The 288,358-nt window shown below is 38.2% G+C and overlaps 1 protein-coding gene and 1 non-coding gene across 6 annotated transcripts; one reads left to right on the forward strand and one right to left on the reverse strand.

Annotated features, from left to right (window-relative positions):
- Positions 1 to 15,964: 15,964 nt before the first annotated feature.
- On the reverse strand, positions 15,965 to 220,397 carry PRDM5 (PR/SET domain 5). Of its 5 annotated transcripts, none has more exons than XM_059924241.1 (16): positions 220,078 to 220,397; positions 201,913 to 201,996; positions 151,598 to 151,720; positions 127,135 to 127,309; positions 124,529 to 124,703; positions 123,281 to 123,373; positions 122,877 to 122,998; positions 118,915 to 118,994; positions 114,501 to 114,585; positions 113,116 to 113,273; positions 99,467 to 99,560; positions 95,887 to 96,047; positions 92,638 to 92,731; positions 63,043 to 63,128; positions 31,191 to 31,295; positions 15,965 to 17,577 (listed from the first exon to the last, which is right to left on the reverse strand). In XM_059924241.1, the coding sequence occupies exons 1-16, from the start codon at positions 220,168 to 220,170 to the stop codon at positions 17,413 to 17,415; spliced, it is 1,893 nt and encodes a 630-aa protein (XP_059780224.1). In that variant the 5' UTR covers positions 220,171 to 220,397; the 3' UTR covers positions 15,965 to 17,412. The 5 variants fall into 5 exon arrangements, with proteins under 5 accessions (XP_059780224.1, XP_059780226.1, XP_059780225.1 ...); XM_059924243.1 differs by lacking the exon at positions 220,078 to 220,397 and adding an exon at positions 202,287 to 202,480; XM_059924242.1 differs by lacking the exon at positions 123,281 to 123,373.
- On the forward strand, positions 117,317 to 117,423 carry LOC132366832 (U6 spliceosomal RNA). The gene has a single exon (XR_009503554.1). It is a non-coding gene; the product is annotated as a U6 spliceosomal RNA (small nuclear RNA).
- Positions 220,398 to 288,358: the final 67,961 nt, after the last annotated feature.

A 288,358-nucleotide genomic window follows, 5' to 3' on the forward strand; every position in this document is an offset into this window, starting at 1 on the left:
ACTGCATACCTATATGATAATAACATTATACTCATTCACACTTATATCTAAATAGATATATTCAAGTCACACTTGAGGAATTAAGGTTCATCAGAGTAAAATGGAACTAGTTTAACTTCCATTTTGGTCACAACCAGGTGTTTGGCACATAAACGAAAGTAGAGAAAGAGAAATATAAGCACTTATGAGTATGATCCATTTCAGAATTAAATGCCAAGTCCAGATGGGACACAACTGGAGCACTACACACTATAGCTCTGCAGTAGGCAGAACCTCCAGACCATTTGGGATTTCTTGACTTCTTCAAACTGCAGGTTATCCCCCAAACTGCCAATCATATTTGCAAATATCTCTTAGTCACTAATTAAATAGTTATTGTTTAAAAACTATAAAACTTACGAATGGAATATCACAGAAGTTGGTAATTTGTGTATATTCAGGTTGATAGGTCAGCAGGAAGTCTTGGACAAGTCTGTGCTGAAGATTGTCCTCTGGACATGGGGATAAAGCAATTGCTCAACTCATGGGCAAGGTGAGCTGCGTAGTGCTAGTTGCTCTAGAACTTAGTATGTTTTCTATGGAACCTCCATATTAGAAGTCAATGATTCCCTGAAGATCTCTTTCTCTTTACTAATTAATTGGTAAATTAAGTAAAAAATTTTGACTTTAGCATTTGGAATTTTCTTAGTGAGAAACAGTTAAGGGCTTCCTCTTTTAAACATTGCAAGGTAAATTTTCCTTACCCAAATTCTCACAAGCTGTAAAATCTGCTGTCATATAGCACATGGAAAGGATATTAAAAATAGTTTGAGCCAACCTCTTTAGGCTGGGTCTCATCAGTTGTTTTAAAAGATACTTTTAAACCTTCAGTTCTCTGAAATAACAGTAAGTGAAATTCATTTTGAGAATATTATCATTTTTCCAGAGATAAGAACCTAAGAAAATGGTTATACTTATTTAAAACTCTCTTAGGACATGTCTGTATAAAACTTTCCAAGTGCACACACACACACAGTCACACACATGCACAGCTAGAGGACATACCTCCAGACTGCAGTCCAGCTGTGGTGTCACCTTTGTAAATTTTAAATAAAATAATAAAGACTTAAACACTCACTGGAGGATAAAAATTTTGGAAAACCCATAATACGTTTGTTCTTACTTTATATTTGTGGTTCTTCTCAATGTTGTCAAGGGGACAGTGTTGGTCATCTATTGCTGCATAACACACCACCCAAAACAGAATATCTTAAAAAAAAGAAACTACTGTTTATTATTTCTGACAATTTTTTGGTTAGTCTGAGGTGTTTCTGCCGCTGGACTTGTGTAGGCTCAACCATGTGACCACCATTAGCTGACAGGTTGCCTAGGAGTTGGATTCATTTGAGACAGTTGGGTCTCTCTACATGTTTTCAGTTTTTAATTTTTATTTTATATTAGAGTATAGTTGATTTACAATTTTGTGTTAATTTCAGTTGTACAGCAAAGTGATTTAGTTATACATATACACATATCCATTCTTTTTCAGATTCTTTTCCCATAGATTATAACAGAATATTGAGTAGAGTTCCCTGTGCTACACAGTAGTTCCTGGTTGATTATCTATTTTATATAAAGTAGTGTGTACATGTTAATACCAAGCTCCTAATTTATCCCTCCCTATCACGTTTCCCTTTGGTAACCATAAGTTTGTTTTCAATGTCTGTGAGTCTGTTTCTGTTTTGTAAATAAGTTCATTTGTATCATTTTTTTTCCTTGGCCATGCCACGTGGCCTGTGGGATCTAAGTTCCCCAACCAGAGATTGAACCCAGGCCCTCGGCACTGGAAGCACGGAGTCCTAACCACTGGACAGCCAGGGAATTCCCATTTGTATCAATTTTTTAGATTCCACGTATAAGAGGTATCATGTGAAATTTTCTTTCTCTGTCTAACTTACTTCCACTTAGTATGGTAATCTCTAGGTCCATCCATGTTGCTGCAAATGGCATTATTTCATTCTTTTTTATGGCTGAGTAATATTCCATTGAATATATGTACCATATCTTCTTTATCCATTCATCTGTTGATGGCCATTTAGGTTGCATCCATGTTTTCGCTATTGTAAATCGTGCTGCAATGAACATTGGGGTGCATGTATTTTTCCGAATTATGGTTTTCTCCACATATATGCCCAGGAGTGGGATTGCTGAATCATATGGTAGTTCTGTTTTTAGTTTCTTGAGAAACCTCCATACTGTTTTCCAAAATGGTTGTACCAATTTACATTCCCACCAACAATGTAGTAGGGTTCCCTATTCTACACACCCTCTCCAGCATTTATTGTTTGTAGACTTTTTCATGATGGCCATTCTGACCAGTGTGAGGTGATACCTCATTGTGGTTTTGGTTTGCATTTCTCTAATAATTAGCGATCTTGAGCATCTTTTCATGGGCTTTTTGGCCATCTGTATGTCTTCTTTGTAGAAATGTCTATTTAGAACTTCTGCCCATTTTTTGATTGAGTTGTTTGTTTTGTTGATATTAAGCTGCATGAACTGGTAGTATATTTTGGAGATTAATCCCTTGGTTGCTTCATCTGCAAATATTTTCTCCCATTCAGTGGGCTGTCTTTTCATTTCTTTTATGGTTTCCTTTGCTGTGCAAAAGCTTTTAAGTATAATTAGGTCCCATTTGTTTATTTTTGTTTTTATTTCCATTAATCTAGGAGGCTGATCAAAAAAGATAATGCTGGGATTTATGTCAAAGAGTGTTCTGCCTATGTTTTCCTCTAAGAGTTTTACAGTACCTCGTCTTAGATTTAGGTCTTTAATCTATTTTGAGTTTATTTTTGTGTATGGTGTTAGGGAGTGTTCTAATGTCATTCTTTTACATGTAGCTGTCCAGTTTTCCTAGCACCACTTATTGAAGAGACTGTCTTCTCCATTGTGTATTCTTGCCTCCTTTGTCATAGATTAATTGACCATAGGTGCTTGCTTGGGTTATTTCTGGGCTTTCTATCCTGTTCTATTAATTTATACTTGTTTTTGTGCCACTACCATACTATTTTGATGACTGTAGTTTGTAGTACAGTCTGAAGTCAGGGAGCCTAATTCCTCCAGCTCCATTTTTCATCCTCAGGATTGCTTTGGCTATTCAGGGTCTTTTGTGCTTCCATACAAATATTACAATTTTTTGTTCTAGTCCTGTGAAAAATGCCCTTGGTGATTTAATAGGGATTGCACTGAATCTGTAGATTGCCTTGGGTAGTATAGTCATTTTGACAATATTGATTCTTCCAATACAAAAACATGGTATATCTTTCCATCTTTTTGTGTCATCTTTGATTTCTTTCATCAGCATCTTATAGTTTTCAGAGTACAGGTCTTTTGCCTCCTTAGGTAGGTTTATACCTAGGTATTTTATTCTCTTTGATGTGATGGTAAATGAGATTGTTTCCTAAATTTCTTTCTGACCTTTCATTGTTAGTGTATAGAAATGCAAGAGATTTCTATGTATTTATTTTGTATCCTGCACCACTACTGAGTTTATTGATGAGCTCTAGTAGTTTTCTGGTGGCATCTTTAGGATTCTCTATGTATAGGATCATGCCATTTGCAAACAGTGACCGTTTTACTTCTTTTCCAATTTGGATTCCTTTTCTTTCTTTTCCTTCTCTGATTGCTGTGGCTAGGACTTCCAAAACTATGTTGAATAATAGTGGCGAGAGTGGACATCCTTGTCTTGTTCCTGATCTTGGAGGAAATGCTTTCAGGCTTTCACCATTGAGTATGATGTTAGCTGTGGGTCTGTCATATATGGCCTTTATTATGTTGATGTATGTTCCCTCTATGCCAATTCTCTGGAGAGTTTTTATCATAATGGTGTTGAATTTTGTCAAAAGCTTTTTCTGTATCGAGATGATCATATGGTTTTAATTCTTCAATTTGTTAATGTGGTGTATCACACTGATGGATTTGCAGATATTGAAAAATCCTTGCATTTCTAGGATAAATCCCACTTGATCATGTTGTATGAGCATTTTAGTATATTGTTGGATTCCGTTTGCTAGTATTTTGTTCAGGATTTTTGCAATTATGTTCATCAGTGATACTGGCCTGTAATTTTCTTTTTTTGTGTGGTATTTTGTCTAGTTTTGGTATCAGGGTGATGGTGGCCTCATAGAATGAGTTTGGGAGTTTTATTTCCTCTGCAATCTTTTAGAACTGTTTCAGAAGGATAGGCGTTAGCTATTCTCTAAATATTTGATAAAAATTCACCTGTGAAGCCATCTGGTCCTGGACTTTTGTTTGTTGGGAGTTTTAAAATCACAGTTTCAATCTCATACTTGTGATTGGTTTGTTCATATTTTATGTTTCTTTCTGATTCAGTCTTGGGAGATTGTACCTTTCTAAGAATTTGTCCGTTTCTTCTAGGTTGTCCATTTTATTGGCATATAGTTGCTTGTAGTAATCTCTTATGATCCTTTCTATTTCTGTGTTGTCAATTGTAAGTTTTTTCATTTCTAATTTTATTGATTTGAGTCCTCTCCCGTTTTTTCTTGTTGAGTCTGCCTGAAGGTTTATCATCAATTTTGCTTATCTTCTCAAAGAACCAGCTTTAGTTGCATTGATCTTTTCTATTGTTTTCTTTCTATTTCATTTATTTCTGCTCTGATCTTTATGATTTCTTTCCTTCTGCTAAGTTTGGGTTTTGCTTGTACTTCTTTCTCTAGGTGCTTTAGATGTAGTAAGGTTGTTTGAGAGAGATTTTTCTTTCCTGAGGTAAGACTGTATTGCTGTAAACTTCCCTCTTAGAACTGCTTTTGCTGCATCCCATAGGTTTAGGATCATTGTGTTTTCGTTTTCATTTGTCTCTAGGTATTTTTTGATTTCCTCTTTGATTTCTTTCTTTGGGGATCCATTGGTTGTTTAGTAACATATTGTTTAGCCTCCACGTGTTTGTGTTTTTTACAGTTTTTTTTTTTTCCTTGTAGTTGATTTCCAACCTCATAGGGTTGTGGTCAGAAAAGATGTTTGATATGATTTGTTTTCTTAAATTTACTGAGGCTTGATTTGTGGCCCAGCATGTGAGCAATCCTGGAGAATGTTCCATGTGCACTTGAAAAGAATGTGTACTCTGCTGCTTTTGGTCTATAAATATCAGTGAAGTCCATCTGGTCTAAGGTGTCATTTAAGGCCTGTGTTTCCTTACTGATTTTTCTGTCTGGATGATCTGTCCATTGATGATAGTGGGATGTTAAATTCCCCAACAATTACTGTGTTACTGTCGATTTTTCCTTTTGATTTCCATCTGCATGGAATAGCTTTTTCCATCCCCTCACTTTCAGTCTGTATGTGTCCCTAGATCTGAAGTGGGTCTCTTGTAGACAGCATATATGTGTGGAAATCAAAAGAAAGCTGGAGTAACAATACTCATATCAGACAAAATAGAGTTTAAAATAAAGACTGTTACAACAAAGAAGGACACTACATAATGATCAAGGGATCAATCCGAAAAGAAGGTACAACTGTAAATACATATGGGCCCAACACAGAAGCACCTCAATATATAAGGCAAACACTATAACAGGCTAACAAGGAGAAATTGACAGTAACACAGTAATAGTTGGAGAATTTAACACCCCACTATCATCAATGGACAGATCATCCAGACAGAAAAATCGATAAGGAAACACAGGCCATAAATGACACATTAGACTAGATGGACTTCACTGATATTTATAGAGCATTCCATCCAAAAGCAGCAGAGTACACATTCTTCTCAAGTGCACATGGAACATTCTCCAGAATTTCTCACATGCTGGGCCACAAATCAAACCTTGGTAATTTAAGAAAACTGAAATCATATGAAGCATCTTTTACGACCACAACCCTATGAGGTTAGAAATCAACTACAAGAAAAAAACTGTAAAAAACACAAACACATGGAGGGTAAACAATATGTTACTAAACAACCAATGGATCACCAAAGAAATCAAAGAGGAAATCAAAAAATACCTAGAGACAAATGAAAACGAAAACACGAAGATCCTAAACCTATAGGATGCAGCAAAAGCAGTTCTAAGAGGGAAGTATTTAACAATACATTCTTTCTTACCTCAGGAAACAAGAATAATCTCAAATAATCAACCTAACCTTACTGCTAAAGCAACTAGAGAAAGAAGAACAAACAAAACCCAAAGTTAGTAGAAGGAAAGAAATCATAAGATCAGAGCAGAAATAAATGAAATAGAAAGAAAACAATAGAAAAGATCAATGAAACTAAAAGCTGGTTCGTTGAAAAGATAAACAAAATTGATAAACCTTTAGCCAGACTCAAAACCTTTTGCACAGCAAAGCAAACCACAAATAAAATGAAAAGACAACCCACAGAATGGGAGAAAATATTTGCAAACAATGTAACCAACAAGGGATTAATCTCCAAAATTTAAAAACAAACAGACAAACAGCTCATGTGGCTCAATATAAAAAAAAGAAAAAACCCAATCAGAAAATGGGCAGAAGACCTGTATAGCCATTTATCCAAAGAAGACGACATACAGATGGCCAACAGGCACATGAAAAGATGCTCAACATCACTAACTATTAGAGAAATGCAAATCAAAACTACACACCAGTCAGATGGCTATCATCAAAAAGTCTACAAACAATAAATGCTAGAGAGGGTGTGGAGAAAAGGGAACCCTCCTACACTGTTGGTGGCAATGTAAATTGGTACAGTCACTAACTAACTATGGAGTGCAGTTTGGAGGTTCCTTAAGAAACTAAAAATAAAGCTACCATATGATCCAGCAATCCCACTACTGGGCATGTATACAGAGAAAAAGATAGTTGGAAAGGATACATGCACCCTAATATTCATTGCAGCACTGTTTACAGTAGCCAAGACATGGAAGCAACCTAAATGTCCATCGATGGATGAATGGATAAAGAAGATGTGGTACATATATACAATAGAATATTACTCAGCCATTTTTTAAAAAAATGAAATAATGCCATTTGTAGAAACATGGATGGACCTGGAGATTATCATACTAAGTGAAGTAAGTCTGACAGAGAAAGATAAATATCATATATTATTTATATGCAGAATCTAAAAAAAAAAAATGATACAAATGAACTTATTTACAAAACAGAAAGAGACTAAACAGACACAGAGGATGAACTTTTTGTTACCTGGGGGGAAGGGTGGGGGGAGGGACAGATTTGTAGTTTGGGATTGACATGTACACACTGCTATATTTAAAACAGATAACCAACAGGGAACTACTGTATAGCACAAGGAACTTTGCTCAATACTCTGTTATAACTTAAATGGGAAAGAATTTGAAAAAGAATAGATACATGTATATGTATAACTGAATCTCTTTACTGTACACCTGAAAGTTACACATTGTTAATCAACTATACTCCATTATAACATAAAAATAAAAAATACACAGAGTGGCAGATTGTATTAAAAAACAAGACCATACGATATGCTGCCTACAAGAGGCCCACTTTAGGGTGAAGGACACAAACAGATTGAAAGTGACAGGATGGAAAAAGACATTTCATGCAAATGGGAATGAGAAGAAAGCAGGGCACAATACTCATATCAGACAAAACAGACTTTGAAACAAAGGCCATAAAGAAGGATACTACATAATGATAAAAGGATCAATGCAAGAAGAGGATTTTACAATCATCAGCATATATGCACCTAATATTGGAGCACCCAAATACATAAAACAAATACTAACAGACATAAAGGGAGAAATTGACAGGAATACAATAATAGTAGGAGGCTTTAACACCATACTCACATCAATGGACAGATCTTGCAGACAGAAAATCAACAAGGCAACAGAGATCCTAAATGATAGAACAGACTTAATTCATACTTTCAGGACATTACATCCCCAAAAGAACAACAAGAACAACAAAAAACCCAGAATACACATTCTTTTCAAGTGCACATGGAACGTTCTCTAGGACTGACCACATACCAGGTAACAAAACAGGACTCAACAAATTTAAGAGTACAGAAATTATCTCAAGCATCTTTTCTGAACACAATGGCATGAAACTAGGTATCAACTGCAGAACAAGAAATGAGAAAAAAAACAATTACATGGAGACTAAAAATGCTACTGAAAAACCAATGGGTCAACAATGAAATCAAAGAAGAAATTAAAGGATACCTTGAGACAAATGACAATGAAAACACAACCATACAAAATCTATGGGAGGCAGCGCAAGCAATTCTTAGAGGGAAGTTCATAGCAATAGAGGCCTTCCTCAAAAAACAAAAGTCTCAAGTAAACAACCTAACCTACCACTTAAAAGAATTAGAAAAAGAAGAACAAACAAAACCTAAAATCAGAAAAAAGGAAATAATAAAAATCAGAGGTGAAATAAATAAAATAATTTTAAAAAATAGAAAAAAATCAATAAAGCCAAGAGCTGGTTCCTTGAAAGAGTAAAGAAGATTGACAAACTCTGGCCATGCTCACCAAGAAAAGAGAGAGAATCCAAATAAACAAAATAAGAAATGAAAAAGGAACACAATAACTGATACCGAGAAATAGAAAAAAATCATAAGGGACTACTATGAACATTATATGCCAACAAATTTGACAACCTGGAAGAAATGGACAGGTTTCTAGAAACATAGAGCCCACCAAAATTGAATCAGGAAGAAATAGATATTTTGAACAGACCAATCACTAGAAGTGAAATAGAATCTGTAATTTTAAAATTCTCTACAAACAAAACTCCAGGACCAGATGGCTTCACAGATGAATTCTACCAAACATAGAAAGAACTTATACCAATCCTTCTCAAACTCTTCCAAAAAATTGAAGAGGAGGGAACACTCCCAAAGACATTCTATGAAGCCACCATCACCCTGATACCAAAACCAAAGACACCACCAAAAAAATTAGAGGCCAATATCCTTGATGAATGTAGATGCAAAAATTCTCAACAAAATATTAGGAAACCGAATCCAACAACACATAAAAAAGATCATACACCATGATCAAGTGGGATTCATCCCACATTCACAAGGATGGTTCAACATCTGCAAATCAGTCAGTGTGATACACCACATAAACAAAAGACAAAAATCACATGTTCATCTCAATAGGTGCAGAAAAAGCATTCGATAAAACTCAACATCTATTCATGATAAAAACTCTTACCAAAGGAGGTATAGAGGGACCATATCTCAACATAATAAAAGCTATTTATGACAAACCTACAGCTAACATCAGAGTCAATGGTGAAAAGCTGACAGCCTTCTTACTAAAATCTGGAACAAGGATGCCCAGTCTCATCACTTCTATTCAACATAGTATTGGAAGTCCTAGCCACAGCAATCAGACAAGAAAAAGAAATAAATGGTATTCAAATTGGAAGGGAAGAGATAAAATTGTCATTTTATACAGATGACATGATACTATATAGAGAAAACCCTAAAAACGCCACACAAAAACTACTAGAACTGATAAATTCAGCAGGGTAGCAGGACACAAGATTAACATACAGAAATCAGTTGATTTTCTTTACACTAAAAATGAGATATCAGAAAGGGAATGTAAAAAACAATACCTTTTAAAATCCCACCCCTGTAAGTAAAATACTTAGGAATAAACCTGACTAAGGAGGTGAAAGATTTATACACTGACAACTATAAAACATTAAAAAAGGAAATTGAAGATGATTCAAAGAAATGGAAAGATATCCCATGCTCTTGGATTGGAAGAATATTGTTAAAATGGCCATACTACCCAAAGCAATCTACAGATTTAATGTGATTCTTATCAAATTACTCATGGTATTTTTCACAGAACTAGAATAAATAATTCTAAAATTTATATGGAATCACCGTTTTTGTTACTTGATATTATAGCAGAGTTTCATTTTGATGTGAGCTATGGCATTTAAAATATGAACAATATAATAGGGTTGTTCCCCTTTGAAGACTTGGGTACTACTACTTTGTTAGTGGAGAGGTAGGTAGCTCAAGTATAAAGTCAAAATTATTGATTAGATTGTGCTTTAATAGTAAAATGTAGTTTAAGCAGAACAAAAAAATACCTGATAATCTAGGACTTAACAAAAATCTTATTTTCATGCTTAAGTTAAAAGAACAGGTCATTTCTAAAAGTATGATAATTCTAAACTGACATAGTATTTAAGAATTTTCAAAAACATTCCTAAATGAAATGCTTCTGTCACCATAATTATGTCAGGGATACACAATTTAAAACTTGTCTAATTTGGCTTGTGACAAGTTCGCTTCAAGGTATGAGCTGGAATGTTGGGGAGTAGTGGAAGTTTCTGAATAGCATATATATAAGGGATTTACCTGGAGGAAAACTAGGGTAATATTATTTGAACTCCAGTTATGTGCCAGGCATCCTTTGCAGAAATATATGCATTTTCTGACTTATTTCTCACAACAAAACCAACAAGCAGATACTAATAAATCCATTTTACTGTTAAGGAAATTGACATAATTCAGCTGATAAATGTTACAATTTATCATTTTTCCAAATTTATGATCCTTCAACCCTTTTTCTTATGTCCATCCTTCCCTTTCAAATGGGAAAACAGTTATTTTCACCTCTTGATTTTTTTCCATGTTTAAAATAGGTTTAATCCCTTTCTTTCTATCCTTTCTCCCTTCCCTTCTCCTTTCCTCTTTCCTTCCCTCTTTTTAAGTATGAGAGAATTGTGGATTTATATAACTTCGAATTTCAGGTAAAATATATTTTGTAACTAAATTCTCAGTGGTTTGTTACACTATACCTTTGTTAAAGTACTTCCTCACTCAAAGCAGGGGTGTATAGGATATTTTGTGGCTATAACTTATCTTATTGTCTGATTAAAACATGAAATTTGGTTATGTACTGTTCAATTTTGTGTGTGTATTTTAAATTCCCATGATATGTGTGTGCATTTGCAATAGACCATCCAGGAAACAAGCTAAAAATATTATTTATAAAGAAGGTGAAATATACAAGAAATGTGGAAATATGCTATTAAATACTTAAATAAGCTGTTGAAAATTTGTCTCTAATTATGAACTATATGTAACACTTATCTCAAATTCAATGACTTTCGTCCCCCTCCCCAAAATATATTTTCCTTATTTTTCTGACTCAGCTAATTTTGGTCTAACTTAACATTGGTTTTAACTTACTCATTGAATATCAATATAAATATGCACCATCATATGTATGTACTTAAGTTATAAATAACTCCTTTAAAGGAATACTTAATGTGTCAGACATTTAGAAGATCCCATCCTTTTCTACATATGTGTAAAACTCAGACTCAGAGTGGTGTTGTATAAGTGTGATGTGATTGATCTCCAGTAAAAGAAAGAGAAGGCATGAGATGGAGGGTTGATCTCAACTCTATCATATATAAGCCTTAGGAAAGACATTTGAGTTCTTACATTGCAATACTCTTACCTGAAATTTTAATTCCAACCTACCCATTTTTAGAAGGGTATTGTTGTACTCCCGTCTGTAGGACATACCTGTGGAATTCTTCTTTTATCCTCATGACTCTCTCTCAGGATGTGTAGTCGAAACAAGACGCATGCCCTTTACAGAGCCAGCACAATTAGGGGTAAGATCTGCAACTTAGAAAACTATGGAATAGTGTTTCTCAGTATAAAGCCAATTGGCTCAACTCACATACTTAGTCTAATACCCTAATCAACTAAACTTGTCTGCCCCAATTTCATATTTCATAGTCAGGACAGAAAGGATACAACTTAATATCCTAAATATCATAATTTGAGTCTGGGAACAATACCAACTTGTCACTCTCAGGACCCAGCTGACGGTGAAACTGGAGACTACACGAAGTTATGCAGCAGCTGAAACTGCATAAGAAATGGATTCCACGTGAGAAGAGCAGGAAAGGCTGAAAGTGACACTGAAGGGTGTTGCACTCGACACTGCTTTACTTAATGTTACATTCTGGAGACAGTGGTGTTTGCCAGGTAGAAGGTGACCTGTGAACAGTTATTATGTGCTAAACCTGACTACCAGAAAGTAACGTCAGAAGATTTCCTACATTTCAATAATAAAACGATTTAAGACAGTCAAAAGTAGTGATTGATTTCCGCAAAATTTAATTTTTCAGAATTTCTAATTACTATATGTAATATTCCATAAAAGACTCATCAATTTGCCAATTTAGATAAAAGTTTTAGACTCAATTGTTATTTTGTTCCCCATGCTTTTATGTTCCTACTTAGTATAGGAAACTGTACGGTTTGCTTCAATTTCATAAAAATTAGTTTCAGACTTTATTTTGTTCATCAAAGACAGTTTCAGCTCTCCAGGTGCTAATACTTACTTTAGAAAGGAAAAACAAATATCGAGTTGGAGGTCAACGTACTTCCCTTTTGATGGGTTGCTTTATCAAATATTAAAAAATGAACAAAGGACATTATTGTTTCAACAACTAAATCCCAATAATGGTGGTGTATTCATTCAGATTTCAGCAGTTACACTTGCGTCCATGGTATCAAAGCCCCAGGAATACTTAAGGAATCTCTTTTGTTTCAAGTTGTGCATCAGCAGCTACCATAGGTCAGCAAGAACCATACAAAGGACGGTCTTGAATTATGTCTACAATGTCAGGCTTTTATCAGATTTACACATTGGTGATGATGAATTTCATATGTTAGGTGTAAAGAACAAACTGCTCCCTAAGTACAGACTCCAATACAAGCCCAGTGTACCATATGAAGGCTAGATGAGACTAGAAAAGGCAGGACAGATTCATCATCACAAAATGAAAAGCACACAGCAATTTCAGAGGATAAAAATGTGAAATCTTACCGTAAGTCCTTTATTAGAAACATCCAAAATGTACATATACTCTAAGAATAGTCTGTAGTAGAAGAATGGGGGGAAAAGGTATGCCAGTCAAAACATTATGTAAAAGATATCACATGAAATTAACTTTAAGGAATAGAGCATTATTTGATGTTCTCCAAGAAGACAAAATTTTAAAATGAGGTGTCCACTACAAGCTGGAATTCTCTTCATTTTTATATTATTTTGCAGAGGCAAATGCGTTTTGTGTGTGTGTGCTTGCTTACTACGTAATTAATTCCTAGTAAGTCTACAGTGTTTGTCAGAAACAGTGATATTCTTTATAAACTCCTTTACATTAATTTAGATCATCAAGTTTCAGTGGTCCCATGTCCCTTCTCAATTTTCAGCACAAGAATGGTCAATATTACCTAAAATCTTAGTTTCCTTCTGCTATGGAATATACCAAGGTGGCATCAAAACTTACTCCAAGTGCCTAAATGTTTGCAGGGTTAGGAAGTTAAGTATACCAAAAGTATTTAGGAAGCCTATTTTGTAACAAATATAAACATTTTTATATATGCTGTTTTACAGTATTGTGTTAAGCATTTTTTTAAAAAAACGTAGAAAGTAAACTTTGACACTGCATCAGCAGCACCATTCTGGTATAAGATCCCCTTTGCATTCTGTACTAGTCCATGGGCCTAGGAAATCTAGAATATTCTGACATGGCCCAGACTGAAGTCTCCAGAGTTCGTTTTTTATCCTGTCATACAACAAATTAACAACCAGCAGTGATAACACAGTTTTGAGCCCAAGATAGTTAAGGCTATGAAAATTCCAAAGAACTAGTGCGTCAGCTAGTTAAATGAATTCTGACAGATCAAAGTTAAATGAATGTATCATTTCTAAATCTGCTACTTGGAGAATCACGATGATGATGATGATGATTTTTTTGTATCAGGGAAACCTCACAAGATTGAGACAACACCAAAATGATGAAATGCCCCTTTAAAAAAAGGAACACCTAAATCATTAGCCATAACTTTAATCATCCTTAAATTATATTTGTGAATATCAGAAATAATATTATAAGTCACGTTTCTTTTATTAGTAGTAATGTTGCTTTTCACACGGTGCTTATGTTTGACCAAGAATGAGATGAGAATTAAAGACAGTGTTCTCTCTTGTGGCCCTGAAATCAACTCGGCTTAGCTGTAGAGATACTTTCCAGATCTAGAAATGCTTAGAAGTAAATTATAAAACAGGAGGTCTGGGAGTAATGGCAATTACGTTTTCTTCTTTCATCAAAAACAACTTTAAAATGTTCATTTGGATTTTACGATAGAACTGTGCTAGTGACAGTCCTGTAGTAAAATACAGTGCTAACCCCAACTGTGGTAGTGATTATATAGATTATAGATTGATAATAAAATAAAATGCTATTCAAGTTCTGCTATATTCACAAATACTGCATTTATATATGTACATGCAAATAAACCTCATTATTAATGATAAAATCTTAGGGTTTTAAATAGACACATTTCCTCCTACCTACCCATCTCCATATATTCACAACCCCAAGATGAGTTTTCACAAGCAATATTTAGATTTGTGAAGGAAAAAAATGAATATTTCCAGTACCTATCCTCTTTTCCTCCCTCCCTTTCAGCTTTGGGAGAGGCAGCAGCACATAAAATTGAATCCAAAAACTAAGGTTATAAGACCTTCTGTGATCCATATTCACACTTATCCAGTGAGTCGGCTGCCAAATAGGTCAGAAGAGTTTTGAACAAAGTAATATATTTGCATATAAGCGTTTCATAAAAGTGATCCTCTGCATACACACACACACACACAACGGATATAGAAAATGTTTCTTAGAAGTAGCATTTTAACTATCCTGTGTAAACCCAAGAATGAATCACCAATGAATACGTTTATGCTGCAACTGTTAATCATGATTAATCAACAAAGTGTTCGGTATAGCCAACAACTACCTCCCCCCACCAAAAAAAAAAAAAAAAAAGGAATGGAAAAAAAAATAATAGAAGCCAGTGATTGTAAAGCAAAAAGAAATTCTAGATATACAAATATCTTGAATGTTAATATACAAAGATATAAAAACATATCTGAACCTACCCGTATTATTGAATACCTTTCAAAATTATTTAGCCCTGACTTCAGGGTAAGAATTTGGCCTTTTCCCAAGATAGTACAGGAGCCATAACCTTCTACAGCAGAAAAGAAGAGAAAGATACTTCAAAGTGAGTACCTGCACTCCAGCTTGCCTCTAAGTCTTTCCCTCTATGATTGTCTTATTTATGCTCTTAATTTCTCAATCAAACCAAATCACTTATCTTTTTGTTATTGCTAAGTGATTTAAAAGTTCCAGGATACAAATACTAATATATCTGTAATGCTTATAAATAATCAGTCATCTTTTGGATAAAAGGTGACAGCACGCAAATAGTCTTTTAAGGACCTGTTTTGGTTTCAGTGCTTTGAAAAGAAAGGATGGTGTACCAGTAGGTCTCTCCACACCATTTTCTCAAGTTTTGCTTGACCACAAACCTTCAGCCTGATCAGGTCCAGCACCTCGTCCTCATCAGCTCACTCCGCAGCATGGACATAACATGGTTTTGAGGGTAATTTCCTCAGCAGCCCTGTAAATTGTGAGTCACTGAGATTATACAAAATTGGTATTTGGCTTCCTTTCAAGTTTCACATTCATCACATAATCGGGCTATGAAGCATTCCATACAGAGAAGGCAGCATCCAAAGGAATGAGCAGAACGTGTTTAAATAATACACACTACTAAATTTTACAGCTGTCCTTTTATATTCAAATGATATTAAGCACACTGTCATGTTAAACGGAAAACACTTTAGATCTAAAAATATACTACTGAAACAAATGACACAGTGAGAAGAAACAAGACCAAAATCTATTTGTATAAAATACAGTCTATAATTTCAGAACAAATGCTACCTATAGCCATACTTAGATATCTTCTAAGTTATAATCTGGGCATTTATATTTTTTAAAATTGTCTCTGGTGAGTCTCAAATTTAGTATTTTCACAGAGTTTAAACATCTATAATGAATCTTTATGTTTCTTTTTAAAATTGCAACTGAGCATAAATATAATTCTAAAACAAGATTCCTGACTTCAAAGAACGGTCTTCAGATAACCTTTCTCCAGAAATCATTAGAACTAAGAAACTTCCTTAAAATTACACTTCCTCTCTCTTTTGAATGGTCTCCAAATAGGAAAGTTCAGGAATTGGGCTTCATTTTAATTATTTTCTGGTTTTTGGATTCTTCTACACTGCTTTGACAACACTATTACATTTTATCATATCTTCTCCCAAAACCAAGCTGTTCATTGTATGTTGCTCTCAAGCATTGAATTGAAATATAACCTAAAGGAAGAAATTATGCTTCTTGCTTCAATTCCCCTTAAGCATCAGTGATAATTTCAATCATAACAATTGCCAGGTTTATGTTTTTTATTCTGGATTCCTAATTATATAGGATTGAGAGTAATTCAAAAGTGTTTCAGAATCATCTACTGCCAAGATTCTGAAAAATGTCTTTTGTGAAACAGAATGTAAATGCTCTGAGGACTCTGCTATGTCTGTACTAACATGTTCTGTGCACATTTATGAAATGAGAGGGTAAAGGGCCAGGTGTATCATGACTAATACTGTTAATACACCTACCGTCCTGTTACCCTGTCAGTCAGCAGATAATGAGAACCTATTTTGTTTCCATTTTTAGTTATATATATTTATATATTGTTAATTTCTAAAGCTCGCTAGTACAAACTCAGGAGGATCAGCCTGATAAATATTTAAGTGTTATGGTCATTTTTGTGTTGATCTTATCTAGACCATGAATGTCAGCGTATGAATGATGAGAGGAAATAATGTTTCCTGAGAATTGTCTAAAATGAGCAACATTTCAATTGATGTTTTAGTTCTTAAATACCTCTTTATTTTAAACTGATCTGTTATAAGGAGCTATTTATTAAATAAGATCAACTTTTGGCCTGTTTTAGCAAGTTTTATCCTGTTATCATGCTTGAGACTTTGAAAACTCTTGCCCCTTATCCTTATCTGCAGTGAAATATCTTGGAAACCTTAATCTCTTTCTGGCTAAACTAGTAATAACCAGTTGCAATAACCAGCATCACAAGTGCACACACACACAGACACACAGACACACACAAGGATAACAATAAAATAAAAAAGCCTAATAACGGAGTATGTTAATAAACTTCACTATAGAGAGATGGCCAAGAAGAAGAGCCATGGCTCCTTTTTCCATTTTTATAAGACATAACACAAGTAGTATTTTGGAAGGCTACAAAGTTTTTTTCCATTTGTACCATTTCTTGACAAAAGTAGGATTTTTTTTTTTTATTTTGCATATGTATCTACAGACTCTAAAGGTAGGCAAATAAGAACTCTGAGACCAGTGAATTACTTTTGGCTACTTCTGCTACGCTAATCAGCTGAGAGAAATCTGGGTTTCGTATTAGGAGCCCTTCTGAATGGCTTAATTCCTTTACAGCTACCATTAGCTGTCAGCCTCTCCATGGATATTGTCCATGTGCACTTTGAGGTAGTCATTCCTTGTAAACTTCTTATGGCAAAACTGGCATTCTGCCAGTGGACGATTGGGATTATGAGTCATCTTGTGTCGGATCAGCATTTTCTTCAGGCTAAAAGCCAAGTCACAAACCTAGAAAAGACCCAAAGATACCAATCATATTATATTGAAAAATCTGAAGATACACCAAGTTATCACTTATACAAAATACAATATGCAAATTCCTATTATCAAGTATATACTGACAGGCATAAGAACAAAAGTGCTCTTGAAATAAATGGAACTTAACATCCAAGGTAAAAGGTAAAGAAAATTAATTATAGTTCCAAGAGTCGTTTGCATTTAACGTGTGTCCTCTGCATCCCAACCACTCTCCCTTCCCCCAGCTACTATATTTTTAAACATCTCTAAAGACACAACTCCCTGGAAACAGTATCTTTCTCCCCATAATTCAGTGTATTGACAATTTCATGTTAAACCTCTTAAACAAAATGCCTGGATCTAGAGGGCACCTTTCTAGTATATGGCATAAATAGCACAAGACATGTCTCACCAGTGATCCCTTCAATTTGGACCCATTTGTGAAGTAAAAGGTTAACACTGCTTTAAGCATCCTAAGCAGAAGTTCGTTATCCACTATTCCAGTTCTTTATTTCCAATTAAAAATACTTCACATTTTCTTCATGTAAGCTCTGCGACATTGCCACCTGACTCAACAGACATTAAACAGCCCAATCATTTAAAATATTAAATTAACCAAGAAGATGTGAGGCATAGTTATTCAAAAATAAAAATGAAATGGAATTCTTTTATAATACCAAATTTTCATTCAAAGTTTGGTGTTATTCACAAAAATTCCATTTACATGAAATTCTTCAAAAGCACATGCACTGTAAAATAAAATACTTAAATAATGTGAAAATTCCCTGAAAAACATAGTGAATATAATGGGAGAGGTAAAGCCTTGTAAAAAATACTGGAAAGAAAGCTGAAGTTCTCAATGAGGTGAAGCATGTGAAAATACAAAAGCAAATAAAAAATTCACTCTCTCTTTATGGGAGAAGGGGGATTTTACATTCTCAGCAACAAGAAACACAGAAGGGCAAGCCCCCAGTTTGGTGAGGAGAGGGAGTAATCCAATAATAATGGTATTTTGAATTACACATTAGTAGCATAGTATAACATAAAGAAAATAAGTTTTAGAGTTTGCTATGGACTGAATGTTTGTGTCCTTTGCTATGGACTGAACGTTTGTGTTCCCTCAAAATTCATAAGTTAAAGCCCTAATCCTTAATGTGATGGTGTTTGAGGTGCAGCCACTGTGAGATAATTAGGGTTAGATGAGCTCATGAGGGTGGAGTGATGGGATTAATGCCCTTATAAAAACGGGAAGCAACAGATTCTCCCTCTCTCTCTCTCTCTCTGCATGCACACACCAAGGAAGGCCATGTGAGGTATAACCAGGAAGAAGGCCCTCACTAAAAACCCAACTACTCTGGCACCCTGACCTCAGATCCATGAAGGCAGGGAATCTTCATATATTTTATTCACTCATATATCCTAAGGGATAAGACAGTGCCTACAGAGTAGCACTAAATAAGTATTTCTTGAATTAACTAACCAAGTTTCAGCCTGATTCTATCACTTCCTAAGGAAGTTTAAATGAACAAACTATGCCTTTTAACTTCAGTTCCCTCACCTATAAAATGATCACAATGATCATTATCTCACAGAATTAATACTAAGATTAAATGAGGTAATCTACACAAATGGATGTTGTATTGAAGACACCCAATAAATGTTAGTGCCTAGTTTTTCTCTTTCATCTTCTCTGGCAAAAAGAATCATCAGCAGGTTGGAAAGAAGAGACTACAACAGCTACCACATGTGGGGTCCGAGAGAGAACACAGCTACTATAAAGAGTAGCAGTCCCTGCAATATACAAATGATTTTAAAGGAAACAGAATAATTTTCCATGACAAACATAATGCTTCCAATCAATCTGAGGAAAGGACATTTTTCTTGTGAAATAACTTTGTAAACATAAGTTTTACAATCATAATTTAAAACAGACTATAAACCTTTAAAGTCACTGAAAAACAAAGCCAGGTAAGTTCACATCATGCAGTAAAAATCAGGGGATAAAAAGGAAAGACCCAGGAACATGAAAGAGCATAAAATACAATGACAGACTATATAATACATGAGTTATGATAAGTGATATAAAATACTGAGTACCCTTAAAGGCTCTGAAATTAGGGTAAAATGGAAAATGCAAACACAGGCTATTTTCAAGAAATGTACTTAAAACAACATACACACCCAAACATAATTTTACAAGGGGGATTGGAATGTGCCTAAGTGTAGAAAATGGTGCTGATGAGAGTGCAATGGTACTGAGTAGCCCTTCCTCAAAAGCACCTTGGACGGACAGAGATTATTACTATTAGTATTTTCACAAGCCTTAAAAGAACCAGGAGTACTACCAGTATGATAGCTCCTAGTCAAAGATGTATATACAAGATGTTCATCCCAGAATTATTTATAAAAGTGGAGTATTACAAATAACGTATTTGCCCGAAGTTAATGAGTATATTCATTTTGATATAACAAGATGAAGAGATACTACTCAGCTGTTAAAAAAAGATCATACTTCAAAAAATATGTAAAGGCAAGGGAAAATGTAAAGGGAAGAAAACAGAATAAGATTAATGCACAATTTACAATACTGAAATAAAGACGGTAACTGTATCTGTATAAATAAGTATTGGAGGAAAATATCAAGAGATTAATGTTCATATTAGTTGACATCAGTTGAGAAATTTGGAATCATTTTATTTCTGTCTTTACTCCCTTCTGTATTTCCTAATTTTTCTGGAACAAAAAAGGAAACAAACTTCCAAATATTACTTTGGAATGAAAAAAATACCGTTGGCTGAGTGAAGGTTCTCCATCCTCACCTTCCACGCATGCCTCAAGCCCACTGCCATCACACTTATGCGTCAAGTGCTTGAACTCCCTAAACAGCTTTGAGAGGTCACCAACTCCCTCCACATGGCTAAATGGAACGGGGACTCCTGCATCCTCATTTAACATGAAGTTTCAGTATCATCTGACATACCTGGTCACTCCCCTCCTGCCTTTCATTTAGTGTCCGTAAGGACCTATTCTCCTTGTTTTCCTTCTATTTCTCTGGCCATTTCCCCCTCCACTTTCCTGTACAGGCTCCTCCTCCATCCTAACCTTGAAGTTTGGATCTCAGGGCCTGTTCCTCAGCCCACTTCTTCGTTCATTAGGTGTTTCCTCCCCTGGTGATCTTCATCATCTTCGTGCTCTGTGTTACTGTTTATGTGGAGATCACTCGCCAGTATCTTATCTCTGAAGCCAGTCCTCTCTCCTGATCTGCACAGGGGAGGATCTAACTGCCTGCTGGACAGCTCACCGGGGCTGCAAACTTAGTAAGTCGAAAGTTGAACTGGAGTCGAAAAAATACAACAAACTAGTGAATATGACAGAAAAGAAGCAGACTCACAGATACAGAGAACAAACTAGTGGTTACCAGTGGGGAGAGGGAAGGAGAGAGGGGCAATATAGTGGTAAGGGATTAAGAGGTACAAACTATAGGGTTATAAATTAAGCTACAAAGATATACTGTACAACACAGGAAATATTGCAAATATTTTATAATAACTACAAATGGAATATAACCTTTAAAAATTGTGAATCACTATATTGTACACCTGTAACTTATATAACATTGTTTATCAACTATACTTCAATTAAGAAAAAGACTCTTTGTCTCCCAAATCTAATTCTCAAAACAAAAATGTGCCATCCATCTGACACTTGCTGGAAATCTGGCAGTCAGCCTTGATCCAATGTCTCCCTCATCCCCACCTCATTTAGTCAATTACCACTTCTTCCCTGTACACATTTCTAGAAGACATTTAATTGTCTCCATCTGTGCTGCCACAGCCTGAGTGAAAACCATTACCTGCCTAGACCAGTGCTTCTCTAGCAATAAGAAAATGTTTCAGTATGCACCTATTATCTGTATTTTTAAATAAAATATACCAAGTGTACTAAGGTATTTATAAGTTATATTATTAGAGACAAACTTTTAAGAGAATGTGAAAAAGATGAAATAAACGTTTTTGTATTAATAATTATGACTTCATATTTTCATTAGGCAACATCTAAGATATGATATTTAGGGTCAAAGTCATTTTTAACAAAAATGTAGACAAATACATATTTCAAATGTCTTCTGGATAATTTCAGTTTTTTGGTTTACTTTTTTCCAGATATGACGGTGGCATTTTTTTAATCTAAATTTGCTGCTGACTAGTAACATTAACTCTGTTGTTTTCTTTTTGTTACCTTGTGTCTGTATTATTAATATTATTTTCAATCTGTAGTTTCTGTAAAGGACTCTTTTGTACAAGATTATTTTATTTAAAAACAGATAACAGAATCCATATCTCCACTTAACTGGGAACACATAAATCGCAATCCTAGCAAGCACGGAAAACAAACAAGTGACAACCTGCATCACCATGGAATTGCCACTCTTCCCTCAGATCACATTTAGTACTGTACATCACAAGAAACCAGCTGTTAACAAGGGTACCAAAGTAACAGAGGGCACCGAAGTCAAGCCTGTTATTCAATGATAATAAAGTTTAATTTTGTTCTTAGTTTTAAAATACACAGTAAGCAGGGATCAAAACTGTAATCTTTCCTTCCCATTTCTCAATGGATGTCTCCTAGGTCTCCTGGGATATGCAGCTCCTCACTCTGAAAACCAAAGCCTAGATTATTGCAATAGCCAGTGTCAGTGGTTCTCAAATGGGTGGTACAGTTTCCCCTCCCCTCAGGAAATGTTTGGAACTAGGGGAGGTGTGTAACTGTCCTGAAGAATGGGGGTTGCTGCACGCATTTTATATAGGAGAGGAGATGCAAATTCCCTGTAATGTATGGACAATTTTACACTGTCAAAAGGTGATAAATACTATCTGAATCTCTCGGCATCCATCCTTATCCCCTTCTGTCCATGCTCCACCCAGCAGGTGGAGGGATTTTTAGAAGTATAAATGTCATTTTACTACATAAAATTGTTCCATGGGTCCTTACTGGATCCTTACTTACTTTAAGGGAAGCTCCTAAACTCTAGCCCAACTAATCAGCTTTAGTGTAGGCTGTTGAAGACACCACAGCCTTCCTGCCTCAGGACTTTCTCACTTCTCTTTTGCTAGCTGCCTCCTATGCATTCCTCGGGGAGGCCTGTATGATCTTTCTGACAGAAGTTTTCTGTTAAATGCTCTCCTAGTAGCCTTTACTTTTCCTTTATAACACTTACCTCGAGTGTAATTAATTATTTGTGTGCTTTTTAATGTCTCTCCTTACTAGTCCTAAGGAACAGGAAGGCAAGAGTAGTCATTCCATTAATATCTGTTGAACTAAAGAAAGAAAGAAAGAAAGGGAAAGGTAGATAATTGATAGATACAATCCCTGTGAGCAATATAAATAACCCAAAGGCTGTGGAATAATTCTGGAGAAACCAAAGAAGGTGTCTTTAGAGATTATTTTCAAGTAAAAGAAACTCTAAATTGTTTTTATAAGTATAAATGAAAATTTGTGATCATGCGTAAGATAGAATTAAAATGTATTCCCTATTTTCTATTTCCCTGGCTCCTTCTCTAAACCTCATGTCAAAAGAACAATAGATACCTTCAATGGCTTCCTGTTGAAATTAGATTCAAAATAAATTCCTTAATGTGGCTGAAAGGCTACCAGTTTGCTCTCCAACTTTACCTTGCATCCCTCTCTTCCTCTCTCCCTAGGCTCCAGCTCCACCTGCCTTTTTACTTCCCCTAACACTGCATGCTCTTTCCCACTTACAGGCCTTGATTTATTCTGTTCCCTGAGCCTAGAATGTTCTTTCCCCCATGGCTCCTCTTCATCTTCTAGGTTACTTAGAGTCACTTTCTCAGAGAATTCTTCCCTACCTACTCTTTCATAGCCCACTCCATTTTTTCCTTTCCCAATCTTTATCATAAAATGCAATGAGACATCTATTCAGGTTTATTTGCTTAAGTCTGTACTCCACAAGAATGTGAGTTCTATGAGGGTAGGGGACATGGCGTCTTGTTCACTGTTTTATTAGTTATTTATTTCTGGCACTGGGACTAGGTTTAAGGGCTGGCATCAACTTTCACCGTGTGCCAGGAATGACCCTTAGCAATTTCTAAACATTAGCTTGTTCAATGCTCACAACCACCCTTTTAGGTATTATCCCCATTTCACAGAAGGAAATTGACACACACACTTCTGTCTCAAGCAGGTTGCCCAAGGTCACAGGATGAGGAAGTGGTCTCCAGGATTTAAACCCAGACAGTCTGGGTTCAGAGTCTATACCACCCCACAAGGGCCAACTATTAAAAAAGTCTCTCACTTCAAACAGAGATATGTGAGCCCACTATACTTTCTTCCATTTGCCTGGCGGACACCATTTTTAAGAGATAAAAATCTCTTTGAACAAACAAAGGAGGTTCTCAGCTCAGCTCACCAGTGTGTTGTGAGGGATACGAAGTGCAAGTCCATTTACATGGTCACCATGGGAAAATTACGGCAGCGGCAAGCTGGAGAAATAGAAAGGAAGTTGAGCAGGATGCTGAAGTCATTGATGACGGCTCAGAATTAAGGAGTTCGAGAAGCTCCAATAGGACGTGGGATTGGAACAATCCAACAGATTGTTGAACGAGGGCCAAGGCAGAGGATTAAATGTCAGCAGAGAGTAGCTGATGTCACGGTTGTGAAACTGACTACCTAGACATTAAAAGCTATGTTTTCATGAACTTAAATGCAGTCATTAAGAGACTTCAAACTGATGCTCTGTATAAATCAGCCATATGTAAGGTCTTTTATAGTCATTTTAAAAATAGGGAAGAGCAAGGAGTTCCAATAGTGCCACAGAGATGCTTTCTTTTCTTTCTTTCCACATGTGATTCTTATACAGCCCTTCAGCCTACTCCAACTTAGTATTAATTCACATTCCCAAAAAATGGGGAAATTTTTTTTTAAATTATTAATTTATTTATTTATGGCCTTCGTTTGGGTCATTGGGTCTTCATTTCTGTGCGAGGGCTTTCTCTAGTTGCGGCAAGTGGGGACCACTCTTCATCGCGGTGCGCGGGACTCTCACTATTGCGGCCTCTCTTGTTGCGGAGCACAGGCTCCAGATGCGCAGGCTCAGTAATTGTGGCTCACGGGCCCAGTTGCTCTGTGGCATGTGGGATCTTCCCAGACCAGGGCTCGAACCCATGTCCCCTGCATTGGCAGGCAGATTTTCAACCACTGCGCCACCAGGGAAGCCCTGGGGAAATATTTTATTCCTTCTCTAGGCTAGAGGTAAACTGATTTTGTCTTAAGGTAAAGGGAAACAGCATGCTTAATAGAAAGTCCTTGGAGATAATGTTAGAATCTTATAGACATCTTCAGTTAACAAATATTTATCACATACAGTGTGTCCACCACTTCAGTAAGAACAATGACAAAGAGCACTCTGCCCTGCCTCAGTGGAGTCCACAGTGTTAAGGAGAAATACTCGTAATGCCATGAACACAATACCAAGAACGGCACACAGGAGGGCACGATGACTCTTCCCGGATGCACAGGGGTTATCACGTCCTAAGGTGGGGAGTGACATTCCAGGGAGAAGGAAGAAGATGTACAAAGGTACAGAGGGGTGAAGAGCAAGGCTCAGGTGGGGAATGAAAACTGTTCACTAAGGCTGAAGATGAGACATTGTTAGGGGAATAACTTGAAAAGGAAGTTAGAAGGCTGGAGCCAAATCCTAGAGACCCTGATAATCATAATTAGAAACTGGAAGGATGTATATTCTGCAAGCGGTGGGACTTGAAGAAGAGACTGAAACCGAAGTATAATTTAGTCAGCAAGCTAGAGAGTACACAACTGGAATCAAGGAGGCCAAACAATGTTCCACACCAAGCCAGAAATGATTTGGACATAAACTCAGACAGTGGTCATTGATTCATTTATTCATTCCTTTAAAATATTCTTTGAATGTTTCTTATACGCCAGGTATTGTTCTAGGGCTGGGAATACAGCAATAAACAATAACGAAAAACTCTCTGGTCATGGAGCTTATAATAAATGATAAATAATTAAACAAACAAATACGTAATATTTCAGGCAGATGTAAGTACAGTGAAGGAGAAGACGACTATGGGGTGAGGGTTAAGAAAGTAATGGAAGTAAGAGAGAAAGAAATTTGAGCCGAGAACTGACAGAAGCACAGGAACAGGTCATAAAGATACCTGAGAAGGGCGTTCCAGGCTGGGGAAACGGCAAATACAAAGACCTATTCACAGGAGTGTGCTCAGTGCGTCTGGAAGAACAGCAAGGAAGCCATGTGGCCGGAGTGAGGCGGAGGGGGCGGTGAAGCCAGAGAGGCTGGGGCAGAAGGGCGGGGGGTGCGGGTCACGTGGCCACTTCCAGACGCTGGTACAACTCTGGTTTTCACTCAATGAGATGGACGGTCGTTGAGGGTTTGAGCCAATGAGACTAATGTAATGCATACGTAATCTACACACACATACGTAAAATCTGACTCGGGTTTTAGAAAGATCACTGTGGGTGGCAAGTTGAGGACAGACTAAGGAGCAAAGATGGAAGGAGAGAGATCAATTAAAAAGCTATTGTGTTGTTCCAGGAGACTAGGTTGGTAGTTGTGGAGGTGTAAGAAGCGTTCACATTCTCAACTTACATACAAAGCCAATCAGATTTGCTACTGCACTGGACGTAGGGGGTGACAGAAAGAGAGAAGTGAAGGTGGCAATGGAAATTTAGAGAAGGTGACAGGTTTGAGAAATATAGACAAGCAAAGAGGGTCAGGAATTACTGGGGCTGAGAGGAAGCTGCATGGGTTTGATCCCTGGAATCCTGATTTGGCCAGTTACAAGCAGTGAATGATAGGCAAGTCATTCAACCCCAGGGAGCCTCAATTGCTTCCTATAGGTGGAAATAACACCTACATATTTCTGGACTGTAGTGAAATCAGAGACTGTATACAAACTATGGACCACTGTGTCTTTCTAACTACAGAAGCTCAACTAGATGATGCTATTGGTCATGGCTCAGGGAAAAAGAGGTGTCTGGCATGAGGCTCAGACCTTTGGCTTGGGCTATTTGGAGACAGTGGAGTTCTCAGAGAGATGGGTAGTTGAAGGAAACATGTTGAGAGATTGAGAAGGCTGGGAGATCATGATTTCAGTCCGGAATACAGGAGAGATGTCTCATAGGCACCTCACAATATCTGTCTAGAGTTCAAAGAGAAATCTAGGCAGGGAAAGGAAGATTTGGAAGTCATCTACCATATGTGTAGTAGCTAAAGATAATTAAAGTTGAATAGGTATGGCACGCTGGGGGAGCTGCATGGCATGGAACCACTGGGCCTAAGGTGTTAAGAGTAGTGTTGATGAGTGAGGTGGCATTTGAGCAAAATTGTAAAGAACTGAAATGGATATGTATCAGTTTCTTCTTTACAATTTTGCTCAAATGCCACTCAAATGTCATATATATATGGTATGTCTACTATATATATATATATATATATATATATATATATATATATACACACACACATACACACACACACACACACACACACACACATATATATATATATGGTAGACAGTGGGAACAGGAGCAGAAAAAAGACTTTCTAGGCAGAGGGAACAGTGTATGCAAGGTACCTGGAACAAGAGACAGAGATATGAAACAGTATCACTACTTCCGGAAACTCTAAGTGTTAGTGCAAATAAACTGCAGGGTACTGACAGATAAGATTATTAAGACATAAAATAATAAGAATTGAGAAAGACCATAATAATTTTTCAGTCAAGTAGGAAGGCGGATTTTACCTTATAGGTTGTGAGAAGCCATCATAGAGAAGCACATGATTGAGTTTACATTAAAACAGTCACATTGTGATATTACTACCAAACCCAAAGAAATAAAAACGATTATAAGAGAACACTATGAACTGTATGCCAACAAATTAGATAACCTAGTTGTCATGGACAAATTCCTAGAAATACACAAATTACCAAAACAGACTCAAGAAGAAACAGAAAAATTCAGAAGACCTATAACAAGTACAGAAATTGAATCAAAAAACCTCCCAACAAAGAAAAGTCCAGAACTCAATGGTTTCACTGATGAATTCTAACAAACATTTAAAGAAGAATTAACACCAATCCTCTCAAACTCTTCCCAAAAATAAAAAAGGAGGGAATACTTCCTAACTAATTCTGTGACGCCAGTACGACCTTGACACCAAAGCCAGACAAAGATATTACAATGAAAGAAAACTACAGACTAATACCCCTATGAATATATATGAAAAAATCTTCAAATGAACAAACAAAAAAAACAAGACAAAACAAAACAAAAAACTCTAACAAGCTGAATCCAAGATCATGTTAAGAGGATTATAAGCCATGAACAAGTGGTACTTATCCCAGGACTGTAACGGTAGTTCAACATAAAAGGAAATCAAACAATGTACCACACCACATTAACAGGACAAAAGGAAAGAAAATGATAATTTCAAGTGATTCAGAAAAGCATTTGACAAGATTCAAAACCCTGTCTTGATAAAAATATTCAGAGAACTAGAAGAGAACCTCCTCAACACAATAAAGGACATTTATAAAAAACTCACATCTACCATCATATTTAATGGTAAAAGACTGAAAAAATGCAAAAGAATGAACCTCTAACTCACATCATATACAAAAAATTAACTCAAAAAGGATCAAAGGCCTAAATGTAAGAGCTAAAACTATAAAGCTCTTAGAAAAAAATATAAGGGTAAATTTTTATGACCTCGAATTTGGCAATAGATTCTTAGATATGACACCAAATGCATGATGAGAAGGAGAAAATGGGTAAATTAAACTTCATCAAGACTGAAAAGTTTTGTGCATCAAAGGATATTATCAAGAAAGCAAAAAGAGAACATATAGAATGAAAGAAAATATTTGCAATCATATCTGTAAGGGTCTAGTATCCAGTATCTCACACTCAACAACAGAGACAAGCAACACAATTTTAAAATGGGCAAAGGACTTGAATAGACATTTCTCCAAAGAAGATACACAAATGGCTGACAAACAAGTACATGGAGAGATGTTCAACATCATTAATCCTCTGGGAAATGTAAATCAAAACGACAATGATATACCACTTCACATCCACTAAGATGACTATAATTTTAAAAAACAGAAAATAATAAGTGTTTACAAGGATGAGGAGAAATTGGAATCCTCGTGCATTCCTGGTGGGAATATAAAATGGTACAGCTACTGTGAAAAGCAGTATGGCAGTTCCTCAAAAAGTCAAACACAGAATCACTAAATGGACACAGCAATTCCACTCCTAGGTATATACCCAAAAGAACTGAAAACAGGTACTTAAAACTTGTATACGCACGTTTGTCTCAGCACTGTTCACAAGAGCCACGAGGTAGGAACAACCCAAATGTTCATCAGCTGATGAACAGATAAACTGTGTTGTATACATAAAATGGAGTATCATTCAGCCATAAGAAGTAATGGTGTACTGATACCAGCTGCAATGTAGATTATCCTTGAAAACATTGTGCTAAGTGAAAGAAGCCAGTCACAGAAGGTCACATATTGTATGATTCATTTATATTAAATATCCAGAAGAGGTAAATCTATGGAAATGAAAGCAGACTGGTGCCTGCCAGGGTCTGGGGAGAGTGAGGAATAACTGTTTAACGGGTATGGAACTTTATGTGCGGACGATAAAAATGTTTTGGAATCAGAGGTGACGGCTGCACATCACCGTCAATGTACTAAATGCCACTGAAGTGTTTCCTTTAAAATGGTTAATTTTATGTTATGTGAATTTTATTTCTATTTTTAAAAAATCACCTTGGTGGGGTGGAGAACACATACACTGGAGATTGGATGTAATAAGAAATAGTGAGGTGAGGGTCCAGGCTATGCACTGCTAGTGGGAATGGAAACTGAGAGGAAGTAATGGATTTGAGCTATTTAGGAAGGAGATAGACTGGAAGTGGGGTGAGAAAGGATGACTTCTATCTGGAATGGGTAGGTTAAGAGAATAAGATTTTGGAACAGACAGCCAGTTCCCTGACCAGGCTGCATTTCAGGGAAGTTTTGGAGGCATTAAACTTGGATCTCTTCTCAACAGACCAGTCCGGACTGCAGGTAAGGCTCAGAGAGATTTGAACATCTGACAGAAGTAAATGGGATAGAAGTAGATAGAAAAAATCATGCTTGTAACATAATTTTTAAAAAATAACATCATGGTCCAGTCTATGTAAGGAAGCAGTCCACAAAAATATTCAGCATAAATAAAAGTCAGGTAGAGCATGATGGAAGGAAGATGTCCATACACAGTTAATATTTAATTTCTATCTCCCATCACTTATTTGTGTAGTTGTGCAATTAAATAACCCAAAAAAAGTTTTGCTTTTATGAAAATGCTTCCAATAAAAGCACCAGTGGACTGAACGTTCAGTCCATTAAATTATGAAACTCGCTGTACCTCCAGTTCAGGATAGAGCTCTCCATGTGTACATTTCTTTCTCTACAAGTAGTTCTCCTTAAAGAAGTTCACTGTTGATAAAGGTATTTTTATGAGTAGGCCCACTGGGAGTACGTTGTTGCCTTAACCTTACCACCAGAGTTTCATGGAAAGACAAGGAAAACATCTTATGTTTGTGAGTTTCCTTTCATATGGACTGCTTACTCCATCCTTTATCCTTTGGGATATGCCAAGGGGACTGAGTACTCAGGTTTCCCTCAACATTTAAAGAGAACTATGTACTGTGCAATTTCACAGATTACAACTTTAATGTTTCTTCTTACATTGAGCTACATTAATACTTTTTTTTTTTTTTTTGCTATTTTTGTGTTAGAAATAAGAACAAGAAGTGTTTTCCCTAACACCTGTGTCAAGTTTCTGTCAACTGTCAATCTTACACAGAATGGTGATGCTGTTCATCGAGGAACCATTTTTCTCTAAATTAATCAATAATCCAATTAATTTTCCTGACAATGGTAGTATTTCTGTCCTTTCATTAATAATGTGAACTACGTTGATAATTTCATTTCACTTCAAATGTCATAAGCAGAAAATCTAAACAATTAGCAGTGGCGTTTTTTAAACAAAGGAGTTTATGCATATTTTAGAAATTCATTGTTTGGCTTTAACAAAATAAATAATATCTATAACCAGTTAAATCTCTGGTTTAACTATCATTAACCTGTCAACGACTTGGACAGACACATGAAAGCTGTCTTGAATCATCACGTATTTATACCTTGGAAGAACAACTCAATTGCATTAAAACAGGGTACAAGCTTGTCTTAAAGAAAATCAGAGTTCATCTGCTGCCAGTAAACTAGGATAAAAAACATTGCTACAACGTGGTTACATGGATTATGCAATCAAAAGGTATAAAGAGCACAAGACATTAATAGACACAGATCAGCACTGTAAAGCGCGCGCGCACACACACACACACACACACACACACACACTCTCTCTCTCTCTCTCATACATGCACAAATAGATGCATGGATACATCCACACACACATACGTATCTCCTGTTACCGGAGGTTACCGGAGGACACTAGGGAAAGAAAAGGGAAGCCAAACTCACGTCACACTGAAAAGGCTTTTCTCCGGTGTGCGTCCTCTTGTGCTCATCCAGGCCTCGCTTCTGGCTGAAGGCCTTGCTGCACTCTGAGCACTTGTATGGCTTCTCCTGCAGTCAGTGAAAAGAGACCATGAATTCGAGTGAATGCACAGCCCGCCTTATGAAGGCGTACGTGGGAGGGTGTCTTATCTAGTTCTGCAAGGTGCTGCAGCACATTCACAGTGGTGTCATGAATTATTTTAAATTTTCAGGGGAAAACAGGAGTACTCAAAATCTCTTGGGCAGTCTTAAAACTACCAGGTGGTTCACAGTTCCAACACTAGACTGCACAACATTTTTTTCGACGCAGTCCTATCTGTGCAAAGGGAGATTTCTGCATGATTGCTGTGATCTAACTCCTTACTGAACTGAACTTATGTTTTCTTTTGGTTTCGGAGTGCCTGCCATAAGGGCTTCGTGGAGCAAGACAGTTTGGGACCCCTGGCTTAGATGGTGCAAACTGTTTGCTGTCTCAAAGGGATTCCTGGGAATGAAAGCTCAGAACCAAATGTTCAACAGATTTTGGGGGTAAATTTAAGAAGTTAGAGCTCAACTGTGCTTTAAGTATTTTCATTTCTTTTCTTTTTTTTAACATCTTTATTGGAGTATAAGTGCTTTACAATGGTGTGTTAGTTTCTGCTTTATAACAAAGTGAATCAGCTATACGTATACATATATCCCCATATCTCCTCCCTCTTGCGTCTCCCACCCACCCTCCCTATCCCACCCCTCTAGGTGGTCACAAAGCACCGAGCTGATCTCCCTGTGCTATGCGGCTGCTTCCCACTAGCTATCTATTTTACATTTGGTAGTATATATAACTCCATGCCACTCTCTCACTTCGTCCCAGCTTACCCTTCCCCCTCCCCATGTGCTCAAGTCCCTTCTCTACCTCTGTGTCTTTATTCCTGTCCTGCCCCTAGGTTCTTCAGAAGCTTTTGGGTTTTTTTTAGATTCCATATATATGTGTTAGCATTTCTATTGTCCAATCTTTTTTCCTAGGTAGGATGTTCTTTTATAAAATCTAAATTACTTTTTTAAATGAGGCATTTTTTTACAGCTGGTCATAGACTCTTAAGGAAAAGAAATATATCCATAGGCAAAGGAAAAAATTATCCAAATTCCTTAGCCATCTTTGATACCAGGAACTTACATCACCATCTTTTTAGCTTGGAATAAACTGCAAAATAAATTAATTAACATTGTTTCATCAAAACAGCAGGCCACTAATTACTAAATAGTGCATTGATAAACAGATTTGTTTAAAGTAAAATTGCAGTGTTTTTTCAAATATAGCTTCAAAAATATTGTTATAGACACTTTTTGAATTGAGGTAGTGTGTATATATGTTTTATATTTCATGTTAAAGTAGACAAGTTCTACTTATATTTTCTCCTTGGTATTTAAAAGACTATTATGAAAATTTTCAGACCTACAAAACGGTACGTAAACAATCAAACACACATACGTGTACCCATCGGCTAGCTTAAGAAATGGCACATTCTTGTGAACGTGAGCTCCGGTTCATTCATTCTTAGTGAGTACAGTATTACATTCAATGGCTACATTCTCCAGTGATGGATAGTTAAGTTTTTCCCAAGTTTTCACTCTTACAAATAAAGTTGTTGTGAATATTCTTGTAAATGTATACTTGAACACAGGTGAGCATAATTCCCTATGGCATGTATATCTAGAAGTGGAACTGCACCTTCAACTTTTCTAGGAATGGCCAAGTAGCTCTACAAAGTGAGTAAACCATTTTACACTCCAATATCCAGTATATCCTTATAATTTTATCATTGTAGTTTACAAATTTTGAAACTCTCATTAGGTACACGGTGAGTATATGTAAGTTTAAAACTATTCTACTCCTGGAAAATAGGACCTTTTATCATTTTGAAGTGACCTTCTTCTTCTGTAATCATCCTTTTTACCTTAAAATTAATTTGGTATTAATATAGCTATAAAAGCTTTTTAAAATTAGTATCTGCTGGGGTTTGGGAGACTTGTTGAGATGTTGGTCAAAAGGTACAAATTTGCAGTTAGAAGATGAATAAGTTCTGGAGATCTAATGCACAGCATTGTGAATATAGTCAACTGCACTGTAGTATGCAGTTGCTAAAAGTTGCTAAAAGACTAGATCCTAAATGTTCTCACTGCAAAAAAGAAATGATAATTACATGACATGATGAAGGTGTTAGCTAACACTATGATGTAATCAAACTATAATATACAAATGTATCAAATCAACAGGTTGCATGCCTTAAACTTATACAATGTTATATGTCAACTATATCTGTTTAAAAAGAGAGGCAAAAAATAAAATTAGGATTTGCCTGGTATATTCATCTTTTTACTTTCAAACAGTCTATATATCCTTAGGTATGATAAGCGTCTGTTGTAAACAGCATACGACTCAATTTTTTTAACCCAAACCGATGGCACTTTTCTTAAGATAGTGAACTTCGCTTTTTAATATTTATTATCATTTAAAAATTATAGTTATAATAGAATTTAATTACCATTATAATAAATAAAATACAATAGTATCATATTTATCATTATTAATATATTTAAATAAATTTCTAACATTTAATTTTGTGTACATAAATTTCTAACATTTTATTTTGTGTACTGCTTTTACCTTGCTTGTTTTCTAAGGTTTTTTCCCCTATATTTTCTTTCATGTTTTGGATTTCCTTTCCCCCCTGATTATAGAACTTACAAACTCTGTTTCTATCCTTTTACTGGTTATCCTTAAAATTCTTTTTACCATGTACATTTAACACAATTAAAGTTTATTTTACCTCGTATTAATTAACATGCCCTTTAGAATGCTGTCTTACATGTTATGTGTAGCAGTATTTCATTTGTATCTTGATTTTTAATGCCCGGTATGGAATCATTATTATTTTATACAATCAGTGTGGTTTAGCCCTACACACTTTAACAATTTCTTTACTTTTCATGCTTTCTTACATACTTGAATTTCCAAGGATCTGTTGATAGTAAATTCTGATTTTGATTGAAAGTGGCTTTGCTTCTCATTTGTCATTGAATGGAAGCCTACAACCCCAATTAGATCTTTCTATTTTTCATGTCTCTTAACCTGCCTTTGCCATTTCCATCTCTTTGTATTGCATTCTATGTAATTTCTTTAGGATCAGTTGATCAATTCAATTCAGGTATGAATAACTTGCTACCTAATAGGATCACTTGAGTTTTTAATTTCCTGCACTGTATTTTTAATTTCTAGAACTTTTTATTTGGTTCTTTTCAATTACGCTTAAATTTTTGATACAATCTTACTTTCTATTCATGCTGCTTATGCCTATTTAAAAATATTCTAGGCGTTTATACAACTTTCTTCATCTGATAAATCATTATCTTATGCGCTCTGTGGAAGTCTAGTTCTGCTATTTGTGGTTTCTCCTGTCTCCTGTTCATGGCTCTTGTTTCCTTGGGTGTTTCTGGAATTTGAAATCATGAACCCATGTTTGGTGGTCTTCAGCTGTTAAACTCCTGTGACCCCCAGGCTGAGGCTAAGTCCCTCCAGACAGCATTTGTGTTTGCTTCTGCCAGGCACTCCAGGATGCTATCAATCAAAGACCATTTTAGGTTTACTTCTTGCCCGAGGGTTTTCTGGTCAGGCAAGCATTTTAAGGCTGAAAACTCCAAACACACTTGAGGGAAGGACTGTGGTTACAAACTCTAAGGAGAACTCTTTCTCTAGCCAGCAATTACTTCAAGACAGTTAAACATCCCAAGCATTTCTGTTTGCCAAAAGTAGATTATTTCTAGCCTCTGATTTCATTTTGAGCATAGTCTTTCTGAGGTCCCAGAATTATGGGGGGATGTGGTTCCATCTTGCCCTTTAACCTGAACCCAGAGCTTGTCTCCTTTTCCATCACCATTAAAAACCAAGTCTTGAGTTTACCGAAACTGTAAACACCCTGCAAGGTGCTGCATCCTCAACTTGACCTCACCACTCTGGAGCTGGGTTTCAGTTTTGTTTGTTGGGTCCTGGAGATCACTGTTACTTTTTTTTTTACACATTCAGATATTTGCTGTTTGCTTTATTTTATCCAGCATTGATAGCATTGTACGGAGTATCTTTTCCAGGAAATGGAGTCTACCATATTGCCAGAAACGGAAGTAACTGTATGTATAATTTTCAGGACATGAAAAATGTGCTTTAATTGACTGTTCACAATCAACAGGAAAAAAGTAATTGCGTTTTACTGGCAGTCTATGAAATACGATGTTTATGGCCTTTCCCTCTAGTCTGAATAAATACAATCTCTTTTCACATGTTGCATTATTCTTAGCATCTATTATTTCTTCAAATACTGCCTAGTTTAAAAAAAAAAACTTTAAAAGGAAAATGTAGTTCTAAGTATTTAGATCAGAAAATTTCTGGGAATTCCTGTGACTGTTTATTAAGCTTTTATTATATCCAAATGTTTCATGTAACTTAATTTTTTAAAGCATATAAAACATATCAATACAATGTATATGAGAAGAAAAAAAAAGGAAAGCTTTTCTCCCTGCAATTCATCTGTAAAATGAGATCTTGTAAAGAAGTGAGAGGCACATCACTGTGGCAGCTGCCAATGACAGGTAAATGTCTGGCAGAGAACAACCTAAGACAGGACCAACTAGCTGAATGACATCCTGAGAGAAGTTTCAGGGAAGAGAAGGCAGTGAAAAGCAAGTTCTGAGCATCACTGATTAAGACCATCCCTCTCACTCATTCCTAAATTTCCTCATAGGAGATACTGTCTAGGTAAGCATCCTAGAGATGGCCCTATGGATACTGAGAGGTTCCCAGCCAGTATATGGAGATTCTGGTGGATCACAGGGGCTTTGCAGTTATCACCAGAGGTTTGAAGTCTCAAAATATGTTATGCATTGGCTTGGATTGAATAAATAATGTCTTATACACACACACATACACTCACCCACATAGTGATACTTTCAAATGTTTACAGATCCTATTGGTGATTAACTCAACATATTCATTTACGAATGGCACTGAATTATATCACTTTCACTTAATTATTTTCTCCTATAAGACACTAAAAGTGCAACAGCCATCATGTGTTTCTATGTGTATGTTGGCAGGAAAGTGGGGGGGGGGGGGTGGAAATTTATAATGTTAGAAAGGTCCCTCCACTTCAGAAAGTTTGAGAATCACCGTTGGAAGAGGGACCTGTTCGATTAAGTAGCTCTGTATTTGCCTGGACTCTCTCTTCTTTACCAAGAACCATTTGTAGCCAGGAATTCCCTGGGGTTTTTGCTCTCAGATAAGCTCACAAAGGACCCCAAAATCACATTTCCCTGTCAGTCTAGAAAGAAGGGTTCTCCGAGTGCTTAGGCCATAGCAAAGTATCGTAAGAAGAAGCCATGTTTATCCCTCAAAGGTCTGTCTGTCTCCTTCACCCCTAGTTCTTACTCAAAGAGTCCATACTTTTCCTGAAGGTCCTGCAAGGAGGGATATAACTCGTGACACATATTGGTCAGACTGCCTTACAGTACTCCTTGGAAGGACCTTTAATGCCCACCCTGGAAGGGATTCCAATTTATAGTGAATGTTGCCAAAGCAAGTATTAGAGAATTCCTGCTCCAGAAAGAGCTTTTATGCCAGAGGAAGAGCCAGGAGGTCATGGGTCACTCATCTCAAATTTAAGAATATCAAATGAACTGAAATAGGAGGAAATACATGCATTTTCTTTCTCAGAAAGGAAACTCTCATCCCCCCTTCCTTACTAATTTCTTCCATTACTCCTGATCAGCCATGTTAAAGAAATAGCACCCTTCACATGGTAAACACAGTTGGGCACAGAGAGTAAGCTGAGTGGTACAGAGCATGTTATCACAAAGACACCTGCACCTGTTCCTGTTCCCTTCTCTGAAAATTGTGAAAAAATCTTTGCTGCCTCTAGAACATTCCTGAGTATACTCAGCCCTAACTTAGCAATCCAGAAGAATCCACGCTTGTGCACAAGGGTTCACGAGAACTTCCGTTCTGATCTTCACTCACTGCCTATCCTTGCGTTAAGGTTCACTGAAGATGATGGTGGTTAGGTAATTAGTGATTGACACGGCAAGGGACCACGGGACAGAGGAAGCTCAGGAGGCCATCACAGGCTTCTTACTGTGGCTGAGCTGTCTACTCCCTTCCCAAGGACACACCGGAAAACAGCCTGCAGGCCGCTGCAGCTGGACGGCAAGCGTGTCTGGATACTGCTGGGCTTCCAAAGCCTCAGCACCCCTCCCCCACGAAGAACACGACAACATCGTCACCTTAACGTGAATCGCGTCCTAACTTCATTACTTCTCTTCCGCTATCTTTCCCTCCATTATGAAATCTTTAAACTGGGCACAAAATCTGATTCAGTGAAGTATTATGGAAATTGTCTGAACTGTTTCAGAATGGAATGCATAGTATAAATTACACATTTTAACTCATTAGCTGGATTTACCTAGAGACAAAATGATTAGGTTCTTGGTGAATTCTGTCTCTGAATGATTACACAGTTTAACTGACAAATAGCTTGTCCTTTGTCATCATAACTTGGGGAGCCATTACGAAATGGAGGCAATCTATTTGTCAGTTAAACTGTGTAATCTACCAAAGGCAGAATTCATCAGCAGTCTAATCAGCCTAGCTTTAATCAAACAGCGTTTGGCAGAATTCATTCAGAAGGTAGGATTTATAGAGCTCTTATGCCCTGCACCTTGTGATGTAGCTAATAAAAAGTCATATTTTTGTGCCAGTGCCCATCTATTAAAGGAACAGAAACTTCAGATGTTATATTTCTTGCCAACATAAACTGAATGACTAAATTTCAAAATCATTTCAGAGGGCTCTGTAGAAAAAAATCACATTGTTTATAAATCTTGGAGGGGTCTAAATGTTAAAATTCTTTGAAATAGAAATTTATTGGAGGCTTTCTCATAGTTAAGAATTGCTTGCCAGGAGGTAAAGAAGCACGTCCCCCGTTACACAGACCACCAAAGACAAGGATGGATCATGGGCAGATTATCCACATGCCGCAGACACATAATCCAAAGATTCCCTATGAGTGTTTTTGTGCTAGGCCACAATCAAATAGAAAAAGAAAATATCACAAATGAGCATTTTCCCATGTAGTCAGAGGTCAGTGTAAATGGTGTCAGGAAGTCATGGAATGATGGTTAATAAATGTTCTTTCACGGCAGTGGTAGCCTGACCTCAATACAATTAAGAAAGGAAAATTAGTAAAGCAATTAAAAGAACACAGGCAGGCTAGTGAGTATGGTAAAGACTGTCAGAGCCTGTGGTATTCTGAATATATATACACACAGTTTGCTTATGAGTGGGTTCAACTTGTGAGTGAAACACTTGGTTATTATACCTTAAATGAAAGTTTGTTCACTTGATGGACAAACCTTTTCTCTATTTGTCTTGCTCAAAGCTGTAACGAGACCAAGAGTGTCTGTGCTGTTAATGAAATAATTTCCATGTGAGCAACCTGGGTATCGAGTACAATTTGAGAGAAGAAACTCACTAAAGAGGAAACAGATGTAGAAACAAGTATCTCTGACACTCCCTCTCTCACACACACACAAGTGTGTTAGAATTAAAAGTTATCTTTTGGTACAAATTAATTTCACTTGATTACGTTTTCTACATTAAGGTTATTTTATAGCTATTAATATTTACCCTATTAGAGTTCAGAAAAACAAAGTCTTTTACTAGATGATCACTTCCTATTTCTAAGTTTAAAAGAAAATCCAAAACACCTCATGAAGCAGAGGTTCATGTATTTCTTAAATACGAATTGTGAGTTTCTTAAATGCATGAATTTCATTTTGTTAAGTTATACATTTCTTAAATATGAAATTTCTAAATAAACAAAAATTTTTAAGGTTTTAGTTTCCCATTTTCTCAGCTGCTGCAGTAGTGGTTGACTTTCTCCTGTTGGATATGCTACAAACTTTGGCAGAGATGAAATGGGCAACTTGTAACTAAAAGGGCTACATTATATTTTTAAAGGATTTGGGGCAATGTCCTTTAACCCTCAGACTTTTCCATCTGCAGAGTGTCTCACTAATTTCCAAAGTGGAATATGGCACCTCAAGTGTAAGGCAAGATCATATACAGACAGTCTTAGCCTCTTTCTAGTCTGCACCTTGGCAAGACCCATTTGCCTCACGTTCCTGAGACAAGGCACAGAGCTCCGCTGTGACCCGGAGCAGGGTTCCTCAGCCTCAGTACTATGATATCTAGGGCCAGATCATTCTTTGTTTGGTTGGGAGGGGGCTATCCCATGCACCCAGTAGGTATCAATAGCACCTCCACTCAAGTTGTGACTACTCAAAATATCTCCGCATGCTACCAAATGTATCCTGAGTGGCAAAATGGCAAAAGCACTGTACAGAAGAGTGCTTCTGGAACCATCTGTAGTGAAAGACTGTGTTTTTCTCAATGTGCTGCTGACTGATGCTTTTCTAAAATATAGTTAAAATGAATTACTAAAAAAAAAAATGGTCGTGCATTTAGATGTGCAGCAACGTCAGAATGCTATAAAAGTTCTAAACACCTCCTCACAATTTTCGTACTTATTTCATCACAGACCAGAAACAAAGAGTTTTTGGGCTGGTACTGTTTTTTCAGCCATACTTTGAATAGCACTGGTCTAGAATAAAAATGTCTGATCACAGGATGTCCATGATTCAGTTTCATCATCATCCAGGTGAACAAATTCTAAAATATAATTACACCTAAACCTTGAATTAAATATCATTTTAATATTACATATAAAAGTTCCAAGTTTTATGGCTGGAGGTGGTAGGGAGGTTATAAATGGAGGAAGAATGAATACTTGTTTGAACCTGGGTGAGGGTACATGGAGATTCATTATCCTATTCTCTCTGCTTCTGTAGGTTTGAAATTTTTTTTATAAAAAGTTAAAGGACTGTTTAAAAATTGCTTTCATGTTTTATTATTATTTTTTGGTTTCATGTTATTTTAAAACTTAAAACATCACCATTCTGCTCGAAAGATCCTGTCTTTTTTTAGAGGGACCCTTTTTGCTATCAGGAAGATGGACTGGGTAAAAATGAAGCCACCTCAGACGTCAGAAACACTGTCTCAGAAATGGCTTCTCAGAGATGACCCGGCGCTCCCGTGACCGGCCCGGCTGTAAGCCACGAGACGCGGCCTGGCCAGCAGCAGAGGCCCGAAACCCAGCTCCTCTCTCCCAGCCCAGCACGCCCAGCTTGCTCGCTCAAACGTGCCTCCAGAGAAGAGGGCGTCTTGTGTAACTGGGTCAGCGTCTGGACCTCACGTGGGACTCCACATGACAGATGCTCTGAGAGTAAAAGAAAGCTCCAGGCAGCGTCGTGCAGTGGCCCTGACCACTGACCAGGGGTCAGCCTTGACGTGTGCTCCTCAGCGTGGCAGAGACTGTGAAGCCCATGCTGAAATATCCAGATTTTTCCTAGGAGCCAACTAAATCTCTTGGTGACGCTGGCTTTGTGACCAAAAGATGACAACCTGTTTCTATAAAACATCCACTTGGCAACAGCATTACGGGTGGCATTTAGAGGAGGGTTTGTGAGGGTGGTCCCAGGGGCTGCTATTACACACAGCCCAGCGGACAGATCTACGGCCCACAGGACGGCAGGCCATATATCTGACAGTCCCTCCTAATGGCCCCATTTCTGAAAGTGCACGTGCCACCAGCTGCACACCATCAAAAGGCACTGAGTTCCCCTCTAACGAGCAGCCTCACCTAGAAAACTTCTTTTACAGATGTTTATAGCTTTTGTGGCTTTTTATTCACCGTCTTATTTTTATAGCTGGTGTGATCTTTCAACGTATGACAAAACATACCCAAGGCCTAGTAAACAACGCACCTAAAAATTCTAACTCTTAGGGAAGCCTACGGAAAGCTAGGAGAATATTTAGAGCAGGTTTCTACACAAGACATCCATAATTGGTCTTGCATTGTAGCTAATGGAAAACACACTTTGTGTAAACTGGGAAAATGTACTGCACAGTTCACATACAGAAAACTAAAAATAAGCCCAGTAAACAGAATATAATTTTTATATTTAAGGGAGGCATACAGACTTTAAATAGAAACAAGGAAGCACTCAGTCACTTTTTAGTTAATCCACTCTTGAAGCCCATAGAATAATGTGTGTAAGTGACATGGCTGGAAGAAAGTCCTATCACTGAGAGCACAGAGGTGATAGAAGAGCTCGTCTGGCATAAACCAAGCAAAGAATTGCCCAAACTAGCTCAAAAACCTTGTTTTCTTACGGCCACAGGGGTGACACAAACTGGTCCATTTGGAACAGTCAGATAAACCAACCTAACTAAAACTTCCCTCATACTTTCACTCTCCTAAGCTCTAGCCCAGTGGATTTCATACGTGCCTGCACATTCAAATCACCTGGGAATCTTTTTAAAAATATTGATGATGGGTCCCACCCCACAGAGACTGATTTATCTGGTCTAGGTGTGGCCAGGCATTGGTGTTTCTTAAAAGCTCTCAAGGTGCTTCTTCTAATGTGCAACCACAACAGAACAGTAAGAACTTATGATCTGGTCCACCACCCTCTCAAGTAATAACTGTAATAGCAATAATTACGACAACAGCAGCAATAACTTCTATCTCCCCTTCTCTTACTACTACTTATGCTTTACCACCAGGGCACTCTGGTGCATGTTAATAGACTGCCTACTTCATGGCTGGCAAAGTGCTAGGAACTTTTAAGGATTTTTTTCCCCATTTAATTGTTAAGCAATGCTGCAAATTGGTATGGTTATTCTCACTTAGCAGATTAAGAAACATTAATCTAAAAATATTTCCAAGGTTTATACAATCAGGTAGAGAGGGCAGAACTCAAAATAAGGCACTCTTACTCCAGGGCTGGGGTCTGTGGTGACCTGTGGCTTCCTCCCCATGCACACCCCTCCCTTGGTCAAGCACTCTGGAACAGGTGACTCCAGAGCCCAGCCAAGAGACGGAACCTTGATCAGGCTCAGCCTTGGCCCCCAAACCTGCCTGCCCATGGAATCACCTGGGGAGCTTCAAAAACTGCTCATGCCGGTGACCCATCCCCCAGAGAGCGTGACTGCACTGCTCTGGGGTGTGGCCTGGGATTCTCCAGGTGATTCTAATGTGCAGACCCGTTTAGAAACTGCTAGGCTGAGCCAATGATGGAAACTCCATTTCTTTTGCAGTGATGGGTTTAGACTGGAGCATATGACATGTCTGTGGTTACTGAAGAGAAAGTAAGTCCACAGGGCATTCGGGAAAAGGCCTCCTCTGCCTGATGAGGCCGACCACGTACAGAGGTGATGCCCGAGCGGCTGCCGAGGAACTGACTGAGGACGGCAGGAGGGATGAAAGGACCTGGGCCACGGAAGACCCTGCTGAGCCACTGCATAAACCAACCCCAGGCTGGCCCTACCTCTGACAGTCTTGTTATGGGACTTAATAAATACCACAGTTTAAGCCCTTTTAAGTTAGGCTTTCGGTTATGTAGCTATGAAAGCATTCTGCCTTCTACATCTTCCCGACCATCACGTCCTATTCCGGCAGCTCTATTCTAGAGACAGAGAGTACGTCTAGCTCAGACTGAAGCATAACACTATCTAACTATATGATAATGAACAAGAAACTCGAAGTCAGTGGCTGGCTATTAAAAATGATAAGAATTCTGAGAACAATATGAGATCTGTGCATTGTAAGAATCTTTAGAAGAAAAGGAATGCTGGTTAAGTGAAAGAGTGTTACTGTTTAAATTATCTAAAGGGAAACTCTTTCTCTGCATACTAACTGTTTAGCTGGGGCTTCCCTGGTGGCGCAGTGGTTGAGAGTCTGCCTGCTAATGCAGGGGACACGGGTTCGAGCCCTGGTCTGGGATGATCCCACATGCCGCGGAGCAACTAGGCCCGTGAGCCACAACTACTGAGCCTGCGCGTCTGGAGCCTGTGCTCCGCAACAAGAGAGCCTGCGATAGTGAGAGGCCCGCGCACCGCGATGAAGAGTGGCCCCTGCTTGCCGCAACTAGAGAAAGCCCTCGCACAGAAACGAGGACCCAACGCAGCCAAAAAGTAAATTAAAAAAAAAAAAAAAAAAAGCCTACCTGCTTTATTAAAAAAAAAAAACTGTTTAGCTTTTTTCTCCTCAAAAATCATGTAAAAGAAGACTAATCATATGAACAGGAAAATTTTATAATAAGGAAAAACTTATGCTCACCATCTTAAAAATTATAAAGTAAACTTTAAGATTATATGCAAATTATAATGCAAAAATAAAGGAAAGAAATAGAAGGGAAGTAAATATGATAAAAAATATAGAGGATATATATACATACACACACACACAGACACACAGACAAGACATAAATACAGTGTCCAAGGCAAAAATGCTGCATTTCAAATAACAATCCAAATGGAAGCCAATTATGAGAAACAAATTGTCAGAGTTATGAGAGCACAGGCTGGTAATGCAACTGCCTGACTCGTTTGTCACATATTATCTTCAACATTTTTGTTTGTTTGTATCCCCAAAATTTGCTACTGAAAATCAAAGTAAGTCTTACAAGTCTAAGACAGCCTAATTCTGTTCTTGCATGTTCCAGGGATCTCTATTTACCAATGTTCCTAAGAAATGTAGAGTCTCAGACACAGTAATCCACCACCAAAGGCAAATTTAGGAAGAAAGATATTTACCACTTCCTCTAAAAAGGTCCTTTCCTACATTTGAACTAGTATTTTAAGCTTACAAACCAATTAATTTAAATGTTTCAAGCTCTATTTACAAGTGAGCTGACAGCAATCAAGACAATTCCCATGATTAGATGATGATGTAATTGAGGGTGAATTTATCAGCAAAAGTCCCCATGCATATTGAGCAAGACATTGTGTTAGGAACTGTGGGAAACACAACAAGGTTTAAAATGTGGTCTTTATCCTCAAGAAGATTCCAACAGGTCTGCCAAGCAAAGACAGGGCAGATGGAGTAGACGGAGTTGAGGTGTACTTGTCCTACTTGTGTGGCTTTTGTGGCTACACAACTTGAAATATGGTATTCAGCACATACCAAATATTCCTGTCGATTTAGGGGGCATAACATAGGGGTACAGAGAATGATGTGAATGAGAACTCAATACAGTCACAGACTACATTTAAGAGGCAGATGCAATCAGTCCACAGAGAATTGAGTTAATTCAACTTGCCTACTTCCAAAAATAACAAGCATGCTTTCTGATATATGTGATGGTGGCAAGTGTAATCCATCTTGAATAAAACCATAAAGTTTATTCAGAGGTCTCTAGAAGAAAGGAATTACATAAATGCAGATCCCTAGAAAAAGGGTATCTAATTCTAAAGGAATAACATATTTATCCCATTACACAATTTTGAAAATAATAAGAACACAGCAGAAAGGTGCTATCACACACGCAACTAATTCACCCATTTCAATAGCCAACAGAGCAGTCATTTCAGCCAAGTTCATGTCAACAGGTGAAACAATCCCATCAAGGAGTGGGCAGAAGTCAGAGGAAATCATATCATCAATATAAATTACATCTCTGAATCAACACACTGCACAGATGGCAAGGAGCTAGTCGCATAAACCTGCCCCTTTCAAACCTCAAAGATGCTGAAAAAAACAGCCTGTCTATTTGCACAGGTGAGAATTCCAGTTGTCCTGGCAGAGATCTTGCTATATCTGAATGTGCTCAAGTCATAAAATGTTTTGACCAAAAGTAGGTCAGACTAAAATGTTTAAAAAGGAAGAAATTCATAAAATTAGCATCTCCACTCTTTACCCTTTTCATCTGACATAGTTTTGTTCAGTGAGTAAATCGAGCTCAATCTTCTTTTACAAATAGGTGAGTTTTTTTGTGTGAAAACTTTTTGTCATCTCTGGTGCTACTACACAGACTCCAGCAGGCTGATGTATACTTCATAGCTTCTGCAAAATACCATTCCTACCCCTAAAAATAATAACCTACAGTCATCAACAGCAGCCAGTAACAAATCAGATTCTGCTTTTTTTGGTAGTAGTGGTGACTTTTTACCTAATAGTAGCTTCTGATTGTTTTAGGTTCAATATGTTCCTTGTGAAGGGACTTCTCAGTAACTGATCTCAAGAACCATGACTAGTATGACCAACTGTCCCCATTTACCCCCGATTAGCCTGGTTTTAGCCCTAAAAGTCCCACATTCCAGGAAACCCCTCACTGTGGGGCAAAGAGCAAGATAATGCCAAGTTGGTTTCTCTATTAACCAGCACCACCTGAATTTAGGAATGACAGCCCATTGTAATGTCCCATTTAGATACCATCTAGGCAACTATATGCACCGTCCCTGTAAATTTGCTTAGCCATCACTTGAGAGAGCAACATACTAAATAGGAAAGAGACTGCTAACACAAGCCCTGCCTAAACTCCCCCTCATCCTCTCTCCTGTTCTCTCATCCCATGTATAAAGAGCCACAGTCTACACTCTCATTGGCAGGATGAACTCAGCTACCAGGAAAAGTACTGATGATCCCCACCAAGAAGAGTGGCTTCCATCCCAGCGGGCATAAGTTAAGGGTACGGGAGTGGGGACACAAGGACGAAGAAAAGCAGTACTTCAGGGTGAAGTGCCAAGTTTTTGCTCTGGCCAAACAAAATGCTCTTCCCTCAAGAAGGTGGTTTTTGTTTTATTGTTTTGTTAAAGGAAGAACATTTTGACAGAAATGAACTGTTACTCAGAAATTGTCCAAATCATTCTCTCAGAATATATTAGGTAAAAGAAAAGACTTAATTGAGGCCATTTCCTTGTTTTTACTAAATTCCAAGACACAAGGAACCTGATGGAATCACAGATCTCAATTCTGAGCCATTCTTTGGCATATTGATCTTGTTTTACCAATTTAATTCTTTACATTTACCTCTTGATTTAAGAGATACCAGTCCCTTCAGAATATACTGACATGTAAGAAAAGAATTGCCAGTACAATTTCTTAGAAATTTGTTCTCTCCCTTTTAGTGCGGTGGCAATGGTTTTTCTATAGTAGCCAGATATTGTCTAAGTCAAATCAACATAAATAATACACTTGGCAGAAGAGTCAGTTAACATAATTCTTAGTTTGCACAGAAAGGACCTAGGCCACAATGAGGTCCACATGCTCAGGGAGAGTTCAGTGAGTGCATGTGTTTCTTTCCTATCTAATAAAGTACACAACCAATCTCCAAAGACCTCTTTTTAGAAAGGGATGAAAACATACACTGGTCATCCCAAGACACAAAAATGAGGCTGGGGATGGGGAGTAGAGTAGATCCCTGGGGCTCTAAGCCCAGTATTGCATAAGAAGGAACAGAAATCTCAGCTCTTAAAAGGACAGATGTTGGAGAACTCACTTATGTCCTGCCAATGGGGAAATATAAACAGAATTTAATATTTAAAAAATTCAAAATTCAGGCATTCAGTCATATATTACTTGGTGATAAACTGTCCCGCATGTTGAAAACTGTAGTGTAGCTGGAATGTCATCTTTTTGGCAATGACTTGGTACACTGCTTGCATGTCTAAAAACACACGTTAATTTTAGTTCCTTCACTTCTGTTGCCTCTACAAAGCCAAATATACACATATAAAATCCAAAGCAGTCAGGCACATCCATTCTAGCAAAATGTTCATTTTAACTTATACTGGCACAGTGAACCAAATATGTCCATTCACTGAATACAAGGAGTAGCTGCAACAGCAAACTACGTGCATAAGAAAGGTATATGTATATGTGTATATATACATGATATGTATACATATAGATATGATGTATATGGTAATAACAAAAGTTTGAGGTAAGTGGAATTCAAATTAATACACTGTAATGCTTATTGAGACTAATCCTCGGAAAACGTCTAGAATTTCCCCCACTGATGTGCTGAGTTTTGGGGCTGGGATCCAGCCTGCCTCTGGTATGAATACTCCGGGATATTTGAGACCTGGGTCAAGTCCAGTACCATCGGCTTTAGTGCTCAGCGGCCAGGCACTCAGAGAGCCTCAAGGGTAGTGCTAAAGCTTAAGAAGGTTCTCAAATGTCTTCACTTTTTGCTGAGGCAGAAAGTACTTTATACTCCGAAAGTACCACTGAGGAACCTCAGACCATCGGTTTTCCATCATTCTAAGGATCAGTCCTCGGACGAGTGGTTTATGTCACTCACAACTTGCCCTAGCTCAGCCACTGACCCTGGAGTCAAAGGTTTCAGATCTGATTACTAGTCCCCAAAGCCTCTTGCCCATTCCTCCTGCTTCATGATTTCCAGAACACCAAATCTCAAATCAGTAATCTACCCTATGTATCTGTTACAATCCAGCATAAAGACCACAGGCAATCAGCACCACCATTATCACTATAAATCAGAGTTCTACAAAAGAAAACTTAGGAACACAATCCATTTGTCTGATATGTCTTTAAAATCTTATACTATAAACATTAACATATAAATAACATTTAGTGACAAAACTGTACTTGAGAAACTTCTCGCAATTCTGGTTCCTGCTATTTCTATTTACAATCTTGAGCATATAATTATAGAGGAATCTAAATTGAAAAAATATGATATATTTTTATACTTTTATAGATCTTATAGATTTCTAAAATTATAAATACCCTATGTTTATTTTTATGTATTTATAAAATTATAAAAATTATGTATAATTTATATTTTTATGTATAAATTATATATTATACAATTATGTAATTATATATTTATATCACATGTAATGTTAAATATAAATATATATATTCTTTCTGATTCTGTTTCCATACAATAATGATTTCAGAGAACAGAGTTACATTTAATAATGTCCAAATATTCATAAAAATGAAAAAGACCAATTGGTTTTTTTTCTTTGAGTTAATGCCTGCTTTCATTTTGCAAGGACATGACATCATAGAACTTGGTAGAGTCACTTCTTTTGTACAAATTCCTCTTTCACTTTCTCACCAAGCAAGATCCACCACCCCATACATACTCTGCTCAGTGTTGCATTACAGACATGGCATTAACCTTTTAATATTTGTACTTAAATACTTCCTAGAAGAACTGAGGTCACAAGAAAGGGAAGCACCCACATTAGACAGATTTCCCATAACAAGGAGATCAACTAAATAGAAGACAGACACAAGAAATAAGATTTGACTGGAAAATAGCCAAATCTGTGACAAAAAATAATAATTTACAATTGAGAACAGAAATAAAAATGAGATGAGAATTGAAGGTAAAGAATGGAATTTTACATGTTAAAATTAATGTTAAAATGTTCAATAAAAAAATGTTAAAGTAGCACATCTAAATAGTTCTCAAAAGCAGTGGGGCAAAAGCCCACCTAGAAGCTATGCATCTAGGACCCCACAAGGAGGTGATTTTCTCTCTAATGAACCATGATTTATACAGAACATAAGGACTTAGTCTTGGGAAAGTGAAAAAGGAGATAGCCAGAGCCTCAATGTTTCTCAGGATAAGCAGATTTTTACTTTAACATAAATATGGTCTGGGTTAGTCAAATTGTAAATGATATTCATGTTCTTAGAACCACTAACTGCCTCTTTTAGAGTGAAAAAAATCAAAGAATAAAGCTTCTTTTAGGGAGAAAAAGGGAACATCCACATGATAATTTAAATTGAATCAAAAACAATAGACTTCTATCCTAAATACTGAAATCAAAGCATTTAAAAAATATTCATAACCTCCTGGAGATGAAGGCAGCACGACTGACCGGCCTGACGGGTCCCTCAAAGCCATAGTTCACATGTCCTGACCGCTGATCTTGTTATCAACTTGCTATGTGACCTTGTGAGTCGTTCTTGGCTGAGATGTATCTTCCTGGAAAAATATTATACCTAAAATAGCCATCTTCAAAGATCTGAAAGGTTCTGACATTGAAAATGCTGTTTTAATTTCCAATGATGCAGAGAAACTGCAACATGAGGGATTTACATAAGACGTGAGGAGTAAATCTCCCTACACTGAAATTTCACTTATTTAAATGGATTACGAGGCACATGAAATATCTCTCCCTGGTGGCTTTCAAAATATTAACAATATTTTCTTGAAAATAGTTTAAAATGCAAGTGAAGGGAAAATGCCTATAGAGGTCATACTGGTACTGTTGAATAATTTTCTATGAGGGGTGCCTTTGTGACAGTCATCGTGGAGCATTCTCCAGCAAGACACTATAGCATGAATCCTGGGGACCTTGCAAGGGGGGTTGGGAGGGGAGGAGTCCAGTGGACTTAGGAGCAACCATGAGTTTTTTCCGAACTGGAGAAGTCAACACCACTATTCTTAGAATTTTTGTAAGAGACGGGTTCATGGAATATGGAACATAATCCTTTAGAACATCTTGGTAGCTATATACATAGTAATAAAGAATAAGGTCTTTAGCAATAAAGAGATCTGATTTCCAATCTTCGTGCTGCCCACTATTGGTCATATGACTCTGGACGAGCTACCTAATCTCTCAAGCCTCACTTCCCACATTTGTAACATGAGATACTATACCTATTTCACAGGATTTTGCTTATCATAATGCTTAGCCCATAACAGGAATTCAATAAGGGTATTTTATATATTATATCAACCTGCTTTCTTCTATGTATTATCAAAATATGCTTATGAATAATGTAATTCAAAATTGAAAAAGGCACACAAATCATGACAATATAAATGAGGTGATTTTATAAAGAAAGGAAATTATGTATGAGCCTCAATATGGCATTGTTCTTGAACTCCATTAATGGGACCTTCATATAAATAGACAGTCCTTTATTTCAAGATTCTCATGATACTTTAGTAATTAAAACTCCCTGAATAGAGTGCAAGATGAATATAAAATTCTCTTTCAGAGAGAAAATAGTATAGAAATATATTACTTTTCTAAAACTAATGGCCTCATTTCTTTTAAAAATTAATTGTATATTGTCTATCCTAAAAACAGAGAAAAATTCTCTTTACACATTTCTGACAGTATGTACTTTCCTTTAACTCCTGAAGTATGTTATTAAAGTCTAAAGATAATATAGTGGTGACAAAGCAGCCATCAGCTTAAATGCTAAATATTTATAGAGTTTTATTTTAGCTAAATCTGCAAACTGCTCTACATACACCCCTTGTTGATATACCGAGTTCATGAAGGAGTTCAGCAGACATCCCTGAAACAACTGCCTTATTATTACAGAGATGACGTTCTCTGACAGCACTCTGCCCCAGCCCAGCCCTCCCAGGCACGGCTCAGGCAGATCCAGGAGCCCTCAGCCAACGTGTCGGGTTTCCACCGTGGGTGCCAGGGGAGAGGAAGAGACAGTTGGACTAAAAGGCCACTGACTTAAAGCCCCATGACTTATGATTAGCTGACACGTAATGATCAGTTCAACAAGTATCTAATGAGTTCCTACTATTTAGAAAGTTTCCCTTTTTACAGAAAAGATATATAAACACCAATAAGGATAAGTAGAAAATTAAAAGACATACAGTTACATTGCTGAACTCCTGAATGAATAAATGAACCGAGCGCTAAGGGAAAAAGAAGAAAAGGAAAACTATGACATGAAAGTGAAAAAAACTGATTTAGTAGAGTATAATTAATGTATCAATGAAGTATGTCCATGGCAGGGGTGGTAGGGAAGGCTGTGGAGAAACTGATGCCTGATCAGGAGTTTTAAGGAGAGCTAAGATCTCCACAGGAAGGAGGGAGAGGCCAGAGAACAGGATTCTTTTATTTGTACCCTCAAGAAATATTGAAGCAGATGCAGGAAAACATGGTGAGCTGTGGGAGAAGGACATGCTCTCAATACTGTGTGTCTGTGTACTCAAGGAAAGAGGGGCTGGACAAGGGGCGGGGGGGCGGCATGGCCAGGAGGGCACAGGGCACCTCAGGCCAGTCTGGGTGCCAGTCTATAGGCAATGAGGAGCCACTGTGGGTTTGTTTTCATTTTTGTTTTCTTTAGTAACTGAGACACGTCAAAGTTGACCTTTGTAAGTATTACTGTGGCAGCCAATCATGGGATGAATTAGACCAAGATTTCCTAAATAGTGTTTTGTAGAACACAACCCTCTGTGAGATGTAACACACACACACACACACACACACACACACACACACACTCACTGACTCTGCTCAAATTATCTTGGTAAATGCTAGGTTAAACAAACAATACATGAAATATCCTTATTGCTGGACTTTCCAACCTGTAGTATGCTTATAGGTCATGGAACTCCAAGGGGAAGATAGCACGTGTGATTTTTCCTTGAAATGCTAAATCTCTTCCTCTCCTGGAGCTCTGGCGTCACCTCTTTTCCCCTGGTTCTCCTTCAGCCTCTTTGGCTGCTCCTTCTTGGTTTCCTTTTGGAGAATCTTCTGTTGCTCTGCCTTTTCTTTTCATTCCATGGAGTCTTCGTGAGTGAGCTTTCTACTCCTGCAGACTAAACTCTCATCGATGTTTCTCCTGACACCTTTCCTTGCCCGTACCCTTCTCCCCTGGTGAAGCAGGTACTCCTCCTCTGTGTGTTTATAACACCCTTGGAATACTTCTCTCACAGGGCTTCTTATGCTCTAGCTGATCATCTTTTCCCCCAGAATACTTAAGAGCTAACCCTTTTTCTTAACCCTTCCTTGAATATACAGCACATAACTTAAAAGGGCAACTGAGACTAAATGTATGCTCTTCTAAATCTTAAGAGTTACAATATGAAACATACCACATCTGTCAAAAATTTCTTCTTTAATTAGAAGTTCTCTATGCAACAACTGTTTGAAGTCATTGTTAAGAAAAGTTAAATAGAAACCGTCACTGAGTGCTCTAAGATAAATTCTTTTGTTTTCAATTTTTAAGACATTATGTGAGATAATCAAGAAAGGCCATATGTCATCGTAAGTCTTTGCAACTTAAAATGCAAGGATCTGATTTTATTCCTACTGTTCAGGATAACAGCATTATAAATCAGTCAACCAAATATTCCATAAATAATCCCTTCAGGGCTTCCCTGGTGCCTCAGTGGTTAAGAACCCGCCTGCCAATGCAGGGGACACAGGTTCGAGCCCTGACCCGGGAAGATCCCACATGCCACGGAGCAACTAAGCCCGTGTGCCACAACTACTGAGCCCACGTGCCACAACTACTGAAGCCCGTGTGCCTAGAGCCCATGCTCCGCAACAAGAGAAGCCACTGCAATGAGAAGCCCGCGCACTGCAACGAAGAGTAGCCCCCGCTTGCCGCAACTAGAGAAAGCCCGTGCGCAGCAACAAAGACCCAACACAGCTAAAGATAAAAATAAATAAATTTATATAATAATCCCTTCAAATGAAACTGTGCCTGAATTTTACATTACCCATGAGCTCAAATGATAACGAACTCAAAGCCTCACCAATGCCTCAGTTAAAACATCATGCGGATCCTAGCTGTGTTAAGAGTCGCTCAGGGTTATGTGACAGATGAGGGGAAAAGGCACTCGTGTGATCTATGTATTTGTGTTACTTTACCCTACTGGAGCAGAAAAGAGTGGATCACTTACAATGCTGAAAACAGCTCTCCTGCCAGGTTTGGAGGGGGGATGGGTGGCAGAGTCATTTGATTTTAGGCGGATGTTTTACTCCTTACTCGAAAGCAGTGGGAAAAAAGGAAGACCGAACGTAGACTAGAAAAAGGTCACTGGAAAAGGCTTTTACTGTTTCTCCAGGGACGGTTTGCCTGGAAGCACTCCCTTGTCCCTGCCCAAAACTCCCTGGGCAAAGTAGTCAAAAGGCATCAGCAGGCTAAGGAGAGTCCCAGGGATCTCTGAGTGCTGAGGACACCTGGAGCAGAGAGACCTCGAACATTTAAGAACAAGGGCACTTGACAGTCAGAGCAGGGCTGGTACTGGCCAGCAGTAATCAGCTATAAACAAAGTACTTAGAAGGGCCTAAAAAGCCAAGACACTGAGGCCCTGACCTTTCAGGACTTCTCAACAGCCCTGAGGGTAAATTCTAAATACTTTCATCCAGCATCCAGAGAACCTTCATCATCTGTCCTCTGCCCATGCTGGAAGCCTCTTTTTTTATTACACCCTCTCTATATACCACGATCCGTCACACGAAAGGACCTGAAACTCCTAGGCACCTTGTACTAGACAGTCAACCACGTTATCCCAGGGACCTAGTACAGTCCTGGTACACAGTAGGCTTAATAAAGAGTTGCAGAATAAATGAATTATCCTGTATCCTCGGCTCTAAAAGGGACAATCTTTAGATCAACTGGCACAACCTCAAAGCCTTGGCACAGTGATATACTATAAATAGTGGTAAAGTGATTTCTCATTAATAATAAAGTACTACAGTTTGCAAATGATCTACTTCCTTTTCTACAAGCGAGATGAGTTTCCATGCTATCCCCGAATAATGTGATCATTCGTGTCCATACCAGATGCTGTCTTCAGTGAGCAAACAAGCAGCAGGGGCTCAGGCTGGAGCCTGAAGCACTGTGCGTAGCCCACACTACGGCCTGAGGGGCACAGCCCACCCGAGCTTCCTCTGCCAGGTGTGTCAGGGCAGGTAAAAAGGGTGGGAGTGGCTCCATCACAGGACCACAGACCTCCAGCTTCCCTCTTCGGCAAACACACCTCTCAGAACTAAGTCTTTAAAGCCAGATGACAAGAACAGTCCAAGAAGGCAGGCAGGGGAAAGTGGGCCCAGTACACCCAAACAAGGTACATCAAGCACAGAGCAAAAGGTATACAGGGGCCCATTCCTGCCTAGACAGAGAGAACTGGCTTTTACTCACTGTAACGTGAGCAAATGTGGAGATGCACATGTAACAGAAGAAAACCAACACAACGAAGGAGGACTGCCGTGAGGCAGGAAAGCGCCACACCAAAGATGCCAGGATCTCAGGACCAGGCTTAGTGCCTGCTTACACACTTGGGACCCAGTCCCAAGTATTTCCCTCTCCACCACTTTGCACACTTAATTTATTACTTAAAATAACGTTTTTAGCGTTCATCTTTCCTGATGGACACAGACAGGGCCTGTGACACAGCAGTTTCTGGCACATGATGGACACATCACAAATATCTGCTGAAGACACTCTTGTCTTCTCAGACCTTCTGAGTATGAGAAGGCATTGCAGATTAAGTAAGAATTACTCTTATTACGATAAACAAACTTCCAGCTCCACTGAGGGTAGGGACAATGCCTAATTTGTTTATTGCTATAGTCTCAGTTTACAGCATGCTGTAGTCATTTAATAAATATTTGTCGAGTAAATGAATGAATGAATTCATATATATTATTTACCTATATATTTGCTGAGTTAATTTGGTAAACTTAATATAGTTTACTATTGATATAATTTAACTGCATTCATTCAAAAAATGCGATAACCCAGTAGGTGTCAGGCACACACAGATGCTGAGGAAAAAGAGGTGTAAAATTCCTGTCCACATGAAAGTGAAGGTCTAGAAAGGAGAAGCATATAAACAAATTATAACAGTCAATTTGTTAAATTCAAAAACAGAGGTTTGTGTATTTTAAACAGCTGCAATCAGAAAGTATCCAAATCAAATAGAAAGTCCTAAACAGGAAATGACGCAAGTAACCGTCTACTCATGATCATTACCTCTGAACTGAGACCACCCCTAATTGAGTCTGCCAGACCCCAGCCCCAAAGGCAAGAATTACACACCAGAGGCCCCCAAACAGGGATCATTCCTGCTTGTCATACTGATAGATAACCTCGTTTTAAACTCTTTGGTTGTCCATTTACCTTTCTAAAAAGTAGGAAGAGAAAATGTTATAAAGGCAATGGGTCTCATCACTTCAGCCATCCCATTGCCACACCAATTATAAGGCCTATTACTGAAAAGAAACCTCTTAATTTAGCTCACTTATGCATATTTCAGGGTTACATAAGCAAACTTGCCACCAGACGTTGGATCTATGAATTAAATAGCACGTGAGTATCATGAGAGCCTTATAGTTCATGTTTCTAGGTCTCTCAAATCCTTTTTCAGAACAGTGTATGCCTTTCTGAACAACTGTATCATTTTTTAAACTGAATTTTAAGAATTATATTTTTCCAATTACGAAATATGGCTCCCATTGCTAAATGATGATATTGTGATACAACAGCTAACCTCTGCAAGTGCTCATTTTAACACTTTGTCCAGAAATGTCAATGACCTTAAAATATAGAAGCATATTTCACAATTAAAATTGTACTTCTTCAGCATTATGTAATATTTAGCCCTTGTCCAGTTATCTACTGCTGCATAATAAGCCACCTCAAAACCTAAGTGACCTAAAACAAGCTATTATTTCTTACGGTTTTCTGGACTGACTGGGGGGTATTTTTTTTGTGGGAGTGACTGGGTTTGTGGATTGACTGTGGATTGACTGTTACACAGGCAAAGTTCTCTCTTAGAATCTTTCTTGACGTTGCAGTCAGTTGGGAGCAGCTGAAGTCACCTAGGTATCCAAAATGGCTTACTCACATGGCTGGCAGCTCCTGTCGGCTGTTTTGTGGAGTGCCTTTCTGTGGCCTCTCCACGTGACCTCGGGTCCTCACAGCATGGTGGTTGGTTCCAAGAGATGTAGGCAAAAACTGCAAGGTTTCTTACTACCTGGTCTCAGAAGTCCTAGAATATCACCTCTGCTGCATTCTATTGGTCAAGCAAGTCATTGTGGCCAACCCAGATTCAAAGGAAGGGAACTTAGGCTCTACCTGTTGACGTAAAGGGCAGCACATGCATATGGGGAGGGAAGAAACAGAGGGCGACCATCTCAGAGGCCACCTCACCACACCATTATTCCAACTAATGCACATTATGCTTTAGATGGATAGTCCCAGCTTTTTTTTTTCCTTCTAAAAATCAAGTTAGGCACAAAAATACTCAATGAAAATATAAGTGCTATTAAAAAAAACTCTGCAGGAAAATCACACTTGATGCCTAGGTCCAGTTCAACTCCACACATCAGTGGAACTCTACTCTTATAACCCTAAATACAGTGAAACAGAATTTCATTCCACATAAGACTTTTGTCTATTTTCCTATAGGATAATGTACCTAACCCAATAAATTTGTCAGGCGTATGAGATCCAACTGATTTTAAGTTTTCACCTCTTACTCTCAAAGCCTAGGGAAATTCAGGGAACCACTCCTCAGATCCTAGAATGCCTGGACCCAAAGTCCTACTTTTAGGACCATCATGTGGCATGCCAAAACAGTATTCTTAACCAAGAAGCTGACGTTCTTTGCTGGTGATTTTAAGAGAGCTGACTAGCTCAAGAGCAGAGCTGCACAGAGAATAAGAAGGGGAGGCACTCTGCCACGGGGGTTGATGGCAACCCCCAGGAAGAATTTCCACAGAGAAAAAGGGGAAAGAAAGGGAGAAAAGGACAATGTCAGTCCCTAGAAAGAAAGTTATTTTTCAAATGGTCTGATTTTCCCTTTTACAGAGAAAAGGGAGCTTACTGTGATAGAATAAGCATGTTCCATTTCATGCAGGTATGTTTTCTGAGCCAAATAAAATAGAATGGTATCTTAAACGATTCATTTGCAGGCCATACAAAATCCCCCAAGAAATATGTGGGTTCTAGAAACAATAAAAGATTAATTCCAAAACGAAATTAAAGATGTTTTCGAATAATGGCAATGAGCCAGATCCTCTTGTCCCTACATCACAAAAGCTGATGAAGTTTAGAAAAACAAAAATTAAAAAAATTCAGTTTTCTCTAAAATTGTAATAAACTTAAAAATTATTGGATTTTTAAAAGTCTCTTCCTCTTACCTGGATATAACAACAGAAATGGATGAGCATGTTTGGCCTCACATACTCTTACACAAGTATGAGCTCGGCACCTCCTCCTTCCTCTCCCCCACTTTCTCTCTCTCTAAATCGACTACCTACTCTTCCTGTCTGTGCGACCTCCCCATCCCCCAAAGTGCCCCTTCTAGGATCTCAGGTTCAGCCCCCTCCCTACTTTCCACCACCTACGTGTACTGCACGCCCAGACTTTGTCGAGACTCTTTCAAAGGTGTCTCTCATACAAGTTCCCTACTTTCAAACCCCAAGGCTGCCTGGTGTGGGTGCTCTGTCTCGTTCAGCCGCTTCCAGCATGCCTGCCTCGGGGCCCCCGCCTCCAGTCCTGCCTCGATTCACTCTCAAGGATGACTTCAGAGCAACCTTTCCAAAAGAGGGCTGATGATGTGACCCACCCCTCAGAGTAAGACACACCACACAAAACAAGATATGTTTCCAGGATTCAGACCAACCCCTCGGTCCTAGCCCGTCTCAGCTGCAGTCAGACTTCAACGTACATCCTCGGACTTGGTCCCAGGGGACAGGCCACCCCAACTGGGTCTGTACGTACTGCTCTCACTTTGTCCGTGTGGTTACATGTGCCCAGCATACCCTCCTCCACCGTCCTCAGAGCTCAGCTCAAATACCACCCTCTCTCTCTAGCATTTCTGGAATCAACTCGCCTACCCGCTACCTGATTCAGCAGACTTGCGTCTGCATCTGTCTCCTAAGTTTTTTAGGCATGCCTCATAATGTGTTCATGAGGATTCCAAGCTGACTCTCTTCCTTAAAAGACCTCGTTCTGTTCTTAACCAAGGCTACCTTGAGAAATTCTATCCCACGCTTCTGGAGCTAGGGAGCTCCTTCTTGCCTCTTCCCCTTGACATCCACTGCTCAATCCTCCTCCAACATCTTCACCCGTAAGAAATTAACTCTTTTCTTTTTCCTTCAACATCAAGCTTACATTGCTCCCACATGATTCACCAGCCGGATGCTCTGGTCTGAATTTTTGCATAGTTTACAAGTTGCTACAACGTTGTACCACCCCAAAGCCTCCAGATAAATCCAGCAGTGCCTGATGTCCAAGACACCCACTCCAGTCTGGCCTTGGAGACCCAGGGTCTCACTACAAGGTGTCTAAAGAAAGTGCAACGTGCACACATTTGTAAACCCACCAAAAATCTGAACTGCCTAAGGATCAGGGACAGGAAGTTTCACGGAAGAAAATGAACAAAATATAAAATGACATAAGAGACTTGCCGTTACTTTTAACCACTGGCAATTAATTCCATTTTAATATTTTTATTAACTAATCTGGTTGTTCCTGCAAACAAGGCTGGAGACTCAGCTGTAATCTTAGAACCCTGAAACCTGTGTAAGCCAATTGGGTGTTTTAACTGGTGTTCCAAAGGCAAGGTTTCTGAAATAACTTTCTAATTGGTCCAGGTGTTTTCCATGTTGAACATCAAAAGTGATTAAACAAGACATGAAGCTTTCTGTGGTAAAACGTTACAAAAAACAATGTCTTTGAACTTAATGTTTACAAAATGGATACTTATGAGCACTTATGTTAACTCACTGACAGCGAGTGTTGTGGCTCAATGTGTCTTAACAATATAAACCTGAGGTCCATGATTTTCAGGTGATCTATAGTTCCTAAGTATAATGTACTAAAATGGACTTGAGATATTACACATAAAGAGTTAAGAAATGACATTTATACCTCAGATATAGTTTAGGGTGGTCAAGAAGACCTTTTAGACAAAAGACAACAGAGATGGGGTGGGGGGATGGTCCTGGAACTATGTCTGGAGCATCTCCAAGCCTAAAAGTCCCGGGAAAATTAATATTATCACTGAGGCTGTTTTATAATTCTTGGTTGAAGCCACAGTGTCCAGACTAAGACACCTGTCCAACACCACCCTAAAGAGGCCCTACTCCTTCCCAAAAGCTGTTTCCTTCATCACCCAAGCGAGAAGGTGGATGAGGAGAGAACCTACAGAGAGAGATAAGGAACTGCTCACAAGGCCAACACCCTCACTGAAGCTCACCAAGCCTAACCCCTACCCCACTCAGGTCTAGTGCTGAGTAACAAGCACCAGCCGACAGGCAAAGGCAAAGACCACTTCTGTGGCAAAGACATGCAGGGTCTGCTAAAACCTGATGATGCAGCAGAACTACTGTGGAATCCCCTGGCCCTCCAGGCCTCCCACTAAGATCATGGAAATGGCAGACCACCTGGGGAGGAGATTAAAGCCTACGGTAACTATAGCAACAACATAACCCAAAGCCAGCGTAACTACTTACTGGATTAGCTCAACCTCTCGTATTAAGGGCCTGGCAGAAGAAGAGGTGTGCCTACTTCCAGGCATAAATAGTATTTACCTCAGTCTATACTATTCTTTCATGCGCAGTAATAGGCATTCAATCAAAATTCTGTGTGACACACAAAAAGCAAACCCTCCCCCAACCCGTTACCAAGAGACAGAATAGAGGACACAACGAGACTGGAAGATGGCCCAGATGGTGGAACTACCTGAGAATTTAAATAATTGTAATTAATATTGTCAAAGAATCCAGTGATAAGGTGAACAACATGCATGAACAAATGGGCAACTGCAACAGAGACATGGAAGCTATTTTTAAAAAGCCAAATGGAAATATTAGAAATGAAAAACATGATGATATCAAAGATGAAATCCTTCAATGTGCAGACTAAGCACAGTAGAGGAAAGAATCGGTGAAACTGAAAACACTCCAAGAGAAATAAGAAATTAGAAACACAAAGATACAAAGAGACAAACAGAACAGAACTACCAAGAGCTATGCGACAATATCAAACATTCTAACATATGTAACTGGCACCTTATTAGAAAAAGAGAAATAGAAAGGGACCAAAGAAATATTTGGGGAAAAAAGCTGAGAAGTTTCCCAAATTTAGTAATAATAAACCAGAAATATAAGCAGGATGAATAAAGAAGGACATATCTAGTACATCATAGTCTAAGTGCTGGAAACCAAAAATAAAGAGAATATATTGTGGGAAATGAATAAATTACCTGCCCTCGCCTTGAGTCCTGGCCTCTCCGTGAAAGACTAATGATTGTTTAGCCTTTGAGCAAAATTTAGATTTTAGCAAAATCATCTCCCACACTTGGGGCCCTTGCTGGATCCAATAAATAATTCCCAAAGTGAAGGACTTTGTGTTCCTTCCCTAAGGCGTCTGTGCAGTTTCATAGAATGCAAATCTGGGGGGGGCTGGCGTGGCATGCAATTTTGTGTTGTCTCACCAAAACTTCTCAAAGATGCAACCTGCTGAATGATACAGTTGTTGTTGTAATGGAATTAAAAGCTTTTGATATAAGGACAAAAAAAAAATGTCTGGAGTTAGAGCTATCTAAGTACTAAATGTAAGGTGAATAAAACATTGAAACTGAAAAGTGTTACAATCCAAACGTAATGGTATCTTTTGAATTGAGTCTTACAACCCCAAATAATATTGGAAAAATCATAAGCTTTCAGAGATTGTTCCTCTACAACGCTTTTTAAAAAGTCTCTTTTGGTTCTTGATGTTAATTTGATTGCATTAGCTAATAACCTTAACTAGCTTTTGAAAAGTTGCACTGATATGCAAAGAATATCTGTAATGCTTAGGAAACAGGATTTCAAAATGATGCAGTCTGTATAAATAATGCGTGAAAAAGAAAAATTTTTAAAGGGTTTGAAGCAAAACCCAAAAGGCCTCTTTGTACCCCTTTACCGTACCTCTTCCTTTGCTCTCTACTAATTGTATGGGATTCTGTCTAAAATCCTGGGGCTTCTAGTCGAGGCCTTCTCTGGTGTTCCCTTAGTCACAGGCTGGGATTTGCTTTCTTTTTGGGAAGTCAGTGCCTGAGAGCTGCTAAAAAAGATACCACCAGCACCTGGACACCCTGAGGCATTCCGGGATCCTGGACTCAAGGCCCAAATATTCAAAGGAACATGAGACTTTTAAATAAATTTTAAATGAACTTTTGGGTTCATTACTGCAGTTTGCTTAGTTTAAAAATATACAGGAAAGTATATCAGAGTCAGTGGAATGAGAAAATATTTAATTGAATAAAATGTATGTAGTGTGTGTATAGTAGGTGAGGGGGTGGTCTCTGAAGCCAGACTACCTGGGTTCCAATCTTGACTCTGCTACTCACTTGCTTGTGCCTCAGTTTCTCATTTTTAAAGAAGAGATCATAATAATACCTACCTCGTAGAGGCTTAAGTGAATTGTTAAATGCATTAATGAATTGCTGTGAGGCTTACATGAATTAATAAATGTGAACTTCTAGAATATAGTACCTGACGTGTGATTAGTGGCCTTTGTATTTAACTATCAGTATTATTCTCATTAATAAACTTTGTATTAAAACAAAGTAAAAGCCAAAACAGGTGAATTGGAAATATTGTATCACCCTTTCTTGAGAAAACACAAAAGGTAATTTTTTCTCTGCAGTAATTTGAACAGCCTCTTCTGAGGTATAATTATAGGTATAATTATAGGTATAATTATTTGGTTAACCTCATGAGTTTTGATAAGAGAAACCAGGGCTCCTTTGCCTGTAGGTTGATATCTTTAAAACACATTATTGGCACTACTGTGACAACTGCACACACATAAAACAACCTCCTAAACTAAACTAACTTAAACCTCTTTAATAGGGCTCGCTGTGAAATAAATATTTTGAGTATCTACATTTAAGTCATGCTGTGAACAGTAACATTTGTCTAATCCTTTATGGTCTATGAAGGAATTTTATACTTAGCCATTACTCCAGTTCCTAATATCCATATACTATGAATATGATATTTTATATCATATGAGAAATGCAATGTGGACTTGCTCTAATGAGCACAGAAGCCCCCTCTCTCCTCCACCACAAAGAGGAGTATTTTCTTAACAGGACCTCAGAGGTTATCTTTTATGGCCTACAGAACTGAAGTGGAAAGCTAGCATATTATTACACTGGAAAGGTATTATTATTATGTGTTTTCTCTAAAGTTTCATTTTACAGCTCAGGTAAAAAGCGAAATCCAGGAGAAGCCTAAATTAGAATTGCTCTTAAGGGGATTAGGCATGTCTCTTAAAATTTGAAAAAATATGGCATTTACATACAGACCATAAGCACTTTTAAAGACCAAGCTGAAGAGAGCTGTGTGAAAGGTAATGCAGCGAAAAGATGGGACAGAGCAAAATCAAGAAGAGCTATTTAAAAACAACATCAAATTTTCAAGTGGAAAGTTCATGTAAAGTATCTAATTGTGTCCTAAACTGAACAGTGAGGTAAGAAATGTAGCTGCACGGAAGGTGAGCCACTCATTTATTTTTATAGCGTGTGAGGCAGATGCTTGAGTCTGAAAAAGCCATAAATAACAGAATGACAATAGTCCAGTGAGAGGTGCTGACAGCAGAGGCACAAAGGGCATCCTCGGAAAAAAGAATGAAAGACAGCACCGGGCACGCCCTGTAGAGCAAGAATCTGTCCTTCCTTGTTTGCCACCTCCCATGATAATTCAAATTATTTTCAATGTCTTTCTTGCAAATATACTTGCTCATATGCATTAATTAATGGTCACATGCTGACAGGCGCACCTCTGTTCAAGAAGTGCTGGCATTTGAATTACTGGCAAATACTCTGCCAGACAGCATGCTTATATTTTTCAGTATTAAAATGCTACATTCTTTTTACTTGGCAGTTTGTCATTTATAGCTCCTATTACTCCTAAAAACTGGTTCACAATTCAAAGAATGGGGATGCTTTGGGAGTTTCGATTTTCGTTTCTTTCATTGTTGTGTCTAAAAAAATTATCCCCAAATGTTCATCATAAATATAAACATATGATTTTGGATATACTGCCTTTATTTTCTCAGGTAAAGTTAAAACTTTTTAAAATAAGTATGGATTTTATAATAAATATTAATGAGAGAGAATATAATCTTACCCTGGTGTGAGTACGAATGTGCATCTTCAGCCCGTCATTTTTACTGAATCCTTTTTCACAGTAAGGGCATTGATAGGGACGCTCACCTACAAGATAAAGGAAAGCTTCCCGTCAGAAAAATCTAAAGCAGCAAAGCAGGCATGTACCGTCACTCCTCCCGCACCAGATCCTGGCCACCACAAACACTCCTGCATTGCCAAGAAAAGGCTCAGGCAGAGCACGGCCAGTGGACGAGGCTTTCCCTCCTGCGGAGAGGCTGTGAGCCCAGAGCAATTCCAGCACTCAGAAACAAGCAACATTCAGGCTCACTCCATTTTCCCTTTAATATTTGAGCCCAAATTAAATCTCCTAATTTTAAGAATCTGTTAAAATGATTTTGTATCAATTTCTTCTGTCACCATACTGCACATTACAGGGATCACTGTTTCACCGATACTTTGTTTTTTAAAAAAGATTTCAGAGGCTAAAGGCTCTTTGGTGGGGCTAATGGCAGACTCCGGGAGGGCTCATGCCAAGGAGTACCTCCCAGAACTTCTGCTGCCAGTGTCCTTGTCCCTGCGGTGAGCCACAGCCAACCCCCGGCTCTGCAGGAGGCCCACCAACACTAGTAGATCACCACGGAGCCCCAAGAAGAGTTCCCTGTGCTATACACCATGTGGCTGACAGGGTCTTGGTGCTCCGGCCGGGTGTCAGGCCTGAGCCTCTGAGGTGGGAGAGCTGAGTTCAGGACACTGGTCCACCAGAGACTTCCCAGATCCATGTAATATCAAACGGTGAAAGCTCTCCCAGAGATCTCCATCTCAATACTAACAGCCAGCTCCACTCAACAACCAGCAAGCTACAGTGCTGGATACCTTATGCCAAACAACTAGCAAGACAAGAACACAGCCCCATCCATTAGCAGAGAGGCTGCCTAAAATCATAATAAGGTCACAGACACCCCAAAACACATTGCCAGACGTGGTCCTGCCCACCAGAAAGACAAGATCCAGCCTCATCCTCCAGAACACAGGCACCAGTCCCCTCCCCCAAGAAGACTACACAGCCCACTGAACCAACCTTATCCACTGCGGGCAGACACCAAAAACAATAGGAACTACGAACCTGCAGCCTGCAAAAAGGAGACCCGAAACACAGTAAGTTAAGCAAAATGAGAAGACAGAGAAATACACAGCAGATGAAGGAGCAAGGTAAAAACCCACCAGACCAAACAAATGAAGAGGAAATAGGCAGTCTACCTGAAAAAGAATTCAGAGTAATGGTACTAAAGATGATCCGAAATACTGGAAATAGAATGGAGAAAATACAAGAAATGTTTAACAAGGACCTAGAAGAACTAAAGAGCAAAGAAACAAAGATGAACAACACAATAAATGAAATTAAAAATTCTCTTGAAGGAATCAATAGCAGAATGACTGAGGCAGAAGAATGGATAAGTGACCTGGAAGATAAAATAGTGAAAATAACTATCGCAGAGCAGAATAAAGAAAAAAGAATGAAAAGAACTGAGGACAGTCTCAGAGACCTCTGGGACAACATTAAACACACCAACATTCGAATTATAGGGGTCCCAGAAGAAGAAGAGGAAAAAAAAGGGTCTGAGAAAATATTTGAAGAGATTATAGTTGAAAACTTCCCTATTATGGGAAAGGGAATAGTCAATCAACTCCAGGAAGTGCAGAGAGTCCCATACAGGATAAATACAAGGAGAAACACGCCAAGACATACATTAATCAAACTATCAAAAATTAAATACAAATAAAAAATATTACAAGCAGTAAGGGAAAAGAAACAAATAATATACAAGGGAATCCCCATAAGGTTAGAGCTGATCTTTGAGGAGAAACTCTGCAAGTAAGAAGGAAGTGGCAGGACATATTTAAAGTGATGAAAGGAGAAAACCTACAACCAACATTACTCTACCCAGCAAGGATCTCATTCAGATCTGACGGAGAAATTAAAACCATTACAGACAAGCAAAAGCAATGAGAATTCAGCACCACCAAACCAGCTTTACAACAAATGCTAAAGGAACTTCTCTAAGTGGGAAACACAAGAGAAGGAAAAGACCTACAATAACAAACCCAAAACAATTAAGAAAATGGTAATAGGAACATACATATTGATAACTACCTTAAATGTAAATGGCTTAAATGTTCCAACCAAAAGACACAGACTGGCTGAATGGATACAAAAAGAAGACCTGTATATATGCTGTCTATAGGAGATCCACTTCAACTTAGGGACACATACAGACTGACAGTGAGGGGATGAAAAAAGATATTGCATGCAAATGGAAATTAAAAGAAAGCTGGAGTAGCAATTCTCACATCAGACAAAATAGACTTTAAAATAAAGACTATTACAAGAGACAAAGAAGGACACTACATAATGATCAACAGATCAATCCAAGAAGAAGATATAACAAGTGTAAATATTTATGAACCCAACATAGGAGCACCTCAATACATAAGGCAAATGCTAACAGCCAAAAAAGGGGAAATCGACAGTAACAAAATCATAGTAGGGGACTTTAACACCCCACGTTCACCAATGGACAGATCATTCAAAATGAAAATAAATAAGGAAACACAAGCTTTAAATGATACATTAAACAAGATGGACTTAATTGATAGTTATAGGATATTCCATCCAAAAACAAGAGAATACACTTGCTTCTCAAGTGCTCATGGAACATTCTCCAGGATACATCATATCCTGGGTCACAAATCAAAACTAGGTAAAATTAAGAATATTGAAATCATATCAAGTATCTTTTCTGACCACAATGACATCAATTACAGGAAAAAATCTGTAAAAAATACAAACACATGGAGGCTAAACAATACACTACTAAATAACTAAGAGATCACTGAGAAATCAAAAATGAAATCAAAAAATACCTAGAAAAACTTGACAATGAAAACACAACAACCCAAAACGTATGGGATGCTGTGAAAGCAGTTCTAAGAGGGAAGTTTATAGCAATACAATCCTACCTCAAGAAACAAGAAACATCTCAAATAAACAACCTAATCTTACACCTACAGCAATTAGAGAAAGAAGAACAAAAAACCCCCAAAGTTAGCAGAAGGAAAGAAATCATAAAGATCAGATCAGAAATAAATGAAAAATAAATGAAGGAAAAGATAGCAAAGATCAATAAAACTAAAAGCTGGGTCTTTGAGAAGATAAACAACATTGATAAACCATTAGCCAGACTCATCAAGAAAAAGGGAGAAGACTCAAAGCAATAGAATTAGAAATGAAAAAGGAGAAGTAACAACTGACACTGCAGAAATACAAAGGATCATGAGAGAGTACTATAAGCAACTCTATGCCAATAAAATGGACAACCTGGAAGCAATGGACAAATTCTTAGAAAAGCACAACCTTCCGAGACTGAACCAGGAAGAAATAGAAAATATGAACAGACCAATCACAAGCACTGAAATTGAAACTGTGATTAAAAATCTTCCAACAAACAAAAGCCCAGGACCAGGTGGCTTCACAAGCAAATTCTATCAAACATTTAGAGAAGAGCTAACACCTATCCTTCTCAAACTCTTCCAAATATAGCAGAGGGAGGAACACTCTCTAACTCATTCTATGAGGTCACCATCACCCTGATACCAAAACCAAAGAAAGATGTCACAAAGAAAGAAAACTACAGGCCAGTATCACTGATGAACATAGATGCAAAAATCCTCAACAAAATACTAGCAAACAGAATCCAACAGCACATTAAAAGGATCATACACCGTGATCAAGTGGGGTTTTTCCCAGGAATGCAAGAATTCTTCAATATATGCAAATCAATCAACGTGATACGCCATATTAAAAAACTGAAGGAGAAAAACCATATGATAATCTCAACAGATGCAGACAAACATTTCAACAAAATTCAACACCCATTTATGATAAAAACGCTCCAGAAAGTAGGCATAGAGGGAACCTACCTCAACATAATAAAGGCCATATGTGACAAGCCCACAGCCAACATCGTTCTCAATCGTGAAAAATTGAAACCATTTCCTCTAAGATCAGGAACAAGACAAGGTTGCCCACTCTCACCACTATTATTCAACATAGTTTTGGAATTTTTAGCCACAGCAATCAGAGAAGAACAAGAAATAAATGGAATCCAAATTGGAAAAGAAGAAGTAAAACTGTCACTGTTTGCAGTTTACATAGAGAATCTTAAAGACGCTACCAGAAAACTACTAGAGCTACTGACTAAATTTGGTAGAGTAGTAGGACACAAAATTAATGTACAGAAATCTCTTGCATTCCTATACACTAATGATGAAAAATCTGAAAGAGAAATTAGGGAAACACTCCCATTTATCACTGCAACAAAAAGAATAAAATACCTAGGAATAAACCTACCTACGGAGACAAAAGACCTGTATCCAGAAAACTCTAAGACACTGATGAAAGAAATTAAAGATGATACAAACAGATGGAGACATATCATGTTTTTGGATTGGAAGAATCAACACTGTGAAAATGACCAGACTTCCCAAAGCAGTCTACAGATTCAGTGCAATCCCTATCAAACTACCAATGGCATTTTTCACAGAAGTAGAACAAAAAATTTCACACTTTGTATGGAAACACAAAAGACCCCAAAGAGCCAAAGCAATCTTGATATTGAAAAACGGAGCTGGAGGAATCAGGCTCCCTGACTTTAGACTATACTACAAAGCTACAGTAATAAAGAGAGTATGGTACTGGCACAAAAACAGAAATATAGATCAATGGAACGGGATAAAAAGCTCAGAGACAAACCCACACACATATGGTCACCTTATCTTTGATAAAGGAGGCAAGAATATATAATGGAGAAAAGACAGCCTCTTCAATAAGTGGTGCTGGGAAAACTGGACAGCTACATGTAAAAGAATGAAATTAGAACACTCCCTAACACCATACACAAAAATAAACTCAAAATGGATTAAAGACCTAAATGTAAGGCCAGACACTGTAAAACTCTTAGAGGAAAACACAGGCAAAACGCTCTATGACAAAAATCACAGTAAGATCCTTTTTGACCCACCTCCTAGAGGAATGGAAATAAAAACAAAAATAAACAAATGGGACCCAATGAAACTTAAAAGCTTTTGCACAGCAAAGGAAACCATAAACAAGACGCAAAGACAACCCTCAGAATGGGAGAAAATATTTGCGAACAAAGTATTGACAAAGGATTAACCTCCAAAATTTACAAACAGCTCATGCAGCTCTATGTTAAAAAAACAAACAACCCAATCCAAAAATGGGCAGAAGACCTAAATAGACATTTCACCAAAGAAGATATACAGATTGCCAACAAATACATGAAAGGATGCTCAACATCACTAATCATTAGAGCAATGCAAATCAAAACTACAATGAGGTATCACTTCACACCGGTCAGAATGGCCATCATCAAAAAATCTACAAACAATAAATGCTGGAGAGGGTGTGGAGAAAAGGGAACCCTCTTGCACTGTTGGTGGGAGTGTAAATTGACACAGCCACTATGGAGGACAGTATGGAGGTTCCTTAATATCTAAAAATAGAACTACCATATGACCCAGCAATTCTACTGGGCATATACCCTGAGAAAACCATAATTCAAAAAGAGTCATGTACCACATTTTTCATTGCAGCTCTATTTACAATAGCCAGGACATGGAAGCAACCTAAGTGTCTATCGACAGATGAATGGATAAAGATGTGGCACATATATACAATGGAATATTACTCAGCCATAAAGAGAAACGAAATTGAGTTATTTGTATGAGGTGGATGGACCTAGAGTCTGTCACACAGAGTGAATTAAGTCAGAGAAAAACAAATACCGTATGCTAACGCATATATATGTAATCTAAAAAAAAAAAAAAAAGGGTTCTGAAGAACCTCAGGGCAGGACAGGAATAAAGACGCAGATGTATAGAATGGACTTGAGGACACTGGGAGGGGGAGGGGTAAGCTGGGACGAAGTGAGAGAGTATTATGGACATAAATACACTACCAAATGTAAAACAGATAGCTAGTAGGAAGCAGCAGCATAGCACAGGGAGATCAGCTCAGTGCTTTGTGTCCACCTAGAGGGAGATGCAAGAGGGAGGGGATATATGTATACGTACAGCTGATTCACTTTGTTATACAGTAGAAACTAACACCCCATTGTAAAGCAATTATACTACAATAAAGACGTTCAAAAAAATCATTACGCTAAGTGAAAGAAGTCAGACACAAAAGGCCACATATTATATGATTCCATTCATATGGAAGTCCAGAATAGGGACAGAAAGTAGATTAGTGGTTGTCTAGGTCTGGGGGTGGAGATGGGAAACACAGGAGTGATAGCTAACGGGTGAAGTGTTTCTTTTTAGGGAGATGAAAATGTCCTAAAATTGACTGTAGGGACAGCTGCACATATCTATGAATATACTAAAAACAACATATTGCACACTTTAGGTAGATTGTATGATATGTGAATTATACCTCAATAAAGCTGTTTAAAAAAAAAAAAAGATTTCATAGTCTATCTCAGTTAAGGAGATGAGTTTTAAAAGAACTTCATAAAATTGGTGTATGTTAAACAGAACCATGTTCTGTTATAACTGAGTAGATGTTACTTCTAGAGATTATTATTTAGAAAACAGCCAAACCATTTTTTTTAAACAAGCAAGCATACTTATACACATCACACTTTCTAAAAAATTCTACTGTAAGCTGACAAAAATATGACAAAATTTAATCTCCAGGAGGAACCTGAAGCTGCCCAGTGGTCAAAGCCTAATTATTCAGAAGGGACAGTAACTTAGAATCACTCACTTACTGTTTCTTTCATTTATTGATTCTTTCATTTACTGATTCTTTCATTTACTGATTCTTTCATTTCCTTCTCCTCAGAGACAGGCCTTTTGACAAGCGGTGTGCCGATCCTCTGCTCTCTCACATCCCATTTGATTCTCATTCTCGTTCAATCACGTGTTACCCGAGTTATGCCAGCGAACGCCCCCCTCAGGTCAACGATGAGCTCCTAGTGGCTCAATCCAATGGTCACTTTTCATCATGGCCTTCCCTGACCTCTCCCCAGTTGCTTCACAAAATGTCCAGCCACGTTCCTGGGCCTGGAGGCTGCATGGCACAGGGGGCTTTGCCCTGTTCTCTGAACCCTGTGTTGTTGGCGGTGACATCACATGGAAGCAACTGGGGCAGAGCTCCCAGCGCAGCAACTTACCCGCCTCTCCTTGAGGAGCGTTCAGGTCACTCCCTGTGAACTCTCTCTGAAGTGGGCACTGTGAGAGAATGACAACCACCCAAGATAGAAAAAACAAAAACAGAAACCTAAAAATAACAATGGCAACACTAACGAGAACAGGACTCTTTAATGAATTATCCAGACTTGCCAATTTCTTCTGTGAGACAAAAATCAACTTTTGCACTAAGTAAATCGACCTGGATTCTTTACTTTACTATGGCTGTGAACCTGGGAAGGTGTGGCTTTTCATACACACGAAAGATAAAGGCTTAGAGTCCAATTTATTTGAAAAACTATGAAAATATAATTTTATTTTAACCTTAAGTCAATAATATGTGTTTATCTTTATTCCAGATCTCTCTGTTGAACCTCTGTCTTGAGATATCCATATGCCCACCCGGTATCTTCATTTGGATATCTCACAAACAACTCAAATTCAGCATTCATGAGCTTTATCCTCTGATCCTATGTGTCCTGTATATCCTGTCCTGATTAGTTATACCACAATCATCCAGCTACCAAATAAGAAACTTAAACAGCCATTCAAGATGCCCTTTTTTTACTCACTTCTCCCTACATCTAACCTCTTAAGTCATATTAATTTCACTTCTCTGATATTTCTAGAATTTTCTTCCTTGAAGGTGACAGCAAGAATGAAAATAATATTCATAGCATCAGCAGCAGAAGTAGTAGCAGGAACGATTATTAATTGATTTCTTAATCATTAACCTTCAACCATGCACACACAGAGAAAAAGAACTGGAAGAAAACCGCAAGATGCTAATGCTCATGGGAGTAACTCCTGCATCATAGAAGTCCAGGTAATTTTTTATTTTCTTCTTCATAAAGTACAAAAAGCAAAGTAATTTTTTAGATTTTCAAAGTAAATGTTTTACATTAATGCTAAGAAGAATGCTAAAATGTTTCATTCCTATTTATCTATTAACAATCAAATCAATCTAGATAATAGATAAAGCATGATAAACAGTAAAGTGGTTGACACGAAAAGTTGTTTCACAAATTTTTAGCAATCATAAATTAATATTCACAGCTATTCTCTTTGTATCACAGAGCTTTATGTGTGGTATTACTCTCCAAATACCAATAGAATAGCCAGCAAAAAAAAAAAAAAAAAAAAAAATCAAAGATTTACAGTCATCAGGTTATATGTTAATTAAACCTAATGTAGTATATTGAATTATTATTTTCTTTCATGATAGCCAAAATTGATTAAGCAAGGAAAGAAATATAGATAATACTAAGGAATTTTAGAGAATGGAACAAAACAAATTCATTCCCCATTTTACCTGGTGTCATAATACAGAAATTTCCACTACAGACATGAGCTTTTTCTCCTCTTTCAGAATCTGATTGTTCTGAGTTTGAATACTGCTCATCCTCTCCTAGGTGTAACTCTGGGGAAGTCATGCAACCTCACTGAACCTCTGAAAAATGGGACCAAACATTCAGGTTTGTTTAAAGCAGTCTCTATGCCAGTTACCACACGACAAGTAGCACTCCCTTTCACTTACACGAGTGACCCAACTGGGACAATAAAAACGTATGGTCACCTGTTACGGATTGAACTGTGCCCCCCAAATTCACATGTTGCAGTCCTAACCCCAGTACCTCAGCATATGACCGTATCTGGAAACAAGGCTGCTGGAAATGTTACTAGAGTAGTCTGGGTCCCTAATCTTATCTGGCTGGTGTCCTTGTAAGAACATGGCCTTGTAGAGACAGAGACACACAGGGAGAATGCCAGGTGAAGAGTGGAGTTACGCTGCCACAGCAAGGAACTACCAGAAGCCGGAAGAAAAGCCTGGAACAGATCCTTCCCTGGTGCCTTCAGAGGGAGCACAGTCCTGCCAACACCTCGCCTCCAGAACAGCGGGACAACAAATTTTTGTTGTTTAAGCCACTCTCTGGTACTTTGTTACAGTCCTAGCACACTCATACAATCACCCTGCTCATAATGGAGGCGATTATTATCTTCACTGATGTCTGTCTGTCTGCCTGCTGTCTGCGAGGCCTGTGTAGACTGCTCAGGAGAGAAACTGGTACTCTAGACGGTCAGTGTTTCCACCCCATCCCCACTCCAACCCTGAGATCCAGTGATACCGAGTTGATAGGTTTGGGAAACTTGGGTAAGTCCCACTCCACTCATTCATTCCACTACCCCAGGATATAACTCCAGTTTTAAAGGATGTCACTGGTAAATGGCTTTGATAAACAGAAGTTATTTGAAAACTAGAGTATGAGGTTTGCAAATCAGCCTAGGCTACATTAAGCTGCTACCCTCTCTACCCTTTTGGCTGGAGCATGTTTAGGGCAAGCCTGCCTCTCTTAGACTCTGAGGACAAAGCTACCTGCTGTCCTACACAATCTAAAGCTGAAGGTTACGTGTATAAGTCAACATGTTGATAAATAGTAAAGTTATTTGTCTAATTTGCATATTAAAGACAAGCTGTTATTCTTAGGGGTTTTTTTTCACATTATGCATGTGATATTTTCCCTCATTACTGCAAGTTATTGTGATGAGTAAGTTTCCAGGAAATATTTTTGTCTACATATAAAATTATCCTGGTATGAACAGGAATTTTCTTGAGTTAACTCTAAGAACAGATCTTTTTTCTTGCTTGAACACTGCCAGTACATAGGTTCTGATGTACAATATGGTGCAAATCCAAGTAACGATTACTTTTAAATACCTGGTAGATTTACATACTGACCGTTTACATTTTGCCTAGGCTCATAGCAATATTCAAATTCTGACTAACATGAAAATTAGTTTATCTTAAAACTAGCTAAAAAAATTGAGCTTAAAAACCAACGTAAATGGAAATAATACAAGCAATAGCTGAAACACACAGAGCCTAATAGGAGGCTCTGTTCTACGGTTCAGAATACTTAAGGTATATTAGTAATTCTATTTCTTGGAACAACATTATGATCTAGGAATTCATATCTCTAGTTTACAAATGAGGAAAGTAGGCACAGAAAAGATAAGTGATTTGCTCAAGATGACACAACTATTAAATAGTGGAATCAGAATTTTAACCCTTAATCCTTAACTCTTATACCATAACATAAATTAATAATATGGCTAGTATTTTATATAAATTAGGTTAGACTTTCTAAAGTTACTGACAAAAACTCTGCTTCTTGCAATTACAGCTGACATTAACCAGATCTTTCTGACTGGTACACCGAGGCATTCTTTTAGTTACCAAAGCTCATCAGGAAAAAGTCAGGGGCAGGTTAGGAATGTTATGTTATATCTCAAAGCAGATCCCAAGCGGATGCAAATACTGACATAATATTAAACTATGCCTTGAGAACTACTTATAGGTAACCACCTTCAACATTTAGAAGGGAAAAACAGTACTGGCAAATATCCCATACTACACTGTGAGATTTAGCTACCAGTAGCTAGATTCAATAAGCATAGTAACATAAATAATATTGAAGTGTACTTAACAGCAAAATATTTCTCATTTAACTAAGGAAAATAGATGAGTTCTTTGCATCTGCTTCTTTCTTTAAATTATGTTCTGACACTGAATATCATTGAAGTCCACTTGTGTTTTCTTCAAAAACATCAAGGAACATACAGAAACATGATGACAACTGTAAAAGGTTGATTTTAAGCTGACTTTACAAGGTGCCACAAAGTAGGCAGTCCATGAAGCTAATTTATTCATTCATTAAATAGATACTTTTTGGGCACATACCACCTTCTACTTACTGTCCTGGGCTTTTGGGAATGCAGTTGCGAACAGATTCACAAAATCACAGCCTCTTCAATTTTACTAGTGTAATGAGAAAGACAAGTAAACATTAAGAAAAAAACATAAGATAATTCCAGATACTGACATTGTACGAAGAAAATAAAACAAGGAGATAGGTTTAAGAAAGGCCTCTGGTGGGAGTGCACAGGAAAAGGACTTAGGAAAAGGTCATTAGGAAAGGCAAAAGAATTGAATGAATGTAGTACCTAGATGCCAATTCAAGCACACTTTTTTGTGACCCTTAATCATTGAATTGGAAGCATTTTAGCTTACTGGACTTGAAATAGGTGCCTCCAAATTCTCACTGCTGGCACACCTGAGACAGAAAAAGCTTAAAAGTATTTGAAATATGCAAGAGGGGCTGTGTGGATATTCAGAAAAGAGCTCCAGAAAATTGCAGATGGCCTTCCAAAGGCAGCTGGTGGTAATGAAAGGGGACATCTGGGTGCCACATGGAAGACTTTACCAGAGTCTAGCCTGGTCCCCAAATAAGTTACCTTGAGTCTTTTACAAAGAAAATGCATTATGACCACAACCATCCACTGGCAAGTATGGGCAAAAACAATAGGAAAAAAATCTGATTCTAGTTTAATATAGGCCATTAATATTAGAATTTATTGACTTTACCATTATTTTGTGCAATATAATTAAACACATCAGAAGAATTCCAGGCCTCACTAAAGGATTAGCATACTAATATTAAAACAATACCTTAAAATGTGTGAAGGGAATTCAGGCTAGCATGAATCTTCATGATAAAAGGAAAGATCTTAAAGCCACTAAACCACTGAACATCCATCTATTGCCATGTAATCACCTCAACGTCCCTCTTGACCAAATCCTTTCTAAAGGTCTATGTTTACACAACATGAAATTAGTACAGAAAAATATTGCAAACTTTGATATACCTATGTTAGATATCTTGATATTCTTAAATTTAGACCATGGATTTAATTTTAGATATGAACTTGATCACTTTGTCAGAAGCTCAGAAATCAAATATTATTTCATACCACTAAACACACTGAATGCAAAAAACTTAGTAATATTGACCGTAATCAATTTTTTTTAAAGATTTTTTTTGATGTGGTCCATTTTTAAAGTCTTTATTGAATTTGTTACAATATTGCTTCTGTTTTATGTTTTGGTTTTTTGGCCACGAGGCATATGGGATCTTAGCTCCCTGACCAGGGATCGAACCCGCACCCCCTGCACTGGAAAGCGAAGTCTTAACCACTGGACCGCCAGGGAAGTCCCTTTACCACAATTTTTAAAAAAGCGTACGGCCAATGAGCCTTATACTTTGAGAGATTTTTAAACAAGTGGAAAAGTTTACTACACAATGTATGTTTTAAGACATTTTGATTAAAGTAAAAACAGACTATTTCCAGAAAGCATTTTAATAATTTTAACTTTTATTCTGTTAGTGTATTTTTAAAAACCTATATAGATTTCAGGGAACTCCCATAAATCTCTGAAAATATGAAAAAATGTACATACAGAGAAAATGCAATTTAAGATGGAATAAGGTCAAACTCTTATTTTCGATGAATCCAAAATAAATAATGTTTAAAGAGTTAAATTACATAATGTTTAAGGATTTTGGAGCCATAGTTTTAATTTTTACTTTGATTTTTCTAAAATTAAGTTTTGGACACGGCCACTTTCAAATGAAAAAGCAAACCTCAGAAGTGTATGTTTCATGAAAAATACTCTCAGATGGTTCCACATGGTTGAACTTCAAAATATATATATTATACGGGAATTCCTTAGAACTTTATATTTGATTTTCACAAATATCATGGGACTGGCTTATTCTGCTATTGTGGACTAAGGAAATTGTTACAAAACATCAAAGTCACTCATTCTAAATGAAAATTAAACCAAAGATATAATTGTGTAAGCACTACCCAATCATTTTTTCCAATTCCACCATTCCAAACCCCTCAACCTATGGAGCATGTAATAAATTAGCAGCACACCATAGAGAGAAGTGAAATGTTATGCTGACTAATGGGAGTAGCTCAAGTTCATTCTTGGCAATTTGCTATGAATTGAAATACTTTTCTTCTGCACCGAAAAGAGTCACGACACCCCACTGACCTCACTGAACCCCACGTAGTTAGTCCTGGAATACTATTCATCAAATCCTGTGGCATTTCACTTGCCATCTTCAAAAAAAAGACAACAAAATCTGAACTTTACAATTACAGAAATACTCTACTTTTAAAAGTTTAAAGAGTTTACTACTGTAAGGAAGTGGGCCATAAAATGTAAAAATCAAAAGGTGACTGAGGGGACCTTTGCTTTGGCCACCTGAATCAAAACAAACTGAGTCTTTTTTTAAAAAAATGCAAGTTTCTATGGAGCTCCAAAACAGTAAAACATGCATTATTTTCCTTAAGAGTCTTCAGTTACGGTATCCCATCCTCATTTCTGAAAAGATGCCAAATCAAGTGAGGTGAGGTTCACTGGGAAGAAGAAAAACAGGAGAGCCATATGCCCACTAACTTTCTAGTCTGAAATAATAAAAGAGCCAGACCTACTTATGGGTGGAGGGCAAAACAAAAACAGTTTTACTGATGCAAACAAAACAGGATATGAGATGCAGAATACGAAAGGACAACAGTTAATGAATATTTTAAAAACATAATGAACTAGGAAGAGAAAGTAAAAGGTTTCCTACTCAGGATGCCCTGGCTTGGGCCAACCAGGTATGTAAATGACCCCCATTACATGTCATTTTGTCTGAAGGGAGCAAGACGCCTTCCTCAGGTCCTCGATATGGGTGCTGACAGAAGCAAAGTGGATTGTTTAATAGGAGAAACCTCAGCACAATCCAGACACTGAGGAAGTTTTAAAGGTTCTGACCAGAAAGAAAAACTCCTACATGGAGTTCTCCACACTGCTATGTGAAGAGACACTTTACAGAAAGGTTGGTAAGTAAAATAAGGTAACCACTGATTTGGTTTTGCTGTTAGGGAGTCAGATTTTGGTGGGAAAATCATTAATCTTTTCACCCAGTAGTTTTCTGTCTTTAGGAATTTCTACCAGAAGTTTTATTTAACCCAGTATTTACGAGCATAGTTTGTGAAGAGTGGTCACGCAGTGATGCAGCAGTTAAACCTTAGGTGCCTGCACACAGAGGGGTTTTCCTGTTCACAGGGCCAGCAAGGAAGAATCAAGAGTATAAAACTGTGAGCAGCAAGGAACCCAGAAAACTATTCTCTTATCCAAAACCTAGAAAAGCTATAAAACCTCCCCCAGGCCTGAGGCACAACTCAGAACTACAGAAAAACAACACACAGAGAAGCTGTTCTTGAGGGGAAACATGGTAGCAATGGTAGGAGAAAGCACGTATCCGAGGCAATCAAATCTCCTTCGGTTTTCCTAAACTAAAAAAAAAAAAAAATGCTGTGTTCCAGATTTAACAGAGGCAGCTATTGATAATATTAGCTAATAATTTACCAATAAAGCTGCTGAAATACAGTTTCAATAATGAAAATCACTGCATAGGCCACTTCCGTTTTTGAGGATCCCAGTAGATCAAAAAAAAAAATAAAGAAATGATAAAAATAGAGTTACATAAATGATGATATATTTTAAATGATCCATCTTATCATGGTCCCTGTGACTGTACTATTAATTCATTTGATGACTGTTCATCACACTATATTCCAAGACAATGTCACTCCCTCACTCTTCCCTATGTGCCCCATAGCCCAGCCTATGACTAACCTTGACATAAGCATTATAATTTTTGCATTAAAAAACTAGGGCCTTTGGTATTTTCAAAAAAAGTAAAAAAAAAAAAAAAGATAATCACATTACCAATGAAAGTCAAAATGAATGTCTCTCCCTCTTAAGTTGTTATATATGTTTGTTACTAGCCCAAAATCAACCAGGGAAGAGATAAATACAGAAAAGAGGAAAAAATGGTTTATTCCGCTGATGTGGTTGATCAGAAATTATCTGAAGTATCAAAATCACACTGAGAAAATAAGAATCATACATAGAGTTCAAGACTCTACCTATGAGTAAGACTTCTTAGGGAAAATCTGAAGCTCTCCATCTCAATCTCTGAAGTATGATGGGGGGGTGCGTAGAGGAAATCTTTTATTTCTATGCAGATTCTATACTCAACTATTCTGTTAACTCTTAGATTACCTGTGGGTAAAAGAATATGTGATTTGACCTAACGTTAGTAATTAACCACTTAGAAAATAAAGATAGCAAAATAAATTCCCTCTCAAAATATAGGGGTTATCTAATTATAAAAATGTGAAAAGACATGTTTAAATTTTCATTTGTGTTTACAATGACTGTTAATTGTTTATTTTTGTTTATGACTAATTGTAATTGTTGCCTTATAGTTACTTATAATTATTTATAGCTACTGTTTTTATTAACTTTGGATAAATATTCTACAAAGAATGAAAAAATTCCTTTAGAAAAACTATTAGAGAAGAAGGAAAAACAGTGGCTAAAATCCAAGTATTATCAAACCATGATATACCAATTCTTTATTTCTGAGATGATCACAGGTAGTTACTAAAAAATTAAATATTTCCTAAGACAGTGATTTATTACTACATTCAAATAACAGTGTGCAAGCAAGCCTAGAACAGAAGGGCCAACACAGCCGGTATCTATTAACACGGAAAGCTGGTTGGAACTGTAGGCAAGTAATTAACCTTCTGGCCCAGAGCTTTAAAACCCCAAAAGCAGTTCCTAGAATTTCTTTCATAATTTATGAACGACGGATGGAATTCATGTCACAGTCCATGGATTCCCTCATGGAATTAACCCCAGCTCTCACTGACCCTAAGAAGCTATAAACCAACGGGAGAACATGCTCTACTATTTCAGCTGACCCGCAAAGTGCCATCTCTGTCATTCCAACATAGGAAGCTGGATGATGAATTACAGAGCTGCCTGCCAGGCACAGACCTAAACATTCACCTTCACTAACGATGATGGCAACACACAGTCCCTGCACCCTCACTCACCCCAAACCAGCCTGTTTGACGGCAAACCCTCATCAGTGTTCTAGAGATGATCTATATGCTGCTGCTAAAGGTTATAAAAAGATGATGACGACGACACTGGGACTAGAGGGTCAGACCTTATATTAAGGGAGTATGAATACCTGTGATTAAATACAAGTAGGAATAACAAAAACAAAACACACAGCACAGCTGGCAGCAAGAGCTCACATCATAGCATGCTTACACCATGCTAGGCACCGTGCAGAGTTCTCTGCCTACACTTTCAGTTGTTCCTTGAAACAAGGCTACGAAGTTGGTGCTTTTATTACACCTGTTTTTCAGGTGAGGAAACTAAGCTTTGAAGAGGTCAAGCAATTTATGATAGCTCATACAAGGAGGAAATCAATAAAATGGAACTTGAAAACCTGTAATCTGACTCTAGGATCTGACGCTGGATATAAACCAGGTATAAAATAATATGGTATCATAGACGGTTGATTCTGTGGTACAGAAGTTTCTCCATATCTAGAGTTAAAGACCTCAGTTAGACCATAATTAACAAACTACATACTCTCAAGTTTCCAAGTCGAGGTTATTATCCTCAATTGGTTGTTTATCAACATGATATCATCTAACGTTATGCATTATGGAAGGAATTTACATAATTCTAGGGTGAGTTCGAGAGTAACAGTAAAGGTTAGGAGGCATGGTAAAGAAGAAGAAATAAAAATACCAGCAATGTGATATACTGGAAAAAGTTTAAGCCTTAGTTTAGTTCTAGAAGAATCACATATAAATTATGTAACCTTAGCAAATCATTATATTTTTCTGGGCATTAGTTCAATTAAAAGGCTTGAACTAGAAAACTTCTGAAGTTCCTTTCTTTTCTAAAAGTGAAGACTGTTATATTTTAATAATCTATACAAGCAGATGTCTTGTGCACACTTGCCATGCATGTCCTTATTCTAATCACCTAATTATGAAGAATGAGTGGACTTTAGAAGGTGGATACAAGGTTTGTGACAAATAATATTTTCAATGTTAATGGAAAAACCAGAGTTTTGCCATACTTCACCTTAGCAGTACGATATGGCAGCAATGGGAACAGAAGACGGAGAGGCAGTAGACAAAGAAGAAAGAAGGTGAACCAAGGATACAACTGGTTGGTTATTTAAGGTAGTAAAGGAAAAAACTGAATCGAAACATGAAAGAATTGGAGAGATTTTTAAAGTGTAGTTTTTAAACACTATTAACAAAAAAAAGACAATAGAGACATAAATAGGAAGATCTCTCCCAGCACTCAAAGACGGGTAGTAATCCAATAGCTAAGTGATCACGCCTTACAGAATGACCACAGCCATGAGTCAATAAAATAAAGCCTGCTGTAAGAAAGTTAACACGAAGAAAACTGCATTTAACACTACACAAAGCAATACTGTCACTATACCAAATAGGACATGATGAGAGATACCAAATGGCAAACTGGAAGAAAGAAACATAAACTGAAATCACATTTCTTCTTCATAAAGCTTAGTGTTGTTTGATGTCACAAAAAAGAAAACTGACTTCCCCCGATATTGATGTACAGTTTGAATACCATAAAAACAAAGTGAAACTGACTCCTTCAACATAATGGGAAAATGATGAAAAGACTATTACCTCTATAAAAATCTCATCACATTGCAGTGTATTCAAATGTACATCCATCTCACTGAAAGGCTCAACTATCAATTAATAATCATTTCCCAGAAATAAAAGAAGTAATCTGTCCAACTATATGACATCCTGGAAAACAAAAAATTATGCAGAAAGTAAAAAGATCAGTGGTTGCCAGGGGTTGAGAATTGTGAGATGAACAGACAAAGTGAAGTGGATTTTTAAAGCAGTGAAAATACTCTGGATGATATCATAATGGTGGATACATGTCATTACACATTTGTCCAAACCCACAGAATGTGCAACACCAACATGGAACCATAAGGTAAACTACGGACTTTGGGTGATTATAATGTGTCAATGTAGGTTCATCAATTATATAGTAAACATACCAGTCTGGTTAGGAATATTGATAGTAGGGGAGATTACACATGCATAGGGGGAGGAAGTAGATGGGGAAATCTCTGCACCTTCCTCTCAATTTTGCCATGAACCTAAAACTGCCCTAAAAATAAAGTCAATTAAAAAAAAGAAAAAAGAATCTGGTGAAACTAAACTTAATCATCATTTTCTCTGTGTTACTGTCCACTATAAAAATGAGTCAGAAGTAAATGACCAAGTAAATGCTGCTTAAAAAAAAATCAAAACACCAAAACACCTTTCATTTGGCTCTAAAGCATAAAATTTTCATACTACAGAAATAATATAATACTTTCAGAATTTCACTCATCTTTTAAACTGGAAAAGTTATAAAATTTTTGTGGTACTAATAACAACTGTGTAGCAGCTATGTAACCGTGTAGCAAAAAAAAAAAAAAAAAAAAAAAAGAAGAGGTAACACAAAAATAAAACAGAATTTGAAGTAAAAATATTTGGATCTTATTACTTTGGATAGGTCATTTGCTTCTCTGAATCTCAGCTTCTTCACCTAGAAAATGAGAATGATATTGGAAACCCACCACACTGACTATGAAAGGATTAACTTAGAAAATATTTGAGAAAGGTTCTCTCCTTCAATAAACTTGATTAAAAACCTGAGCTAGGGGCTTCCCTGGTGGCGCAGTGCTTGAGGGTCTGCCTGCCAATGCAGGGGACACGGGTTCGAGCCCTGGTCTGGGAAGGTCCCACATGCCGCGGAGCAGCTGGGCCCGTGCGCCGCAATTACTGAGCCTGCGCGTCTGAAGCCTGTGCTCTGCAACAAGAGAGGCCGCGATAGTGAGAGGCCCGCGCATCACGATGAAGAGTGGCCCCCACTTGCCACAACTAGAGAAAGCCCTCGCACAGAAACGAAGACCCAACACAGCCATAAATAAATAAATAAATTTAAAAAAAAAAAAAACCTGAGCTAGATCTGCCCTGCCCTTCAGCTTAGAATCTAATGAGGGAACAGATAAAGTAAGTGTAATATCATAACTGAGAAGAGACATTCATATATACCAAACAATGGGAGCCCTCAAAACCTCTAGTAGATGAGAGGCTACATGGTGCAAGAGACTACAATACACCACACAACTGTTTGTAATCTTTCCAGTTCCTATAGAATTGATTCATCAAACAAAATGGATGGGCAATTTGTCAGGGCTAGTATTCCTCTCTGTTTTTTCTAATGACAATTTAAAACACTAGGCAATTCCAAGCTAAAAGGAGTCACAGTAAATTTGAGTGCTGGTTGGCTAAATATTGTTCTTTGTTCCTTTACTGAAGTGTCGTAATTTTATATGCATTGGTGAGCTAAGTCTTGAACCATGTTGCTGACTATTATTTGTTATACAATCTGTTTCCCACCAATTGCATGATGAAACAAAGAGGTGAAGAATGGAAAGAAAAGCAAAAGCTTACTACATTGTGAGTAGGCCCAGCTGACAGATTGAGGAGTTTAGCAATTTTATTCTTTGATGTTAACATTTCTCGAAGTGAATTCCACAATTTTTGTGGGTATTATATGAAAAAATGGTTCTATGGTCAATTAAATTTGGATTCAGATCTGGGACTTCTCACTATGAAGCCAGTATCCTTCCCACTATCCTACAGGTACTGCAATCTACTTGTAGATACTTTTACTTATTCAAGAAACATTCACTCAGTTCTTTCTCTATGCCAAGTAGTGCTCTGAATAGTAAACAAGTAAGAAATCAGATATGGGCACAGCTCTAAGGAAGTGAGAATCTAGAAACTACTGAAGAAGTGCCAGCATCTGAAGGGTGCTGTGTGGAGAGAAGTACACCATAGAGCATGCCAACCTAGTTAAGAGGGGAGTGAAGTGATGGGCAGGTAACACGTCAGGGAGAAAGTAACATTTAACTGGAGACTGGAGGGGAGTGAAAGAAGCCCAGTAAAGGAGCCTGGGATGTCAAGTGCAAGGGATGTTCATTTGCACAAGGTAAGGGGAAACCACTGAAAAGTTTTAAGTAGGATAATAGCTTGACTGGGTGAGCCTCATCAATTCTTTACACCTTCTTTTATAAAATAATACATATGCTTTCCAAAGTATTTCAAAAAAAACTTCTGAATAATCCATGAGAATTGCAAATTTCATGGAATTCCTTTTTCAAGGTGACTAAGCATGAAGTAACGATACTCTGCTTTCTTCAGAAGAATCTGAGTTCTCTCTGAACAGTATAACTGTAAGCAAAAAACAAAACAACAAAAGTCTGTTTTGTTTAAAGAATATAGTCTTCCCTGCTGAAAGAACTAGGCTCTCAGGGAGATGTACACAAGACGTGAGCTATGAAGCTGGATGTTCAGGAGACAGATTTCAGCTGCACCTAGTTGGCACCTGTGTCCATTCCATTGTTCTCATAGAAATAATACACTCCCACTTTTAATTATGAAAATTTTCAAACATGAAGAAAAATTAGAAAAATCATGCAGTGAACACTACATAGCCTCACTTGGGTTTAATATTACCATATCTGCTTTCTTATTCTCATTTCTCTCTCTTCAACATATATTTTTCTACATACTTCCTGCTGGCCCATTTGACAGTAAGATGCAAAGACATGTCACATCTAAGTAATTTAGCAGGAATGTTCTGATAGTAACAGTTACCTGCATAATCATCATATAAGATTAATATACTTTAAATATTTTTATTGTACAAGAAAATTATTATAGAAAAATTAGAAAACACAGAAAATCATGAAGAAAATTCAAACTATCCATATTCACAATACACAGAAATAACCAGTTACTAATTTAGTATTTAACCTTTAAGACCTTAATATAACAATGTTTTATCCTTACAAAAATATACTATTTTATTTTGTAACTTATCATTCTCATTTCTTTTCATGTTAATATATATTTATACAATCATTTTTATTGTCTATATAATATCCCAATTTATAGATATACCATAATTTATATAACCAATCTCCTAAATGTTGGATATGCGGGCTTGATCTCCAATTTTTTGCTATTTATAAACAGTTCTTCAAGAAACAGGACAAAATTTTTTAAACAAACCTTATTGCCTTTTTGGACTTAGTAATCAAGCATACTTAGGGTTTATGTCTAATAAAGAAGGTAGTATCGGAAAAGAAGAAGTAAAGCTGTCACTGTTTGCAGATGACATGATACTATACATAGAGAATCCTAAAGATGCTACCAGAAAACTACTAGAGCTAATCAATGAATTTGGTAAAGTAGCAGGATACAAAATTAATGCACAGAAATCTCTTGCATTCCTATATACTAATGATGAAAAATCTGAAAGTGAAATTAAGAAAACACTCCCGTTTACCATTGCAACAAAAAGAATAAAATATCTAGGAATAAACCTACCTAGGGAGACAAAAGACCTGTATGCAGAAAATTATAGGACATTGATGAAAGAAATTAAAGATGATACAAATAGATGGAGAGATATACCATGTTCTTGGATTGGAAGAATAAACATTGTGAAAATGACTCTACTACCCAAAGCAATCTACAGATTCAATGCAATCCCTATGAAACTACCACTGGCATTTTTCACAGAACTAGAACAAAAAATTTCACAATTTGTATGGAAACACAAAAGACCCCGAATAGCCAAAGCAATCTTGAGAACGAAAAATGGAGCTGGAGGAATCAGGCTCCCGGACTTCAGACTATATTACAAAGCTACAGTAATCAAGATAGTATGGTACTGGCACAAAAACAGAAATATAGATCAATGGAACAAGATAGAAAGCCCAGAGATAAACCCACGCACATATGGTCACCTTATCTTTGATAAAGGAGGCAAGCATATACAGTGGAGAAAAGACAGCCTCTTCAATAAGTGGTGCTGGGAAAATTGGACAGGTACATGTAAAAGTATGAAATTAGAACACTCCCTGACACCATACACAAAAATAAACTCAAAATGGATTAAAGACCTAAGTGTAAGGCCAGACACTATCAAACTCTTAGAGGAAAACATAGGTAGAACACTCTATGACATAAATCACAGCAAGATCCTTTTTGACCCAGCTCCTAGAGAAATGGAAATAAAAACACAAATAAACAAATGGGACCTAATGAAACTTAAAAGCTTTTGCATAGCAAAGGAAACCATAAACAAGACGAAAAGACAACCCTCAGAATGGGAGAAAATATTTGCAAATGAAGCAACTGACAAAGGATTAATCTCCAAGATTTACAAGCAGCTCATGCAGCTCAATAACAAAAAAACAAACAACCCAATCCAAAAATGGGCAGAAGACCTAAATAGACATTTCTCCAAAGAAGATATACAGATGGCCAACAGACACATGAAAGAATGCTCAACATCATTAATCATTAGAGAAATGCAAATCAAAACTACAATTAGATATCATCTCACACCGGTCAGAATGGCCATCATCAAAAAATCTAGAAACAATAAATGCTGGAGAGGGTGTGGAGAAAAGGGAACACTCTTGCACTGTTGGTGGGAATGTATATTGATACAGCCACTATGGAGAACAGTATGGAGGTTCCTTAAAAAACTAAAAATAGAACTACCATACGACCCAGCAATCCCACTACTGGGCATATACCCTGAGAAAACCATAATTCAAAAAGAGTCATGTACCAAAATGTTCATTGCAGCTCTATTTACAATAGCCAGGACATGGAAGCAACCTAAGTGTCCATCATTGGATGAATGGATAAAGAAGATGTGGCACATATATACAATGGAATATTACTCAGCCATAAAAAGAAATGAAATGGAGGTATTTGTAGTGAGGTGGATGGAGTTAGAGTCTGTCACACAGAGTGAAGTAAGTCAGAAAGAGAAAAACAAATACAGTATGCTAACACATATATATGGAATCTAAGGAAAAAAAAAAAAAGGTCATGAAGAACATAGTGGCAAGACGGGAATAAAGACACAGACCTACTAGAGAATGGACTTGAGGATATAGGGAGGGGGAGGGGTGAGATGTGACAGGGTGAGAGAGTGGCGTGGACATATATACACTACCAAATGTAAAATAGATAGCTAGTGGGAAGCAGCCGCATAGCACAGGGAGATCAGCTCGGTGTTTTGTGACCACCTAGAGGGGTGGGATAGGGAGGGTGGGAGGGAGGGAGATGCAAGAGGGAAGAGATATGAGAACATATGTATATGTATAACTGATTCACTTTGTTATAAAGCAGAAACTAACACACCATTGTAAAGCAATTATACTCCAATAAAGATGTTTAAAAAAAAAAAAAGAAGGTAGTAATAATTTTAAAAGCCAAGCCCAAGTTTTGATGTCAAATGGTCAATTAATTTGTGAAAGATTATTCTGGAGGTCATTATGGTTTAATTTCAATAAAGAAAGTAGTGAGGCATATAATAGTTCAGATTTTAAAATACCACCAAAAATAATTTTTCCAACTGAGTTCCCCTTTAAATACTTATTAAAAAGAAAGGCTTAGTTAATCAGGAACATACCCATCTAAAGTGCATTTTTCCAAAGGTAATATGTTAAGAAAATTCCATGACTATGCCAGACATCATGATGTTAACTTAGTTCCTTATCAACAGTTAATCCAGATTATGTTTATAAACTAAGTTATTAAAGTTTCAGCATATTCAACAATTTAAGATCTTGATAAAGTTGAAAGAAAGAAAAGGAAAGATATTGAACATAAAATTCTCAGTACGATGTCCTGTAAGAAAGAAAAACCAAAGAAAAGGAGGAAGAGATAATATAAGAAACTACATCATTCAATAAAGCCTTGCCACCCAATGTTAATGAATACAATTCAATGATTCATTTAATTTTGGAAAAGTAGTCTTCAGTGGGAATATTACAGAAGACTTTCAGAGATTATACTTATGACAATTAATTGACCATCTATTAATACTATGAACCAGCAGCACTAAGTATTTTACAGATACGATTCAATTTATTCTCCACAAAGGACTTATGAGGTAAAGTGGATTCAGAGAGGTTAAGTAGTTTGCTCAAAACTGCACAGCTAGTAAGTGGCAGAGGTCAGGATTTGAATTCAAATTAGTTGTTTCTAAGTGCTGCCCTTTCCATTACCCAAAGTAGACTCCCATGACAGAGGAAGGTAGAGGAGGAGACACATTGGGACTCGCTTCTACTGAGCAGAACAACTCTCTAGGTAGGAAAAGTTGTGCAATCTCACTATAACTCAGACTCCTCCAAACCCCAACGAAAGGATTTCAAATAGCAGGAAATAGCTTACTGGAAGGATAACCTTTTAGAAAGGTTCTATCTGCAGGCAAATTTGAGAGGTAAGGTCTGCAGTATATCTATAAATATGCCCAAAGTTGGAAAGCTTTAAATGGTTTTCTGTTTACAATCATAAACATAACATATCAACCCAACAGCAAACAGTACCTATAAAAGTGCACCGTTCACACACCTCCTACTCATCACCTGCCTTTTTAAAATCCAGATTCCAGCAAAGGCTATGACAATGGACATTAACATGTTTCAGTAGCAGTAGCAGTAGAAGCAGCAGCAGCAGCAGCTTAAGAATTTATCACAAAACACAGAGTAACAGTTGGAACCAAACCAGTCTGAGCAATCAAATGAGAGAAATGGTGTCAGTTAAACAGGATGGCCTCTGTCAGCTGGATCCTTACCTGCACAGGCAACACATTCTTCTCTGCACCTTCTACCTCACCTGACCCCAAAACACACACACACACACACACACACACACACACACACACTCCTATTTTCCTAGGCATTTATCATTGGCTAGGTGGTCCTTCTAGAGCATTATTTCCCAAAATAGGGTCTGTGCACTCCTGGGGATCCCCAAGATTCTTTCACGAGGTCTTCATGGTCAAAACTACTTTCACAATAATATTATTATGCTATTTTCCTTTTACACTGTGTTGCTTTTGCACTAATGGTACACAAGTAACGGTGGGTAAAACTGCTGGGCCTTGGGGCAGATCAAGACAGTGGCATCTGATGGTACCAGTCATCACTGCATCTTCACAGCCACATACTCAGAACAGAAATACATGCCGGTTTCAGGAACAGAATGGCTTTGATGAAGTAAAAATTATTAATTTCATTAAACCCTAACTCTTGAGTATGATATTTTAATATTCTTAGTTATAAAATGGGAAATAAGTACTTGTAATGCATACTGATATATTAAAGTTGTCTCAAGGAAAAGCACCTGTGTGATTGAGTCATGAGCTCACCTAACAAGCTTTTCTTCATGGAACACCATTTTTACTTGAAACAAAATGACTGACATACAAAATATGGTTATTCAGATTTGGTATTTGGTAAACATTTGTTTTTTGAAAATAAAAGAAGCCTGTCATTTCAAAAGAAAGAAGGAAGGAAGGAAAGAAGGAACAAAGGAAGGGAGGGAGGGAGGGAAGTGTTTCTTACCAGACAAAAGAATTAGAGCAGTCAAAGCCAAATTTAGAATTTTGGAAAATCTGTACATGCTACCATGTGCTTGAAGGCTTCCGAATACTTAAGACTTGCCTAATGAGATCGGTGATGACATTAACACACATGGAGGATCCATGTAACTGAGGGAGCCAATATTTTCCAAATGATCTGTGCATCACGTTACAGAATCACGCATGGGTAAAAGATCATTCAAAGTGCAAGACACACCAATGGATTTTAATGCGACAGAATAAGAGAAGTTCACGGAGATGATTTTAAGTTCCACAACACAAACCCTAAAAAAAAAACAAAAAAAAAACTACCACTTTTTGAGCTTTACTATAGTAACAAATAATATCCAGAATTATTTACGAAGGCTAGTTAAGAACTCTTCTAACTGCATACCTATGTGAGGCCAGATTTTCTTCAAATTCTGCAATCAAAAGAACATGTTGCAGCAGGATGAATGAAGAAACAGACATGAGAACCTGTCTCCTCTTGAACCAGACATTAAAGAGAGTTTCAGAAATGTAAAACAGGGACTTCCCTGGTGGCGCAGTGGTTAAGAATCTGCCTCCCGATGCAGGGGACACGGGTTTGAGCCCTGTTCCGGGAAGATTCCACATGCCGCGGAGCAACTAAGCCCGTGTGCCACAACTACTGAGCCTGCGCTCTAGAGCCTGCGAGCCACAACTACTGAGCCTGAGTGCCACAACTACTGAAGCCCACGTGTCCCAGAGCCCGTGCTCCGCAACAAGAGAAGCCACCGCAATGAGAAGCCCACGCACCGCAACAAAGAGTAGCCCCCTCTCACCGCAACTAGAGAAAGCCCGCGTGCAGCAATGAAGACCCAATGCAGCAAAAATAAATAAACAAATAAATACATTTAAAAAAACAAAAGAAATGTAAAACAATGTCTCCCGTCTCACGATATTATTTCTGATTAGAAAAATGTAGCTACTTTCTATAAAAATATGTTGTTTATGTTAACATGTAGTGGGTTTCTTATTGTTATTTTTAACAAATTAATAAATATTGTTAAATGTTCTCAGCTTTAATTTCTAATATAGTAAATAGCTACAGACACAGCCCACACAAACGACAGCTTCCCAGGGTCCTCAATTATTTTTGAGATGATATGGAGTGCTGAGGCCAAAACGTGAGCACCGATGACGCAGAGGGCCCTGCTCCTCAGGGGCTGCATAAGCTGTGTGTCCTGACCCGCCCCACCCCATCTCCACTCAGGGTCCTCGCCACTGCACTGCGTGCTCCCTGACAGTATATGACTAAATGTTTCCTGCAGAATAGGCCGTGACCCCGTACCTGTGTTACCCTGTAGCACAAACATAAATCGCTAACCCTAGTGTGGGAAAGGGCTGAATTAAATCACGTGATTTCATAAGAAAAAATAATAGAGAGAGAAAAAGTGAATTGATAGAACTCGAAATGCGAGCTTTATCATCATAGAAGCAAAATAACTACATAAACCCATTTGGTCACTGAGCCAGGTTCCAGCTTGGAAGGGAAAATGGATGCACATGATTTGGAGGACAGGACGAAGCGAATGAAAGAGAAGCAAAAGCAGCATTAGTCCATGCAGGAAAAGAAATCCACGCCAGGACTGTTACGGAAGCCCCGATACCAGCAACCCGCCAGGTCTCCGCAGTCACCTCTGCTGCTTGACACCGACCACTTCAAATACAGCCCCAGCCATGCTGCCAGGCAACTGTCACCAAAAACATAGGCTTCACATCAAAATAACTCAAAGAAGAATTGTAAAGTGTGAAAATGAAATGAGTCTGATTTTAAACAGAAAAATCCAGTTATAAGTAAATAATAATTGTAAATAAATAATTATACAACTATTTGTGTGGACATACATAAACACATAGGCCACCTTTATATTTTTACTTTACTTATTTAAACGTACATGTTGGCTGACTGTGCCCTAGCACTGTTGTCTGGATTTACGTGGCCAGTTTTCTTGATCAGAAACCAATAAACCAGAACCTGTACAACATTTAAATAACCAGATCATACAAAAAAGATTTGAATTTTTAAAAATATCTTTAGATTACAGATACTATAGAACATAACATGACAACAAAAAAACTACATATATTTATTAATACTTTTATCACAGAGAATTCTTGGAGCTCAAAAAAATCTTATTATTGCAACTTTGTAGCGGATAATAATTAAAATTTTAGAAGAAATTACTAGCTTAAGTTTATTCTTCTCCACTGCCTATCGTCTACAAGTAAAATAAAATGTAGGCACATGGAATTCTCAAGGATGGAATTATTTTGAATAATCAAGTGTTCTATGATTGGACTCATCTTTTCTATGCTGAAATGCATGTTTTAATGCATTCTGAACAATAATCACTGCCTTTTAAAAACACACTATATCAACCATAATTCAATTACATGATAATGTCTCAGGGCATTACTCTAAACTTATTACTATGATACGCAGAAATAATACACTTTCCCCATCTCCTAGTTGCCCTCCTTCCATATACAAATTATACGCACAAGCACACACATACAGATATAAAATCTGCGGAGCAAACTGTAAGTTACGTTTTCAGGGTGGCACAAAGACGTCTTCTAAGAACTACGGATCCAGAATGGAAAGCTGTTGATTTCACTCTCGCCCTTAACCATGTCTGCCACAATTCCGCATGGCCCCCAATACACAGAAGAGAGTGGTGCCCACTGACGTCAAAGATTACACTGTTAGGTTCCGGGGCTGGCCTGGGACTTCAGAGCTCTCTCTCCTCTCTCTTCATCATTTACTTGCCTCTTCTGTACAATCAGGACATGGTGCTAAGAGTCTCTGGCACTATTTTAAGTCCACCTGTCCTCAGCATGATTCTCTGCTGCCCTTTTCTTTTTGCTTCTCTCTACTTTTCTTTTTGTTGTGTTCTGTTTCTGCTACACATAGTGGACTTTGTCCTGAAAGCCTCACTTTCTCTAGATACTTCTAGTCAAGAAGATCTCCTTTCCTTCTTTAGGGCGCTCATTATTCCACAGCCATCATGTATAATGCTTGATCTGTTCTTGGTTATATGTTTCATTTGAAAGTATTTAAGAGGCTATTCTAAGATGACAACTACTAAGTTGACCTACGCTTTTCAGCTTTAGCCAGAAAATTTCCAAAATAAGAAATTATGCTGCATGGCTGCCCTTTTTTCTCCACCTTTGTATAATAATCACAGTATTATTCTTTGACCTGCTTAAACTAACATTTCTTCATTCACAACACAGTTATTGTGCTAAACACTGAGCTAGGAGCTAGGGACACAATGATAAAGAAAATCAGATACTACGGCTCTTGAATAAAAAGCTTCAGCAATTTAATCCAGTTACACAGTTTACCAAACACAGTCCAGCTACTGAGAACCACTTAAGATTCATACACAATAATCTGGCTATCAAAATTAAGAGTATTCTTTCAAGTCTTTTCAAGAACTTTTCTACATGACAGATAAAACCCAAACAAAGTTTTTTGAAGAATATTTAGCTGTTCATTCACCCTTCACTAGGGCACAGCCCTCTCTCATGGGAGAAATTACACAGGAAGTTGTAAGAAATGAACAAAACCCTTTAGGAAGCAATTCATGGCATAACAGATACTATGGTCACATCACCCTTGCATCCAATAAAATCTTATAGCATTCAAGCCACATTCCAAGGACTTTCTACATTTTAAAAGGCCACATTTGATGCGAGTTACAGGAGGGATTTTTAAGAGGAGGCCCTTAGCCTTCTATAAAACTGCTACACCCTATTCCATCTATTAGAATAGTATATAAAGTAAATCACAGTTATTTCACAACCAAACATTAATCAGTTTCTACTTCAGATATTTAACTTAGTCTGGGAAAGTGTACTTATTCAAAATTTTTCTAGAGTAAGAAACTAGATGCTATAAAACTTTACAAGAGAGAAAACAGTCAAGATTAATTCTTAATCTTGGAGTCATTTTGTAAAATTATAAACTCCTTCTCTTGGAAGAATTTGATTTCTCTATGTTGTTATCACCGATTACAATCTACATACCTGTGTGGCTACGGATATGAACTCTCAGTGTACCACTGCTGGCAAATTTCTGGCCACAATAGGGGCAGATTTTCTCCTTTTCTCCTGTATGTGTCTAAACGGAAAGGAATAATAAAGGTTGAGAACAAATATAAAGAATGAGGTTAAAATGATTAAGTGTCTCTGACAACAGTAAATCCTTTTTTTCCCAGGATTATGTTCCTTTAAAATGATTTAATATCACAATGAGATTTTAAACAATTTATCATGGTTATTCCCACTGGTTCAAAAAAACCTCTCAGAATCATGCGTTAGTGTTAATTTGAAAATAACTTTGCAGTTTACATTTTAAGCCTTTATGGAGCCCCCATCTAAAAATGATTAAGTTATACAAAACCAGTGTATGTTAACAAAACCACATAATCAAAATGGGGCTACAGCTGCCCTTGACTGCTGCCAAGAAACACTTCCTTAGAAGCATTTTTCACATTCTTTGTGTGTATTTAATGCTTGAGGACAGAATTAATCTCAGTAAAGTAATCTGTTACTTGCATTATGTTTGTCAGACTGGATTGATTTTACTGCAAAGCAAAAAGGAATATAAATCTGATTTGATCTTTAAAATCAGCAGGTGTTAACTGAACAGTCAATTTGAAAGATCACTGCTGCCTTCAATACCTTTAACCTGGGCATAAAACCACCACACAAGAAAAGGCGAATGAGTATCATCAAAGCCAGTTTCAATACAATGTTAGAGAGTTCAAAGAAAAAAAGAGTGACCTCTCCCAAAAAAGGAGGCAGGTGAAGTGTTTTCAACTTGTCTCACAATCTCATCAGGCGACCAGTGTTTCTACCAACATCAAAATAGGTCATTCCAATAAATGAGGAGGCAGAGCTACTTCTCAAGTCCCATTGGTTTTCAAACTTAGGAGAAGGGAAAAGGACGAGAAGGAGGCAATTACTTCAGATACCTGCACACTCTCTCAGACCGTTTTTAGAACTGTTAACTTCAGTGGTAACCTAAATATGAATAAAAGCATACAGTGGGTCATCTGGGCTACCACCACCGTCACAAAACAGAACTTCCAGGACCTGTAGTTTGCCTGTGTTTTTACGCAAATTGCTAGCAAGTATTGTTACTGGAATTGCCATGAGCTAATGCAGAAAGAACAGGAAAGGTTTTTTAAAAATGATGTGTCCCCAGAAAGGAAAGACAGGCCAGCTGGGATAGAGAAAAAAGGGTGGGGTAACTGTGTCAGAACCCGACAACCTCGAGGAACCACTAACTTAGCAAAACATTCTCATCTTCCATATTAAATCAATTGTTAACTTTAATATAATTGGTTTATAACCTTATTGGTTGATATTTAATTTATAAATTTTCATATTTGAATTATAATCTATATTTGGATATACACTATCATATTTGTAATTTTTAAAAGAGTTATAAATGAAATATCTTAGTCAACTTCAGTGTCCTTTAGATTTTTTTCCCTTGAAAAAGATTTATATTACATTCAAGTTTGAGGAATACAGTCTAATCAACAGCCACACTAGCCAATGATACTGTCTACAACAAACATCTCCTGGATTCTTCATTTGGCAGCACTTAACTTGCCATTTTCATTACAAGTTCTTACACAAAACAGTTATACATTCTTTACACCTCAGCAAGAGCTGTTACTCCCATGGTCCACATTATGGTTCAATTTAAAGGAAATGGTGTAACATTTTAACATATAACAGACCTGTGTTCTTCTCACTCCCTGACAGAAGGGAAAAAATATGGTAATTCTTCCCTGATTAATATAAGGTTGTTTAGGAATTGTATACATCTATTATTACAACATGGGATTATTCCAAACAGGAAACTACCAAGTTATTTGTAATATCTTTATAAAATCCACAGGATTTCTTTTGCTGCTACATAAGTATTTCATTGTTCACCTACTTATACTCAGTTACTTATAGTACTTCAGTAATGTAAGTTTCAAACTAAAGGACATTACGGCAATATTAATTAAAATAATGAAAGTGTTCTTTTTGGCTTAATTCAAAAATATATATTATTATTAGGTACAGAATTTGATTGGCTGGTATTAAAAGATATTGAAAGTATAACACTAAAAAATCTTAAATATGGTAAGAAAGCATGGAAACATCACTATGAGAATATTGGATAAATGTATGAGACAAAAGTGAACAATGCACTGCAAAATATATTCTATGATAATCTGTTATTGCAGACAAACAACTATATCTTTCTTAAAAATTCACTATACTTTCCCTCATTGATTAAAACACAACAAAAGTCTATTAAATTCATGAAAAAGTAATCCAATCAAAGAAAGTTGAAAGATTATTCTATTTAGAGCTTTGAAAGGAGAAGACAGTATCATTATTAATCAGCATTAAAGATACAAGAAAAGAAAGTTACTCAGTTCAGTCCTTTTGAAACAGCTGTACTAAGGACAGGTACCAAAATAAAAGTCATAACAACACAGGAGCCACTTCACATTCACTAGACAGGACACGCTGAGCAGCAGAGAACTACCACACTTCATAGTCATTTCTGAAGTCAGCATTAAAACTTTCAACAGCATTAGTTATAATATGAATTTTGCTATTTAAAAAATATACTTAAAATGTATTTAATCAACAAGTAAAAATAACCTGTTGATTTGCTGGAGGTAATTAGCATAACACAAATAAGATAATCTCCAAATCACCATCAGTATGAACATCATTTTATTAGAGTTGAGCAAATACTTATCAAGTCCCTGTTCTGTACCAGGAATTTCCCTAGGTCCTAGGGATGCAAGATAAAGAAGGACCACTCTAATCCTAGAAGAAGTCAGTCTAATAACTTGTCAATAGATAGCTGAACTAGCTTTGAAAAATAAAACTATTACAGCTCTACTCAATATCTTTAAAAAAGGAACCTACGTTAATCCAAAAATGTATGAAGTCGAAAAGCTCCCATTCATCGAGTACACTGTATGACCCATCTATCGGCATAGTTTAGGACTGTGTAGCGTCCATACCTAAATCTAGGTTTGCTTTCATATGACAAATATATTCTCTTCTGATAAAATGAAGAAAACAGACATTTGCTAAAGAGCTAGTATCAATCATGGGTTTCTTATTTGTCATTTTGAGTAAATATGTTGATAAATTCATATAAAATTGATTATCACATGATAATTAACATACACGCCTGTATGGTTAAAATACGCAATCCATTCAAACTCACGGAAGGCTTCTACTTACTTTCTTATGACTTCTAAGCACTGAAGGTGTAACAAATGCCTTATTACACAGCTCACATCTGTACTTCTTGTGTCTTTCATGAACCACCTGGACATGAACATTTAAGGTGTCCTTCCTTTTAAAGGTAGCATCACAGTGATGACACTTGAAAGTCCTCTCACCTTAGAAATGAAAAAGTCAAGTAAGAGAAACACAGACACAACAGCAGGGTGCTGTTAACTCCCCCTCATATGTACCAGATTTACTGCTGTTTTCTCCAAAAACTCAGGTTCACAGCTCTAACAATTTATCATAACCATAAAAGGTCATTTTTCCAACAATTGTTCAGTTCCATATTTGCTAATTCCCTGTGTGAATCAGGTGTGGGGAGGGAGAGTCCTTTAACCTTCATAGATTCTCAGTGCCTTTAACTGGAAAATGTGGGGATTGAATTAGCTAATTTTCTAAAGGTTCTATGAATTTTCTTTAAAAGTATGTATTTCTAAGACAGGGGCTTGAGTTTGACAAAAGGTCTCTGTTCTGCAGAGTGAGTTGCCTTTGGGGCCCCTCCTGAACTCCCCTCACCCCACCATTCTCCCTCTGGCCTTCAGGGGCAGAGGCAGAACTGGCTCACAGGCAGTAAACTGGAGGGAAGCCTCCAAAGGCAGACGTCAGAGCAGATCCTTCACCCCGGGACAGGAGAGGGCTACAACTCCACTATCTCAGGAACTTGGTCTGGAGGCCCCCTAATGCAGTCCTTGGTCTGCTGTGAAATGGCTAGGGAAGGGCTTCAACTTCCATGCTCTCAGACTGTTTGGGGGCTGCCTCTCAAAGAGGCAGCTGGATTGGGGCAGGGGGACCCAGAGTGGCAACTACCCTTTTCTACCCTAGAGCCCCTCAAAGGGCCCCCCAAGCCCTAGGGCTGGGGTCTAGGACTCTACCCTAGAGTCCAGCCGGGGGGGGGGGGGGGGGGGGGAGGGTGCCTCTGTCACCTGGCCCCTGGCAGTGCCCTCAGGCCCTTTTTCTTTCCCGAGCAGGGGACACGTGGTGGGACACAGCGACTTCCGAATGCATCCCAGACAGGGTACCTGGGAGGGTTTTCACCTTCCCATCAAATAGCCTAGGCTTGCAGGAAAGCAACTCCAGAAGCTATGTTTAGGGAGTTTATGGGACTTTTTAAACTTTCATACCATGCTATGACTAAAGTCCATTTTAAGTACATTTTAAGTGATCAGTGTACACAATTAGAAGAGAGTGAATCTCCCAGAAAGATATAAAACATATGTAACCTGTATAAAGACAGACTAGTATTTGCATATATTTTCCCTTTTTAGAGAACAATTATAATAGCACAGATTCAAAAATTATATTCACTATGAGACAAAATATGCAGGTAACTTTCTACATCTAAATAAGAGATTACCTCAATTTCAACCAAGCTCTTCTACCTTCCCTCCATTTAACTAACATAAATTTAGAAATGTGAAGATACTATTATTTCGTCACACCAAATTTAAGGAAGGAATGACAAGAAGAAGGAAAACAAAAAGGAAAAGGCAAATTACCCTCCCTTCGTCTTTTCAAACAGAAGTATGGCTCTTTAAATTCTCTTAAAGTCTCTAAGGAAGCTGTTGAGTTGCTGAAATTCGATACTTGAAACCAAGTCACACCAAACCATGCATGAACTGTATAGACTCTGAGAGCTGTGTTTATATGTTGCCTTTGTGCTTTTTTGTTGCAGGGTGTTATTGTTGTCACCTAGTTTGTCTTCATATATCTTTCTAGATTTATTTAAAATTTTATTGATATTTGTATAAAATGTATAACCAGTGAGAGTAAAAGGACAAGTGACACAAAATTGTAAATGTTAATAATACCAAATCTATTCAGGCACTGGAAAAAAATACTCCACGATTGCTCCTATCAAACTATTTCCATTAAATTATTAAGTGAATCAAAGTACTGGTTCATGTACAAAAATCTTATTCAAGCTATACCAAGGAAGTCCATACCTTTCTTCTTTCATATTTTAATTCCAGATTTTTTTGTTTTAAGTTTATCAGAACTTTAAAATTCTGATACGAGATTTTATCAGATTTCTTTACCTTAAATTTATCAGGATTTGTCCCTATCTTAAAACCAAGAAGCTAGCTAGTAACCTGCTTTTTGGTTTTCAGTGTATTAGGAAATAACAATAATTTCCAAAATAATTATGACAACTTATTTTTCATATTTGGAGCCACAGTGCTGATGTAAGTTTCTAAAACAATCCTCATGTTTTGAAGTTAAATGGGTTTTAACTTTCCTATTGTATAAGACAAGATCTAGTCTTTTGTCCTCTCTATTTTGGCCATTTTCTTAATCAAATGACAGTGAAATTGGATGGAAATTCCTGCTGTTACATGACATATTTTATTCCTTAAATGCATAGCTTTTCTTTATAAGGAAAATGGAAAGTGGTGCTAACAACTTCTCCAGAGCTGTAAGGTGAATACAGAATGACATGAGATCTCAGCACCGTCTTTCCTATAGGAAAAGACGCATTTCATCACAATCATTACCACTCAATAAATATAAAAACTTTAGTATCTTTATTATTTTGCATTTTAGGTACTTTGACTTGACCAGAGAAAATTTCTTCCAAGATACTATCTTATCTGTACAATCAAATGTCAAGATTGTTTTGCTTTCCTCAGAAATTAAGCATTAGAAACTACATGTTAGAGGATGTTCTACTGATTAAACAACTCAAATTAGAAGAAATGTATTACTTATGCTATACCATTTTTATTTAACTTTAGATACAATAAAGTAGTAAATCTCTGGTTACTTCAACATCTGAACACAGAACCCACTTCAAAACTCTGTTTAGCAATAACAATTTCTTCTCTGAATAAAGTGACATGGCTAAAAACTGTGGTATTCTAAAATCAGCTCTCGGTGTAACTGCTAGACAGACTTCACGGTATGTATGTGAATAACTTAATTCCCCCCTACCCCCACCAAAAATTCCCTTGCCAAAAGAAGTAAGAAATCAGAGGCAGTGGAGTAGGCAGGAAAAACACCGGACTAACAGGCTTGGATGCTACCCCAGTGCTGTGCAACCCTGAGTATGTCACTGTGCTTCTCTGAGTCTCAATTTTCTCAATCCCCCTCCAATGAAGAGGTTAAATTAGATGTTTACTCTGATCCTTTCCAATTTTAAAAGCCTGTGAGCTAATAAAATCATGCCAGATATCTGCATGTTTTAAAGAGTCAGGCATGTTTCCTTAATCATTACATTTAAAAGGGAACAAAAACGTCTGTTTCAGAACAAATTTCAAAGACACTTTACTGAACATGTTTTTATACACAGCTTTAAATAGTGGGAAAAAATGATATAAAATAAAATGTCTCATAAAATGATTGATCTTACTGTGGGAAAATAAATCAAGGATAAAGGATGAAAACGTGAAAGGCAGTTATCAGTCCTTTTTAAGTTTAAAAGCAGATTGCATAATTACTTATAGGTCCGCTTCTGTGACGCCTACATTCTCAAAGGTTATAAGAACAAAATATGATATAATTCCTTTGGTCCTCAACTGCCTGGATTGCGACTTACTGTTATGTATGAGCAGGTGTCTCTGCAAAGAAAATGGGGTCCGGAACAAAGCTTTACATTCCTCACATTGGAAAGGCCTCTCTTCAGAGTGGGTCTGCAGAGGAAAGAAACAGTGAGTCAGGACTCTCTAGAATCAACTAGTCATTACAATAATTGGAGCCTGGATTCATGATGGGGACCAGGAAGGACAGGAAGGTGGACAATATCCTGTTCCTCTGGTGACATTCTTCCCCCATAAATTTAACTGGAAACACAGATAGGCTGTGTTCATGGGAGAAAAACGACTGTATTTTTAACTTCTCACATTAATTAATTATAAACTTGATAAACAGTAAAGGAAACTGCTCCTATAATCTCAAATGCTAATCTCAATACACATTGAGATTTCTCAGAATCTACTTTGCAGAGTGAAATGATATGTAATTTCTCTAAAGACTAAACCTCCTTTATCAATGGACAGACTTTATGCCGGTACAACATCTTCAACACAGACAAAGGAAACTGTATAAGGGAGGCTGTTTCCACCCTTTTCCCTCAACTTCACTGACTAACTTCAAATAATTTTCAGTCCTAGGTGCTGCTTTTCCCCTAAATTAAACTAGAACATTTACTCGTGTTATAATTAACACCAGGTATCATTAATTAAATATTTATTTTGGATCAAATGTTATGCTAAACACTTTACATGAATTATTTCACTTAATTCTAATAGCAATTTGATAAATAAAATACCATTAGTGTCTCCATTTTATAGATGAGAAAACTAAGGCTCAAAAAGTTTCAGTAACTTGCCAAATGTCAAGCAGCATAGATGTAGGAAGCACTATCAATCACATGACAGACAAAAATATGTGTAAACAAGAAACAACAGAAATCCACCTGCTAGATCTAAAAATCAAAAACAAAAACAAAAAACAACAGTAAAAACAGCTTACTCACTTCACCTGTTTTCCATTACACATCAGTATTAACCCATTTGGCACAAATCAGTAAATAAAATTCTATTCTACCACGGATGGCGAGATAACAATGCTCATAAATGCTAATATGTAAAAAACTGAACTGTGTTCTCTTATTAAAATAAAGCAAATCATATAATTGATGGGTTATGTTATGATACCTGTGGTATAAAAATAAAGGGAATTATTTAAAGAAAAGTCACTTTATTCACAGCATACAGATTTATACATTTTCTTAGTCTAATGGACACTATAAATATTAAAGATATAAATATTACCTATTAACATAATGTTAGTGAGAAAGGGATTATCATGACTGTTTTCGACTGTGAAAAATATAGAAAAAGGATGGGAGGAACAAATATTTAAAACTCAGGATAAACTACAGATATTCAAATGTGCTATTAGAGATATTAAAATGATAGGTGGGAATAAACATATCAACAAACTAGAACAAAGAGTAGGTTTCTTTCATTACCAAAGATATATGAACATTTACTATAGGAAAATATGGCATTTCAAATTGGTGTAAGAACAGTGGACTGTTTAGTAAATGGTTGTGAGGCAACTGTATAGATATTCAGGAAAAATTAAGTTGTGTCTATTCCCCACCCATTACAAGAGATAAATCCCATTTCAATTCAGCTATATTTTTTTTAATGTGAAGAATAAGACACTAAATATACAAGAAAATATGAGTAAATATTTAAATAATTTTTGAGTAGGAAAAGGCTTTCTAAGCATGGCAGAAAACCGGGTACTCAGATGAGAGAATTAAATTTAAAAATGCAAGGCAAAAATATTCGGTGACACAGAAAATATTTGCAACATAAACCAAAAGTTTAAAACTACTAATATAAAGAGTTATAGCAAATTAATAATATAAAAATTCCCCCAAAAGGGCAAAAGAACTCTCCTCCAAATAGCACTCTTAAAATATCATTGATTATTTATTTTGTGCCAAGTCTATGATATGCACTTCAGGCCGCTACATGCCAGTCCTATTTTATATTCTGGGGATATAGTTCTGGGGAAAAAAAGGCAAATGTGTCTGCTATTGTGGAGCTCTTACACTAGCAGAGAGAGAGGAACAATCAACAAATGATAAAATATCAGATACATGCTACAGAGAAAAATAAAGCAGGGAAAGAGGACAGCAAATGTTTCAGAGAATGGGGTAGCAATTTTAAACAGGTGTTCAAGGAAATTCTGGCTGAGAAGGTGACAGTTGAGAGAAGATCTGATTGCACTGGGGGAACAGGGGCAGGTTTCCCTCTGGGTGATCTAGGCAGGAAACTCCACGGAGGCCAGTGTGATATGAACTAAGTGGAAGCGGCACAGAGATGGGAGAAGGTGGAGAAACGGGAGAAGCAAATCATGTAGGGCTTGGCTGGCCATTGCAGGAGTTTTGTCTTTTACTGAGAGAAATATAAAATCTCCCTAATGGGTTTTAAGCAGATAAGAGGCATGATTCACTTGGCATTTAACAGGAAGCTAAGGTGGCTGTGTTGAGAACAGGATGTAGGGAGACAAGGGAAAGCAGAGAAACTAGAGAAGTAATAGCAATAAACCAAGCAAGAGGTGATTAAGACCTATACCAGGGTGGTAGCCACTCATGTGAAGAAAAGTCAGAGGCTTCTGGGTCTATTATGAAAGTGAACAGGTTTTGCAGAGAGACCTGGGTATGAAGCGTAAGACACAGAAAGAAGGAAGCAAGCGTGCCTCCAAAACTGTGACCTGAGCAATGGTAGGATGGATCAGCCATTAACTAATATGTGAAAGAGCAAGCAAGCAAGAAACAAGTCTGGGTAAAAGATAAGGGATTCGATTTTGGACAAGTTCAGATGACTATTAAGAGATGTCAACAGGCAGTTGAATATTTCAAGTCTGGATTACTGGCTATAAAACTTGGGGATGTCAGATTATGTACAGTATTAATACTTCAAGCCATGAATGCAATTAAAGAATGAAAAATTTAAAACAAAATACTATCTATGGTCTATCAGACTGGCAGAAGTGAAGAAAATAGATATCATTCTGTGTTGTCTGAAGGGTAAGAACATGCAATCTCACATCTGGTAATTGGGAATGTAAATTTTCTGAGAAGCAGTGTGGCTCTATTTACCAAAATGATAACTGTACACAGACCTCTTGGCTAACCAATTCCCTTTATAGAAATATATCAGACTGATTTTTGCACCTTTTTTTTTTTTTTTTTTTCTTGGCAGCGCCGCACGGCATGTGGGATCTTAGTTCCCCGACCAGGGACTGAACCATGCCCTTGGCAGTGAGAGCATGGAGTCCTAACCATTGGACTGCCAGGGAATTCCCTTGCACAATATTTTTTAAAAAGTAAAGAATTTTTTTTTTAATTCCCATTGACAGTTATAAACCTAGTTAACTAAATTCTAGTGACTATTAAATATATTTTTTCTTTGATATGGAAAAGTCTCCGTAACATATTTTGAGTGTCAAAAGCCGAATGCAAAGCATTATATAGTAGAATACCATTTATGGCACATTCATACTCACATAGAACAGGGTCTAGGAAGATGTTCTACAAAACACTGAGGAGGGTTTTCGCAGTAAAGTGGACAGTGGTATTTGACAGAGTTTTTGCTTTGTTCTCTAGAATTTTCTTTGATGTTTTAATTTTCTACAATTAGTAGATAATATCATTATAAAAAGAAAGAAACTCTTTTATTTTTAGAGTATCCAAATTGGAACACAGGGTTGCTTTAATCTTCCAAAAATATATTCCACCCTAACCCATTCTTTCTCTTTTTCCAAATCTAGGACAAAACAACCTCTGGATATGATTTAGTTGCTTGATGATTAAAGAACTTGGGACAGCATAATGCCTTAGACCTATGTTAACCAAACCAAAGCCACAACTTCTAGATACTGACCTGAAGTCAGCAGCACGTTTCAAGCAGTAAGCTGTTAGTACATAGCCAGGTGAATAAATACTTTGTCAAAAAGATTCCAACACCCAACACCACGGAGCTGTAATTGCATGACTTGTGAAAGTCTCAGCATTCAATCTCATTTAAGTAAGGTGGCAGTGAAATACCTGCAAGTTGTGGATAGAGGACTTCTGTCTCCAAGATATATTTTACAAATACCAAATAAAATTAACCCTCTTAAAAGGTGTCTTATCCTTCAATTTTTCATCTCTACAGGGTTCCAAACTTTCCACTGACTTATTCATCACATTATCCTTGAGCTCCAGAACACCCTCCTTTTAAATGCCAAGCACTGAGACACCAATATCTGCTGATGTAACAAATGAACTAGTCCACGAACTAGCACTATGAAATATATCATTTTATGCACCATGTCTGATTATTGTTGCAGATGTAGAAAATACATAAGAAAATGTGTTGCACTACCTGTAACACCTAGTAAAATGTCTCAAGAATTCTTCAGAAAGTTTACAACATAATTTTTATACAACAGTTAACAAATTATCACACTTCTAGCCAACCAAACCAAATACTAATTTCATGAGAGCAGATTTGCATTTTCATCAGGCCAATTCACAATTAAAAATAACTTTGACTATCAGTAATATATACAGCTCCACAGTTAGCAATATTGCTTGGAATGACATTTCTTCTTTCAGTCATGTGCAAAACAAGAAAACTATGACAAAGAAATAAGGGGAAATAAGTAGAGATAAAATAAAATTGGAAAAAATATTCCAGAGATACATGTGCTAGAACTATTCTTTAAAAAAATCTCATTATTGAAGTCTGTATAAAAGTATATTACTGTCCCACAGGGTCACATAATAAACCTAAGGCTTTATAAAATGTGTGTCATCTGGCTGTTTACAAGGTCTGTGGATTAAATTTTTACTGTCAGACTTACAACTGGCTTCCTGAAAAGGACTCCTCCTCACAAAAATGAACAGAAACTGGAGAAATACCAAAGCAATCAGTTTCTTTAAGCTCAGTACAGAAAAAGGTAGCTCATTCTACACAGAGAAGTTAAGATGGAGTATAGCCTTGAGTAGCCAGCCCAACCTTTCCATTGCTTGAAAGCCACAACTCATTAGTACAAAACCATAACCTCAAGGGGCCAACTATTGAAGTCCCCGCAGCCCTAAGGACACTCCTCCTCCATATCTGTAGGAGACTGGTTTCAGGACCTCAGAGAATACCAAAATCCAAGGATGCTCAGCTAGTGGGAACATACTATAAAGCACACGAGGCTCAGTTCAGTGCTCTGTGACGACCTGGATGGGGGGATGGGGTGGAGTGGGAGGGAGGTCCAGGAGGGAGGGGATATGTGTGTACATACAGCTGATTTACTTCATTATACAACAGAAACTAATACACCACTGTAAAGCAATTATACTCCAAAAACAAAAAAATGGCATAGTATTTGCATATAACCTATGCACATCCTCTCGTATATTTTAAATCATCTCTAGATTACTTATAATACCTAATACAATGTAAATGGTTGCCAGTGCACAGCAAATTCAAGTTCTGCTGTTTGGAACTTTCTGGAATTTTTCTTCCAAATACTTTTCATTCGCGGTTGGTTGAGTGTGTGGACGTAGAACCCGCAGACACAAAGAGCCAACTGTAATACCCTGATCAAGGCAAAGGGGATTTGCTAAGAGAAGAAATAATCATAGGCTTTCAGATGAAGTCTTCCTTGGAAGGCAGCTCAGGGGGCTTTCCCCTCTACTATACTGCTGAGAGACGGTATCTCATATTTGTAACCAGGGATGCCTGTAGCAAACATTGCTTTCAACACATGACTCTTCAGGCTAGCTGATCTGACCATTCATTTAGAAGTTCTGCCTCTGCATGGCCACTACTTACTACAGCTAGTCTACAACCACACAGAACAAGTTTATTCTCACTTCCAAATGCAGCTCTCTGAATATCTGGAGACAGTAACCATGTCCCTTCACAAACTGTCCAGATAACAGACACCTGTAGCTTCACTACTGAAGATAAAGTTTTCAGATCATCACAATAATGTGAAGCAGAATTTTCTGCCTAAAAGTAGGCCTCCTAATTTTTATAAGTCATATGTAACACATCATAGCAGCTATACTAGCTCCTTTAGTGGATAATTTGTTTGCTAGGCAAGATGGCTAAATAAATTGGTAATCTTGCATTGAACTTTATGTGCCATCCAAAGAGAAACGAGTGCAGATTCCTAAACTACAAACAGACAAGCAAACAACAATGGATCAATTCCAGTCCTATCCAAAAATTACTCTAAAAATTAATACCAGTCCTTCAACAGGAAACAGTTTTCTTATAGTATAAATCCCTAGAAATTAACAGATAATAGGAAATAGGATGAGAATAGGATTCCAAATATTTGGAATAGATAGATAGAAAGTAAAATGTCTGTGTGTGTATGTGTGTGTGTATTTAAACCACCACCCAATTATCTAAGTGTCAACATGGCCAGAGGACATATTCTCAATTGAAACCCTTATAAAAACTAAACAAATCTATTTTCAACATAATACAGATGCAAACAAAGTCAAAAGATCAGAGTTTGATTCTAAACTGATTCTAGTTTCTAATTTTAAATATAAAACACCCAATATGGGATATTGGGTTCAAAGCTTATTTTTTACTGAAAATACTGCACGTCAGCATATTTTAATTATAACATACAATTCTCATTTGTACAGTTCTAGTTTTCATTGGTTCAGATTTGTGGCATTTTCTAGTTTGATACAAATTGTTATAGAAGAGAGAAGAGTGTCTCTTTTTAAAAAACGTAATAATTTTCCATTTATTTTAACTTAGCTTCCAAATTTATACTACCTATTCCCTAAGACTGTCAACATCATTTAAAATTCATTACCCTGTCTACTGAGGGTTCACATAAGTACACTTCCTGCCCTCATGCTAAATCTCCCCCATTTGCTATGCTCTATGAGTCACAGTTTATTTTTAAAGTTTTTTTGTCTTCTCTGGGTGTAACAAACCATCACCAAGTCTTCTGGCTATGGCTAACCTGAGTTTGTTTTTTTTTTTTTCCCCCAATTCTCTTTCACTTAGTCTTCTTCTAATAGATCCTTCGGGCTGAGAAACAAGTCAACCAAACTTGGTAGAATTTCAGGTAGAATAGAAATGAAAGGGACAAGGGAAGGATCTCCATGTTATACTAAATAACATGTTTTAATACATGAAAAAAATAAGAAATATACTGATAATGGAGAATTAATTTAATGATAATAGAGGAAAATGAACTGTTTTTATTTCCTGCTTTTTCTATCCTGAACATTTCTGAACCAAACCATTCAGAAGAGCAAGGGTATATTTGAAGAATTTTTGTGAAGAGCTGCTTTTTAATATATGACACTGATTTCCAGGAAGATAAAAAGGAAGCAGTGATAAGACATCTGCCTATTAACATTAATCTTCCCAAAACACCATGTAAACGAATTTTGAAAAAGGAAAACTAAAAAGGAGCCCTTGTCCAACAGATATTAAAAGACATTATAAATCGCAACTATTAAAACAGTCTGATATTGCAAGGGAATACAGATTAAATGGAACAGAATGGAGTCCAAAAATAGATTTATACGAGAGGCGTTCAACAATGTGATAGCAGTGGTATGAATCAATATTTCAATCCATACCTAAAAATAAATTATTGATGGATTAAAATACCAATTAAAAAAGAAACAGATATAACTTTTAAAAGCATTGACGAGTATTTGCATAATCTTGGAATAAGAAAGTTTTCTAAATAAGACTTAAAGCTCAGAAGCTATAAATACTCAGAAGCCATAAAACTCATAATCCATGTCATACTTGAAAACATAAAAATGTAAAACTTCTTTATTCAAAAGATGCAAGTTGATAGATGGGGACAAATATTAGAAGCAAAAACAGCAAAGTATTGATATTCATAATATCTATAGAGCTCCTAGAAATCAATAAGAAAACAGCTAAATAGGCCAGTAGAAAAAGGACAAAGAGTACCTACAAGCATTTCTCAGAAGAAAAATGGAAAAAAAAAACATAAAAAGAATAGAATTTCACCCACCATTGCTAAAATGCAATGAAACATCACTTTTCACTTCTCAGACTGAAAAAAAAAAAAAGGCTGATAACATAGATGTTTGTGATGGCACAGGTAAAGGAGTACTTTCATCACTACTAAGTGAAAATAAGAGCTTTTTCAGAAGGCAGTTGGGCAGGAGCAATCAAAATTTAAAGTAAACTTAATATCTGACCCATAAATTCCATACCTAAGATCTATTTGCATAAATACTCTTGGCAAAGTTACAGAGTTTTATGTAAAAGGATGTTCACTGAAGTATCAAAATAGTAATGGTCATAAAATATGAGTAGCTTTATATGAACCTACCTGAAATGCTCTCCAAGTCATAATGTCAAGGCAAAGAAGTCAGTTCCTGAATGGCATCTGTGTCATAAAACCATTTATGTTTAAATATACTTTTCTCCCAGATGGGGAGCTGAGACCTTGTGTTTTTCTCCAAGCTCCACCCAAAAAGAACATCCGCTCGCACAGAAACATCAGTGTGGAACGTGGAAGTTCCTGACGATTTACTAGGGTGACGAAGGAGGTGCTCTGTACTTATAGCATTTGAAAACGCCCCATCCAACCTAACACTCGGGAGTCTCTTCTCACACTCTCTTCTCCATTCCGACGGTCACCCTTCCCACCTTCTGCCCCCCACCTTCCCAGCTCTGCCACCCAACCACCTCCAGCTTGCACCTTCCCATTTCTAATCTTCCCTATTCCAACCCGTTACAGTGACTTAAAGTATGTCAACGGCATTACGCTGAGGATAAAAACTGAATTTTACTCAGACTACAAAATATCCTCCAGTTACTACGATCACCTGCCTTTGAATATGGTAGTAGATGTGGTAATAATGAACAAATAATTTGTACAACAACGTGTACAGTTTTTTAATATACTTGGGAAAGCCCAGAGGCGATTCACTGGGAAGGGGCCTGGAAACGTGGTAGGCACAAGGGAAGGTGGCTGGTGCCGGGGGTTCTAACCTAACCTGCGTCACTGACTACCCATGCATTCATGTATGATTTTAGGGATTTGTTTTCATAAGCTGTCTACTACAAAGGAAAAAAAAGGAAAACAAAATTAACTAAAAAATAAAGAACCTTTCCCTTTGCGGTTTTAAGAAGGCTACTGGTGTGCACTTGATCAGGCGGGTCAAGTAAAGGGAGCTCAACCCCTGGGTTGGGCTGGGCTGGTAAAGAGCAAAGAACAAAGGCAATATTCTGGAGGTAAGAGTCAGTCTGAAGCTTTAAGGCGAAGGCAAGAGTCAGAGGCTAGAGATCTGGAAGGCAAGGCCCTGTGCCCACAGGAACCGGGGTGAAGAAAGCTCTGAAGAGCAACAGCAAGGCTGTGGTTCAGGGCAACACCAAGGCATAGTCTTTAGTTGATGGCTCTTCAATCATAATCTGGGGGTTGGGGGAGTGGAGGAAGTAGAAGCAAGCTGGGAGGCAGGTTCCTCTATTAAAGTTCCTCAGGGGACAAAGGGCCATCACTGATTTGGGAGTAAGTGAGCTACATGTGAAATAACTACCTCAGAGCCAGGAAAGGGTTCAGAAAATTAGAACAGTGCCGTGTCTTCAAATGAAAGGTTTAAAGAGTTCTTAGATATCTCGGGCTGATAAACCCAGTGCAGAAGGAATACAACAATGATTTTTCAGTGTATCAGTAGATCACTAATATGCTCATAAAGTCAAGAAAGAGAGGGCTCAGAAAGGGAAAAATGCTGCAATACATATTGCAAATATAGATTTAGAGAAATCACTCCTCGTATTATAGCTACCATTTAACTAAGAACATTAAGTCTTATTTATTTGGGATAATTTTTTCATGAATTTTTATTCATTCAGAAAATGTCTGCCACGTTCAAAGCACACTGTGGTCAACAGGTGCCATGAATTAAAGTACAGCATCTATCTTCAAAGTTTATTGTCTAGTACGAGAAATAAGGGGCTTAACGTTAGAAACTGTACGATGCCATGCCATCATCCACCTAAAAAAATAATTTAAACAGAGTAAGCAATTTGCCATTAACTAAGTGAGCTTCAGAGAAACATCTGTATCTGTTACTTTCCTCTGTCAAGTTCAATTCCTACATGCATGTCCCTCTTAGTGTGAGCAGCTCATCCTTGTGAATGTGCTTCTAGAACACAAAAACAGGCAATTCTGGACATATACCAACTTAAATGAACCACCCACTACTTCACCTACAACCCACCTGAAGAAGAGAAATCTGATGCAAAGTTGAAGGAAAAAGTGGTTGTGATGGAATTATTCAGCCACTGGTTTTCAATCTACAACTTGGCACCTTCCTTAGAGATTGCCAAAGATTTTTTTTATTACGTAAAATTTATGCCATATTTTATGGTTTTAGAACCTAATCCCTGATTTCTTTATAGAGAGACCTGTCCTTTCCTTTAAGGTCTAATAAAATCTCACCTGCACAAAGGCTGACCTGCAGTGTCTTTCAAACTGTTTGATCATGACCAAAAAGATAATTTTCATATCAAAATCTAACACATACACACAGACACGCACACACGTGTATTATTTCATTAAATGACCCTTACTCTCATTTTCTCTATTGTATTTTTTATTCTATTCTATTCTATTCTGTTCTGTTCTATTCTATTCTATTCATGACCCAGTAAATTATTTCAAGACCCACAAAGTGGTCATGGCCCAGAATTTGGAAATCACTGGATGAGGTGTTAGTAGAGGACACCCAATGGAATTATTTTAGGAGAGGTTATGACCAGAGTTCCTCATCGGCTTCTAATGTTCATTCCTTGAAGGTTATGTAAAGGTCAGGAAAAAAGGTCTCTTATCTGAATAGACACAGCTCTTTCCCCCAGGAGCTTGTTTATGACTTAATCAGGACAAAACCTCTCAGTACTCATTCCCATCATCAAGCAAGTAGTGCCAGCTCCAGGATCCAAGATGGCTCAGTCCATCTAGACACCACACCCATCACAGGAGGAGGACAGCACTATACACATCTCAATTTGGCTTTGCTTTAAATCTGACAGGGAACAAAATGGAGGGTGAAGACTAATTAACTAATTTCTGTTTCCTGCGGTTCTGAAATGTCTGTCCAATTGTGATTTAAAGGATCACAGAATATAGGTGGATCCAGATAAACAATCTTTATTTAACTAGATCCTAAAAAATACAACTATGAATCAGGTTAAATCATTGTCAGAAAGGATTAGAGAAAAGAAAAACTAATTTTGACCTATTGAGCTTGTATAACTGGCAAGATGACGAAACAAGTAATTAAGTTTAAGAAACAGAAATCACTCCTTCAAAATTTCACGCCCTATTGTCAATCACAATGAAAATATTTCCTTGTCAAGCAGATTTAAATGTTAAAAGAATTGACCCCAAAATAAACCAAATAAGTATAATAGAAATGCACAAGTTACATAATCAAAAACCCCAAAGAATAATTTATTTAAAATAACAAGCTTTGGTCACGCTACATGATGAAGATGGGTCTGACTTTTAGTGGTTTTTTTCCTGCTTTCCTTGCATATCCTTACTTTTTAGGTTTGGAACTGGCCACTAATGAATAGTGAAGGAAGAAAAAAGTTGATTTGCTTTTTTCACCATAACTCTTGGAAAGTATTTTAGACATTTTCATGTAACCATACCAAACACACGCTAGGATCATCACACAGTGAGAAGCACAACTGCCCACAGAGAAGGACTGAATGTGCTTCCACTTTGGAAATTACAGGTATCGTTGTTTCCATCCTTCCCAAGGCATCATTATTACTTTCACATGATTTATGATTAAAGGTATGAGAGATGGTGCAAGGATCCTGTGTCAAATTCCCATATGGCATATAATATAAGTCAAACTGTGAAAAACTCGTAAATGTGGGTAGATCAGTTTCATCAAAGAAAGGAGCAAGAGGGTTCCAGAGACTTAGCAGGAAACTAGCCAGATAATTTTTTATAGGCATGTAATTCTAATGCAGCAGTAATGAATGTGGTCCTGCCTCTGAACATATAATGCTTGAGGTAAACATAAGGGCGGTCAGCAAGAAATTAGGCAGAGATGGTTTGGTACACCATCAATCAATCCTGTTTATTCTTTCGTAATTCTGCCTTTTCTTTTCTTTTTAGATTGAAGCTGAGACTGATATCATAACTTCTTAAATGATTTAAAGAGATAAAATGATGTGTTTGTAAAGTCCCAATAAATACTGAAATAACTATAATTCCAATGGAATATTGCAAATAAAAAGGTAACAAGTTATTTGAAAATACATTATATATACGTTGTTTAACAGCATCCTACAATATACCAAAATCAATCAGCAAATATTTATCACATCACAAATTTAAACATACACTTCTAAGACAATGAATATCTTTGCACACATTTTCTGAATTCAATTCAAACATTATTTACTATTATCTACACAAAGTAGATTAGATAAAACTAACTTTCTGATACAAGAACTTGAGTAAAGGTAAATGTAGGAAATGCAAACAAAAATCAATAGACAAAACTAAGAGATTGTAACTTGAAGAGAGCACTGCTAGAAAGGAGGGAGGGGAGAAGTTAGAGAGGTCATGCTGAGTTGTTTTTGATATGTCTCATGCAGAAAATAGGAGGATACAAAGCTGGAAAAGGAAGCTGAGGTCATGGTGTAGAGAACTCCGAGTGACAGGGTAAAGCATCATATATTAAGAGGTGCTGGAAATCTACTTATAATATTAGAGTACAAGAGTGATGGAGTTGTGCTTTGGGATGATTTATCTAGTCAGCTGAGTAAGTGGGAAGTGATAAGTGACAAGAAGCTGAATGAGATGGGTATTAAAGTGATGAAGATGAGCCATGATCAGGATGTGGAAATGGTAAAGCAATGGATGATTGTGATGGTGATAAGACAAGGTAGAGGGTACAATCTTTAAGAATTAGCTTCCAACTCTAAAAAGGGGCTAATATTAAACAAAGAGACAGGGATAATTAGATGCTTTTGTCATTAACAGAAACTTCCAAAAGTGAAGTTATCTGGAGCGTGAGCGTGCTAAATACATTAGGCCAAAAGGTGCCCAGTTAGGTATCAAACAAGCAGTGGCAAATGTGTGTCTGAGAGCTGGGATTAACAAAATAAATCACTTGGAAATCATCAGTACAGAGTTTGTACCAGAATTCATGGATATAGCTGACACAGAGAACATAGAAGAGGCCTACAGTCAAAGCACCCAGGATAACCCCCTGGGGGAGGGTTCAGAGAACAAAGAAGCATTCAGAGAAACTGGCAGAAGACCTAGCAGAGTCACCAAAATGGTGCCATAGATGAAGAGCATTTCCAAAAGGTAACGTGAGCAAGAGTGACAAACTTTATAGAAAGAAGGAAGAGAAGACTTTGCAGTTACTGCAACGCTGGAAAACACTGGATGACACTCTGCTTGTGAGGAGAATAGTTTCAGTAGAGAGTACACGTCGGAAACAAGGCCACAGGGGTTATGGCCTGAGTGAGTGGTTAGAAAACAGAAGCAAGATCTTCTCCAATTATTTCATATGTACAGCATGACTCGGATATCCAAAATCTTCTTTGAAGGTAAACAATTGGTAATTATATCAGGAAATCAGCAAAAATACATATACTTATAACAATATTAATAAGCTTTTACCTTCTTGTGATTCTTGTAAACATTTCTGTGGGCAAATCCCTTTCCACAAAGCTTGCATTTGTAAGGTTTATCTTCACTGTGTATTACTTTGTGAGCACCCACTTGATCGAGCCTCTTGAAAGATTTATTACAAATCTCACAATTATAGGGTCGTTTTTCTGTGAAAAATGAGTGGAGACAATCTCATATCTATATAAAGGTAAAGGATAAAAAGGAAAACAGCCTTACCTTGTATTACTTCTTATGGATCCAAACAACTGAAACAATCTATTACCCAATCCATCTGTTAGATATGTGAGCCTATTCACAAAAGAAACATCAGTTTGTTCTTTTATTGACCTGTTTGCAAACTAAATGTATAAAGTAGCTTAGATATAAAGATGAAGTTTAAATTCAAGGAAGAAATCCTACTTCCAGATGAAAAATCTGCTGATCGGTATGAGTTCAAGTCAGGGTCACAACTCCGAATGCAAAGGGTGAGTGGCCTGACAGTGATGAAGGTAAAGGACAGACCTGTCTCCTGCTGGGCCAATAGACCCCACACAGGCCGAGCTTCCAATTCTCAGCAGAAACTACACACTTAGGTTGTTGGGTAAAATCCACATTTATACAATATTCATGTAATGTTGACAACTTTTTCAAACAAAGCATATCTGAAGGCCACCAGATGTTCTATTTTCGATCCACCATTTTCGATCTTCCGTTTTCATTTGCCAAAATATCTATACCTGTCTCCAAATAAAGTAGCTACTCAAAAACATTCTGACTTAAATAGTCTCAAAGTACAGACATTCTAAACTCTAGAAAAGAGACTTCATAAAGCAAAAGTTATTTTCAGAGCTGAATTTTTCTAAGTCTGTGTAACAGACCTATTACTCAAACTTGCTTAAAATGAAACTATGGCTTTAAAAACTTATATTCTCAAAATGTATTTATAAATTTCTCACTAACATTTATTAGTTCCTTAGTTAGAATGTGAAAATATCTAGAAATGTCGGAACTATAATTGTTGAATCGTTCCTAAATATCAGACACTCTGCCAGCATGGTACATAGATGACTTCGTTTAACCTTAACAGCAATTTTGAAAGGTAGGATATCTTTTCACAGATGAAGAATATAGAAACTGAGGCTCAAGGAGGAGTAGGTAATGAATTAAATGGTGAGTTTGAAGATCTTCAATTTCATTTAGTCCAACCACATTTGCTTCAGAAACAAACTGAGGACTAGAGAAGCTAAGTAACTCGTTCAAAATCACATGGCCGGTCAATGGCCAAGCTGGAACTAATAACCAGGTCTCCTGGTTACCACTCTCAGAGCTCCTGAAAATGACAAGGTGAATCTTTTGTAGTGATTTCAATACAAATGGAAAAATATGTATTTTACCTGAGTGGGTGATCATATGACGTTTCAGCTGATTAGCTGAAATGAATTTCTTCATACATTCTTGACAATCAAATATCTCATGAATCTGCAAAAGGTTAAATTGACAGTTAAGTCAACTATCAAAGCCAAAAACTGTGTAGAGCTCAAGTAAAAGTATAAACATGTGGACAGTTGCTACTGCAATATCCAAACTATATAATTCAGCCCTAATTTGTTCACACTATCCTACATAAATTGAAAATGCAATGAACATGTTACCTAGTAGAAACATATCATTAAAAAAATGTAAGACTGCACGTTATTTAAATATGTAAAACAGCTGACCTATTTTTAAAGTGCATAATAAATTTATACTCTCTAAAAAATTATACCTAGTATATATTAAGTCTCTGTTATGCACAAATTTAGACTTGGAAATACGCAGCTTGCCAGTAAAAATATTCCCTTTACAGTAGTCAACACTACTTTAAACTTAAATATATGTAGTACAGAACAACACATTAATTAATGTTATAGACAAGGAGATATATGATTCTGAAAAGCATTTAGCTCACCGCAAAACTCTCACAGGATAGAAGGACCACAATAAAAACTTTATTAGTTTTATTTAAAAAAATAATAATAAGGGGGAGGAGCATAACTTTAGCAAACGACTGGCTAAATAAATATTACAATTTAATATTAAATTGAGTTCTTTCCCTCCCAGACACTAAATCAGAGAAACTGAATAGGCGGTATGAAAAGCAGAAGCTTAGCTTATTATCAGTAACAACGTACAAAAGTTCTAAAAGGAATTGTTGCAAGAAGCCTTATATTAGAAATGTTGATCATCCCAATGAATAAGAGCATCATACTGTTTTGCTGAAGATTCAAAAATGGTTTTGGTGAGGTCCTGTTTTTGCTTCAACCTCATTAAAGGTAGCGCTCACAAAACTAAACCCCAGACAAGCAAAGGTCCTTCTGCAGGAAGCCAAGATGCTGTGGTTATCCTTGCAGGATATCTAGGGCCACTACAGAGTGAAAGTCAAGGCAGAAGACCCTGAACTGGTACAGCAATGAGTAAAGAGTGGAGGACGGGTAAACAGCTCCCCTGATCTAAGTGACCACAGAAGAACTCAAGGCAGGAATGGTGAAAAGACGGCACCAGGAAGGGAAAACGGAAGCTGGGGCGAGGCTCACAGATCCCTGGTCTGCAGTCTGTGCCTTAAGCCTATGTCCAGCCACATGACAGGTCTGAGGCTGCCAAACTGCCTTCTGCTTCTGTCAGGTCTGATTCTTCGTGAGTCAGTAAACTCAGCTGGGAATAACAGAGAAAAGGTAAACAAACAAGACAGAGCAGAAAGACATCATTCCACTAGAATCTGACTTATTCCCCTGCTTACATGCAGTGGCTTCTAATCTTGATCAGGGGATATACAGGGTCCAGAGAGTTCTATGGTTCCTCAGAAAAACAGCACAAGTACTCGGAAGGCAAGTACCACATAGTACAGCAGGAAAACTTTCAGCCTAAGAAATTTTAAAGGCAACATCTTCGATCATCAAAGACCCTCACAGCAATGATATGAGGTGTAATGTTTATTTAAAGATAATAAGAACAGATTTATATTCTTAAACTCTGTTTCTGTAACATATATCTTTTATAATAAGCTACTCTAAAAAATGATGATGTGCCTTCTGAGACATACATAAATGAAAACATATTCATTTTCATTTTTAATGTTAAATTTTAATTAGTATATACAAATTTTAAATTATTTATCCATATAAAAATGGCAGCTGTTAAATAAATTACTGCAAAATATACTCATATTTGTTCACTTAACTCTCATGGCTTCTGAAACATGAAACATTTTTAAAGGTTGAATTGAACTGATATTATCAAAATTATAAAACAGAATATTTACTGTACATGAAAGCATTTTTGTATTGACTATCTTATTTATAGTGGAAAATTCAATCCAAAGCTATTTTCAAAACTCCTAAAAAAGTTTAATAAAACAATCAGATTTAAAGTGAAAATGACACTAATGCCTAATGCTAAGTAAAGCACCTTTTGTAAAATGTCCAGCTTATTAAATTGACATGGATGGTAATAACTTATCATTTGAAGTCCCAAATTAAATAATTTTCAGGAAGGATCATAATATATCTTAGTGTAATATAGGGCAGTACATAGTAATGTAAGACACTGTTCTAGACTATAATATAAATTTGACATATTCATACAGCACCATCTACTGGCAAGGTGAAATACTACAACCAAACTCTATTAGACATTAGACATACCCAACTATAAGAATAGTCAAAAATGGAGTCAGTAAAAGCCGCCTGTGGATTCAGAAAGGCTAAGTCAGAAGAGTTATGCTGTAATGAAGAGCTGCACTGAGCTACTAAGTTATTAACATCTGCAGAAACAGAATGGCTGTATTCCACCACCACCAGGTAGGATTTAAATCTACCAGGATATTCCCTGGGGGAAAAGTTCTTATGAAGAAAATAAATGGAAAAGAGAACACTTTTCAGAAGTATGCCCCACCACCAATTTTGTTGAAATAGTCTATTTGAGAAAATCTGAAATTTGGTAAGATATCTTAAATTTCAACTTCTTAAGATCAGGGAAGGAAATCAAAGAATTATAAAAGTATGAGGATTTTTTTTTTTTAATGTTTATTCAACTGGATTTAATCTTTTTGTCTCAGACTAGGTTCTGCTTCAGAAACCTTAAGGGTGATGAGAAGGGAGGAAGAGAGACGCGAAAGCAGCAGCAGCGTCTGGACTGGAGTTCTGTGCAAAACTTCCTTTAAAAAGTAGCTTCAGTGCTCGCTTCAGCAGCACTTGCACTAAATTTGGAATGATACAGAGAAGATTAGCATGGTCCCTGAACAAGAATGATATGCAAATTCTTGAAGTACTCCATATTTTTAAACAATCTGATAAAATAACCACATGGAAACTGAAAAGAAAAAAAAATGTAGTTTCACGGCACTTAAGAGAAGTAATTAAAGGCACTGATCAGTTCAAAGTCACACTTAATAAATGAGAGAACACAGGCCCAATGTTACATGGGGGTTTAGGGACAGAAGAAGGTGACATCCACTGTCTTCACTCCTGTCCAGTGCTGTTGCATTATTTCTCCCTAAGGATCATAATCACTCAACATGTAGGATATAACCTCAGACGTCTTAACAATTCAACTATCTTATATGTTACAGGCTAAATCCACAGCACATGCTTGGAGCTACGGCATTGAATATCATATGAATTTTAAGGCCTGTCAAGTTATTTTGCAATATAGAGACACACAAATAAAGAGACAAAATTCAATTTACAAACCATAACAAAAGTAAAATTTTACTTTCACTAGTACCATCTCCTCTCTTCTTTAGTATTAAATGACTAAAAGGCAATATTATATGCTCCTAGATATTCTGAAAAAATAATATATGAACTCAGGAAATAATCATTTATATCTTTGTTATTGTAATATAACATAAAATATATTTTTGGACTCTGCCATGATATGAACAAAATCTAAATTTTAATTTAATTCTATTCTGTCATAAATTCTATTAACTAGTGCTAATGTTGTTAGGGTTAATAACTGTCACTTACTTTTCAGGATAACTTTCACATTAAAATAGCAACTTAGTAAGTTTAATGCTTATTGCAAAATGTATTAAATTTATTTTCTCCTAATACAGTTGGCCCTTGAGCAACACGGGGGTTTGGGGGTTGGACCCACTGCACCCCACTCCCACCCCCCAACCTCTCCCTGCAGTGGAAAAATCGTGTAACTTTACAGTGGGCCCTCCGCATCTGCATAGTCAACCAACCCCTGATCGTGTAGTACTGGCGTATGTATTTACTGGAAAAATCTGCTATAAGTGGACCAGCACAGTTCAAACCTCTGTTGTTCAAGGGTCAGTTGCATAATCGTTTCTGCTAACAACACTCTGACATTCTTCTACATTATTTTTAGCGCTTCAAAATAATAGAGCTCTTTGTCTTTGTTTTGCCACACTTAACTATAATATGCATCCATTTTAAGCTAAATGTCACTGCAGAGCATATCATAAATATACAGAAATATACGGTTTCCTCAAATATATAGTATTTCCTGAGCAAACAGCAACTGGGAAAGCTTGAAACCAGTATGAGGTGTCAGTCAGACACAATACTGTGTTGGAGAAATATTTCTACTAATTCTGAACAACAATAAACAACTCAAAATATTCTTTTGCGAGAGTTCACTTTTCTGCATATCAGTCTTGCATTTTAGAATGTGTTAGTAGTTAAATTAATGACAAAACCCTGTCTTTACAATATAAAAATCAGCTAAAAATTTTCATGGCCGACACTATAAATGACTAAAAGATCTTACACTATGATGAGCATTAGTCTTTATCTTACTGACCTTCCTATGTTCCTGCAGGCTTGATGCTGAAGAACACTTTTTATTGCACACTGAACATATGAGTTTTTTCTTAGGATCCCCTAAACAAAAACAACAAACAAAATAAAATAACATACCATCATGATTTATATAAGTATATTAAGAGGAGTATTAGATACAGGTTTCTAGGTGATTTATAATTTCTAAACAGGTATTTCATCTTCTTAACTTACAACTCCAAAAGTTTCAGTGTTGTAGATATATCCATTAAACTCAGATAAAGAAGAGGCTACATTTTAAATGCTTTCAAAATCTGAGAAATATTCAGCTTGGTATACCACTTTCTACATATATAAAATGGGCCTTTCACCTTTCCATGTACTAATTTAGTATTAAAAGAGAAAAGCACACTTCCATGAAAAATTAAAATTAATCAAATGTGTACATAAAAGAAAAACTGTATTTATTAACTCATAAGTTGATTTTGCTACTTGCTTTAAATTTTAACAGAGTATTTGATTTAATCAGCTGGATTTTTAAAAATGGAATTCACAGATTATTCTTTTCAGCACTAGACTTGATCAGCCTGCAAGATCTGAGAGTGTATGATTTATCATATTAATGTTAAAAACGAGAATGAAGTAAAATCAAGAACCATAAAACATTATATTGGCATTCATATTATTTTACAAATCAAAACACAGCTCAATTTTGTCTTCTTATATAGTGATTATAATTATAGTATACCATTTCAAATTTCAAATTTCACAGTGGTTATAAAAAACAAAAGACTCAATAAAACAAGATTTTCAAATATGATATAATAACAATATCATCTGCACTACCATAAATAACCACAGAATGGTTTTTCAATTTTTAATTGATTAATTTCAAATACTCAAAATGTAAACAAATAATAAAATGAACCACCATGTATCCACTGCCTGGCCCCCAAAATGACTAATCCATGGCTATTCCTGCCAAAACCTCAACCCCATCCACTACCTTACTTCTCTATTTTCTTGAAAGAAATCTAAAATCAGTAGAAAACAAGATTACAAAATGACTTTATTAAAAGACTGTGTTTACGAGAGAGGAACACTTTCAGAAAAAGGAAAATATTAATTTTTGTCTTATCATTCAAGATACAGATTTCATATAATGCACTATTTTTAGCATGCCAAATAGTATAGCCAAGAAAAATTCTCTTGGTGATTGATAAGTAATATGGCTATTAAAGGAGAAAATTCTCCCAAGCAAAATGAATATCTGACAGCATGCATTTGGTCATCAATTCTCTATCCATATCTATTATACACGAGGGGCCACTGAGAAAGAATATTCCCTCTTTTCCAGCTTGCACCAGCTGGTACTTCCCTCCTTTAATCCACAATCCTTTATTTCCCTAGCTTATCCCTCAAATCAGCTGCTCTCTGAGACTAGACCTTATTCTTTCCCACAAGGTAGGTCAGGCTTGAGAGAGAGAAGAGAAAGAGAAGTGACATTTCCACAACCACCTGTTTCACCTTATCCCAATATTCCTGCCATGGCTCCTCCAGCTAGAATCACAGGAAATATACCAAACCCCCATCCCTACTCTTCAATCTCTTCTCTCCTCCTATAGCTTCTATTCTTCATCCTAGGACTGGAATCCTAGTTCCTCAGAGAAGAAACATGGGAAAAGTTTGTGACTGTTTGCCTGAGAATGTAGATAAATGTTATTTCCCATAAATACAAAATCTCTATGTCAGCATCCACAGAATCGAAATCAAAAGAGAAAGATGGTTAAGGCGAATTAAGGAAGTTAGACCCTTCACTGTTTCCTCTTGAGTAACTGGGAAGGTCATCATCCTACAAGCTTCCCCAGGTTCAAGGACAATAGCATCTACAAAGCCACAGCTAGACTTTACACCATTTTAGTTTTACTATATTCAGGTTAAGTCTGACATTTGACTTTCTGATTCAGCTTTCAAGAACAGTCAGGAACACATTACCTACAAAGGCAGGAGGAGATGCACTGAAAATTAATACAACTGTACTGAATACGTAGTCACTTAAGTACTGCAAGTTTCAGCACGATGTGGGTTAAGTGTGCTTCTAGGAGCTAGTCTGAGAACCTACCCGCCATGTGTTACAGTTTCTATGGAAAAATGTGATCCATGTTTAAAAATTCAGCTTCTCTCTTCTCAGCATCTTCAGTTCATATCACCTAACATGGAACATTTGTTATTGTCGGTGGTGAAAGCTGCAAGATCTTCTCTTTCCTTGAATACCTTTGTCTTTCTACAGTGAAGCGTTCTACGACCATATGTATGAACACCGCTTTTTTCGCTATTCTGAATATGGAATATTCTTTCCCCAAACGTCTGTGTAGCTCACAGACGCAAGGGAAGAAGCAAGAGAGAGGCTATGAATGACTGACTGAGTACCAATTCCAGCAAAAAAGTATGCATGGTGGCCTCTGGCTGAAAGAGTGTAAGTTTCATATTTTATGTGATCCACAACACAGAAAAATAAAAAACTTCCTTTTATAAATTATTTCCTACAAAATCACCAGAAGTTTTCGGAATCAGTAATATTTTAATATCCAAGACCAACTACAAGAAGCCTCAAAAGAAATTATGCTTCTAGCACAGTCTGAAGACCACATGCCCAATAATAAGAATTCAAGTTTCCAGAGTTTCAGTGTGCATCTGGTTTTTTACTTAGTTCAGCAAAGTTAACTTTAAAAATGACATGAAAGATTTGTTATAATACATTGCAGACAAAGATGGAGAAAATTAAGAACAGCATTTTAAACATAACAGCTTTAAAAAAAACAAAAACTAGGAAGAGACAGGTCTATCAAAAAGTTATGATTGCCTTTTGCAAAGATAGGAAAGGCCCAAGTATAAAGAATTCAGAAAAAATGTCATCTTCTCTATATCCCTCAAAAGGAAAGAAAGAAATCAGAACACTGTGAAGTCCAAGTGATGTGCACCATTCTGAAGCCACATTTCACAAGCCCATACCTTCTGCCACCCTGAGCTTTCAAATATGGTTTGTACTGAGTGTGCAGCCCGAACTGCTGGTGCAAAGTTGTAACTAGCATTAAAAGAGACACTTTTTGGACAATGAACAAATATAGAAAACAGAAACTGAGCACCGATTATTCTTTTCTCCTGAGTGTGAGAATAAACAGGATAGGAGAAAAGAAATAACACTTTCCTCATATGCAGAAAGACATTTCCACCCAGAAGCCAACGGCAAAAGTAAACACATGAGAAAAATGTAAGTATAGAAGGATAAGAGGAGTGCCATGAACCTCAGCCTCCTTTAAGGAAAAGACACTGAAGAAATAAAACATTAACTCTGACAATAGTCATCTGTTCGATTTAGTGCAACAGATTCAATCCCTGAAGTCAAAATACATTTACCATGTGCTAAGCAGATGAAATCTAAGTGACAAATTTTCTATTTGTCTTATTGTTTAGCTAGCCATTAGAAGGAATTCAAATAGTATCTACTTTATAAATCCAAATATATTCAATTAGCATGTCAAAATGTAGCCAGTAATTTTCTCCAATATAGAAGAAATGTAAGGATTTTTTAAAATGGAATTTTACTGTAAAAATATTAAGGCAGAAGGGCATCACTTAATAGTTTTAAAATATATCTACTAAAAGAGAAATTTCACATGCTAAAATATTAAAATTATTACTTAAAACATTAACTCTTAATGCACCTCGCTACCAAGCACACCTAGATTCTAGCTTAGGTTTCCAGTTATGATTGATTCAGAGACAGGAAAAATGACGAATACTGCTGAAACCAAAAAGAAACAGTGCTCAGTGAAAGAAAAAAATTCCATTTCCAGAGCTCTGCATCTGTGTGAAATACAATGGAAAAGCAAGCTCTCTCCTCAAGAGTGAGAATTAAAAACAGATCGCTGTGGCCTGGGGAGAGGAAGCCCCTTTGAAAACAACCCTCGGATGAGTTCTCACCGGCGTGGATGTTTTCCTGGTGTCTTCTCAGGGCGTCTCTGCTCTTCAGTCTCTTTCCACAGCTGTCAGCCTTACACACAAACCTGGCATCTCCCCGGCAAGTCTCCTGGTGCTGCTCAAAACTACAAGACAACCCGGAATGGGAAACAGGGAGAAGAAATGGTGAAGACAAACTACAAACTTCAAACTTCAAACTACAAACTTCTAACATCCAGGCTGACTCTTGTAATGCATGCTCCCCAGTAGAGTTTCAGGGTCATTACAAGTGTTACCTAGGCAGGTAGGAAGGAAAGCACTGAAATTCTGTAGCCATATGATACTAAATCACTAAGAAGCATGAAAGCATGCATGCCAATAATGACCCGCAATTATCTAACAGCCATCTGATAACTCAGATACAAAACCTCGATGCTGAACTGAAGGAAGAATTGCAAACAGAGCACTGAAAACTTCGTGAAGAATCCTTCAGACTGCTTTTCGCTGAGCACTGAAGAACACTGAGGGGAAATAGAAAAAAAACAAAAACTGGAAGTCTAAGACAAAAACTTATGAAAATATCTCTACTTTGAATAAAGTCACATTCATGATCTCTCTTTTCATTCTGCCTTTTGCCCTTTAAACTTTTAAGTAGCACCTACAATTTAACTATAAGACTCAGCTGAGCAAAAGTATGTTTCGTGTATAATATATAATACTAAATTGAATAAAAGCTGACTAGAATGCAGTTTTAAAATCTATTCATTAAAAACTATATAGCCCTTGCTTGGTTTTTTAAAGAGTGTGTAAGAGAATTTCCAAGTTTTAAGTTTAAGTTTTCAACAGAAATTTTTCATCTCAAATTTCATAAGCAAAAGTGGATGCATATATGAAAACTGTCTTAATATGAAATACAGCATGTTTCAGAATTTTACTTTAATGAATTAAAAAATGAAACATTAAGCCTATGTTAAAGATTTCTTGCTCATATGCAAGGTGACATTCTGTTAAAAATAAGTTTGTAAATATATGTATCCACTTTCTCATGTTTAATAATTCATGATACTGTAAAATACTTAAGTAAAAGGATAACTTAATATACTGTTAATATAAATATTTAAAATAATAAAGGGTGCAGAGCAATAATTGGGACCATTTAATTCATTTCAACATCTATCTTGTACATATTCATCTTTAAATTATTTCTCCAACATTGCTAGGAAATAAACAGTGCTTCCCAAAATGGCCCTGTATTCTTCATACCTCTCTCCATTTCTTAAACTATTTCTTTTCTTTTTTTTTTTTACAGATTTCAGAGGGAATATCCAATGCAGACCGCTGAAACTTGATCTGCCACCTCAAAGCACTAGCTAAATTATGCATATCAGATTTCAAATTAGTACACCAATGAGCTTAATATTTAACGGCAAGTTATTAAATGGACAAAGATCGATTAGCATAAACAATGTTTACTGGTTAAACTTCATAATCAGAATGTTTCAAAAATCAATGTACTATAGTGAGAAAAGTTTACGACAGTGACAATAGAGAATGCTTAATTTCTACACACACACCATCACACACGCACACAGGTTAGAAACTGTAAGACAAACTGAATGAAACAGTTAAACAACGTGTCAGCTTATAATTTGAGATATACTCTTGAATGTACGCACTGTCTTTGCAAAGCCTGTTTAACTGGGAATTTCTTCCCACAGCTCTTGCACTTAAATTCTTTCTCCTCTGTGGGTTTCTGGTGCAATGTCTGAAGATGCTCAGCAAGAATTTCCTCACTGGTAAAACTCGATTCACACTGGGGACAGGCATAGTCCTCTTTACAGCCAAAGCGATCTGCGTATTTACAAGCAAGCAGATTTGTAAGACAAAAATGAAGAGCCAAGAACTGCTCAGTTTTGCCCTCATTTTAAAATCAAAATTAATTGTGCTTAATGGTACCAGATTAGTAAATTTTTATTATCTCTATGAGTATGAATAGGTTGCCCACGAAAAATAATAGAAAGTGTTAACTAGAACAATACATTATTTTTAAAATCATTTAACTTGTGTTTCACCAAATTAATACAAAATCAAAATCAATTTTTAATTTACCCTGTAACATTAACTTTTCACATCAAAGAGTTATAACAAATATTGAATTGCAACACCAAAGTCTTCCCTGAAACGGGTCATCTTGAGTTCACTTTTAGCTGCAAGAAGAGAAAAACCCAACCAAGGGGAACTATGTTGGATTACCAAGGGGAATCTCACATATATGTGAAAAAAGGCCAAGGTCATAAAAACAGCACTCATTACAGTAGGTGGAGTGAGGCTGCACGGTCTCTCTGGCTGTCAGTCCTATGTGGACTGTCATGGCTCTACCCAAATTTTTCAAAGTGTGCTATTTAAATTACATATTTTTTCTGATTATCAAATAAGATTAAATTTTTTAAAGATTTTTTTTTGATGTGGACCATTTTTAAAGTCTTTATTGAATTTGTTACTATATTGCTTCTGTTTTACATTTTAGTTTTTTGGCCGCGAAGCAGATGGGATCTTAGCTCCCCAACCAGGGATCGAACCTGCACCCCCTGTACTGGAATGAGAAGTCTTAACCACTGGACTGCCTGGGAAGTCCCAAAGTTAGATTTAGATAAAATGCAGAAAATATGAGACTAAAAATCACCAATAACCCCACCCTGAAGAAAACTGCTGTCATCTATTTCCATGCCTGAGTTGTCTTTTGTGCATTCATATTTTACGCGCAGTCTAAGAACCTTTATGATCATACTTTTTATGCAATTTCATGTATTGCTCTTTTTTCCATTTAATATTTTCTCAAGTCTAATTTTTTTTAAACTTAAGGTACCATAATTTACTTATTTAACCAAACTCTCCATTGCTTGACATTTGAGTGGATTCTTTGTTTCTTCTGATCACTGTTTGGTTGGTTTTGCTTCTGTTTTGGGGGGTTTTTGTTTGTTTGTTTTTTGGGTTTTATATTTTGCTTTTATAAACAAAACTGAATTCTAAAATAAAAATATCAACAATATAAGCACATGATTCATATGTTCTAAGAATCTGTGTAAGTTTCTGTTGATTCTTCTTACAAAAGTAATAGAAATTGATATCTTGTTAACTAAATAAAGAAAAATCAGGGTGGTAATAAGTAGGAGACTTATTTTTAAGGTAAAATTGTGGACACAGTAATACCGTACCCTGGGGGCAATGTTGAAAATAAATACAAAAATAAAGAAAACACAGAATAGTACAGAAATAATTCCCATCACCCCAAATCTGACATTCCAAACAGCATAATGCATATTTGGAAAGACAAAACAGATAGCCTGTCCTCATCTTCCTTTTAAATACTCCAACTAAAATAAAGAAACAGAAGCATAATCTGGCAATACTGGGAATACTCATACTTTTTCAGCCAACGACATACAGTTAGAATAGAAAATTCATATAAAAGACATTAATACCACAGTGACTAAAGAAACCAGTGTCGCTTCTGAAGTGGCTTTGTTAAGCAAAATGGAAAAATTCTCTATAGTTAAGTATCAGCCTTGTACAAAATGTGAACACCCTTAACACCATTCAAATTTCCCTCAAACCCCATCAGGAGTAAAATACAACATAACAGAAACAAGCCCTAATAACAATTGATTATTCCCTGGCAGATGACAAACAAGTGACATCTATCTCCTAGATTGCAGGGCTGATTTAAGCAAGTCTACCTATGGTCATCACACATTTTTGGTTACCCTACTAGAACAACCCAGCAATGCTGTAGGCCTCTATGATCAGAACAAAGAAGGATTTCCAGATGCTCCAGATTCTCAAAGGATCTTAAGAGTGAGGCCCAGGAATAATCCCACAGGGCCCAGCAGGACCTCTGCACTCACCTTTCCCCATGTGCAGATGAGAAAGTAGAGTCTCAAGAGTTAGTGACTTGCCTGGTTATAACATGGATGAATGGCAGACGCGGGGCTAGAGTACAAAAATCCTCATTACTAGCCACCCACCAGTGAGAGCAGTGGAAGCTGGGAGCTGCCCCTGACCTTGGCAGTCCTACAGGGCACATCCATCACCTACCCCAACCCATCATTCCCTTCCTGCTGGAAGAGAGGCACACAACTGGATATCCCCCGAGAGTTCTGACAAAAACTAACTTTATTTTGAGAACACCCTATTTATTATATTGTAATTATGATCAAGCACAGTTCAAACTTTATTTCTCCTACAGTTTTCATTCTCTCGGACCATCAGTTAGAGGTAATACCTTTTCTGCCAGCTGTTGAGCGTCCTTTAGCATTGTTACCTTCCTCTTCTTTGATCATGGTCATAATTTGCTGTTCTTCCTCATCGGCCTCCATGTCACTATCCAGGTAGCCAATCAGAAGCTCTGTATCTGTTTCTATATCTTCAATTGCCAAATAGAAAATGTTTTCTCCTTCCTGAGACAAAATTAAAAATATATGCTGTTATATGACCAATATATCTCAATAATAAAAAAAAAAGCTAAATCATTCCTTTCTGATAGTAACTAAGAAATCATTTTTAAGATACACTGAGTATCACGTGCTCATGAAAAGTTATGATTCCTTTTTTTATATCTCCACTTGATCTGAACACTGAAGATGGAAACTGACAATATTTAGTCACCTGGCAAATAAACTACAAATATGTATTAAAGATAGTGACATTTATATCTATCAAATGAAATAAGGATAATTATTTAAATTTCTAAAAGTTAAATTTTGCATCATTGATTGGCTTTATGCAGTAACACCTTGTGGAGGTCCATAAATGCAGTAGAAAATAAATCTGTTAAGTAATGGTGTCATTTCTGAACCCAAACAGAGAGCAATGAGATATCAATGATTTAATTATGATTCATATAAAATGCAAAACTGAAAGAAGAAGAAAACTTTCAAGTTATAACACAAACCAGAGGAACTGCAAATGAACCCTGAAAGAATTTCCAAAAAGCTGGACCGGGAATAGAAAAAAGACTAGGTACCTGGGAGGTTCAAAACATTGACTAGGTCATCACGTGTACCTAAATGCCACTAAAATGACAGAAGAAGAAAGCAAGTTCCACCCTTAACGTACCACCATTTTTTAGAAAATTCTAGAAGAAGAAATTAGCCAGGGTTGCTAACACAGAAGAAATCTCAACCCATAACACACTGAGAAGAGGAATGCAGCAAAGAATAACCCAAGGAAACCCCAGAGAAACTTTATACTTGGAACCAACGATACAAAAAGCCCCTCTGGGCCTGGGGCCAATTACCAGGGAAGCCAGAATTGGGGCTGCTTAGCCGGCAGTCCCCAGGAGAAACCCCCTGAATTGATGTCTTTTACACAGTTGAGGATTTGTTCTGGGAGGGCTCCTAGCTTGGCTGCTGAGGATAAAGAGAAGCAAAGCATAACCTGAACTGCGGTGGGCAAGTGAGGGAAGGAAGAGGACAATAAGCTCCACCCAGGAGTGATATCCAATAAAGCAAAGAACACAGAACAAAGCCTCCTCTCCTTTGGCAATATCATAGCACCTAGGTGAGGGAGGGAGAGACAGAGGAGGAGGAGGAGAAATCTGTAATGAACGTATGCATGTATCTATATGTATGCATACACAAGCAGAACCCCATGAAAAACTGGAAAATATGCCTCAAACTGTTATAAAGTCATCATTTTGAGGCTGGGAGAAGTAGGAGTCTATATTGAATACTGTTTTAGTTTCTTCTTACAACAAAGATTACTTTGCCATTTTAAAAACAATAAATATTAGAAAATTCCATGGATGAGACAGAAATTATGATCACATTTATCAAATACTGTGTAAGGGAGGATTGATTCAAAAGTTCAAAGCAATGAAGCACATTTAACCATTAGCTGCATTTAATTAAATGAAGTTCCTGTAATATTTTACAGCATTCTTGGAAGTTCATGAATTTCATAGCTACAGAAACACAGAAAGTTATTTCTAATTAAGAACACCGTTAACTGCTATACAACTGTTACTTTTAGTGCAACAAAAACAAACAAAAACTAATGTGGACACTCAGCAAAAGAAAGATTTCTTTTTCAATTAACTCAGAAGCGGCACTTTCCAGGTTTTGGAAACTACTTGCTAAAAGAGTCACCAAAGCAACAAAGGGCTCACCTAATGAAGATTTCAGAAAATAATCATAAATCTTAGTGGTTATCTGATCAATATCCAAGAAAGTTAATTGAAATGTCTTTCCAGCATATTAGTCATTAATTTTATAATGAATGACCTTCATAGCACCAAGAGAAGATAATAATTTTTAATTGTAAAACACGATAGCATTAACTTAAACGGCAATCATAACACACAACATGCCTATTTAGGGGTTCTGTAATAAAAGAAAATTTTAACATACCAGTTAAAACTTCAATTTAATGAAAGTAATGGTTGCATTACAAGCTCCAAGGATCAAGGACACGTTCTACCTGTATGCCAAACATGTGGTAAGAGGAATGTCATGACAGGTATTGCTCCAATCTATTTATTTAATGGAGATATCTAGATATCTCTCTACATATAATTCCTACCACTACCCGGACCAAGAGCCTCTTCCTTTTCATTTGCCTCCACAATAAAATTATTGTAAGAAGTATCCTGTTAAATTGCTTCCTTCCTGATTCAATCACTCAACAACCTTTCATTATATTATTCTCCTTCTTCAAAACCTCTGATTGTCAGAACCTGCCGGATTTCTAATCCCTGGCGCTCTCTCAAACTCTCTGGGGTGATTTTCCCCACCTGTAGGTTCATCCCAGGCCCAATCTCTGGCCCTTTGGCAAGAAGGATTTAAACAACGTTGACCCAGCACTATGGGGCTGAGCATCAACTCCCGGTTGTCATTAGGCTGGCCATGACCTCCAGCTTTGATAACTGTTTCAATATTCTGATCCTTAAATTTACTTCTCTTTATTTCAGCTACGGTTTCTGGTCAATGGGTTTGCGGCTTATTCCCCTGAACACAGGTCCTCCTAGCAGAATCACTCCTTGCATTTACATTTTAGGGATTAAGCGCCTTCCTGGGACTTTGCCTGGGGGCTGGGGTCCTGCTTATGGATCCTGTCGCGGGCTCTAGGGGACTTCGCTGAAAATTCAACTTTAACTGAAAGAAAGCTGTGCAACATCATGGTGTGTTCAAAAGCAAATGCTCCTTAGTCACAGGTTTTCACTGTATTAGTGATCCAGATACAAAAGAGTGAGTGATTTTACAACTGTTATGCATCTCCTGCATTATTGTCCATCATTATGAATTTTTTGTGGTTTTCAGTCGTTTCATTTTGCTTTATTTGTATATCGTCTTCAGCTAATTATGTCTACTGTAAGCTGTTTGTAGTATCAAAAAGTTACAACAGCCTAAACATCCGACAAAATAAGTTGAAAAAGAATAAAAGTCTAACAATTGGCTTTAAAAGATTTATCAAATGTCATTTGTATAGAAAAAAACATATATCAAGGTGTCCCCCAAAGAAAAGGATATGAACAAAGGTGTCAACAGACTTTGTTTCTAAATAGAGGAAATTGTACTTTGCATAGTCTCCTGCTAGCCCACGTGTTTCAATTTTTCTAGAGTTAACAAGTATTACTTTTGTAGTAAAAGGAAAAAATAAATAATAAACAAACTAGGTTCCGTGACACCAGGAATCGGTACTAAATAGTAATAAGAGCTTTGGGATGGCCAGGGTTCAAGTCTCCTTCTATGATTAATTAGCTGTGGAACTGAGCAAACAGCTTCATCTCTCAAACCACCAGTTTCCTCATCTATAAAATGGAGAAAATAATGCTGCCTATCTCATAGGCTGGTTGTGAGGATGAAAAGTGAGAATATTTGTAAAATCTAGCAAGGTGCCTGGCACAAGTTAAGTATTCATTAATGATAAGTACTGCTATCATTATTAGTATTACTATTAAACAAAACTTGAAAGTCAGTGGTTAAAATATTTATTTTTCAAAATTTGTTCCAATTAGACTGTCACATAAGCTAAGTTGCTATGACAATGCTAAATTTCATTCGGCTGAACTGCTGTCAAGCCAAAATATAATTCAACTCCACTGCCTGCCTACCAGAGCTCTGAAATGCTCTGGATTTCTGATTGTCATGCTCTGTTCACTTGCTAAAGTGCTCATGTTTTACTCTGGTTTGGACCTCAGGTACCAATTGCTTGTCTGATCTATACTATACCTCAAGTGACCAACCACCTGCTTTCCCTGAGGGGTTTCCATGACATGCGGTTTTCAGTGCTGAAACTGAGAGAGTCCTGGGCAAGCCAGGACCGTGAGTCGCTCTAGCTACACCCATCGTGCTCTCCAAAGCACACTCTAAGCTCTCCTTAAGACTTCCTGGGACTTCTCTGGCGTCCAGTGGTTAAGACTCCGCGCTTCCACTGCAGGGGGCGCGGGTTCGATCCCCGGTCGGGGAACTAAGATCCCACAGGGCACGCGGTGCAGCCAAAAAAAAAAAAAAAAAGATTTCCTAACAATAATATTTACTGCCCCCCCCCGCAGTATCCAACAGCTCAGGATTCTCAATATATGGTACCAGTCCTGTCCCAAATAAGGCTCCAACGGCTTACCAACTGGTAATCTAAACCCACACTTCATCCTCTCATCCCCAACTATCCTTCAAGCTAACCTGCCTTCTGTTCTTCAGTCCAAATGGGACACTTCCTCTCAGAAAACACTGAACTCATTCCTCCTCAGTACAACTGCAAAGATGCCACCTGGCCTCCCAGCTACGACTCCTCAGCAACGTCTGAGACACAGCCCACGTTCACCCTCCATGAAACCTTTTCTAATCTACTACATTCGTGTAGGTTCCAGGAGTTCTTCAATTGGACACTTACCTGTAATTTATTTCTGCGGTTTTCATCATTTAATTCATGTGATCAACGACATTCATGTGTTCTTCTTGTCTCCCCAAAGATGGTTTCTTCAAGGAAGTGAACAAGAATCGCCATGCATCCCCACAGCATAAGCTATACTCATAATAGTTGCTCAATATTGTACAGATATGCATAGTAAAAGAGAACACTAATATGCTTGTGTCTACAGAAGAAAAGCACTTACTAGTAAAAAGTTCACTAATATTTGCCTTCATTTACTTTTGGTGGGAGGCTATTACAGTAGTCCAGGTCACGGACAGTGGTGACATGGGAGGATTATGGCAGGGAAACAGTGGCGACGGTGAGAAGTAATCAGATTCTGAGTATGATCTGAAGAGAAGCTGACACCATTTCCTGATGGACTGTATATGGAATGTGGGAGGAGGAGAAGGGTCAAGGAGGAGAACAAGGTGATGAAGTTTTCCCTCAAGAGTTCACAGATGTTACTCTATATAATAATAATTCTTCCTAAGGATTCAAACTAAAACACCAACTACACATTTTTGCTTTAAATATGTATCTTCTCTGTATGTATAAATGTATTTTCATGTGGTCCTTCACTCAGGGGCCCAAGAGTATTACTCAATTCAGCCATTTTAAAGCTAATTACTATTCTTTCTTTCTTTCTTTTTTTTTCTCTTGTGGCCGTACCGCTCAGCCTACGGGATCCTAGTTCCCAGACCAGGGATCGAACCCAGGCCCTCGGCAGTGAAAGCGCACAGGCCCAACCACTGGACCGCCAGGGAATTCCCTAAAGCTAATTTCTATTCTTCAACAAATCTGCAAAGTTAAGAGTCATTCAAAATCCCCAATGGAAAAAAATTTATTTTAGGTAATAAACTACTTGCAAAGCTCTTCCTCTGGACAGCCAATGCAATCTGATAACAAAAGCATAGAATTCTGATGTTTCTTAAGAAAGCTGAAAAAAATAGTGGTGGCTTGGATTTTATTAGCGTCATCACTGTGATAACATCACATATTATGGAATTCAGATTTACACGCAAATTTACACACACAAAAACGTCTCTGAGAATTCTGATTGTCAGAGTTTCCGAAACAAACTTATGTAATGAAGACAAACAAATCCAGAAAAAAGCAATAATCTGACTGGGATGATTCAACAGGAAAGTCAGAGGTAGTGCCACGTGGTACGGCCACTACAGAGCGTTCTCGAGGCAGGGGGCGCCACCGAAGTTCGTATGCACTGAAAGAATCATTTCTGAATTCAGAAAGTATAGAAGAATAGCCGTATGAACAGACGTATTCAACTGTCATGAATTTTGAATGCGTTAACTTAGTGTAAATAAAAATACTATCATCAATACCAATATCTCATACCACACTAGGAACCTATTCTTCGCTTACCAGGGTACCTTAGCACACTGAGCACACTGACCGGGAAGTTCCACCACAGGAATCAGTCCATGGGCAAAGGAATCCCAGCCCCTGCTCCAGAGCAAGAACCCAGGCCTAGGCAGGAGGACGAGGACAGTGGGATCTAGGAACTGATACTACTCTGCCACTCTCCGGCTATGTGGGCATCTCCCTTATCCCTGTGGGCCTCAATGTCCTCAACCATAAAGCAGAAAAAACTAATACCCCGTCAAAAGACAGCTTTGGCTTTCCCACTCTTGGGCTCTTTCCCCTTAGGCAAGTCTCCTATCACCTCTGGAAAATGACTCAGGTGAACTTTTATTCTCTCATTCCTTCCAGAGCTGGATTCAAGCACAAGTGAAATAAACTCATCTTCATGAGAACCGAGTTAATGAATATGAAGGGAAAAGTACGCCTACGTGCTGATGTGATCATGGCTTCTCCTCTCGGGCCTCACTCTACCGGAAGGAATGGAATGGAGAGACCCATTTAACTGGGCTGTCAAGGAAAAAGCTGGAATATACAACCTTGTGAGGTTAGAGGGCCCCCTCCTTGGAAATCACATCAGATAACGTAAGCCATCACTAGGTAAGATTTCGTCAATGTGACTGCTTCTGTACGGTGACCACACTTAGGACCAAATAAACTAAACATGCCTTCCAGTCTAATCCTTTCTGATTCTATCACCATCTCAAAACATTTACTCCTGGATATCTAGGAGATGTAACTAAATTTCCTATCTCCTTTCGCCATCCGACATTATGTATAAACCTCAACTTTCTCTGACAATTTGCCCATTGTCCCTTCCGAAGTACCACGCCTCACTAGGATAGATTTCCTGAACTCATGCATTTGAGGTTCAGTTCTGCTATTTCTAAACAGCAAAAGTAACTGTCTCTTGTTTTGCAAAGAAATACTAATCCTCACTGTGTGCAAATAAACATAACTCCAGAAGAGGCCATGGGTGACTTGGTATTTCAGCTGCATCTGTCTGTAACTTAACTTGGTATTTGTTTATTTGTTGGCAGACTGCCGTCAACATGTGGACTATGTAAGAAAAACCACGATTTTTAAATTGGCAAAGGCCCAATTCACTGTACTGAAAAGGTAGTAAGCTGCGAAAATCCAGACTATCTAGCTAAGACGACTAATGGGTAATCAGCACAAAAGGAAGTATCTTCAAAACAATTCTTGGTCTTACAAATTCAAACAATCTATACCAGTGTGGGGCGGGGGAAGTTTGGACTTCTACTCAATAATCAATAGACGTAGGAGACAAGTGACGAAGGTAGAGAAAAGAAAATATAATGAAATAGTAAAAATTCCACATTTAATATCCTGTCACTTAACTTTTCCTTACTAAAATCCTGAATCAGTCTCAACATCATTCCTATAGGGTTCCATACACAAAACTAAAAAAATCAGGAAAAAAAAAATCATTTCCGCAGCAAAATTCACCAACTGTATCTATTAACTTTGAGCTAACGATAAAACCAAAAATACTTAAAATGAGACATAACTATGACAGATCATAGCATTCCAATTTATTCACCACTCCCCTCCCAGTAGGAGGACGAGGCCAAGCAGCCATGTGGCTCAGAGCGCTGCAGGTGGGGGGCATGCTGTATCAGGTTTGACCAGGTGACTTGCGCTGACCCATGAAATGTGATTAGAAGCAAAGTGAACCATGTCCAAGGGAAAGCTTTCAGAGCCATCACATGTGTGGGTCACTGCTCTTTCCCCTGTGTCAGGAAAATGCATGTCCCTGATAAGGGCGTTCCTTCAGACACCAAGTGGAATGGAGCTGTGGATAGAATCGCAGCTTCCAGCAGCCCATACTTGTGTGCACAAGAAATAAATCTTCATTGCTATAAACCACTAAAAGTTTAGGGTTGTTTGTTAGAGCAGTCTTCTTGGCAAAAGTTGACTGATACAATAACTTAAGCAAAATAACATTTTTAAAAATTATTTTGAGAGTGAGAAGAAAACATCTCTCAATCAAGGAAAATAGTATTTAAGATAGTGAATAGTGCAGGATAAGCTAATTTCATGTTTAAAGTGCATTAAATTTCCTATAAGAAAAATGAAGACAAATGCAAATAAAATCGTCTCTTCTCTAATCACAACTCATAATTAGCCACATAGCAAGAAAAAAATTTAATAAGATTCCTAGGAACGGGATACTATATTAAACAAAAAATCAAATCTATAAGCAAAGAATATCAATTACAAATCACTAACACATATACGTATCTTTCTTTGAGGAGTTCAAGCAGAGATAGTAATGTTTGAAGCATCATAAGAAACAAATCTGACATCATAGAGAAAAAAAGTCAAGAGAAAAGATGAGAAGAATAAAAAGAAAAATTTGCTATATAGAAAAGAAGTGATGTGATCCTAAGAAACTGGCTCTTCACAGGAAAAAAAAAAACTACCATACCTCAGCTACTTTATTTAAAGGTAAGTTATCAATATTGACAGGCCAAAAAATTCTAGAATAAGATAATGCTATGGAGAATAGGGTAGCTATTTTATAAACAAGGGATTAGAAGGCATATTGTGTTCCTACAGTACAGTTGCTCTATTTTTCATATACAATGTTTAAAGGTTACTTTCCATTTACAGTTATTATAAAATATTGGCTGCATTCCCCATGTTGTACAATACATCCTGGAGCCGATCTTACACCCAATAGTTTATACTTCCTACTCCCCCACCCCTCCCCTTCGCTCCCCACTGGTAACCACTAGGTTTGTGGTTTATCTGTTGAGTCTGCTTCCTTTTTTTGTTATATTCACTAGTTTGTTGTATTTTTTTTCGATTCCACATATAAGTGATAACATGCAGTATTTGTCTTTCTCTGTCTGACTTATTTCACTTAGCATAATGCCATCCAAGTCCACCCATGTTGCTGCAAATGGCAACATTTCATTCCCTTTTTTGATCTGTTTTATATTGGAAATGCTTTTAACTGACCTTCAATTAACTGGCTCCCAGATTTACCTGACACTCTGCATATCCTAAAATCTGCCGAATGACGCTCAAGGCCACACCCTCTCAGTCAGCAGCCTGCGCCCTGGCTTGCCTACACGCTCTTATCCTCATCACTTGACTTGCTTGCTTGAGTCCCAAGGGTCAGTTGTGTTTGTTCCCGCACCAGTTTATGCCACTGGTACAAGTTACTGTAATTATGTAACTTAGCTAAACACTACATAAAGCAAAAATATATGAGGCAGAAAAAAATTCAATAGTTTCTAAGAAGATCAACTGAAGGTTTTGGAAAGACTTGCAAAGCAACCTGAGTGCAGAATCCTTCTATTTGTATGATTTCCTCCCATCTTTTATAATTGCTTTGCTTTGTGTAATTTGACAGGTTTTTTTTACAGCCTTACCTTTGTGTCTTTTAGTAAAACTGGATACTATACAGAGTGGTTATGAAAAAAAATATGGTAGCAAACTCTAGTGAGGGAACCTAAACGCAGAATCACAAAGAATTTGGTCACAGATCAAAAACCTGGCAAATAAATGTATATTTCTAAAACAAGTTAAAATACAATGGTTGAAATATCAATTCTATGATAATTCTTTTTCTATTAATCGACCAAGTACTGGTCCATATCACATCAGAAAACAGGGTTTCACCCAAATTATTATATAAGCAAGCCGGAGCTATAGGTCCCCCAAACATTCCTCCCTAACCATCTAGCTGGCCCTCTCAAAGTATTTCCCCTAGATCTGTATTTATTTAGCTGTATCCCCAACTGGGCTGTAAAGTGCATGGGGAGGGGACTATTTACCTGTATTATATATAAATTATCGTTCACCAAACAGGCATCATTCTAAACTGCATAAGCATTAGCTAAGCACACTCCCTTCTCCTGTCTCCTCCCTTCCCCAAAGACTCCCAGCTCCCTGAGGGCAGGCACTCTAGTATATTCCTCTTTGTACGAATCTCAATACTGATGCAACACCTTGCTCACAGAAGGGTGTCAACAAAGGATCTGCTGAATTGAACTAAGTAAGAGGGAAACAAATGCAATTTCCTTTTGAATTAATAAGACAGTAAAAGCAAGAATGTCATTCAGGGAAGTGAAACTCACTACAAAGAGGGTTCTAGAATCCATTTCCCAACCCTAACAAATTCTTAAGAATTCAAAAGTTAGCCAACAGTTGGGAACACTTCAACCAGCTGGAAATAAGGGAACAAATTTAGACAAGCAGATGTGTTCCCTAGAAAGAAGACCAGAGTCAGGCCAAGCATACCCCACTCAACATACCTAGAGTTAATTCAAAAACCTGTTAAAGAAACTGAATATTCATTCAACACGTTTATTGTAGCACATAATGTGCACAGTACTGCAGAATACTCACATTCACAAGAATACCCATATTTGTTCCTGTCCTGAAGCACTTAAAATGCTCTCAGTGGAAACAGAACAAAATGGTTAAATTACAATAAAGTGCAAAAAGGGCCAAGACAGTTGTACAGAGAGTAGCAGCTGTAGAACTTGGGGAGGTAATTTCACAACAGTGTTTGAAATTCACAAGCTGGATGGGTTTTGGACAAGGTAAGATCATGAGAAAATGGGTTTATTAAAGTAGGGAAAACAGCATCAGCAAAGTCACAGCATCACAGAGGGTATATTTGCGCTATGAAAAGAACAAACCTAGCTAGAACACTGGGCATTACAGGAAAGTTGCAGAAAACTAGACAGAAAAAGCAGCTTCAACACATGGAAGTACTGAAAAGTCAGGCAAAGATTAAACATGCCCTGTGAATTACAGCATTTCAGGAAAATTACAAGGCAAGCACAACAGGCTGACGTGACAGAAAAAAGATTGAAAGTAGAAAACTGCAAGATGTTTTTTTATTTGATCAATGTGATGGTATAGTTCATGTGTCAACTTGGCTGGACCACAGGGTGTCCAGATATGTGGTCAAACATTATTCTGGGTGTGTCAGTGTGAGTGTTGTTGGATGACATTAACGTGTGAATCAGTAGACTGAGTAAAGCAGACGGCCCTGCACAGCGTGGGTGGGCCTCACCTAATCAGTTGAAGGCTTGAACAGAATAAAGGCTGACCTGTCAGGGAGTAAGAGCGATTTCCTTCTGCCTGACTGCCTTCAAAGTGGGACACTGGCTGTTTCCAGACTTTGGACTCAAGCTGAAACATCGGCTCTTCCTGTGTCTCAAGCCTAAGGGCCTTCAGACTTGAACTACACCACTGATTATCCTGGTTCTCAGACCTTCAGACTTAGACTGGAACTAGAGCATCAGCTTCCCCTGGTCTCCAGCTTGCTGACTCATCCTGCAGCTCTTGGGACTTGTCAGCCTCCACGATCACGTAAGCCAGTTCCTTATAAGGAATCTCTTTATATACATACAAACACACACACACACACACACACACACACACACACACATACATCCTATTCATTCTGTTTCCCTGGAGAACCCTAGCTAATAAAATGAAACTTAAAATTTAAGATGTTTGTTATACTGTTACAATAGAATCTATATGAAAAACTAAAGTACATTTGAAATACCTTCTGGTGAAAGAAAACATATTAACCTAGACATGAGTTTTTATTTTAACTAAAACGAAACACTTCTGATAGAGATAAGTAATTCATTTGAAAAAAGAATTCTGTGAGCACTTTACGTACCAAGAACTACGCAAGGACTAAGTATAATGTAGTGAAATAAAACAGATACAGCGCCTACCCTCAAAGAGCTTACAGACTGGGAGTGGAGTCTGCCATGAATCAACCACGAGAGAAACAGAAAATGACTTGATAAGTGTGAGAGCAGAGAGGGACATGGTGCTACTGGAGCATGTAGCGGAGAGAGCTCACCTCCTCCAGGGTTAAGGGACGGCTTCCTGGTAATGTGATAACTTAGCTTGGATTCGAAGGACACAAATAGGAAGAACCCAGCAAAGGGAAAATGCATGTGCGAAGCAATGGAAGGGACTCAGACATTTAATAGCTGACAAAAAGTATAAGGTGCAAAAAAAAAAAAAGAAAGAAAGAAAGAAAGAAAGAAAGAAAGAGGCTGGCTAGGATGGTAGGTGGTTTCGGAGAAGCCAAAGGAAGAGATGTTTCAGGATGGAGGCACTTGTCAGCAACACCTAATGCTGCTGCAAAGATCTAGCAAAAAGCCTTGAGTGGCTTAGTGACCTGGAGAGCAGAGGTGACCTGAGAGAGAACCACTGGAAGGCTGAGGGAGGAAGAAGCCTGGTCAGGGTGGGCTGAGGGCACTGGTGGTGAGAGAAACGGAGACCCGGCATATGGACAATTCAGGGAAGGAGAAAGGGTCCCTGCTGGAAGGGAATATGGAATCAAGAGGGAAAGACTTTGAATAGAAAGAGAAACCTGATGTTTAAAACCAACGAAAAGAATCCTGTTGAGTGTGAGCGGGTAAATATCAAATGGAGAAAAGGGATAACCTACATTGTAAGTGTTCATCAGGAGGAGATACATGGGTGGAAGGCCTGTTCTTAAGAAAGAGGAGGGACCCTTCTCTATGTGGGAGAAAGGAGAGAGAACAGGTGCGGCTGTAAGTAGGTGTGCATGTTTGATGTCAGAAGTTGCAGAATCTGTTAAGTATTATTTATATCACTTTTCTTAACATTCACCAAAATAAATGAAAAATGTACCTTCTTAGAACATCTTTTTAATTTGCAAGTATTTACACACATTAAAACAGGCTACTTATATTCTTTTATAGAAGGATACTCTTGACTACTGAACCCCCAAATCAAGTGTACTCAATCCCAAATAACTTTTGCCTGTGATTTCTCCTGTAAGTCTCACAGTTACATATTTCACTAATTTTGGCAATAGGTCAATTGTAAACATCTCCGCAATTTCATTTATTAAAAATATATTTAATGACTAAATGGGTAAAGGTGGTCATAAGGTATGAACTTCCAGTTATGACATAAGTCTTAGGGATATAATGTACAGCATGGTGAACAAAAAGAAATATTTGAAGTATATATTCGTCACTGCTTTAAAATGTACATGTATTCCTCTGAGTCTTCTAGATAAAAACTGGGCTCAGCACGCCTCTGTCTCTGGGAGAACCTGGATACCAAAATGGCATGTCCGACTAACTGGGTCAGAAAGCTCTGCTCGACCACTTCTAGGCTTTATCAACTTGACCTCAGCTTTTTCATCTGCAGAATGGGTATAATACTACTACTTTTGGGGGAACTGTTGGAGTTAAATGAAATAATGCTGATGCAAAAATTCTACAAATTTTTATAATGGGCCAAAGTCGCACAGTTTGAAATCTCATTTCATAAGCATGGATAATCAGTTTTTATTTGTTTTGTTTTCACTTACTGATTGACTTTCTAGAGGTAAAAATATCGTGGGGTTTCCTATGGGTTTTAGATGATGTCAACAGAGTATTAACATATGTGTTACCCAACAGCAAGGTGCAAAGTATTTCAAGGGATTATTATGAATCTCCCTTGTGTACAACATGACATTGGTCCTACTGAATTGAAACAAAGCAGAACATATTTATAGAAGTTTAATACAAGCATATAAATGCTTGATAATAAGCATTTTAAATCTGAAAAAGTAGAAAAATAAAAGCTACATATAAGCATACTACATTCCAAAGTCTAGAAATGGGCACAGAATTAAGTCACATAGGGAAAGCTCTCAAAAGCCTAGCTGGCTTTACATGCTATTGCTTGAAGAAAAGTAGGGTAAATTCTCAGCAAGAATGACCATGTGCCTTTTTGTTCCTGTCTCCTGTTGAAAAACTAATAGAACAGACAGATGTGTAAACCACCATAAAGTGTACACAACCATATCTCAAGGGACTTAATTACCACAGGAAAAGAAACCAGGAAATGCTGCTTTAATCTCTGCGCACTGAGGTGAATTTAATAAAAATGTTCATTAAATACCAACTTAAGAAATCACAGACACATTAGTCAATTGATTACCCATTTAATTAAGTACAGTAGGCCCTCCGTATCCCGCATCCATGGGTTCTGCACCTGAGGATACACAGAGCTGACTATATTACACCATTTTATACATAAGGGATTTGAACACCCACAGATTTCAGTAGATATAGGGGTCCTGGAACCAATCTCCCACGGATACTGAAGGATGACTGTGTGATAAAAAGTGTGTATAGTTTTGACATAAATCAGTCATGATAATGATACATTTAATTACTTTCTAGACTCCTGTTAAACAAAGTTCCAAGTGAAAGGAAACGCCATACTCAATCTCAGAACTCCTCTTCCACTGGACTCTGTTTCTCTTGATGCAATGAAGCACCCCAGTAAGCAGTCGTCCTTTCTCCTTTCCCCAACCTGTCTTTTTTGAATCATATGAGACTTCCAAAGAGGATGAAGACACAATTAAGGATGATTAGATCAGGTTCTAAGGTAACATTTCTCCTAAGGCTTTGTGAGCCAGTTTCCTCAAAATCTTGAATTTAACACACTTAGCTGAATACAGTGTAACTTTGTTGTGCAGCTTACATTAATTGAAAGATATATAAATTGTAAGAGAAACTGTACACCTTCTTTTGAATATCTTATCAGTTCAGTGATGGAATGTGGAACTTCACATTTTACTTTTTATTGCCTAGTAGTAGCTGAACCTTTTAGGAGAATCTGTTCATGAAGTGGATAGAGTAGTTTTCTCTAAATAGAAATTTCCGTAGAAAACCCAACTGTCACTGATAAATAAGTAAGTGTGGCTAATTCTAGTGTTTTCTGTTATATGCATTAAATTGATTGCACTTTGCAGTTTATTACCTATTTTAATACCAATCATTAAAAACTAAATCTAAAACACATCATAAAATATATCTCCAATTTTGAAAAACAAAAACAAATCATTTCCTTCTTTACGTTCACACACAAAAATATCTTGCCTGGCAACAAGTAGTATGTATACTTAATTTTAGGTGTCTAGATTTTAGTTTTAACACTTAAAAATAAATTTCATATATAATATATATGTAATATATATAATATTTATATTTATTAGTTTAATTTCTTCCTCTGATAAATGGGGTATTCATGTTGTTTGCTTCACTGCATCAATAACAACTACCTCTTCTTTTCACTACATTTTTTAGCAACTAAAAGATTTTAAACTTTCTTCTTTTTAATTTCTACCATACCTCTTCTTAAACTTTGTAATGGCATAGGCTGGTTCCAGCGTATCTAATGCAATGTTGATTAATTCTCAAATACCAATCTTTCATTATTACATTTGTTAAGTGTGATTTGAAAGAACCCTACCACTTCACAGCAAAGACCTCCTGTCCCATTAACCTTTGCTATTTCATTCCTCTATATCCCAGGTTTCTGAGTTAGTCCAGACTGGATTGTCTAGCTGTTACTCAACAGAGTGTCTGAATTTAAGACTCTGATTGCCTGTGGTTATGTCTGTAAAAAGACTTGACATAATGATGAGGTGCTATTGGCCGCACAGTCGTCTGGCTAAGAGATAAAAATGCCTACACTGTAGACTGAGATGTGTACACATGTACCATACATACTTAGCAGGGACAGAGTGAAAGTGTCCCTGCCAGACCAAATACTCACATGCACGCAAACTGCAGGCCAGAGTTCAAGTGGAAGCATTTGCTCTCGGTTATTTCAAAGGAAATAGACATAAGGGTTTTCCAAGTTGACAAGGCGCATGCAACTAGGTGTACCACTTCCGGAAAAAGTCAGCAGAGGAATCATGTGAGCAAGCACCCACTGGGCCCCACTAGACGCATCCATGCAGGGTGGGCAGGGTGAAAACAAACAAAACTGACACAGACTGTTCTTGAAGAACTCAGACTAGTGACAGAAATTCATAGGTAAATAAATCATTCCTCTAAGTGAGACCATCGATATATTACGTGGTTTGGGTTTCTGTTCTGGTGGTGTGGGGAATATTTTTAATTAAATATTTTTTAAGTTTTAAATTTTAAATCCAATATTAAATAGAATTTAATTCTAAATGAATAATAATAATAAATTTAAATTAAGTATTAAATATAAGACTCAGCACATTTTCCTCCACAAAGAATCATTTCACAGAATTTCTATTTTCAATTCTATTTTATACATTCACTATCTCTAACACCCTGTTACCAAAGACCCCAAATCAATTAGGAAACACACACTCTTCAGCCCTCTGGCTTCCTTTTGGTTAATGCTTTGCTGGGTTACAAAATTATGAGCCTTTTAAATGATTTCTAGGGACGCTGCCTACTAGTATCCAGCATTCACCATTCTGAAAGACAGCTGAGAGCAGGCAGAATGTAGATGTGTTCTCTAGGAAACAGCCAACCTGCACAAAACCTCCTTCTTTAAAAAAGCTGAAAAGTGGCTTAGCACAAACATCATAATGATCCCAAACCTATCTCTAAGGTTGCCAAACCACTGTACCTAGTAAAGGTCTCTGCACAGCACAAGACATCTTCTACGCCAGGACATTTCTTGTGTCTATGAAGTCCTAATTATCTTTCCTAAGGGAAGACAGGCCACACAGCCACAGCCAGCAAAGTCACAGTAAACAGTGGTCCAGTGGCCTTAGCAGACGCGTGTGTCCCTGTGCATCCAACAACCGAGGTGCCCAGGAGCCATGATCCAGGCGGCTGCAGCCACAGTCAGGAGCGGGCCCCTTATGGTTCCATCATTCCATCCAGCAGGTTGTCCTGTCAGTGGTGAACATTTACTGAGAAGTCTTCTACATGCTTAGAATTATATTAGCTACCTTGAGAGGAATTTAGAGGAAATAAAACAGATTTCGTTCTGTTTTACATAGAGACAAAACTATAAAGACAACAACTACGGACCTGGCAGGGAGAGTGATAATGCAAATACTTGCTAACATATATTGGCACATATAGGGGTCAGGGGTTTTGCATATGTTATCTCATTTAATATAATCCTCACAAAAATCCAGTGAGGTAGGTATTATTACCACTAATTCACAAAGAGGAACAGAGTTTTAAAGATTATTTTTACTGCTATGAAAACAGGAACTAGATCATCTTTTTAACTATAATATCTCCAATGCTGAGCACAGGCCCTGGCACACAGCAGACGCTTGGGAGCTATGGGTTGACTGAATGAGTTAAATAAATTGCTCAGCCAGTGAGGTTAAGGGTCAGGAACCTACTGTTTAAAATGGCCTTCCTTAACAGTATCCGAACTGGGCTGGGTTCTGCATTCCTTCTGATTCTATATCAAGGCCTCGTTTTGTCATTGATTCTAACCTTACCCCATCCTTCTATAAAGCACATTTCCCCCGCTGATCACTGCTGTAGCCAGCCTTGAAGACGGCCTCCAGTGATGACCCACCTCCTGGTATCCACACTCCTGTGAAGTCTCCTCCTGCACTGTACCATGCTGGTCTGCGTCTGTGTGACTAACAGCATCCTACAGAAATGATGGCATGGTAGGTCATTTCCAAAATTAGGTTATAAAAGACTGCCGATTTCTCTCTCTCACATCACTCTCAGAGAAGCAAGCTGCTTCTCTCTGTCGTGAGGAGTCCTAGGGAAGGTTTACACCGTTAAGAACTGAAGCCTCCTGCTGATAGCTATGTGAGTGAACTTGGAAGTGGAATCTAATCAAGTCTTCCGAGACCAAACAGCCCCAGCTGACTACCTGACTGCAACCTCGTGACAGTCCCGGAGCCAGAACTCCAGAACCGTCCAGCTAAGTTGCTCCTGAATTCCTGACCCTCAGAAAAGGTATGAATTATAAATGTTTGTTGTTTTAAGCTGTTAAAATGTGGGGGAAATTTGTTACACAGCAAATATATAACTAATGTAACCACAAATACATACAGATAAGATAGGCTAGATAAAAATCGTTCTGAAAAATATCATGTGATATCACTTATATATGGAATCTTAAAAAAAAAAAAAGGGTACAAATGAACTTATTTACAAAACACAAGTAGAGGCATGGATGTAGAAGACAAACTTACGGTTACCAGGGGATAGCGGGCGGGGCCGGGGAGGATAAATTGGGAGATTGGGACTGACATAGACACATTACTATATATAAAATAGATAACTAATAAGAACCTGCTGTAGAGCACAGGGAACTCCACTCAATACTCTGTAATGGCCTATATGGGAAAAGAATCTAAAAAAAAAATAAAAAAGAGTGGATACATGTATATGTCTAACTGATTCACTTTGCTGTACATCTGAAAACTAACACAACATTGTAAATCAACTATTCGCCAATAAAAATTTTTTTTAAAAAGAAAAGAAATAAATGTTTGTCAATGCAAAACAAAATAGCTCAAAAGTCAAGCTCCAATAAAGCTCTTAAGCGATTCGTAGAACCCTCGGACAAGTCAAAAGGCAACAACACATTCTACTTTATTGCTGGGTGACACAAGGACACTGGGAAGCAGGATGGTCTTCAGTGGAGGTAGTTGAGAAAACTACCTGTATGGTTTCTGGATTGAGAGACACAGAAAATCCTACCTACTCGAAAATTTCCCCTATACCCAACCTGACATGCTCTGATTCTGAAATTTTACTATTTTTAATTTCAAGAGATCTAAGTGTTACCTTTATCGCATTTTTAACACATTAGCTAGCAGCTAAGACAAAAAGAAAGGAACCAAAGGGAAAAAGAGGCCAGGACAGATATTGCTAGCCTTTATATGAAGAGAAGAAGGTGCAATGCTTTGTAATGAATTATGGGTAGCTGGGGAACTTAAAAAAGATCAAGGAATATGTGATGTAAATAACTTTAAAATATATTTTAAAAAATTAAATTGTTTTGCAAATTTTCAGCAGTTTCAAAATATCTAAGTAGCAAGTTCAGATATATGGAAGGTTTTTTTTTTAAATTTTTATTGGAGTATAGTTAGTTGATTTACAATGTTGTATTAGTCTCAGGTGTACAGCAAAGTGAATCAGTTATACATATACATATACCCGCTCTTTTTTAGATTCTTTTCCCATATAGGTCACTGCAGAGTATTGAGTAGCGTTCCCTGTTCTATGCAGTCGGGCCTTATTAGTTAACTATTTTATATATAGCAGTGTGTACATGTCAATTGCAATCTCCCAATTTATCCCTCCCCCCGCAAGGTTTTTTAAATCTGACTTTACTCCTTTATAATTTATCTCAACTCTAAGGTATTAGAGCACAGAGGTTCAGAGAGCACACAGGGGAGATAATTCACCAGGGTTCAAATCCTATCCAGCTACCCAAAGGCTGTGTGGCTCAGACAAGTCACTTAGACTCTCTGTGTGCCAGTATCCTCAGGTGACAAAGGGAAATGATAATTATAGTGTCACAGTAAGTATCAAGGTTTTAATACATATCACCATTTACTGGCGTACAGTAAGCATGCAGAAAGGGTTAGCTGCCAACATCATCATTATTAAGGATTAACTCATCCGTCAAGGTATCACTATATATCTTAAAGATCTCTCTATACATATTCATTTTCCCTACCAATAAACTACAACCTCATTGAAAATAATAAACTGATCAGTAATAAAATTCCCCCACTCCCTGTAGGAACATACGGCAACAGCAGGGTTGGTATTTAAAACCTCATAGGACCAATTACTTGTGATTTTAATTTAGTTTAAATTTTTACCCTAGTGAAAGACAAATATGTACCTTACTGGAAGATAACCCATTAAAAGACAGACCTGCAAGCTATTTAACTGATATTTTATTGAAGAAAATCGCTAGAGAGCTGCACCTTACAATTCTGTAACATACAGAGTCTAGAAAATATTGTAGAAATACCATTTGTATAAATCTGATAGGAAAAAATAGAAATAGGGAAGAAACAGAATTAGAGGAAACTATGTATAATTTTGGGTATAAGTGATAAATCCTTTTGATATTTCTTTTGGTTGGCTGCTTGGCTGTTACCATTCTGCATCAACACTATTTGATAAGCCTGTTGACCTTGGTGCCTTGATGACAATGGAGAAAGTTCTATTTGGGCTCTAAAAACACGCAAGTTGCTGCTCTCCTTGGAGAGCCACATTTGATCTCCCACTTCTTCATACTGAAATGCCACGTGTCACCAGAAAAGACTCTGGGATAAACTGCCTAAGACTGTCCATCCTCTCACAAGGCACAGGTAGGAGAGCAAATAATATGTAATAAAATAGCTTTCCTGGTAATGGGGAAACCAAACTGACATCGGAATCGGGGTGGAGCTGTGTTGATACCACAAGCTCAGCTCAAAGCCCAGTGCCCTCTAGACTTAGTTAGACCATCCCCATACCCTGGCACCCCTCACGGAGTAGTGGATCAAGACCCAAATATTCTTCCATATGCTCCATTTTTTTTTTTTTTTTAGAACAACAAGCCATCTTTCATTACGTTGATAAGATAATATACTGTGAAAAGTCCCAGGAAAGGTATGTCTGGACATATGTCTTAAGAACATGAGATATAATACTCTAGCTCTGAAATGACTAAAGAATTCCAAGTTTTAACTTTAAATGACATAATTCTGTATTTAAACAAATAGTTTTCTACCAAAAGATCAGAAATTTTCAAAAGCCTGCAAAACACTAAGTAGTTCAATTACTTTTCAAATATTACATATTTTTTCCTTTAGTATAATAAAATTAGCATTTAATAAGAATCATCCGTTTCTTACGGAGCTTAAGAATTCTCTTGGTTCATTTTAAGCCAAATCTTGCATGTTTAGAATTTTCTGGTTTAGTTGGAAATAGTTTTCATGGGTCTGAACATCCAGTTCAACTGATTATTCTGAAATGTGCGCATGTGGGAGGAATTGTTAGCCTATGGGACCCTTCTTCAGTAATTCAGATATTTAAATCATCATTTCCAAAGCAAGTCTTCCAAAATCAAATAAACTGCAAAACTAGAAGCATAACTGAGTCTCCAAAAGAGTTCCCATCCTCTGCCAAAACAGACCTCGAATTCTTCATCCCTTGTCCAAAAAAACTGGACCAAGTATTGACGTTTTCCACCAAGCAAGCCACATAGCCACAAATGTTTCTCATTTACTTCACTCCTGGGACGTACAGCTCAAATAAAAAATTTCCTGAATGCCCCAAATTTCAGATGCAATTTGGAATGCAAGTGATTCATAATGCTTTGCAGGAAACATTATGATCTTCTCTTACCAATTCAGTGTTTCTGCAACGCAGTCCTCAGGAGATAATCCCAACTAATCAGAAGGATGATATCACTGTCAGCCATATGACCCAAATATTAAGCTCTCTGCCTCTAGCTCAGATGTGATTTTGAACCCTGAGCAATCCGCTTCTCCAGCTACTGTTCAAGTGAGAAAGACGTCACCTCAAGGGAGTTAGCAAAGATCCATACTGTGCTCCACGGCAAGAAACATGGTAGCACCGCACTCAACCCCCCTCTTAGGAAAGGCCAAAACCATGTTAAAAGGAATTAAAGGCACTGTCATCACTTCTGCACCCAAAGACTCTCACAGAGGCCTCTCAACAGTCAGAGATTCTAATTAAATTCAAGTGTGAAACTTCACATAGCCTCTAGCTAGTTTATGAGTCCTACTCTAATCCCACTCCCACTTCATCCCCTAGTAGTAAGTCAAACAATAACGTCTTGGAGTACCAAAGTTGCAATAGTCATCTTTTGTAGATTCCTATTTGCTTTCAAGGAAAGAAACACAGTTGAAATAGAGGAAGAAAAGTACTGCATGGAATACACCAAATTAACATGAAAACTGTGTAAGTCTTAGAAATCGTGGTTACTAAAAAGGAGAGAATTGTAGGTGGCTACAATATGATGAAATAAACAGGGCATAGAGTAGCAAATGTGGGTAGCGAAAGATGGAGACAAACACTTACTGACAGTAACCCGTTAACTAAGGAATTCAGTATAAGCAAATTGTACAGTTAAAGGGAACTCTTCAACAAGGATAACCTGAGAGATTCTGAGGCAAAACTCAAAGCTGAGCATATTACACCTTGAAAGTTTGGGCAAATGGAGACAGCTACTGATGCTACAGAAATAACAGCCAATAGGACGAAATGCCCAAAAAAGGAGTTTGAGAAAAGCTTAAAATCATTATTTAAGCATAAGAAGAAAAGAATCTAGTTTAAACAGAATAATATTCTCTAAAACACAATAATGAAGAACCTACAAAACAATGGGTTTGCCTAAATTAGCTTTCATGGTTCTACAGCCTATTTTGATATTGTTAACATTTACAAAGAAACACTTAAACTGAGTCTGTAAATTAAAATTAGGATATAACTGAAGATCCTGTGAGATGAGTATGCCTCAGAAAACCATAAAAAAATATAAAATACTTGAAAAAAATAATGTCTATGCGTTAAAAAAAAGAGATCAACTTAAATGTGTGATTGGATCAACACATGTCATGAACAATCTAAAAAGTGGCTTGAATACAGCTGGCTGCCAAAAGATCCTATTTTCCATCCCCCACGTGGCCCTTTGGTAAGTCATCACTCATTTATCCATACAAAAAGAAACAGTAATCACACTGGTGATCCACTACTTATTTTCACTGAAAAAATCTGGTTAGCTAATAACATCAGGAAATGAAATATTCTAAATGACTGTGTTTTCTGGTTACTTTAAAACCTAATTCTGTGCATTTTCCCTCTTGCCCCTGTTGGTTTTAGACTTGGAATTGAGTGAAATCAGTATAAGCTCTCAGAGTTTTGAATAAATGACATAATATATATGAAGCTTCTAGAATAGTGCACATGGGTAAATACGCAAAGAATTGTTAGTTCCCTTATTCTTTTCCCTTCCCTCTTGCTTCTGCCAACCATAGCTTTGCTTCCTCTTCTGCAGTTTAGGATTCAGGAGCTGAGTTTTCACATGTGATAAGTTAATTCCCCAACAGAATGAAATGTTTCTTTATTCTTTTTTTTTTTTTTAATTAATTAATATATTTATTTTTGGCTGTGTTGGGTCTTTGTTTCTGTGTGAGGGCTTTCTCTAGTTGCGGCAAGCGGGGGCCACTCTTCATTGCGGTGCGCGGGCCTCTCACTATCGCGGCCTCTCTTGTTGTGGAGCACAGGCTCCAGACGCGCAGGCTCAGTAGTTGTGGCTCACGGGCCCAGTTGCTCCGCGGTATGTGGGATCTTCCCAGACCAGGGCTCGAACCCGTGTCCCCTGCATTGGCAGGTGGATTCTCAACCACTGCACCACCAGGGAAGCCCCTCTTTATTAACGATCTGTCCAGTGAGTTTTAATTACAGAGCCCCTCTAAAAACTCCTTGCCTTGACTTTTTCTCTTCTTCCCTTAATTTCCACTGAGGGATCACCGAAGTTCAACTCACAGTTTGTATTAGAGCCTAATGTTGTGTGTAGCACTATACTAAGATATAGGGATACAGAATTCTAGAAAACATTGATCCCACCTGGGAGAGTTAATTTTATGTGTCAGCTTGACTGGGCCACAGGGCACCCAGACAGTTGTTCAAACATTACTTTGGGTTTTTCTGTGAGGGTGTTTTTGAATGACATTAATGTTTTAATGCATGAATTTGAGTAAAGTAGATTGCCCTCCACAATGTAGGTGGGTCTCGGCCAATCAGCTGAAGCCCTGAAAAGAACAAAAGGGTCTCCTTCCCCCAAGTGAAAGAGAATTCTTTTGCCTGATGGCCGTTAAACTGGAATATCCACCCTTCAGGCCTGACAGCCTTTCAAGTGGGACACTAGCTCTTGCTGATTCTACAGCAGCCTTCCGGTCATGAGACTTGAACTAGACCATCAGCTGTTCCTTGTTCTACAGCAGCCTGTTGCCTCTGGACTCAAAGTGGGACATTGGCTCTGCAGATTCTGGACTTGCCAGCCTCCATAACCACATAAGCCAATTCCTTACAATGAACCTCTTTCTCAGTCTCTCTCTTTCTCTCTCTGGATGGATGGATGGACGGACTGACAGATAGCTATACATCATAGATATAGATATAGATATATAGATATAGATATATAGATCCTATTGGTTCTGTTTCTCTGAAAACCCTGAGTAATACAATACCCTCAAGAAGCTCAGAGTACAGTCATAGGGATATACCCAAATAAACTTTCTCCATGAAGCCTTTCCCAAACAATAACATAGAATATGGTGCTATGAGCCAAATAAACCATCAAACAGAAAAACTATCAATAAACATTCACTGAGTGAATTAAAAGGACTTGAAAGCGGAATCCGCCAAGGACAATATCAGCCCATGTAATTCATTCCCTCAAGGATTCTCATAAAGTGAGTGATCTGGTGTCCATTTACAGCTAGGCTTGCCCTTTCCTGCATATGCTGCCTAGATGAGATTTCTCTGCTTTTATGAGTTAGTTAACTGTTATTTGAAGCAGGTCATTGGGAAATAAATCTAAAACAGGGAGTACAGTTATAAATTAGTTCATCCCCCTCGCAGGACAGGGCACAAATGAGAAGCAAACAAGCTCACCTGAATGGCAGCCAAGTTCTTCTGCTCCTGCGATGGCGCCTCATGAACAAAGCGAAGCCAGTTGGAGTGCCGTGGGTTGGTAGCATCCAAAATGTACAGAACTTCTCCTTTACTCCCACGAACCTGAAACATAAAAGCTCCTGAATTTATACTTGAAGTTAATCTTAACCATACTAAATAGATCACCCGTACTAAAAAAATAACATGATATTTTTTCGTAAGTATTACCTTTACTTATTAACAGGTGTTGAATAGATGCTCGATTAACATCCGTTCTTCCCTTTAAACATATGTACAAACAGAGCCTACTTTAATTTGGCAGATGTCTAGATGACTCACAATTGCAATCAACTCTCAGAAACATCCTGTGTTGATAGCTCTTTTCTGGTCAAGATTATTTATTTGTAGGTGTATTTTAATATATGTGTCACAAATGCAATTGTTCGGGGGATAACTATAATTGCAAACCACCCCCTTTCTTTCCACCTAAGAGGGCAGGGCTGCTTGGTTCCCCAAGTGGGAGGGGGTGGAGCTGGATAAATCCTTTCAATGTCTCTTTCCACCTGCTTACTGAATCATTTCCATATGCGGAGAATTTGCTAATGTAACCAGTGAAATCTGACATCCCCTGGGCCACAATTCACATTTTTAACTAGTGGATGAATAAAACAAGTTCAATTTTGTCCTTTCATGGCCTGCTCATGTCTTGCTGAGAACGACGGTGGGCTCTCTGTTTTTTGTTTCTTGCCATAAACCCTCCCGGACAGATTTACTCAACTCTCAATCAAGGGAGGAGGGTAACTGCCAAAGGAGCAAGGACTCCACTGGGCATTCCTGAATCCAAGTTGCTTCGAACCTAGCTTCTCAAAACCTCTGCATTGTAGGGTACTGGGCACTTGCTCAGTTTAATAAAACATATACCAATCTCTACCCAATGTTCATTTTGTGTTTATCTTCAATTGGAATCGAGAAGAGGAGGGGGGGAAGCAATGAGTGATTAGCACTCCACATCTCTAACACCAAGTAACACAAGTATAAACACTATACCTTCACTGACTTGGAGTGGGAAAAAACAAATTCCAGAGCTCCAGAATTTTATAAAGTAAAGCACAACTAGCCTAATAAGGTACGTATTTTCATGATACATTTGGACAATCATTCATTCACTGAACAAATACTGACTGAGTCCCTACCACGGTGCCAAGTACTGCTAATGCACTGGGAGTCTTTCAGTGAACAAGATAGATAGATGAAGCCTGACCTCACAGCACTTAAGAGCAAACAAGCACAGGATATCACTTCAGGTAAAGGTAAGTGCTGTGAAGACAACTAAAGCGTAAGAGGAGGAGGCAGAGTGAGGGGAGAAGGGCTCTTCCAGATGAGGTGGTCAGGCAAAGCCTCTCTGATGAGATGACCTGAAAAGAGTCCTAAATGAAGGGAGGGCACAGGCCAGGGGAGAGTTCAGGAAAGCGTGGTTCCAGGCTAGAGGGAACAGCAAGTAAAGGGCAGATAGAGAGGCCCTGAGTTGGAAACAAATTAAGAACAGCAAGAAGGTCATGAGACTGGAACAGAAGGAGCACCAAGAAAATGGTGGGCGTTGAGATCAGACAGGCTGGCATAGGGCAGACCATGCACTGACCCGGAACCAAGAAGCCACCCCTACGGGTCAAGTTACCCAAAAGCTGCTGTATAAAAACATCTGCTGCGGGCACTGCAAGGCCTGATATTCAAGATTCTAATACATATTGTCTGGGAAAAAATACAGTTAGCCTGCTCCTTGTATCTTATATCTGCCATGTTTCTCAAACAATCCCTGTTTTCTTAAGGGCCCAAGGATCCTCCATAATCATTTAAAAATCTCTCTAATAAATGGCAGACCCTCACTGGAAAGCAGGGATTTAATTTTCAATACTGTAATTGCTAAAAGAACTTAGGACTATAAAATACCTCATATTTACATCTCGTATGTTTAGGTGTGAAGCTATGGGAATTCCTCACTAAATAACAATCTCACGCTGAGATCTGCTCTGGGAGGCCCTTGAAAACTGTCCTGCCTTCCTGCTTACCCGTCAGCTCGGAACCCTCACTGCCCACTGGGTGATGCCAAAAATGTCCAGCCACACTGCTGGGAAAAACAGGACACTCTACAACCCCTCCTCAGAGAGGACACCAGTTCACATGTCTTTAAGCAGAGTAAAAAGGTAATTCTAAATATCTGGGTATAAAGTCTCCTTTCCAGGCTCCTCCACAGCTACAGTAACAGAACTGTTTATATTGACAAACAACTAAATTAAGCAGAACAAGTGGCATCACCACCAGATACCCGAAAGATAAATTTTCTCAGAACTGAAATCTAAAACCTACAACTGTTGTTGAAATCCACACAGTCCAACTAATTCTATGTAGGGAAACGCCAGCGTGCTTGCCCACGGCAGACTGCATTTGAGAGGAGAGAACTACCTACAGAAAGCAGTTAATGGCTCTTCTCAGTTATACATTTGTTACCCAGTATTAAGTACAATATATATCAGATGTGTTTGACATTTGAAATTCTTTCTTCAAAGATGTGAAACACAACAAAGATTTCTCTGTGACTTATTATAATAAGTCCATTTTACCAGGGGCATTGTTTGTTCCTTATTTTTTCAGCTTTTTCCCAGGCCCTTTGGCTCCAGCTGTGTTGAATGACTCAGTAACTCATTTCCAGTCCATTAGATGTATGCACTTTCTGGTTGTCTATTACCTTCTCACATCATATTCTGGCTTCAGAGACATGCACAATTTAATTTTTTATTGAAATTCTTACAAGATTTGTCACTTTCAATAATCTAAATGTATATATTATCGCTTATACTCTCATAACAACACTATAATGATATATTACAGTGGCCTACACATTCATATTTGAGATAACTTTTTTTGTTCATTAACAGAGCCACTGCCCATTTATTTTACTCTAAACATCCTTACCCAAGTGACTCTTAAGTCCCTACACAGTCTGCAGGCTACCTGTTTTCTCCAGCTTTCGAGTGGCTGGTCCCTTCCCCGTTCCTCCATTCCAGTCTTCAACACTTCACTGAAGCTGCTGGATTATCTGCTCACATGACTTTTATCTTCCTACCCTAACCCCGGCATTCTCCTCACTGAAATATCTAAGAGACATCCAAGGATAATCTAACCCATCTTTCCTCTTTCCAGAGAAACCAAATCAAAAAATCTCTAGACAGATGGCTATTATTAAAGTCTCCATTTATCTATTTTAATATGATACTGAACCCTTAGGTAATAAATTGAACATTTTTTTAAAGACTAATGAATAAAGAAGATCCGAAATTCCTCTTAGTATCATGTTCCAGCATCTAACTGACCTTTGCAGCCAAATGTGTATTGTTTTTCCTTTCAAAACTAGTCTTCCAGGGGCTTCCCTGGTGGCGCAGTGGTTGAGAATCTGCCTGCTAATGCAGGGGACACGGGTTCGAGCCCTGGTCTGGGAAGATCCCACACGCCGCGGAGCAACTGGGCCCGTGAGCCACAATTACTGAGCCTGCGCATCTGGAGCCTGTGCTCCGCAACAAGAGAGGCCACGATAGTGAGAGGCCTGCGCACCGCGATGAAGAGTGGCCCCCACTTGCCACAACTAGAGGAAGCCCTCGCACAGAAACAAAGACCCAACACAGCCAAAAATAAATAAATAAATAAAAATTTAAAAACAAAACAAAAACAAACAAACAAAAAAACTAGTCTTCCAAATGCCATCTTATTCTATTTGAATTTTCATGGAAATGAAGTGTATTGGTACTGTCCTACTGAGGATCATCTTCTGAATACCTGGGGCCTACAAAGAAGTCAAATTCTCATCTTGCAGTAAAACCCATCTCAATCCCAAACTCTGATCTGCACAGTCTTCCTAAGCCAGTTACACAAAAATAAGTTAGCTAAAGTAGGAAAGGGAAAGAAACCCTCATGTGAAAATGAAAACCTTCCCCCTTTAATCCAGTCATTCATATCTCTAGGACTTTGTCACTGTATATTAAATGAAAATTATCACTGCGCAGGAACTTGGCAGGTTCTACTCTCTGTCAAATGCTACCGACATCATTTTTCAAGGTCCAGGACAATGTGCTACAATGGATCTGTCTTTTTTTTCCAGATTAAAGATTAGCAGCATTAAATATGTCACAGTTTGTCTTCCCACCCAGCCAAGGACAGAAGAAATCACAAAAAGATTCAGCTCAACAAAAGTAATCCCTAACATGTAAATGAAAGAAATGGAAATATGTAATCAAATCAAATATATAAAGAATTTTTCTTTCCTTAAATTTAAATATTTTCTCTGTTAAATTGTGTCAACTATAGACAGAAAAGCTTATTTATTACTTGGATGGTTCATTTTCACAGTAGAAGGGTCTACAATGTTACTCTACTATTTTCCTTCAATTATTTTGAATGCCTGAGGAATCTTTCACTCAACACATACAGGACATCAGGGTTCCCAGAGCAAAGCTAATCAATGAGATTGGTCCCCAGACATGGCAAAATCTACCCAATGGAATTTTATTTAACATATGGTAAAATTTCATGGCAGTGAAATATAGTCAGTTCCAAAAATACAGAAATAATATCCTTAATTAGTTTAGAAGTCACAATATGTTATGTTGATTTATTAAAGAAAATATATTTTCCTTTCTGTCTTTCAACAAGACTTTTCAAAGAAGGTAGTTTTAAGAACTAAGATTTAGAGTATGGATGTCTTTAGAGGATAAAATGTCATCATATTTTTGTATTTAAATTACAGGCATTCTTTCGGCAATTGTTTTTAACTGAAGTAAGGCCAGATGCCCTGCCTTCAGTATTTAATTACCCAGGCTTCAGCATATCTTTAGGACCACAAAAAACTAAGTGTGCTCAAATAATCAATTCTGACAGCACACTGTTGTCAGATTTAAACTAAAGAGACACACTTTCAGAAATCAGCAAAGATCATCCCTAGGAAATGCTAATGATTTACAGTTTCTAAGCAAAGGGATGGTTTTTTCCTGTTGATTTTTCAAAGTATTCAGTCTAAAATTCTTCCCGGCTTTGGTGCCTTTAAACACACACACATATCACCGTAGCGTATCTACTTATGTCTCCCCCACATACTATCTCGTGACCCTAATCCACAGAATCCCCGTCCTCAGACGGGAAAGCACACGGAGAGAAAACACAGGCTTTTACAGACGCCTCTTTACTGAATAACATCCAGAATGTAATACACACAAAATTAAATAACTTAAAAAGACTGATGAGAAAAATAAAGTCTCTTTTTCATTATAAATAATTAGGGCCCTAAATATTTCAAGCTGGAAGGAACCTCAAGAAGGCATTCTAGAGTGGTAAAAAATGGTAAAAATGCTGGACCAGGAATCAAAAGGCCAGATGTGATCCAAGCTCTGACTGTATCGCATAGGGTGAGTCATTTCCTCTAGCTGAGCTGAGCCATGGTCTCCTGACCTCTAAAATGGGGATGACAGTCCCTGCCCTGTGACCCCACAGACACTGCGTGAGCATCAAAGGAATAAGACGCATGACTTCTTTATACCAATGAATATTTTGCAATCACAAAGTTACCAGTACACTGAGGAAACTGGGGCTCACAGCAACTAGCAGACGTTCTTAAAGACGAACACTGCTTTCAACAGCATAGCTGGGCACACATGTACCATTTTTCTGCCATGTCAACTTTTTCAAGGAACAAACATGAAGGATATCCTAAAAACCCCTATTCAAACCCAAATACATACAAGTAGCCTCTGCTTGGACACCTGAAGTAAGAACAGGTGCCATTACTAGGTCGTAGCAAATCCAGGTGTAGTTTCAGCTGAGTTGACACTCTTCCTTACGCCAAATTCAAACATGCTGCTCTGTGACCAACTGCCTTCAATCCCAGCTCTGTCCCTTCAGTAGTTTTAATTTCTCTCCTACATATAGCCCTTCAAATTTCTGAAGTCAGGAGTCCCTCCTTCTCTACGTTTTCTCTTCAATAAGAAAATAACTCTTTCCTTGTCTGATGTGATAAACGTTCCTTTCACTATCCTGGTTGTCCCCTTATAGATGTACACTAATTTGTCAAAACTCTCTTAACATGGGACAGAAGTCAGCACACAAAGGACTATTATGATCTGGGCACTGTCTCTACTGATGCAATTTAAAATCACAAAAGCTTTTTTGGTTGCCACATCTTAGCTGAGGTTGCCTCTTTAATCACCTAAGCTGTATCAAGGAAGTTCTCCTGATACCGTCAAAGGCAAGTTTAACTGAGGAACTCGGTTAGGTTTCTGTAGGTAAGCAAATCCTGTACTTGGGCACCTGTACAGATTGTTTCAGAGATGGAAACCTTTTATTTGGTACTGTCTCAATAAATATTTTATTCACTAAAAGCTCAGCTAATGTGTCTTTTTTTTTTAACTGTCTTGCCTTTATTTCCTTTAAAAGTTCAAAAATAATTTATAAGAGGTAATGAGAGACTTACTTTAAAAGTACTCCATATCTTGCTTTTCAAAGTACTTTTTAAACTGGGCTAATTTTTTAAAAGAAGAAATAACTGACATGACAATGTGAAAGACACAGTGAAAAGCATATCATCTTTTCCATGGTAAATTTATGAGAGAGTCTTAGCAGTGTAGCCACTGTCCCTTTCTACAATTTTACAAACATGTTCAGACAGTCAGATTTCAGTGACATTTTTGGATAGACTAGTTTTTTACTGCATACAGAATAAAGTAAATTTAGCTGGCATTAGCTTATTATACCCACTGCTTTAGGGGTTTTCTGTAAAGAACATGCCAAGGATAGTGTATAAATACTGTGGCATCCATTTGGACTGCTTAGTGGCTTTTTTTTTTACATTTTGATTTTGTCAATATCATCAGGCAGGTAAACTTCTCTATAAGTAAAGTGTTATTTCACCAAGGGATTAGAAAACCTCATTAATAAAGTCAGCATGTTTTTTGACAATTTGGTGTGATCCATCAGATCCATTAGAAATGATTCACAAAACTTTAAATCTGGTTAAAGTTTTATGAGCCTATAGCGTTGCTCAATTTTTAATACAGATTTGAGACTTAGACAGACAAAGCCTTGAAGTCAGCTTTTGGAGAACCCTCCCTATGGTATATTAAAAGGGCACAGAAAATATGCCAAAAATAAGAAAATTTTAGTAGCAAAATTCTACTTATCAGACATGAAAGCATTTCAAAGAGTTGGTCATGTAAAAAACAATGATAATCTCCAAGATCCAGAGATCACAGTTTTGATATTGTTTTTAAAAGATGATGCTTTGTATCTGAACATTTCTGGGCAAGGGTTATAGAAACACTGAATAACAAAGAGCACTATGCAGTCCACAGGGAGAAAAATGAAAAAAAAAGAAAGATCCATTTTTCCTTTGAGTCTTATCTCCTAACCCAAATTCCACTGGTGTAGTCACTGTTTTTAGATTTTTCCTAAATATATAGCTTTTCTACAGCTATTAAAATTGAATCTGCCCAGCCCATTTAAATTAACTGTACTCTCTTCATTCACGTCTTCAAAATATATGCAACTTCCTCGATAAAGAAACAAATGAATTATCTTATTATAAGAATACACCTAAGGCAATCAAGTATTTCCCAATCACTAAGGTTCATCCTTTCCCTTCTTATAATCATCCAACAACCACAGTTCGGTGCTGAAGAATTCTAAAAGGTAATATTAGTTATCAGTAAACAACATTTATTTAACAACATCTACTGTGCAGTTCTTTACCGGTTATTTTAAAATATGCCATGAGAAGCAACAAATGAAATTCTAGAATATAGTTCCTTTATTCAACATCTTCAGTATTAATAAAGAAACAAAACATGATTTAAACAAAAAACTCACAAAGCAATGCCTGATTATTATAAAGTAGATATACAAATAAACTTCATTCATTTCAAAAACATTTAGTACAGGGCTTACCTGGTGGCGCAGTGGTTGAGAGTCTGCCTGCTAATGCGGGGGACACAGGTTCGAGCCCTGGTCTGGGAAGATCCCACATGCCGCGGAGCAACTAGGCCTGTGAGCCACAACTACTGAGCCTGCGCGTCTGGAGCCTGTGCTCCGCAACGAGAGAGGCCGCGATAGTGAGAGGCCCGCGCACCGCGATGTAGAGTGGCCCCCGCTTGCCGCAGCTAGAGGAAGCCCTCGCACAGAAACGAAGACCCAACACAGTCATAAATAAATAAATAAAAAATAAATAATTTAAAAAACAAAAACAAAAAACACATTTAGTACATACAGATGTAAACATACAGTTCCAAGTCCTGAGGATGGACCGAAGTGAAAATAAAATATTAGAAAAGAGTATGTTATGAAAATCTTTCAACAGACAAGGTTTGCAAAAGGAGTAAACCTAGCAGGCCTCAGAGGCCTGCTTGTAAGATTGGCCCTTGACTGGCATATGGGAACTTGTGTTCTCAGGGTGCCCCCAGTAAACAGTTAATGGGTAAGGGTGGTTCACTGTTCCTAGACAGTGTAAACACTACGGTTTATGCTGAACACCTGCTTTTCTTCCGGGACTCTGGAATTTTGGTACATGCTAAGGCAGAAGGTGCCTACAAGCCCCCAGTAAAAATCTTGGGTACTGAATTTCTAATGGGTCTCCCTGCACAGAAACACCACATGTGTGTGGCTGCTTTTTCATTACTGGGAGAAGAGTGAGCTCTGTGTGACCCCTCATGGGAGGGAGAAAGCGTAAGGAAATCTATACACGGGTTCTTCCAGACTCTACCCGAGCCTTCTTCCCTTATGATCCAGCTGTACTGCCTTGCTACATCACTGAAATAAATCTTACCCATGAGTACAACTACATACTGAGTCCCATGAGTCTTCTAGTGAATCGCTGAATGCGGGGTAGTCTTGGGAATCCCCAACACACAAGATGAGGTTAGTTTCAGTTGCTGAATGAATGGCATATAAATTTGTCAACAGAAGAGGTAGAAAATCATTTCAAGATCAACAGTTTTATCATACTCATATTTAAATTACACAAATTAAACTACATCCATTCAATGAAAGGAAAAAATAAATAAGAAAAAATCAAAGAAAGAAAATAAGTATTATAGTTAGGACCATTCCTTTTCATGGTCCATAATTTTAATGACATGAGATTATTGCCATATGAACTGGTTTCAGAACCTAAGCCCTGCATAAGCTGTGATTCCACTGCAGGGAATGTTATCCCAATGAAAGAATGGTAGAGCAGCTGAGTCATTTTGTGCAAAGGAGGCAAGATGAATGATACTGGTAAATTTGGTTGGGAAGACACAGCTAGTAAAGAACAAGGGGACTCAAATGTGGTGGTTCAAGCAGCAAAATCAGAGAAATAACAGGAAATAAACGGGAAGTTTTGTGCTTCACCTAACAGAAAGTGCAAAGGCTAATCAGGATGCGGCCCAGCAGGAATCATCTTCTTGGTAATAATGTACTACTACATGGAGGAAGAGTGGAAAGTAGGAAAGAGGATTCAACTGGGAAGGATGAAGGAGAACGGATGATGGGTAGGCATCCAACAACTCTAATACGCAGGATGGATTGTGTGTGGAGGGAAAATTTTAAGAAAGGAAAAAGAATTAAATAGGCTATTACCATGACCTAGGTGTGAAATAATAAGGCTCTGGAAAGAGGTAAGGGTAGGAAGTTTAGAAGCCTTGAAAGTTGGCACCTAATACCTGAAAAATAGAGTACAGAAGAAGGAAAATCAGACAGACCATTCCCCTAGAAGGTCTGAATCCAAAGCAGACAAAACAAGATAGACAGGCATATTTAAGGAAGGAATACAAACACAAAATTTAAATAATATTTATGTCATATGCAAGCAGAGAAGAAAGTAGAAAATTCTTCTCAAATCCTCCTCCCACACATCTAGACCTTCAGGTGGGTTGGCCAAGGATTCCCTACTCTCTATAGTTGTCATGATACAGTGGAAAGATGTTGGAATATGACCCTCACGTATAATTCATAGAAGGCCCTCGAGTATCACAGGACAGTATCGGTAAGGGTAATTAACAGTATATCCTCCGAATTAAGGAGTGTTCAGAAAAAGAAGTCTTCTTCAAGGAGTGGATCTTCACTTGCTCCTGAAAGATTTAGGTTTCTCACTCAAAATTTCCAGAGAAAGTTCTTACTTCCTATCATCCAAATGTGAACAGAAGGACAGCCTCAGAAGGGGTCACAACATCCATGTTGTACATAATTCTCTCTTACTGCAGCTCATTTTCTAGAATTCTGCCAAAAGGCTCATGCTGCCAGGAAGCAGGATCACTGGAACAGGAGTATCTCCCTGCTACAGACCAAGCTGTGTCTGGCATCAGTAATGCTCTGGCAACAAAAGGCCTGGCAAGGAATGCCATCCAAACCTGGAACACAAATATTGCAGCAGAAGGATGTTTTCTGATAAAGAAAGCTGGGGCTTTCCCCTTGATCTGATTTCTTTGCAGCTGGCCATACACGCCCAGGCCTAGGGAGTCAACGGAAATGAGAAATCCCCCTGGGAAAGAGCCCTTCAGAAAAAGAATCTTGGAGAATCCAAGGGACTCTTCCGGAGTGTGGTCCCTTCCAAAGACCCGGGGCTTACTGGGCTATCTTTGTGGGCCCTCTGACTCTACCACTCAGGCCACTTAATCCTCACTCCCAAACCTCTGCACCTCTGAGGCCAGCTCATGGCCTACTTGAGAAGGATATGGGCAGACACTGAGATTATTCAGTCCGTGCTATTGCTAAATCAGCCCTGATGTCAGTCCTGCTCCGACTCTGGTACTACAAAATCCTAGAACTGCATTTTTGATTTGTTCTCTCATGGGCTAACCTGCTATCTCATTCCCAACCAAGTCCCTAAGTGACTGGGATCCTATCCAGCTTGCTTTACATACAACGTCCTCACTCTATTCATTGGATTCCTTTCCCTCAATCCCGACTTTTTTTTTTAACAGGGCGCAGTCATGCACTGTTGGATGCGTCCAAGGCCAGATGGAGGCCAGCCCAGGTCCCTGCCAGCTGGTGCTCCTTGGTCCTCTACGTGCCAGCAGTCCCACTCCTCGGGGATGGGTAAGCCGGATGGCAGATTATAGTTTCTGGGCATCAGCTCAGATGCTCCTCAAAGACTGATCTCCTGGATTCTTATCTACCCTTGGACTCAAATCCCAAACCTGGACCTGCTTCTGGATCAGATGCTCTGCCTCTTTCTGACCAAGAGCATACACCAAGACTGACCTACCCTCAGCTCCATCAGAGCGTCCTAAACTTGTCTTGTTAAGATGTCAAGAAAAACTACTGGATTTGGGGCATGTTCTGGCCATGATCTACTACCTGAACATAAAGAGCATTTTCCTAATTGAGTATTTTTCCACACTGACTCAAAATCCATCTTCAAACCCATGCTCCACTCTCCTCAGAGTTCTCTCTGTAATTCACCCATCTCCCCCTGCTAACGCCTATTTAGAAGCTGCCTGTTTTCTGCCAGAAGTCCTCGGCATGACATAGGAGGCCCTTCACGTGCTCATTTGTCTTGTCTCAGCTCAGGTCACTCTACCTATCTCCCACGGCACTGCACACAGGTACACACCTACACACACCTGGCCCGGGCCATCTAAGAACACACATCTTCTGCCTGGAAGAGGGGAGAAGTGCTCACACTTCCACCTGAGCGATGTGCACATGAGTCAGATTCCATGACAAAAGGCTCTCCTTTGGGTATCATGTCACTCTTACTGAAAATATGCCTTTGATTTAGTCAAATTCACTCTATGAAAATCAAAACATAAAAGAAAATGATACTGCTTTAAATAACAAATAATAATAACAGAAACAGCTAACTGTTAGTTGAGTGTTTATTATGTATCTGGCACTTTGCTAAGCACCTTTACAGATGTTATATAATTTACTCCTTGAAATAACCTATGAGGTAGGTGTTACATATTAACTACATTTAACAGATGATGAAACTGAGGCACAAAGAGGATAAATAATTTGTCCAAGGTTTCACAGTTAGTTAAGTACTAGAGCTAGAGTCTGAACCAAGACAATCTAATTCCTGAGCCCACCACATTACACTACCTCAATATACTTACAACCTTGGGTCACCAGTTGCTGACCAATATGCAGAATTCTAAGAATAACTCCTCAGGACCCTCACCCTTGTAGAATGTCCTCCTGTTTGAGTGTGAGTGGAACCTTGAGTATGATGAGATATCACTACGATTATGTTGTATTGCAGATGGAAGATTATCCTTGGGGAGCCTAATCCAATCACACAAGATGCTTAAAAGCAGAGTTTTCTCTGGCTGATAGCAGAAAAGAAGTCAGAGAGCTAGAAAGCATGAGAGGAATTTGACATGAGGGAGATTCTGCACTACTGAGATGGACAAGCCATAAGGCAGCCTGAGAGCAACCCCAAAGAAATCTAGCGACTGAAAACAATCCCAGCAATAGAATAAAGAATTCAGTCCAACAACCTCAAGGAACTGAATTCAACCAACAACCTCAATGAGCTTGGAAGCAAACTGATTCTCAAAGCCTCCAGATAAGATTACTCAGCCCTGCCAACACCCTGATATGACCTTGTAAGACCCTTAAGCAGAGAATCTGCCTAGACTTCTCACCAATAAAACTGTTAAGATTAAAAAAAGGATGTTGTTTTAAGCCACTAAGTTTGTAGTGATTTGTTACAGGCAAAAGCAGAAAACTAACAACCCTCTCCTGGTACCAAAAATCTACATTAGTTTCCTATCGCTGCACAACAATTACCACAAACAGCTTAAAACTATACCCATTTCTTATCTCACAGTTCTATAGGTAAGAAGGCTGGATGAGCTCAATGGGATTATCTGCTTAGGGTTTGTGAAGAAGGCTCTGTGCAGGAATATGCTTCCAAGTTCACTCAGGTTGTTGGACAAACTCCAGGTCCTTGAAGCTGTAGGACCAAGAGACTTGCTTCTTTCACTTTAGATGACATAATAGATGATGATTTATAATCTGCAAATAATGTTAATTATGTAAAAAAGAATGTGAATGCCTTTAAATATAATATAAACTTATGTTTAATGTAAGGAATTTAGTCTTATAGTAAATGAAAGAAGGGGAGAGAAAAAATAGGGAAGGGACCTAACACGTATTCTTTTTAAATTTTAATTCTAATTCTTAGGTTACAGAAACAATCAGTTCCTCTTAAAAAATAAAAAGTAAATGCTTCTACATTTCCCATTTCATCAGTTCTCTCCAAATCTTAAACTTTAAATTATGGCTTTTTTTACATTTATTATAGAGCTGCCTGAGTACATTTTCACTAGTGTATATAGAGACATCAAACTTGTATCAAGAATTTAACACATAAGGAAACTACTGACCATAAATATTTTTCTATTACTTTCTCACCTCATAAAGACATATTAAACCATTAAAAATACAGATGTAGAACACACTGAAGAGAAGTTGGGGAAATTGAAAATCAAAAGGTATTATATAACACTGGTTTGAGTTTTTAAAAGTGTGCTTACAAATCTAGGGCTTTCCCCAAAGGAGTGTTTTTAATTTTGCAAAAAACTACCTTTTAAGATAAGTCATCTAAAATTACAAAGTGACAAAAACACCTTCTTTGCCCAGAGATATCTCATTTTACTGGCAGCTGTTAGCTCAAAAATGAGAAAAACCTGTCTTATGCACAAACAAAAATCCTAACATTAAACTCTAATGACCAGCTCACCAGACCCAGGACCTCACCTTCCAAATGTGTTCACAGGGTGAAATGGAAACAACATTGGAAAGTTGCCTGCAATGAACTCCTGCAAGTCAAAACAACTTAGACATGTGGCTATTACCATGTTCTGTAACATGAATACAAAGATTTTACTTTTATTAACAAACAGTCCCTTACTGACTCTAAAACTGACTGCTTTACTCATCTATTATTACCCGATTATATTTACCTTTAATAGGTCTCTACTACAGAAATATCTACGGTTCTTAGGCTTTTACCTGAACAAGAATTGGCAATGTCCCTACACAATATCACAATACCATATATATATATTTTTTTACATCTTTATTGGACTATCATTGCTTTACAATGTTGTGTTAGTTTCTGCTGTACAACAAAGTGAATCAGCTGTATGTATACATATATCTCCATATCCCCTCCCTCTTGAGCCTCCCTCCCAGCCCCCCTATCCCACCCCTCTAGGTCGTCACAAAGCACCGAGCTGATCTCCCTGTGCTATGTGGCTGCTTCCCACTAGCCATCCATTTTAAATTTTACCATATGTTTTTGAAAGCTGATTTTTAAAAAGTTTATTTTAGAAAAGTAATATGGTGCATACACTGTATTTATGTAATGCTTTCTACAGGGTTTGGAACACCATCCCATAATCAAACATATTCATGTTTCTGCAATTAAAAGTATGAATAGTCATCTAAGTAGGATAAAAACAAAAGGCTACAAATGGCCTCACGTAAGTTCAAGTCAGATTCTTCTGCTAAACATGTTATTAAAAAAGAAAAAAAGAAATCTGGTTTTCAGAGCTTTTTAGATTTCTGATTTCCAGGTAAAGGTCTATGGACCTAGAGGTTAAAATGAGTAATTAACCCATTACAGTACTTTTTCTCCACAGAGATGACATAAATGTATTAGAATAATAACAGGTGCTCTGGCAATAGTACAGTGCCACAGAATTAAAGAAAAACATGCTCATTTACCTGGGAACAGAGTTCCTTACTGTGCCAAATGTGTAAAAGGTTGCACGGACAGTAGGCAGTCTATAAAAGGGCTAAAAAACCAGATTTCTGTGTGGAGAACTACCCCGACGCTGTCTTTGACCTGTAAGTGAAGCCCATAGATTAAAAACTAGACACAAGCACAACGTGAAGATCTACAGTCTCTAGGTGAGAACGCATGCCACTTTGGTCACCTGCAATCTACTTATTAATATGCAAAGTGGAGACAACATGCAAGGTGCCCTCCTTTGGGCTTTGAAAGGTCTGACATCTGTAAAACACAAAATTACCATCTTCAATACGGACAAAGGAATATGTACGTGTTTCAACTGATCTCTGGGGCCTGACAGAAGAAAAAGTGTTTTAAAAACATCATTCGGTGACTTCCCTGGTGGCGCAGTAGTTAAGAATCTGCCTGCCAATGCAGGGGACACAGGTTCAATCCCTGGTCCGGGAAGATCCCAGATGCCGCGGAGCAACTGCTACAGAGCCTGCACTCTAGAGCCTGTGAGCCACGACTACTGAGCTCGTGTGCTGCAGCTACTGAAGCCCACATGCCTAGAGCCCATGCTCTGCAACAAGAGAAGCCACCGCAATGAGAAGCCCACACACCGCAACGAAGAGTAGCCCCCGCTCGCCGCAACTAGAGAAAGCCCGCGTGCAGCAACGAAGACCCAACGCAGACAAAAAAAAAAAAAAAGTGATTCGTTAATCAAAAGTTAAAAAATAACAAATATGCACATCAAAATGTTAATTATCTAAGCTGCCCTAAAAATTCTTCTAAGGACAATGTACTTTCAGAGTAGTCATTTATCATACAGTAAGGAAATTACAGGCCACATCATTAACTGGAATGTATTCAAGTCCATGAGCATTAATCTTCCTTATATAAAAAGAAAACACAGAATTCCTCAGGTAGAATTTTATGTAAACTTTCATTAGTGTTTGGAGAGCCTACACTGTGTGCAGAGTAGTTACAGACATGTTGGTGTTTCCGACTCACAGAAACACCACACCTATCCTCAGAAAAACTTCATTAAACCCACTTTACATTCAACATAAATTAGAGCTAAAATTTGTTACTAAAACAGACCAAAAACTAAGTAACCTGGTTACACATTTTCTAGACTCAGATGCAAATAAATCAAGCTGCTCATAAAGAGAATTCTAAGGGCTTCCCTGGTGGCGCAGTGGTTAAGAATCCACCTGCCGATGCAGGGGACACGGGTTTGAGCCCTGGTCCGGGAAGATCCCACATGCCGTGGAGCAACTAAGCCCATGCACCACAACTACTGAGCCTGCGCTCTAGATCCCGTGAGCCACAACTACTGAGCCCACGCGCCACAATTTCTGAGCCTGCGCTCTTAGAGCCTGTGCTCCACAACAAGAGAAGCCACCTCAATGAGAGACCCACGCACTGCCACTAAGAGTAACCCCTGCTCGATGCAACTAAAGAAAGCCCACGCATAGCAATGAAGACCCAACGCAGCCAAAAATAAATAAATTAATTTTTTTTTAAAGTTTTTTTAAAAAAGAGAATTCTAGCCTGCCTGTTGTTCCTCACATTTAATTTACTACATAATAACAGCAAAAGGTCTTGGCAAACATAAAAATGTAAACTGCACTGAATACAAACAGAGCCCGTGTTGCTATAATATTAAAGAATCCACAGATGGTTGGCATCAGGAGACTGGCACAAATACAAAAAAACTAGAAAGACAAGTAAATAAAAAGATAAATGTGTAGAAACTGAACAAGGTATGTGTGAACCTCATTTGCCATATTGGAAATAAAAACCCTTGTGTCAACACACAAGTGATCTGGATCTCTGTTATGATCTATGATCTGAGGTCTTGGGAAAAACTCAGGCTCAGTTAACTGATACATGAACTACAGAGTAAAAAGCCTGCCGAACTGCATGAGAACACTGTGTAAGGAGGCTGCGTGGTTTTAAGGCAGGGAGGGGTAGTAGTCGGAAAAGGAAGGAAATGGAGGAAGAAGAGGAAAAGAGGGAGGGAGGAGGCTGAGGAAGGAAGAGGAGGAGGAGGAGGAGGAGGAGGAGGAGGGAGGGGGATGAGCAGGAGAAAGGAAAAGGAAGAGGGAGAGAAGCAGGAAAGAAGATGGGAGAGAAGGGCCTGCGAGATGCCCACTCTGAGATTCCGCCTATACGTCCCAACCAGATTAAGGTTTCTAGAGAACTATATGAAGATGTTATGACCCAAACTGAAAAAACATGCATTCAACTCTTGTGTTATTCCAAAGTGATAAGCGAGTACAGTGTGCCAAGCACTGGGCTAGGCACTGGGGCACACGGAGAATGACTCTGCCCCTTTTCATGCCGTTCAATAAACATGGTTCGTTTGCACTACGAAATCAAAGATCAACAACATTTAATCCCTGTGAACGAGCTCACGGCCCAGCGAGCAGGGACAGACACCCCAGTGTGCAATAAATGCCAACACAGTGACCTGCCTCAGGTATTCCGAGAGCAGTGAGGAGAGGCTCCCTCGCCCGCCGCCCCCCGCCAGCCTGGCAGGAATAAGAAGGGGGGCCACGGGCAAAAAAGTAAAGGGACTGGCAAAAGCAAAGGCACGTGTGCGGGCGAATGAAACGTAAAACTGAAGAGTTCTGTGTGAAGCGGGAAATACCAAGAACAAGGGCAGAGAGGTCAGCAGTGGGTCACCGCCCCTGAGTGGATGTCCAGCAGTCAGGACACCTAAGAGTTCCAGACTCTTCTTAAGGGGAGATTTATTCGCTCAGTCCAGGTAGGATTAACCTCGCGCAAGCAAAACCGGACACCTGCTGTGTTTTAGGCTTTTGTGTATGGAACTATTTTTTGTCTAGCGTCTCATACTCTCTTGTGCATGGAAGAAGGCACACAACAGTTTTTACATAGATCCACTGTGCCAGGTTTCCATTTGGGAGAGGAATATCCTTTCCAGCAAAGCTCCTACCTTCATCCAGCTTGACTCAAACACTTTTCCACAACAGGAACTCTCTGTCCTCCCGATGCCAGAAAGGTTTTCCTCATGTTGATTAGAAACATGTTTCTCTCTACTTCCACATAATTATTTTTGTTTTCTTTTTTTAGTTCTGTCCTCAAACAAGAAAGCTAAGCCTGTACCGTCTCCACACAACAACACTTTAAACCACAGGAAGACAATTACCTGGTTCTGCTCCTGTTCTTCTCCAGGTTAAGAACCCCAGTTCCCTTCTGACTGATTGACAGGTCACAGTTTCCAAACCCTTTTTGTGTATGGCTGCTCTCTGTTGAATGTCCCCTGTTTACCAATTTCCAGATTCATATCTAATACCCAGAACTTGACATGACTCTCCTGATGTGGTCTGACCAGTAGGCAGTATAATGGCACTTTTCTCTCCATGATCACAAGATTCTATTTCTTTATTTGCAGTCTGGGTTTTTGATCTAGCCACCAAGTAATACTGCTAACCAAAATGTCCACATAAACCAAGTAAACCTTAAGACATTTGCATATGAGTCAGTATCAAGTCTGGTATGCCTCATCTTGAACTTGGAAAATTGACTTTACATTGATCCATGTTTAATTCCATCATATAAGTATTTGGTCCATCACTCTACTTACTAACAGTTTTTGAATATTGACTATATATCTTAAAATATTATCTATCCTTCATATCCATTAGGATGGCTACTATGAAATACACAGAAAATGGGGGGGGGGGCTATTCAAGATGGCAGCATAGGAAGAACCTGAACTTAGCTCTTCCCAATACAGCTACATATGGATCAACCCCCTTGGAAAGAACCTGAGAACTAGCTGAACAGCTGCTCCACAGCAAAGGATAAAAAGGATCCCATCATGACAGGTAGGACAGGCCAAGAAGCACTATTGCCAAAATTCCCACCCCCAGCTTGAGGTCACATGGTAGGGAGGCATCTCACCAGGTGGGCCTTCTCCTAGGGGACTGAGGGGTTGGTGCCCCACATTGGGCACCCTGGCCCCTGGGATATACACTGGAAAGACAAGCCCCCAAAACATCTTAGAGAACCAAAAGGGTTGACATACAAGGGTCCCAAAGTGCTATAGGAAACTAAGACTCCCCTCTTACAGGGCTCTCAAGTGGTCTCACTCGGTGGAAACACAGCAAAATAACAGCAGTTTGAAAAATGCCAAGACTCTATGCAATGGAGAGTCATTTGTGAATCTAAAAGCATCAGCTGAATGGGCGGGGAATGGTGGAAATGCTCCCCCCAGACGCAGGGAGGCGCTAGCAGACACTAATGTGCTCCCTACTCAGGGAGAGTGATTACTGCAGCACTAACCAGCCACTTTGCTGAAGCCAGAGAGCTCAGGCGGTTGCTCTCTGGCTGGGACTGGCAGGGGCGGGCAGGCACAGTATTCTCACACTCGTGGCTTAGGCCAACAGTCTCGCACAGACTAGGCACTCTCCGGCTGCAATGCTGAAGCCCACAGGCTGGTGCACTCAAATCATTTTCCCGTTGCCTTCCAGAAGCAAGAATGCAAGCTCCGCCCCTCACTCTCCAGCTGCCTCGCTAAAGCGGGGAAAGGTACAATCCACACAGGGGACACCCCATGATCACCTGGCTCTGCTGGCTTTCCTGAGCCCACAAGACCACAACAATTGAAAACAACAGTTCTTGACAGGCCAACAGTTTTTGACCACCAGCACACTGCACAGACAGCAGACTACAACACAACCCCAGTCTTCCTGTGAAAAAGGTGTATATACTTAGCCTGGAGCTTCACCCTGAGCAACAGGATTCAGGTTTCCCACATGTCTAGAGGATAGGCAGAGGCCCCCGGGGAATCTAAGTAAGGAAACACCATCCTGCGCATGCCCTTGGCCTCACAACAGCACAATGAGACTCCCCAGAAAGCTGCTCAAACACTTGTCAAAAGCCTTGATTTTTACAACTGTTGCTCCGGGGACAACTCTAGTTCTCCTGGTCTGGAGGTCAGTAGGGATTATAACTGTAGCCCCACAGGACTGTATATACCTGTATATTTTAAAAGCTGCTGCCTGGGGGTCTGGCTTCTAATCAGCCTGAAACTAGGTGTTAAATGAGATTGCTCCCTTTGGAACAGACAAGTTTTGAACAGTGGCATATCAAGAATAAATCACGTGGAGACTCGCCTTTGTGACCACCTAGAGGGGTGGGATAGGGAGGGTGGGAGGGAGACGCAAGAGGGAGGGGATGTGGGGATATATGTATATGTATAGCTGATTCACTTTGTTATACAGCAGAAACTAACACACCATTGTAAAGCAATTATACTCCAATAAAGATGTTAAAAAAAGAAAGAAAGAAAGAAAGAATCATAGAACCATCTTCACTCCTCCCCCCCACAAAAAAAAGAATAAATCAGGTGGTATGTACAACCACAAAGAATCAAAAGACAAACAAGAGCTAGGGCAGGATTAACAAGAAAGATCATCACTTACACGAGGACACTCATCCAACACCAAGGAAGGCAGTTTTGCCTAATACATAGAAACAATGACAGAGAGCCAAGCAAAATGAGGAAACAAAAAAATATGTTCCAAATAAAAACACAAGACAAAATCTCAGAAAAAGACCTTAGTGATATGAAAATAAGTAATCTACCTGATAAAGAATTCAAAGTAATAGTCATAAAAATGCTCACCAAACTCAGGAGAGTTTGGATGAACACAGTGAGAACTTCAGAAAAGAAACAGAGGGACCTCCCTGGTGGTCCAGTGGTTAAGACTCTGTGCTTCCACTGCAGGGGCATGTGTTCAATCCCAGGTCAGGGACTTAAGATCCCACATGCCACATGGCATGGCCAAAAAAAAGAGAGAGAGAATAGAAAATATAAGAAAGAGATATAAAACATGACCTAAAAAACATAAAATGTGGTCTGGGGAATTAAAATGTAGTGGTTTTAGAATGCAGTTGAACTTAAGCAAATATCAGCTTAAAACTGACTGCTTTATATATAGATTGTTATATATGAACTTCATTGTAACATAAATCAAAAGCCTATAATGGATACACACACAAAAAAAAAAAAATAAGAGAAAGGAATCAAAACATAACACTAAAGAAAATCGTCAAATCACAAGGGAAGAGACCAAGAGAAGAAGGTAACAGAAAAATACCAAAACAACCAGAAAGCAGTTAACAAAAGGGAAGTAAGTGCATACCTACCAATAATTACTTTAAGTGTAAATGGTCCAAATTCTTCAATCAAAAAACACAGGATGGCTGGATGGATTAAAAAAAAAGACCTGCCTATATGCTGCCTACAAGAGACTCACCAACACAGAAGCTGAAAATGAAGGAATAGAAACAGATATTCCATGTACATGTAACGAAAAGAAAGCTGGGGTAGCAATACTACATAAACTAACCTTTAAAATAAAGACTATAATAAAAGATATATAAGAGCATTACACAATCATAAAGGGGTCAATCCAACAAGAAAATATAACATTTGTAAATATTTATACACCAACATAGGAGCAACTAAGTACATAATGCAAGTATTAACGGACATAAAGAAAGAAGTTCTCAGTAATACAATAATAGTACAGGACTTTAATACCCCACTTACATAAACGGACGGACCATCCAGACAGCCAGTCAACAAGGAAACACTGGCCTTAAATGACACATTAGATCAGATAAACTTGATATATATAAACAGTCCATCCAAAATCTGCAGATTACACATTCTTTTCAAGTGCACATATAACACCCTCCAGAATAGATCATATGTTAGGCCACAAAACAAGTCTCAATAAACTTAAGAAGACTGAAATCATATCAAGCGTCTTTTTGGATCACAAGAGTATGAAAGAAGTAATCAATTATAATAAGAAAACTGGAAAAAAAACCACAAACACGCAGACACTAAACAGCATGCTACTAAACAACCAAAGGGTCAATGAAGAAATGAGAGAAAATTTTTAAATACTTGGAAACAAATAAAAATGGAAACACAACTTTCCCAAATTGAGGGGATGATGCAAAAGCAGTTCTAAGAGGGAAGTTCATAGTGATACAGGCCTACCGCAAAAAACAAGAAAAATCTCAAATAATCTAACTTTATACCTAAAGGAACTAGAAGAAGAAGAACAAATGAATCCTAAAGTTAATACAAGGAGGAAGAAAGGTCAGAGTGAAAATACATAAAACAGAGATTAAAAAAATAGAAAAGATCAATGAAGCTAAGAAACAATTTTTCAAAAAGATAAAATTTACAAAACTTTAGCTAGATTCACTAAGTAAAAAAGAGAAAGGGCTCAAATAAATAAAATCAGAAAAGAAAGAGAAGTCAGAACTGATACCAAAAAAATACAGTGGATCATAAGAGACTACTATGAACAGTTATACACCAACAAATTCAACAATCTAGACGAAATGGATAAATTCCTAGGAACATACACTCTCCCAAGACTGAATCATGATGAAACAGAAAATCTGAACAAACTGATTACAGGTAAGGAGATTAAATCAGTAATCAAAAGCCTCCCAACAGGGACTTCCCTGGTGGTCCAGTGGTTGGGACTCCGTGCTTCCAATGGTGGTGGGGGTGGGCAGGGCGGGTTCTATCCCTGGTCAGGGAGCTAGGATCCCACATGTCTCATGGCAAAAAAAAGCTTCCCAACAAACAACAGCCAGGGATCAGAAGCCTTCACTGATGAATTCTACCAAACATTCAAAAAATACCTATCCTTCTCAAATTCTTCCAAAAAATTAAAGAGGAAGGAATTCTTCCAAATTCATTTTATGAGGCCAGCATTACACTGATGCCAAAACCAGACAAGGATGCCACAAGAAAAGAATATTACAGGCCAATATCTCTGATGAATATAAATGCAAAAATCTTCATCAAAATATTAACAAACCAAGTTCAACAACACATTAAAAGGGTCATATACCCTGATCAAGTGGAATTTATTCCAGGGATGCAGGGATGATTCAACATCCACAAATCAATCAATGTGATACATAACACTAACAAAATAAAGGATAAAAATCATATAATTACCTCAAAAGATGCAGAAAAAGCATTTGACAAAATTCAACACTCATTTATGATAAAAACTCTCAACAAAGTGGGTATAAACGGAACATACCAAAACATAATACAGGTCACATACGAGAAGTCCACAGCTGACATCATACTCAAAGGAGAAAAGCTGAGAGCTTTTCCTTCAAGATCAAGAACAAGACAAGCATGCCCATTCTCACCACTTTTATTCAACATAGTATTGAAAGTCCCAGCCACAGCAATTAGGCAGGAAATAAGACATCCAAATTTGAAAGGAATAAGTAAAACTGTCACTATTTGTGGATGACAGAACTTTATATATATATAGAAAACCCTAAAGACTCCACAAAAAGTGTTAGAATAAATAAATTCAGTAGAGCTGTAGGGTACAAAATCAATATACAATATCTGTTATATTTTCATACATTAACAACAAAGTACCAGAAAGAGAAATTAAGAAAAGAATCCCATTTACAATTGCATCGAAAAGAATAAAATACTCAAGAATAAATTTAATCAAGGAGGTAGAAGACCTGTACACTGGAATCTAAAAGACATTGATGAAATAGATCAAAGACACAAATAAATAGAAAGATATTCCATGCTCATGAATTGGAAGAATTAATATTGTTAAAATGTCCATATTCCCCAAAGCAATAAATAGATTCAACGCAATCCTTATCAAAATTCCAATGGCATTCCTCACAGAAACAGATAATAAAATCTGTATGGAACCACAAAAGATTCCAAATAGCCAAAGTAATCTTAAGAAGAACAAAACTGGAGGCATCATGCTCCCTGATTTTAAACTATATTACAAAGATATAGTAATCAAAACAGTAGGCTATTGGCATAAAAACAAAGACATAGATCAGTGGAACAGAATAGAGAGTCCAGAAATAAACCCACACATTTGGTCAATTAATATGATAAAGGAGGCAAGAATACACATGGGGAAAGGACAGTCTCTTCAATAAGTGGTGCTGGGGAAACTGGACAGCCACATGCACAAGAATGAACCTGGGCTACTACCTTACACCATACACAGAAAGAAACTCAAAATGGATTAAAGATGTGAATGTAAGACCAGAAACCATAAAACTCCTAGAAGAAAACAAAGGTGTTACCTTGACATTGGTGTTAGAGATATTTTTTGGATCTGACTCCAAAAGCAATGGCAACAAAAGCAAAAATAAACAAATGGAACTATATCAAACTAAAAAGCTTCTGCACAGTGAAGGAAACCAGCAACAAAATAAAAATAGAACCTCTGAAAGGGAGAAGATATTTGCAAATCATATATCTGATAAGGAGTTAATATCCAAAATATAAGGAGTTGTATGAATTCATACAACTCAGTAACAAAAATACAAACAATACAATTTAAAAATTGGCAGAGGATCTGAATAAACAGCTTTCCAAAGAAGACATACACATGGCCAACAGATACATGAAAAGATGCTCTACACCATTAATCATCAAGAAAATGCAAATCAGAACCACAATGAGATTTCACCTCATAGGTGTTAGAATGGACAGCACCAAAAAGACGAGATGACAAATGCTGGCATGGATGTGGAGAAAAAGGAACCCTTGTGCAGTGTTGGTGGGAATGTAAATTGGTGCAGCCACTATGGAAAACAGTATGGAGTTTCCTCAAAAAACTGAAAATAGAACTACCATAAGATTCAGCAATTCCACTACTGGGTACTTATCCAAGGAAAACAAAAACACTAAATCAAAATGATGTATGCACTCCTATATTCATTGGAGCATTATTCACAATAGTCAAGACATGGAGACAACCTAAGTGTCCACTGATTCTCTCTCTCTCTCTCTCTCTCTCACACACACACACACACACACACACACAATGGAATACTACTCAGCCATTAAAAAGAAAAACATCTTACCATTATGACAATATGGATGGACCTTGAAGGCATAATTCTAAGTTAAATAAGTCAGAAAGACAAACACCATATGATCTCACTTATATGTGGAATCTTAAAAACAACACTCAATGATTCAGAGAACAGATTGGCAGTTGCCAAAGGTGGGGTTGGAGGGTGGGCAAATGGGTGAAGAAAGTCAAGAGGTACAAAATTCCAGTCATAAAATAAGTCAGTCATGGCGATGTAATACACAGCATGATGACTAGAGTCAGTAATGTTGTGTTGCACATTTTGTAACTTTGTATGGTGACTAGGGAAAACTAGACTTACCATGGTGATCATTTCACAGTATATACAAAGAGCAAATAATTATTTTGTACACCTGAAACTAATGTTATATGTCAATTAAACTCAAAAAAGAAAGAAAGAAAATGTCAATTGGTTCCAAAGTGACTAATATATTAGGGAACAATTTGAGCATAACACATTTTGCATTCGCTTGTTCACAATTTTGTCTCCCAGAAACCCTAGGTGAATAAAGAAAGCTGCACCCAGTTGAAATAAGCCCCAGAAATACACAAAACACCTCCATCTCAAATATCTACCACCTTCTTCAGTTTACCATATGTGCTATGAGACACACCCATCCACTTCAGGTGTTGCCACCTTCTATCCAATTCCAGACAACCCTCTTTCCACCACTTCATAAGAACTCACAAGGTGCAAACCTTCTGATGTACACATCCATAAGCAAACTTCACGTCTTTTTAAAGGTAAATTGACCTATTTATCCAGTTATTTATGTATTCCTTAAGTATTTAACATATGTAAAACTACGCTACCATTTTTATTAGATTCCTATCTTTTATTTTATGTGTCACTGACAAAGTTTTTGCATATCATGTTCCTGACCCTATTTTCCCCATAAGCCTTATGGTTTTTAATTGAACAATTTTGCATAGCATGCTGATTTTTAAGAACATGCACGTCACCTTATAGCAGAACTAACTGTATAGCCAAACAGCTGAAGAGAAACAAGGTCAAAAACATACAGACCTCACAGAGTGAAAAGAGTTGAAAACACTTAAGACCACAAAATAAATTCCAGGTCTGATACATATTCCAGGATAAGATTAATTTTTGTAAGTGTTATTTATTGGAGATACATTTGATGAAAAATGCAAGGATTCTATTTACTACAAGTCTAGAATCCCCAGGACATGAAGGAATGCATGCAAAAATGTAGAAAAATAAAAGCCGCCTTCATTCTCTATTGCTATAGTAACTAGGAAGTATTCTGCTTTATGTAACTTTAGTAAAATACTGGCAGAAACTTACAATGCCATGTGGGAGCAGTCGAATTCAGAGGAATCCTTAAAAACAAAACAAAACAACCTCTTACAGGACATTCTCTTGCAAAATTCAAAATAGTTATGTCATCAAGACCTATCCAGAAAAAAAATCATCTGAGAAATACCACATACAATTTATTATAAACGGAAAAAAACATTTATTTTCCTGAGAAAAATAAAGAGTAGCCTGCTGAAAATGACTCCAATGTTACCTGTGAGTCAAAGTAGGTTCGTAAGAGAACATGAAGCAAGTTCAGCTTTATTTTTTAAGTCACCGAATAAACAGAAGACTGTTCCTGAAACACAAGTGACCTTTACCAGTAGCAAACAGTTTCCTCCTCAATCACCCGTACTTCTGACCATGGTTACTTTCATGTACCACATCCTTCAAGTTGGAATTGCCAGTGAAGTAATCAACGTAACATTTGTTTAACCTAGCAATCATTTATGTGGCCAGCCGCTGCGATAACCACATTCCGTTTCCGGGATAACTTTCCGATTTACCAATTCAGTTGCTTTTCCACTGCTGGTACCAATTTTTCACTCCAGGCTGTTTAAAAAACAATTTCAATTAAAACGACATTATCTTTAGACCAACTTCATGTTTACTGCCCAGGAAATCATAAAATGTGGTATGCAAAAATTTCTGGCCAAATGACAAAGACGAAAGAAGAATAAAATTAGTAACTAGTTTCTGATTATTTAAAAAAAAACAAAACTAACCACCTTGTTTTCAGATTGGATGTCAATTAAGTCACTCAATTATATTTTAAATACCTAATAAATATTATGCGTCCATATGGTAACTAACAATTCCAGAGAGAATAATACAATTTTTGAGCAGCTAACTTCTGTAGACTTTCACTTCTGTGTTTTACTTTAATTCCTTAAGAAACAAGCTCACTGAAGTCACCGCTTGATTAAAAAGCAATCTGCAAGAACTTTCAATAAAAAAATAAGCTGGTTAACAAAGGAGTAAAAGCAATTCGATGTAGAAAAGACAGTGTGTTCAACAAATGGTGCCGGAAAAACTGGATGCCCCCCCATGCACAAAAAATGAACCAGATATAGACCTTAAAACTTTCAAAATTAACTTCTCCAAATGCATAACAGACCTAAATGTAAAATGCAAAACTATGAAACTCCTAGAAGATAACATGGAAGAAAACCTAGACAGACCTTAGATTTGGTGATGGCTTTTTCAGCTACAATACCAAAAGCACCAATCCATGAAAGGAAAGTTAGATAATTTTGACTTCATTAAAATTTAAAATTCTGCTCAGTAAAAGATACATGAAAAGAATGAAAGACAACCACACACAGAGGGAGAAAATCTTTGCTGGTATCTAATAGATAAAAAGAATTCTTAAAAGTCAACAATAAGAAAACAAAATGGGCAGGAGGGGAAACTGGAGGAAGGTGGTCAAAAGGTACAATATATATATCTTCCAGTTATAAGATAAACAAGTACTAGGGATGCAATGTACAATTAAAATCATCTACATATTTCTTCATTTTTAAAAATGTGTAAAGACATTTTTATTAATTTGTATTATTAAAAGTTTTAACTTCAAAAACGAGCTAAGTTACAAAACTCTTTTCCTTTCCTTGGAGCTTCATTTAGCTAATGCAGTGTGATACTGGTAAGAAAACGTAAATCATACTGAATTTTTTTTGTCTGTATTGAGCATTTGACAAGCATTCCTTTTTCAAGAAAATCTTGGAGTTAGCAGTACACTGATCCTCGTAAAACTCTTCCACAACTGAGCCACTGATTATTGGCAAAGATCATTAAATTCATTGTCTTCTACTACTTTTAATAGTTCCATAAACTGGCAATGATTAAAATCATTCACACATAAATGAATGACCTTAACAACTGAATCCATAACACTTTTCATAAAGTCTACTCAGAGAACTGAATGCAAATATTTTCAATATGTATCACGAAATAGAATTAAGCAATATTAGAGAAAGAGAATTAGGGAAACATTAGTCTCTCTTTTAAAATATTCCATAAATCTTGATTTTTTTTACCTTCCATACCACGCAAACATTTTTTTAAAAATCTACACTAAAAGTTCACTTATTTAGGCCATGTATTGACAGTTCTTTGTAAATTTGTAAGTCCTTTGAAACAAACTATGCAGAAAGTATTAATTCTATGGTGTCTCGTGTCACATGACTCATCTAAAGCCAAACAAACTGACTTGCAATGTTTCAAACTTTGGCTCAATTGATCTTTATTATTAGAACAGCCACATACTCTACAATCATCTGATCTTTCAGTTTATGTTTTTTCCTCATAATTTTCCAAATAATTTTCAGTAATGAAAATAATTTCTCCTGTAATCTCTACAACTTAAAAGGGTTTTTTCCCTTGGAGCAAGAACCAAGATGGCCAAAACTACACTCTCAGCTACTGCTGAAATCATATGCAATTCTTTAATCGTACATTTACTTCTGATTTTTGGCAACCAATTTCATACTTCTTTGAATTGTGAAAGGAAACTTATCAAATTTACTCTGTATTTGCTGAAAATCTCTCTTCATACTGTAATCTTTATTACTTTTAACGTTTTTATTTATAAAAATAGATTTTGTTTTACTCAGCTGCAGAAAACACAATTGCCATTATTGTGAAATCTGTGGCATATGTTCTTCCATTCTCATTTTATCCTTTATTGTTCTGGCTGTGGTGCTAGCTTCTGCAATCCACTCAATCCTGCATCAGTTGTATACTTTATACACTATTTTTCTGTACTTCATTTTTATATTAGAAAGCTAATATAATGACATAGTAATTAAAATAACCATGTTATAATATATAAAAATATACATAAAAACACTATCTATAAAGACATATAATAAATACTTCTATGTAATTACTAATTATAAAGGTATCATTGCAACTCATTCTGTCCGAATAAAATATTCAGATACACATTACAATGTTACATAGGTGTACAGAAAAAATCATTTATCTTCAGAAAAATCATTTGAATCATTCCACTGACATGTATTAAGTCAGTGGCATGTTTCTATAAAATATTGAAAACAATGCACATGGCTGACACACACCTATAATACAACAATATCTCACATGATGTAATGGAAAAGTAAAATGTTATCCTACCAAAGAATAAAACCATATTTAACAGAAAAATATTTTACACTGCTTTAGTTTTTTTAAATTAAATTTTAATAAATAAAATTAAATAAAAATTAAAATTCAGTTTCCTCAGTCATACTAGCCAGATTTCAGGTGCTCATAGCCACATGTACCTGGCTGCTATAATATTAGACAGTGGAGGTCTGTACACCTAAGGTTAAATAAGGTTATTTTAAGTGCTCTTTTAAATTCAGAAAGAGTCATGTACCACAATGTTCATTGCAGCTCTATTTACAATAGCCAGGACATGGAAGCAACCTAAGCGTCCATCGACAGATGAATGGATACAGAAGATGTGGCACATATATACAATGGAATATTACTCAGCCATAAAAAGAAATGAAATTGAGTTATTTGTAGTGAGGTGGATGGACCTAGAGTCTGTCATACAGAGTGAAGTAAGTCAGAAAGAGAAAAACAAATACTGTATGCTAACACATATATATGGAATCTTAAAAAAAAAAAAAAAAAAAGGTTCTGAAAAACCTAGGGGCAGGACAGGAATAAAGACGCAGACCTACTAGAGGATGGACTTGAGGACACGGGGAGGGGTAAGGGTAAGCTGGAACAAAGTGAGAGAGTGGCGTGGACTTATATATATACTACCAAATGTAAAACGGATAGCTAGTGGGAAGCAGCTGCATAGCACAGGGAGATCAGCTCGGTGCTTTGTGACCACCTAGAGGAATGGGATAGGGATGGTGGGAGGGAGATGCAAGAGGGAGGAGATATGGGGATATATGTATATGTATAGCTGATTCACTTTGTTATAAAGCAGAAACTAACACACCATTGTAAAGCAATTATACTCCAATAAAGATGTTAAAAAAATTTTTTTAATTAAAAAAAAGTGCTCTTTTAAAAGAGATATGAAAGATTTGATTCCAAGTAAGTTACTTAGATTTTTCCCCCCCTTGGCCCTCATTTTTTTAAGTTCTCAATGTAAAGAAAATAGAATTATTAATTATTATAGGGCTAGAAGGTAATAAAGACCAGTTACTGTAATCCTCCTAGCACTGTACTTTAATTTTTTCTTATTTTGCTAAATGTCTTTTCTGTTATGTAATTAGAAATCTAAAAATACAGGAAAACTGATTACCACTAACTTCATGAAACTCTTATTTTTTTATGCAATAAACACCAAAACTTATACCAATCCCCACTAAAATTTCCTGCACTGCTAGGTTTTACTTCCAAAAATGCATACAATCATTGCTCAGAGATCTCTCTAGGGATCTGAAATCATTTCTCTGAAACTAGCCCTAAAGCATTAACTGAACTTTCAGTGTAAGAACTTAACACCTTCAGAAAACTATTTAGAGAAACATGGCACTTTAAAATTTAATTTTACACATGATATTAATGGGTACATAAAATATTCAAAAACAAATGCTAATAGGTACAGGGTTTCTTTAGGGGGTGATGAAAATATTCTAACTTAGATAGTGGTGATAACTTCACATTCTATGAATATACTGAAAACTACTGATACATATTAAATGGTGACTTTTATGTTATGTGAATTGTATCTCAATAGAGCTGCTATAAAAATAGTTCACAAATGCCTCCTACATTTATGCACAAACTATCAGTGAAAAGACAAGGCTCTCTCAGTGACCACATGTCAGATATGCGATATTACTGTTCCATATGTTGAAATAGGATATACATAAAAACTCATATAATTCCTGTTGGTCTTAAATATATCATGGAAATGCACACAAAATGATCTGTAAGAGTAGATACACACCAAAAAGATAATGTAAAACTTTAACTTCATGTATTTTGCTCTAATTTTTCCATCATGTTGTCATGTGTTACTTGTGTAATGAAAAATAAATGTTATGAAAACCTAATAACTTGGTTTATATACGTATCTTCCTTCATTTACACTTTCCCTCTACTGGAAATACTTTCCCCAACCTACAGAAGCACTGTTCTATTTTGTTGGGTTTTTTTAATCCATTTGTTTATTTATTTTTGGCTGTTTGGGTCTTTGTTGTTGTGCGCAGGCTTTCTCTAGTTGTGGAGAGCACGGGCTTCTCATTGCTGTGGCTTCTCTTGCTGCGGCGCACAGGCTCTAGGCGCACAGGCTTCAGTAGTTGCAGCACGCAGGCTCAGTAGTCATGGTTCGCGGGCTCAGTAGTCATGGCTCGCGGGCTCAGTAGTCATGGCTCACGAGCTCAGTAGTCGTGGCTCGCGGGATCTAGAGCACAGGCTCAGTAGTTGTGGCGCGCGGGCTTAGTTGCTCCGCGCAGGTGGGATCTTCCCGGACCAGGGCTCGAACCCTGGTCCCCTGCATTGGCCGGTGGATTCTTAACCACTGCGCCACCAGAGAAGCCCAGAAGCACTGTTCTTTTAAGAGTTCTAATAACCAAAAAGACTTTTACTAAATGTGCTTTCTATGCTCCCCAATCAAATCATTTGCAGAACATGGAAATAATTAAAGATACAAATACTGGACTCCTTACCAGACATTAAGATCTACCTTCTCTGCCAGATATTGGGTTGGCCTAAAAGTTCGTTTGGTTTTTTCCATAAGATCTTACCGAAAAACCCAAATGAACTTTTTGGCCAACCCAATACTTTTTTCTATCTGTCTAGGTAAACCCAGCACCTATCACATTGTCTGGGACAAAGTAAGCATTCAAGACATAGCTGTTGAATGAACAAATAACCAGTACGGTCATTCTCATGGGGGACATTGCCTCTCAGTATACACCTGCCCATCCTCCTTCCTCAAAGAAGACTAAACTTGTTCTGATGTTCACCCTCCCCTATGAAGTCTAAGGAAAAGCTCACCTACCCCAGCACCAGGTTATGCCTGACTGGGTAAGAACAATCCCATTCCCTTTGCCAGTTCAGGAATCAGATGTGACATCTTAGGCAAGAGGTGCTACAGGAAGATGGTTCTTGAAAAGGTGTCCTTGCTCTTTATGGACACTACCTTGTCTGAAACTTGCCTGGTACCTTCTACCAGCTTGAGGATTAAGCTACTACCAAGGACTTCCCTGGTGGCGCAGTGGTTAAGAATTTGCCTGCCAATGCAGGGGACACGGGTTCAAGCCCTGGTCTGGGAAGATCCCACGTGCCACGGAGCAACTAAGCCCATGAGCCACAACTACTGAGCCTGTGCTCTAGAGCCCACGAGCCACAACTACTGAAGCCCACGCACCTAGAGCCTATGCTCCGCAACAAGAGAAGGCATCGCAATGAGAAAGCCCGCGCACTGCAACGAAGAGTAGTCCCCGCTAGCCACAACTACAGAAAGCCCATGTGAAGCAACAAAGACCCAATGCAGCAAATAATTAAAAATAAATAAATAATATTAAAAAATTAAAAAAAAAGAAATATATAAGCCACTACCAAGGTCGGCAAAGTGGAGAGGTAGAAAGAACTTGGGTGACACCATTAAGCTAACTAACCAACCATCCCTGAAGCCTGCTAGACTGTTGAACTTCCTCTTGTTTAACATACTGTCCTTTTTATTTAAATGAATTGGAGCTGCTGCTGTTTGTAGCCAAATACGTCTATTTCATAAAATTTCTATGGGGCTGTTAAGTTGTGATCAGAATCACAAGGAAGATGAAAGTACTCCAACAACAATACAAATATTATTTGTTTGTTTGATTGTTTCTTTTTAACCAAACTACTCAGCCTGGATTCCCAACGTTCTTTTTTTTTTTTTTTTAAATTTTATTTATTTATTTATTTATTTTGGGCTGTGTTGGGTCTTCGTTTCTGTGCGAGGGCTTTCTCTAGTTGCGGCGAGCGGGGGCCACTCTTCATCGCGGTGTGCGGGCCTCTCACTGTCGCGGCCTCTCTTGTTGTGGGGCACAGGCTCCAGACGCGCAGGCTCAGTAACTGTGGCTCACGGGCCCAGCTGCTCCGCGACATGTGGGATCTTCCCAGACCAGGGCTCGAACCCGCGTCCCCTGCATTGGCAGGCAGACTCCCAACCACTGCGCCACCAGGGAAGCCCCCGCAACGTTCTTCTAATCACACCTCAGGTTTGGCTGAATGGCCAGAAGTTGGCTGACATACTCAGGCAGGAGCCATCTTGTGGGGAGCAGACAAACAACCACCACAAAACAAATGCAGAACTTCTGGAAGACATGTAACACTGAATCGCTTTGATTTATCCCAAACTAGAGGACTAGTGTCAGGAAGAATGTGCCATGACATCTGCTCTAGGATTCCCAGCATTCTACAAGGCTTCTTAGGTGGTATTTTTCCACTAACGTCTACACTAAGTGGTTCCATTTGGAATCTAAAACAAAATTTTATCATCCACAAAAGAAAAACATTTGGTAAAGAAACTTTCTTGTTCCAAACACCTAAAAGGACTTCCATAAACAATAAAGAAAAATAACAGATTTTAAACAATTGAAAACATTTCTTCAAAAAACTAAAACACGTTGGAAACCTGGTGCTGAATCAAATTCCCAAACAGCAGAACAGCTGTTATCACAAAATAACTGCAAAGAAAGAGAAAAACGTCTAAATAAAATGTCCAGTTTAATATCCAACCAATTGGCTTCTTTAAAAGCTGTATTTCACTCAAATCACCATATTCATGACAAAAGAAAAAAAAATGTCTACAAAGTAGGCAAACCCAAGGTAGTAAAATACCAAGGGATCAACAGGTTTTTTTTTAACCCTTAAATTACATATTTTCTAAGAAGGCCAATGGTGAAAATAACTTACACACTTATTCAATATGTTCACTGAATGTGAATGATTAAATACCGACTACAGGGCTTTCCTGGTGGCGCAGTGGCTGGGAGTCCACCTGCCAGTGCAGGGGATACGGGTTCGATCCCTGGCCCGGGGGGATCCCGCATGCCGCAGAGCAACTGGGCCCGTGAGCCACAACTACTGGGCCCGCATGCCGCAGCTGCTGGGGCCCGCGTGCCTGGAGCCTGTGCTCAGCAACATGAGAGGCCACCGCAGTGGGAGGCCCGCGCACCGCAGCGAAGAGTAGCCCCCGCTCCCCGCTCCCTGCAGCTGGAGAAAGCCCGCGTGCAGCAGCGGGAACCCAAAGCAGCCAAAAATAAATAAATAAATACATATATTAAAAAAATAAAATACTGACTACAAAATGAATCAAACTTTTAGCTAATTATATTTATGTTCCAGATACTGTGCTAAGACCTGAGGAGTAAAGATTAATAAGACAACGCACTGTCTTTGAAAGTTTACAATGTAGTAGACGACCCCATCCTCCCAGCCCCTTCACTCTCACTCTCCAACTGTCCTATCTCAGAAATGCTGTCCTGTCTTAGAAATGTCACCACCTTCCACCCATATGGCACAAGCCAAACATTTAAAAGTCATTCTGGACTTTTCTCTTTCAACACACAATTCATCAGAGTAAGCCCTATCGGTGTTAGCTACCCCCTATCTCCAATAACATACAACCAGAAGCCGACCATTTCTCACCAAATCCACTGCTAAGGCCCAAGTCCAGGTCACCATCAGATCACTCCTCCGCTACAGCAACAGACTCCTGCCTGGTGTGTCTGCTCCCTCAAGCCTGTTCTCCAAACAGCAGACACACTGCTCTTCTCAAGGCATGAACAGAGTCACATCATTCTCCTAACTAAATCTTTTCTGTGACTTCCTACTGCTGCTGTAATAAACCTCATAATCTGACCTACAACTACCTCTCTAATGCCATGCCCTACTACTGGCCCATCATCCATTAACCACAAGCTTCCCTGGCTTTGTTTTTGTCCTTTGAAATTCGCTGCCACCTCTGCTACTTCCTGGGCTCTTATCCAGGTCTTCTTCATATGGCTGCACCCTCGTTGTGTAGGTCTCGGAACAACCTGACAGCCCAGCTAGATTGCTAAAGTAGACACTCATGGCCAAGGCATTTTATCCCACTGTTCTGTTCCATTTTTTTAAGTAAGCTTTTTGTGGAAGTATAATACAATTACAACAACAACAACAAAAAGAGAAACTGTAAGTGCACAGCTCAATGAATTCTCACGAAGTAAACACACCAAACTCACAAACTAGCACACAGTTTAAGAAACAGCACCCCAGAAGTCTGCCCAGGTCCCTACTTCCTGTCACTATCCTCCCAACAAGGTAACCACAACCCTGATTTATAAATTACCTTTACCTGGTTTTGAACTTTATATAAACAAAATCATACAATATGAATTCATTTGTCTCCAGCTTCTTTCACTCAGTGTTATGTTTCTGAGATTCACCCATGTTGCTAAGCATAGTTGTAATATTCATTATCATAAAGCTTTATAATCTTCCATTTCATGAATATGCATTTGTACAGTTTGAGACAACTTCTCATGGTGTTGCTATGAAAGCTCTTGTACAAATCTTTTAGTAAATATATGAACGCATTCCTACTAGGAATATGTCTAACGGAATTGCTGTATTGCATCATATGCATATACTCAGCTCTAGTTTTCCAAAGTGCCTGTACCGATTTAAAAACCCAGCATTAGCATATGAGAGTTTCAGATAATTCTTGTAAATATTTGACATTATCTGTCTTTTCTATTTTAGTCATTCTGGTGACTAAATCATGGCACTTCACTGTGCTTTTGGTTTGCATTTCCAAGATGACTAATGAAGATGACCATCTTTTCACATTTACTGGCCATTTAGATATCTTCTTGTGTGAAGTGCCCATTCAAGTGGCCCATTTTTTTTTTAATTGATTTGTAGTTTTTAATATATTCTGGATACAAATCCTTTTTGAGATGAATACATTACCAATATCTTCTCCCTCTCAGTTATTTGCTTTTTCATTCCCTTTATGGTATTTACTGTTCTCCAATTTATCATTTTGCCCTTCACAGTGTTTATTATTTCTTATTTAAGAAATCTCCACCTAACCTAAGATTTGGTATTCAATATTTTCCTCTAAAGGTTTACTGTTTTTACCTGACATATTTACATTTATAATTGTATTAAACTGACCTTTTTATATATGATATGAGTTAGGGATAAAATACCTTTTTTCCATAAGAAAATTATTTTGACCTGACACTATTATTGAAAATGCCATCCTTTTCCCACCATGTTGTTAATGACATTTTTGTCAAAAGTAATGTCTTTTTGTCTATCCTTGCGCAAGTATAACAGTATTAAATTATAATTCCTTTATAATATGCCTTGATGTTTGATAAGTCCTCCAGTTCGGTTCTTTCACTTTAAGGCTGCCTTGGTAATTCATGACCTCTCGGATTTTCACATAAATTTCAGAATCAGTTTCCACCAAAAGATAAAAATAAAAATAAAAACTTGCTAGAATTTTTAATGAGATTGCACCTTTTGAAATCAATTGACTTGTGCTTTATGACTCAGCATATGGTTAATTTTGGTAAGTGTTCCATGTGCATTATTTGATCAACTATCATTGGGTACAGTGTTCTATATATGTCAATTAGACCATGTATGTTAATTATATTGATCAGATTATCTTTCTATCCTTTCCAGTTTTATCTTCCTGCTTACTCTATCAGCAGTTGAGAAAGATGTGCTTAAGTCTTCCATCTGGATTGCCTTCACATTTGGAATATGTACATCGTCTAGTGTATGGACCATCTTTATTTTTAGTAATGCCTTTTCCTTAAAGTCCACTTTGTCAAATACTAGTAAGGTTACACCTGATCTCTTTCCATTTGTACTGGCACAATATATCTTTTTCTATTTCTATTTTCAGGTTTTCTTTGTCTTTATACTTTAAAATTGCCTGTTAAGGGACATTGGTTGGTTCATTGGGGATCCAACCCATTAATAACAGTGTTTTAATGGAAGCACTTAACCCATTTAAATTTTATATAAATATTAACCTAGTTGGATTTATAGATACAATTTTGGTATTTACTTTCTATATGACCCAGTTCTTTTTTCCTCACTTCTCGCCTGGCTTTTTTCATTAATAAAATTATCTTATTATCTCATTTTCCTTTTCTTATCTTGTTAGTTACAACAACCTTCTACTATTATTTTAGATAATTTAGTTAGATAAATTTACCTGATAATGCTAGAACCTCAAAACGCTTTAATTCCATTTGCTTCCCTCCTGCCTTTCAAATTGTTCTACCATTATATAAATTGTGTATGTTCTTAAACTCACGAATCATTACTATAATTGTTTAGTACCATCAATATTTATGTTTACTCACCCATATATTTGCCCTTTGTTGATCTTTGCCCTGTTCTGAATTTCTGAGTTTCCATCAGTATTCATTTTTCTTCTCCCAGAAGAGCTAGCTTTACTTTAGTATTTCTTTTGGTGCAGGTCTGCTGGGTTTTGATTGTCTGAAAACATCTTTAATTTTTTTTAACAGTATGACTTATTAAATTTGTAAGGTCTGAAATTTATGTTGTCAAAATACACACTTTAATGCCATTATCTTTTCAAATTTGTTTCTGCCCCATTCTCTCTCTCCTCTCCTACCAACTCTCAAATGCCCTAACATCTCAAACCCATCCTCTCCTCGCTCAATATAATTCCATTTTATTAGATTTTTTTTAACGAAGTGCATGTACATGGTGATAATGTTAATGCCCATATTACATAGAGTCACAATGTAATCTCTGAGCACTTTAAAGAAGTAAAAATCAAGAATTTCAAGCACAAGGAAGATGAACACCCTCCAGCTTCTGGCAGAACAAAGGGAGAAAATTTTCTTCTTCCCCACAGTGCATGGTGATGTGTTAACTCCACATCACTACTTTCACATTTTTTCAGACAAGAAGGGATAAAAAGGAACTTGAACCAGAAATGTGCAGAGGGACTTCCCTGGAGGTCCAGTGGTTAAGACTTCGCCTTCCAATGCAGGGGGTATGGGTTCAACCAGGGATCTGGGAGCTAAGATCCCACATGCCTCGTGGCCAAAAACCAAAACATAAAACAGAAGCAATATTGTAACAAATTCAATAAAGACTTTAAAAATGGTCCACATTTAAATAAAAAAAAAAATCTTTAAAAAAAAAAATGTGTAGAGATTTTTCCCCATTGTATTTTGCTCAAGATAGCCTCCCACAAAATAAGTGGGCAATCTCTTTATTATATGAGACAAAAAAGTAAAGAAACCTCATTAGGACAAGAGAACTAAGCATAAGAGGGAAAAAACTGGAGATGGAAACTTGCTCAAGAGAATATAAAAAATTTTTAAATAAAAGGGACGTTGGAGTCTATTAGTATTCTTTTAGTCATCTTCCTCTTCAACTTTTCTTCTTCTTCCACATCATCACCATCTTCATCTTCTCTTTCACCTTCATCCTCTTCATCATCAACATGTACCAAGTCTCCTTCATCATTATGAACATCAGCTGCTTCTCCTTCTCCTTCTTTAGCATCAATAGATTCAACACATATGGCCAAATATCATCTTTGATGAACTCTCTTAATTTGCATGCACCTGCATCCATATCATCAGTGAACAAGGTGAAGAAGGTCTGAGATTTCTTTCATGCTACCTCTTCAAGACAGCTTTATTTTGTGTCTGACATAAATATTTCATCAGGTCCTTCCCAGATTCCCATTTGATTTCAGTCAACATTGAAGATGGGTTGCCACTCTTACTGAGATAAAATGAGTTGCAAAGAAGCTTATTTTAAAGCAAGGATTTTTAGCAAAATTAAAACATGTTCTGTAATATGATTTAATATCTTCAAATTCTGTCACTTCAGTTGAGAAAATAATTCAGCATCTCTTCATTCTCATCCCCAAGCCAGGGAGTCATCTGCACATGGTCAGCAAACATTGCCCCTAAATTTGGGACTTGGGAGATCAATTATGACCTCCTTTGAATAGTTTGCAGAGTTTGTTAACACTTTTGTTATATTTGAAATGTTCCTCACTGGTAGTTTGTAAAGTCTGTCAATTTCAATTTATACAATATCTGTGTATCTAAATGCTTCCTATTGTTCTTTCCCTCCCTTCAGCGAATCCAGAGTAGCAAATTTTTCCCCTGGCTGGGATCTGGACGTAGTCTTCGTTTCCAAACTTGAAAAGTGAATGAAGACACGGTTGAGGCTAATGCTGTGAAACAAATCCAAAGCACAGTCACACAGGGAGATGATGACATTTGAAGAGGCCCAGACAACTATACCTTCATTTTAAAATATTTTTGCTGGGTATAGAATTCTAGATTGGCAACTATTTTCTATTACCTTAAAGATATATTTCAGTTGTTGACTATCTTTACTACTTTTTTATCTTTTCTGTTAAAAGGCAGCTATCAGTCTTATTGTTTCATTTTTGAAGGTATTGTCTCTGTTTTTTCTGCCTGCTTTAAAGATTGTCTTGGTTTTCCATAGTTGTACTAAGATATACCCGAGTGTGGCTTTCTTTATAGGAGTGTTGCTTGAGGCTCACAGAGCTTCTTCAATTCATCAGGTAATGTTTTTTTTAACAGTTCTGGAAAATTCTCAGCCATTATTATTTATTTCTTTATTTTTTTAATGAAAGGTTTCTCTTTTTTTTTTAATTAATTAATTTATTTATTTATGGCTGTGTTGGGTCTTCGTTTCTGTGCGAGGGCTTTCTCTAGTTGTGGCAGGCGGGGGCCACTCTACATCGCGGTGCGCAGGCCTCTCACTATCGCGGCCTCTCTTGTTGCGGAGCACAGACTCCAGACGCGCAGGCTCAGTAATTGTGGCTCACGGGCCCAGTTGCTCCGCAGCATGTGGGATCTTCCCAGACCAGGGCTCGAACCCGTGTCCCCTGCATTGGCAGACAGATTCTCAACCACTGCGCCACCAGGGAAGCCCTCTCAGCCATTATTGCATGGAATTTGCTTCTTCCCCATTTTCTCCCTCTTCTCCTTCAAATGCTAAATGATCCTAATGTTACAGATACATTAGATGTATTCACTGTCTCACATATTTATTTTTAGTCTCTGTGCTTCATTGTCAATATTTTCTATTGACTTCTTTTCCTCTTCACTAATCCTGTCTTTTGCTGTGTCATATCTAATATCTAATTCAAACACTGAGCTCTCAATTTCGGTTCATATATTTTTCTTGTCTAGAATCTCCATTTGGCATTTATACCTCCCAATTTTTTAATAAAATTCTCCACCTTTTCATCTGTTTGTTTCATTTTTTTCTTCCATTTGCTAGAACATATCAATCATGTTCATTTTAGAGTCCTCATCAGCTAACTCCAATCAATATCTGAATCCTATGTCAGTTTCGGTTGTCCAGCTTTTCTCATGGTTTTAGTCACATGGTCCTATCTCTTAGCATCTAGTCATTTTCTATTAGATGCTGGACGCTGTGTAGGAAAAGAACTTTAGAGGACCCAGATATTATATTTCTCCAGAGTAGGCTCACCCCAACCTCTGCCAGGCAGAGTGGAATCTGTTCACCGTAAGCTAATCAAGCAGTGAGCTGATTCAAAGCTGGCTGCAGCTGCGGCAGGCCTCGGCGGGCCTCAGTAGATCCTATTCCTACAGCACCGCCCTACAGTGCTTCCAAATGAAAAGTATGATGTGCACTGAGCCCCTCCACAGCAACATGAGCCTGTAGAACACTCTGCCTTTTAGAAGTATGTGGTTTAACTTTACAGCAGCCTGTCATGCAGCTTCATAATTTCGCAAATGTCTCGAGTAGGAGACAGCAATGTTTTTGAGTTCCTTTGGGTCTCCAATACTGTCACTCCAACTTCTCAAGACTGCCAAAAGCTCTACCTGTTTCTCTGTGCTCAAACACTAACATCTACTTGGGCTGAGGTCAAATTTTCAGCCTCTTGCCCATATCCAGAATCAGCAAAGCTCTGACCACTTCCCCAAGAAAAAAAAAGGCTATAAATTATTGATTCATCTGTTCAAAGTTTTCTCCTCTCCGGAACCACAGTACTCTAGTACTCTGCTTTAACAGCTCTTTGATGGCCTTACACAATCACTTTTATGTTTAATCTGTCTTTTGTAGCTGCTCTCAGCAGTAATATCAATGTGTTCAAGTTCTTATCTGAGATAAGTTTTCTTGCCCTATTTTATTTTCTTTATACCCATATCACTATCTTTCTTAATATTACTCATTAAAGGTGTTTTATGTCTATCTTTCCCTGCTGAAACATAAACTCCAAGACAGCAAAAGCTTTACTGGATCCTCAGGGCGAAATCAGACTAAAGATTGTCTGACCCTGGTATCCTTCCTCTTTCTATCATGTTTCACTTACCCTGCCTATTTCTGTTTTGTAAAGAATTCCAAAGAGCCTCATCATTTCTCAGTATGAGAAAAGAGAAAGGCTAATTCTACATATATATATTCTCAGCAAAGAACTATTACTCCCTTTTTTCCCATGTGTCCTCACTTTTTCCTCCATGAGAGAGAGAAATTAGAGTAAATATACTTTGGGTTTCTCTCCTTCATGGTTCCTTCTCTTTATCTAATTGTTAAGACCCTGACAGTCACTCCTTTCCATGCCCAGCCCCCTGCTGTGCATTAAGCAGACCTGCCATCAGACTCAGGGTGTGCCTTCCACAGCAGACTGCAGACCTGTCTCTCTCTCCCACGCTCTCTAAGATGCTGCAAACTGAACCTGTGAGTCAGGCCACAATTCTCTGTGCGATGACTGATGGACAAATATATTCAGAACTCCTCTACAGTCCCAACTCTTGCCACAAAGACCAAGATTTAAGAAGCAGAGTATCAAGTACCCACTCTGTACACTTCTGGTACAAAGGGAAAGATTCAAGAAGCAGAGTATAGGCAGCGATCCAGATGGTGGTGTAGTAGGATGTGAAGCTCAACTTCTCCCACAAATACATCAAAGATACATCTACACGTGGAACATTTCCCACAGAATATCTAACTCAACACTGTCAGAAGACCTCAGACTGCTGAAAGGGGAAGAAAATCTCCGTGTAACTGGGTAGGAAAAAAAAAAAAAGAAAGAGAGAAAGGAATCAGGACAGGACCTGCACCCTTGGGAGGGAGCTGTGAAACAGGAAAGGTTCCTTCACCTTGGGAAGCCCCCTCACTGGCAGGTAGATCGGCCGGGACAGAAGGGGAGCATCAGACCCTCGGGGGAAAACTTCAGCAGCCGCTTGGCGGCAGCCAGAGCAGAGGGAGAACTGCACAGACGGTCAGTGCCGCTGCCCTGCACCCCCCAGCCTGACACGTGCTGGCAGGGGCTGGGTGCTGGAACTCGGGCTTTGGAGATCAGAACTGGGGAGAGGACTGGGGATGGCTGTGTAGAAAGAGCCGTGGGGGCGGGGAATCCAGTGCAACGAAGGGTGTATGCGGAGGAAGCCTGGGCCACCTTATCGGCCAGTCGCCATGGTTTGGAGGGTGCAGGAGGGGAGGGGATGAACCCGGATTGCAGCCTTTCTCCCCGTGCGCATGCTCACAGCGGGCAGGACGTTGCCTACACGGGCTCCGGGGGCAGTCGCGAGCCACCACTGCTGCCCGCCCAGATGCCAGGAGTGGTTACGAGCCCCCCGCCACCGCCCTCGCAGACTCCAGGCGTGTCCGGGAGCCGCCTCGGCTCCCATTGTGTGCTCCAGGGGCACGCCTGAGCCTCCACCTGAAAACCAGCCACGCGTCGGCACTCCCCCATCAAGGGGGTATCAACCAGCACACACTGAGGAAAGAGGCGACTGGCATCCACACTAAGAACAGCCCCTGGGCCAAATATATTAACCCACACAAGCTACACGGGGATGCCCAGACATATAAATAGCCCTCCAGGACCACAGGAGATAACTGTTTCTCCTAAACTCACGGAGTAAGAGAAATGTATAAGTAAAATGAAAAAACAGAGGAACCACTCCCAGTTAAAAGACCAAGATAATTCCCCTGAAGGAACAAACAATGAAACAGACCTCTTCAGTCTAATAGACACCGATTTCCAAAAGGAGATAATGAAAATACTGAAGGGATTAAGAAAGGCTACGGATGGAAATGCAGAGTACTGGAAAAAGGAACTAGAATCTATAAAGAGTAGCCAAGAAAAATTAGAAAAGTCACTTGCAGAGACGGAAAATGAGCTAAAGGCCATGAATAGCAGAATGAATAATGCCGAAGAATGAATAAGTGACGTGGAAGATAGAATAACAGAAATCACCCAATCAGGACAGTAGACAGAAAGCCAAATTAAAAAAAAAAAATGAAAGCAATATAAGAGACTTATGGGATAATATAAAGTATGCCAATCTATGCAAAATAGGGATCCAGAAGGGGAAAAACGTGAAAAGGGGATCAAAAATGTATTTGAAGAAATTATGGCTGAAAACTTCCCAAACCTGAAGAAGGAAACAGATATCCAGGTACAGGAAGCATAGAGGGTCCCAAACAAGATAAACCCAAACAGACCTACATCAAAACATATTATAATAAAAATGGCGAAGGTTAAAGATAAAGAGAGGACTCTAAAGGCAGCAAGAGAAAAACAAAGAGTTAATTACAAAGGAACCCCCAGAAGGCTATCAGCTGATTTCTCTACAGAAATGTTGCAGGCCAGAATGGACTGGCAAGATACTGTCAAAGTCCTGAAAGGGAAAAGTCTGCAACCTAGGATACTCCACCCAGTAAGATCATCATTTAGAATAGAAGGAGATATAAAGAATTTCTCAGACAAGCAAAAACCAAAAGAATACAGCAGGCCTTCCCTGGTGGTCCAGTGGTTAAGACTCCGCGCTCCCAGTGCAGGGGGCTCGGGTTTGATCCCTGGTCAGGGAACTAGATCCCACCTGCCACAACGAAGATCCCGTGTGCCGCAACTAAAGATTCCGCATGCCACAACAAAGATCACACATGAGGCAATGAAGATCCTGCGTGCCGCAACTAAGACCTGGCACAGCCAAATAATAAATTTTTTTTAATAAAAAAAAATAAAGAAAAGAATACAGCGATACTAAACCTATCCTAAAGGAAACAGTGAAAGGTCTTCTCTAAACAGAAAAGAAGAATCTATAGGAAAGAGAAAATCACAATTGGAAAGTAAATCACTTAAATAAGCTAGTACACAGATTAAAAAAGAAAAAAAGAAATTAAATTTCTGTGAAAGTGATAACCACAGTGAACAGCAAAAGGATGAAAGTGAAGATGTGAAAAAGGACATCAAGGGCTTCCCTGGTGGTGCAGTGGTTAAGAATCCGCCTGCCAATGCAGGGGACACGGGTTCAAGCCCTGGTCTGGGAAGATCCCACATGCCGCGGAGCAACTAAGCCCGTGTGCCACAGCTACTGAGCCCGCGTGCTGCAACTACTGAAGGCTGTGGGCCTAGAACCTGTGCTCCGCAACAAGAGAAGCCCACGCACGGCAACGAAGGGTAGCCTCCACTTGCCTCAACTAGAGAAAGCCCGCGCGCAGCAATGAAGACCCAACGCAGCCAAAAATAAATAAAATAAATAAATTTAAAAAAACATGTTTACCACAATTATGGGCTTCCCTGGTGGCGCAGTGGTTGAGAATCTGCCTGCCAATGCAGGGGACACGGGTTCGAGCCCTGGTCTGGGAAGATCCCACATGCCGCGGAACAACTGGGCCCGTGAGCCACAACTGCTGAGCCTGCGCGTCTGGAGCCTGTGCTCCGCAACAAGAGAGGCCGCAACAGTGAGAGGCCCACGCACCGCGATGAAGAGTGGCTCTTGCCTGCCACAACTAGAGAAAGCCCTCGCACAGAAACGAAGACCCAACACAGCCAAAATAAATAAATAAATAAATAAATAGCGTTCCCTTATTAAAAAAAAAAAAGGACATCAAAATCATAAAATGTGGGGGAGCAGAGTAAGAAAATGTAGAGTTTTTTTTCCCCCTAGAATATATTTGAGCCTATATGACCACCAGTCTAAGGCAAGTAGAGATAGGAAGGGGTTAAACATACTTGAAAAACAGGGTAACCACAAATCAAAAACATAAAATAGATTCACAAAAACCAAAAAGAAGAGAACATAAGTATAATACAAAAGAAAATCATCAAACCACAAAAGGAAAAACAAAAAGAAAAAGAAAGGGACACAGAAGAAATACAAAATCAACAGGAAAACAAGGTTTAAAATGGCAATGAATACGTATCTATCAATAATTACTTTAAATGTCAATGGACTAAATGCTCCAATCAAAAGACACAGAGTGAAAAAAAAAAAAAAAAAAAAGACACAGAGTGGCAGACTGGATTAAAAAACAAGAGCTTACATAATATGCTGCCTACAAGAGACCCACTTTAGGGCAAAGGACACACACAGACTGAAAGTGAGGGGAGGGAAAAAGATATTTCATGCTACCAGAAATAACAAGAAAGCAAGGGTAGCAATACTCATATCAGACAAAATAGCCTTTAAAACAAAGGCCATAAAGAAAGATAGAGAAGGACACTATATAATGATAAAAGGATCAATAAAAGGATTTTACACTCAGCACCCAAATACATAAAACAAATACTAACAGACATACAGGGAGAAATCAACAGGAATACAATAATAGTAGGAGACTTTAACACCCCACTCACATAGATGGACAGATCTTCCGGACAAAGAATTAATAAGGCAACAGAGGGCTTCCCTGGTGGCACAGTGGCTGAGAGTCTGCCTGCCAGTGCTTGCTGCAACTGCAGAAAGCCCTCACACAGAAACGAAGACCCAGCACAGCCATAAATAAATAAATAAATAAACCCAAAAGTTAAAAAAAAAAAAAAGTTTAAATAAGGCAACAGAGATCCTAAATGATACAATAGAACAGTTAGATTTAATTAATATTTTCATGACATTACATCCAAAAAGAAACAGAATACATATTCTTTTCAAGTACACATGGAACATTCTCTAGGACTGATGACATACTAGGGCACAAAACAAGCCTCAACAAATTTAAGAGTATAGAAATTATCTCAAGCATCTTTTCTGACCACAACAGCATGAAACTAGAAAGACCAAGTTCTGAGAACTTACCAGGCCAGTTTCCACACAAAAACCTCTTGCACACAATGCAAGAGGATGCTCTGGGAAAAGAAGGGAAGAGGCACTGCCAACAGAGCAGAGCCATTTGGAGCGTTCAAGAAAACACTGGGGCTTCCCTGGTGGAGCAGTGGTTGAGAGTCTGCCTGCCAATGCAGGGGACACGGGTTCGAGCCCTGGTCTGGGAGGATCCCACATGCCGCGGAGCGACAGGGCCCGTGAGCCACAACTACTGAGCCTGCGCGTCTGGAGCTTGTACTCCGCAACAGGAGAGGCCGCGATAGCGAGAGGCCCGCGCACCGCGATGAAGAGTGGCCCCCGCTTGCTGCAAGTGGAGAAAGCCCGCGCACAGAAACGAAGACCCAGCACAGCCAAAAATAAATAAATAAATAATAAAAATAAAGGAATTCCTTTAAAAAAAAAAAAAAAAAAGAAAACACTGGATTCATCAACAGCCCCTTTGGAATACTTGAATAATAGGCTGAGCAGGTGGCGATGAAAATGTACAATCTGTGCTGCAAACTACAGGTACCAAAACTTAAAGGTATGTGCTAGAATAAGAGCCAGTGCCTGCAGAGGTGGTATCTGAACTGTGGTTTGAAATACCGAAGAAAATATTATAGAAAGAGAAGATGTTGGAGATTTAAAAACAAAGGGTTGTTGAGAGTTTTAGCAACATTACATGAATGGATTTTGGTCTTAGAGCAAGTCTGAGCAGGTAGACAGTGGAAGGAAAGGTATCTCAAGCTCCAAACCACCTGGGAAAAAGTACGCAAAAAGACTTCTAACTAAGGGAAGAATAGACTACGATACAAACAACTGGGCACGTTCCACCAAATTATCAATGGGAAGCGTTTACAGTGGAGCACTGGTTTCCAAGCTCAAGCTCTATAACTGGCCTCAGGCCTGAGAAATCCAGAATTCTTTTGCTAATGCAGTTAATTTTAAAATAAAAGTAAAAATCTGAAGTATCAAGAAGGCTTAAGGACAGAGGAGACTGAGTCTCTTCAGACCCCAATCTCAAATCCTGGTGGCCAACACAGAACGAGGCTGAGGTGCTGTTTAATGCTCTGAACCAGTGGGCATCGGGGGGTACCAAGCTGCACCTCTGGAGGGAGGGGGGAGGATGCAACAGACGATGACAGTGCTCCCCACTGAAACCCTCAGGTGCCTCTCTACCCTGTCCCAAACTAACAGGGGCTCACACACACCAACAGGTGCAATCCTCACTGGTACCTCCAAGCTCTCTGGTGTTAAATGGCCACCCAGGGGCCCTTGGCCTTGTCCACCAGGACGGTTGGCACCACGAGTGCAAATATAACATGAGAAAGAGCTATGCCACGTGCTCCCTCGCAGGCATCATTTTCCAGACACCACCCCCAGTACCTGGCTTATGTTGCAGAACCATAACATAGGTCACCACTGGCTTGAGGAGAAGGACCACACATTTGAGAGCTGCAGGTAGTTCGCTCTGGAGCTATGGGGCATATGAGAAATGACTTAAATAACCGGTCCCAATTTACCCACAGAGGAGGGAAGGCTCATTATCTCCCTTTGAGAAGGCTCAGAAGTTCCCAAGAGGAGAAGACTGTGGTAGGACCAGTCAACCTCCTTTCTCTGTGCACCTTCTGAATCCTGGCACCTCCAAAGCTAAAATAATAAACATGGACTTTAAGAATATAATTCAAGGCTGGGAAGCAGCTCTCTCAGTTAACATAATAAGGAATAGGACTCAAGCCAGCAAGCAGTCAATCTTTGCCGTTCAAAAGGTACTGACCGTTTTTCAAGTGCTCCGCCAGGAAGATATACCACTGAGAGTGTCTTCCGCTGCCCTGCCCGGCAGCACAGCTGGACCGAGCAGAGACCAGCCGACCATCCACCCCGAGGGCCAGACTCACAGAAGGAAGAGCTACAGGAGGGGGGGGAAAGGGGCACGCACTAAGGGGCTAAAGGGGTCCAAGGTCTTAGGTGAAAAGAGCAGGCTTACAGGGGACAAGGAGACTCTTCATCAGTACCCTTCTGAATTGTGTCAAAAGTACAAATATTACTTATTCAAAACACAAGCATAACGTTAGAAGTAAAAGAAAATAAAGAATGGCGATCATTATGTGAATGTAACATTACCTGAACATAAAATGTGTAAAATCAATAGCTCTTTGGGTGGTAAAGTGAGAGGACTAGGTATACTGGTATGTAAAAACAAATAATAATGTAAAGACATCAAAGAACCACAGGAATACATAATGCAAAACTAGATGAGCTACTGTAGCACTGTCAGCCACTTTAGGTTTCCTATATGCAAGTCTTTTTTTCAAAATAAAAATTATAATCATCATCTGCTTAGCAATGCATCATAACCAGCTGTGCAAGACATTAACCTGACCACTACACTAAAATTTTCGGAGATAACAAAACAAATACCAAAAGTCATTAACAACCCCTTAAAAATTGTTATTTTTATCATTTTCGACTTATTTAGGTTATCTTTTTTGTCACATAAATGTTTGGCTTTTGAAAACCTTCATGGTAAAAAAAAATTAACTGCTGAGAAAATTAAGATCTTAGAGAAAAACAGTAAAAGCCATTAAAAATATTTTCAGATTTATAAAAATAAACAATTAAAACAGCATATTAAAATAAGGCAAATCAATAACATTTTCCACTTAAACTGTAGTGAAGACTATATTATGAATTTCCATTTTCCATCATCTGCACTTCAGAAATCTTTCAAGAACCTCAAGCAACCCCACTCCCTACATCAAGCAGTTTCAGCAATATGGTGATGCTTAAAAATGTATTTTGCTTGCAGATAATACATTATGATGTTTCATGTGTCAATTTGGCTCAATGGTAGTACCCAGCTATTTAATCAAATAGTAACCTAGGTGTTGCTGTGAAGGTGTTTTATAGATGTGGGTAACATCTACAATCAGCTGACTTTAAATAAAGGAGATTAATGTCAAAGCTGTGTGTGGCCTTCATCCAAACAAAGGCCTTAACTGCAAAAACTGAGGTTTGCCAGAGCAGTTCTGCCTCAAGACTGAAGCGTCATCAACTCCTGTCTGAGTTTCCAGCCTACAGATTCCAACCCGCCACCCACACAATCATGTGAGCCAATTCCTTGAAAACACACACACACACACACACACACACACCCATCCATTGGTTCTGTTTCTCTGGAGATCCTAACCGATCAATGCACATTCAGAGAGACATTTTATGTGTAGTTCTCTGTTTCAGTATTCTTTATCTTTCTGATTTTATGATCCTACTTCCCTTAGGCCCACCTATACCATCTCAGCTTCCATCCTCCTCATGGAACCCACCAAATAAAATTCTTGGGACTGAGTTTCCTTTTCCAAGTTTTTGTTTAACAATATCTACACCTCTGCTTTTCTATTTCCATCCCTCGGGCCCTTCTTTTTCTAAAGATTATGAAAGAACAGTAATGAAAATAATTGGCATAAACTAGGATAAAAATTCTCATAATATATAGATATATATTTGCATTACAAATTCCTGCAGCAGAAAGACTTCAGATTGCAAAAGACTATCTACAGTGTCATAGCTCTTTAACTGTATGTTTTTAAAGGTAAGGTACATTTTAAGCTGGGATTTTCATTCCAACACAGAGCTCAGAAATGTTTCTGTGCGGGACATCAGCTCAGTGCTTTGTGACCACCTAGAGGGGTGGGATAGAGAGGGTGGGAGGGAGATGCAAGAGGGAGGGGATATGGGGATATATGTATACATACAGCTGATTCACGTTGTTGTACAGCAGCAATTAACACACCATTGTGAAGCAATTATACTCCAATAAAGGTGTTTTAAAAAAAAAAAACAAAGAAATGTTTCTGGGCGATTAGCACTGCAATTGGGAAATAAAAGTTAAAGTATAATTTCATTTACAGAAATCAAATTCTAAATCCATAAAAAGAATATGCTTATTTTGAAATCCAAACATTCTTATTCATGGATAACTTCTTTTTTAATGATGAAGTATATAAACTTCAGAGTTATAGAAGAATTGTCTAGTTAGATATTTCAACAGTACTTTAATGCTAAACTTTCAAGGTATTCAGGTTCCTTAAAATTTAAACATTTCAATGCTTTGTCAACTGGAATCAATATCTGTTAACTTAGCTTTATACATGCCTTAAATAGTACAAAGAAAAACATATTTTAAATATTTAAAACAATAATCACATCCTCACCTCCCACATCAACCTGTAATCCATATTTTCATCCAAGTCTTCGGGCATTCTCTTCTCTCCAGCAAATGGTCCAAACTTTTCACCCTGAGTAGTAATGATTACATTGAAAAAGGATTAGTATAATAATCAATAATCAAGTTACTAAAATAAACTATTACTTCTCTTCTGGAAAAATTTTTTTCTCCAAAGCCTTATGCCCAATGATTGAGATACATTTAAAATATTAATTTACCCAACACAAGATATTTACATATTTAAAATCTAACTTAATCTATTTTTAGCCGAAGAGCCTAAATCCACAACACAGGAGCCAACATGAAAGGGTTAAATCGCTCAACATTTAAATTCGGACAAGGCTTGAACACTATACTTACATGTTTCAAACCTCTGCAGCCACTGGCAAGTGGTCTTAAAATGAGAAGCACTGCGTCTTGCCTGACTTGAGACAAGCCCACCAGGCAGAAAACCACCTGGTTTCCATAAAAATCATAAATTCGTCCCAATCATGAACAAGAAAGAAGTAGACTTGCCATCCTCAGAGGAAGACTGTTCATAAACAAAGTTTAGATTCTCCTGCCAATCTTTCAAACAACCAAGGGGCACTCTATAAACCAGGGCTTCTCAAAGTGCGCACTTCGAATCACCAGCATGAGAGTCACCAGCGTCGCTTATTACAAATTCAGAATCCTGTGCTTATTAAAATCAGAATCTCTGGGAGTGCGATGTGTGGAGCTGCATTTGGACAAGTTCCCAGGTGAGAGCTGCTGGCAGACACCAGGAGTGGCCCCGGCAGGGAGGGACCCGTGAGGCAGGGTGAAAGGGTAAGCAAAACTGTTCTCGCAACTAAGGCAACCAAAGCAGGAGTGGAGAGACAGAGAGGGTGGGATCACGCTTGTCCAGCCAGACGATCCACAGACGTGTGTGCAGAGAGGGTAGGGGGTCACGCATGCCCTCGTGAGCCTCCTCCAAACCTGCCTGTGACTATTCTACAGAAGAACCCTTCCCTTCATTGGGAGGTGGACGAACTTTTTTTTTTTAATTTTTTTTTTTTACATCTTTATTAGAGTATAATTGCTTTACAATGGTGTGTTAGTTTCTCCTTTATAACAAAGTGAATCAATTATACATATGTCCCCATATCTCTTCCCTCTTGCATCTCTTTCCCTCCCACCCTCCCTATCCCACCCCTCTAGGTGGTCACAAAGCACCGAGCTGATCAAGGAGGTGGACAAACGTTTGATGAACATTTGTCAGGGGGAAAAATAACCACCAAAACAATGTTTCAAGGCATATAAATGACTTAATGAACAACAGAAAACCCAACTCCAGGCAACAGTCAAATGTTAAAACTTACAGGATTTACAACTAGCCCCTCATGTTACAGACAAAGAAAAGAGGTTCTGAAAAGTCACAAGTAATGGCAAAGCTTTGAAGACCTACTGTTTAATGTTAACTTGGAGGCAGAAAATGCTACAGAGATCCCTGAAATCAAGACGATAATCCTAAATAAACCAAAAACAAGTACACCAAAGAGACAGGGAGACTGCTATTTGGCTATTTCAGGCAACCTGGAAGACAGACCAAATATTAAGGTGTGTTTTTGGTAATAAATTTGAGGATTTGGTATTAATACATATATAGTCCAACTTTTCACTCCACTTTGTCATGTATTTAGCCTTTATCAACTATTGCAGAAGGAAATCATCTGAGTACACGCTTTCCAATGCAAGAGATCTACCCATGCCAGTCAGTTCCTCTTTGCAGTACAAATTTGGAGGAAATAGAAAATTGTATCAATCAATTCAGCAGCATTCAAAGGACTGAAAAGAAAGGGATGGAAACCCAAGTAAATGCACTGGGCTTGGGGAAAAAAGCCTGCTTGGATGCAGGCCTAGGAAGATTATTAAAGGACTTAACAGCTTTGAAAATTCAAAATAAGAATCAGGACCGTGAGTTTAAAGCCTTACTATTAATAGTGAGCAATCACTCTATCATAAACTCTAACTATAATAAATACGGCTTTCAATTTTTTTTTCCTCAGCCAAGAAATACATTTTGCATCTCAGCCTAGCATATCCACATCTATACAGCTGACAACACGGTTTGAACTGTGTGGGTCCACTTAAATGCAGGTATTTTAATTACACCATCCTGGTCGGTTGAATGCACCAGTGTGGAAGAACCACAGATGTGGAGGGCCAACTACAAATTCTGTGTGCATTTACCCCCTTGTTGTTCAAAGGTCAAGTGTACACAGAAACACACTCATAAAACTAACATGTAAATTTTTAAAAATAATACTACCCTTCCTCTGTACAATGTATTCCATACTGCCTACTCTATTTTACTTCACTTTTGAAAAAATACTAGTTTTGACCCAATAAAGTTAATTTCACAACTCACCAATGGGTTGCAATCCAATCTGAAAAACACTGACATAAAAACACAGATGGAGGAGATAAATTTCTAAGTATATTTGGCTTTCTCGATTTGGTAAAATTGCCTTCAAAGTACACTAGTGAGTATACTGGAATGATGTGGTCAAATAAACTTGAGTTTCTGTGGCTGCAAGATTACAAAAATATAAACAGTCAACTCTTAGTTATCCATACACTTGTGGTAAGAAACACTGCCGATAATTAAACCAATTTATATTTGGTTTTTGATGAGGATTTTATACTTACTTGACCCACTCCAGGCCTTCCCCCAAAGATCCCAGCACCTACTACCCACCCCCTTCTCTCTTTGTTCACTGTCATTTCTACTATACAAACAGCCCTTTCTTATCATCACAGTTTTAATGTATACACTGCTTTGTTCACTAACCATTTCCTATGATATTTCTAACCTAAGAATAAGCCTCTCCTGCCTCAGTAGGCTTCAAACCTGCTCGGGTAACATACCCGTGAAAGGAAGATTTAGGGCACGCACCCATGGGTAATTTTTTTCTTTGAGTTGAACCATATGATATTGCCAGTATTTGACCATTTTTGAGCTATAAAAATTAAAATTTTTCATAGGATTCATTATAATATAAATTACATATACATGTGCATGAGCATATTAAACACCTAAAGTGAGGTTCATAATTAATGGTAGGAAGGAAACTAATGTTTCAAACTATCGTCTTGAAAATTTCGAAAATTTCTAGTTGACTTCCTATCATCATTGGTTTTACTTTTTGTGATTTAGCTGCTGAAGATCTCATACTAGCAGGAGAAAAACTATCAACTCTACCATTTTCTTGCTGTTAATGTGCGTCAGCATTATTATTATTACCTTCAACCTGTGACTACATTACAAAAAACCTTCCTAGATTTCTTCACTTCTAACAATCTGAAGAGTCACTATCTCAAATGCTTACAAGGTGAGGCAGGAGAGCAGCACAACATTAGACAACAAACATGTGAAGGACACAGTAGGGAGTGGCCAGGAGGTGAGTTGGAGGGCATGCCCATTTAAAAAGCTTTTCAACTCCAACTGACTGTTGCTATATCACAGGGGGAGCCCAATGTCGCCAGATATCTGCAAATATTTTAGTGAAGCTGACAACTCAAATTTGTTCGTGAAATCACTACTATTCTACATTGGCAATGAATTTCAAGTTTTCAAAATTCTGCGCAGATCAAATAAAATGTGATTGTAAGATAAATTCAACCTGTAGATACCAAATGTCCAAGTCAAACTCACTTCTCAGACTGGCCCAATGCTGAGCCTACAGTGGTGCTTCTTTGCTGTTTCTAAAAAAGGCAGATAAATATCCATTCAATTTGGGACCCACTGGGCTAGACAATAACTTCTAATAAAAAATGTACGATTGCAAACATGTGGGCGATTTTCTCTCATTTTGATTAATATTATTAGCAGGAATTTGAAACCAAGATTTACTGCAGATATCTCTCTTAGAATAATGGGAAAAGCACTACCTGAGTATTCCAGGGATCTGGATCCTAATCCTTGCTCTGTCACTAATTATCTGTGACACATTAGGCTGTCACAAACTTGTGAGCTTCAGTTTCCTCACCTATAGAACTGAGAAATTTGGATTAGCTGATTTCTAAGATTCCTTCCAGCTCTCAAATCCTATTAGAGAGAGCTTCCACAGACCAAATTTAGAACAATTTGGGGATCAAAGAGAACAAGAGTATAATTGATTGAAACACATTAACAAATTCTTAAGGCCACAATGATTGCTGGAGAGAGGAAAAAAAAGAATTTTTTAAATGTCTCATTTGCTGGCATAACAGCTTACTAAAATTAATAAAGAGAAAGAACTAAGCATCTTGTCCTATCTTTCAACAATTACGCTACTTCAGGATAAGCAGACAGCAGCAAACGATGAAGGAAGGCTCTTCTTTACAGAGGAATGCTAACTTATAAATAAAGGAGGAACATTCAAGTGAAATCCCCATTTTGAAATCCCTAATAATGTAACTGATTCAGGGAAGGATGATCAATGGATGCTAAAACCATCAGGTAAAAGGTTGATAGTAAAATAGGTATTCATACACTATCAGCTCACAGATTACCAGTTAAGCACAAATTATCTTTACAATGGAAAAATTACGTTAACCCGGTGCTGGTATTACTCAGGGAAAAACCAGATATTATATGCCCTCTGCTAAAACACAGTATGAAGTAAATCATTCTAGCCCCTCATTCCCCAGTGTCTGCCATAGGGATGTGACAGGAGTGTTTGCTAAACTCTCCAGGCACCTCCAGAGGCCAAAGGGCAAGTGAACATGCACAGAACTCTTCCCGCTTGTCCTGCCTCTCACCCAGAGCCTGGGGACATCCTGCTACCTAGGAAGAGCGCACACGGATAAAACACGTTGAGAGAGGGAAGGGGATGCTTTCTATGTTCCCTCCTGTCTCCCACTGCCAAAACTGCACTCTCTTCTGCAACATAAAAAGTATCCAGAGGGTAGAGAGAAGTGTTTAATACACAATGTCAGTGTGTTTCAGAAAAAAAAAAAGTAAAATAATCTATATCTAACTCTCAGATGAGAAGAAATACAGAAGATAGAGGAACATTAAATAATGTGCCTTGGAAAACCATCAGATAAATCCAGATTGTGAGATACACCACAAACAATTAGCTTGATCTCTTCAGAAAGTAACTGTTATTTTTTCAAAAACGGTATGGAAACAGGGAAACTGTGAAAGAGAGATTTAATAGACATAACCAAGTATAATAGGTGGTCCTTGAGGATCCTGGTTCGAAAATAAACAGCTATAAAAACATCCTGGAGGCACTTGGAGTAATTTGAATATGGGCTGGAATTAAAAGACATTAGGAAATCACTATTATTTTCGTTGGATGTTAAAATGATAGTATGGCTACTTGAGAAAATGTCCTTATGCTAAAATATGGAGGAATGGTCATAATATCTATAATTTACTTTGAAATGGTTCAGCAAATAAAAAATATATACATATAGATGAAATAAGTTATATTCAAGTGAATCAATCTGCAGTTGAATCATTTATATGTAAAATAATGATGTTTTTCACAGGAGGAGTCTAGAGTCCTCACTTAGAACATAATTATATTTCAGTGCTAAGGTACTATGCATGTGTGTGCTCTTGCAATACAAGTAGGTCATCAATAAAGTACATTTCCAAAAAGTTCAATATGAAAAATATCCAATCTGCTTTCCCTACTATGACTGCCCAGGTAGAGACAAGTTGCTTCCCTATATCCATTCTCCTTAGTACTAGAATGCTGACCTTGTTGCGGGTGCTAATGTATCCAGGTAGAAAAAAGACATTACCAGTTCCCCATTTAGACAGAGAAGACAGCTAACAACATGGAAGCAGAAATCACTGTATGAACTTACTACAAAAGCTCGTAAATGAGAGCTAAGTCAGGAGGTACACCCTAATGCCTTGGTTACTTCCTCTTTCTCCTCACCTGGAATCAAAGCATGATAGCTGGGGCTAAAGGAGCCATTTTGAGGCCGAGAGAACTGCAAAGACTTCCACCCTGACATTTTGAGCCACTGAACTGATAGCAGCAAATGCTCACCTTGTTATAGAGAGAACATAACCCCCAAGCTTTAGATTACTACAGTAGTCTCTTACTCTGAGCTGATACAGCAAATATCAGGCAAAAGAAATGCACTAGTGCCCAGGATATAGCAGAATTATTCTTTATGAAATTCATCAGTTATAATATGAATATGAAATGGGAAATGCAGGAGAGTTGTGAAGGAGAAGTGATTCTGGAACATGGTGACCTGAATGCAGCACCTTTTCCTTTAACCCCAACTCTAAGCCACTTGCTTCTCTTGAGCAAAACAACTTCTACTAGCATGTATGAGTAACTGTGTATAAGTGAAGCCTTAGGTTCTGGCACAGAACTGGTGTGAGGCATTCTCTAAAGTGGGCTGAGTAATTAACTGAAAAACAGCAGAAGAGTGCTAAGGACTGGCAACTAGGGGATCCTGAGAAGAACCTGAAAGGCAGAGAAGGCTGGGGCCATAGCCCACAGTCCTTCCCATCCTTGCAGCCCAGGAAAGTGCAAGAAGACCAGAAAGCCAACAGGGAACTGACAGTCTATCTGTCACTGCAGGCCCATGACAATAGAGACCCCTTTGCCTACAGGGAAGGAGTGATACCACAGAGTGTTCTTCAATAACCAGTCTTGAGCTTCGATAAAACAACCAAGGCAAATTGCCTGTAAAAAGGGGCCCAGCTGCCTATGAAGGAGACCAAGCAGAAAAATGATATCCATACTCTGTAAAACAGAACATCTGTAGGAGACAGAGTACTTTAATTAAAAGGAATTATGTCGGGAATTCCCTGGCGGTCCATTGGTTAGGACTCCGCGCTCACTGCCGAGGGCCCAGGTTCAATCCCTGGTCAGGGAACTAAAATCACACAAGCCATGCGGTGTGGCCAAAAATAAAAAAATTAGTTAATTAATTAATTGGAATATGTCAATTACATAAGAGAATTTAAGAAGACTCAAGTACAGCACTCAAAAAAAAAAACCTTTTAAAAGTGAAAAAAACATAATTTCCTAGTTAAATATTTTTAGAGAATAAATTGAAAGAGAAATATAACAACCTGAGAATCACTTACCCAGTCAGGAAATCCTTTACAGTCAGATGGGAAGGAGAGCTACTTGATGATATAACACAGATTCAGAGAGAATATTATCCACATGATTTAATGAGAAAAAGAACCATAAAAAGTCTCTCACTAAACAAATTAACCAGAACAAAGGACAAAAATTAGAAGAAAATGAATAGCTAGTGTGTATACACACCTGGGTATGCAGAATATACAAGTTAAATAACAACTCTTGAAACAAGGGATATACTTTTAAAAGAAATTCTATTAAGTAACACACCATTTCATCAAAACTTAGGAATCTGGGGGGAAGAAAGGCAGGAAGATAAAAGCATCCCCAAAGTTGCAGGGCAGGCAGAGGTTGGGGGGAGGGCTGAGTGGTGGAGGAAGAAAGGAGAAGAGGGAACTAATAGAGAAATGAACATCTTGTGGAAGAAATCATATTTTTCGTGGAGAAAATGGTTGAGGCTCTAGCTATCAGATAAAAAAATCATGTGCATCGGATTATGAAAGAGGAAGAAGAAGTAAATCACTAGAGAAAAAGAAGAGTAGAGCTAATAAATTAACAGGAGGGGGGAAAAGAATGAATAGTGACTTGAACAGACAGCAAAAATAAGGAAAATTCAAAATAAGTTATAACAATATAAAATAAGTAATGAGTGTAAAGATGACAAGAATAAAAATCAATTATATCAGTCATTACACTACATATGAAAATGCTAAATTCTCTTATTAAATGAGATTATAATACTGCATTATGAAATATAACCTAGCTAAAATGATTACACAAAGATAAAACAAAATGATAAAAAGTAAATTGAGTATTCAAAGATATACAGATAAAAGCAAAGAAAAGAAAGGCAATAGCGTACCATACAAGGTTAAATTAACAGCTGAATGCACTAAACAGAATAAAGCATAACGTTATGTAATGATATAAAGCATATTTATGAAGAACATAGAACAGTGAGAAACCAGTAGCATAGAAATCTTAAAAAAACGCAAGAACTAGAGTGGGAGATTGTAAAATACCTTTCAAAATTGGACAGATAGGTTAAGTAATAAAAAATAATAAATAAAAATATACAGAAAATGCCATTAATCTTAAAACTTTCAAAGTTCAATATCCATCAAAGATTTAGAAAGACTATCACTCCTACCCTAAAAATAAGAAAGTCTGATAAACTATAAAATCATAACTTTTCTTGAAGAGTGCACTGGCTTACCTATGGCGGATCACAGAAGGAGGAGTTGCCGGCCACCACACAAGCAAGTAAGAAATCAATTAACATTTTAATAGTTTGCTGATGAATGCATGTGAGACAGATTGACTGTATAGAACCACTGGAAGCCCCAGACCCAAGGGGGGTTCACACACACTTACAGACTCTTTTCCAAGGGCCTCCCCATATAAGAAAGATTGAGGGACAGAAAGAAGGACAGAGAGACTCCTTCAGTGGTGCAGAAGGAAAACAGCAGCCGCTGCAAGAATGCACAACACCCCATACCTCCTGCCCTTATCTTCCTCTCATATTAGGAGAAGCCTTTAGCTACTACAAGAACGTAGCAAACTCTGTCATCTCCAGGATACAAATAAAGATCAACTGCTGCTGAAGGAAGCAATACAGGCTCAGGAATTTATACCACAACCTCAAAGGATTCTTACCATTGGGTGAGGTACAGGAAACACTCTCCCACAAAAGAACCAATCACTGATACAAGACAAAAGTTTGGCTCCTACGGGAAAGAGAGGTAGGAATGCTATGGAAACCCAACTCCCAGAGCTCAGGCTGATAAACCCTAGAAAAGAGTGAAGCTGGACCAAGACAGAGAACAGAGAGAACACAGACCTCGAATAACAGAGCGGTCTACTATGGGGGAAGGACGAGAGCATGGCAACTTGGCGAGAGAACCCCGCTATGGTGCAGGCACCCAGGGACAGGAGAAGGCTGAGAGCAGAAGAGAGACACTGAGAAACACCTGGAGCATCCCAACCACACCCTAATCACAAGGCAACTCGAGAAGAATCTGAAGCCTGTGGTGCACTGAAAGTAACAAAAACAACAACATAATGCAAACCCACCTTATCTCCTAACTCGGTTGACCCAAACTCCCACACTAAACAGGCTGACAAAATAAAACATGTGCATATTTCCAAACATAAAGACTATTTACCACACTCTGATTGTTTCACACATGACACTGGCATTCAGTCAAAAATACAAAAATAAAAACATACAAGGAAACAAGGGAAAAAACAGCAAATTCTGAAGAAACAGAGCAATCATCAGAATCAGATGCAGAAATGACACAGACATTAGAACTATCAGACAAGGACTTTAACAATAACTATGGTTAATTTGTTACAGAATGTACTAGAAAAGGCAGATAACATGCAAGAACATAGGGGAAATATCAGCTAAGACATGGAGCCTATAAGAGAGAATCCAGTGAAAATGCTAGATATAAAAATCATGGTTTCAAAAATGAATTCCTTTGACAGACTCTCCAAGTAACTTAACACAGCTGAGAAAAGCAGCAGTAAACTTGAAGATTAAGGCAACAAAAATTACCTAAACAAACACAAAGTGGGAAAAGAAAAAAAGAAAAAGAAGAACAAAGAATGTAAGAGCTGTGAGACAATATCACATCAATTGGTCTGACATACATGTAATTGGAGTCCCAGAAGAGAGAAAGCTTATGCCAGAAGTAATATTTGAAGAGAAAATGGCTAAGGATTTTCCAAAAATGATAAAAGACATCAAACCACATATAAAATAAAAAAGCAAGTTTTTTTAAAAAAATTTAAAGACATCATATTCAAACTGTTAAAATGCAAAGAAAACGAGAAAAACCTTGATAGAGGAAAAAAGATTATGCGTGAAGAATGTAACTTACAGCAGACTTCTTGTCAGAAACTTTGTAAACTAAAAAAAAGAACAAGTGATATCTTCAATGAGAAAAAAAAAAAACCTGTCAACCTAGAGAAGATATCTTTCAAACAATAAAGCAAAATACTTTTTTTAGAAAAACAAAAGCTGAGAAAATTCATTGCCAGTAGACCTGTGATACAAGAAATGCTCAAAGAATATGGTACCAGAATATGACACCAGACAGAAATGTAACTCAAAACAAAGAAATGAAGAGCTCCAGAAATGAAAATCAAGGTAAATAACACAATTTGCCTTATTTTTTAATTGTTCTAGAAGGTAACTGATGGTATAAAGGGAAAATAGTAAAAATGTACTGTAAGGTTTATAACACACAAAATAGATGAAAATGATGGCATAAAGGATGGGAAGGAGGAATTGCCGGTATAACAACTATATCTCACTGCCTTTTTGATATCTGTTGTCTAACAGACTTGTCAAAATCAACATGCCTTAAACCAAACTGCAGATCTTCCCCATTTAAACCTGTTGCACCAAAATCTTCCCCTATCTCAGTTGCTGGCTGACAAACCAATCCTCCCAATTTCTCAGGCTAAAACCCTTGGAATCATCTTCCCTTTCTTCCACCTATCTCATCAGCAGATTCTATCTTCGAACTACACTTCCAACACTGCCACCATCTTGGTCTAAGACACCATCACCTCTCACGTGGATTATTGCAAAAGAAGGATCTATGTTTGGATTCTCTTTTCTTATGTTGACTTATATGTTTATATCTCAACCAATACCATACAGTCTTGATTACTATAGCTATACGGTAAATACTGAAATGGAGTAGACTGACTACTCACACTTCATTCTTTTTCAAAATTGTTTTGGCTATTGTTCTGAGTCACATTCTTTCCCCTCCAAAAAAGATCTATTCCAGTCCTAACCCCCAGAACCTAAGAATGTGACTGTTTTTTGAGACAGGGTCTTTGCAGAAATAATCAAATTAAGAATCATTAGAGTGGTCCCTAACCCAATGGCTAGTGTCCTTACAAAGAGGGGAAATTCGAAGACACACGTACAGGAAGAGAACACCATGTGAAGATGAAGGCAAAGATTGGAGTGATGCTTCTACAAGCCAAAAAACATCACCAGAAGTTAGAGGAGGGCCATGAAACAGATTTCCTCTCATAGCCTGCAGAAGGAGCTAACCCAGCTGACACCCTGATCTCAGATTTCTAATCTCCAGAACTGAGACAATAAATTTCTATTGTTTAAGCCACTCACAGTTTGTGGTATTCCGTTATGCAGCCCTCGAAAACTAATATAGATATTCTAGTTTCTTTGCCATCCCATGTAAATTTTAAAATAATCTTTTCTCAATCTACAAAAAAAATATGGCTGGGATTGTGATAAGAATTGTGTTAAACCCATGTATCTCTTTGGGGAGAATTAACATCTTTCCTATGTTGAATCTTCCAATCCATGAGCATCGTATGTCTCTACTTTTGTTTATATCTTCTTTTATTTCTTTCATCAGTGTTGTATAATTTTCTGCATACAAGTACTGTAAATGTTTTGTTAAATTTACATCTATTTCCTTTTTTTCGCAATCATAAAAAATATTTAATTTAAAAAAAAAAAAAAGAATCCTAATAAGTCTCCCAGTTTACACATTCACCCTCTGGGTCAACTATTCTCCACACAGCAATCAGGGTGATCCTGATAAACTCAAGTCAGATCATGTAACTCCTCTGCTCAAAACCCTGCAGTGGCTCCCCATTTCACTCAAAGTAAAGCCAATGGCTTTACAATGCCCCAAAAGGCCCTAAGAAATGTAGGCCTGGTACCCTTCTCCTCACTCTCTCTCTGACCTCCTCCCCTAGTACTCGGCCCCTCGGTAAGTCCGTTCCAGCCTCACCAGCCTCCTTATTCCTGGAACACAACAGGCAAACGCCCATCTTAGGGCCTTTACTCTAACTGCTGCCTAGAATGTTCTTGCCCTAGAAATGTTTGGCTACTTTCCTCCCATCCTTTAAGTCATTGCCCAAATTGCCCGGCTAGTGAGGATTAACTGGACCAAGCACGTATGTAGAAAAACATCCTCCCACAAACGCATACAGTCTGCCAAGTCAACAATACCCAGCTCTACTTTTTCTTTTTTCTACAGCATTTATCACATCTTAACACAGTATAAGACTTTTCTAATCATTCATTGTTAATTTTCTTCTCCTCTCACGAAAATGCAAGCTCTGCAAGAGCCAGAATTTCTGTTTTGTTCACTACTGTATTCCAAACAGCTGGTACAAATCTTGGTAATAAACATTTACTTAATAACTGTGTAAAACAAGACCAAAGAAATGAAAATTATGTCATATCCTCCGCATAGAATATGTTCAGTTATTAAAAATAATAAATTAGAGCCAAAGCAGATTACCTAGCGGGATTTCTACGAGATACTGCTGAATGATACTCTTTTCTCCTTTTTGTAAAATAACTTTTTAAAAGTGTGTGAATAGGTATGTGTCTGTACTCATGGAAATGCTCATGGATATAGCATTTTATCAGTATGGAGAAAAATAATTTTTGGTTTTTTTTTTTTTAGTGAAAGGGATGTATGGAAGAATGTGAGTTCCAATTCTGATTAATCCCCTTGTGATATAACCTTCCTCACAATCAGTGTCCTCATCTATAAAACAAGGACAACAATGGCCACCTCGCAGACTTGTTGTAGGGCTTAAATACAAACTGTGTAACACATCCAGTGACTATTCTGTCACTCACCCTTCTGTCACTAGCAACTAGCCCAGTGCCTAACAACTGCAATTGCTCAATAAATATTTGTTGAAAGAATTAACTGTAGCTGTCATAATCACACACAAAAAACAAAATCTGAATCTGTCATAACACCAGGAAATACAAAGCTGCATTGAGTCACTCTTGTAGAGTGTAAATGTGTGAACATAGAAGAGATAGCACATATGGCAGGCATCGATGGTGATTATTTTCCCTCTGATTATGTTTCCAGATTAGCTATCACCAGCCACCAAGAACTGTAAACAAACATCTACTGGCAGAATTTTAGCCAGAGTATAAAGACCCATTATTTCTTCAGAAGAGTCACCTTCTGAGTGGATCAACAAAACACCTTCTTCCACAAAATCTAGTCTTCTTGTATTAAAATTTATGCATGGTGATTCTTCCTCTATGCTTTTACTTACTTTTCTTTGGGGGTTTTCTCTTTCCCATATGTTTTTCTAACCCTATACAACTTGCCTCTTTTTTTTAGCTTCTTGTATTTTCACAAACTCAGATTTAAACCCTTATTTCAGTTATTTTTCTCTTGGGATTTTACCTCATCAAATGTCTTTGCCACAAATCCCTCAAAGAGAATCAAGGTGCCTGCCTTGGCGTGAAGGACAGGGAGAGGGAGATGGTACTGTGGAAGGAATAGGAGCTTGCAATACAGCTGTGAGCAGCAAGATGCCAGGCGAAGCTTCTCTGGGCTTCGATGTCTTCATCTGTAAGATGAGAAGGTGCAAGCTGGATTCCCTCTGAAGTTCTTTTAAACACCATCATTCAGAACACCATCAGAATCTATTATTTCCTATTCTACTTCTCATGTACGTATTTTCTCTTCCTCTTTATAAGGGGACCACTCACCCAGGCTTTACTGCATGAATGCCAACCTTGTTGACCTCTGCTAGAATCAACACTGAAAACAAGGCAGAAGAGTCATCAACATGGTAGATCTGTAATGCGTACATTTTATTGGGACCAGTATGTGAGGAAGGATGCACTTTAAAATGTTCCACATAATGTAGACAAGGAAGAATTATACTCTGGAGCTGTGGTAGGATGTATAATGGCCCACGGAAAACGTTTACATCCTAACCCCTAGAAGCTGTATGATACCTTACATGGTAAAAGGGACTCTGCAGATGGGATTACATTAGGGACCTTGAGCTGGGCAGATTACTCTGCATTATCTGGGTGGACCCAATCTAATCACAAGGGTCCTTGTAAGAGGAAGCAGGAGGGTCAGAGTCAGAGAAGGAGATGTGATGACAAAAGCTGAAGTCAGAATGATGTGGGGTCATGAGCCAAGGAACGTCGGCAGCCTCCAGAAAACTATAAAAGCCAAGAAAGTAAACTCTCTCTTTAGAGCCTCCAGAAGGAACCAGCCCTGCCTACCCATCTTAGATTTATATTCTCCAGAACCATAAAATAATAAACCTGTATTGTTTTAAGCCACTAAATGTGTGATAGTTTGGAATCAGCAATAGGAAACTAATGCCTCCGTGCTGCCAATAAGTTGTGCCCTGAAAAGAAGCTGTGGATAAGATCCTAGGGTATTTGGCAAGTTTGAACTAGGAACCTGCATTTGTTCAAGAGAAGAACAAAGTGTAGTGGGAGACTGCCCTAGGGTTCAAGGGCACAGGATGCCACTCAGGAGTCCCTAAGGCAAAAAGGCACAGGGATGAGAGGGAAGGAAGCCAGGAACTGAGCTACCCCAGTGGGGTCAATTCCCTGTGGCTGGTGTGTATCAAGGGACCTGAGCTTCATCAATGCCCCACCAGGAGGCCCCCCTCCATTCACTCTCTAATGCATCACCCCGTTTACTTCTTTCACTTAACACAGGCTGCAACTGTCTTGGAAATCTTCCCTTTCTTTACCTGTTTGCTACGTCTCTCCCCACACAAGAACACAAGCTCCATGTGGACAAAGACCTTGTCTTGTTTTGCACCCGTCTGTATCCCCAAGGTCTAGCACAGTACCTGCCACAATTGAAAAGACTAAATGACTGAAAGTCAGAGGGGAAGAAAAACCAACAGCCTACAACAAACCTCAAGGAAACGAAGACTGGTAGTGGTGTATTTGCCACCTTAACCCTTTCCATAAAATCACAGAATCTGAGAGCTCAAAGAAATCTTATGGTTTACCTCTCCACTTTGAGTTCAAACACAATGTCAAACACACCACCGCCTGGTTAATCATATAAGCTGGCAATGAAAAATATGGTCATGATATAAAAAATGTAATGTAGTGAGATGTTTACATAAGTTTTCATTGTATGTATACATCCTATATTAGCTTTGAGTACGTCACATTAATTTTAATCTGCATAGTAACCTAGAATTCCACATCTTTTTTACAACATTAAACTGTGCTCATGAGATAACACATTGCAAGCACTTAGAACAGGGTCTGGCATGCTAAAGTGTTAAATTTAGTATTTTGTATTATTTTTTATCTTATCATTAGCAAATTGCAATGCGTATAAATGTGAATGAACTCAGGCCTCCTTTTTCTACTCTAGGGCTTTCCAGCAGACTCTCATCCATTCTTTCTCCAAGAATAATGGCTCACACAGAAATATCTACCAGACGACCCTCTCTTCGTGCAATCTCTAAATTTCCATAATGGCAAGAAAAGGAAAGGACTTTCCATAATGGCAAGAAAAGAAAAAGAAGTCTTTCCATTTCTTCTTCTTGTCATTTTGTAGATTTTATAGAAGAAAAAAAAAAAAAAAAAAAGCAGCAGCAGCACCAGGCCTACAAAAAAGGACAACTGCCAAGGAAACACCACCGAGTGGGACTAAGGTGGAGCCAGGGAATTAGGTGACTCTGCCGCAGGGATCCCACTCTAGGAGACTCCACACAAAAAGGGGTGGGTCTAGAAAGGGATTAGGGATCCCACTGGTAAGGGAATCCCCAATCAATATGGTGAATGTAGTGGGGGTAGAGGGTCTAGCAAAATCCCCCAACCTCAGTACAGCTCTGGATTAGATTCTCTGAACTGAAATCAATAGATGACTTGAATTGCAACTGTTTTTGAAAAACAGAATTGTTATACAAGAATACGTGTTATAAAAGTGTGATAAAACTTCTGTGATACATTCCAAAATTTGTTTAGAATAGAGAACATAAAAACTTTTAAGTGAGGTCCTTAATAGAGCTGCTGAAATACTTTTTCTCAAACCCTTTGATTAATGGCTAGAGTTAAAGCTAGTACAAGGTAACTTCAAAAATATTTAAGCATCGAGAAACTATATGCAAACTGGTAAGGGATGCACTGATATTCAGCTGTAGCTTTACAGTATAGCTAAAATCTGCTATTCAGCTTCTGCTTTGTCCTCAGCTTCTGGAAGGCAAAGGAGCTGAAGCCTACTTCAGGGTCATTTCTGGCATCAATGAACCTGTCAATGATCAATGACCTTATGATTATCTTGTGATCACAACTAAACTATATCACTAATAGTATGTCATTTGGATTTATTGCAAACACCTGCATATTCACTTGAACTATAGGTAAGCATTCTAGGTGTGACCTGGATGAAACCATGCGTTTTACATGCTGAAGTTACACAAACCAGGAAAAGATAAGTATCTATAAGTACTGCAATAATAAAATGCAGTAATATATGATTTTGGAAGCTGTTCATTCTACACCCCAAAATAATTTAAAACTTCCAAATAACTTATTTCATGGAAAAAGAATTTGGAATAAAAATACCAAAAGAACATACATTGGCCAGCTGTTTCTAAAAACCTAAATAATATAAGGCAAAAAATAAGGATAATTTAATAATTCTAATATTTGTAAAGTTTTTACTATATTACTGTTAATAACATAAAACAAAGTAATGATTAAGAACTGTGTTTAATTTTTAAGTACTTATATTTAGTCCTGAGACCTTCAAGAAAACTCCATTTGGGAATTTTCATATCTTGTGAGAAAATTAAAAGCAGAATCTCAACTTCTGCTTTGAAAGAATGCTGATTTTAACATTTACCCTTTTGGCAAAAACATCTATTCAGATCAAGTGTTTACACCTGCTTTTCTCCTTGGAGCATTCTCCCAAACTCCCATTTGAAGGAGTAAATACGGGGTTTATTGTTTCCAATTTTACCCTGGGAGATACTTACAGACCCTGCTGTCAATGAAGGCCTTCTGAAGCACCTGTGCACCTTTCTTCACCTGCTCCTTAGGTGAGAGGGTGGGGAAAGACTCATACTCAGATGAAAGACATCCTGGTGTCTCCGGTGCATCTTGTGAACCTCTTGTTAGCCCACCTTAACTGAACAAGCCTGCTCCTGCCCAAACCTCCCCCCTACACAGTGGGGGTGAGGGGTGCTGGGAAGCTAGCAGAAACAGATCTGGGAAGGACATGAGCTTTGGACTAAGAAGCGATGGGTCTGAAACCTAACTCACTAACTCAGCAGGAAATTTAACCTCCAAGTACTTCTGCTTTCTCCTCTCCTACAAGAGGATTAAGACTGTTCTCACGGGAGTTCTGTGCCAGTGAAGTTACTAACAGAGGTAACGCAGCAAGCGTGGGCCCTAGCACCAAGTATCTGCTCAGTAAACGCTGGCTCTCATGACCCTGGGCATTTCACCACTGCCTCCGTGATTTCAGATTTTACACATCCTGCGAAACGGCTATAACACAGGTCTCATCGAACCCAAAGACCTGGTATTGTCCAGTAATCTCTCCTCCTAGGCCTTTGCTTTCAACATCCAACATTTCCAGGCCGTTCCCTTAGGGCCACTGCCATGTGCTGGTCCTACTCACGTGTCTCTAAATCTCTGTAAGGAAAGATCCGAGAATATCCAGAAAAGCTGAGAAAAAAGTTGAACGATTCAAGCATTATCTAGCTGGCACCTCCCAGGATTCACATTACACATTTTGGAAGGAAGGAAAGAACTGCGGGGTGTCTGAATGACATGCTAAGGCCTGCGTTGAGCTGCGCTCTGGGCAGCTCCCCCCAGTCCCCACAGGGAAAGTGAGGCATTCCCTACAGGAAGAAAGGCGGCGATGGAGCTCGTGCGCGCCTGGGAAGACACCCGCCCACGCGTGCCTCTGCCCACTCCCGGAGCCGAGGAAGAGGGAGGCTCCATCCCGACTCACTTCCTGCAGGGGAGGAAAGACATCTTGCCGCAGGGCGGCCGGCGGCAGTTCCGCCTCTGGACCGGCCGGCTGCAGAGCGCGCCCCGCCGACACCTACGTGGCGCTGCCCGCTCGCGAGGCGCGGCGGGCGAAGGCCGCCCCCGCCGCCCTAGCCTCCCCGCGGGGCTCCCGGCCGGCCCGGCGAGGGGCGACGCGAGTGAAGCCCGCGGAGCCCCCGGCCCGGCGGAGGGGCGAGCCCGGGAGGCGCAGGGCGCGCGGCGGGAGCAGAGGCGCGCAGGCCGCCGCCGGGTCACCCACCTTTCTCACTCTGCGGGCCGTGTAGAGCCCCATCCCGTCCTGAACCCGGGAGGACTTCAGGGAGAACCTGTCCGGCACGTACATGCCCAGCATTTTCCCAGCCGCGGCCGCCGCCTCGTTTAACACCGGCGCTCTGCGGCCGGGAGGCGACACATGGAAATTTGGGGTGCCGGGGTGGAGGGGAGAGGCCGGCGGGGAAGGAGGAAATGGAGTTTTCCTCCCAGAATCCCCACCTCCCCGCCGATTCCAGGATCCCCCGCGGCTCAGCCCCTCCTCGTCCCGGGTCTAACTCGGCCCGGAGCCGCCGAGGCCGCAGCTGCCATTGCTGGCGCGGGGGCGTGGGGGGCGCGGGCCCGGGCGCTGCGGGCGCCGGGACGCTGCGGGCGCGGGGACGCCGCGCGCTGATTGGCCCGAAGTTAGCGGCTCGGACCCGCTCCCGGGCGTGGAGCCCGGGGCAGGGCTGACCCCGGAGCTTCGAACCCAGAGGCCGCGGAGCCGAAGGATCCGCCCGCACCGTGCGCCCCGCGCAGCCGCGTGCGGACCCGCCCTTGACCAGCTCTGGGTTTTGAGTCTCGGAGCTTGTACTCCCAGTCGGCGAATTTTGCACTCTTCAGATGCAAAACGAAATGGGCCTTGACCGAGCTGGGGCCATCCTCCAAAACAACTTTAGAAGTTCTAGACCGAAGGCATACTTAGACTGCCTAACTACTGAGAACAATCCCTAGAGTCAAGGAAATTTTAGTCCTTTTACATCTGAGTTATGCATCTTTGGTTTATTTCGTGCTTGTTTCAGAGGTTCGAACACATAGGGGACCAATAAATATGTAGATTCACGTTCAGAGAGAGCGGGTATACGCAGCCTGCAGCTAATCCATTTCAAGTTAACTCAAAATTTGTCGTGAACAATTGTAATATTTAAATCCAGTAGAAACTAGTTCTGTTCTGGTGTCCTAATCCCTGGGAAATTCTTACACTTCCAAAGATGAGCTCTTCCTGAGTCCTCTCTACCTTGAAAATCACCAGACCAATTCCAGATTTTCAGACATAGAGCAATGGAGACGGGGGAGATAAGAGGGAATGACCGAACAGTGGAATCTGGAATCACGGCCGTGAAATAACACCATAAGTCTTCTTTTAGTGCTTTTAATGGAAGTTAGTAGGTATCGCAGTGGCGCTCAGAAAGAACTTTAGAAGGATGTTTCATCTTTCAAGAGGAACTGGGTGCTCTCTACTCATTTCTCTTGATATTTTTGATAATTTTCTACTCTGGGTTCTTTTCTCAGGAACTATTTGATGTTCCCAATAAATATTTGATGTTTCTGATAAACTAATAGTAATAATAATAATAATTTTGACAAAATTAAAGGCCACACTATTTTTTAAAACTCAGCTGAATACATTTTAAAGATCTTATTGGCTTCATTCAACAAGTCACGGTTTAGACAGCATCCAATCTGGCAGATAGGAGCTCTGAGGAGCTATACAAAGTGAAAGGCTTTTACGGGTAGAAGGGAGCAAGAACAAGGAAGTTATACCAGGCAAAAAGTGGAGTGGCTATTGCAAGGTATCTTTCTCTTAGGGGATGGTGGGAGTCTGTTAGGCACATTACCTAACTAATGCTGAATAGGCACCTCCCAGTTGGCTGGCTTAAGCTTCCATTTCTAGAAGAGCCGAAATTGTAATTAAGTCTCAGTTTGGTGATGGAGAGTTTAGCATAAGGGACTCCATTTGGGGCCTGTTGTCTTGTTTTTAGCAACACACATGGAAATGATTCCTGTGTCTTCCGCACTAAGGAAAGCTTTGGAACACAAACAGTTCCTAATTTCCTAAGTAGGAGAATTTTATTAAAGTTTAGAAAAAGGTTTTTGAAAAAGCATTATGAAGAAAATCATGTAATAGCAATATTTGGAGATTTTAAAGAACAGAATAAATAAGTGATCTTTTTTTTTAAACTGAAGGGTAGGTAGCTTTGCCGGGGTGAGAGGAACAATGCCTTAATCATTCTTTGAGTTATGATCTCTTTGACCTACCATTAAAGATATCTAACTTCCTGTAGGTGGATATGAATTAATAAATAAACAAAGTTTGTTTGGGGGAAATTTGAAATTAGATGGCCTTGAAACATGTAATAGGGATTCAATAAATATGTCTTGATTAGAAGTCTATTCTGAGGCTAATCTGAGATTTTCAAATTAGTCAACGGTGAGCCTAGACCCCAACTGTTGTTCCTCAAAGAATCTGGACTAAGTAGGTTTTCCTGGAATTGTTTAAGCCAGTGCTAAAATAAGGCCAGACCAGGTCCACTGGGCCCAGCTGGAACCAGACCACAATCCAGAGGGTGGCCATGGCACTTTCCCCAGGGCGCTCAGTCCTTTGTCACACACAGCTTTTCAGCCCTGGCCCTCAAGCCACCCTGGCTCCTCAGTCAAATGCTCTGCCATGTCTCTTTGGGCACAAAAGTTTCCACAGTTTTTGATCACTAGAGAGAAGAAGAAATGTTTTCTGGACTTGGTCTGACGCAAGCCTCATTCACTGATGACCCTTGCTTCGGCATAGCTCCCTTTTGATTGCTGCTATGTGTCTGGGGAACGAAGTTGTCAGCTTGAGAATGCTCAACTTTCTGAATGTAGGCATCTTTACTAATTAGGAAGCAGTGATAAAAATAAATTAGTTTGTGATGATAAATCTGAGATTAATAAAATGAAAAACTTTCTAGATCTTTTATGAATCTCTATCAGAGATTTTGTTACAACTAATACAAACAGTATATTTCATTAAAGCATGCAATGTTCTCTTTATCTATTTGTTGGAGTTTTCTGAAGATCTACCACCTAAATCATAGAAAACAGCAACAAAAAGCTCTTAATAATAATCTCTCTTACAACACATAAAAAAGCATATATGCTTGCCCGATGAAAATGCACCATACTGACCGGAAATTTGATTTTGAAGCCTGTAAGACAGTAGTGGTACGATGAGTCATTTCTTAAAACTTTTAAAGCTAGAAAGTGACCTTTCAATATTGTCTTTGAAAAAAGGGAAATTAAAATTCTGCTTTATATCAAGAGTTTAAATCCAGTCTTAAAAAAATAAGAAAATCAAAATATTGACATTAAAGTACTACCATGCACCTGATTTACTTACTATAGAAAATATTGCACTATCTTGAGACAAGAGAAATGACTCCTAATACATTTCTCCTTATTTTCAAATTTGCTTTTGGAGGAAACTTTTTTCATTGATATGCCTAAAGCAAGCTCTAGTTATTGAATTCAAACTTGTGTACTGGTGCAGTCCTTGTTTTTCATTACAGGGGAAGACTTAATTCTATAATTCTATAATAAATAATTATTTTACCACACATACTGTAAAATCTTTTGATTGTCTCAATTATTAATGACTGTTTCCAACTGTCATGGTAGATTAAAAGCCTGACAGGAAAAAATACTGAGGTTTATTTATCTTTAGTTTCCTGAGAGTCAGAAGGACTTGTAGTGAATGAATATAAAACCAAATTTCCCGAGCAGAAAAGAATAAAGATGTATTGGTTTGGCCAAAAAGTGCCTTCAGTTTTTAAGTAAAATAAAAGACACATTTTTCATTTTCACCAAGAACTTTATTGAACAACATATTCACCATTTTGTTCCACTACCTTCTGCCATTTTTCAGGCAACTTCATAATTCCATCTTCCCAAAACTTTTTATCTTTCTGAGCCAAGAACTGTTCCAGGTGGGTGCCTTTTACAAGTCTTCCAGGGAATTGAAATTTTTTGCATTAAGAGAATTTTGTAAAGACCTAAATAAGTGGAAATCCGAAGGTGCAATGTCTGGTGAATATGGTGAATGAATCAGAACTTCCCAGCCAAGCTGTAACAGTTTTTGCCTGGTCATCAAAGAAACATGCGGTCTTGTGTTATCCTGATGGAAGATTATGTGTTTTCTGTTGACTGATTCTGGACGCTTTTCATTGAGTGCTGCTTTCAGTTGGTCTCATTGGGAGCAGTAGTTGTTGGAATTAATTGTTCAGTTTTCCGGAAGGATCTCATAATGGAGGACTCCCTTCCAATCCCGCCATATGCACAACATCACCTTCTTTGGATGAAGACCGGCCTTTAGTGTGGTTGGTGGTTGTTCATTTCACTTGCCCCATGATCTCTTCTGTTCCACATTGTTGTACAGTATCCACTTTTCATTGCTGGTCACAATTTGTTCTAAAAATGGAACGTTTTCATTTCATTTAAGTAGAGAATCGCACGCGGAAATACGGTCAAGAAGGTTTTTTTCGCTAAACTTATGTGGAACCCAAACATCAAAGCAATGAACAAAACCAAGCTGGTGCAAATGATTTTCAACGCTTGATTTTGGATATTTTGAGTATGTCGGCTATCTCTCGTGTGGTATAACGTTGATTGTTCTCAATTAATGTCTCAATAGATCGCTATCAACTTCAACTGGTCTATCCAACAGTGGAGCATCGTCCAGCAAGAAATCTCCAGCACGAAACTTCACAAACCACTTTGGACACGTTTGATCAGTCACAGCACCTTCTCCATATACTGCACAAATCTTTTTTTGTGTTTCGGTTGTGTTTTTACCTTTCTTGAAATAATAAGGCATGATATGCTGAAAATGTTGCTTTTATTCTTCCATCTTCAGTATTAAAATGGCTACACAAAAATTCATCAATTTTGATGTCGTTTTTTAAATGCACGCTGACATGACAGCTGTCTCATACAATCTAAGAAAACTGTTTTGAATGAAGTGAAAGACAACTAAGTGCTACTTGAGCCATCTTATGGAAAAAAAGCAAATGAATCTTTTGGCCAACCCAATATTTGCTGTGACTCAAAGAAAAAAGAAAAGAAAAAATCCTTAAAAATAAAATCTGGAGTGAGGTTGTTGGAATCTTGCACTGAAACCATCCTCTCCATAGCATTGATTCCACAGTAGCAATAGTGCCATGAAAGATGACGCTGAAACCTGAAAAAGTCTGCACATTAAATTTTCCTTAGTCCCTTGGTTTTGAATGACGACACCAAAGACTTGTATGCAGTAGCAGAGAAAAATCATAAAATTCTTTAATTAGAAGAAAGCTAGAAGTTGTTGGGACTACAGTGAGTGATGTTATAAAAAGAAAAGCCAAAGAGTTAATCAGTGGTCCTCTCACCCCAAAAGTCAGGTGCTGTTCATGGAACAGGTATGGAAAAGTAACATGAAGCTGAATTAAAGTGAGAGGAAGAAACCAAGAAGGATAATTATTTCCATGTATTGAGCCTAGTATATGCCAGAAACTGGACTGGATAGGTTCTTCCTATCCATTATCTTAAAGCCCTAACAGCCCTACCATAACAGCCCTACCATAACAGCCCTGCAAAGTAAATGTCACTAACCCCATTTTACACACAAGAGAGAAGTGATTGATCTTAATCAATTTCATGAATCCATGAAGTGGTGGAGGTAAAAAAACTCAGGACTTTGTTTCCAATGTCCTTGATTCTACCTCCAGCTGACTCAGTCTGGCTCACTCTCTAGTTACACTTCCCACTAGGCTTAGCAGCACCTCCAGAACAAGCAGAACTCTCCATCTTTCTCTCTCCTTCCCCTTCTTCTTCCCCTTCCCCTTCCCCTTCTCCTTCCCCTTCCTCTTCCACTTCTTCTTCTCTTTCTCCTTCTCCTTCTTCTCTTTCATGTCCCCTCCCAATCCACCTCCAACTCCTCTAGAACTGGGCAGAAAACTTGACTGGCCAAGGTCAACTAAATAGTTATCCTGAGGTCAGATGCTCCAGTTTGATCCAAATGACTGTGTCTAAGAGAAGACAGAGTTATATGATTCTCCAAAGATATCCCCTATGCAGAGAGGGCTATAAGATAAGACCCTGCTTTTACAGAAAGTTTCTCTGAACCTGGCAGATATTTTGAGGCTTAGCCTATTTATAACCACAGCCTAGCTCATCCACAAATTTTTAATCCACAGAAATGATAATATTTAAAAGATTCAGTAATTAACCAAAAAGCAATACCAATGCTCTTGTTTGTCAGAGCCACTCAATTTGTTCTACTGGTTTCCCTTTTCCCTTACTAAAATAAAATAGTTACTGAACTATTATTAAAAGGGGGGGAGGGGATCACCTTCTTAATATGCCATTCCAAATGAGTAAGGAGGAACTTAGTTTAAGTGATCATTTTCTATAAACTCTCTGATACTATGCAGAGAGTAAAAATAATGATAATAATAATAATAATTGTAATGTCTTACTAATTATTTAGCACAGAGGCAAGAACCAACTTTTTCCATAGAAAATGTTATTTCAAATAAACATCACAGTTGAGTGCTGATGTCTTGGTGACCTCTCAGTACAAAGGGAAGCATACACAACCAATGATGTAATTCCCTACGGAATTGGGGTCTCCATAAGGTCTCCTCTCTGCCCACTGTTTCTTTCTTCTTACATTTGGCAGATTGAAGTTTCACATAGTATTTCATCATCAGAAAGGTAAGTTTCTAACTCCATCCTGTTATGCTGAGTATTAATGCAATCATAGCAAATTAATACTGTTTGAAGATCATTAATTTTAAAATTTCCTCTGTAGTTTCCAATTGCAACCAAGTACCGTATTAACATGTTTACATATGAATGAAGAACATTATTTTTTACTTAGCCTTTTAGGTGAGTTCAGGAAAATAATGTACATCAACATTGGTTTACCTAGTTTCAAAGTCTTTGTAACTGGCAATGGTATATGGATGTCACTTATTTCTAACACATCAACAAAATTTTCTGTTGCTGAAATAGGTCTGCAGATCTTAAGCTTTTATATCCACACCTAACTTGTGAAGTATAGTATTTAAATAGAATACGTGACTGAAGTAAGAAACAATATATTATTCTGAAAGTTACTAATACTGCTTGCCCTGAAGGTAACTTAAATCCTGTGTTATAAGAAACTTGTCAACACATGGAAAACGAAATTGGAAGGCTTCTGGCTGTGTGACAGGTGTATTCTCTGGAGAAAAGATACCCCCAAAATTTTAAATAATCAAATATGGCAAAAATAACAGATTCTCTTATATCATTGGGTCAAATGTTTCCTCCGTGAATTATAATCCAGCCGGCCTTTGCACTGCTGTTCTCTTTGCCTGAGGAATTCAGTTATTATAAGTCTCTCTTTATAAAAGGCCACTATGCAGCTGTGAAGAAAAAACTGGCATCATGCTGATTCCTCAAGTCATCATTTCTGAATGTTTCTGCAAAATTTTACCACAAAGAACCTTCGACCAGAAGGAAGCAAAAAGACTTTGTAAAAAAATCATACAGATCGTGCCAGAGTCTGTGCTAAATTATACAGGCTACCCACAAAAATAGCTTCTGGAAACCTCTTCCTCCAGACATAACTGCCAGAAGAGTGTCCCTCCATTGCTCCTACCATGGGGAACTCCCTTCTATTAGGAGAGCTTCCCAGTCTCTCTATTGGAGTGGTGAGGAGCCATGGAAACAGCAAGAATTTTGGAATCAGGAAATATGGAGTTTGAATCACAGAGATGAGAAGTATTAACATGAGACCATAGGAAAGGTTAATAACCACTTGAAAACTCTATTTCCTTGTCTGTACAATGAGGATGAGAATGCCTATTTTGCAGAGCCCCAGGCACAAAATAGGTTCAAAATAAATTGAAGTTGTTATTATTATTATTACCATGGATCAGGACTAAGTTTCATAGCTACACTTCAGCGTTCTTCACCGAGCCATCTGGATTTTGCTATAATGACACAGAAGTGAGTCTATTAACTTGTACTGAGGCACAGGGCAGCCCCCAGTCATCCTTCCAGGGCAAGAACGATGTCTTTAATATCTGTATAATGCAAGCTATAAGACAATGCTGCTTCCACAGAGACAAGCCGTACCCTAAAAATTCCCAGTGAGAGCTTGTAGGAAACTCTTTTCTTCCCTGGGCTCATAGATCATCTGTGTCTCTCAAAGGGGGAGAAAAGAAACCTACCAGTAGTTAAATTCTGTTGAACATATTTTGTTAGTTTGAAGTCCTTGATAATACTCCCAATTTATGTAAAAATTCGTAAGTCCTTCAATTTTTAACTCAAATTATGTGGCATCCATTTAAAAAATAAATCCTTAAGACTATTATATATTCCTGCAACAAGTATTTCTAGAACTCCTAACTCTGTGCCAAGCATAAGGAACAAGCAATACAAGTTATCAGACTTTGCAAACTTAAGAGCGCGTGAAAATTTCACTGTAATGCACACTACTTCAGGGTGGGATGAGGAGAAATGGAGCCTCTTTAATGTGCTACAAGGGATGTCCCATGCAGTCCTTGTTGCTGTCCAGTTGGAAACAGAGACTTTGTGGGGAAATAAAGTCTTCCTGACAAGGAGGCTTCATCAGCATTTCTGTTACTATAGCCTTTATTTTACTAGTAGAAAGGGAACAGAGAAATGGAGAAGTCACATTAGAGACAGAGCACCGTAGTCTTGCAGGGACACAGCAAGCATCCGGCAGAGTTCACAGGACAGAAGGAAGCCTTTCCTAAGCATCAACTGATAACAACTCAGCATTAACACTTTGTATTTGAGCAAGTGCCCAAGCAAAGAGGAGACTCGGCTGCAAAATTCCTAAAGGTGGAAGTTGATAGGACATTTTAACTGGAAAGAACAATTTTGAGGTACATATTAGACACGATAGACACAGAAGAGGATTCACAAGGGCCGGAACTGATTCTTTACACACCGGGAAATGGGAAGACATGGAACAAATACTAGAACCCAACACGTACATAGCATATGTAGTAAATTGTACACATAGCACATGATATACTGTTGTGAGGAATAAACTGAAGATTGTTCTCATTGAGAGAAGGAGCCCTATCATCTTAAATAGATCTATCATTAGGTACTAAAAAAGTTCCTCCAAAATTAATTAACTATCAACCCAGAACTGAGTGACCTTTATCCATGCTTTGCCATAAAGGTCTGATGCCCAGAGTAAACAACACACAATCAGCAACACGCCTCGCAAAATTCTGTCTACATAGGACTTAAATTTTTCTGGATATGCTGTTACTTTGAGATTTAGAAAAGATAATTAAAGTCAACACCAAAGAAATGGAACTATTTGGAATCTTTGTAATAGTTTTCACACAATGAGAATGTGGAGATGAAATAATATGAGTTAATCTTAAAACTATTTGGTTCATTTATTTTGAATTCCTGGGTCCGGTTATTTCACATACATTCCCCTCTTCCACCCTCTATTTCCTTTCCCTTTTCCTGCCAGTCTCCTGGAGCTCCACTGTTATTATATGCTATAAAAAATATTTTACTCATGCAATTGAAATGCTCTTTAACTTTCAAGCTCAGTAGGAGAAAATGCAGAGGTGTTTAATTCTCCAGTTTTTTATTTTTTCATGGGAAATGAAAGTCAAAATCTGAAAACTAGCAACCTGCAGTAAAACATTATTTTTCTTCTTTTCCCAATATGTCAAAATGGCATCAAGTTCAAATGCTTTATTACAGTTAATCCTAGCCAATTTAAATGTCCAATTACTCAATAAAACATGAATCAGGAAAAGTCAGTATTTTGCAAATGTGATTCCGAATTTTACCCTCAGATAGTGTAACTAAATTTCCACTCACTTCAGTGGGAGTTATAAAAAGTACATCTGAGGGGAGAATTTGGCCCAAGAAATTTAAAATGATTGTAGAGTAAGTAAAATATTTCTTATGCTTACGATTATAGAGTAGCCGTGGAACTTTCAAAAGGAAAACATTAAAAGCCTATACTGTAGCAAAATTCAACTAAAAAGAACTTGTTAATTTATCTAGCTTTGAAGAGTTTTAACTCATTTTAAAGAAAACATCTAATAAAGAATGCTTTATTCATTCATTCAAAAATATTTATTCATACCAACATCACTTTTTTCAAAGGGTATTTCCTAGCCCAATAATATTCCATATGGCAATTAGCTCTAACGTAAAATCTGAAAAAGCTCCAACTATTGCCTATATTAAGAAAGAAAAATTTGGTCCATGTAAGATATTTAGTTGCAATCATATGGTCCTCACACTTGTTCTAAGAAGACTAGAGATAAATATTGAATAACTAAAATAATTTTAAAATTACCGAAAAACTGGCTTTAATTATATTTAATCATTTTCTTCACTGGATTCATGAGCCAAAGTTTATTTTAGACCTCTAGTCATACAACCTCACTATGTTTAATCACTCCAATTTTCCTACTTTAGAAATGGTCTGCCAGCATCTCGGCTTGAAATACCAACTCTCTGTTTACCAGATGTCTTGGATTTATTTATTTATTTACTTATTTATTTACCTATTTATCTATTTTTTTTTTTATTGTTTGGCCACGCCACGCGGCATGCAGGATCTTAGTTCCCTGACCAGGGACTGAACCTGTGCCCCTTGCAGTGGAAGCGCAAAGTCTAACCACTGGACCGCCAGGGGATTCCCCAGATGTCTTGGATTTAGATTCACTTTATTCCTATCTTGCCTCTTCCCATGTCACTGGCACTCTCCATAGTTTAGACCCTCGAAGCTCCACATCTATTATAATATTTATATAACATCCTTACTCTAGCTTTTTTTTTGCTTGAATGTACTGTAGACGTCACTGTTAGATTAATATTCCTTACATATTTTCTTGACACACCTTTTCTCTAATAACTTGAATAAGCCCATATACCACCTGGATATTTCAAATCCTTTTCCTGAAATCAAAAGGCTGTCCGCAATATGGTTCCATCCTACCCTTCCAACCTTAACTCCCTCTATTCTTTTAGAATCCTCTATTCAATTAATTCCACTTATTCTCTCTTCTCTCAGACTTTGTGACTGCTGGCTCAATGTTGTGCTTACATTTTTTCCATTGCCTGAAATGTCCTCTTCATTATTTTCTTCTCATTTAACTTCTACCACCCTTCACAGTCCAATTTGTGTTTCTGCTTTTCCATGAAACCATTTCTGACCATCATAGTTGGAAGTTATCTCTCCTGCTTTATATAGCCATGGTTTGTTTTGTTTATTCCTTCATTTGGCACTTAACAATCATTGTCTTACATTGTTAGGTGTGTGTGTGTGCCTGTACATGAGCATGTGTGTGTGTGTGTTTCTCTGTCATATTTACCTAATACTATTTTAAGGTCTTTGAAGGCAGATACTATGTCTTATACATTATATCCTTATTTATCTAGCATCTCACCATAAAGATAGTGCCACGGTCCAGAGTGAGGCAGGTCATGCATTACACAACTCTAAGGGGCTTCAGTCACATCATAGTTAATGTGAATGTCTCCCTCTGGAGCTGTGCAGTGCACCACTGGCATGGTCATAAATGCCAACCTGCTTGCACATAATATGGCATCGACTTAATATTTACCCATGATTTCTACCTCTCTTGTGTCATTTCTCTAATGTTTTATAACAAAAAGTTCTCAATAGTTCACTACCCCCAATCTACAGGGATGAGAACAAAATGCTATATTTCTAAGCATATAGAACACTTTGTAGCAAGTACCCTTTCTTTCCAAATTCCCTCTCCTCTCTTTCACTGGTAAATGCTGTCAAAGCAAGTTAGCCCTATTGGCACCCAGGGTCAGACTAGGAATCTTATACCAAGGACCAGGCTCTCTTTGAACTTGACCTTGGAAAAATTAGAAACTTTGTTCTCAACATAGATCTGTCTCTACTTTTAGCCTTACACTATTTGGTAATGTCAAAAGACAGGAAAATTTTCAATCAATACTTCACACTATCCTCTAACATCACTATGTATAAAAATGAAAACTTTAACATTACTAGGAGAAAATATAGAATAACTGTATGACCCTGGAGTGAAGAAATCCTTCGTAAAGAATAATTTTTAATGCAAAAAATCAATACAATGGAGTACATTTGTTTAAAATTTCTGAACAATTCAAGAAATCATTACAAAATTAAAAGATAAACTATGGGCTAAGAAAAATATTTGCAATATGCATAATAGACAATATGTTAGTAAGAAAAAAGACAAATACCTGAAAGAAAAATGGACAAAAATGAAAAAGTAATTAATAGGAGTAATAGGCCATTAACAGGATGGCTACCTTCTTTAGTAATCAGGGAAAAAGAAATTGAAGCAACAGTGAGATAACACTTTTTGTCTCATCAGTTAGGCAAAAATCTAAAAGCTGAGCACAGCCCCCAAAGTTGGTGAGGTATGGGGAAATGGGTGCTCTCATACTCTGTTTGTACAAAGAAAAACTGAGAGATCCACTTTGGGGAGAAATTGAGCAGTATCTATTAAACCTAAAAATGTACATACTCTTACCCAGCAGTTCTACTTATGGGTTCGCCCTCTGACTGAAACACTAGCACATATGCTCAAGGAGAATTGTAACAGAATGTTGTCACAATATTCATCGTAATTGTAATTATAAATTCAAACATGATATAGTCACAGAGCTGTTAAAACGAATAAGCTAGATCTGCGGGTCTCAAGATAGGTAGATCTCAAATACATAATGTTGAGTGATAAAAAGTGACTTATACAATTATTTGTACACTATTATGTGAAAAATAACAAAACATACCAAACTATGCTATACATTTTTATGGGTACATATATGTGAGCAAAATAATTTAAAGTTCTGAAAAATACACATTAAATGCATAAAATTGTTTATTTCAGCAGAGAGAAGAGACCAGGATTAGAGATGGTTTTCCAAAGGCACTTAAATGTTAACCACAATATTCTAGTTTTTTACAAAGAGAATGGATTTTTGCATTATATATTTAAATTTTGAAAGTAAAAATAAAGGAAAAAGAGAATAGACTTTGGAGCCAGAAAGATTAGGCTTTAGCTTTTAGCTTCTGGTTCCACACTGAAAAAATATTTAATGTCTGAAAATCAGTTTCCTCTTTTACTAAAAAGATAAACTATATATAGATGTAGATATATAGATAAATATGACAAAATAGAAAGAAAGAGAGAGACTATTGAATGAGTTAATGTGTATAACACACAGAGCGCTCTGTCTGTTTATAGTAGGTGCTCAAAAAATGCCAGCTTCCTTCCCCTCCATTCAATGAAAACGGAGCATGTGTAATGGTGCTTAAGCCTTTTATGAGGGTGCACCTAATTTGTGGGCTTACAGTCTATCTTCAATGTATCTGAGAAACACTTGACCGAGAGGATAGGAAAGAGCCCAAATCCTAAATTCAGACATGATTCATTAACCTGTATGTAGTCTTGACTTCTCTTTAAAACTCATCTGACAGTTTTAAAACATATTCTTCAGCCAAAGGAACTGAAACATTATTACACTAATTACCTTAGAAAACTAAAGAGCCAAAAAAGTCTTTGAAAAAACATTTTTTTTTTTGCCTCTTTGACAAATATTTCTAGGCACAGTAAAATTAAATATCCCATTGTAAAAAGATAAAGTGCCCCCAATTGGGATATTACTTTCTGAATAATCCTGTGGATAGTCCCAGTTTGAGCACCAAACCGTAACTCACTCTTGGAGGTTTGTTAGAATCGTAAACTGCCAGAGTACAGTTTTATGAAGGACAGAAGGACCTCAGACTGAACTTACCCAATTAAACAGATTAAATTTAACTGTGATTTCGGGCCAGAGCCATGCATTATTGCTTTACTACAGAATAAACATAAATTTACCGATGCGGTGAAGCTTGCAGCTGGTGAAAGCCCTTTCCCCAATTTTCCCAATGGAAACGTTTATTTATTTAACTCCGATTATAAAGTTAAAAAGGAATCAAATGCATCTAAGGCAGAAAAATGAAGAAAGAAAACATCTGGAACCTAGAGATAAACATTTGGGACTAAATTGTTTCTCAGTTATTTGTGAACTATTTTAATTTGAGTTAGATGCAAAGTACTTGAGGTGCCTAAATACATAGAGCAATAAAATATACCTTAAAAAATAATGTACCAGTGTACAAGTTGCAATGAAGATAATTTGTCTAAAAAGGTATTTGGCCTTAAGAACTGTATGTCCAAATATAATTATTGATGTAAGATGAAATTTTTTGTTTTAAGTTGACCCATATATTTTTCTTAAAATAAATAAAAATAGTCTGAAAAGAATGAGAATAAATTAATATTTGTAAAATCTTTAACAATTTGGGGTTTGCAGGACAGAGGTGCTACTTATAAAGACTAAGTGTTATTGTTTTACCTTAAGCTTGATTAGTCCTTGATTTAAAAATTAGTCCTTTTCCTTACACAACAAGTTTAGGTATCATAAAGTCATTAACACTTTATCCTGTGATAACCTGTATATATATGAAAACATAAGGCACCATCATTCTGCAGTAATTGCTGCATGATCCAAATGGCTTGTAAGAAATTCTTGCAAGGATAGTACACTAAATGTAAAATTTGTACATTGACATTGCAAGAACTCTTAATGCACATGCAATTAAAATGGCTATTAATGAGTATTTGCACAATGTAAAACTTCCTTTAATATTTCTCCCTTTAGAGATGTACAGGGATAAATAGATATAACCCCCTTCAAGAACTGCTTCTGCCTCTTGGGAATATTGGAAGTTACAAACGTTCTGTGTCAAAAACATATGGCCTTAAGAACTATGGTTCACTTTCTCGTGGTGGTTTTCATGGCATTCTAATGCCCAGAAAGGCATGGTATCAGCTAGAATAGACTGACATTTTTGAACCAATGTGTACTAATTTGGGGCTTTGCATGGGGGCCTCTCTCTTGTGCACATACATATGTAAGCACACATGCATTCATTCAAATAACCAGGTTTGAGGAATCAGAAGCAGGCAGAACATTATAGTAGTTCCCAGATGCTGTTATAATCAAATCTGAATTACCCATTGGCAAGTACCTCCTGCCAGGGAAAAGAGTAATGAATCTTGACAGATGGGACACCTGGGCCCCGAATCAAAGCAAATTTCCTTGCCCAGCAAGGGTATGTTGCTATCCATAAGCATGACCCTCCTTCCCCAGGCTCTGACTCTTAGTAGCGTGGTCTTTGCCACAATTCCAGTTTTATTTGCTACTAAACCTCCATAGGAGCCTTATCCAGCAATCAACTGATCCCTCACTTTTTCCAAACATAGCCAGCGTGTCCTGCCTCCACCTAAGATGTTCCTACCATCTCCAGCTGAAATGTCCTCCTTTCACCACTCTGCCTACCAACTTGGCTTATCCTTCAAACCTAAAAATTAAAACAAAACACAGACAAAACCACACACACACATTCTACATCCTCTTTGATGCCTTCCTTGATCTTCCCGGAAAAAAAGGATCTTTGTCTGATCTGACTATCAAATACACTCATCTATATTGTCTATTTTACATATGGTCTTTCTGGACTTTGGGTACAGGTACTTTTTCTCTGAACACAGTAAGCCATTGAGAAAAGAGGACCAGGAATAGGTATCTTATGGAATGGATCTGTCTTATTGAAATTCTACCTCATATGTGCTGCAAAGTTCTCGTTATAACTCAGTTTCCTCAGTTGCAGAACAAGGGAATTGGGCCAGTTAATCTTTTTTTCTTTGCACCCCTGCCACGCCACGCAGCATGCGGGATCTTAGTTCCCCACCAGGGATTGAACCTGCACCCTCGGCAGTGAAAGCGCAATCCTAACCACTGGACCACCAGCAAATTCCCAGTTAATCTTTAAGATACCTTCGAATTCTAAAAATTATTAACTCTAGCATGTTACTGGAATTCATAAAGTTTTTATTTTTTGATTTCATATTTTTCACTCATTGTATTAGTTTCCTAGGGCTGCCATAACAAAATACCACAATTTTCTGCTACCTTTGACTTCTGTCACTTAAGTATAATTGACAGTTGGTCATAATCACCTGTCTCAAAAGAATATCATGAGAACAATACAATAAGAAAGATTTTAAAGCACATTGGGGGACCATTTATCAGGCCCTACCAATAAATAGGAGCTAAACTATTCTCATTTCAAAGACATATTAACTCTTTCAAGCCATAATAATGTGACTAGTAATATGGATCCTGATATTAAGCCTAACTCTAATTAATCAAAAAATCCCTTTGAAAATCTGATCCTCTATGAAAAACAAGTGTCAAATTATATTGCATTTCTTTCTCCTGTCTGATAACCCCCTTTTAATCTCTTGGAATTTGTAAAATGCAATATCTTTGTGAAGCTAATCTGGTGATGAAGATTTGAGAATGGATTTAAACCAAATATGAAGTACATTTCTCATGTAATAAATGTAACATTGATGGATTTTTAATAAACTTATTGTCAGAATACTGTGGTTTCTGTCTTTCAATTCTTTTCTGAATCATTCAAGCCCATCTCTAAGCTTGTGGATTTAATAAAGCCATGTTAAGTTCTGAACCTAGAGAAACCTAGCCAAGGCTCATGCTGGTGTCTGCCAGTGTTCCTATAGCCCACAACCTTTGTAATGATGCAGGCAAATTTTGATGTCAAATTCAGGAAGTGGTGTGAAACTCTTGATGAAGCCCGGACAGATTGTCAGTGTTTACTTAGGAAGAAAATATGCATTCTGAATCAAACAGATTCTGAAAATAAAGTTCCCCAGGAATTCTAAGGTGCCAGAGAAACTAGATGAAACAGGTAAAAGAAGTTGATGGGTTCCACAAGCAGGGAGTGCGGGTCCAGTGCCTCAGGGTTGCTCTTTCCTTGAGTCCCACCTCCTCCAACCCCACACATCCTGCCCCATTCCCCACTCCTACTCTTTACTTTTGCAGAGAAAACTTAAGAGGTGCTTCCTTGCCAAACTCCTCACAAGCGGAGTCTGCCCTCTCAGCTGGTTGTCCAAGGTGCCCGCATTCCTTCAGGCTGTCTTTATTAAATCATTCAGCTTGGATTCAAAGAAACTCATAAAAAGTAAAATATATACTCTCCCATGAACAAATATACAACTCAGCATTTCAGTTTTACTAACTAGGTAAATACATATTGATTTTTCTGGAATGGTGTAAAATTCAGCCGTTATTTGAAAACTAAATGTGCAAAAATGTATAAACTTTTATTCATATAGTTTAATTTCCAATAAATATATTTTATTACAAAACTAGATTTTATAAAGTACAGCACCAATGAAAGGTATCAACTAGACTTTTAAAAAGCACTGTAGAGGCCTATTTCCAAGTTCATAGTTAATGGCATACTTAACTTGCGGAAGACAATTTTGAGGCTGATTTTCTTTGCTGATTAAAATATTGTAATATGTATAATGTGTAACAATTTAAAATTCACCTCCATTCTGCATTGGCAAAGAGATGACATAAAACTGATTGCCAATTCTAATAATTACATGTAAAGCTACTAATAATTTTTTTGCTTTCCTTTCTCCATTTTTTGTTACTAAAAGTGTTACAACACAAAATTGCAAGCTTGCCTCCTAGAAAAAACACAAAAGTCAACTATTACTTACCATTCAGCTAGAGAAATTGCTCATCTCTAGATGAAGTAGTGCACTGTAGAGGTTAATTTTTTATAGATATGTGTTGTTCTATATTTACTTCAATAAAATAAATATTGCTTGGTAATGTAAAAAAGCAGTAGTTAAGTTTTTTGTTATGCTTGGTTCTACGGTGAGCAAGTGTGAATGATCTTCTTTTAGAAGTAAGTCATTCATTAAGTTAGATAATTTAAACCAGACTCACACAAGAATTTATCACTTTAAAATGAAATTCTCCCTCATTTTCCCTCCAAGCAATAGGAAGCAATTTTGGTAAATACAGTATTTAACTGAATGGGTTTGCATGTAAACATCACCCAAGGGTTATTCTTATGACTCACATCACAGAGTACCAATCTAGGTTATTTCCCCTAGAAAGCACAGGTCTTCTAGAACTGTTCATTGCTTTCACATGCAATGATATTCAACAAACTTCCCAGAACCTGAGGAAAACAGAGCTTCCACACATTGGAGTTTAAGAATGTTGGGGAAAATGAACTGCAAAGGTGAACTCATCTGTTACATCAATCTCTTTATTCAATAAATGATAAACACCCATTCGATCCATCCTTCTTCAATTAAACTATTTCAAACAGTAATTATAAATACCAAATATGAATAACCTCTAAGGGATTCATGCATTAATATGGTTGGAGGCATAGCCCTTCTATAATCGGTTCTAAGCCACCATTTTCTCCTGTTTTCCTTAGATGCATCTTCTCATAGTCAGTGAGTCGTCAATCTTTTCTTCTTGTTTTCGCTCATCTAAATCCACCAATCTGGAACACTCTTTCCGTTTCTCTTTCCCAGTCTAAACCTTGAAGTCTTCCATGATTCATAAGACCACATTGCCTTCTTTCTGTACAAGTAGTTTTAATATTTAAACAGCTGCTGAGATGTGAACATGGTATCACTACTCTAGTTCTCCTGCAGACAATCTATTTCCATGAACAAATAATATTCTGATTACAAGTATTTTTATATTTATATAGATGTTGTACAATCTTTCAGAATTAAAGAAAATTATAAAGATTTCTGAAAACCAGCTCATTCTAACCTAAAATTTTCTAATTTAATTAGTTTCTGACCCTACTGTCTGCAAAGTCAGAGACTGGTTTATTGGTACAACATATTTATGTATGACATTTATTAATATTTAAGAAAATTATCAAAAGGAACTCTTATCCCCCTTAAACACAGGCATATCTCTTTTTATTGTGCTTCACTTACTGCACTTTGCCGATACTGCATTTCTTACAAATTGAAGGTTGTGGCAGCCCTGCCTCAAGTGTCTTTTTGGCGCCATTTCTCCAGTAGCATTTGATCACTTCCTTTCTCTGTGTCATATTTTGGTAAGTCTCACAATATTTCAAATTGTTAATTATTATTATATTTGTTATGGTGATCTATGATCAGTGATTTTTGATGTTACTATTGCAAAATGATTACAACTTGTTGAAGGCTCAGACAATGGTTAGCACTATTTAGCAATAAAGTATTTTTAATGAAGATATGTCCATTGTATTTTTAGACATAATGCCATTGCACACTCAGTAGACTACAGTATCGTGTAAACATAACTTTTATATGCACTGGGAAACCAACAAATTTGTGTGACTTGCTTTACTGTGGTGGTCTGGAACCAAACTTACAGTATCTCTGAAGGATGCCTGTACTGCATTTCTGTTCAAATTAACAGACTCACATATTTTTCACATACCTTCCAAAAGGAAGTTCATAGCCATGTTTCACTGTGTAAGTTACTGGAGTATGTATACAATTTCTCAAATGTCTCCATATATTTAAAACCCAACAACATTTTTGGCCAGAATTTAAAAAGAGGAGGAGGTTTTACACCAGGTGCATTTATAACTATAAGGCACATAAATGGTAGACTATTGATGGTCAAGATTTGTCTTTCAATTAAGAATATATGACTGTGATGGTACTTATCCTCTTCAAAAGTGATTCACATCGTTTACTTGACTTTGATCGTGGGCAGCCCATCACTTTACTCACAGTTGGTCCACTGCAGGTTATCCAGGGAAGGGGAGAGGAGTGTGATGGGCTGGAACTCATGGAGATATTGGCAAGTGTTAATAACCCACAAAAGTAAGTATGCAATTAAAATGAAAAATGTAAAACAGTGTGCAATTTTCCCTTAGAAAAATCAGTTTACTTAGGTGTGGATAAAAGTGTGATGTGCATACGCTAATCTTCTTTTTCAGAAAACAAATAGAAGAAACATATGGCCTCCAAACTGTGGTCAACAGTTTGACAAGTGTGCTCAGGATAGATTAGGCACCATACTTAATATTTGGCTTTAAATGGTGTTTCTTGAAGCTGAGTTAGATGAAGAGCGTCAGACTCTCAACTCGCTTGCCCTTTTATTATCTATGGCCAATGGCATGCATATATATATATGAATATGTGATAATTAACATTAAGTGAATTAATAAGGTGGAGGCAAAGATTGCATCTTTGAACCAGTGAAAATAAGCTTTCTCCTCTTAAACTGGGAGACCTAATGTTAATGTCCTCTCTCTCTGGATTTCATTCAGGTAGCTGAACCATTATACTCCGTAACTTCCCAACCAACTTCTTTAGGGAGTTTATTAGTAAACGAGAGTTAGTGATCTAAAAAAAAAAAAGTGTGCAGAATTTCCAGAGTTTAATTCAGCTTTAACTTTCTATTCAAATTCATTTGCTTATGCAAAACACATGAAAAACACTCTGAGGGAGATAAAACAGAAATCTCAGAAGGCCTAGCTCTTTAGCATAAATGCCAAACTGTGAAAGACGTTAGGTTGTTAAAATACACATCACACTGTCAACTACAAAATGGCACTTGCCATTGGCCCTTGCCATCTACCTCTACAGGGATTAAATCAGGAGCTGCTGCAGCTGCTGATTTTCAACACCCCTTGAAAGGAGTTCAGGGTGGAAAGCAGAAATGAGACACTCTGTGCTCCGGGAAAAACTGGCAGAACAGGTCTACAGATAGTTAGATATTTTCAGGAGCCAATTTTATGAGCCCAATTCTTGTATCTCCTCAAAACTAGCAAAGCACTAAAATCCTTCATGGTGACGTCTGCTCCTTGTGAGTAGCAATAACGTGCACGAGACTAGCAGAAACCTTCCGTAAAAAAATATGTGCTTGATTGCATGTATTTCCCCTTCACCAAAGTCACATATATACTGACCTTCCCCACTGCCTCTTAGGAGCAGTTTCTCAGAGCTATCTGAAATGCTGTCTCCGGGGCTGCAGTCCTCATTTTGCCCCAAATAAAACTTAACTCGCAACTCTCACGTTGTGCATTTTTTAAGTTGACAATACTGTACCCTAATATTATCCCATAACACTTAGTCTTTTACTATTATTAATACTCATTATATAATAATGACTCTTTACTGACTAACTGGCCAAAAATCTATACCCCAGAGACAAGGCATTTAGTAGCAAGAGCCATAAGAAATAATGGCATCAAACTTTTTTCCCATATTTACACTTCCTTTTTCTTTTAGTGATGGGGACATTGCTGACAGAGAAAATCAGACAAGGAGTATCTGATACATATTCTTGAAACAGAGACAGAGATCCTCAGAAATGTGCACTTCTTTCACAATATAAGGAAAGCTACTGGTCCATGATTTTGAAAAACTGTGTTCTTTTCTGACGTATCTAAAAGAGCAATGTATGGGGCTTCCCTGGTGGCACAGTGGTTAAGAATCCACTTGCCAATGCAGGGGACACGGGTTCGAGCCATGGTCCGGGAAGATCCCACGTGCTGCGGAGCAACTAAGCCCGTGCACCACAACTATTGAGCCCGCGTGCCACAACTACTGAAGCCCGTGCACCTAGAGCCCGTGCTCCGCAACAAGAGGAGCCACCGCAATGAGAAGCCCGCGCACCGCAACAAAGAGTAGCCCCCGTTCACTGCAACTAGAGAAAGCCTGTGTGCAGCACCGAAGACCCAACACAGCCCAAATTAAATAAATAAATAAATAAAATTAAAAAAATAAAAAAAGAGCAGTGTAAACAATTCCTTCAGCAAATATCTGAATAATACTTTCTAATTCTCAGTTGTTTCCGCTCATTGTCCATCAAAGTGGCAAAGCAAGTCAAGTAAGGTCAAGAAAATTATAAACCTGGAAGGAACTCCTGGAAGGTTTAAGCTAATGTTCAAAAGAACAAAATTAGAGCCAGAAGTTGCAAGACAAACCCTCACTAAGCCTTTATAATGGGCAGCAAGCTTCCTTGGGTGCAGGTGAGATTGTATGAAACTGCTGGGCCCGTTTGAGGCTGAGTCTTAGGGTTTGGGTCTGGAAGGTGACACCCAGCTTTATCAAATTGCTTTTGACAGCTCTTGTACTTCCCCAGCAATAGCTCAGCACGAAGGGAGTCCCCTTGCGAATTAGGAGGGATGAGGATTAAGGGGAGGATTTGGTATCACTGCAGGGCATGGGCAAGGTCATATAACATCCTATGTACTACATTCTGCTTCTGAAAGATCAAGCTTCATGACTGTTTTTTCCTTCACAGTCTGGTGTTAATAGGAATGGGACAGTTGGAGATATAAGACCTGGAACGAATCGCATTGACATGAACTCAACACAAACCACATGTTCACTACTGATTTCAAACTTGTGTTCCTCAAAAGAAATCAAAGACATAATCTACTTTCTTAAACAATTAAACAGGCCTTTTGTCAGTATTTAAGAGGCCCCTTCCACCCTTTGGGAAAATGCTACCCCTCGCCCTCCTCCATGTCATGTTGTTTTTTCTTTGCCTATACATTTGATGATATAAAAAACATGTTTTTTTCCCTCCAATATATTTTGATTTGCTACGAGCAAATGATTTATAAAGATAAAAATTGGTAACATTTGCATCTAGAAGTGATTTCAAAACCATTTCACTTCAATCAGTATTTCAATCTAGGCCATTAATTTCTTCATTACATGAGTACCATCACCCCTAACTAAGTTTGGGTTAATTCAGGTTTGGAGAATTTTATTTTTGATCAGCAGAAACATGCTTATTAAAGTGACATGATGCTGTCAATTTGCTACCTTATAAGGAAGAGGCTTTCATTATAATCATTTCTCAATTTTCTAGTGTTTTCCCCCATCCTATCCATATTTTAATTAATGTTGCAAAGAATATTGTCTTTCCTCTCATCTCAGATTCCCCAACTCCCAATCTGCCTCAAAAATACATACATAAACAAAATTTTAAAAAGAACCAACTGTGTGGGTCCTGGGGAGAAGACACATACTCTGATGTTTTCACCTGACTTTTATTTTCAAACATGCATGCTTTCATTCACCAAGCCATTTTACCTCCATTCCAAGCTTTTACTCTCTACATTATTCAAAAGTTCTGTTTTCTTTTACCATAGGAACATAGACACTTAAGATAATTAATTACCATCCTCATTATTTCTTTAAAGAATAGCAAAATTTACAAAGCAGTTTAATACAGGAACCCATATTTAAAACATTTTACAAACCTAAGCTAATTTGCCATTGTAATTCCCCAAGAATGGCTATTATCCTCTCTTAACAAAGGGTGAGCTAAAAGGTTAAGTGAAGAGCTTAAGGCTACTGAATAAGTTAATACTATTTCTGGGAGTTGATCACAGGAATGCCAGGTTCCTGACTTTAGGCTCCAATTAGAATACCACTTTCATAAGAATGGCCCATTGAAAAGTCTGAATATGGGCACATTTTATTCAAGGCACCTTTTCTTCTTTAAAAATAACCAAATAAAATATACCTGATCTATTTAATTTTTTTAAAATTAATTTATTTATTTTTGGCTGCGTTGGGTCTTCGTTGCTGTGAGCGGGCTTTCTCTAGTTGTAGCAAGCGGGGGCTACTCTCCGTTGTGGTGCGCAGGCTTCTCACTGTGGTGGCTTCTCTTGTTGCGGAGCATGGGCTCTAGATGTGCAGACTTCAGTAGTTGTGGCACACGGGCTTAGTTGCTCCGCAGCATGTGGGATCTTCCCAGACCAGGGCTCAAACCTGTGTCTCCTGCATTGGCAGGCAGATTCTTAACCACTGCGCCACCAGGGAAGCCCTGCTCTATTTAATTTTAAGTAATTTTTCTGAATAAATGTTTATTGTAGAACAGTTGGAATATACAGAAATATATAAAGAGTAAAATAATAACCACTCACCATTCAAAGATAGCCATTAGTCAAATTGTACATAGATGTACATTTTCTGCACATAAGCTTACTTTTATTTTGCATAGTTGTGGGTGTGCTTGAGTTGAGATTTTGTAAACACTGAAATATACATTATATACATAACACATTCTCATGTTAATTTATTTTTTCCTAAATTATAGCAAAGGCAAAGCGTCAGTAGTGAACAGAAAATAGGCATAATAGAACAAAGGATACAACTTGAGGACAACAGCAAATGTTCATGTAAGAGGTAGCCTAGAACCAGAAAAATGAAGGTTTTGACTATTAAGCAAAGGAATCTGAGTTTGATACGTGAAACCATCACTCACAAACTTAAATGCCCCTATCTTTTAGTGCCTGATTTCACCAAAGCTAAGAAACATAAAACATGAAGGACAGCAATTACAGCGAACGTCAATTGAGACCTTCCTATGTGCCTGCCAAGTATTGCTCCCAAAGTGCCAGGGGCGGATCCAGGTTTTGTGGGTTCTAACGTGTATGCAGTTGGGGGGGAGGGTACCTTCAAGGAAAAAAATACAAAATTAAGACACAAAATTAGGTATGAAAGTGATAATTTATTTAGATGAGAAAGAAATAATAAATTATAAATTTTAAATAGCTAAAAAAAAGATAAGTGCATTCTGTAGTATATAAATTGTACTTCGAAGCAAAATTTTTCAGTGAAACCACAAACATCCCAAAATCCAGGGGAAAAAATGCAATATGCTGGACACGCTTCTGTAATAATTTCATTGCCTCATTTTTTTGGTGTACTCTTTTGGATTACTATTTCTTATGACAAAGATTTAGTGATGTTGTTTTCCACAGAGAGAAGAGAAAGATAATTTAAAATTTCCTGTAGCATGATTACTTGAAATTTGTTTTAAGTGCTAACAGTTTGGAAAAAGTGTTTTGTGGCTTCACAAATTATTATTAGTAAAGTCACATAAACTTTTGTATTTTTTTTTAAGTTTGCTAAAGTCCCCTACTTTTTAAAAAACTTTATAAACTGTAGGACATTGGGGCACTTAAAGTTGTGTGTGTGTGTATGTGTGTATATGTGTGTGGATCTATGTTCAGGAAGTGATCATACTCATTAAACTGATGATTAGCCAACTTTTAATTGGTATCTTTGGTTGTAATGGTGGTTATGAGTGTTTCATTTTGTTACTGTCAGTATTTAAAAGCCAATCATCAAGACAAGCAAATCTTTTTCCTGTGTGTATATAATTCACTTCTCTTCAGGAATTTGATTGTTAAACAATCCCAGGGCCTATTTATTATTATTTTCAAACCTTGTCTCTTCCTTTTAATTAATTGCAACTTTTGAAATCATCTAAAGTATTTTTTATTACAATTTGCTTCTCAACATCAAAATAATTTATATAGATTTCATCACTCACCTTAACACTTTTGTTTCATATTTCATTAATCTTTATCTGAATTTTCAGTTCTTTAATAAGTAAATTTAAAGATAACAAAATATATGACCAAATCAAGTGAAGTTTATAAATTTTTCACTTACTTTATTGAAATATTCCAAAACGTCTTTACAACTTCCAATTAAAATGGTGTACGAGAGATTTACTGAATATGACATCAAAAATAAAATTAAAGTATTATGTATCTATAATTATATACTATACATTATGGACTATATTCCTGACAGGAGAGAAATTTCCACAGATTGTCTGATACTTTGCGTTTCAAACCTGGTTTCTCCACCATTATCCACATACTTCAGCACTGGGCACTATAGAACGTGCTCATACTGTGACCTCTGGCCTTGCCATGCTGTCATGGCATAGATGGGGATGGGAATATTCCTGGAAATCATTTCTACACCAGGGACAGCTAGCAATAACTTAACTATGCACCTCCCCCAAAATGCCATGGGCCACTCCAACCTCACCCAACCAGAGAGGAACTGGGATGAAGGAAGTTGGAGTCTTTGGAAGTCTTAATCAAATGTAACACATCTTATTTTTGTAAAGTTTATAAGAACGTATAACCATATGAGTAGATTTCTAGCCACCTCTTCCACCCCTCTGCCAAGGTCTTGGGGTCTTAGAAGGAGCCCATAGAAATGAGAGGCTTAGTGTCATGGTAAATCCACTTCAGATTAGTTCATCTATCCTTCATGGCAACCTTATGAAGTAAGTACTATCATTACCTCTAGACGAGGGAATTCAGGATGGTTAAGTGACTTGCCCAAGGTCACACAGCTAGCAAGGGCTGGAACCAAGATTTAACTCCAAGTGGTTAAGTGTGGAGCACAAAACATGTAACTAAGTCCTTACCAGGAGTTACGTGGGCCAGGAGTTATGCTGAGCACTTTACGTTCACTAGTTAATCCTCATAACAACATCATATTATAGGTACTGTTATCATCCGCATTTGGTAGATGGGGATAATCAAAGAGCAAAAAGATTTTTATCTTCCCAAGGTCACCCAGTTGGTAAGGAGTGGAGTGGGCTTCGAATGCAGGTTTTGGAGTCCAAATACTTAACCACTTCAGCACCCATACCTCAATTCCCAAACATCATGACTATTATATGGATATATTATGAAGAAAACTGAAAAATCCACTTTAAAACATTTAAAAAGAATTTTTGCACTTGCAGAGAGCCCCTTGGTCTAGGCTCCCAGATCTCTTGTAAGGGGTAAGCACACACTCTTTTTATCTATTAAGTCTGCTTTGATGAAAGTTGACATTGACAATAAAAGCATTGTGAAGTTTTACACAGGGGATGGCATGATAAAAATTATGTTTTAGAAAAGGCATAAAGAAGGTTTGGGTTAGGAGGAAAAAGGAGGCTAAATTAGGGCATAGCTGAAGTGGCAGAGGGGAGTAGCCCTTGGAATTAAAAAGATAGACAAGGTTTGAAGAGAGAAGTTGGTGAGAGATGTTATAAAAGACAGAAAAGAGTCAAAAGTAAAGTGCGACGGAAACTGGAGAGTAGGGTAAGAATAAGTGCTTTGAGGTAGAGAGAGATCAATTCAGATTTGGAAATGAATTAGCACGAAGTCTTTGGAATTCCATGAGACTTTTGAGATCATCTGGTCCAACCTCATTCTATAATGGAGGGATAGTGAGACCTAGAGGGTGGCATGGCTTATTCAAAGTTATCAAGTGGTAGGAGTTGGCACCAGCATTTCAGCCGTGGTGTTGTCCAGCTAAAGCTGAGACTTTTCACAGGAGATGTCCTATCCGCACTCAGGAAATAGGGACCTGGAATGCAGGCAAAAGACAGGGAATATGATATTCCTTTAGGAATTATCTGAAAAGGTGACAGTCGAAACCCTGCAATTGGATGAGCTCAAGGTTGGGAACTTATAGAGAGAGGAACAGATGTACTCAGATAAAACTGGGTGCAAAAGCAGCATAAGAGGCCCAACCAGGGTTGCTGGGGAAGGAAGGAGGCAGTGCCAGTAAAGAGGATGAACCAGCAAGAGTCAGAACAAAGGGCAAATTGAAACAGTGGAGAGAGCTGGAAGGCAAGCCAAGGGAAGAAAAAATTGAAGAAAGTCTGAGTGGTACAAAGAGGCAAATACCTAGGAAGAATCAGAGATGGGGACTGAGCAAGGGCCATTTCAATTTTTCAAGAAGTGGTCAGAGCTGTTGTAATTATGTTAGGTTTTTAAGAGTTGAGAATAAAGGGATTTGAGGATCTATTTGCCAGAAGTTACATCGGGGATGTTCATGCAAGCTTTTAAATGCCTTCCTACCCTTTAAGTTTATTACCATCCTTTAGATATTTTTATTTGCTTCAATTGCAAGAGGCACACAGAGGTGTGTAGGAAATACTTTCAATAGACATGCTAAATATGAGGCTATCAGTGGGAAGAAGGCAAGCTTGGGTTCTTTGAGGGCAGGGACTGTTTATTTTATCTTTGTAGTTTCTGTGCCCAGCACAGAACTTGTCACATAGCGGGTGCCCAGAGAATGGCAAATAAATGAAACATGACTGGTCAGCAACAGAGTGGTTAGTAATTGGATCTTTGGTTTCTTAGTTTACTGTCTCCTGCACTTCACTTAGCTCCCTTAGGACAGCCACCGAAGTTGAAATTGGTATTTAAGTATTCTATATACAGAGTACCAGAAAATAATGTGAGGTTTGGGGATGAAAATAGTCTGTTAAACCAAGTAATGAAACACATCAAGTCTCTCTCCCCAACCTCTCCTGTATGTAGTAACTATTCAGTTTGGAGGGCTGACCTCTAAACTCCAGAAGTGAACCTTGATTGACAACCAATCAGGTTAATTCCATCTTCTTTGCTGTAAGACACGTGACTCATGCTTAGGCAGCTGAGTGCAAGACAGTTGCCTGGCCATAGAGATTATTTATTTCAAGGACTATGGGGACATGCACAACCTCTGTCATAGAAACCCTCGCTTTTTTTCCATTGACTTAAATTGGGGCAATAAAAGGTGAATATCAGCACAAAAATCAGGAAGTTTTCTGGGGATTCTGGCATCTCTCTCTCTCCCCCTTTTGGGATTGTGTTTGATGTCATATGGCAAAAAGCACAAATTGTCTGCTTGATGCTTTCTTTTGTGGCTTCATTTTCCCAGAGCTTGAGCCAGCAACTTGGAGGAGTACAGAGTAGAGAAAGAGACCCTTCTAGACTGGGGAAGGAACGGAGGTCTATGGGGTGCAGGGGAATTGCATTCTGCTCTCTGACACAGCCCTTGGAAGGGATAACCACACGGGACACTGAGAGAGTCCAGTTTTGAGTGACTAAAACTTCCCCAAAATATCCGTGCCAAGGGTGACACCACAGGATCAGAATGGCCAGTCCTGTTGAGTCCCTTTAGGATATAACCCTCGGTGTCTTATCAGTGACCAGTGTGGAAAAATGAGCAGCAGTGACCCAAAGAACCTTATGATGTGCTATGACACAAAACACATATATATGTTTACATAAAACTCTAAAGTATACATAAAACTCTAGAACCTTTCCACACATTTGCGCAGGGGAGCTTGGTAATGACTGAAACTGAATTCTCTTCCAGCTTGACAGAATGAGGGCTTTAAAAAAAATAAATACAACTTTAAAAAATTTTGCTCACTTGAGTTTGTAAACTAAGAATCATACTCTCTTTAGCTATCTCCTACATTATGGTAAGCCCCTAACACCTAACACACAGTGGTCTAGACATAAGAGGTGCCCACCAAATGTATGATGGATGGATGGCATTTTAAAACTAGATTTGAAAGTTAGTGCTCTAACAGGTGTTTCTTACTCCCCATTTAATAACTTTGAGAATAATGAACAATGGTCAGAGATCATCTAAATCCTTAATAAGTCTGTAAGAGTCAAGCCTAGGTGGGTTATCCTTTCAGTTGTACTATTATGAAAGTACATAAATGTGGTGTTACCCTACATCTGGGTCACTGGGGCCAAACAAAACTGAGTAGAAAAGAGAACAACAGAACTCCAAATTGCACAGAGCTCTTGATAATTTGAGTCAGAGCGGTCTGCTCTGGCATCCAAGCACAACAGAAGTGCAGGTGCAGGCGCGGGAAGAGAAGTCACGAAAAGAGCACATGTGATCTTGAAAGTCACAGAGTGTATTCACTTGTAGAAGAGTTAACCAAGTGATTGAGTGGCTCCAGTGTGTTTTAGAAGCCTTGGCTTATTTTCCCCTGTGCAGGGATTGTCCTTTTGGAAAGCTCTATAAATTAGGTACTGATCAAGGGGCTATTTTGGTCTATCAGTTAACTCCTTACATTTGGCAGTACAACTGTACAATAAAGTCATTATGAACTCTTGAAAGAGCTTTAACAGTCTGAAGTGTTTCTGTAATGAATAGGACATGGAAGTTTAAATTCCATGTTGGGAATTTCCCCAAGAAATAAGTCTATGCTAGAGCAGAAGCGTTCCTAATTGATAAATGCCAATTTATCTATGTTCAATGTGAAGTGTTAAGTATTCAGATCACCCCATCATTTATTAAATTATATTTGGAAGTTGATAAATAGCTACAAAGGATAGATATAATTCTCAAGAGACTGTATCCAATAACTGCCAGAGAGGTAATATTCAGACTGGCACAAGAATGGACACATTCTGAGTATTTTCATAACTAACAGTATACTGGAAAAAACATTTCAAGGATGTACTGTATGTAAAAAATTACCTCAAACCTTTACAGTTTCTTCTATACATGATGAAGAGTACCATGCGAAACTGACCCCAAGACAGATTTCTCTAGACGATGGATGAAGTGTGGAGTTGCTGCATACTGACAGAAAGAAATGCTTTGAAAATATGTAACTCCATAACAACCTTGGAGTGCTTGATAAGTCTAAAAAGAGTTGAAATTGAAAAGCAAGCTTATCAGTTGTATAGTAAGGACAGCTTTCCATTGGGTCCATGGAGAATATCTGAAGAAAATATATCTGTCTTCAGTTGGGATGGTATGTTTTTAAATCTTTGTCTAAACAAGTCTGTTCTGCTATTTGCCTCTAAACTGTCTTGTGCAGGTCTTATCCATTACTTATAAAGTTCAAATGATAGCGGTAGCAGAACAAAAATGCAGTGACAGGAAATATTGCATTATAGCAGCGGAACAAGTTTTAATGGGTCTTTTGGCAGGGATACCCAGTCAACGTGCTTGCAGTGAGGACCTCAAAATCGTCAGTCAGTGGAAGGAGGTGTGGGGAGAAAGAAGAGATTGGGCAAATAGATACATTTTCCTGTTCTAGCTTTGCTTACAAAATTGATCAATGGCCAAGGGAGACTTAAGGTAACACGGCCTCTATTTTCCTTGGTGTCACTTTTTCTCCCTCTTTCCATGGTAATGAGGGAAAATTTTAACTTACCAAGAATGCTGTGAATGTCTCAGAATAGGGTACAGTCATCTTGGTGGGATGGCAATAGTTCTTAATTTTCGAGGTTCCTTCTGCTGTGACCTGAGAGGTCATTGACCCTAAACATGTAGGGGCCTTGTATGTCACCCCAGTCCATCTTTCCTCCTACTCTTCTTTACTAGAGTCATCCTTTTCAAAAGCACTTTAGGGGTTGTCACTTCACTGTTTGAGGAGGTAATCAAGAGGACGTGACTGCCAGTTGACCCTTAGGCTGGGCCCAGGCAATCAGAGGCTGCTCACCCCTTCCCCTGTCCTTGGAATGTATGGTCTGCCTACCATTTCTACAGTGGGTGCTGTTCCAAGGATGTAGCCTTGAGAGAGTAAGGAGGACATCTGGATACTATACATGACCAAACCCAGTTAAGGCCTCTTTAGAAACTTTTAAGATTTGGCCATGGGTGCAGAAATTTCCTCGTCTTGTAGCCACCCAGGACAGGCCTCTCATGTAAGTTCCCTTGCTCATTAAAACTTCATCAATCTGGGACTTCCCTGGTGGTCCAGTGGTAAAGAATCTGCCTCACAATGCAGGGGACGCTGGTTTGATCCCTGGTCAGGGAACTAAGATCCCACATGCCGCGGGGCAACTAAGCCCGCGCAGCACAACTACTGAGCTCGCGTGCCTCAACTAGAGAGAGAAAACCCACATGCCACAACTAGAGAGAAGCCCACGCGCCACAACAAAGAGCCCGGCGCCACAATGAGAGATCCCACGTGCCTCAATGAAGATGCTGCGACTAAGACCCGACACAGCCAAAAATAAATTAAATAAATAAATAAATAAATAATAAATCTTTAAAAAAAAAAAAAAAAAACTTCATCAATCTGGAAGCCTTGCCTCTTTCTTAGGTCTCTCCCTGCCCTCCAGCTGGTTTCAGATCACCCAGGAAACTCCTCAGGTTATGACCCAACAATCACCTAAATTATTGTCCAATTTATTCTTGAAAGATGTACATTCACATATGACAATAATATCAATACAACATAGCAAAAGATGGTCCTACCGTCATTAATATGTCCTAGTAGTGAGAGGATGAAAGGCTTCATGGACATTTCTAAGAGCCTCACTTTGTCATATACCTGGATTGGTCTCAAAGACCTAGGAAGAAATAGCTCTGCAATGTATGCTCTTATTCCACTGAATTCTCCTAAAGCGACTCCACTTTTCTACCCTACATTCTCTTACCTACTGATTGGCCTGTGCTTGGCAGCTGTCTTGGGCAATTTTCTGAACCAAATTTGATCTAAGACAACTTCATGTGCATATTAGAGCCTCCAAGACATTGCAGTGAACTGAAGGGATACAAGAAGTCAATGGAACATGTTGAATCCTTTCAGAAGGATTTAATTCAAATGTTTATTCAAAGGTTTGAAGAAAAAATGTTTCGATGTTAGAGACTCCAAAGAGATTTTACTACAAGCAAATTTGCATTTTTCCTTTGCTGGGCTGTGCAGAGTGGACATGAAGAGTTACTTTTGTGAGGATGTAAATAAAGACAATGAACCTTAAAATTGGACATGAACGGCCTTTGTTTTTCAAACTCTCACTTTTCTTCCACTAATCTAAATTGAGGGTAATAAAATGGGATGTCAGAATGACTAAAATTGCTTCATGTCCAGGCTGACTCTTTACAGGGACTGAGAGAGGAATTAACCAAATAGACTCACACAGTAGGCAGCCTCGAGGACTGTATTTTGGAGAAGCCAACGAACTGTGGCCTCAAAGTTCATTACTGCCTTGTTAGCCTTGGTTTACTCTATATGATTAAGCTGCGGAAGGTGCTGATCAAAATTGTTTGAACTCATGCGGAAATTTTCAGAGGTAGAAGAAAAGAGGACAAAAATCTTAAATAAAGTAAATTAATTCATGGTTCATCTTAATGATAATTTTTAGCTCATTAAATTGATTTAACATTAAAGAAATATCTGTGGGTATATTACTTCATGAGGCAAGAGTGTTTCAATAAAAGTGAGGCTCAAATATCAGATAAAGAATATTGATTATAGGGAAGAAAATTTCTATTTTTTCAGTCATTTAAAAATCATTAAATTGTAAAATAAAAGCATATGTATTATGAAATAGAATGTAAAACTGACCTATATGTTTATAATGAATCAGATTTTAAAGATTTTCTGTTAATATAGTGAGCCGCTCTGGAGTATGTCTACAGATCCTTCTAAAGTAGGTTCTTAGATTATTTGTGCCTAACATGCGTGTTTTTCTTTTTTTTTTTTTAATGTGGGCAGACCTCACAGAGAGATGATGGTTAAGAGTAAGTGAGGGACTTCTCTGGTAGCACAGCGGTTAAGAATCTGCCTGCCAATGCAGGGGACACAGGTTCAAACCTTGGTCCAGGAAGATCCCACATGCCGCAGAGTAACTAAGCCTGTGCGCCACAACTACTGAGCCTGAGCTCTAGAGCCCACGAGCCACAACTACTGAGCCCTTGTGCCACAACTACTGAAGCCCGTGCGCCTAGAGCCCATGCTCTGCAACAAGAGAAGCCATCGCAATGAGAAGCCAGCGCACCACAACAAAGAGTAGCCCCTGCTCGCCACAACTAGAGAAAGACTGCTCGCAGCAACGAAGACCCAACACAGCCAAAAATAAATAAATAAATTAATTAATTAATTTTTTAAAATGTAAAAAAAAAAGAGTAAGTGAGGTGATGCTAGAGGCCAGCACTGTGCCTCGTGCCACCAAAAACTTGGGTAAGCTCAGTCACTGCTGCCGTCACTACTACTACTACTGTTACCATCATCATCACCATCATCATTATTATTATCAAAGTAGAAAATATTATTTCCAGCACAGGTTTTAGCATCTTAGCTTTGGTCATTCCCTCACTCTCCACTGGGGGAAAATTTTCTCTGAGACCACACATTCACTTCTTGCAATAGCTCATAACTGTCTAAAATGAAGAAAATGGGAGTAAATAGGATTTTCCTATATCATGATAGGTGATGTAGCTTCACTCTAAACTGGGAAAGATCCAAGTATGTGTTCTCTTAAGGCTTCAGGGAAGAAAGAGAATTTCCCCTAGTAATTATGTCCAGAAAGTTAAAATCAAGTAAACATGTATGACTGTTGCCTGAAAAAGTACATACCTTAAAGTTGAAATATTTCGATATGTGCACTAGATTCTTTCTAGTTATGGATATTGCTGAAGAAAGTGAAGTTGCTTTTGGAGCTTTTCCCCTTAGATATGATATTGAATTCCAAAATTATCTGTATTCTTTAAAAAAATCTAAGGCATTAAAACAAATTGTTTTGAATAATTTTTATTTATTAATAATGCTTTTTATGTTTTAATGAAAATTTAAATGTCTTAGATAATGGTACATGCTTTTTATTGGAAACTCTACTTTTTAGCTTTGAGATAGGTATAAAGCAACACAAATGCTTCCTCACCAGGAGAGGATTGCTCCAAGTTCCCTGCTGAGCACTTATGAGAAGGTACCATTTTGTTTCTCTGCATGGCCAGTGGAAAATGAGGGAGGCTTTTGACAATAATCCAATTAAGTTACTTTTGAGGACAACCAATATGCATGCCACAAGCCAAAGAAATCATTTGAACATTTGGATTATACCTAGAACTGTCTGAATTCTGCAAGAAATAGTTAATTTTCCTCTGCCTTTTGAATTAGTTTACCAGGGAGAGAAAGAGAATTGGGCCATTGAGCTTACTTAGTAGTAAATGACAGACAAATCCTAGCCCTGGGAGTAATTCCATTTCCATTTCCCAAGTCTGATACTAGAGTGATATGGCCTCCTTCCCACCCTATTGTATGAAAGCACCTGTGGGAGTTACCTTATCCAAGTTCACAATAGAACACCTCATTAGTCATGAGTAACACCTATTAAAAAGCCAAAGATTCTTAGAATTCCTCTGTAAAATTATTCTTTTCAGAATTTTTATTTTTGACCTTCAAAATAGGTTTTCAGGAACTCAAATTCTAGGCCAGTACTAAATTCCCATGATTTGATTCCTTTAACTCCCCAGGAAAATACACGCTAAGGTTCTTTGAATAGTTTAGTGGGAAATCACTGGCATGATGTTTGCTTCTCATGGCTCAGACTTCCCACTGGCAAGTGAGATGAATAATGATACAAGTTACTGCCCACAAAGGTATGCTTTGAGAAAGTATGAAAGTTTAAAACAAACATGGAGTATTAAAGCATTTAATTATATATGCTTTATAATTAGACATCTGAGAGAAAATCAGTTTCTAAGTGTGACAATTAGATGAGAAGAATGAGAGGTTTACATGCAAACAATAGCTGGTGCTATAAACTGCAGTCCTGATAATCTGCTCTTCAAAACAGTCTGGTCAGCTTTTCATTTCACAGCAGGACATGTTCAAATTACGAAGGTGTCGACTAGGCAAACCAAGGTCATATGAAAAAACTAAGGAAAATATCCTTAAATCTTATTTTTGGCTGCAGTAGGTCATTATTAATTTTGCTCTCAGTTTTAAGAAGAGTATTTTTTCCCCACTACAAATTCAGTTTTATGTACTTAAAATTAGACTTCTGGATTTAAAACAAAATTTTAGTGACTAACCAGGAATGGGAAACTTACACTTAAATCTGAAGGAAGTATTCTAACCATCATTCTATATAAAACTCACTTTCCGCCTTATATTGTTCTTATGTCAAAGACTTCTTTGGCTTATCCCTCACTAGGTTCCAAATATGACAGAAATTAGAGTAGAAATAGAATTATTATAAATCTATATTATGCTGAAATGAGCAATCTCATTTATTCCACTATGGACACCATAATGTACCTAACAGAAAAACTATATGAAATTTGAAAATAGGCAAAAGAGATGATATGATGTCCTTTTAGTGTAGCACTAGGCTTGATGTTTGAATGACTGGGGTATATTACAATTCTGTAGGAGCAAAGGTTATATGAATAGTTCCTGTCTGGTGGAACAGATAACCACAAAAGTTAACCACCTTGGAAGATATTAACCAGTTTAGTATCTAATCTAGCAATTTTATCCTAACATTTTTTAAAAATTTCAGATAGATATTTCTTAAATGTTCTTTGAGCCAATTAAAACATCTTTCATTTATTAATGAGCTAAATAACATCTTTGATACACATTCATTTACATTTGCCTGACAGTCATAATTTTAAACTGATAATTATATTTAACATGCCCTAAATTGTAAGTTTAAAATAATAACAACCATAAATAATGAAGCTATTAATGCACAAACTTAACATTACAAATTTATGGAATTTTACAACTAAGAGCCCTCAAAGATCTCTGATTCATTGTTCCTAATTTCAGTTGATATTCTTGAGGCAAGGTAACTGGAAAGAAAAGTAAAATCCTTGGTATCTTCTTTTCCTCTAATCCTCACATCAAATGAATCTATAAATTCTGGGGATCCTACTCCTTAATACTTCTTAAACTGCATTTCACTGAAGCCACCCAAGCCCAAGCTACCATCATCACTTTGCATTACCAAAATAGCCTTCTATCTAGTCTTCTCATTTCCATTTATGTCTCCTTTTATCTATATTGTACCCAGAAGCCAGAGTGCTCTTTAAAAATATTTACCTGGTGAGGACACTTCCTCTTTAAAACACTTCAGTGGCTTTCCATGGCACATAATATAAAATCAAAAATAGTTTAACTATGATGTTAGCTGTGGGTTTGTCATATATGGCCCTTATTATGTTGAGCTTGGCTCTGTCTGTACCCGCTTTGTTGAGAGTTTTTATAATAAATGATGCTGAATTTTGTCACATGTTATTTTCTGCATCTACCTAGATAATCTTAAGATTTTTATCCTTTGTTTTGTTAGTGTGGTATATCATGTTGATTGATTTGTGGATATTAAACAATCCTTGCATCCCTGAATATCTCACTTGATCATCATATATACTCCCTTCAATATATTGTTGAATTTGGTTTGCTGATATTTTGTTGAGGATTTTTGCATCTACGTTCATCAGGGATATCGGCCTATAATTTTATTTTATCGTATTGTCTTTGTCTGGGTTTGGTATTAGGGTAATGCTGTCCTTGTAGAATGAATTTGGAGGCTGTCTTAAAATTCTCTCTTTAACTTTTGCCATTTTAATTATGATATATACTTTGGTATGGGTCTCTTTGGGTTCATCTTGTTTGGATATCTCTGTGCTTCCTGGATATTTGTTTCCTTCTCCAGTTTAGAGATGTTTCCAGCCTTTATTTCTTCAAATAAGTTTTCTGCCCCTTTCTCTCTTTTCCTTCTGGGACCCTTATAATGCAAATGTTAGTATAGTTGTCTCAAAGGTCCCTTAAACTATTCTCATTTTTTAAAATACTTTTTCTTTTTGCCATTCTGGTGGGTGATTTCCACCATTCTGTCTTCCAGATCACTGATCCATTTTTCTGTATCATCTAATTTGGTGTTGATTCCCTCTAGTATATTTTTCATTTCAGTTATTGTGTTCGTCAACTCTGATTAGTTCCTTCTTATATTTTGTAACTCTTTGTTGATGTTTTCACTGTGTTCCTCCATTCTTCTCCTGAGTTTGGTGAGCATGTTTACGACCATTACTTTAAATTCTTTATCAGGTAAATTACTTATCTTGGTTTCATTAGGGTTTTTTTCTGAAGTTTTAAATGTTCATTCATATGGAACAAATTCCTCTGTCTCTTCATTTTGTTTGACTTTCTGTATTTGTTGCTATGAATTAGAGGAAACAGCTACCTCTCATTATCTTGAAGTCATGGCCTGTGTAGGAGCTTCCCTTGTGGAGACTGCATGTGCCGGGTGGCTTTGACAGGCTGACTGGAGCAAGCATGGACCAAAGGGGGTCCCAGGAGGTCCACATTGGGACCATCCTGATGGGATGTCTGGAGTTGGAGAGAGTGTGGACTGAGGCGGGGGGGCCTGGGGTGTGCTATGCTGAGGCTGCCTTGATGGGATGGCTAGAGTGGGCATGAGGGATCTGGGGTGCACTGTGCTGGAGCCACCTTCATGGGACAGCGGGAGCTGAAGTGGACTGAGGTGAAGAGCCTGCGGCACACCACATCTAGGCCCCCTGGGTGGATGACTGGAGCTGGTGTGGCCCAGGGCCTGTGGGGATTTTGTTGAGGATTTTTGCATCTATGTTCATCAGTGATATTGGCCTGTAGTTTTCTTTCTTTGTGACATCTTTGTCTGGTTTTGGTATCAGGGTGATGGTGGCCTCGTAGAATGAGTTTGGGAGTGTTCCTTCCTCTGCTATATTTGGAAGAGTTTGAGAAGGATAGGTGTCAGATCTTCTCTGAATGTTTGATAGAATTTGCCTGTGAAGCCATCTGGAAGACTTTTAATTACAGTTTCAATTTCAGTGCTTGTGATTTGTCTGTTTATATTTTCTATTTCTTCCTGGTTCAGTCAGTCTTGGAACATTGTGCGTTTCTAAGAAATTGTCCATTCCTTCCAGGTTGTCCATTTTATTGGCATAGAGTTGCTGGTAGTAATCTCTCATGATCCTTTGTATTTCTTCAGTGTCAGTTGTTACTTCTCCTTTTTCATTTCTAATTCTATTGATTTGAGTCTTCTCCCTTTTTTTCTTGATGAGTCTGGCTAATGGTTTATCAATTTTGTTTATCTTCTCAAAGAACCAGCTTTTAGTTTTATTGATCTTTGCTATCGTTTCCTTCATTTCTTTTTCATTTATTTCTGATATAATCTTTATGATTTCCTTCCTTCTGCTAACTTTGGGGTTTTTTTATTCTTCTTTCTCTAATTGCTTTAGGTGTAAGGTTAGGTTGTTTATTTGAGACGTTTCTTGTTTCTTAAGGTAGGCTTGTATAGCTATAAACTTCCCTCTTAGAACTGCTTTTGCTGCATCCCATACGTTTTGGGTCATCGTGTTTTCATTGTCATTTGTTCTAGGTATTTTTTGATTTCCTCTTTGATTTCTTCAGTGATCTCTTTGTTATTAAGTAGTGTATTGCTTAGCCTCCATGTATTTGTATTTTTTACATATTTTTTCCTGTAGCTGATATCTAGTCTCATAGCGTTGTGGTCGGAAAAGATACTTGATATGATGTCAATTTTCTTAAATTTACCAAGGCTTGATTTGTGACCCAAGATATGACCTATCCTGGAGAATGTCCCATGAGCACATGAGAAGAATGTGTATTCTGTTGTTTTTGGATGGAATGTCCTATAAATATCAATTAAGTCTGTCTTGTTTAATGTATCATTTAAAGCTTGTGTTTCCTTATTTATTTTCATTTTGAATGATCTGTCCATTGGTGAACGTGGGGTGTTAAAGTCCCCTACTATGATTGTGTTACTGTCGATTTCCCCTTTTATAGCTGTTAGTATTTGCCTTATGTATTGAGGTGCTCCTATGTTGGGTGCATAAATATTTACAATTGTTATATCTTCTTCTTGGATTGATCCCTTGATCACTATGTAGTGTCCTTCTTTGTCTCTTGTAATAGTCTTTGTTTAAAGTCTATTTTGTCTGATATGAGAATTGCTACTCCAGCTTTCTTTTGATTTCCATTTGCATGGAATATCTTTTTCCATCCCCTCACTTTCAGTCTGTATGTGTCCCTAGGTCTGAAGTGGCTCTCTTGTAGACAGCATATATACGGGTCTTGTTTTTGTATCCATTCAGCCAGTCTATGTCTTTTGGTTGGAGCATTTAATCCATTTACATTTAAGGTAATTATCGATATGTATGTTCCTATTACCATTTTCTTAATTGTTTTAGGTTTGTTATTGTAGGACTTTTCCTTCTCTTGTGTTTCTTGCCTAGAGAAATTCCTTTAGCATTTGTTGTAAAGCTGGTTTGGTGTTGCTGAATTGTCTTAGGTTTTGCTTGTCTGTAAAGGTTTTAATTTCTCCGTCAAATCTGAATGAGATCCTTGCTGGGTAGAGTAATCTTGGTTGTAGGTTTTTCCCTTTCATCACTTTAAATATGTCCTGCCACTCCCTTCTGGCTTGCAGAGTTCCTGCTGAAAGATCAGCTGTTAACCTTATGGGGATGCCCTTGTGTGTTATTTGTTGTTTTTCCCTTGCTGCTTTTAATATTTTTTCTTTGTATTTAATTTTTGATAGTTTGATTAATATGTGTCTTGGTGTGTTTCTCCTTGGATTTATCCTGTATGGGACTCTCTGTGCTTCCAGGACTTGATTAACTATTTCCTTTATCATATTAGGGAAGTTTTCAACTATAATCTCTTCAAATATTTTCTCAGTCCCTTTCTTTTTCTCTTCTTCTTCTGGGACCCCTATAATTCGAATGCTGGTGCGTTTAATGTTGTCCCAGAGGTCTCTGAGACTGTCCTCAGTTCTTTTCATTCTTTTTTCTTTATTCTGCTCTGCGGTAGTTATTTCCACTATTTTATCTTCCAGGTCACTTATCCGTTCTTCTGCCCCAGTTATTCTGCTATTGATCTGTTCTAGAGAATTTTTAATTTCATTTATTGTGTTGTTCATCACTGTTTGTTTGCTCTTTAGTTCTTCTAGGTCCTTGTTAAATGTTTCTTGTGTTTTCTCCATTCTATTTCCAAGATTTTGGATCATCTTTACTATCATTTTTCTGAATTCTTTTTCAGGTAGACTGCCTATTTCCTCTTCATTTGTTTGGTCAGGTGGGTTTTTACCTTGCTCCTTCATCTGCTGTGTGTTTCTCTGTCTTCTCATTTGCTTAACTTACTGTGTTTCGGGTCTCCTTTTCACAGGCTGCAGGTTCACAGTTCCAGTTGTTTTAGGTGTCTGCCCACAGTGGCTAAGGTTGGTGCACTGGGTTGTGTAGGCTTCCTGGTGGAAGGGACTAGTGCCTGTGTTCTGGTGGATGAGGCTGGATCTTGTTTTTCTGGTGGGCAGGTCCACGTCTGGTGGTGTGTTTTGGGGTGTCTGGGGCCTTATTATGATTTTAGGCAGCCTCTCTGCTAATGGATGGGGCTGTGTTCCTGTCTTGCTAGTTGTTTGGCATAGGGTATCCAGCACTGTAGCTTGTTGGTCGTTGAGTGGAGCTGGGTTTTGGCGTTGAGATGGAGAGCTCTGGGTGATTTTCTCTGTTTGATATTACGTGGAGCTGGGAGGTCTATTGTGGACCAGTGTCCTGAACTTGGCTCTCCCACCTCAGAGGCACAGCCCTGATGCCTGGCTGGAGCACCAAGAGCCTGTCATCCACACGGCTCAGAATAAAAGGGAGAAAAAAAAAGAAAGAAAGAAAGAAAGAAGAAGATAAAATAAAATAAGGTAAAATAAAATAAAATACTTATTAAAATAAAAAATAAAAAACAATTATTAAAAAAATTTTTTTTTACGTAATAAGAAAAAAGAAAGAAAGAAGAGAGCAACCAAACCAAAAAACAAATCTACCAATGATAACAAGTGCTAAAAACTATACTAAAAAAAAGAAAAGAAAAAAAAACGGACAGACAAAACCCTAGGACAAATGGTAAAAACAAAGCTATACAGACAAAATCACACAGAAGCATACACATACACACTCACAAAAGAGAAAAAGGGGAAAAATATATATATTGTTGCTCCCAAAGTCCACCTCCTCAATTTGGGGTGATTCATTGTTTATTCAGGTATTCCACAGATGTAGGGTACATCAAGTTGATTGTGGAGATTTACTCCGCTGCTCCTGAGGCTGCTGGGAGAAATTTCCCTTTCTCTTCTTTGTTTGTACAGCTCCCGGGGCTCAGCTTTGGATTTGGCCTCGCCTCTGCGTGTAGGTCGCCTGAGGGCATCTGTTCTTTGCTCAGACAGGGCAGGGTTAAAGGAGCAGCTGATTCAGAGGCTCTGGCTCACTCAGGCCGGGGGGAGGGAGGGGTACGGATGCGGGGCGAGCCTGCGGTGGCAGAGGCCGGCGTGACATTGCATCAGCCTGAGGTGCGCCGTGCGTTCTCCCGGGGAAGTTGTCCCTGGATCACGGGACCCCGGCAGTGGTGGGCTGCACAGGCTCCCGGGAGGGGAGGTGTGGATAGTGACCTGTGCTTGCACACTAGCTTCTTGGTGGCGGCAGCCGCAGCCTTAGCGTCTCATGCCCGTCTCTGGGGTCCGCGCTGATAGCCGCGGCTCCCGCCCGTCTCTGGAGCTCCTTTAAGCGGCGCTCTTAATCCCCTCTCCTTGCGCACCAGGAAACAAAGAGGGAAGAAAAATTCTCTTGCCTCTTCGGCAGCTCCAGACCTTTTCCCGGACTCCCTCCCGGCTAGCTGTGGTGCGCTAACCCCTTCAGGCTGTGTTCACGCCGCCAACCCCAGTCCTCTCCCTGCGATCCAACCGAAGCCCAAGACTCAGCTCCCAGACCCCGCCCGCCCCGGCGAGCAGACAAGCCTCTCGGGCTGGTGAGTGCTGGTCGGCACCAATCCTCTGTGCGGGAATCTCCCCGCTTTGCCCTCCGCACCCCTGTGGCTGCGCTCTCCTCCGTGGCTCCAAAACTTCCCCCCTCCGCCACCCGCAGTCTCCGCCTGCGAAGGGGCTTCCTAGTGTGTGGAAACCTTTCCACCTTCACAGCTGCCTCCCAGTGGTGCAGGTCCTGTCCCTATTCTTTCGTCTCTGTTTTTTCTTTTGCCCTACCCAGGTACGTGGGGAGTTTCTTGCCTTTTAGGAGGTCTGAGGTCTTCTGCCAGCGTTCAGTAGGTGTTCTGTAAGAGTTGTTCCACATTTAGATGTATTTCTGATGTATTTGTGGGGAGGAAGGTGATCTCTGCGTCTTACTCTTCCACCATCTTGAAGCTCCTCCTGTAGATCAGTTTTTAAATCTTAAAAAAAAAAAGGGAGAAGGGAATTCCCTGGTGGCCCAGTGACTGGGATTCTGAACTTTCGCTGCCGAGGGCCTGGGCTTGATCCCTGGTCAGGGAACTAATCTAGTTATACTTATTTATATATTTGGACTTAACTTTTTTTAAAAAATTATTATTTATTTATTTATTTATTTTTGGCTGTGTTGGGTCTTCGTTTCTGTGTGAGGGCTCTCTCCAGTTGTGGCAAGCGGGGGCCACTCTTCATCGTGGTGCACGGGCCTGTCATTGTCGTGGCCTCTCTTGTTGCGGAGCACAGGCTCCAGACGTGCAGGCTCAGTAGTTGTGGCTCACGGGCCCAGCCACTCCGTGGCATGTGGGATCTTCCCAGACCAGGGCTCAAACCCGTGTCCCCTGCATCGGCAGGCAGACTCTCAACCACTGCGCCACCAGGGAAGCCCCTGGCCTTAACTTTTATATTATTTTTCTATCTATAAAAGTGCTTCACCATGTGATTTGTTTCCTTTTTTAAAAAATATATAATTCTAAATTTTAGGAAGTTTGTATTTTTGTTCTAGTGGTTTCTTGAGCTCCTACATGTTCAAAATGATCTGTAGTCTCCAGATTTCCTTCAAAATTTTAGATTGTAGTTATCCTCTCCCTTTATGTGTCCATCTCTTACTTTAGTTATTGTACTTATGTTCTGTAGTCGTCCATGAATTTTCCAAATTTCTGTAGGACCGTTGGATTACAATGTTAATATCTTCTGTGGCAACATTTTTAAAAGAATTTTCATTATCTATAGCACAGGGAGATCAGCTCAGTGCTTTGTGACCACCTAGAGGGGTGGGATAGGGAGGGTGGGAGGGAGGGAGAAACAAGAGGGAAGAGATATGGGGATATATGTATATGTATAACTGATTCACTTCGTTATACAGCAGAAACTAACACACCATTGTAAAGCAATTATACTCCAATAAAGATGTTAAAAAAAACAATAAAAAAAAATACATTGGAAAAATTGAGCCTCTCTTTTTCACAGTTTCCTTTATGGGCTCTTCATATGATTCTGTGCTTATTACTTTCTCAAAGTACTTGAATGTATTTGATTTTCTTGGACCATTAGCAGGAGTTTCCAATGGAGGAAGGAATGAGCCAAGGTAGCATTGTAAAACTCACAGCTTAAGGTCTCCCTTTTCTGCTACTAGACCAGAATTTCTCAACCTTGGTACCACTGACATTCAGAGCCGATGGTTTTTTATTGTGGCGGCTGTCCTGTGCATTGTAGAATGCTCTCCAAGGTGACAACCAAAATGTCTCCTGACATTGCCAAATGTCCTCTGTCTAGAGAACAAAATTGCGCTGGGTTGAAAATCGCTGTGCTAGAGTGATAGACTGTTTCTTTTTCAACTGTGCCACTTCCTCCGACAGCCTGTCATATCCGATTCAGGAGGGCTTTTGCCACCAGCCAAGGCTTTCCCCCATCTTCCCTCTCCATACCCTGGAGTCCTCCTCTTGCCCATCAGCAAAAGATATCAGTTTACCTCCCAAGGTGACAAGTGCACACTATCCAATTTATATTTTGCTAAGATCTTTTAAAGGTCTGCCGCCTCTAGGCTCCTTTGGCTATAGTCCTCACCGTTTTCTTTCTCGGTGTCTCTCCCCATTCTTTGGCTCAGTATGAGCCTCCTTCGGCCTCAAGCTCTAGCTGATCTCAGCCCAGGTGTCTGCAGCTCCCTCTCAGGATGACGCTCTCTCCTTCTGGGAGTGATATTTTCAAGAGATCTCTGGAATTTGCTGCCACTAGCTTCCCAGCACTCTGTTCTTCTGTCTTGCAGTTTTCCTACCTCTGCCTATGACACCTCCTGTACATAATCTGTAGTTTTCTATATTGCCTTGTTTTACAGAAAATGCAGTTTGTGGGAATTTTTTGTTTCCACTGTGCCTCTTCTTTGTCTGTATAGGTTTGAAGGGAAGTGGGATGATTCAGAACTATATATATATATATTTTAAATTAATTTACTTTTGGCTGTGTTGGGTCTTCATTGCTGCACATGGGCTTTCTCTAGTTGCGGCGAGCGGGGCCTATCTTCGTTGTGGTGCACGGGCTTCTCGCTGTGGTGGCTTCTCTTGTTGCGGAGCATGGGCTCTAGGCACGCAGACTTCAGTAGTTGTGGCTCTCTTGGGCTCTAGAGCGCAGGCTCAGTAGTTGTGGCGCACGGGCTTTGTTGCTCCACGGCGTGTGGGATCTTCCCGGACCAGGGCTCGAACCCGTGTCCCCTGCACTGGCAGGCAGATTCTTAACCACTGTGCCACCAGGGAAGCCCCAGAACTATACTGCTTTTCCTCTTACTAGAACCAGAAGTCTTGAAAATGTACTTTAAATATTTTTTCTTTATAGAAAAATATTTTTCTGTGGTGGATAGAGCGGATTGGCACTTGGCATCCTTTTAACCTCCTTCTGATGAATCTTCTTATACTGCTTGCAAAAATGTCTGGAGGCTGGTTTGAGGTTGTGGCTATCAGAAATAGCCATGTAGGGTTTCAGAGGCCAGAGAGGCAGAGGAATTCTCCCTACTCTTCTGCTTTCCACCAGGAAGCACAATCCTTGAGGCATGGGATTTTTCTTCATCAAACATCAGATATCCAGTCATTTACTATGTAACTGACAAGATGCGGTTATGGCAGTCACAGTGTCATGACCTCCTCCCTGGATCTCAGCTAAGGCAGTGTGCTTTTTCTTTTTAATTGTGGTAGAATACATGTAACATAAAATTTACCATCTTAACCATTTCTAAGTGTACATTTCAGTAATGTTAAACATATTACCATTGTGTGCAACCAATCTCCAGGACTTTTTCATCTTGCAAAACCGCTATACCCATTAAACACAACTCCCCGTTTCCCTCTGCCCACAGCCCCGAGCAACTACCATTCCATTTGCAGTTTCTATGTACATAACTACTCTAGGTAGATCATAAGTAGACTCGTAGAGTGTTTGTTTTTTTGTGACTGGCTTATTTTACTTAGCATAATGTCCTCAAGATTCATCTTGTGCATGTGTCACAATTTTTTTTCTTTGTAAGGCTGAATAATTCCATTGTGTATATATACCACATTCTGTTTATCCTTTCATCCATCGATGGGCATTTTGGTTTCTTCTGGCGCTTGGCTATTGTGAATACTGCTGCTATGAACATGGGTGTAGGCAATGTGTTTTGAAGTCAACAGTTCACTTACAGCCTCCCGATTCCAACCTAGCTAATTAGAGCAGAGGTAGAAACTCCTTTGCAGTGTTATTCTGAAGTGTGCTTCTCTGACTCTTCTTAAGTTTTCTTTTTTTAAAGATTTTTAAACAGCTAAATCCCTTTCTCTTCATGATTGCTAGAATAGTTTTGGTTTCCTGCAATTGGACCTTGTCTCATTCAGTCGTGAGTTTCAAAATAGTTGCAGGCAATTAAACCTCAAGTATGGTAAACTAAGTTTGGTTATCTGATTTATTTGGGTTTGCAGTAAGGACAATCCAGTTATCAGTGGAAAATGGGACATAGCAACAGCAAAATAGTTACTTAAATTGTCCCCTGGAATAAAGGCCTTTGAAGGCAAGGCTTGGGCAGGCTGAGAGGCTGCTGTGATGGGCTATTATGGATGGAATACAAGGACTGACGGTAAGCTGGCTCCTTCTGATTTCTAGAGATTTAAGAAGTGTAAAGCTCAGGGTTTTAAATTCTTATTCCAATTAAAGGCAGAGAACCAGGGACCTTCTATGAGTGTTTTAAAAAGGCATTATCTCTTGGTGCTTCTTTGCTGGAATAACCAAGATCAGATATAGAGTCCAACCTCACAAAGTAAATTGAATTCATAGTCTTTCCTGGTCTCTTATATGAAATTTAGAGTATTGGTTGGGAGAGAGGGGAGCTGAAAATTGGAATGGGAACACTTAGGGGGATTTCGATTACTTATAGCACCCTGAGCCCAAGCTTCACTGCACCTTGCTTGTCAAAAGTGGAAGAATCTCCCTCTCCTTTTTCCTAGGGATGAAGTTAGAAAATATTGCTGTTGAAATAGGCTTAATGATTTCAAGGCAGATGATCGTGGCAAAGGCTGAATGGCAACTCTCAGTCACCAGAGCTAAGATAGGCGTGGTTATCACAGTAGGTAGCAGGGTAAAAGTGGTAATCAGAAAGGTTTTACCTGCAGAAAACTTGGGCAATAGCTACTGGGTCAATGGGCATCCTCAAACTGAAATAGAAAGGCAACTGACCCAAATCTTCTACAATACTCCAGACCTAACCAATACAGCAGCCTGACTTGAATTATCTCAGTAGAGAGGAATGGTTTCTCATGCAACTTGCAGAGGTTCATTAGTGACGAGTACAGTAAAGGAAAAGGACTGTGATAAGGCATAAAGTTTGTTTTGTAGATATTTTTGCTGTACTTCACTAAAAGAACCTGTGACTGTTTATTGAAGTTGTTTATTTAGACTTTTCAGGAATTACTGGGCTCTATTTGGATGCCGAGCCTTGCTGCTTAAATACCACTGCCTTCTACCCATAACAGTTGGGGCTTACGGAGCTCAGGTGACAAACAGAGTTCTGTCTTGAGGCTGTCTCATAGTGGACACAATGGCTCCGAAACATACCCTGGTTATTTCCATTTATGAATGTAGATTTTAAAATAGGAACATTTGGCAAGTAGCAAAATATATACATTGGCTCACTAACTTCTGAAGTAAAGCCTATTTTGATGTAAGTGGCAAGAGGAAGCATTTGTAATCACCCTTCCCTATCAAAAGGGTTAACCAAATGCAATATAGATTTTCTGGGTGATTACAGATGTTAACGTCATCTTTAAACACTTGAAATAAGTAGAAGTGGTGTTTCCTATCGTGTTCCCTTTTAATTTGGTTTTTGTCTTAGAGAATAAAAAGGAATTTTTCTGAAATTAATAAGGCGGTGACTCAAATTATAATTGCTGTTCCAGATGTGCTCTATTGACAACACTGCTGTTAGCGTATGGTGTGCAGCCATTGATTTGGAAAATGCTTACACTGAACCAGCTGGAAAGACTTCTGATGCCCAGGGGCAGTCAAAGCTGGCAGCTTTATGGCTTATCTGGGAGACAGAAACACACACATACATATATATATATGCATATTATATATATATACACACACACACTCACAAATATACATCACAAATGTGATGTATGCTTCTTTCAAAATCCAAATCCTTTATAAAGGCCTTTCAGGCCTTATGCTTCTTCTTATTGGTGGTAGTGTGGAGTGGGGCAAGATGCAGCAATTTGTTTCATATCTTCACTTTGGAGATCATATTCTGATATGTCCCAGACTCCAAAAAAAAAAAAAAAAAAATCACTGAGATTGAAAGAATCTGCACTTTCCCAGGTTATATCTCTTTCTGGCACATAACTATTTTACTAAGGTGTTTAGGAAGTTACAGCTACATCCTGCTCCTAATGGCCTATTGTAATGATATCATCAGTATAGCTGATGAGAAGGATGTCCTGTGAGGTTGGTGATTCCATTAAAACGTGGCTACTATTTTAATGTATGGCACAGACTTTCATCTGTTTTATTTTTAAATTTTATTTTTAATTATTTTATTGAGATAGAAGAAACTCATGACATTAAATTTACCATCTTAATTATTTTTGTGTACATTCAGGAGCATTAGGTATATTCACATTGCTGTGCAACAGATCTCTAGAACTTGTTCATCTGGCAAAACTGAAACTTTATGCCCCATAAGTACTAGTTTTACATGAGCTAATAAATGTGAAAATAATTTGTAAAAGAAAGAAATGAAAGAAACTATATAATTTATATATAATTTATTCTTTCTTCTCACAAATTTCTTTACCCTCATCATTGGGGAATAATATTCTACTTCATGTAAATAGCTAATCCTACCACCTACATTCATTACTCCATTCCTTTCTGAGTTTTCTGAGTCATTTACCCCTAAATTATCTCCTATCTGGCTTGTATCTTCAGTGATTTGCTCTCTACTGGCTCTCTTTCTTTCGACGACAACATATTTACTACACACAAAAAAAGCTGGCAAACAAGAAAAACCTTTTTCTTACTAATCCTTAGACTTCCTCATCCTATACCTTATCTCTGTACTATTCTTTAATGTTACTACTTTCATATACTCCCCCCTCTCTATTTATCCTGTTCTAATCCATCTCCCACTCCTACTCCTCATCTGAATTTGGATTATTAAAGGTCAGAAATATCCCAATAACCATAAAATATAAATATTTAAAAATTTTACCCTCCCGATGCTCCTCTTCTCTGCAGCTTTGGTCACTGTGAACCACTCCCCTTTCTGATCCTCTCTCTGCTATTTCTCTGTTCTTATACTATAAATTGCCCCCTCTGAACATCTGCCATGATGTTCTGTAAGAATACCTAGGAGCTTCCCTGGTGGCACAGTGGTTGAGAATCTGCCTGCTAATGCAGGGGACACGGGTTCGAGCCCTGGTCTGGGAAGATCCCACATGCCGCGGAACAACTGGGCCCGTGAGCCACAATTACTGAGCCTGCGCGTCTGGAGCCTGTGCTCCGCAACAAGAGAGGCCACGATAGTGAGAGGCCCGCGCACCGCGATGAAGAGTGGCCCCCACTTGCCGCAACTAGAGAAAGCCCTTGCACAGAAACGAAGACCCAACACAGCCATAAATAAACAAATTAATTAATTAATTAATTAATTAATTTAAAAAAAAAAGAGTGAACATATCAGAATACATTACACTTGATTTGGATAAATATTGTTTCATGAAACTTTAAAAAAAAAAAAAGAATACCTATAACTTAGGTGTTTTCCTAGGGAGAAAGATGTAACTCTTTCTAAACCTTAAATATCTGAGAAGAATTGGGATTCCTTGATCATATGCTCTTGTCATGATGAACGGCAGTAAGAGGCAGAGAATTTGTAGAAAATTTTTTAAAAAGCAAAATCTTGGGGCTTCCCTGGTGGCGCAGTGGTTGAGAATCTGCCTGCCAATGCAGGGGACACGGGTTCGAGCCCTGGTCTGGGAAGATCCCACATGCCGCGGAGCAACTGAGCCCGTGAGCCACAAATTACTGAGCCTGCGCGTCTGGAGCCTGTGCTCAGCAACAGGAGAGGCCGCGATAGTGAGAGGCCCGCGCACCGCGATGAAGAGTGGCCCCCACTTGCCGCAACTAGAGAAAGCCCTCGCACAGAAACGAAGACCCAACACAGCCAAAAATAAATTAATTAATTAAAAAAAAAAAACTGCTAAAAAAAAAAAAAAAAGCAAAATCTTTTGCACAACTGAATATGCAGGAGTAAAATGTCCCATGTGGTAACATACTGTAGTTCAAATGTTGGGATGCAACCCATTAGATAGTCATCAATTTTGTGTGTTGCGTCCAGCATCTAAGATTCAGGGCAGGTTACATAGGCTAACTTAAATACAGATGATTTCCAGAACAAAAATGATTATTATTTATCATACATGACTGAGAAGTCAGGAAACTAGATTACTGCATCCAAGCCATGAAAACAAAACCCCTAATACAGCTGGGTCCATTCTAGAGAAACAGGTTGAATTTTCCTTAATTCCAGTCACAGACTTTCCCACCTGACTAGCGGTATTTATACAGGTGCAACAAGAGTGTTAGTTATAACACATATTACCCCAGTCCTGCCAAGACAAATCAAGAGCTATATAACTATCAGTGATAATCCTTGCTAGTAAATTTAAATTAGTTTTGGGGGCACCTCAAGAGCACTTGCAATACTACTAATAACTTCTTCCCAGGTTAGAAACAAATTTCACCCATATTTTCTAATCCAATTATGCCTACTGCTGGAATAACAGCCCATGCACTACACATGGAGTGGGAGCCTGACTCCCTCATGTACCGCTTCATGTAGTTCTCCTGAGCAGTCCTTATTTTACTCGTTTTGGAGGTATCTAGGTATCCTCTGAAAGTCTCTAGCTATTGTGCTATATACACAAGAGCATTTTGTGCATGGTAAGTAAATAAAGCTTGGTGTCCACATAAGAAGTATTGATAGTGTCTTAGTAGAGCACAGATTATCAGAAAAGGAGTAAGTCAATTACTGATCCTCTGCACTGGCTGGTAGATTTCTTGAGTGGAATTAAATAGGTACTACGAAGCTGGCTGGAGAATCTTAAAAAAAGTAATAATAATAACAGACTAACTACTACAGCCAAAATTATTGATCCAATACCTATTCTCAATCTGGTGAGGTCAGTGCCACTGAAATGGCTGTATAGATTTCAGTAGACGTATTTTGTTGGTTTGTGGTCCACATTCAATTTCCCTTAAGGCTGAAGATTGGCTCAATAATGTGAGGACACTTCAAGTACCTGAAGAGACCACTGAAAGGAAATGCACTTTCTGATATTGCAGCCTAATAGTTATTAAATTTTTGTTAGCAGGATCAGATGGGAGAATAACAAATCCAGTAATCCATTAGATTCTCTCTCCTTTGCTGGTAGAGAAAAGTTATGGGAGGTCAAACTTCTGAAAATTATACGTATGTATGAAAACATATTGATAAACCATATTGGGCAATTCTAGGGGTTACCAGAGTACAATAGCAAGTAAGATTAACAATAAAGAAAGGATAAATAGGATAGGAATGCTATCAGAAAAATAATCTTGTTGCATCATTTAAATGGAAGTTCTCCACTTTGTCTCATCCTCAACTTGATCTAAAGATCTTGGGTTAACAACCCTGTTATGATTATCTTCAGTCTTCTGGATTCTTCAGAATCCTTGGTTTAAAGCGTCCTAATGAAATGGATGTCCAATGGTCCAGGGAAGACGATTTGTGTTTTTTAAATTAGAAAACAGGAATCCAAGGATTCCTAGGAGCTTACCATGGTACTATTATTAACAATATCTGATACGGTCTTTTTAATCAAATTTTGAGGGCCATCTACTTCTAGAAGACTAAATCTCTGGATTTTAGATCATTCAGAGGCTGCTTAGTAGGACGGGGAATAATATGGGGAGGCTGCTTGCACTTGCTGATGCTAAGACTGGGTTTGTGAAGCCACCAATAAGGAATTAACCTCCAAAATATACAGACAGCTCGTGCAGCTCAATATCAAAAAAACAAACAACCCAATCAAAAAATGAGCGGAAGATCTAAATAGACATTTCTCCAAAGAAGACATACAGATGGCCAAAAAGCACATGAAAAGATATTCAACATCACTAATTATTAGAGAAATGCAAATCAAAAAAAAACTACAATGAGGTTATCACCTCACACCAGTCAGAATGGCCATCATCAAAAAATCTACAAACAATACATGCCGGAGAGGGTGTGAAGAAAAGGGAACCCTCCTACACTGTTGGGAATGTAAATTGATACAGCCACTATGGAGAACAGTACAGAGGTTCCTTAAAAAACTAAAAATAGAGCTACCGTATGATCCAACAATTCCACTCCTGGGCATATATCCAGAGAAAACCATAATGCGAAATGATACATGCACTCCAATCTTCATCGCAGCACTATGGAAGCACCTAAATGTCCATCGACAGAGGACTGGATAAAGAAGATGTGGTACATATATAATATGGAATATTACTCAGTCATTAAAAAGAATGAAATAATCCCATTTGCAGCAATATGGATGGACCTAGAGATTATCATACTAAGTGAAGTAAGTCAGACAGAGAAAGACAAATATCATATGATATTGCTTATATGTGGAATCTAAAAAAATGGTACAAATGGGCTTATTTATAAAACAGAAATAGAGTCACAGATGTAGAAAACAAACGGTTACCGGGGGGAAGGCCGAGGTGGGGGGGAGGGATAAAGTGGGAGTTTGGGATTGACATATACACACTAGTATATATAAAATAGATAACTAATAAGGATCTATTGTGTAGCACAGGGAACTCTTCTCAATACTCTGTAATGACCTATATGGGAAAAGAATCTAATAAAAGTGTATATATGTATATGTAAAACTGATTCACTTTGCTGTACAGCAGAAACTAACACAACATTGTAAATCAACTATACTCCAATAAAAATTAAAAAAAAAAAAAAAGACTGGGTATGTGCAGGAGTCCATTGTAGTGCTTGGCTATATCAACTTGCAACAGGGATTGAAAGTGACATTCCTACACGCAACAGTCTCTTAAAAATGTAAAAGGACAAAGCTGATGAATCCTGATAGTAGTTGACTTCACTGGCATTAAAGTTAACGAAATACCTTAGGCCAAGGGAAGTTGACTATCTCTGAAAGCACTGCTAATGTTAGTTTGAGAATTTCATTTATTTGCCCTACTTTTCCTGAAGATTGAGGATAAAGTTTTTGTTAATAAAAGCCAAGGCTTTGCAAAGTTCATTAGTAAAAGCCCCAGTGAAATGTGTGCCCTGTCATGGAGAGATGGGTTATATTTCCCCATATCAGAAACAAAAAAATCAAAATTTTCACAACCATCAAAGCCTTCCTTTCCAGCAAAAAAAGCCTCAATGCATCCTGGAGAATAAGCAACTAATGACCAAAACATACTTGTTCCCAATTTCTGGGGGTAAATAGCATTGGAAGTATTCAAAGGAGCTTTGAGGCTCTGAGTCTTGTCCATGTCCCACCTTTACAGTCTTGCCAGGATTATGTTGCTGGCAAGTAAGACATACACTGGAAACATCCCTGGCAATACTCTTAAAATTACCTAGCCAATGAGGATTCAATATCATGGCCAGTTTAGATATGCTATTATGGGTAAAATAATGAAGCATTTTTTCTAAACTCCAGAAGATCATTTTGTATGACCAGAAAACAGCTTTGTGAACACTGTTATCTTCAAGCACTTAGCATTCTGATCTTCCCCAATGTTTTTTCTCTGAATCAGGGGCTTATCTTCAGCAATTAATAATGGCCTTTTTGAATCTCTTTGAGTGGTATGGGTGCAGTAATTTTAGTTACTGCTGCTTGTTTAGCGTAGTGACCAGGTAGGTAATTATCATGAGATTCTGGATCATTCTGCTTTGAATGAGTCTCCAGTTTTATTATAGCTAAATACTTAACTTGTTTTCATTTCTATGTGAGTGTCTGAAGAGATCAGCTCTTTGATTGGGGAGCATTGCCTCATCATGGCCTATCCTACAAGGTTACCTGCCCTCAGAGTAAATATTTGCTCTTTAACTCTTGTGATTTGATTGTCTCAGGGGAGAGTGATTAACCATTGGGCAGATTCAACTTGATAGAAATTCATATTCTAACGGTGAATTTTGATCTATGATAATATAACCTGCTTAACAATTTTTTATTTCTTTTTTTCAAATTAATTTATTTTTGGCTGCGTTGGGTCTTCGTTGCTGCACGTGGGCTTTCTCTACTTGCGGTGAGCGGGGGCTACTCTTTGTTGCGGTGCGTGGACTTCTTGCTGTGGTGGCTTCTCTTGTTGTGGAACATGGGCTCTAGGCACACAGGCTCAGTAGTTGTGGCACGTGGGTTTAGTTGCTCCGCTGCATGTGGGATCTTCCTGGACCAGGGCTGGAACCCACGTCCCCTGCATTGGCAGGTGGATTCTTAACCACTGCCCCACCAGGGGAATCCTTATTTCTTAATTTTAGGTACAAACAAATGAAATCAGGATTAACCAAGGGAATTTCAAAAAAAAAATTCTCCCATAAAGATCAAAAGATTATAAGATTCTTCTTCCTAAGGTAGAGAGTTGCTGGGTTCCAGGTTTTTGTTTTTTTTTTTTAACTGTTCTTTTCATACTTTAAAAAAAAATTTTTTTTTTACTGTTCTTTTAGTGTTCTGAGCATCCAGTTTCCAATGTGGGAAGTGGTGGTGGGTTCCCCCATACCTCCAACAAGGAATTCTCAAGCACCAGCAGGGAGTCCAAGAATTCAACTCAATTCTGACACTATCTGCCTGGAGATAGCATCAGATTCTATGGATTGAGGGCTCAATCCTACGAGACTGGCCTGCTGCATCCCCACGTAAGACTTTGGACACCAGTCACAAGCCCAGGTTATTACCTGTACTTCTGACCAAATGGCGATAAATCAGAGATTCCCAAGACTCCATCCTTGGGTTTGAATAATTTGCTGTAGAGGCCCACAGGACTCAGAGAAACATTTTATTTACTAGATTACCAGTTTATTATAAACTGGTGTATAACTCAGGAACAGCTAGATGGAAGAGATGCTTAAGACAGGTATGGGGAAAAGGTGTGGAGCTCCCATGGCTTCTCTGAGCCACTCTCCCAACACCTCCATGAGTTCACCAACCCAGAAGCTCTTCAAACCCTGTCCTTTTGGGTTTTTATGGAGGCTTCTTTACATAGGCATGATTGATTATACCTCTAGCTCCTTCCCCTCCCCAGAGGTCAGGGGGTGGGATTGAAAGTTCCAACCCTCTAATCACATGGTTGGTTCTCTTGGCAAACCAGCCCCCATCCTTAGGTGCTTTCCGAAAGTCACATCATTCATATAACAAAAGACAATTTTATCACTCTCAACACTTAGGAAATTCCAGAGGTTTTTGGAGCTGTGAGCCAAGAACTGTGGATGAAGAACAGATATATATGAGAAGTATATTTTGGTTATCTGAATGACCAAATATATATTTCTTATAAATCACAGTATCACAATTAGTCTCCTATTGGTAGACATTGGGCTATTTCTGGTCTTTTGTAATTAAGTAATAAAGCCATGAATTCCCTTGAATATTCCACATGTGTGCCAGTTGAACTAGAGGTGGATATGCCTTCAGGAATCGCTGGATCTGGGGCCAAAAAAAAAAAAAAATTGATGGCAGAGCCTGCTTCTCTGTCCAGCCCCAGCTCTCCTTGTTTGGCTTTAGTCTCTAGCTGGCTCTTCCCATGTTGCCTGGCGAGGGCTCTGTAGTCAGATTCCGCAAATTTAAATCTTGGATCTACCACTTACTGGTCATGTGATTTGTGGAAGTTCCTATATTTTCTATCTTTCAGGTGCTTCATTTTGAAAATGAAGGTAAAAATAATTACTATTTTATAGGATTATTTGAGGAATTAAATGAGATTATAAATGCAAATTACTAATACATATTTATTAGAGTTCCTGGAACATAGTAAGCACAAAATAAATATTAGCTTTATTATTGGTGGTGTTGTTTTTCTAAATGATTATTGAACCAATCACCATGACTAGGGTTAAATGCCCTTGAAGGAGAAAAATCAGCCCTTCTAAACTATATGGATTGAGAATGGTAAAGTTTCTCAAAAGATATGCTAGAAAAAATTTATATATGTATATATGTGTGTATGTACATATACATCCATACACACATATATCTAATACATCCTGTCATAATCACAGAATACAACATAAAACTAAAATCTGAATAAAGGTGTATAGAGAATGAAAGCAAATTTATCAGAAATGTAATAGTGATTATGTTTGAATGGTTGAATATTGGTACCTTTTTTCAATTCCTCTGTTTTAAAAAATGTTAACTGTGTATTACGTTTTTAATAATAACATCACCAATAGTACATTCAATAAAATCTTGTTGGGTGCCTGTCAGCTAGGCACTCATCTGGGCATTAGGGATAGAGAAGTGAGCAAGTGACAAAAAACTCCCTGCCCTGTGGAGCTCACATTCTAAAGACAATAGCACTCTACTAAAAATTAAAAGAGAAGCAAAACTGGATTTGACAATAGAACTGTCAACACAATCTTAAATCTGCTACTTGCAGCTGTGTGACCTCCAGGGAGTCACTTAATGTCTCTGAGCCTCAGTATCCCGACCTAAGGGCAGGGATAAAAGACCTATGTAACAAGATGACTGTGACAACTAAGTAAAATAATGAGTATATGACTGCTCTGAAGTGTAAATCATTGTGCAAATATATAAGGTGTGATTACTGTGGACTCTTCTAAGAATAATACTGTCAAATTATTTTTTATGACAAATTGTGTCTCTAGGAAGTACTGAATGATGCAATATTTAAATCCTTTTTATTGAAATTGCTTAATAGCATGAAGAGCTAACTGAATGTAAAACTGTGTCTTAAGTTTTATGTGATGAGTAACCTGGACATTAAAATATCCAAGATCTCTTTTATTACTTAAAATTGGAAACAGGAAAGAACATTTGGATAACACTCATAGTGGAAGTTTTTATTATCTAGGAAAGATATCTAATTTTTACCACTCCTGAAAGTCATTTCCTAATTTCTGCCTAATTTGCTAAGAATTCTATTCAGTTTAAGCTATAATGAATTCCTTTTGACTTAAGTATCGTTGAATACATAAAACGTTGCTTTTTCATTCTGCTTTTTGATTTTCACCAAATATAATTTTCAGTGATCTCAGGCAAGTAAAGAGTGCATGGAGTTACTTATGTTATGAAACACAGAATTTTATTATTAGAAGGAACATTAGGGAAGCTCTAATCTAACCCCTCGTTTTGCGTTGAGAAAGTGAAGCTCCTGAAAAAGGAAGTCACTTTCACCCACAGCCAGTGAGGTTTCCACCTGGGCAGAGCCCTCAGCTCCAGGCTCTCTGTTAAGCACTGCCAGCTTAGGCCTTGTTCCAATTCAGCCCAGCCTCTCAACAGTTTATGCCCTTTTATAAGTTTCACCGCATCCCTGGGGCAGAGCCCCCGGTGATACAGGAAATGAAAACTTAACAGTTACACTGTTAGATAACATCAGTGGAGGGTTTTTTTTCCCCATAGAAATGTTAATATTTCTGGTTGAAGTTTTTAAAAGTTTTCCTAATAGAACTTGTCCTTCTTCTTGGTCCAGTTGCATTAATTGTCACCCAATGCTCCCCCCCCTTTTTTTTTAATTTAACCCTCTTTTTATTTATTTTTTTAACATCTTTATTGGAGTATAAGTGCTTTACAATGGTGTGTTAGTTTCTGCTGTATAACAAAGTGAATCAGCTATATGTATACATATATCCCAATATCCCCTCCCTCTTGCATCTCCCTCCCACCCTCCCTATCCCACCCCTCTAGGTGGTCACAAAGCACCGAGCTGATCTCCCTGTGCTATGCAGCTGCTTCCCACTAGCTATCGATTTTACGTTTGGTAGTGTATATATGTCCATGCCACTCTCTCACTTCGTCCCAGCTTACCCTTCCCCCTGCCCGTGTCCTCAAGTCCATTCTCTACGTCTGCGTCTTTATTCCAGCGCTTCCCTTCTAACAATCGAGCTCTGGCATTCAAGAGCACGGCAATAAAACAGCTCACCCTCAACTCTCCTTTTAGGTTAGATTTGTATCTTCATTTAGAAGGAAATAAAAGGATAGCTTTCGTACTATAAACTTTTATACTTACTTTTAAGGCAGCCCATGCCATTAGCTCATCACTAAGATTCTGGTTTGACCCAATACTCTTATTTGAAATCCCTCAAATCTATATATTAGAGACAGGAAAAATAAACAAAGCAAACAACAAAAGCTTCCAGTTTCACTCCTGACTGTTTACAATGGTGTAAGAAACCAGCGCTGGCCCGTTTCACAGCTCCCGCTGATACCACTGTAGCGTGGGAGACTCAGAGGTGCCCCAAAGAGCCCTGCGCTGGCTTCATCCTGCTCTTGCTCTGCAAGAGCTGGCTTCTCTGGAAGTCCTCTGCATTATTCCACATGTGACCAAACCCACCAGCATCCTCTCTGATAAGCCCACCCTTCTTTTGTGTTGCTTGTGGCTTGTTCTTACTTTGAAGGATGGAGGATGTAGAGTTTCTGTTCTGTACCAGCTCTGGCATTTATCAAGCCTCATTGTCTTTAGCTTTGGCAAGCAATGCTTTCAGTTTCACCCAGAGGCCTGCAAACAACTGGTACCTTGTAAGTTTCACACAGTTGTTATTAATGATTATTGCTCCTCAGCCCCTCAATAAGTAAGAGTGGGTCAGAAGTTGTTTACCAGAAGAAAATAGACTTTGATTAGATGCATGGAATGTCTTAAAGGGCAGCTAAAAGGAGAACTGATTTATAGGCCAATCTCTGATTTTAATGTTACTTTTGTTAATTGGTATATGCTATTTCTGAAGTCCTGCTCCACGTATTCTTAATGATCAATGTTATTGCAAGTTGGAAACATGTAGGGGAGTAGAAATCTATCCTCCTGACCATCACATTTACCACTGAAATCTGAAATTTATATTTGCATGAAGTTTTGATCATTGAAAATACTTCTGAGAAATAATTCTATCAGGTCAAAGTTTGCTAACTAATTTTGAAATTGTGCCAGTGACTGGAGGAGCCAAACAAAGGAAATATTGTAGAAAAAAGCCTTTCAGTAGCAATCAAAGAACAGCCTCTGTAACTTGCTGTGTGACCCTGGGCAACCTGCTTCATCATTCTGAAACTGTCTTGTTAGCTTTAAACTTAGGATGTTTGGATTAGCTGAGAGACCTCTTCTCGGATTAATTATCTATAGTGGTCTCTCTGTGGTTTTATGACTTGCTAGAAATTACTTGGTGTGGAGGGGTGAGATTGTTTCCACTCTGTTTCTGGGTTGTTGACAGGGTAAATTGTTCATTTTTCATCATTTGAACCCATCTGCTTCATAACATTGCAGTTTTACAGCCCTTGTTTCAAGGCACCCACATTATCTATTTTGTAAATGTGGAGGATCACAGAATGTTTTTAATAAGTGAGGACTGAAACAGCAGGACCATTGCATAAGCTTCTTAGAACAGGCTTGCGTTAAAGAAACTAATCACAGAAGCTCAAGTCATGACATTAAGCAGACCCAGAAGAGGGCCATTTACCTTTTATTTGCAAACAGACATTTTTCGTTGGCCCTTGGTAGAGTATAAGGCTTGGATAACACATTTAAATGGTAAGGTTTGCCAGCTCCCGATACATAGATTATTACTAACACACACTTTTTCTTCCATTATCAAATTAATAAATTTTCTATGGTTATTTTGTGATATAGGCAATGGGAAGTCATTGAATTTTTAGTTTCAAAATGTGTGTGCTTTCCAAGACTGTGTTATAGCTGTGTTTTTCCGGGACTCCATTCTGGTTTATAAGTAGGCAAAGGCAGTATAAGAGGAAACCTTAGTAAGACTAATGTCAACAACAAAAAAAATTGAAGGCTAAGGTTTTCTTATCTGAAATCAGGTTTAGTTTCAATGCAATTTCCTCTTTTGATCCTGATGTCTGCAATGGTGTCAGCAACCTTGAGTTTATTTATGGCTCCTTGGTATAATCTAACTATGTGTGAAAGCCTGGTACCAGGCTTCCCTAAATGTCTGGGTGATAAAGGTCAGGCCAGAGCAGAATTATGGGGGGAAAGCAGCTACCTTTACTCTGTTCTGTTTGACCTAGCAATAAAACATCTAGCCAGAGTTGGAAGTGGGCTTCTACAAAAGATGAAAATTTAGAGGTGGATATATAGACATGTATTTTATAGATAGATACATACATACCTAAATAGGCATTCAAATATCGTATTTGAATTTGGGAAGAGATGGCTGAGGTCAAAATTAGTAAAAATCAAAGTATTTCAATGCCCCCAAAGCAGCAGTTTTCAGTTGTATCTTTGAATCTGCTTTCGAGGCTAATGTCATAACCAAGGAAAGAAACGCAACAACATAGAGGTAGTTTTCACATTCTTTAGTTTCTGGCACTTAGATTCTATACCTAGTAGAAAACTCAACTGACTCTCTTAAAATTTTGACTTAATATTTGCAAAATTTTCTTAAACAATAGTCTTTACCTAAACTTGAAGATCAAATATTAAGTACAGTTGAAATAATACCTTTAAAGGTTGTTTTGTTTGGTAGCATCTTTCTTTTATCAATTGAAAATGATGAGAAGATACTTGTTGGGTTTCTGAATCCCATTTGTTCGGCTAAAACAACATTGCAGCCAAAAGACCCTAACGAAAGTTTCCCTGTGACAAGGCTAAACAATGAGCCAATAGGAATGAAAAACCAAAATAATGAGAAAATGATGTAAAAGCCCAGCTTTCTACTCTCCCCATAAGGATTTTAATTACAGAGAAATCAACAGCTGTGAGAGACCTTCAAGATGGCGGAGAAGAAGTGGAGATCATCTTCCTCCCCATGAATACATCAGAAATACACGTACATGTGGAACAACTCCTACAGAACACCTACTGAACGCTGGCAGAAGACCTCAGACTTCCCAAAAGGCTTTTTTCTTTTGCCCTACTCACCACATACCTGGATAGGGCAAAAGAGAAGAGAAAAAACAAAGACAAAAGAATAAGGACAGGACCTGCACCTCTGGGAGGGAGCTGTGAAGGAGGAAAGGTTTCCACACACTAGGAAGCCCCTTCGCGGGAGGAGACGGCGGGTGGCGGAGGGGGTGAGCTTTGGAGCCACGGAGGAGAGTGCAGCAACAGGGGTGAGGAGGGCAAAGCGGAGAGATTCCCGCACAGAGGATCGGTGCCGACCAGCACTCACCAGCCCTAGAGGCTTGTCTGCTCACCCGCCGGGGCGGGCGGGGGCTGGGAGCTGAGGCTCAGGCTTCGGAGGTCAGAACCCAGGGAGAGGACTGGTGTTGGCTGCGTGACCACAGCCTGAAGGGGGCAAGTGCGCCACAGCTAGCCGGGAGGGAGTCTGGGAAAAAGTCTGGACCTGCCTAAGAGGCAAGAGACCATTGTTTCAGGTGCGCGAGGAGAGGGGATTCAGAGCAGCGCCTAAACAAGCTCCAGAGTCCAGCGCGAGCCGTGGCTATCAGCGCGGACCCCAGAGACGGGCATGAGACGCTAAGGCTGCTGCTGCCGCCACCAAGAAGCCTGTGTGCGAGCAAAGGTCACTATCCACACCTCCCCTCCTGGGAGCCTGCGCAGCCCGCCACTGCCAGGGTCCCGTGATCCAGGGACAACTTCCCCGGGAGAACGCACGGCGCGCATCAGGCTGGTGCAACATCACGCCGGCCTCTGCCGTCGCAGGCTCAACCCGCACCCGTACCCCTCCCTCCCCCCGGGCTGAGTGAGCCAGAGCCCCCTAATCAGCTGCTCCTTTAACCCTGTCCTGTCTGGGCAGGGAACAGATGCCCTCCGGCGACCTACACGCAGAGGCAAGGCCAAATCCAAAGCTGAACCCCAGGAGCTGTGCGAACAAAGAAGAGAAAGGGAAATCTCTCCCAGCAGCCTCAGGAGCAGCAGAGTAAATCTCCACAATCGACTTGATGTACCCTGCATCTGTGGAATACCTGAATAGACAACAAATCATCCCAAAATTGAGGCGGTGGACTTTGGGAGCAACTGCAGACTTGGGGTTTGCTTTCTGCATCTACTTTGTTTCTGTTATGTTTATCGTAGTTTAGTATTTAGAGTTTATTATCATTGGTAGATTTCTTTATTGATTTGGTTGCTCTCTTCCTTTTTTTTTCTTTTATATATATAGATATATATATTTTTTCCTTTTTTCTTTTCTCTGAGTGTGTATATGTATGTTTCTTTGTGTGATTCTGTCTGTGTAGCTTTGCTTTTACCATTTGTGCTAGGGTTCTCTCTGTCCGTTTTATTTGTTTTTGTTTTTTAGTATACTTTTTAGTGCTAGTTATCATTGGTGGATTTGTTTTGTGGTTTCGTTGCTCTCTTTTTTCTTTCTTTCTTTCTCTTTTTTATTACTTTTTAATTTTTTAAAATTTTAATAATTAAAAAAAAATTTTATTTTAATAAATTTCTTTTCTTTCTTTCTTTTTTCCTCCCTTTTCTCCTGAACCGTGTGGCTGAAAGGGTCTTGGTGCTCCGGCCGGGTGTCAGGCCTCTGGCTCTGAGGTGGGAGACCTGAGTTCAGGACATTGGTCCACCAGAGACCTCCCAGCTCCACGTAATACCAAACAGCAAAAGCTCTCCCAGAGATCTCCATCTCAACGCTAAGAACCAACTCCACTCAATGACCAGCAAGCTACAGTGCTGGACACCCTATGCCAAACAACTAGCAAGACAGGAACACAACCCCACTCATTAGCAGAGAGGCTGCCTCAAATCATAATAAGGTCACAGACACCCCAAAACACACAATTAGATGTGGTCCTGCCCACCAGAAAGATAAGATCCAGCCTCATCCACCAAAACACAGGCACCAATTCCCTCCACCAGGAAGCCTACACAATGTACTGAACCAACCTTAGTCACTGGGGGCAGACACCAAAAACAACAGGAACTACGAACCTGCAGCCTGTGAAAAGGAGACCCCAAACACAGTAAGTTAAGCAAAATGAGAAGACAGAGAAACACAAAGCAGATGAAGGAGCAAGGTAAAACCCACCAGACCTAACAAATGAAGAGGAAATAGGCAGTCTACCTGAAAAAGAATTCAGAGTAATGATAGTAATGATCCAAAATCTTGGAAATAGAATGGAGAAAATACAAGAAACATTTAACAAGGACCTAGAAGAACTAAAGAGCAAACAAACAATGATGAACAACACAATAAATGAAATTAAAAATTCTCTAGAACAGATCAATAGCAGAATAACTGAGGCAGAAGAACGGATAAGTGACCTGGAAGATAAAGTAGTGGCAATAACTACTGCAGAGCAGAATAAAGAAAAAAGAATGAAAACAACTGAAGACAGTCTCAGAGACCTCTGGGACAATGTTAAATGCACCAACATTTGAATTATAGGGGTCCCAGAAGAAGAAGAGGAAAAGAAAGGGTCTGAGAAAACATTGGAAGAGTGTATAATTGAAAACTTACCTATTATGGGAAAGGAAATAGTCAATCAAGTCCAGGAAGCACAGAGAGTCCCATACAGGATAAATCCAAGGAGAAACATGCCAAGACACATCTTACTCAAACTATAAAAAATTAAATACAAAGAAAAAATATTAAAAGCAGTAAGGGAAAAACAACAAATAACATACAAGGGAATCCCCATAAGGTTAACAGCTGATCTTTCAGCAGAAACTCTGTAAGCCAGAAGGGAGTGGCAGGACATATTTAAAGTGATGAAAGGGAAAAACCTACAACCAAGATTACTGTACCCAGCAAGGATTTCATTCAGATTCGACAGAGAAATTAAAACCTTTACAGACAAGCAAAAGCTAAGAGAATTCAACACCACCAAACCAGCTTTACAACAAATGCTAAAGGAACTTCTCTAGGCAGGAGACACAAGAAAAGGAAAAGTCCTACAATAACAAACCCAAAACAATTAAGAAAATGGTAATAGGAACATACATATCGATAACTACCTTAAATATAAATGGATTAAATGCTCCAGCCAATAGACATAGACTGGCTGAATGAATACAAAAACAAGACCCATATATATGCTGTCTACAAGAGAGCCACTTCAGACCTAGAAACATATACAGACTGAAAGTGAGGGGATGGAAAAAGATATTCCATGCAAATGGAAATCAAAAGAAAGCTGGAGTAGCAATTCTCATATCAGACAAAATAGACTTTAAAATAAAGGCTATTACAAGAGATAAAGAAGAACAATACATAATGATCAAGGGATCAATCCAAAAAGAAGATATAACATTGTAAATATTTATGCACCCAACATAGGAGCACCTCAATACATAAGGCAAATACTAACAGCCATAAAAGGCCAAATCGACAGTGACACAATAACAGTAGGGGACTTTAACACCCCACTTTCACCAATGGACAGATCATCCAAAATGAAAATAAATAAGGAAACACAAGCTTTAAGTGACACATTAAACAAGAGGGACTTAATTGATATTTATAGGACATTCCATCCAAAAACAACAGAATACACTTTCTTCTCAAGTGCTCATGGGACATTCTCCAGGATAGAACATATCTTGGGTCACAAATCAAGCCTTGGTAAATTTAAGAAAATTTAAATCATATCAAGTATCTTTTCCAACCACAACGCTATGAGACTAGATATCAATTACAGGAAAAAAATCTGTAAAAAATACAAACACATGGAGGCTAAACAATACACTACTAAATAACCAAGAGATCACTGAAGAAATCAAAGAGGAAATAAAAAAATACCTAGAAAGAAATGGTAATGAAAACACGACAACCCAAAACTGATGGGATGCAGCAAAAGCAGTTCTAAGAGGGAAGTTTATAGCAATACAATCCTACCTTAAGAAACAAGAAACATCTCAAATAAACAACCTAACCTTACACCTAAAGCAATTAGAGAGAGAAGAACAAAAAAACCCCAAGTTAGCAGAAGGAAAGAAATCATAAAGATCAGATCAGAAATAAATGAAAAAGAAGGAGACAATAGCAAAGATCAATAAAACTAAAAGCTGGTCTTTGAGAAGATAAACAAAATTGATAAACCATTAGCCAGACTCATCAAGAGAAAAAGGGAGAAGACTCAAATCAATAGAATTAGAAATGAAAAAGAAGTAACAACTGACACTGCAGAAATACAAAGGATCATGAGAGATTACTATAAGCAACTATATGCCAATAAAATGGACAAGAACAAATGGCAAATTCTTAGAAAAGCACAACCTTCCACGACTGAGCCAGGAAGAAATAGAAAATATGAACAGACCAATCACGAGCACTGAAATTGAGACTGTGATTAAAAATCTTCCAACAAAAAAAAGCCCAGGACCAGATGGCTTCACAGGCGAATTCTATCTAACATTTAGAGAAGAGCTAACACCTATCCTTCTCAAAGTCTTCCAAAATACAGCAGAGGGAGGAACACTCCCAAACTCATTCTATGTGTCCACCATCACCCTGATACCAAAACCAAAGATGTCACAAAGAAAGAAAACTACAGGCCATTATCACTGATGCACATAGACGCAAAAATCCTCAACAAAATACTAGCAAACAGAATCCAACAGCACATTTAAAGGATCATACACCATGATCAAGTGGGGTTTATCCAAGGCATGCAAGGATTCTTCAATATACACAAATCAATCAATGTGATACACCATATTAACAAATTGAAGGAGAAAAACCATATGATCATCTCAATAGATGCAGAAAAAGCTTTTGACAAAATTCAACACCCATTTATGATAAAAACTCTCCAGAAAGTAGGCACAGAGGGAACTTACCTCAACATAATAAAGCCCATATATGACAAACCCACAGCCAACATCGTTCTCAATGGTGAAAAACTGAAACCATTTCCACTAAGATCAGGAACAAGACAAGGTTGTCCACTCTCACCACTATTATTCAACATAGTTTTGGAAGTTTTAGCCACGGCAATCAGAGAAGAAAAAGAAATAAAAGGAATCCAAATTGCAAAATAAGAAGTAAAGCTGTCACTGTTTGCAGATGACATGATACTATACAGAGAACCCTAAAGATGCTACCAGAAATCTCCTAGAGCTAATCAATGCATTTGGTAAAGTAGCAGCATACAAAATTAATGCACAGAAATCTCTTGCATTCCTATATACTAATGATGAAAAATCTGAAAGAGAAATTAAGGAAACACTCCCATTTACCACTGCAACAAAAGGAATAAAATACCTAGGAATAAACCTACCTAAGGAGACAAAAGACCTGTATGCAGAAAACTATGACACTGTTGAAAGAAATTAAAGATGATACAAACAGATGGAGAGATATACCATGTTCTTGGATTGGAAGAATCAACATTGTGAAAATGACTATACTACCCAAAGCAATCTACAGATTCAGTGCAATCTCTATCAAAATACCAATGGCCTTTTTCACAGAACTAGAACAAAAAATTTCACAATTTGTATGGAAACACAAAAGACCCTGAATAGCCAAAGCAATCTTGAGAAAGAAAAACGGAGCTGGAGGTATCAGGCTCCTGGACTTCAGACTATACTACAAAGCTACAGTAATCAAGACAGTATGGTACTGGCACAAAAACGGAAATATAGATCAATGGAATAGGATAGAAAGTCCAGAGATAAACCCACGCACATATGGTCACCTCATTTTTGATAAAGGAGGCAAGAATATACAATGGAGAAATGACAGCCTCTTCAGTAAGTGGTGCTGGGAAAACTGGACAGCTACATGTAAAAGAATGAAATTAGAACACTCCCTAACACCATACACAAAAATAAACTCAAAATGGATTAAAGACCGAAATGTAAGGCCAGACACTATAAAACTTTTAGAGGAAAACATAGGCAGAATGATCTATGACATAAATCACAACAAGATCCTTTTTGACCCACCTCCTAGAGAAATGGAAGTAAAAACAAAAATAAACAAACGGGACCTAATGAAACTTAAAAGCTTTTGCACAGCAAAGGAAACCATAAACAAGATGAAATGACAACCCTCAGAATTGGAGAAAATATTTGCAAATGAAGCAACTGACAAAGGATTAATCTGCAAAACTTACAAGCAGCTCATGCAGCTCTATGTCAAAAAAACAAAAACCCAATCCAAAAATGGGCAGAAGACCGAAATAGACATTTCTCCAAAGAAGATGAAAGGATGCTGAACATCACTAATCATTAGAGAAATGCACATCAAAACTACAATTAGGTATCATCTCACACCAGTCAGAATGACCATCATCAAAAAATCTACAAACAATAAATTCTGGAGAGAGTGTGGAGAAAAGGGAACCCTCCTGCATTGTTGGTAGGAATGTAAATTGATACAGCCACTATGGAGAACAGTATGGAGGTTCCTTAAAAAACTACAGATAGAACTACCATATGGCCCAGCAATCCCACTACTGGGCATATACCCTGAGAAAACCATAATTGAAAAACAGTCATGTATCACCATGTCCATTGAAGCTCTATTTACAATACCCAGGAAATGGAAGCAACCTAAGTGTCCATCGACAGATGAATGGATAAAGAAGATGTGGCACATATATACAATGGAATATTACTCAGCCATAAAAAGAAACGAAACTGAGTTATTTGTAGTGAGGTGGATGAACCTAGAGTCTGTCATACAGAGTGAAGTAAGTCAGAAAGAGAAAGCCAAATACCGTATGCTAACACATATATAGGGAATCTAAAAAAACCAAACAAAATGGTTCAGAAGAACCTAGGGGCAGGACAGAAATAAAGATGCAGACATAGAGAATGGATTTGAGGACACAGGGAGTGGGAAGGGTAAGCTGGGACAAAGTGAGCGAGTGGCATGGCCATATATACACTACCAAACGTAAAATAGATAGCTAGTGGGAAGCAGCCGTGTGGGAAGCATGTAGTCTTAGCCGGAGGTAACTCCTGGAGGAGACAGTATGTCTCTCACAAAAAGCAAAGCCCTTACCTTGGAATGCACTCTTTTTCCCAGGCCTGAGGAATGTAAAAGAGATTAGCAAAGCTATCTCAAGCCAGGAGACCTCAGGGAGCTGAGAGTCCTGGTTGTTCCTTATGGCTGGGGGCTGTGTGTGAGCCTGGTTAAGGGAAGATGATGTTCAAGGATAGTTGTTGTAAACTTGTGGTAGTGACTGAACTGAGACGATAAGCAATTCCATGGGATTATTGTCTAATAATGAGTTCCTCTTCTGTCTATATAAGATTCAGTAAATTCTATATAAAGTACCTTGCAACCATCAGTTGTCTTGGTCCTTCTGACCCCATACTCACGGTGCTATTCAGTCCCTTACCCCTCTCCATCGGGACCTGGAGACCCCTTGCGGTGGCTGGACCATCGCAAGCCGCATAGCACAGGGAGATCAGCTCGGTGCTTTGTGACCACCTAGAGGGGTGGGATAGGGAGGGTGGGAGGGAGACGCAAAGAGGGAGGGGATATGGGATATATGTATATGTATAACTGATTCACTTTGTTATAAAGCAGAAACTAACACACCATTGTAAAACAATTATACTCCAATAAAGATGTTAAAAAGAAAAAAAGAAAGATTAGGTCATGAGCCCACGTGACTGGGATTAGTGTCCTTTTAAAAGAGGCCTCAGAAAGTTAGCTCATCCCATGTGAGGACTCAGCAAGAAGTTGGCAGTCCGCAATCCTTAAGAGGGCTCCAGAAGTTAAGAGCCTCCAGAGTTGTGAGAAATCAATTTAAGTTGTTTATAAGCTACCAAGTATGATATTTTGTTATAGTAGCCCAGACAGACTAATGTTACCGAAACTGGG

The sequence above is a fragment of the Balaenoptera ricei genome, chromosome 5, assembly GCF_028023285.1.
Source record: "Balaenoptera ricei isolate mBalRic1 chromosome 5, mBalRic1.hap2, whole genome shotgun sequence".
Taxonomy (NCBI): Eukaryota; Metazoa; Chordata; class Mammalia; order Artiodactyla; family Balaenopteridae; genus Balaenoptera; species Balaenoptera ricei.

Bases quoted from the DNA above. Each gene is read 5' to 3' on its own strand.
- PRDM5 (XM_059924241.1), bottom strand. From the start codon at position 220,170: ATGCTGGGCATGTACGTGCCGGACAGGTTCTCCCTGAAGTCCTCCCGG. The intron at 127,310-151,597 runs GTGAGCTTGTTT...ATTTTGTCTCAG, and splicing joins AGAACTTGGCTGCCATTCAG to GAAGGAGAAAACATTTTCTA. The intron at 17,578-31,190 runs GTGAGTTTGGCT...GGTCTTTTCTAG, and splicing joins AAAAGCCTTTTCAGTGTGAC to GTTTGTGACTTGGCTTTTAG.